Raw genomic sequence first — 221,688 nt, 5'->3', positions numbered from 1 at the left:
AATTAATAATTAATATAAAAAGCTTGAAAAAAATCTGAATTTTGTTACATAGTGTAATAACTGTTTGTAGATACTGTTCCGAGATGTAGGAATCTATTGGTGATATAAAAGGTTTTGTCTGTAAATAATCAGTTTAGAGTCCAAATGATTTTAATAAAGAGAATTCTTACACAATAATTCAATAAATTTTAATATACAACCTGCGTGTCGTGCTTCTGTTGCGCAGTGATGCAATTGCCCAGAGTCTATTCCCTGTTTTTTCCCTCCTAACTGGAAACTCGAGCAGCAGGAGCTGGGAGTTGTGCCAAGAGCAGGGGCCCTTTTCCCTCCTGCCCCCTCCCTAGTCTGTGAGGTATTTTTGAGATAACCTTGTGCCACCTTCCACTGGTGCCGCCTTCTTGGTGGCACTTCTGCTGCCGGAGCTGGAACACCATCCCTGCTGGCGGGGGGCTGCGAGGGGGGGCTCTGGTCGCGGGGTTCCACCGGGGGTAAGCGGGGAGGGGGTTCCTTAAGGTGCAGTTTGTGCTGGTCCCTGGTGCTCGCTGTTGGCCACCAGCGTCAGGCAGGAAGCGGGGTTCCGAAATTGGCAAAATAATTCTTACAATAATTGCACGGCTCTTCCCAGACATAAAGCTGGCTCCTGGCCCGTCTGTCCTGTCTTTCCTTTTTGTTTTACTGGCTGAGTTCTGGGTACCGTTGGCTTCTCCCAGCTCCCCGCCCCGGGTGCCGCTGCCCTGGCTCCCGCGGGTCCCGGTGCCCCGGGCGCTGCCGGCGCTGGCTCAGCCCCCGGTGGCGCAGCCGCTGCTCCCCTCCCCCGGTTATTTTTAGTGCGGGGGCGGCAGGTGAGAGGAGGGGGGCACCGGCGAGGGGAGGAGCGCTGCGGGAGCCCCCGGCCTTGCTCCGGGAGCTGCTGCGGGGTTAACCCTTTGCGGCGGGGCTGCGGCTCGGGCTCCGCAGTCGGTGCGGAAACCTGAGCTGCGCCGCAGCGGGGCCCCAGTGCGGGGGGGGGGGTGGGGGTGGGGTGGTGTTTAATAATAATAATAATGTGATTTGTACTGTGTGGCCGTTTGCTCATCAGTGCCGCGTGGGTGCTGGGGTCCCATCGCGGCGGGGAAGGCGCTGCGGCCCCGGCTGCTCCCCGCGGAAGGGCGGCGGGGGCAGGTGGGCGCTGGTCCCCAGCACCGCGCCGCGGTGCTGCTCGGCTGCCTGCAGGCACTGCTGGGGGAGGCTGGCGTGCCTCGGGTTGGGTGGCACGGCACATGGGTGGGCTTGGGGAGCCTGGCCCCTCTCCCAGGCTGGTCCTGCCGACAGGCTGCTGGGAGCGGTGGGAAGTGCCAGGCAGCCCCGTTCTGGGGACGGAGGAGCCAGAGGGGAAGGATTTCTCCGTTTCCATCTCAGTGGACCTGTGAATTTCCCTCTATAAATAGTTGCTGTGGAGACTAGAGCCATAGCAGGCTGACAGACCTGCTGCCAGGGAAGGCAGGGAGAGGCCAGCAGTAAAATGAACCCACCGCAGCTGTTCTAGGTCTCCTGCTCCCCCGAAGCCGAGGTTGTTCCCAGAAGCGGTGCTGTGATCCGATACCCTGCCCCGCTCCTCACCACGTCCATCCAGCAATGCAGAAGAGTTTGGTCTGCTCAAGGACACCCCTCCTGGGCAGCGCAGACTGAAAGGAGAGCAGGACCAGCTGGGATCTGGCTTTAGGGAGCTCCGGAATGAGCCAGATGCCGGAGCGGAGTGCCCTGCCTGTGAGCTGCTGCACGGTAAGTCTGCGCAGGGCCCCCGGGGCTTGGAGACCCTGATGGGCTGCTTTACACTGTATGGTGCAGTTTACAGGGATGCCGCACTCAGCGAGGGCTTGGCAGGTCTGTGTTTGTGCAGAAGATGAAGGTGTGTTGCTCTGGTGAGCTCTGTGACTCCAGAGGACCAGGCGCTGGTGGCGTGACTGGTGGCAGGCAGCTCCTTGTGCCATGCCGTGCAGGGCAGGTGGAGTTGTCCAGGCTGGAAGTGAAGTTCTGCTCCCTGCCTGTGGCTCCCGCAGACCAGGCAGGACCAGTATGTTTTTGGGCTGAAGTTCTCTGACCTGGCCCATGCCTGCAGCAAGCCAGTAGGTCTGTACAATGTAGCTTTGAATGACAAAAGCAAATTAACAGTTGCTTTTAATGTAAAGACATGAAGCGATGAAGGACTTTAAAGCACTGATTGTCCTTTATCACAAAACTTAGAAAAGTATGTTTCGCTCACCTGTAGCAAGTTGCATAGCAACGCTCCTCATCCTTTGCCAGTGCGTCCATCTAGCTAGGGTGGATGGAGGTAACCTTGCATGCCACTGGGTGGACTTGCCTCGCCTCGGCAGCAGAAGGGACATCAGGGCCTGGTGAGCTGCCCAAAAGCTCCGTCAGCCCTTGTGCTGGGGTGCATTTTACACTGAGTCTGTCTTTGGGAGTTACTTTCCCACCAAAAGTCTCCTATTACCGTAACAATCCAACTAGGGAAGGTGCCATTGAACTGCCATCTGCACACACTCTTGAGCTTTCCTTTGGCAGGCAAATGCTGGGCGACATAATAAAATCTTCCAGGCTGCTGCCGGACTCGCGGATCAGCCCCTGCTGTCCTGACAGTGTGAGTGAAGAGGGCGCGGTAGATTCTGGTGGTGCAGGAACTGGTGAGGTTACTGGTACGCTCAGTCTGCGCACAAATAAGGAAAATGTTGATATCACCTGTGTTTCACAGCTGAGATGTTAGTAAAAGAGTGGCTGTACAGACATGCAGCTTCCTGGAGGTTTATGCCTAAAAGAGACTGGTTCTGAAGGGTTAGAGGTGTAAAAATGCCATGGCTAGAGATGTAAAAACATATGGAAGCGGAGGGTGAACAGAGCAGTGTTGGCTCTGGCAGTTTGGGTTGTCCCTGCCAGGGTTAGTCTCAAGCCCAGTCTGACCCTTAGCTGGAACCGTGCTGGGAGCTTGCCGAGTGCCCCAAGGCAGGCTGCATCCCTGGCTGCTGCGCGGGGAGAGGAGCATCAGCAGGTGGAAACTTCAGGCTTTTTGAGGAAGTTGTGCCTCTGCCTCAGCACCTGGAAGACACTGGTGTCCCAGAACAACTCTCTGTCACGTGGCTCCCACCGCTCCCACCACCTCCATCCCACAGGAACTATTTCTGAAAATCCTCCAGTACAGACGAGCTCTTAGCTTTAGTGACCTGATTTGAAGGATTTGAAGGTCAGTATTTCTACCCGTGCTAATGGTCTGCTGGGATTATTATCACCTGTCTCAAGCTCTGGCAATGTGTGTTAGCCTGAAGCTTCAGCCGTACAGCAAGTGGCATTGCCAAGTTACGGCAGGCTGGACTGGGAATACCCCAGCTATGGCAGTTTACACCTATATTTCCATTAGCAACACAGGTTCTGGGCTGCAATTTCAGGTGACTGGTGCTGAAGCCAATTCTACACGGGTGCTGCGAGGTGGGGGGACAGCAGTTGCATCAGTCTATCTGCAGTGTCTCAGTGTTTGTGCCTTGGGCTGTCATAGTAACAAACCCCAGGAACAGCCTCCCCCTCCGTCACAGCCTCTTGCTAGGGTATCACAGGACAGTCAGGGACAAACCTGTGCCCCGGCCCTGGAGCTGGGCTGCAGGCAGATCTGCAGTGTTGCAGTGTCTAAATGCAGGTCCTGCTTCATGCCCATCTGGAGCGTGATGCTCCTTCTGCCAGCAAAAGCCCAGAGATGTGCCCTCCTCGGCTGGGACGGGGATGGGGAGTGGGTGCTTTCCTTGTAGGAGAGGATCCCACAGTCCCTGCTAAGCCCCTGCAAATCCACACTGGGCACAGGGAAACCTGAGACACCCACCTGGCCCTGGCTGCACACCGCCAGGATCCCTGCCTGGCCCCAGCCTGCCAGCTTTCCTCTTCTGCACTCTTAAAATAATCCCTGCCCCTGTGAAGTGCCAGAAACGTTTGTAACAGCCCGCTCCAGGGGCTGATGAAGAGGATGGGAAGGAAGGGGGTGAAGGGACAGCGGGGGTAGGAAAGGGCATCAGTGTGCACAGCATGCAGCAGAAGTAAGGCTGCCCTGCAGCTCTCCAACTCTCTTTAAAGGAATAAAGTGCTGAAGATCACACTGCCCGTGCCCGACCCGGTTCTCTGCTGCTTTGTCCCCCCGTGCCAGGACCTGCTGCTCTGTTGGGCCATGGAGGAGCAGGTGCAGGAGGAGATGCCAGCAGCCCACTGCACAGGTCAGTCCTCGGGCATGTGGCTCCAGAGCCAAGATCGTGCCACACTCTTCCCAAGCCAGAGGAGGCCACCAGGACCTGTCTGGCCGTTCCTCCAGGAGGATGGCTGTCCTCAGCTGCTCCTTCAGCCTAGGAGCATTTAGAGATGACAGTAATGTCTGTTGGTGATGGTCCCCGCAGGAGGCCACCACCCCATGCGTGAAGGAGACGTGTTCAACATGCAATACCAGGCTCTGCGCAAGCTGGGCTGCGGCGCCTTTGCCACCGTCTGGCTGTGCCAGGACGTGAGGTGAGGGGCTAAGTGCTTTTCAGGGAGGTGGGAAGGGCTGGCTGGTCTCCTGGGCACAACCAGCTGCTCTCGCAGAAGCAGCAGAGCACAGCTGCATGCCTTAAGCGTATCGGAGTCCCTCAAGCACAGGGCAAACCTGGCAGCAAGATAGTGGGGTGCAATGAGCAGAGCTGGTCCTCAGAAACCAAAGAACATAAATAAGGTGGCATCAGCCCTCGCTCTGCTTTTGTTCTCATTCAGACCCTGCAGTATGTGTGCTCTGCCTTTTTCTCTCCAGTCTCTTGCTGGTCCCTGGGGCAGCTGTGCTGCCAGATGCCGGCAGCATCACCAGGAGGGACGCCCACGGGCAAGGCTGCTTGCAGGAGGGCAGCACCTCCCTGGGAAGCCCAGGGCTGGGTGGCAAGGAGAAGGGGAGATGCTGCTGGTCAGGGCCACTCTGGCCTGCATTGGTTGGCAGTTGTGATTCATTTCCCAGGAGGAAGAAGCAAGTAGCTGTGAAGGTCCTGAAAAGCAGGGAAGGCTTTGCTGAGGCTGCCAAAGACGAGGTCGCTCTCCTCCGCTGTGTATGTATATTCTGGGGCACTTTTGCTCTGTGGGGATGGCCACTGAGTTCACATCTGAGTACCAGCCTCATCATCCCTTCTCCCTCCAGGTCTCAGTCTGAGGAGCTAGGTGGGGAACAGAAAAAAAACCCAAAAGTTAGGGAATTCATAGAAACTGCCCTGGCTCAGCACTGGCTTCTGAAATGGGCACCTTCTTCCTTCTGTCATACTGAGACATGCTGGCTGTGTCCTACTTGCCCTGTCAGCAATTTCTTTCAGCTGAGACTGAAATCCAGTAAATAGGGGGAACTTGCAGAAAGATGAGGCAGATAATCAACAGAAAAAGTGTTAATGTTCTTAAGCAGGAGATGGGAGTGTGTCTGCTGCATTTGTGTCATTCACAGCTCAGAGGACACTGGTCTATCACAATGCTGATACTGAAGGAAAAGGAAATATCTGGGGGGAAAAAAAAGCAGGATGTAGTGAAAATATAATAAACGTCTGAAGTCAGAAAGCTTCCTCCAGCCTTTGCTAATGGATGTGGTAATTAGGTGCCTGCATCTGGGTCTCAGCTAGCTGCCTTTGAAGATGGCTTGACCTGCTAGTTCTAGAAAGGTCATGGTTACCATTCTTGAAGTTTGCCTAAATGCAAAGTTACATCAGCTTTAGATGAGCAAAAGCCATTACATTTTGCATTTCAAATTACTCTGAGGCCTTTCTCCAACAGGTCTGAGAAAGACTTAGTTCACACCTGTAAATCTGTAGGCCATATCCAAAGGGACATGAGCCAGACCCAGTCAAGCAAGAGGAAGGACCAAGGGGCACTAATTTAATGCAATCAGAGGGCTGCTTTCCTACACATCAGCACGATCCCGCACACAGACCGAGCCTGACCATTGATTTATTACCAATTCTCTCTGAAAGACGCGCCTTCCCATTCAGCAGAATACAGCTGGTCCGCAGGGCTGTTCCCACCAGCACAGGGTGGTCGGTGCCCGCAGAGCTGGCAGGAGAGACGATCTGGTCTGCTGCGCTTCCGTGGCTGCTCACCTCCATTGTGCCAGCACAAACCTCCTGGCACTGGTGCAGGCAGATCTGGCATCTCCACAATGTGCCAAACCCAAATCCCAACAGTTATGGCTGTGAAGAGAAAAAAAAAAAAACCCTATGAACTGCTGTACCAGGATCACTGCCCTGTGAGAGCAAACTCCTGAAACCTTGCCACGCCAGTGTACCGTGCAGGTGCAGGAGCTGGGGGTACCGCAGCACCTGTGCTTGGGCAGACCGGGGGTTCAGCCAGCAGCAGATACCCAGCTGGGGGTAAGGACAAGCTAAGCGCAGGGTGCTGCTCCCATTGAATGCTCCCCTGGCCTACGGCAGTTTCCAGCTGGAGATTTCTTGGGCCAAGGGCGATGTCTGTGTGGGCAGTAATTAGTGGATTTACCTTCAAGAGACCTGCCCTGCTTTCTTGTGAGCCCATGCGGGCTTCATCACCTGCAGTCCCCTGTGACAAGGACTGCCACCACCTGCCCACTGTGCTGCATGAAGAGCCACCTCCTCTGTTTTGTTTTCGAACTTCCCAAGCACTAGGTTTGATGCCACCTGGTTCTTCTATGAAAGTTCTGCAGTCAGCCCATCCACCACCACTCTGTGTCTTACAGATCTCTGTGGTACTTGCCTGTAGCCAACCCTTCCTCAGCCCAAGGGAGCCTGCTCTGCTGGGTTCCTCCAGGCATGGAAGCGGCTCTACTCCAGTAGGACAGGCAGCCTTGGAGTGACCAAAGACAAAGTCTCTGCCGCTCTGCAGCCCCTTGCCAGAAATTGCTGAAAGGAATGTATGTTTTTTTTAAAAAAAAGGTCCCAGCCTGCTACTCTCAGCTGGGGAGGGACAAGGCCATTCCCACCCTAAGGAGGAGCAGAGGCTGCAGAAGGGCAAAGGAAACGGACAGCCATTGCTGGTGGGAGCAGGGAGCTGTGTGCTTAGGGGAATGCCCTGCCAGCACAACCAGGAGCACTTTCTGGGCCTCCATGGGATAGAATAAGCAGCAAGAAGTGTGCTAGACACTGTTAGCAGGATGGGTTTGAGTTACTCAGACACTGTGAGGGTGATGGTCCCACCTGGTCAAGAGCTAGACAACATGCAGAAACATTCCTTGGTAATAGACTTTGCTTGTGTTGTTTGGAGCCTGGTTTCCCTGATGCTGTTTTCATGGGATTTGTCAGGAGGTGCCAACTCCTGGAAGAAAAAGTCTGTAGAACAAGGTAAAATGGGTGCAAGATGTCCTTGTGCATATCCATGTCTCTAATTGCAGCTCTTGGAATCCTCCCTCAGGTGAGCAGTATGAAGAAGAAGGACCAGGCAGGAGAGAACATCGTCTCTTTATTAGATGACTTCAGAATGATCGGAGAGAATGGATTCCATATCCTTCTGCTGAGAGTGCTGCAGCTCTGGGTCAGCAAAGCCTGGGCTGGCCTCCAAGAGCTGCAGGATGATGCAAAGCTGAGCGCTCTGCTCCCATGGAGAGGACGAGCAGGGCCAGGGCACGTGGAGGTGGCTGGAGGAGAGAGGTTGGATAAGGAGATATTTGGCTGATCTAGTGAAGGGCAAAAGGCTGGTGGTAGCATCTTCTCTCTGTTAGTGAATCCCTGACTCTTTCCCACATGCTTGCTTGGTGTTTGAGGCGCTGGGTCCCTCCCTGCGATGTCTGATGGGCAACTACACAGCCCAGGGACTGCCTCTGCCTTTTGTGAAAAAATCTTTACAGCAGGTGAGAACTTAGCTGGAACTGGGTGAGGGCACCGAGGGACTCTTGGCATAGTCTTCATCTTGGGGTCATCTGCCATGATCCCCCTGACTACATCTGCCAAGGAAGGGGTAATACAGCGTGGGTGCCCAGGGCACGCACCTTTTTAAGGAAAACAGTAACTATTTCTTTTGGGTCTAAGGAGATAAAACGTTAATTAAAATGCAGTGTGGGAAGCCATCACCTCCCTGTCAATACCGGGGCACTCGCTGTATATTACTGCCCAAGCTCGCCCTGTCGGGTTTGGGAAGGAGCTGGGGCCACCGCCACGAAGAGCCAGCAGCCTGCAGACCTGCACCGGGGATTCGGGCTGGCACTTGTGTTCCCATCGTCTCAGTAATCACTGAATTCTCCAGCAGTTGCGCTGCTCACAGGAGTAGCAGGGGGACAAACAGCCTGCCATAGTTGTGCTTCTTGTGGGCAAACCATGTGTATCTCTGCCCTCCTGCTGCCCCAAGAAGTCCTGTCTGGCGGCAATGCCAGACCTCTGGCATTCGCCTTGGCATCCAGCTGCGGGTAGCAGTGGCAGGTCTGGCAGCTATCTGCACGGTACCACCAAAGGCTGCTCAAGGTCTCCCTCAGCACTGAGGGCTTTCCAGGGCTTTCTAAATTGCAGGTTTGGTTGGCTGGTCCTCCACCCATGTTGAGGTTTTCCTGCACAGGGTCAGCTCTTCCCTCATCCCCTGTAAGGATGTAGTGTGCTGATCAACCAAATCGTGAAAACTGAGTTTCTTATGCATTGGCTGGGAATAGCTAAGGAATGAGAAACCTGAGTGAGCCCCCAGAATAGGTAAAATTACATTTTGCCTCTCATACTGAGGTTTATCAGAGGTCTGCACGCTTGCCAAGATGAAGATTTGCTACCTCGATTCCTATGCCCTTCTAGGGACACTAAGAAAGAAAAGCGCTTCTTCCTTCATCCTGTTCTTTGGAATAACCTCTTCCTCCTCTGAAGAATCTCCACTAACAAAACTGCAGTGGCATTAATCTCTGTGCCCCATTTCACACCCAAGCCTTTTGCTTAATCCATTCCTTTATCTGCTGTAATTGTAAAATCTCAGAATCTTTTTTCCCCCTTTGGATCGGCACTGGGGCAGTATTTACTTCTGATTCCTTCCAGTTTAGCTACTTAAATCTTTCCCCACGTTTCACAGTTACCATTTAAGGGTGATATTTCCCTGGGGCTGGTATTCATCCCAGAATAGAATTTGATAATACAGAGAATATTTGCCAGCCCTTTATGACTGACCAGAGTGTTTAAAAAACAGATGTAACTCTCCCAGTAGCCTTTTTGCTGTTACTGATTCCTGATAGTGACTGCTTCTCTCTGGTAGGCGTTGTTTATCTCTCCCCTGTGACAGGGCAGACTCTCCCTGCTCCATTGTAAGCCGTTCTTTCCCTACATGGCTCTCCTGCACTGCCTTTAAGTCCTTTCTACATGCGCTCCCTCCTCCTGTCTGGGTTATGCTACACCTCCTTTCCTTTCCTTGTACGATGGGACGCCCTCCCATGCCATGTCACTCTATAACTGGCCCCCAACTTCCATTCGAATGATAATCAGCAGGAAGGGAGGGTGGTCTAGGACATAAAAGCCATACAAACACAAGTGTTTGTTCAGGAGAAAGTTCAGCTTTGCGATCGCAATGCCTCCTTGTAGCTCTGTCCTCTTTCCATGTCCTCTTGCCTGTCCATGCTGGTACCTGTGGCTTTTCACGCAGTGTGTCACCCTCACCTCCCCCAGCCAGCCACCTCCATGCTGGGCTCCCCAGGCCCCCTCTCGCTCAGCGTGCTGGGCACGTGGGGCTCCAGCGCCTGCTCCTCCTGCAGCGCTGCGTGATGAAACTCTTTGTGCCAGCTCGCACGGGGCCACCCCAACCGGTGTCACCTCCAGCTTAGTACAGGACACTCGTTACACAGAACCTCTTGTGGGTAGTTATCACCCATGCCCTCTTTCTTTGATACCCGAACATGCACAGCTTGCACACCCGCTGCGCCCCACTGCTCTGACAGCGCTGGCAGCTGCCCAGGTGGGGAGCGGTGGGGACCCTCGCGTTGCCGATGTGACTTGCTGCCTGCTTGCCCAGGTGCTGGCAGGGCTGCACTTCCTGCACAAGTGCTGCCGCATTATCCACGCGGACATCAAACCGGAGAACATCTTGCTGTACGGACATGACAAAAGCCTCCAAAGGCTTCTGCCTGATACACTCGACTGCAGCCAGAGAACAGATTTGAGGCTAAAGGGACCAGGTGAGCACTCCCCGGTTTTTTTAACAAGGGACTTAAGTGTTTATTGCCAGGAGGGAAACACAGGCAGCAGGTACAGATATTTTAGGAAAGGTTTCCATCTCCTGCAATGGCCAGTATAAAACAGGATAGCCAGCTTATGTTGCTGAGAGGCCGCTCTGTTTCTGCTCAATACAAACTTCAGGCTGAGAGGCTACAAGCTGCTCAAGGCACCTACAGAAACGTGCTCTTGCAGGTAGGTTTGTGTGGAGAACAACTACAAGATCATGGGCATATGTTAACAGCTCCACCACGACCTCGGAGCTCATTCTTATGGCTTTAGGTACAGATTAGTTCCTTTGTTTTCAGCCACTGAAAGGTTTACATACAAAATTATTTGATCAGAAAGCTGTACGACACTTCTGCTCTTTATTTCCTGTATTTCTGAGGTTTGTGGGAGACTTGCATGTACTGCTAATCTTCAAGGCCTTTTGAAAAATAATTTATTTGCAGAGAACGGTGTGAATATCAAATAAGACATAGGGCTGGAGAGTTTCTTCAGAGATCAGCTCATCTCTCAGCAATGAGACCCTTTATATTATCCTCGCACAATGTTCTCCCATGAGCATTTCTCCCACGATGGTGCTGTTTTGTCTCTCGAACTCTGGGGCAATCAGGGAATGCTAAATTAATGACTGAGTCTTTTGCTTGGAGCAGAAAAGCACAATATTAGGCACAGACTGACAGCTCACTGTAAAGCGGTAGACCAAAAATTACCCTTCTATGGGGTCATATGAAAATGTAACCTTTATGGTGCTTGCCAAGCAGGCTGTGTCCAAGGTCTGTGACAGCCAGGACTGCTGAAGGCTAAGGAGGCATTACAGATGTTTTGTGTCTGGCTAGTGCTGGTAGAATGTGCTATCCTCCAGGCCCACAGTAATTTAACCTTGGTGCTAGAGGAACCTTGCAGTAGGACAGGAGTACATGGTCACACCACTCCAAGCTACTGTCCTCCCAAACATCCTCTTAGATTTTGACTGGGTACCAGCTCTTCCTTTGTGTTTCCTAAAAAAAAAAGAGGTGGCATTTTATTGGTGATAAAAAGCATTTTAGGACCTTTTAGGCTGAAAAGCTTTAAAGGCAGGCATACGTGCCTTTCCTGTGGTAACTGATGTATTACCTGTTGGTTTGGAAAGACCTGGTTTCTCTCTGTCCTTTCCATCTAGGAGGTGATCTTGGCGATCGATTGGAAGAATCTGATTTAATGAGCATAGAAGTGAAGATTGCAGATCTGGGCAGCGCGTGCTGGACAGTGAGTCTGCCCCGAGTCTCAGTTCCATGACGATGCAGGATGCTGTGTGTTTCTTTCCATCCTGCCCTGCGTGTCTGTCCTTTTACAGCTGAATAGCTATTTCAGTGTGCTGAAGAGGTGCCAGTTTTGGGGGGTGTTATATTCAGCAGTCCCGACTCCGAGCTGGGCACCGTACTCCTGGAGACGCTGCCAACTTTGGACGTTTCTTCAGCTTGCAGATGGTCCCTACAATTAGAAATTCAAAACAGTGTTCAGTGTGAAATGTTGGGAGATAAATTCACCCTTGTGTCAGTGAGGCTGAGAACGTGCCGGCTGTGCCCTGTGCAGTTTAATGCATGTATTTGGCTCTGCCCCGCAGCGTCCTCCTCGCCGTGCAGGAAGCTTGTGAGCACAAGTGTTGTGGTCACTTGTTTATGGACACTAACTGAAGGGAGTTTGTTTCCATTTCAGTACAAGCCTTTTTCCAAGAAGATACAGACTCAGCCATACCGTGCCCTGGAAGTGCTTCTCGGATTAGACTACGGCACTCCTGCGGACATCTGGAGCACAGGCTGCCTGGTAGGACTGGGGACGACGCTGCGCGTGCACAGGGGGTGACGGACAATAACAGGCCAGGGGCAGCACCCACCTATATACAAAACTTCCTTGCTGAAAAGGAAAAAAGGGGCAGTCTGCACTCATTCACTTTGGAGTGAAAGTATGCTGCTGATAAAATTGACTCTTAATTAGTTTAAGCTGTAAGGCAGTTCACACTCCATATATGCTAACTCATAGGCTTGACTGAGTCAGACACATACTGCTTTTCATCCCGATGGAGCTAAAGGTGCCGTTTCATCATCGTACAGATCAAACCAGTGTGAATATTTCCATATTTTAGGATCAGTTTTGTGTAGCAGCAAGGGAAATTGGTACTATCAGTTAATGGGGAAGAAAAGCTCAAGTTAGTGAGTTAGAAAAAAAGTCAGACCGTGAATTAACAATGCTACTTCTCCCTGTCAAGGCATTTGAAATGGCAACTGGGGAGTGTCTCTTTGATCCTCAACCTGGGAAATATTTTTCCAGAGATGATGGTAGGACTCCCATCAATTTTATTCATTTCACTGACAGAAGCATCACAATCTTTGTATCTAGATGTTTTTTCCCTCCCTCTGTCTAGATCACGTTGCTCGTATTATTGAACTCCTGGGAAGAATTCCTCCTCAAATTGCTTTCTCCTGGAACAAGTCAACAAAATTTTTCAGCAGGCCAGGTAAGAACTGGAGTGAGGAAGTTTACTCTAAAAATCACTGTGGATCTCTGACACACTCCTTAATGCACACTGAACAACCCCCCACCCCCCCCCAAATTACATTACACAATACAGGCTACAAGCAGGAACAGAACACAAGTGGAGATTTCATGAACAGCAGTAACACTCCCTGCCCTGCCTACCTTTGTAATCCAGGAGCATTCCAGGGATGAATGCAAGATCCTGAAAAATGGTCATAGCAAACACCCAATAGGCAAAACATTTCCATTCATTCTCCTTTGGATTTGGAGAGAATGGAAATACGGACAGGAAACAGCTACATGCCAGGAAGGCCGAAAAGTGCGTAACTGGTGGGATTTCACCCGTTCACTGGCAGAGAACAATGATGATCTGGAATGGGACACTCACATCCTTCCAACGTGGCTGTTATATTTAGCCTTCTGACCCAACTGTAACGTCTCTTCTGTTTTATTCTCCCCAGTTCCTTTCCCTTTGACTCATTAGGCTTGAAACCCTTGTCTTTGACTTCAAGGCATCACACGACTCCAAACTTCTGCAATTTAGTCTATCATCCTCTTTCTCTGCTTTCACGCGCACCAGCCACGCAGCCTCAGCCTCCCCCCAAGTCACTCCGTGCCGAGTGCTAGCCTTACGCTGCAGTTTAACAAGCACCTCCCAGCACATTCCCATCCTCTTCTTGCACTTATTCCCACTACAGAGCTCAAAAGAAATGAGTCAAAACTAGTTCTTGTTCTACATTCATTCTCTGTGCGAACCAAACTGGCCTGACCACATATGCCTAACCTGAATCGCTGCATGCCACCACATACTGCTAGGGATGAGGATAGCTCCTCGGTCAGCTGTGGCACACTCCTGGGCCCCGCAGAGCTGGTAGACACAAAATACATGAGACACTAGTGTGCTACTAGGGATGATAGCTTCTCGGTCAGCGGTGGCATGCTTCTGGGCCCCGCCGAGCTGGCGGGCAGATACATGTACCACCAGTGTCTGGCGAGCTCTGGCACTGAAGTGGCCGACGCAGTGCGGGCCGCACGTGGGCAGGCAGAGGGAGCAGCAGCCGCACGGCTGCCCTGGGAATGCCTCGTTCGCTCTTGGCGTGTTGTCGCCCAAGAGCAGCGCTCAGGGATGGGGAGGCTCCAAGTGCTAGCTTGGGTAGACGATTCTGAGAGACACCCGCTGGCCCAGCCCGCACGGGGCAGCGCGGGCGAAGCAGACCGAGAGGAGGGTGAAGCGAAGGGAGGGCTCCCTCAGGACGCTTTGGATGACTCTACAAGGCGAGCAGCCGCAGCCTCTCAGGCTCGTGAGTGTAACTAAGGCGCTGTGCTTACGCTGTCTTTGCTTAGGCGCTCTCCTGCGGCTCTCCAGGCTCTCCCCCCGCAGCCTGCACAGCACCCTGGCGGACAGGCACCGCTGGAGGCAACACGAGGTCACCCCCTTCGCCAGCTTCCTCCTGCCCGCGCTGCAGTACGCGCCGCAGCGCCGCGCCACAGCCGCCCAGTGCCTGCAGCACGCCTGGCTCAGCGCGCCCTGACCGGCCCCGCGGCCCCTCGCCCCCCGGGACACCCCCCCCCCCCCGGCCAGAGTGGCGGCGGCCCGGCCCGGCTGCCGCGGCGGGGGGCCGCGGGCGCTGCGCACAAGATGGCGGCGGGGCCGGGCCACCCCTCAGGCGCTGGCGGCTCGTCAGCCTCCGGCTGCGCGGCCTCTCCCCAGCGACCCCGGCAGCGGGCGGTGTCTCCGGCTTTGTCCCGCAGCTGCTCCCGCACCGGGGCTCCATTCGCCTTCCTTAAACGTCCTTTCAGCTCGCGTAGTCCGCCCGCAGCGTTAATTGGAACCAGCAATTAACGTCCTACGGTCTCGACGTCTGCAGGGCTGCTTAAGCCGGAGAAAGGGCCCTTCCGCGCCTGGCCGTCCTTGCGCTCGCTTCCCGGCAGCTGGGGCCCGGCCAGCCCGCCTCCCCCGGGGCGGCCGCGCTCCCCCTGCTCCCAATGAGGACGCGGCACCTGGGCACCGGGCACAGTCCCGCGGCCGGGCAGCCGCACCCGGGGCCACTCCCGACCGGCCCGCCGCCCCACGCAGCCGGCCCCGCGCTCAGCGCCCCACGCCCTCTGTTTGCGGCTCCGGGGACAGAGAACCAGCCAGCTGCGGGCTCCGGCGCTCTGCCGGCACCTCGCCCCACCGGCCCCGGCCTGCACGGGAGGCGGCGGTCCCGGCACGGCCTGCCGGCACGGCCTGCCCTCCCGCCCGCCTCAGGAGGGCCCGCCAGAGCCCAGCAGCTCGGCGGCGCGGCACCCGCGCTCCGCCAGGCCTCACGGGGAGGCACCGGTGGTGGGTGGGCCCCGGATCCCCCCCGGCGAGACCCCGACCCAGGGCCACCCCCCAACCCCCCCGCAGCGCGGACGTGCCGAGCGGCAGGCCCGCTCCCGCGCCGCTGCGCCTGCGCCCTGCGCCCCCTCCGCTCCCTGCCCGCGCATGCGCGGCGCGGCGACGGCTGCCGCCCAGGAATCTGGGGCGCCCGCACCGCCCCTTCTTTCTGCCACGTGTCCCGACGCGGGAGTTACCCCGCGGAGAGCGGCGCCTCGGCGGGGGCGGTGACGGGCCCCGCCGGCCCCGCCCCTCGGCACGTAGCGCGGCTCAGCCGGCAGGCTCTGTCGCAGCCCGCCTGGCTGCACCGCGTCGACGCTTGCGGCCGCCTCCTCCTCCCCCCCCTGCGGCCCCCCTGCGCCGGCCGACTGGCAGCTCACCGCGCCAATGGGGCGCCAGGACCGTGGGGCGAGCGGCGGGGCGGACGCGCGGCTCCCACTGAGGCAGGAGCGCGGGCGGGACCGGACGGCAAGTCGGCCAATGGCAAGCGTGGGCGGGCGGGGAGCTGGCGGCGGCGGGCGTCCCGGCGGGGCGGGGCTTAGCGCCGTGGCAGCCAACGGGAGCGGGAGTGGGCGTGTCCGGGGCGCCCCTGGCGCCGGCGCCGGGGATCCCCGTGCGCCCAGTGCCGTTTCCGCCCGGCTCGGGGAGAAGCCGCCGCTACTGCTGCCAGGGGGAGGGGCTGGCGCCGCGGCCGCCGCCGAGGGCTTGCTCCCGCCGGCTGCCCAGGAGACGCCGTGGCGCTGAGCCGGGCCTAGTGCCGCGCGGGGGCCCGGGGAACGGGCCGGCCAGGTAGGCGCGGACGGGTACCGGCCGTGCCCGGCGACGGGGCTGGCGGGAGGGAATGCCCAGGCGGGAGGGCGGGCGGCCGCGGGGGGCTCCCGGCGCGGGCCCCGGCCCGGCGCTCCGCCCTGCGCCAGCCTCGGGGGGTCCGGGCGTCAGGGCCCCGCCGTGGCGGTGGGGCAGCGGCCCCGGAGGCCCGGCCCGGCCCCGACCCGGCGGGGGAGGCCCGGCCCGGCGGCGCGGGCCATCATGGCGGTCCCGGTGGTGCGCGCCCGCCCGCGGCGGCCGGGCTGGGGCCGGTGGTGGCAGGTCGGTGCGGGGCCGCGGCTGGGGCCGGGGCCGGGCCCCGCCGCGGGGCTTTGTCGGTGGAGGCGAGCGGCGGGGAAGCCCCGCCGTAAGCTGGCCTCCTCCGCTCCCCCTTTTCCTCCCTATTATCCCGGGGGGGGCTTAGGGGTTGCTGTCCGTCTCGGGGCGGCCTCCTCCGGGCGGTCGCTGCCTTGCCCCGGCCGCCGCTACCCGCCCCGAGCCGCCGGCCCCTCTGGGCCTCGGGGGAGGCGGTGTTTGACCTGCATTTTCTGCTTTCTCATGGTGCCCGTGCGGCGTCTTCCCCCGTAACCCCCTGCTCCCGGCCCGCCCGGCGCCGCGGGCTGCAGCGCGGATCCTCCTGCATTTCCTCGTCCGTCACGCGTGGCCGCCGCGGGGTGGGTTCCCGGTCCCGCTCCGGCCCCCGCCGCCTTCCCTCCGCCGGCGCGGGCAAGGTCACTGTCGCCCGGCGGCTCGTCCTTGGGTGCCGGTGACCGGAGTTCACCGCCGTGTCGGGCGGGGAAGCGGCGGCGGGCAGCGCCGGGCCGGCCGCGGGGGAGGGCAGGAGGCGAGGTGCGAGGCCGCGCGTGGCCCCGTGGCAGCGGCGAAATGGGTGCAGCAGCGGCGCGGGGGCGGTCACAGCCGCTTCCCGGCCGTGTCCCCGCACTCCTCTGCTGGGCGCCGGGATCCCCGGGTGGGCCGTGCGGTTTTGGGGGGAGTGGGTCTGCAGAGGGCACGGTGCTGCATGGCCGCTCCGTGAGGGAATGGCAGCGCCGAGGGTACGGCTGGGGCAGGGGGCGAACGCCTCCCCTCGTGAGAAGGGTGCAGCCGGGTCTGGAAGAACTTGATGTTGGTGTCTGTGGTGTACTGGGACACCGTGGGTTTTAGGTGGTTGCCCCACTGTGACTGGGTGTTACTACCAGAACCTAAAGCCAGAAAAAGAATTTCCGATTTCTTCATTAGAAATGGGAGATTCCCCTTTTCACTTGGATAGGAAATACTAGTTTTGCTTTTTTTTTTTTTTTCTCTTGTGGTTGACCCAGGAAGTCATCTTGTCACCAGCCCTGTGGCTCTCCTTTGCTCTAGAGGTGCAGGGAGGAGGGTGTTGCTTTGCTCTGGATCCTGTGGGTAAGCGTGTAAGGCAGTGACAGCAGCTGCTGTTGGCTCTGGAGCTGTGGTTGCTATGAGAAAAGCTTCAGTAGACTTGGCTGCTATCTCCAGGGAAGGACAGCAGAGCAGCCTCCATTAGTGTGGTGGTGGAGAGATGGCTGGCTCACGTTCAGCAAAGAGCTTTTACTTTTCAGGCCGTTTCCACAGGCCCAGAGCAGAAGCAGGGGGATGTTTTGGTTGGGTGGGATAAAAACCTACAAGGTGGGTTTTGTCGCTGTTCTGGAGTTACTGGAATCGCATTAAAGAAAGCGCGGGCTGGAAACCCCGAGTTACCCTTCCCAGATATTTTGGCCCATGTGAAAAGTAGGACAGCGAGAATTGATATGATCTTCCTGCTAAGTGAAAGCTGCAGTCGTGTCTCTTTTGAACTCCAGTCTCCTTTCCAGCCAGTAACAGCCAGATGCTTTTCTTATTGTTTGTATGGCTCCTTCCTCCCCTTCCATCGCCTGGGCCCCACTTGCCTTATTGACTGGAATTTCTGCTGTGTGCGGTGGGTGTGTGCAGCAGACACCAGCCTGCTAGTGCTGAGGAGGGATTTTCCATTCACAGACCAGGGAACAGTCAAAATAAAGGCCCGGCTCAACTTTGGGTCTGGAAACAGAAAGCAGGGGAGAGGAGTTTTCCCTCTGCTGCAGAGTAGAATTTATCCTCTGTGCTTCTTAGGTAGTTGTATGTCAGAATGTATAGAAAATGCTGCTCTGCTGTGGAACAGGGAGGTGAAACTCCTGTGAATAATAGGGACAATTCCTCTCTTTCGGTTGACTCAAATGCTTGATGAAGGAACAGTTTGCAGGAGGAGGCCATTTTCGACGTGACTATGTATTGTGGAATCTGCCAGCTTCTATCCACACTTTGTCTGCTTGACTGCAATAGCTTCCTTTTTTTTTTTTTTTTTTTTTTATTTTAAGGAAGAATGAGTGCCTTTCTTATCTACTTAACTAACCATTTGGCACTGGCTGCTGTCTGTATGATATTGTGTTCTGGAGTTGGAGCTATCAGCATATTCCAGTGCATTTGTTAAAGATGAAACTGTTAGTTGAGGTATGCAGCATGGGAATACGTTAGCATTGGAAAACAACTGCCATCTTTGTAAACTAACACCTATAATGGGGAGAGCCCCTTGCCCTGGCCTGAGTTACCAAACTCAGATTTACTATGAGCTTGAAGCAAAAATTCCAGGACCAGAATAACGTGAGAGAGATTAAAATGTGCCCTTAAATCCGCTTGACTGGCAGCAATCATGTGGTAGATGCCAAACTCCAAGTAGCTTTTCTGTTTGAGGATCTGTAGCACCCAAATTGTTTCACAAGGTGGGGTGAGCAACTTCTAACCCACCTAAAACGCATCCATCACTGGGGCTGAACGTGATGTCTGCTGCCTAGCGTGGAGTGACATGACAACAGTAATGAACTGAGGATTTTCTGAGTATGAAAACTAGCTCCTTGGTTTAATAAAATACAGCAAGTGATCTTCATGGCCCTTTAGTCTTTGTTTACAGTCTCTCTGTGTGTTGTTTACAGTCTCTCTGTGTGTTATAATGGGGAATTAGTCCACTGCCTCGCATCCTGTTGGATAACTGGCACTGCTTTGACAAGGCCCTGGCTTTTCATTTTACTGTCTTAGCCCAAGTGACCTGAAAGTAATATTCCTTAGCTAATGTTGGCTGAGATTGCCCCACCCCAAGGTGGGCAGTGAAATCTGACGTACATTTAAATCTTTTTTTTTTTTTTTTTTTTATGAAGAGGACTCAGTTACAGCCAGATCTTATTTTGAAAAGTAAAGTTGATAGAACCCACAGGAAAGAGATGGCATTGAACTGGCACCCCAGAACGTGCAAAAGTTTATGCTCTTTTTCTGGGGGTGAAAAACCAACCAACAATTGTTGATTTAAATTTTCCTAATGTTCCCTGAAGTAGTAAAAAAAAAAAAAAAAAAAAAAAAGACAATTTGAATTCAGACTTCCAGGTCCGAAGCAAACAAGGGAGAACTAAATGTGTGATGTCCCAGACATGTACTTTATGGGTCTGACCAGTCTATTCTTTCTCCCATTTTGGGTGATCAGACTCTTACAGACTTGTTTTGAATGATGTGATGAGATAAAAATGTTTCTATCTATTCTGGCAATAGTAAAACAAACATAATGAGTGTTCAGAGGTTTGAAAATTCAAAAATCATTGTTCTCATGGCAATATTACTGTATTACAGAAGCACATTTGTGTTCTTACTCTGGTGTTGCTTGTGTGTGTAATTCTGAAATGTTGCCAGTGAAATCTTGTCTTATGTGTAGTATATAAGAAAGGTTGCAATAGGCAAAAGGGGTTTTTTATGTATACAGGATGTGGTAGCAGTACTTTAGTTCAAAGTGTTAAATGTATGCTTAAATGTACAGCATGTGAGATATTAAATCTCAGTCGCCCCATGAAACTTAAGCTTCTGTGTGATTTTAAAATAAAGACTTTTTTTTTTTGCATTTTACTTGTCTATTTAGTTTTTTTTCTCTTCCAAACCAAAAGAAAAATGACTATGGATGTTAAAGCTGTTAGTGTTTCTACAGCCAGTCTTCTGCTTCCATGACCGACTTGTAGCAAGAGTTAGCGCACAGTGAGTTTACACTTACATTGTTAGAGACGGTTTTGTATAAATCTGGCTTAGCCTAAACCTCTTGCTTATTTTGATCATGGAAGAAGCTCCAGACTAATGCAGCAGGAGTACAACATCTTGAAACTGTGGGAGCTGAGATGGGGATTTTTTCTACTTTTTCTCTTTTCTTAATTCCTTATTGAAGTTGCTGGGGGCTTCTTGGGATTTTTTTTCCACAGGGTTTGCTATTTTGGTGGCAATTTTCCAGTATTCCTGTAGCAAATCAGCCGAGCGGTGGCCCCTGTCCCTGCTGAGCAGGGAGAATGTGCAGTGCTCCTGGCCTCCCCGCTGAGCTCATGCAGGGGTGGGACTTGCTAAGCTGCTGAAATCGCAGCTAATGCCCACTGAGCATGCTGAGAAACAGTTTTTCAACTGCTCCTAGTTTAAATTTTTTTTTCTTCTATAATTAGTAAAGATGCTCTTTGTCTCAGAGGATGATCTACGCGACAAATCAGGAGATTCTTGTTCATCGTCCCCCACCCCACCCCCCGCCCGAGCTAGTGGTGAAGCATTATTTTCCTGTAACAGAAATAGCTGAAGGGATTTTTCCCTCACTTCAACTGATGAGTCTGAACTTGAAAAGCTGTAGCCCAAAAGAAGAAATCTGCAGCAAATAATAGCCTTAATGCTAGTTTTTGTTGCCACAAGCCCTACAGGAGCGTCAATATTGTTGTTTAAATTGTAAATCTGCAACTTTCTGCTCCTTAAATCTAATTTAAATGCTTTAACAGTAGAACAAGCAAATTTATGTTTTTAAATAATAAATTTGAGAAAGAAAAGTTTTCTTGATGAGTTTTATTTTCCTCCCACCAAGTGCACACAAATCTCAATTATTTTAATGAGCAATATGGGAAATATTCAGAAAAGTGTACTGATGTGCTCAGACTTCAAGGTGGAAAAATGTGGGAAGACTTGTCAGCAGTTTGAGTGGCAAGCTTTTAGTAAGCAGAAGTAATTTCTTTTGTGGTCAGGAATCTAATAGTCCCACATTCACCAAACATGGAGAAAAAAGGGGGAACGAAGAGAGAGAAACATAGAAGAGTGGCGTTGAGAAATAGTCAGGAATTTGGCTTTTAGAGTGAAGTTTAGAAGTGATCTGTTGTTTATGCTAAAGTTTAATCCTTATAAACTTGATAACGTTGACAGGTCTTGCATTCCTCCCTGAGGGTCATGGAAGGGCTAAGTTTAGCAAAGGGGAGGTATCCCAAGCAGTTAGATCTATGCAGTTCTCAAGGCAGCAAACTTCTTTGCTTATTCATCCCGTTCTAAACGAGCTTAGTTATTTTTTTCACTACAGGCAGCCTTTCGAGATAGAATGTGAGTTAGTTTTAAAACTCAAATGCTTAAGCTCTAAAATATTTCAAAGTAATTTCAGAGTAGAAAGGTCGCAGTGCTTTTGATGTGGTCATATTTAGAGCACGATTACAATTGCAATCATACACATTGACAAGAAGATACTGTCTAGATTTGGTAGCTGCTCGTTTAGTGACTCAGACTTATTCCTTTTGTCCTTATGGAGTTCATACCAGGGTTTTCTTCTGCAGCCTTGTTGATCTATGGGGGCAAAACTTTTTGAGTGATCGTGCCAACAACCCAGAAAACAGTTTGAATTTCTGATACTGAGAAGAATCCTCTTGACTTCAAAGTGAGCAGTTTGAAATGCAAGTTGTTGATAGGGAAGGAGTGTGAGACCTTGACGTCAAATTTTTAACAGAACATGCCTGCTGATGATGATTCAGTACAAGAAAAAAAAAAAGTTAGGATGTAGCTTGGGGTTTTAGTTTGTTAGTGTCAGATAACGCAGTCTCTTGGTTTTGCATAGACTTTGAATCGTGAAAATAAGTGGCCAGAGGATTTTTGAGGGTTGTGTTGCATGGAAATATTTGGGTAAGGAAGCCCATGTAAGACAGCGTTGCTCAGACTGCGGGAGGGAAAGACGCAGTTTGCTTGTGGGAGCAGAATATGGGAGCTGCAGAGGTGATGCCTGGTGGGAGGATGGGACTGGGAAGACTAAGACTTCTCATCACAGCTCCAGGTTGTGCAGAGAATAGGAGCAGAGGAGTGTTTTTCAGTGTGGCCCTTTCTCCCTTCTCTGCCTCTGCCCAAATTACATCTTTCTGGCAACATTCTCAGTCACACTCTGGGACTGGTACCACTTCAGGATGCCAGTGTGGGAGCTGCTCCCATGGAGCAATTCTTAAATGTTTTTATGGGAGAGAGTGAGGTGAGAATGTATCCTCACTTGCAGGCAGGAAGGAATATATTGGGAGAAGTTTGAGAACCAGTGATTTAGGAAACTAAAGTGCCCTGGGGGTTCAGCATGGAGCCCTTAAAATAGTTAGCATGTCTCAACCTGAGTTGCAGTATCAATTTATAGGTACTTGGAAGAATATATGAGCCTTTTGCATTCATGTGGCCTTCAACTAAAGACACTAAAACAAATTATTTCCTGTGTTTTGGTGGCATTAGGTTGAAATAACTTATAATCATGCTGCAAGAATGCTTTCAGTAATGTGGCTGTAGATTAACTTTTGCCACAGCAAAGATCTGGAAGCTTCCTGTATAAATACAGCTAAAGTGAACCTTTGAAGAAAACATGACTGCTTGATCAAGTTAAGTAGGCTCTCTTGACTGTAGAGGAGACTGGCTTTCTGATTCAAAGTTCTCTTACAGTTTCATGAATTTCAAGGATGTTGGGGTTCAGAATGGCCTGGAGGTTAATAGGGAACAAGGATACTTGTAAGGTGAAAGTCAGGTTCTGAGCTTGCCACAAACTGGCTTTGTTGTGCAGTTGTTCTAATATCCACCCCAGGGTTTGCTCATATATGGAAGTTTGTGTGTTAAACTGGAATGGGTGTCTGTGATGCACTGCATATTCTTTGCACAACTTTTGTGCAGGTTTTTGGTGCACGCTAGTGATATGGTTCCATCGCAGTTCAAGGTGACCTAACGTGCTGCTTCCACAGTCCTGTTTTCCTTTCCACCATCACTTTTGCCTCTGTTCTGGCCCGCGTCTGCCCCCATACTGAACTATTCAGGAAGGCTACCATGACAGCAAGTGCGTTTCATTTTTGGAAGTAAGAGTTTTCTGCTGGCTTCTGCCTGAGCTGCTCGACTGTGGGGTCAGGTTAGCACCAGTGCAGAAAGGGATGGGGAGGCTGCACTGAAGCTGTGCCAGCTGAAGTCAGCTTGAAACTATTGCAGAACTGCACCCTGCTAGTGAGGTTACTCCGGGTGAAGTTACACGAGACAGCTGAGTACATCCAACAGCTCTGCTGCTGAATGGAGAAAGTTTTGCTCCCCCTTGCTCTCCCACCCAACGGGGAGTTCTTACTGTCTTTTCTGTTTGCCAGCTCTGGTTCCTGCTGGATCCCTTTTCTGAACTCCTTCAGCTTGCTAACCCAGCAGAAAGCTATGTTGTGGTTCTTTTATGTTTTGGTTTTTGCTGGATTTTTTTTTTTTTTTTTTTGCCAAGATAGTGAACCGAATTGGCTCACCAAGAGATTTGACAAGCATCCAGAGCCCTCACAAAATGAATAGGGGAGAACATATGGGTGGAAGTGCAGAGGATGTGGTGGGGACCGGAGAAGGGGAGCAGGGTCTCTGCCTTTTGGTGGCAGCATGCAGTGTGGCCAGTTCACGCTGTCCCCTGTAACTTCACATTCCTTTTAAAGGAGAGCAAGCTACCATCCATTGCATGGTGAGCAGTCTGTGAAATACTGTGGGTCTGTGCCCTTGGGTGCTGTGCATGGAGTGCTTTCTTTAGACAAACCTTTAGTTCCTCGCTTGAAAATTGGTGGTGTAGTCTTTCCTTCACCTGCTCCTTTGCTTGGGGAGCTGGGCAGATGTTTTAATGTAGGTTTGATCTGTGATGGTGCAATAGTGTTACAACCTAAGCATGGGGGGTAACTGTTTCAAAATAGCAAATTCTTGTAGGTGTTCTTTTGCAGAAAGCTGGAGTGCTGTCCCCTTTTGGAAGACAGCAAAATGTTGATTAGTATACAAGTACTACAAATCGGTGTAAGCAGATGCACCACACAGTGTTCCTTATCTTTTTCTTCATTTAGTTTTGTTTTGTTTTAACCTGGCAATTAGAAAGTCTTTATTTTGCATTTACTTGCCAGTCATTATGACTTGTAAGATACTGAGGCATGCAGAAAGTTAGGAATCACTGAAGACACATTCTCAATCAAATGTATTAAAAACATATAGTAGTAAAAACTGTGGCATGAATTCCATGTAACTTTGCTGAAAATATAGAGACATGAATGCTATTGGAACAACACAAAAATTTAGTTCAGCCAAGTCCAGTTGCAGCAGAAACTTGAATCCTATTTCTTTAATATGGAAAACTTGGTTATAGCAGCATATATTTGAAATAGAACAATTATTTGTGTACTGCAAGTCCTGGTGTGTGCTGCTCGCTCTGCCCCACTGCAAGCTGAGGCTTTTAGTTTCATACCTATTTGGTCTAGTAGAACTTGAGGCAGTGTTTTGGCTATTTGTGTTTGAATAAAGTTATTTAAATGTTAGCATGTCATGACACCTCCAAATGCATATTGCTGTGCAAAAAATTTGTTGGGCGTGAGCAGTATGTCTCATAAGCAAGAAATCTCATCTGGTGTAAGGGTGATCTTTAATGCAAACCTTTGCGAATAGCCCCAAATAGATCACTTTGCCATAAGGGAACTAAGATTGTATTTGCTGTCCTGTGCTTCACACCTGATAGAAGTTGTTCAGACTTTGTACTGTGGTAGCTGAATGCCTAGGTGGGCAGTAAGATGACCTATGTAGGTAGGGTTCCCATGTACTTCATTGGAATGGTTGTGCCCGTGCCCCCAGATAAGTACCCAGGGTTGGGACACATCCTTTATCTGACAGGGGCTGGGCAGAAGGTGGGAAGTTTTACTAAGTAATAGAGATTGTATTTTGGGGTATGCTGTCCCAAACCTGTCTCTTTTAAGTAAGTGTCAGTAGGAAGATCTCTGCTGAGGTGTCAAAACTATGACTTGTGAGATATGTAAAGCAGATACTTTAATGCCACCCTGTGGTGGTCCTACTTGGAGAGGCTGTTCTTGGGTGCTGTGCCTGAGGTGGGAGGCGCTTGGATGCTGAAGTCCCAGGCTGATGATGTCCTTTACACACCTACGGAAATCCCTGTTAGTGCTGCTTGTTACCTTTCCAGCTTAGCTACTGAAGCACTTGGAGCACCAGCATAGGTCAGATGGAGAAATTCAAGAAGCTGGGTGCAGAAGTGCTTGCACCTGGTGGCACAAGTCCACCTTTGGTGGATTCTCTTTGGCCACTGTGGGTTCAGAGTATCCTTTAGGAAAAGTTCAGATACAGAATTTGTAAGATGAAAAATTCACAAGCTGGGAAAAGACTTTCCCCACAAGCTGCCAGAGAACGTAAGAGTGAAATTAATGTGTCACAGTTCCTGTTCCCTGCTCCTGTATTCCTCAGTCTTACATACGCAGATAGAAGTTAGAAATTAATAAAGAATAAAGTGCTAGCATATTCTAAAAGTGAGACTATACGTTGAAACCTGTAGTCATTAGTTAAGCCTTTCTTGAGTGCAGCTTGGGACTGTCGGCTTGAAACTGGTCAGCAGAAATTTGTTGAATCACATGTGGAGAAGATGACGTTGAAGGAGCAGGGAGAATGAAAGGGCATGTCCAAATGTTGGTGTAACTTCTCTGGTTTTTGCAGAACTGTATGAAAAGGTTACCAGGATCCTTTCAGTGAAATGCTGTTGTTTTTTAAAAAAACATATCACACAGCAGAGATGGATGGGGGTGATTTAGGAGCAACCTATTCTTGTGAGCAGTTTGTGGCTTTCTGTTGCTCTTCCGATGTCAGAGTTTAAGGCATCACTGCTTTTCTGTGCGACAGTGAAGTAGGCTGTTCTTATGAGAGTCACTGTTTTGGGGTAACATTTGCAAGGAATTCTGAAATTTTCAGTTTTATGTGAAGAGAAAGTTGTGAGGGAGGAAATAAATGGCCTTGAGGTATTTGAAAAATGATAACAAAATTTTTACCTAAATTTATAAAAAGGTGGTTGTTGCTGGAGTGGTATGTGGGTTTAAAAATGTAAAAATTCATCTCAACAATGGGACTTGCTATGGAGTTCTGTTACTATTGACAACTTGTGATTTAGCTTAGGTTAAAATCTCTCCAGTTAAACTGATCGTCCCCATTTTTGGGAGGCTGCTGCTTGTCACCCTGGATGCATGCGTGGGTCCTTAGCCTGTACTGACTGTGAATGGAACAAGTCTACAGTGATTTACATTTTTTTTCAGGTGTTTTTTTCCACCCAAAAGTTCAAGATGTAATTTTGCCAGAGCAGTTTGTCTCCACTCCTGTTCTGGTTAGATCTGGGTTTAGCTTTAGCTTTCATGTGTAGAAACACTGTGTGACATCTCAGACGTAGTCTGATTTTACTGATAGGAAAATTAAGGCACAAAAAAAGCGATTAGCTTGCTTAGGACACCTTATAGACAGTGTGGAAGTAAAACATGGATTTGGTTTTCGTTTGGTTTTACTTTTTTACACCTGGGCTAGTGATGCAAATTGCTTCTCTTATACTTCTTTAGGTAGCTGTCTCACCCATGCCAGTCCTCCCCTCTGCCCACATGTCCATGTTCTGTAGTGCTGTGTTGCTTCTGTAATATGCCTTTGTGTTCTTTCAGTAAAGCAGTCGGTGGTTTTAATACTGATATTGATAGATGTGGGGGGGGAGTCCATTATGTAGTGGATACAGGTGGAAAAATCTCTTGTATGAGTTGTTGATGGGGAAGTGTGGTAGTGTGAGCCAGGGTGTTTTTCCTGGTTGTTTTCACTAGCTTTGTAATGCTACAAGATAGTTAGGGTTAAGAACAATGTTGCTACTGATTTGTAGCCATCAGGACTGATAAACTGTGTGAAGGGGCCTTCAGAGTATTTTGGCTATCTGCTTGGATGTTTAGTACACAAAGTCTTATCTGCATTATTCAGGAAGATAATTCCTGTCTGTGCTGCTTTCCTTCTGTGTTGAGATCGTTCTCTTATCCAACTGTTACCCAGCTGAGGTCTCCATAGTTCTCAGTTTTTCCATAATGACAAAATCAAATTAGCCCTACGATGACTGGTGAAATTCCTCTAGGTTAATGCATGTTGCCCTGAATATTTTCAGGCTATTTTTTTCTTTGGATAATTCAGCATCTTGTGTTTGAAGGGAAAGGAGGAAAGGTGCAGATTAGGAAATGCTGCTGTTTAAGGTACAGGGAGGAGCATGTAGCTTGTTTCTAGAACATAATCTGTCCAGCTGTGACTTAGTCATCTTCAGTCTTATATAAAGTGCGTCCAATCTAAATAGTTGAGCGTCTCCCTCCTGAATGCGGCAAACCAGCGTCTTCTATGCTTATGTGAAGCTGTAACAGGCGCAAGCCATCTTCTTAGGAGTGCCTTCATACTTGTGAACCTGCAGCATCCATCATGCTGTCAAGCCTCATTTACTCATGTGATGGGATTTTTTTTTTTATTATTATTGTTCTGTTTCACAATTTTTCCAAGTTTAAAGAGGCTTCTTGCTGTTGGCAGGGAATATAGCACTGATCGTCCCAGACAGGAGAGCAGAAAATGTAACATGAGAACAAGAGTGACTCTCCCAAGTCAGACTGAAGGTTTTGTTCATCTCTGACAGGGCCAAAAATTGATGCTTAGGGAAGAACGTAAGGTGAGAGGATCACAGTATCTTGGCTAACATCTCTAATTTCAGTGTAGTAGTTCATGCTGTTATGTTAAATCCAGCCCTGCTCTTAGTCACTTTGATTTTACATAGCTATTCTTTAAGGGAAGGGGGATAACTTGAGTATTATGACATGCTTTTGTATTGATAAATACATGTCCACATTAGTCCTTTGTTTATATAATTATGTGGGTTTTAGAGGGGTGGGGGAGATTCTTGTTAGGGGCTGAAGCAAGAACTGGTAAGTTTTGTAGGAACTGGCCTGTGTGAGTTGAGAGATACTCTCTGCTAGTTAAGGGATAGTGGACATTCTTATTTAGGTAGTCAAGGAAACAGATGCTGTGAGTGTGGTGTTAACAAAATGTATTGATAAAGATAGATGCTGATAAATCTCACCACTGTGGACAAGGAAGATAATGTTTAAAATTATATCAATATATTTGCCACTAATACATGTTTCATGAAACTGGGGAAGCTAGCATCTTAAGTCACCTATATATGCAGTGAAAGAGGAGTCTCCCTCGGAGGGGTAGTTAGAGCTTGTGTTTCACTTGGGTAGTTTGAAGCATTCGTCAAAGGCTTCTGAGGAAGTGTTTGATGTAGTTTTAGCTTTTAAAAAAAAGTTTTACCCTTTTTCATAAGAACTACAAATGTACTGTGTTCGCTCTGAAGACTTAGTGATTTGGTTTGGTGCTGCCTGGGGACCTCTAGGTTGCGTGATTTTAAATTCCCCCAAAGAATTGTGGTAAATCTATATGCTGTTTTTTAGGCTGTACTTGACAAACATGGTCTATCTCATTTGTAAGCTCAATGCCAAGTGTAGAAATGACTAGGTGAGATTTTCCAGTCTTTGTTAGGTGGAAAGTCAGATCATCAGAAGGTTATTTTTGGCCTTAAAGTGCATAGTTACGCAAACACTTAGTGGCCCTGGAGAAGAAATGAGCAATGCCCTGAGCAACTTGATCCAAGTTGGCCCTACTTTGGGGAGAGGAGAGGGTTTCAGTCAGCTAACCTGCAGCGGTCCCTTCCAACCTGGATTATTTTGCGGTTCTGTGGAAGTTGGACTGGGTGTAGGAGATGTGTGGGATGCCTGTTTTGGATGGAGAGGGCAAGAATTAGGAGGAGGAAGGCAGGGTACTCTGACACTAGAAATGGTTGTGCTGCAGAAATTGCATTAACAGTGGAGATCTAAAATATCTGGGATTGTAACTTGGAAAGGACACACCTAGCTTTATAGAAGATTGTGAGATGATATCAGCTTTTAATTTACTGGGGTTTAGAATTTTTTTATCTGGATGGCATAAAATATTTGATAAAGCTTCTGTCAGAGAGACGCTAGTGGCATAATGAAGTATGTTCAGGGAGTTCTGAATTGTTTTGTCCCGTGTCAACGAAATATATGAATCCATCCAGTTGCAAGGTGATGCATTTGTTAGCAAAACTGCAAACTCACCTATAAATTATGAAACAGCATTTTGAAAAGCAGTAGTTCAAAGGGCTTTAAGGTCTTTACAGCTAGTTGCCTCTACATGGTACTTGGGCCAGTATTTTATTTAAAAGGGTTAATATGATTCTTGGGCATATTGAGGAGGAAAGAAAGTAGGGGAAAGGAATGTGAAGCAAAAATAAGTAATCTTATAAACACAGCAACATTGAGACTGATGCTGGAATTGAATTTTGGTTTCCATGCTTCAAGAAGAATGCCAGTGTATTTGGAGAGAATTCAAAGGACAGCTGCAGAAATGATCTAGGGACTGGAAAATAAGCCTCATGATGTGAGGCTTAAAGGAGCTCAACTTACTCAGCTTATTGAAAAGACAATTGAGAAAGGACTTGATCTTTCTCTAAAAGGACTTGTGAGATTTCCTGACAAAGGCATAACAATATCAACTGAGGTTAGACAAATTCAATCTTGAAGTATCGTTTCTTAGCAATGATAGTAATTAAACATTGGACCAGTTTATAGGGAAAGGGAAGGAGCGAACATTCATCTTAGTCCTTTAAAATAGGCCCAACTAATTTATTTCTGGAGAAAATATGTTGTGATTTTTTAAAATATTTTTTTTTATGATGATAATACTTCTTTCCTGACAGTGGGGTTTAAGAATCTTTAAAGGTTTTATGCCCTGATCAGTTGGCACAAGTTCAGATATATGCACTTGCAGTCAAAGCCAAGATCATGAAATTAAGATGAATTTAGAGGAGAAATAGTTAAGCTGGTGCTCGAATACTGCCTTGCGTAAGACACATAAGATGTGAAGGGAACTCTGAAATTTAATGCTTTGTGGCTTGCATCGTTGGAACTCTGTTCTTTCCCATACTGCGTTGCTTCAGATGTTTAAGATATGGTTAAGACTTTCTGAAAGCCTCTACAGAGAAGCCCTGATGTAACTGTGTACACTCACTGTATTCAGATGAGCACTTCTGAATTCCAGTTGACCGCAGCAGCAGAAGTCTGTAAATCTTTTTCATCCTTTTTTAGAAACTATTGAATAAATTGCACAATGGCAATGTGATTACAGTTCCTCTGAGAGGTGAAGTAAGCACAAGCTCTCCTGGTAGGTTTCATTCTTAAATTAATGTAGGATATTCTCTACTGCTCAAGTTAACTGGACTTAGTGGGAAAGTTTGTATTTAAAACTGTATCAAATAATTGTCAGAAGCAGTATTCTAATGGCACTTGTTTGCTGGTGTTCATGCCATCCAAATGAGAGTATTTCAGTGATTCTGCTCCTCCTTCACTTTGTAAATTCACCTAGGGAATTGTGTGACTCAGTTTGGTAATGGCTCCAGATCATGCTTCTACTTTTTATTTGCGTTTGTCCATTCCACCACTCCCTCGATGGCTGCCAAGTTTCTGTATTTCCATAGATTACCTTGTTCCAGATGCCTTTGCAGACATGCAGAGCTCTTAAATTCCCTTCTGGTAGCTCTCAAAATCTGTTGCTTTGTGCAGGTAGAGCTCTCGGTCAGTCCTGCCTGTGTGCACGCTCGTCCTTGTCTGCGCAGAGGAGGACGTGGAGCTACCTGGGCTGCTCTCACCTCTTCTCCTGTGTGGCTGCATTCCTGCCTCTCCTCTCCTCCTCCAGGTCTGGCCAGGGAGGAGCCCCATTGCTCTCATCTCTGCAGCTGTGCAGCAAGGAAATGCTTTTGTGTCCTAAGGAAGAAGAGGCAGCTCAAAACTCTGTAGCTTTTTGAACATTGAGCCTATTGATTTGTCACATAAATCAAACTGTTTCTGAGGTGGGAAAGAGCTTGTCTAGCAACTGCAAGTTTCCTTGCTTAGGGCTAAAGGGATAGCAAACTGCAGAAACGTGTTGGGGCACTACTCAGTGTAAAGTGAAGGCCTCCAGCTTCAAGATCCAGTGCAGCAACCCCTGCTACTCACCTTGTCCAGGCAGCCCTATCTGTCTTAACCTGCAGAAGCAACTCACAGAAAGTGCTACACGCAAGAGAGGTTGTGAAGTCTTAGCAGTAAAGAAATCTGTCCCCTTCCCTGCCTTCCCTCTGCATTCCCCTCTCCCCAGCATCGAGAGGCTGGTGGAGGTGACCTGCTGGAGGAGGGTTGTCCCATCTCTTCAGCATGAGCAGCTCTGGTGTTTCAAACTCTTAGCTTCATCATGTGGTTGTACATACCTGCTTAGTAGCATTTGTGATAATAATGAAAATGCCCTCAATGTATTACTCTGCTCATAATTCTATATTCAAAAAAGCCAGCAGTTGCGGGAGCAGACAGCATTACATACATGTGTTACAAAACCACTCACTCAGCATCACTTCTGTGTGAGCTTTACAAGAAGCACTCGTGATGTCAGTACTCCTGTGTTACCACCCACAAGCAGTTAAGGTGGTTGGTTACACAGAGAAGCTCTTCTCAGAGGAAGAAATTACTAACTTATCTGCAAGTCACCACTAACAAATCTGGTTTAAGTGACTTTTGTCTTTATTCATTCACTGGTTGCTGGTTGCTGATTTCTCGTCATCTGCATTTACTTTGAAAATGGGTTCAACTGGATTATCTGCTTTTCGTCTTCTTAACAAAAAACCTGAGCTAGTCAAAAAAGTGACCGTGGCTCTCAGGGCTGTCTGTACCACCGAGCTTTGCATTTCTTGCCAGCAGTTATGAAGCAGGTATTTGGGAGCTTCCTGAATAAGTATTACATCTTCATCTCTGCACTTTTAAGAGCAAGTCTTTGATTATCTTTTTAGCAAAAACTTTGCAGAATAACTTACCAAAATTTATATTCCTTAAAGCTTGATGGTCCAATATATTGTTGGCTGATGACTTACTCTGTAAACCTGACTATTGTAACATTGCAATTGGGTGAACATCCACTGTGCACAGAGGACCCAACATGCAGAGCCAGGGTGTGCCATGCTGCCTTGTCGGTAGTACCTGCATTTTGGGATCAGCATGTATCTTGCCAGTGCCAAAATACAATGCAAGATGCAAGTAAGCGAGAAGAGTGAACCGTGATAAAGAACATCTCTTGAACATAATTCAGCATCATCAACCAGGTGGAGGCCACAGAAGGGGAAATAAGGGTTTTTTGGCTGATACGCTGCCTTTGGGCCTTTGTGATTACTCTCCACCACTGTCCTACTGACTTGTCTGCACTGACAGGTTTTGTGCTGGGAAAAGTAGATATGCAGAAAATGTGTGAATTTTCTAGGGGTCCCAGAACCATCTTTAACTGACCGAGAATGCCACTGGGCTCTGGTGCCTGGGCAAGTGCCACAGTCAGCGATGTTTCCTACACAGATGTCCCTGAGACGGGGAAGTGGTGGGGCAGTGCAGCTGGTTGAACTTTGAAACCTGCCACAGCACTGGAAGCTTGCTGAAATCCTGTAAAATTCACTGGACATTAATGCTTAAGTGGTTACATAGCTGTGTTTGAATGGATCCGACTGGCCACGTGTGGCCCAAGTTGCAGGTGTAGCCCGGTTTCCCACTCGAGGTGCATTGGACAAACTGGTGTTTGTTGGGACGCGGCACAAGAGCATTATGTAAGCCTGGAGCAACTTCCTTACAACGCACAGAAAAATGTATTTGCATGATCTCGACCCCAGGTGCGTGGCTGCAGAACCCACCGGTCACAAACCGCAGAGGCTGGGCTGGAGCCAGGAGGGCACTCGGTGGTGGTTTGGGCACGAGGGGATGGTCAAAGCGAGCCCTGTAATGGAAAGCAAGGCTGAACCTTCGCTTGGGAGCCGTGGCTCCATAATTGCCACACTGTATGATGTTGCCATGGCTGCCTGGGCTGTCCCTGCGTGGTTTCCTGGTGTGTGAGAGCGGGGCCAAGGCTGCCGGCGAGCGGAGAGCTGCCGTACGTGTTTGGGGAGCTCAGGCGTGCGCTGGCAAGCCGCGGTGACGGGAGGATCCTGTCTGGGAGCTCTGAGGCTCGGAGCTCGCTCTCTCCCCCGGCTCTTCCCTGCAACAGATCACAGGATGAACTGTGATTTTTTTGCAGGACTTGAAAACCCCCTTTTACTTCTTTCTGTCTATCGTAAGGTCCTTCGTTCTGCCGAAGCTGTGGTCGCGCTAGGACCAAGGTGTCAATGTTAAATGGAGGATCCGGGGGGGCTGGGGGGGGGCGGGCACAAAGGGAGGCCTGGTGGGGCTCGACGGGCCTGGATGGGCTCCGGCATGTTTTGATCTGAGAGCCTTTGGCCGCGTTGCCATCTGCATAGCCTGTGAATAGTTTTCTCTGGCACAGACCTTGTTCCTCAGTGTTGCATCATCTCTGGGAGAAAGGCCAGGTCCGGAGCCTCAGCACAAAGGCTTTCTGAGGCCGATGAAGCTTGTTCTGTGTGTGGAACATCTCTTTCCTTCCTGTCGTCCTTCCATGGGATTCCTGAAGCGGCCTCCGTCTGAGAGCCCCTTCGTCAACAGCTGCTTTATCTCCGCTGCTTCCTGCACACCTGGCTGATGCAACGTCTGCCTTGGAAGCCACTGCTGGAGTCTCCTCTGGAGCTGGGTTGTTTGCCCTGGCTGGGAGTGGCCAGGCAGGCAGCCTTCATCACATGGGGGCCTTAAATAGATGTATAAAGGACGTACAGTGAGACCTGCGAGGCAAAGAGTGTTTAGTGGGATTATGGAGAAATCTTTTTTCCGATACTAGGGCTGGAGGTTGCAGTCCTACTCCTGGCAACTGGTTAGTGGTTAGCCTTCCACTGGTTGCAACTTCAGGACGTTGCTCTGTGCCAGTAAATTCTGCTGATTCCCCTTCTATATTCAGCGACTTCCCGTGACTCTGGACTATCCGGATTCTCATGGGAACTGTAATTCGCTGGGTTTGGATTTGATCCTAGTTATTGCCCTTTATTGCTCTCTTTCCCTCTGACATTGCATGTGGTATAGGCTTTTCTCTGAAATATCTTGAAAACACAATTTCAAGGTCTGAAGGTGGTTTTTTGGGGTAGGGGTGTGCCTGACAACCTTTTTAATGTAGGGTTTGTCTACTTAGGAAAGTTTAATACACAGGTACAACCATTCATGTGAATGCTATTAGATTCACAAGCAACAAAATTTAGAACAAGGAAACACTCTGCTCTGCTAGAATTAAACCAATGTTGTTTACATTATTTAAATTAATCTTGAGTCTTATTTTAACCATAGCCATTTTCTGGTATAGGCAGGCCTTTTAAATTGAGTCTGAAAACATAGCAGATATATATGGACAAGGTGTGGCAGACTGAGCAGTGGTGTTTCCAGTATTGCTGTTCCTGGCTGTCTGTGCTGTCCCATTGCAGAAATTTGTTGCCCCTTTAACTGTATTTAAAAGGGAATATGTATTTTACCAGCTGCTGATTTTAGTCCTGTCATCTTGGCATCAACTGCACTTGACGAGACATGGCAATATTTCCTTCCTGCCAGCTGTTTTGGCAAAGGCTTAGAGGCGGCAGTCGCAGTAGTAACATCAGCTGCCACAGCTGGATTCACTGGAGGTTAGTTGTCAAGCTCTTAATCTCAGAATATCAGTTCTGCACCTTTTTTGGTGATTTTTGTGATTTTTATGACATACAGACATGTGACTGTTGTTCACTCCATGGGAAATGAGAGCAACAAACTTGCAGTATAGAACTGGCACAGCCATTAGGATGTGTTACCCTGGCTGCAGAATAGTTTTCCCCTGTGACTGTCCCAAAACAAAAGTTTGTAGAACTGAAAGAAAAGAGGGATGTTCCTCCTCTTTCCTGTTTCATTTACTTCAGTAATCATTCTTTCATCATTTCTGTGAGGCTTATATGTAATTATTTTTTCTCTTGTATGGGAAATGCCATGGAAATCCATTGTTAAACATACATTCCATTTTTAATTAGAAATCCATGGTTAATGGTTGGACTTGATGATCTCAAAGGTCTTTTCCAACCTAAGTGATTCTGTGATTCTATTCTGTGATTGCTCTATGTCTTTCAGAAAAGAACAGAAAAACATATTTGCAAAAATAGAAGTGTTTTCAGGGAGCTGCCTTCCTTTCATTTTTGAAAATTTCATTTTAAGTGCTTCAGTGTTTGAAGAATCTGTCTTCTTCACCGATGAGTTGTTATGCTGTGAGATAGTGGCGGTGTAAAACGATGGTTTTAGCATAGAAAAGGACCAACAATTACTCTTTCTGAGCCTGTGGGATTTTTCTGAATTTCTCCACTATTACCACTATTCTTTAAGTTTTATTTTGCTGATTAACACGTTTAAGGTGTTGGTGTTTCATATAGCTTGCTAGACTTTCGAAGTATTACCTTGTGAAGTTTTCTTGAGCATTTCTCTGTTCGTGGCCCTTAAAGTTACGAGGACTTTGATATGAAGTTCTTGGTTAGGATAGTCCTTCTCCCTTGACGCTGAAGTTGTTATTCCTTTAAAACATCATCTCTGTCACTGTCCTGCTCAGCAGACTGTGTGCAGACCACGCTAATGCAGTTAGGTCCCTTCTCATCAGCGTGGGGTACAAAGTTTCCTGGTGTCTGCCTGCCACCTCTCCATAAACATACCTCAGGATAATTTGGTCTACCACGGATCACTGCTACTCTGTAATTTGCTTCCCCTTTCTAATTTGGCATGTATTTGTTTATGGAATTATCCTTACGTATGACTCTTCAACCAATTTCAAATCAATATAAATTAAACTTTCTAGTAAGGTTTCACGATACAAATTAGATGTTTTAAGAAAGTCCAAACAAACCCTTGTCTGACATCTTCCATCTCCGGAGTGTCTTGGATTGTAAAGAATGTGGTTGAATTGTCCAGTAGAAAGTATTTCTGGAGGCAAAGTCTTATCTGCCCTTCCTTTATCTCTTATTAAATTTTTCTTCTATTTCTTATCACAATTCTTAGTGAATTTCTTGTGAATTCTTAGTGAAATTCTCAGTGACTAAAAAAAAAAAATACAGAATTTTTTTTTTTTGTCTGCAAAACAAAGAGGTTTTGCATCATTTCTTGACTGCTGAAGCAGCAGCAAAGTTTTGAGGTTATTCTTTTTGCTTTTCCAAGTAATCTTTGCAGTTTTGGGTCAGTTGCTGAGAATACTTGACTATGTATTTCGTAATTTCTCTGCTTGATGGTTTAATTTCCTTCAGTCGTTCACTGTCATAGTTTGTAGTCCCTTAGGGTGTAGTTTGAAGAGGAGTTTAACTAAAATTGATGTTTTCTTCATCAGATAAAATTATGGAATCCCATGGCTGGACATGATGAAAATAATCTTAAAATAGCTTAAACCACTAAATTTTCCAGCTGTTTACCAAAATTTATCAAAATTAGTTTAACTTGCATTTTAAATGTGGCTTACATAGCCTTCGCTGAATGGTTTTATCATGCTGACTTTAGCTTAGGTGTATTTTAGGACATGTGTTGAGGTAGTTTCTAGTGCTTTCATGAAGTACTTTAAGAATAATGGGAATAGTTAATATAATTTCATATCTTGCATGGAACAACTTGAGTGATGCATAGGCCCATGGATACCAAACAGTGTTTGAGGTCACCCGTGTCCTAAAAGCCACAGTCATGCCTTTCCCCGATCCTTGACTCAAGGTCTTGAGCAGCATGGTGAGCAGGATCGGGTCTCACTAGGTTGTTGCTTTTTGATGCGTAACGATTTTAAAATGCTGTTATTCTTCTTCTAAGAGCTTGTTGGTGTTTATCACGGTTCTCCACATCCCAGAGAGCAAGATGAACTCTCAACCAAAGGTTTACATGCAAGCATTTATTTTTGCATATAGTTGCTTATGTATAAAACAGGAGAGAGTCTTAAGAAAGCTGTAAGACAGATGCATTTTTAACCATTGCACTTGATTTGTCAATAGTTTGGTTATCATGGTATGCATATATAGCTAGTAATGAATATTTGTGTTGCCTGTTACTTTGATCCTTTCTGTTGTGGACTAGGACTGAGTACTCCCAGACCCTGTGGGATGGATGGATTGCTGTCTTGCTTTGTCAGTCGGCTAGCAGATGATGTATGGTACTAATGATAGTAGTAAATACTCATGTCAATGTTTCATTTTTCAAAACTGGCACAGTTGTTTCCTTGCTGCTTAGTGAACCCAGCTTGTTTTCAGAGCAAAGCTAAGCATTTGAACTGGTAGATTGAGGCACAATTCAAGTACTTTTAGGAATCTGTATGTTTTAGAATAAGTTGGAGCTAAATGACGAGGATCTGTCCACTCTGCTCCTGCCTCTCTGTAGGTGTCCTTATAAATCAACACATCTGAAATTCTGAGAATTTGATGCTTTTTTTTTTTTTTTTTGAGCTAGCTGTTTTAAATGCAAAACCCCTTGATCTGAATCTGTTTGCACTAAAGGTGCTTGTCCTTCTGTGAGAATCTGCCCTTGCTATGAGGTTGATGGGTGTGCAGCTAAGAATGGGCAGTGCTTGACTGGACTCATGTGGACTGCATTCATATTTGGGTGGCACTGGCTGATGAGAGGGGACTTCTTCAGTATGGTAATTGAAGCGCTTCATGTTTATATTAGATCTCCCATAGATTTTTGCTACTCTGAAATTTCCCAGGGAAAAGATGAATGAATAGGATCTGTAAGCCTGCTAATGCTTTTTATACTGCTCCACTTGCAGAGTGGTTTGCTATGGATGCAGATGACAGCATAAGTATGAACTGGTCAGAATTTGCTGGCTCTGTCCCAGATGAGATTGATGGAGAGGATGCCAAGGAAGGCTGCATGGCAGAGCTACTATTTCCAGTTTGCCACCAGCTCTCGCCTGTGGCAGTCTGAGATGCAGGAGAAAAACATGCTTTGAATTTGATGTGACTGGTAATGGCTTGGGAGCTTAAAGATATGCAACTCTTATATGTGGAGCTCATCCTACATAGGTGACCTGTAGGCCTGTTGCTGCGCATGGAGAAGTTATCGTTTGGCCGTTATCATTTGGACACGAGTAATCCTGGATTATCAAAAGTCTCGGGTCTTCATCTAGTTTTGGGACTTCAGTAACTGGAGTTGTTCGGAGGTGTGGGGAGTGATAAAGGGAAGCGCTTGTTTGTCCTTTGCTATCTGCGAACAAGAGATGCGTGAGAAGTTATCATCAGTGCAGGCAGAGGGGATTTCCCTGTCCTCCCTGGCCTGGCACGCATTTAGAAGTTACGTATAATCAGAAAAGCTTTTCTCAGTTTGTCCATAATGTGTCTTGTAGTGTGTTACCTTCTTATCATTCCTGGCAATGCATGAGATACTGGATGCACAATGTTAAAATATTTTGAGTCCTCTGTGGACACAGACTCAGAGGTATGCACTGTGCTGCAGAGAAACAGGCTGAATCTCTCTGTCCTCCCCCTGCTTGGTGACTGCTTTACCCTTGAGTCTGTGGCAGGGTGCAGGGGGAGTGCTTTGTCCCCCCTGAGATTGTATAGCATCACCTGAGCAGCACCAAATGGTGATGGAGTCTGGGCATCTGAATTAAGGTAACACATGCAGTCTGTGAGGCTGTGCCCAGGGTTTTTTGACGGAGGGTAAATTTTTCATGGCACTCACAAATATTTTGTAGTTTATCACCAAGTGTTGTGCACCACGGGTGCCCAGAGGTGTCTGTGAGACTGGACACTTGTGAAAACGGTAACAACCACATCTTGAAGGAGGAAGCTCTAGTGAGCTGTTTGACTGATCATGCTTGACTGTCCCTGTTAATACTGACTTTAACACCACAAGTAATGAAAAGAGTTTCCAGCAGCGAATTTTCTGCATCTGCTTTATTTGTAACATGGATGGCAGTGGTTGTGGAAGTGAGCCAATGCAGTGCTGTGGCTGTTGCATCCTAAACAGAGTTTTGAAAATTAAATTCAGCGTTATAGCAGGTGCTGCAGAACCTTCACTTGGCCAGCTTAGATTTATTACAGTCCTTTCTGTTGATACAGGATGTTACGTGAAATAATTCAATAGCCTATATTTACCATTTAGCTAAGGCAACCATTTAAGGTTTTGGTCTGAAGTTGAGTGAGCCCCTTGGTGTGTGACCTGTGCCGAGCGAGAACTGGGGATCCCAACACTGCGGTGGCTGTGCGGGTGGATGCTCGTCTGGGCTGTTTTGATGATGCTGGGGAAGACCAGGTGTCTTTATACTGGTATGACTGGTTAAGGAGGCAGGCTCGTAGATGCAGAAAGTGGTGGTGGGGGAAATATCTTTAAATCCTGCATTTTCAAAACCAGCTAAGTATTATTTACCTGTTAGGCCTTCAAAATTCCTGTTTCCATTTGACTTCAAGAATTGTATCATAAGGGAGATAGGTTTGTGCTGTGGTCTGAAACTCATCAAATCTGCATTAAGACTTTGAATTTTAGGAAAACTTTGGAGAGAACTTGGTGTGACTTTTTTTCTCCTCTACAACTGTATATTTTTGGGGGGAGAGGTTAGGAGGAGCTTGGAGATTGTATATACAGGAAGTTTGCCAGTTCGATGGGTGAACATTTTGATGTCAACCCCAGTATTTTCTGTACAGGCTAATGTTTTGGGTGTTAGCAAGCCAAGTTTCATGAAGACCAGCCTGTAATCTAGCCTGAAGGTGATGTGGTCTTGGACAGCACTTGAGATCAGTCTCAGCAATTTGTTTTGAATGTTACATTGTCAGGGTTGAAAGTGTGCATAAAACAGCAGCAACAAACAGCAAAATCTGAGCATGGGTGGTGGTTAGGCAAGTACTGCTAGGTCAACACAAAAGTGACTGAACTGGAATTCGCCTTGTCTAACCTTTCTGTTTGGTGTTTCATGTTTCTCCGGTAATCTCTCCCAAAAGTGGGAGTTAGCGGACCATTTGTACAACAGTGTTTGTACAGCACTGATGGAAAGAGAGTTTCCTATGAGAAGTGGCTGAAAACTTGTCCCAGTTACCCCAGGACTGACCAGATATCTTGTGACACTCAAGTCCAGGAGCCACACCTGAAATCCTCTGGTTCTGCTGAGTCACGAGCAGGCGAGAGGCTGGAATTTGTCCTGATGAAATCTTGGGCTGCTGCCAGCTGGGTATGGTCATGGCAAAAGCAAGAGATCAATAAGGGCAGGGGTGGGGGTGGGGGAGTTTTCTGTGTCCCTTAAAACGGAAGGGTGCTTCAGACACTGAGAAACTTGTCCTATTTCTTTTAACGTTGTGCCAGAGTTTTATGTGACTCTGGGTTGAAGCAGGGATTGATGTCTGTAGCTTTTAGCTGTATCTTAGCAGCAGTTTGTCTCATTTGGGGTCAGTATAGAAATCAGTTCTGTCACAAGCATGAGAAGGGGTAAATGAGACACTTCCTAAAGGTCCTTTTCTTTTTCTTTTTCCAGAAAATACACTCAAGGACACCTGAGCTGTCTTGGGTTTGAGCTGCTTGTGAGCTTAGTCCTGCATGTTTTCTTTTTCATCTCCCACCTACCCGTGAGACTGTTGCTTTGGGGCATAACAGGGAATTGCCGCAGACCACTTAGAAATCTTCACGTGCTATTTCTGTAATTCACTGTATGCCTGTCATACTATCAGAAGGATTTCTCTTAGGGATGTATACTGAAGAAGGAAAATATTTCCTTGTATTAAGAGAAGTGGCCTTCCTTTTAAGACAAGAAAAGGCAATATAGTGTGTGGTATTTAAACTTTCTGACTCTTTCAGCCTTCCTTCATTTGCCCTTGTAGTGAGTGTGTGTTTTTGTGTTTCTGGGGTTTTTTTTATGTGTTAAACAATGGCTGGACTATGGCGTCCAAAGGCAGTTCCCTGTGAGAAATTCACTACCCACTGGAAAACTTGGCTCGCAGCCTCTCTGTAGCCCAGGAGGGTTTGCTGGCAGAGCAGCTGAGATGCCAGGGAGCATGTGACGGCTGGCTGCAAGGGCAGGCTGGCTCATCTGCGCTGCTGGAGGAAAGACTGTGGAAAGTTATTCAAGGCTGCCCTTAAAGTTTAATGTGCAGAGAGGGTGGCTAAATTGTCATCGTTTTTCTTGGGGTTTGGAGCTACCTTTGCTATGTGTGGAAGCACAGCCTTTCTCTGTATCATAGGGGTTTTCTTCAGAGCTGCATAGAATAATAGCTGCTTTACAAACGTCTGTGTTATTGAGGCTATTTACATAACGAGGAGCTGATCCCATTTCACCTCCACCTGCCATCCGACCCTTGGAAGTTTGCATTTACCGGTGATTTTGCTCGCTGCCTTAGCAAAACGCTGCGGTCAGCAGCAAAGGTGGAGCCTGGGCACAGGCTTCCCTGCCAGCCCCGCACGGCCGGCGGCTGCGCCCCGTGATGCTGCCGTGACTCACCCCGGTTCCCCACGCCGAGCCCATGGCCCTGCCGTGCTCCTCATCGGAGCAGCCTATACGCCAGCGCCCAGACATCTGACGTGGCTCTGCCGCCGGGAGGTGTCAGCTGGGATTTTGGAAAGTCGGACTGAGTAATGGCTGCAGAATCCAGGATGGGCCTCGCTTGCCGAGGGGAGGCTGTTGGTGGCGTGGGGATAGCCCCTCTGCCAGCGCTCGCCTGTGCGGTGGGCCTGGTGAATGCAGATACAAGCTGATCTCCAGCGAGAGGTCTCAGCTCAGTCCACCTTGGCCCTCCCGTTGTCCTCCCAGATGGGGCTTTGCCCGCAACTTGCTTGGGAAAGGAGTTAGGGAATGCTTATGGAGGGCTGTGGGTGATAGGTGACAGCTGCTGCTTATATGCGGGAGCTAATAAGTTGCTTATCGGATAATTAGTTCTATGTTTAGTTGGGGGAGGGGGGAACTATCATTATTGGCTTTATGGCAGAGCAGCTCACTGCCTGTCGGTCCAGGACTGTAAAAAAACCCCACCAAAGTACTACCGTCTACCTCTTCCCTGGCCCCACTTATGAAAATGAAGTCAAAATGATGCGGCATGTTGCTGATGTAAATCTTATTTCTCCTTTTGTTTTGCTGTGAAAGCCACCTTCAGGGGTGTACAGGGAGACCTCATCCTGTAACAGAGATGCAATGCTTTGTTTCTACCCCGGTAGGTTTCCCCATGTCCGTGACGTGTCGGCCGAGGCTCTGCGGCTCCTCTCCGCCCTCGGAGCGGCCAGTCGCTGCCCTCTGGACTCCGTGATCCCCGACGGGCGTCATGAGCATTGCAATCCCGCTGGGAGTCACCACACCAGATACGTCCTACTCCGACATGGCTGCAGGATCGGAGTGAGTGTTACCCCGTGGAGGAGGGGAGGGTGTCAGAGGGCTGCCCTGGAGTGCGGCTGCAGGATCAGTGCCAGTCCTTTCTCCACTTGGGAGAAAGGGGATGCTGGTCCCCAGCAGTGTGAGAGGTGAACACAGAGACAGACTCTTGAGCGTTTAACAAATGCAATGTTATGGAAATCGGTAAGTTTCACACAGGAGATGGGGAAAAGGAGAATTCCAACAGTATGAGGCACTCAGTCATGGGTTTTGTATCAGCTTGGCTAGTAAATCTGTACTCAAGTGCAGGCAGTTGTGCATTTGCTGTACCCATGCTTGATGTTGGCAAAGGTACAAGCCAGCTCCTTTTCCAAAAGCTGTGTTGTATGAAGGATCAGTGTGCTCAGCCTCCCTCTCAGCAGAGCCTGCTAGCTTGGACTCAGTACCAATCTTACATGAGTGATTTTTGGACTCCTTTGGAGCTTGGCCAGAGAGGTGAGACAGCATCAGCCTTTGTAGACACCTTTGTTTCATTTCTGCCCCTGAGCAGGTTCCAAGAAGCACACCTCAGTGGGCAATCCTTCAGGGTCCCCACCACAGGGCCCTGTACAAGGCTGTCACCGCAGTCCTATCTCTGAGGGCTGTTGCAGGGACTTTACCATTCTTTTAAAAGACACTGCTTCTGCAGGAGTCAGGAACATTTCAAATTCAAAAAATATTGCGTTGTGATCTTTTCTTAAAACCCTTGTTAAAATGATGTCAGCTGGGATGAGTACTATGTTTTTGTCGGGGGTGAGAGTGAGGACTCAAGATATTTCTGTGTGCTTCTGCCTCATGCTTTCTTGCATCCTTCTTTGAAATATGGACTGTAGCATCGCTTTACAAAAATTTACAAAGGGCATTTTGGAGATGGATTTCCCCTATGTATTATTTAAAGGTACTTACTGTGCGAATACCTGCATGTCAGATTGATCAGTGTAGAACAGATATCACTGCAGACTATTAATTTTGAGCTGTAAGAGCAGTGGGCCAGTGTGTGAATCATTGTTTGTCCCTTCCATCTTGCCCTGATTAGACTATGCAGAGTTTGACTACACAGTCACACTCTCTGCAAGACTGCTAATGCTCTTTTTTGTATGTCTTGGCACTGGCCCCATTCTAGGTATTCTTCTTTGTGATGCTTCATTCCATCCTAAAGCTCATATTTTCACATGTTGTTCTTAAACAGGGAGTCAGAATCTAGTCAGTCACTCATCTGCAAGTGGGTATATGATCCTTCACTTTTCAAGTTTTAACATTCCGTATTGCTTGTCACCATGCATCTCCCACACCAGCACTTTAAAGACTCAACATGCAGGAATTTTAAACTGTTTATGACAGGAGAGAGAGTGCTAAATAGTTTACTCATGTACTAGGCACTTTTTACCATGCTCAGCTCTGAAAGCCGAGGAGAGCCAGATATATCTACGCATGTCCCTTGTAACATTTAAATACCAAAAAGACTTAATCTGTAAACCTTCTGCAAAGCATTTTCTTTTACCCTGGTTGTAAGAAATTTGTAGGTCCATCTTGAGGCTAGGTTGGAGTGCTTTGAAAAAAGGCTTTTGAAGATCTCTGAATTGGTTTCTCTGCCTGTTTTCTAAAAACTGGGAATGCCAAGACTTTGTTCTCCAGGCTTTGCATTGATGCATTGTTACTGCTGAAGTGTCCTTCATGAGTCTGTTAAAAGTTAAGGCTAACTCCCACTTCTCCTTTGACACTCTACTAGTTTGATGCGTGAAGTCTGGTCTGGGGTACCTGAGCTTCTTGTCTCTTATAAGGAGTTGATTTCAAAGTTGTGCATCACGAAGGCAGTGGGAAGGTAAAAGGAAAAACTAGCAGGCCTTCTTTTCAGGCTGAGCTTTAGCATCTTCCCCTGACCTCTGACACAGAGGGGAGGTGAAAATGCTGATGGGGTTTGTGTTCATCTGAGGGTGACACGGAGGCTGCAGAGTAGTTTTGCTGTGTTAGTCTGACTGCATATTGGAAGTTGTTGAAGCTCCTTGGCGGGCTGCTGCTGAGGAAGCGTGGGCCCCGACGTGGTTGCCCCTGGACACCGTTGCACCAACAATCTCGAAGTTTTATTGCTAATGCTTGCGGCAGCACTGCTGGTATTCTGGGCTGACTGTAGTTAGGAATGTAGGTGACTTGGACAGAGGACAGAACTCCTGTTTAGGCTGTTTGGGCTCTTTTCCTTCTAATACTGTTTCTGAAAATACAGTTAAACCTGAATGGATTTTACTCTGGGTACAATCTGGAAGCCCTGAAGGACTGTTGCAAAGATCCAGCAAGTCTGGATTATGTGGCAAGCTCTACACAGTACCTTTTATTAAGAAGTATATCCTCTGAGAGGTATTGCCACCTCTGTCTCCTGCTTTTGACAATTTTTCTGGCTGTAGTTACATTGAAAACCAACTGAATTTATCATGACACGCTCCAAAATCCTGAGCTACAGAAGTGCGGTTTGCATAGGTTTATGGTCTTCTTGTACAGTAAATTGTTGCTCCTTTATGTTGCAAAGACAGATCCACCTTACTCCAGAATAAGCCCGAAGCTCAGAAGTATTGGGTTTAGTGGCAGGGTGGGGCAAACTTCAGTGCAGCAGAGATTTCAACAGCTAATAGGAAGTCCAAAGGGCACCAGAGGTTAGTGTTCCTGGGTGGTGCCTAAACACTGTCCCACACATGACCAGTGCCCGTTGTTGGCCGAGTACTGCCTGATTCACGCTGACAATGTAGGACCCACTGAGAATCCTGCGAGGTCTCACCAGAGCAGCAAAGGTCCAAGGTAAAGTTTTCCTTTCCTATATTTTAATTTCCTGCTTGCTCAGCTTCACACTATAATTTTGAAGATTTCACCTGCAGACGTGATTCAGTAATATTCTGCTGTGTTCAGATAATGGGCCCTACTTGCAATCTGTGCAGATGTTAGCTGACTTGTATCTTCTGCTTGTATCAGACAGTGCGTTCCTTGCTGGTACTGTGTCTGTAGCCTCATTATCTAACATTCCCTGCATTGAATTGCAGCTGTCTCTTCTCTTGAGTAGGGTTTCTGCAGCTTTCTGCTAAGGATATACCTTTCATTTTTAGCTGGTTTTTTTTCACCACCGTGTGGTGGAAGAGTGCATTGTACCTCAGCAGCAAATTTCCTGGTGAGCGCATTGCACACCACCTTGCTGTAGGGAAAGCACAGGGCGAATCTGGTTTGTCTGTGGCCACTGTTTGTCCAGGTCATGAATTTTGTTGCCTCTTTGTAACAGGTATCTCCAACTCCTGGTAGTTGCTGCCAGGACAGCTGCAGGTTTCATGCAGACTTTATCACAGGATGTTGGACTCAGCTAACAACTAGTGTCTGAGAGAGGGAAACAAGTGCAGATGCAGGAAAGCTGCTTAGCTGCTATTTGAAATAAGCTGTTGCAGAGATAAAATGGCAGTACTGTTCAGTGGCTTTGAGATTAGGCTGGCTGAGTTCAGATGTGAATGCTGAATCAGACCCAGCTTCCTCAACTATAAGGAAACTGAGCTTACATGCTAATTATCTTTTTAACTTCCCAGATTGAGACCCAGTTTAATGACTTATCCAGGGTGGCCCTTACTCAGTTCCTTCCCTCTGAAAGCAGGTTCATCCTGTACAACTTCTGCACACATGATGCCTGGTGAAGCACCTAACACCTCACTTTCATGAAATTTCTTCATTTTGAGCTCATGTGTTGAATAGAAAGGAGCAGTGAAATACTGGCATTAAAAAAAATGATGTTGTATTGATGGGTTTTACTTCTGGCCCTTTCTGCAGCCCAGAGTCTGTGGAAGCTAGTCCAGCTGTCAGTGAGAAGAATGTGTACTCCAGCCACGGCTATGGGGCCACCCAGAAACACAGCTATCGCGGGCTGCCTTACGCAGTGAGTACTCTCTCTGCAGTGAATCAGCTCTTTACTGTCTACTTTACGCTTTTCTCCTTGTTCCATAGTTCTTTGCCTGTTAAGCCTTAGGAGTTTTGGCTTATTTATTAGGGAACACTGAGTTACAGCCGAGTTCTGCCATACGTACTGCATTTGTGTGTTTATTGTTTGTGACGTCCTGCAGACTCTATTGCAAGCTTTATTAGTGTTCTAGGTGATAGATTTTTAACTGAAGTATCAATATATATGAATATATAATATTTTCCTGGTGGTAATTTTATGCCCTGTTTCGTTTGTTGTGCACTATTTATACTTGTTTCAACTGTGCAGATTTCCATATTGGTAACTTATAATTATGAGAAAGAAGGAACAGTCAGGAAGAGTGGGAGCATGGCTTGAAACTATGAATGAACAGGACATCACAGAATCATTGAGGTTGGAAGGGACCTCTTTAGATCATGTAATCCAACCCCTCTGCTTAAGCTGACTCTGCTTGAGCAGGCTGCCCAGGACCATGTCCAGTTGGGTTTTGAAAATCTCAGCAGATGGAGACTCCACAATGTCTCTGGGCAACTGGGTCCAATGTCTGGCCACTGATGTCATCTCAGATTATTAGCAGTGCAACTGTTTATGTCAAAGTAGCCTAGCTGTTTTCATAGGTTTTTAATTTAATTCATTGGTGCATAAGAAAACCATTCACATCTTTCAGAGTTTACTGCTTTACTTTCTTGGTAGATTGAGGAATTCAGACTACTTTTTACACTGGTTGTTAAATAATAACCTGGGAACTGTGAATTTGAAACTTCATTTTCTAGGCATCATATCTTCATGTTAAAAGTAGTACTGCAAATACTCATTTTCAGGATCATAATTATGGAGCCCCTCCTCCTCCAACGCCGCCAGCCTCTCCTCCTGTCCAGACCATTATACCTCGTGCAGAACTGAATGGCCTGCACTCACCTGATGAGAACTCCGGGGACAGCGAGAGCTCCTCAGAAGGAGAATCAATTCCCACTTGGTGCCACTGCAGTGTCTCCCAAGATGGTTTCCTCCTCAAGTGTGAAAAGTGCAGGTAAGCTTTGGTGCAGTGCAGATCTGGACTGCTCCTTGTGTTGATTTCTCATACCGAACCGTGTCACATTTGGGCTGTGGGACAGACTTCCTTTTGCTAACTGGAGCGTTCTTTCCAGTGCTTTACCCAGTATTGACCCTCCTCCTTTGCGTTGTCAGCCTGACAAGTGTTGGTGGCACCAGGAGTGGAGATGAGGATGTTAAATCGATGTTCTTATCATCCTGGGCCCCACTGAGGGCACGCATCTTGTGACATCCTGTTGAATTTCAAGTGACTTTACTCCTACAAACCAGCTTCAATTGTGCATTCTCCTTTGGCAGAGGAATGAGCAGGGGGAAGGTGATCAGACTCCGCCGCCGGAAGCAGGACAACGTGTCAGGTGAGCTTGAGGTTGTAATTCTGACAACAGTGACTTTTGCTTTCTTTCTGCAAGATCTTTGTCTTTTGGCTGCTGTAGTTGTCTAACTGTGATCAGTGCCCACTAACGTTCTTTGTCTCCCAGCCAGCGAGATTTTTCTCCTTTCCTTCTGCCTCACCTCAGTTAGCTCTTGGGGAAAATCAGATTATCTTGTGAAAAGGGAAATGTTCAGCAGTGCCATTCTGTGAGATACCAGAAGTTTGGGAGACCTGTTCCCAGTTTGGGTGGGAAAACTGAGGTGGTGTAGTTTTCTCAGGGAAGAGCTATGCAGGATCATCAAGTTGTCTGATGAAAATGGACATAAGAGTAAGCTGCTCTCTGGGATGAATAAAAACGTTGCTAACGAAGCACTGTTCTCTGTAGGTGGGGACAGCAGTGCAACTGAGAGCTGGGATGAAGAACTTTCTCCCTCTACGGTGCTGTACACAGCTACGCAGCACACCCCTACAAGCATCACGCTGACTGTCAACCGTGTCCGTAGAAGCAAACCTAAGAAGAGGAAGAGAAGTACAGAAAAAGCTCGCACTGCTCCAAAAGCCAAAAAGATCAAGGTGTGTGGAGTTGAGACAAGGTTGCTGCAGTCCCTACCAAATGTTGTGTGGAGTATTGTTGAGAGCAGATTGACAAGCTGGCAGTAGACAAGAAACTTTTGTCCTTTCAGGAATTGCTCTTTTCTGGTGTAATAATGTGATGCCTTGTATTTGTGACCCGGTAGAGTACAAGCTGTTGGTTTAAAAATTGTTGTCCAGTGCTGTCCATTCATGCTCAGAGCTTGGACTCAATTACGTATTTTCCCTTCTGCTCTACTAGGATTTGGGGAAGTAGCACTTGGAGTCGAAAGGGGCAGTCTGTGAATGGAATGAAAAATGAAGGGAGCGTGGCATTTCTTAGTAAGCTATATTAAGGAATCTGGGCTGCAGAGCTTCTTGGCGCTGTTCTTCAGGGACAGAGATAGTGACTGTGTGGAAAACTATGTAGGTAGTGATGAACATTTGTTGAGGGCTGACTTCACTGTCTTGTTTGTGAGGGTTTGGAGACTGAAATAATTTGGATTGCATATATTAGAGTGCAAGTGTGGGAGCAGCTGGTTCTTTCCCATTATCTGCCAGCTTTACCGTGATTTTCCCCAGGTTAGGTTTCCCTTGAAGTTCTTCTGGTAGGCACTGATTAAATAAATGGGAGCAGGAGCCATGTGAGGACTTCAGTTTTTTTGTTGTGAACCAGTTTGATTTTGTTGCTGGCCCTTTCTTCTGTCAAAGCAAGTGGGGTTAGTCGGGACGGTTTTGGTTTTGATCTTGAGATTTTTACTAAGTATGAGGCAGGCCTTTTTAGTTCAGAAGTCCTGGCTGTCAAGCTTTTTGGTAGTTTCCACTGGATTTGCATTGCAGAGTCTTTTTCTTCAAGTCCGTTGTTTCTTGTGTGGGTCTTCCTGTAATTCTTGCCACCTTTTGTTAAGAGTTGGTCTGTTGGAGCAAGATCTAGTGTGGTTTTGGGATGATAATTCTGAGGAAATATGTAATACTTCAGTGTTGTTTTTTTTTCCTCTCTATCTCTCCTTGTTCGGGGGACAGGCCTTTCGAGAGGGATCACGAAAGTCTCTGAGGATGAAGGTGAGTAGAACTAAGAACGCTCTGTGGTAGTGGTGGGGGTTTTGCCCTGTATTTTGTGCCTCTCTTGGTGTGCCTGAGAGATTTCTGATTGTGGGACCAGCCTCAAAATAGTCTTAAGCCTTATCACGCACCACAAGCAGGCCTATTCAAAAGGGTATCACAAGAGTTGCCCTTTGAACCTTTCTTTTGCTTCAGATAGCTTTCTGTAAAGTACTGTCATCCAGTTCCAAGAGGTATGACTGATTCATGACACTTGGGAGTGGGGTGTTTGATGTAAGGGATGTAGGACTGGTTGTGGCCACTCTTCTGGGCTGTTAGTTATCATTTGATTGCATCAAAGCTGTTTTAAGCTTGGGCATCAAAGTAGTACACAAGTTTAATGTTGGGAGTCCTTAGCAGCGTTGCATTATTTCTCTGCACATCCTCTTACTATGGATGGATGGATTGATATATTTATCTCTGACTTTCTGCAATACTGGTAGGTGTGGCTACCTGATAGACAGTTTGTTTGGCAAAAAACGTGGACTTGCACTTTGAGCTAAACGTGATCCTAGAGACACTGTAGCTGACAGTGCCTTCTAGGAGGTGGCTCGGAGGAAACAGGACAATCCTGTAGTGTGTCTGTATGCACCTATCTCCATAGGATGCAAGTGCCTTGAGAGGGTAAAAATACATGAAAACTTAATGCTTTTAATATGTATGATGGAAATAATGATTGTTCTTTAGTGGTCCTTGTCACTAATACCTCATTGTCACATATGTCTCAGTCCCTTATGAGGCCAGTTAAGCTACTAACCTGGAATATTATTTATTGAATTACTTAAACTATTGTCAAGTACCTGCTTCTTTTTTCCCCTCTCTTACAAGATGGTATAATCTGATTACCTGATTTTGCCCTCTCTTCTTTACACTGCTTAGGACTTGCAGTTTTAAATGTCCAGGTATTAGCTTATGCTCTACATTCAGTTTCTTGAAACCCTGATGACCATTTAGCTAGAAGGTTCAGAACTATTTTTGGATCAGTCACTGCAAAGATTGGGATTCAGTCAGCGTCATATAGCATTATGTTGGACATGAGTGGGCTGACTGTAGGACAAGCCTACATGAGATTTATTTGCCTTTGTTTGTTCTATTCCTTTGTTTTTTCTATGTACATAATTATTTTTCATAAATGACTTTAAAAAACCTTTTCTGGCCATGTAGTGCCAAGTACTCTCAAGACATCTTAGTCCTGCACAGAGTTGTCTGTAGACTCCAAAGTGGCACTGTTGTACAGTGTTCTGGAGAATGAAGGTTCAGAGAAAGGTGTCCTCGTTATGAGGACATTTTCTTTGCTTGGAATAGATTTGCCCTTTTTTGTAGCATATTCGTATACTCAGAGCACTGTGGATAGGTTTTTCCCCATTGTGTGCTAGCCATTCACTTTGTTGTTTGCAGAATTCCCCTTCTGAAGCGCATGCCTTGGATGAAAACACAGCTGAAGGGTGGGAGAATCGAATACGACTCTGGACAGATCAGTACGAAGAAGCCTTTACTAACCAGTACAGCGCTGATGTACAGAACTTGTTGGAGCGTCATCTAAATTCTAACAAAGAATATGTGGGCAAAACTGCTATGCTAGACACAATCAACAAAACAGAGTTGGCCTGCAATAATACTGTTATTGGGTCCCAGATGCAGGTAAGAACCATTGTGACAGAAGTAGGGTAGGTCAGGTCCTCTGTTTTCTAAACATAGGCATGGGTGAGCAATAGCGTAGCTGGTCATAGAATTTCGGACCAATAGGTATAGATTTGATATAAAAGGGAACAGAAGAGATGCCAGTGCCAAGATAGATTCAGAAACACTTGCATTCAACCAAATAGATGTTGCTAAGCTGGGGTTATTTTGTACAGTTCTGTGGTATACTTCCAAGGTATTTTACTGTAAGTACTTTTAATCGCTGAATGGCTTGAGGCAGAACCAGATCTGTCACTTGCTAGAGATTAGGAGATTTCCTGCTTTCCAGCTGAGTTTTCCTGTCCTATGGGGTATTTTTTCTTTCTTTTTTTTTTCCCCAGCTCATGTTGTGTGGAAAGCTATTTTAAAGAAACTTTCAAAATTATTTCAATATTTTGGATGACTATTTGGACTCTGGTGACTTTCAAATACTGCACAACTGCAATTGATTTTAGGCAGCTGTCTCTCCCTAAATTTTCTGTTCCAAGATGTGCAATGATTAGTGCTTTACCAGCTTTATGGAATGCGTGTAGACAAGGAGAAACAGGAAGAGGATGTGTTTGTGTGGTTTATGTCCTCCCCAATACTGTTCTCAGCTGATATTTCATCTAGTCCATGCTTTATTGAACAGAGAGCAGCATTCCCACTCAGTTTGGTCAGACAAGGACATCTTCCTTGTCCAGGAGAATGGAGATAGGTGCAACTGAAAAGGATGGGCTCCAAAACATATGTGGGGCATCTCTTCTGTAGAGGGGGAGCAGAGTCAGAAACCTGACTATCAGGTATATGTTTGTGCTTGAATCATTCTTGTTTATATCAGCTGACTCACTGCTCTCTGAAGTCCACATGCTTCCTCCCACCTTAGCCCCTGCTTTCATGTAGGTGAAGGACATCAGGCAGAGCACAGATATTGTCAGTAAGGGAGAGTGCAGAAAGAGGACTTTGAACGCAACTTCCTTCCACTCTTGCCTCTAGTTCAGTACTAATAAGATTTATTAATAATAAGGTTAGGGAGAAACGCTTCTACTTGGCTATGTGAGTAGCCTTCCCAAAGAGAGCAACTGAGGAAGTACAGGAAAGAAAAAGTTCTGCTTCTCTAGAAATCTTACTATTTTCTGAGGCTAAATGTAAACTCATATATCTCCTTCACATGAGTTTTAAAGAAAAGTCCTGAAATAAGTAATAAAATATATGCTGTTTCTTTTTATCACCTTCATAAATTACAGCAGGACAAATGATTATAAAAGATATCATACCTAAATGTGCTTGTTCTTGTCATGCTCTCTTGCCCTCTGCCTTCCCTGTACAGACATAGGTTTTCCCACAGGGAGAAGTGGCCAGCATCCCTAATCAGAAGACTCCAAATGCAATATACCCCAAAGAAACAGAAAGATAGAAAGTTGCAAAACTTCATAGTGAGCTGCAGTTACTCTAAACAAGCTGTAGGTAGGTACCTATCATTGCACATGCTGGGAAAGTATAAAGGGTCTAGTGGCTGTGTAGTTCCTCCTGGATACTGGGGACAGACCAGGTGGCTGTCCCAGTCTGCTGCTTGTCAGCTCTTATGTCCATGTTTTCTCTGCTCAGCAGATGGCTGTGGAGTGTTGCAAGGATGATAGCCTGCACAGGTGTGGAGTGCATGGTCTCTCATCCTGTGCTTTATATTTTTGTTCCCTCATTTGTCTCATCTTTGTTAGTCAAACCGAGAAGGCTTCTTGGTTTGCTTCAGGTGTCTTTTAACTAGATGTCATTACTGGACATAAAAATAGCTTTTCTGGGAGATAAGGAAATAGGTACCTTGAGCTAGAAAAAAAAACATTAAGAAGGTCAATACGCAGGTAGCAGCTGTGTGTAGAAGATGGGTATTGTAACTGCTCTATTTGGCCATGAAGACTCTGGAGGGAGGAGAAAGGCATAGAAATAAAATGTTTTGTATGCCCTGCATTCTCTCACAGTTGAGAGAGTTGTTTGGCTTCAGTAAACAATGATGCAAGTGTATACTTTACAAAAGAAGAAGAGAGGGAGGGAGAGAGAGAGAAGAAAGTGTGACCTAAAAGCTTCCCCAGGCTGGGAAGAGTAGGGAAAGATGGGTTAAGAGTTGGACATGCAGGATCATTGGAATGTTTTGGATAAACCAATTCTCAACCATCCTAATAATGCAAAGGGAAACTTGTGAAAATACAAAGCTGTTAAATGTCATTAATTGAATCATCTTAGTGCTGGCTACCACCAGATGCTTGACAAACTGAACGCTGTAAATCACTTTTCTGCCTGCTGTTGACAACCAAATCCAGGGTCAGTATTTGCCCTTTGTTGCCTCTGATAATTGCTGACTTGAGCTCAAACCCCTGATTGATTTCACATTCTGAAGTGAAGAGCAAAAAAGGCCTTTATAAAATAAAGCCACTGAGTATTATGCAGATGTTGCTCTGCAAATATATCAGAACAGTTTTGTCTGATTAGCAGTCGGCAATCCCTAGCCTATGACATGAGCAAAATCATTTGTTCTTTTCACACATGAAAGCATGGCAGCTAATCCTCTTCATATTTCTAAATTCAGAGAACGAAAACAAGCTGAGCTAGGGTCTTACCAGAAAAGCTATAAGATCATTCCTGTTTTACCAAACTCAGATAATTGTTAAGTTTTACAGATGCGGGGCTTCTCTTTCCTTCATGGGCTCTCTTCTCCTCCCACCACCCCACCTTATTCTTGTGTGCTCCCCAAGCTGTTTTCCACCATCAGGTGAACAATAATACAAGTCATCGTGGGCCAAATGTGAGAGTGAAGGCTACCAGACGTAAATTTGCATCTGTGAAAGAGAGAGAATTTGATAGAGTAGAATAATTTAGGTTGGGAAGAACCACTGAAGGTCATCTGGTCCAACTCCTGCATAGGGCCAGCTTAGATGAGAAACTGATGATAACAGGAAAAAAGTGGTAGTATAGAAACAAAACTATTCAACTGGAGACACACTTGTGTCTTAGTCCTAATTTATCTAACTTCAGATACTTATCTCCTTATCTCCTGTCACACAGTAACAAATCTAGTCCCATCTACTCATTCTCTGTTACCACTGTTGGATAGTACAAAGTATATCAAATGTTTTTAAAATAATTTGACCGCTGCTCTCAGCAATGTAGACAGTCTTATCACATAGTTCACTCGTGTCTTGGGTTTGTTGATCAGAAATTGGGGCCAGCAGTGTGGCTTTTTAGTTTGGAAATAATATTTCTTTTATGTCAGTTCAGTGGACTTGGGGAATCCTTTGTGAGCTCCTGTCAGGACCTGGGATACGAAGAGATGAACAACACCCTGCAAGGCTTTTCAGAGCCTCCAATACATACAGGTTTTTCCAATTGCTGGCAGATACAGTGGTATGAAAAAGAGATACACCCTGTAGACATGATAAATGTAGCACTGGATATATCATGAAAGAGGAGATCTGGAATAGCAAGACCATTATTCCCATCTGCCTAGGTTTCAAATTAGTATTTCTATAAAGCTGTCTTTTACCCTGGACCAGAGTGAGTGAGGTCAAGAAGTCAGATCTTACTTTACTGGGTGATCCAAGATCTGCAGTATAATGTCATATTAAAACAATAGAAGTCTTCTTCCCAAAGAGATTTTATTCAGAGCACATAGGGGATTGCCACAAAAAAAATATATATCTGTGGTTCAGTACTTCCATATGGTCAGTACGAAGGGTTTCATTTGGTTCATGGCACTGAGTTTAAGGCAATAACTTTATTTTCACAAGGTTAGAATGTCATTGTCCAGACTGAGCGCCTTCTCAAGCTAATGTGTTTTTTATCCATTTGAGCAGACTGCTCAGTAGCTGTTTCTAACAATAGAATTTTATCAGGAAAAGTTGGGAGCTTGCTTTTAATAATCTTGTGGTTTACTTCTGATTTAGATAGATGACTGTCATTATTACTGAAGTAAGAACACTTATGTCTCAATTCACTCTGGAAGAGTATCAAAACTGGGTCCTTATGAGCAATGAATAGCATCCTTAGGAAAGAGCAGTTACAGCTCTTGTGGTGAGGCAGCCAGCCATCTTTATATAATTTTTTACTTGCAGAGAGGTTCACTCTGTTAAGCAGGAAAAGTGCTTTGTTTTTATAGAAGTCTTTCCTATGCCCTAGTGCTCATAATATCCCTTCCATTATTCCATAAAATGTATTGTATTTGGATGTCTGTGCTTAAAGAATGTTGTGTTTTCATGCTGTAAAGACACATTGTTGTGAAAATCCATTGTAATAGAACTGTAGACTTTTAACGTGAAGAAGATTAAGCAATCTGTCACTACTTAGTTAAGTGTATTTGTTCATGTTAAAAAAAAATTATCCACAGCAGTAATTGAGCAGGTAGATGAAGAGAAGCTTCTGGATAGAGATAGAAACTGCCAGCTTAAGTCTTTGGCCTGTTAACTAGAGTTTACCACCCTCTGCAGAAGGAAAAGCTTGAGTTTTTTCCTCTGAATGTGTGACAACCCACAATTTAGGGAAGATTTGAGTTATTCTGGCTGTGAAAGTGGCCACAATTGCAGAGCAGTTCCCTGTTAGCAGCAACTGACAGGTCTGGTTATGCCTCCTAGCTGCAGGACTGAAATACTTGGTCTGATAGATTTGAGAGACTTCCTGTTGAAAGAAGGGAATAAATACTCTTTGCTTGTGATTAATGTTATCAACGTCATTGGTCATTACTAAACTATTTCAGAATAAGCAATATATTCACCTGGCAGAGTTTCTGCGTGTTGCTACTAGGTTAATTTTTCTCATCAGGTAGATAAAATATTCTTTATGAGTTTGAGGCTTTTAGTTTAAATTCTCATATTTTGCTCTGGTTTTTGTTACAGCTGCAGCTGGGAAGGGTGACTCGGGTTCAGAAGCACCGGAAGATCCTGAGGGCAGCAAGAGACTTGGCACTAGATACCCTTATAATTGAGTATCGAGGGAAGGTTATGTTACGACAGCAATTCGAGGTCAATGGGCATTTCTTCAAAAAGTAAGAGTACTATGAAGTGATTAGTATGAGAGCATCATGGCACAGAGAGGCTAGTGTCTCTATGGGATAATGCATACTTAACAGGGTCTTTGTCAGCTGTGCCATCCATAGAAATGTAAAATCAAATATACAACCTCAGCTTGATGCTCTGCTTATGGACCAAACCCCTCTGAAGTAGATCTGTTAAAATGTGATGATGGAAGTGCATAAGCATCCAGAGCAATAGGGCTGATGGAAGTGCCACTTCCAATGAAGTGAGGGTTACCTGTTATAAGTGCCATGGGAACTGGGTACTTTAGGATTGAGACGTTCTGTTACTTCTCCAGGCCATATCCCTTTGTGCTGTTCTACTCCAAGTTCAATGGCGTTGAAATGTGTGTTGATGCCCGCACCTTTGGTAATGATGCCAGGTTCATCAGGCGTTCCTGCACTCCAAATGCAGAGGTAAATTCTCTCTTCACCATCACTGTAATTGCAAATACATGTTGTACGCAAGCTCAGTGCATTCTCTTTTTATGAATATTCAAACTTAAAATGCAGTAAATGGGGTAAATTCTCTGCATCTCTTCCTTGCTTGATGCTTTATACTTGGAAGATGAGAAAGTTTGGGAACAGGAGGCTTTTTCTTTGGAAGGAAAAGGTTTCTTTCATGGCTTTCCTTTGGCTGCAGAATGATGGGATAAGCAGGTGATAGTGTAAGTAAGAGGAAAAGCATGGGATGAGACAAGAGCAGTGAAGCAGGCTTTTCCCTATGGACAATTAGGGATAATTATTCATGGAATAGATAAGAGCTGCTTTGCAGAAGGAGGCTTCCCTCTTGGAAGTAAGAAGAGCAACTTGTGGAGATGTTAGTTTCTTTCTACTTTGTTTAACAAGGTTCGTCATGTGATTGCTGATGGGATGATCCACCTGTGCATCTATGCTGTTGCCACCATTGCCAAGGACACAGAGGTTACCATCGCCTTTGACTATGAGTACAACATCTGGTGAGTCCTTCACCTCGCCCAGGAGCTCTCCACTGCCCTCCTGGACTGGACATCTTCCTCCAGCCCTTTCCTCGCATTCTACATTTTGCTCCGTTTTCTACTGAATTGCATTTTCCGGCTATTCTGTCCAGTTCTGCTGGCATATTCTACAATAGAGGCCATAAGGTAGCCTGCTGTCCTTGCTTTGGCACGTGGTGAGATGTTTAGTAGGAGATGCATTGAATGTCTCTGTACAAGGTTTGAGAAATGAAGAGTGACACAAATTATGTTTGTGTTTTGGAGCAGCAACTATAAAGTGGACTGTGCGTGTCACAAGGGGAACCGGAATTGCCCTGTGCAGAAACGTAGCCCAAATGCTGCAGAACACCTACCTCCACCTGTTTTAGGCACACTGATTGGGGCAGAAACACGCCGGCGAAAAGCTCGTCGAAAGGAATTAGAAATGGAACAGCAGGGCATTGCATCAGATGAGAACAGCAGTCAACAAACGGAGGAAGTTCCTGAGGTACCTGCAGCAGTCAGTGACAATGAGGTAAAACCCTCGACACTTTTATGTATATTTTTATCATTCAGTGGTGTGCAATCTGATCCAGTGCAGCACTGGGATCTTCAGAACAGAAACTGCAGGAGGCCTTTTTTAAACCTGTACCACCTTAGATTACTATAGGAATCTTGATAACTTTAAAACAGTACCAGATTTTGTTGACATGCTAAGTCTGGGCTTCTCTTTCAGGTGGCAGAGAAGGAGGAGACACGAGGGGAGAAAGAAGAACCTGTAGATGAGCAGGGAGTCTTGGTCCACAGCCGACGGGCAAGTACTTTTCTCAGTCTGGCTATTATCTCCCTTAGGACTTGCTTCATGCGGTGACCAACAGGTCCAAAATAACCAACGAGTTGGTTATCTCACTTCTTCCAATGCTAATTCCAACTGTCAGTGGTCTTCAATACTTTGATTTTTTAAAAAAACAAGCCAAACCAACACATAACCCAGAAAGCACCCAGGCTGACTCCACATCACAGGATTTATGTTAGGGTGCTGCAGATTAGAAGGTATATGACAGATTTATTTCCTGTTTGAAAGGTTTAACTGTTATTTTCAGAGCTATTCTATAGTCTAAAACATACCATTAACGAGATGGCACCAGATTCAAAAAAGGTAATTGTGCCCCCTTAATGTTCCTGCTGCCCTTCCTTATTGCCGGTACAAGAATTTATGGAGCCATATAGAAACAGAACAGTTTGGGTTGGAAGGGACCTTTAAAGGTCATCTAGTCCAACCCCCCTTGCAGTGAGCAGGGATTATCTTCAACTAGATCATATGATGAACCAGAAACTGATTTTTGTTAAAACTTGACAGGTTTTGCGGGTTAGGTTTGTTAACATGTATCTGTTCCCTGTATGGCCTCATAAACATGTTGCCGTGTCAGAAAAAGATAGGATCAATTGGCAAATGTTAATGAGGGGTAGACCACCAGCAGCACTGTTGCCACAAGTCAACAAAAATTGCTTTGTTATTTGTTACGAAATTCCTTAGTGCTCCCAAATTGTTGTTGTCTTAATCAGTCTTCATGATTGAATTATTTCTTAGTGCTCTTGGACCTTTGATAACACAGTTGCTTCTCAGCCTCCTTCTGTACTGAGGAGAGCTGGTTTGTGGGGTTTTTTTTTCTTGTGCTTCTTATGGCACCTGAGATTGCTCCCTGGATCGGAATGTTTTATGCATGTGAATGGAGCTGTTCTGGCTTTACTTAATTCATTAATTAAAAAAAAAAACAACTCAAAAAAATTAAAAAAAAAAACCGAAAACAGCTAACACACCACACACACCCAAACAAACAAAACCTAAGGAATTAAAAAAGAAAAAGCGCTCCCATCCTTTTACCAACAAATGTATTGGAGCTAGGAGTTCCCTCTTTTTCATTTTTTCACTAAATACTGTAATCACCTGTCTTCCTCTAATACACTTCCATGTGTAAATTTCCTGAGAATGCTTTAAATATTAAAATAGTGCAGCAAGTCGCAGTGCCAAGGGCCATCCAGTGAAGAGATCATTGGATTATCCCATGGATTTTTTAGAACAGGCAAGATAAAGCAGTCAGTTTCTATTGAAATTTGAAGAAGAGTAGTCATCCCTCACGCTGGCCTTAAGCTTGGAGGGAAGATCCTGTTTTAATGCAGGGAAGCTGATCTCTGCCTGGGACAGTATAGTTCAAGATGACTAACTGAAGTGTTAGTTTCCCATGAGCCTGTAAGCCTTGTTCCTGTAGGTTGTACCAGTTAATCTCCTTTAATGAGATTCAGTTTTCTATACTTGGCACCAGGTAAATACCTGTATCTGTAGTTGTCCCAGTCTCTGATTTCTTTGGTGTGCACTGAATATTTTTGAATGGAAAACTGTAAAGGCAAGGCTGCTGTGATTGCGTACTGCTGTGTGCTTTAAGGTACTTTCTCCTCCCTGACAAGTCTCAGAAGGCACTTGACCCTACTTCTTAAAATTCATTTGATTCAGCTTGGTTTTTGCCAGTCACTGCAACATTATTGTAGTGGCCCTTTTACATGCGTAATTACCAGTTATTTCTTGACCCAGCTAGGTGATAAGATTTCTTGTCCTATCTGTTTACCTAATAAATACCTTTGTTTTGCTTCTCTGTTCTCTCACATTCTGTTTTTCTTATCCACGATGTAAGCTGCTTAGACAGGAGCTTTTATTTTTGAGCTGGGTGATCTCCTGACATCAGGGAAGGAATGAATCTGGATCATTTTAGTCAGTTTGTGTGGTGTTACACTTGCTGCAAATTACTGATTCACTTCTGTTGCCTCTGGGTTCTATTTGCTTCTAATGTTTGGTCATTAGCGAGAAGCTCTGTTTGTTTCCAAGTCGTCTCTTCACTCTATTTATTCTTTCTTATTGTTTTTAGTTCTTCAAAATTATGCATTTCCTTGTGGCTACTTTATAAATATAACTCAGTAGTATCTAAGTGGTCCTATTTAAGAACAAAGTCTAGTTCTTCTGGTTACTCTATGAACACATGATTATGTTGTTATTCTGGGAAATGTGCCATGCTGAAAAATGCAAATATCTGAGAAGAACTGCTTCTCTCTGTCCCCTTTCTGGCAGTTGTTCTCCTTCCTGTGCTGCATCCCATATCTGTTCTTGCCTCCTCCTCTTTATGTGCATAATTTGCAGTGCTGACTTAAGTTTACTGTTGTGTTCTAGTCCCGGGAAGACAGGAAGGTAGAAGCCATCATGCACATGTTTGAAAACCTGGAAAAGAGAAAGAGGAGACGAGAGCAACCATCAGATCGTAACAGCACTGATGCTGAAATCAACATCAATTCTGAAGCTCCTGAGCTGGACGAAATAAAAACAGAGACTCCTGAAACTGAAGATGGAAGTTCAGCACTGAGTGCTGCTGTTTCAAATGTTTCTAACAGTAACAGCAGTACTGGGGTGAACACACGACGGTCTTCACAAGTAGTGGTAAGACGAAGATAGGACTTTTTAATAGCTTATACCAAGCTCAGATGGAGGTTTCAGTCTGGGTGTGGGAAGACTGCTATTGGGTCTCTCCAAGTCTTCTGTTTTCTGGGCTGAACAAGCCCAGCTCCTTCACTGAGTGGGCCCCTTCTGTAGTGGTGTGAGCTTAAGTTGGATTCATAACTGCAGTGACTGAGGAATTCTTTTGCTTTTTTCTTTGGATTTTTGACCAGGTCTGCTATGGATGCATGTGTTCCTATTACATGGCAGGGCCCAGATACTTGCCTGGAATGATACATGTCAGCTCAGATCAGGAGTAAGAGCAATTACCTTGAGACAAGTGACAAGTTTCATGCTTCCGCTTTCTTCCTTAAGACCATTGTTCTGGTTGACCCCTTTAAGAATATCGCAGACAAAATGATAATGTGCCAGTAGAAGGGTCCCCAAAGCCATTTTATGAGCCAATACAAACAGTTCAACCAGATTTTATGAGTCAAGTAGTGTCATTAAATAAATCTCAATCCTTGATGCTGTATGCAGAGGAAAGGAATGCTGTTTAAAGGTGCTTGGACTAATGACAGTTTGTGTTGTAGGATGCTGTCCCCGAAAAAACAGTTACTAAGCCAGCTCCAGCAAAACCCTCCAGGCCCCGACCAAAAAGTCGCTTCTCTCGATACCGGACCAGTTCAGCACAAAGACTGAGAAGACAGAAACAAGCTAGTTCCCAGCAGGCTGAACTCGCACAGGCTGTCCCAGAGGAAGGAAGCACTGCCAGCTTGGTAACCACAACGGATGTCAGCAGTGTAGAAGGTCCAGGAGAAGGCAGACAGTTGACGGGATCTGACCCAACTGCTGTCCTGGCTGCGGGATCTCAGTCTAATCGAGCTGCAATAAAATACCCCAAAACTAAAAAGGTATACTTGATTGAGCGTTCAAACTGGAGAGGGGAAAAAAAGGGTTTGTGTGTCCTTTGGGGAAAACTTGGCTCAGGGGAAACAGTTCTTCAAAATAGTTGGAATTACGTGACTTTATATTGACTGTGTTATTTGTTCTATAGTGGCTAAGAGCCCTCATCATGGTTCAGAGTCTGGCTGCTCAGCCCTGTACACAAAAAGATCAGAAAAAGAAATTGGGTGATCTCTTCAGCAAGTCTACATAGACCTTAGATGCTGACAGAGTGGTACAGGTACAGTGGGAAGGGTCTCGCGTTTGAGTACGGCAGAGAGTCTAAAAAGAGTCAAGTTAAACAGCTCTGTGTGTGCAGGGAGAAAACTGCTTCCAGCTTGAGGGGCTCTGGGAGAGAAGGGTTAGAGGGGCTTGGCGACATAAGGAATTGGGTAACGGAGGCTGAGCCCTGGGTGAAGGAATCAAAAAGCAGGTGTTTCAGTACTGCCGTGGAGGGCAATGAGAGGCTTGGGAGGTGGCTGGCACAAAGGCCCTGAGGACAACAAGCTGTGTTCCTGCAGGGGAACAAGGTACTAATAGAAGGATGGGGAGAGCTGATGTGTTTGGATTGATACGCAGTAAGCTAGAAAAAGATTCTGGCAGCAGCCTGCAAAAGTAGTTGGTACAACTCTGATGGGATAGCTGGCATTTAAAAACTAGATGCTTATAGTTTGGAAAAAGAGTATTAGCTTTTGGGCCCAAAAGAAAGGACATTAATTAGAAAAGGTTGGATGCATATGATCTCAAGAAGTTTTCTGTGTATTGCCAATGACTTAGGAGCAAGGAGAAAAAGCCTGTTAACCAAGAAAGTTACCCTAAATCAAGCAGCAGAAAGGTATAGTGAGACTTCTTTGAATAAACAACAAAACCACCTTGAAATAAGCAGGGTGTTGCATCTTGTGAAGGATATTAAACCAAAAGTTCTCTTCTGTATACCAGCAAGAGAATGAAGAGAAAAAAGTGGAGCCATTATGTAGTAAAGATTAGTTGGAATTTAAAAACAAATTTAGGATGGTAAAAACATGTTTGATGTGGGAATCAATGGCAGTACCTTTTTGGGCATAAATTAATACATTTAGGCTTGCAGCTAGAAACTAGTTTTGAACACGGTGATCAAGTTTTGGAAGAACGTTCTAATGAGATTAACGGAGCGTAAAATCAAGCTATTTTTGTAAAACTGGATTGCCTGTCGTTCTGCCTGCAACAGATGAGAGTTGGGTTTGATGCAGGAAGTCCTGGCTGTTTACCTTCCCGTTGAGGAGGAAGGAGATTTTAGCGTGTGGGCTGACCTGAGCATTGCTTCCCCATACGCCTTTGTGCCATGTTACCTTTCTTCACCTATGCTAGTTGCGTTGACATGTGTGTTTTCTCCTTCAGTATCTTGTTACCGAATGGCTGAACGACAAGGCAGAAAAGCAGGAGTGCCCTATTGAATGCCCTCTGCGCATTACTACAGACCCAACAGTTTTGGCAACTACTCTAAATATGTTGCCAGGTCTCATCCACTCCCCACTAATTTGTACCACACCTAAACACTACATCCGTTTTGGTTCACCTTTCAACCCTGAGAGACGTCGAAGGCCCTTTCTGTTGGATGGAATTTACAGCTCCTGTAAAAAGGTATTTTTGCTCATGTCTTACCTTAGAAGTGTAGAATGATTTAGGTTGGAAAAGACCTTTGAGATCATCAGGTCCAACTGTTAACCCAGGACTGCCAAACCGTCACTCAACCATGATGCTAAGCACTGCATCTATGCATTTTTTAAACGCCTCCAGGGATGGTGATTCCACCACCTCCCTGGGCAGCCTCTTCCAGTGCTTGACCACCTTTCAGTGGAGGAGCTTTTCCTAACATCCAGTCTAAACCTTCAGGAACTATACAGTCATCAAGCTTTTACTGGCACCCTTGTAAAGTTGCTGTGTTGTTTTTGAGCCTATTTGCATGTATTCCTGCTGAGCTGGCCTTACCTGGTGTGTCCATGCAGTTTGCAGACAATGACTGCTGACCCTCTGCTATTGGGGTTCAGTCTTCATCCTTGCCTTTTCCCATGGTCGAATTACTGTTCTGTGACTCTCCTCTTAGAAACATGTGCTTCCAAGTCTGCAGTGGCTGTTTATTGTCCAGCAAATACAATTCAAGGAGTTTTAATTGTTGCTCTTAGAATGTTTTATGTTACTACTTTCACAGAGGACGTATTAGCATTGTGGGGATAGGACAGTGTTGCAAAAGACCTCAAGTCAAGATCCATTGTCTTTGGAAAGCCTTTGTTTAGCAAAGCTTTGAGTTTGCCTGTTCACAAGAGCAAGCCCACAGCTCTTTGTCTGGTTTGGGATCATAGACTTGTCTATCCACATAGATACTTGTGGCCATGCAGGAAGCCTGAACTGAGCCCAGCTGAGGACTTCATTCCTCCAGAGATCGTACATGGCTAGTAAATGCTGGCATTTACCCATCTCCAGGGAAACAGTAGTCCGTGTTAGTTTGTTCAGTCAGATTTCTGTCAGAACCCATCTTGCCTGTCACCTGTCAGCTTTGCTCAGAGGCTTTTCCAGTTTCTTTGTGATTACCCGAGAACAATTTTACGGAAATCTGTTCTGATCTTCCAGTCTTGGCAGCTTTCCAAGTCAAGTACCATGTCCTGTTTCTTTGCTTTCTTTTGAGGGAGTTTTTCCAGAGAGAAGCTTTGGACTTTACTGCTTCCACCTTCAGCCAATTTGTTGTCGTGCACTAACAGGCACCCACAAAAAGAAGCCAAGGTCTCTTTTGGGTATTTCCTTTGTAGATAAAGCTCTTGAGAGTTCGTATTTACTCATATGAACAAGCCTATGTTTGTTTCCATGTCCCTGGGCAAAGTGCTCATGCATCTTTAAGCTGAAAACTGCAAGGTTGAAACTGGTTTTTTGAACCTTAACAGCGTCTTTGAGCCTCTTTAAGAGTTATTCCAAGTTCTCTGCTTGGTGCATTTGCTGTACAACTAGCCAGCAAGCTCACAGTTGAGTGAAAACTGTTGTCATGGAACAAGTCTTCCAATCTCTTGCTACATTTGGTTGTTTTCTAGTCATATGGTAATTCTCACTACTGGAGAGGGAATTGACTAGTCTCACTATGGATAACTTCTGTATAGTCTACATCTGAATCTGAGTGTTCAAAACTGGATGTTGTGTTGCACCTGGGGCATTTTCAAAGCAGAAAGTTGCTCTGTCTTGTAGTCTATGCCCATTTTGTGCGTCCCGGTATGATTGAGTTTTCTTTGATAGGTTGATTTAGACTTGCATTCAGTTCATGATTTACTGTGTGTGTTAGAACAACCCATTAGTTTTCTAGTCTGTAATTTTAGAAGTGATTGTTTCTGGCTTTATATGGTACTTTGTTCTAGTGTGTGCTGAGCTGTGTCCTGTTATTCCCAATCCACTTCCCAATTTAGCCAGAAAATCTTGAATACTGTCTTCTAGCATGTTCTTGTTTGCCCCAGGTTGGCTTCATCTGAAAACTTAAGTAAACTTAAGTAAACTGTTCCATTATCTAAATAATTAATAAAATACTGAAAGCTTCTGTGTCCAGAACAGATGTTGCAGGAAGTAATTTTTTATGTTTCTATTTTTTGAAAATAAATAATAGATAACTAGTAAGGAGTTTCACCCACTTTGTAGGAATTCCCCAGCTTTTTCATGGCAAATGATTGGTAACATTCGGTGGTTTTATCACTGACAGTTTGGAGAGGTAGAAAAAGCCTGCTTCTCATGTTCAGGAATATTTAGAAGGAAGACATCCTTCTCAGTCACCTGAGGTCTAGAAATGGTCCAGAACTTGATGACATTGTTCTCTCAAGACCTGATCTTTCTGTCCTGTCTGTTTCTGACTACTCAGTCAGGAAGGTTGATTTATAAAGGCTGTTGAAATAAATCATGTATTTTCTTGGAATGTCATCAGGCCTCTTCCTTAAACTACTGAGGACTGTGCCAAAAAACCTCAGCTGATGATCTCAGTTTGCATCCGAAGCATGCCAATGTCTGAACCTCGCAAGGAAACCGAACTGTTTAACCTGCTCACGTTAATCACACACGGTACAGTGACTTGGCTGTTGGATCAGATGCTGCATTTGAGGTAGCAGTGCTCCAGACTGTCTGGCACTTCTCACTTTTCCTGGTGGCTGCCGCAGAATCCATTGATTTTATATTTGAACGGAGAAGAAGCGTCTGCTATATGGTAGTGAAGGCCATCAAAACAGATCCTATCACCTGCTCTTCATCCTCACATTGAAGTTTTTCACTTTGAGGATTTGTTGCCACTGAGTTTCTGATGTACTTTCATTGATACCCTTGAGGATTCATAAGACATATACGTGTATCTCTAATAGGATACATATTGCTGGCATGCAGATGAACTGTAGATTACTGAAAGGTAAATTTAGGATTTTACCTAAAGGGAGAAGAAAAGGCTGGTAGAGTCCCTTGGGTAAAATGCACAAGTGCAGATTACTGTTTGGGTTTTTTTCAGCAGTTTGCTGTCATTTTACTGAATCACCTGTGTGTTTTCCCTTTCATTGTGGCAGTTATTTTTTTATAGTAAAGTAAAGGTTTCCTGCCTGCCATCCTGAGTCAGTTTGTATCAGGATGCAGGGCTGGCACACCCACTGCAGCAGCTGATTTGCTGAGACTGGCACGGGATGTGAAAGATTCTTTATTTTCTCCATGTTCAGGAGACCACCATGACATTTATCTCCTTTATTAGTAGGTGAATAAAAGATTTGCCTTTATTATTCTGTTCTTATTTTAGCCCCCTTGCAAACTGCTGCTTGCATTTTATCAGATTTTTTGCTCTTTGACTCTGGCAGGGAGCACAGTCCTGGAAGAATTATGTGATTAGACTCAGCCATTTCTCTGCTGGAATTGTTAGAGCAGAATCTATGTTAAGCTCTAATATGCCTTAGTGGAGCAGGGGCACAGTGTGTTTGTGCTTCTGGGCAGGAAACAGCTTTTTTTGCCAAAATCGGGGTTTTAAGATGATTCATCATATTTATCTCCCTTTTCTTTTAATTGAGAATGCTTTTAGTAGTTTTTAGCTGCCAGGGTTTTGCATTTTATCTATTTATAATTTGCTCTTTACTTATCTTTGTGTCACTGCTGAAGACTGCTGATCCCCAGAATACATCTCATCAAGAGCACATAGTCAGCCCCATCACAGTAGGTGGTAGACTCAGTGCTAACAGCTGTGTTCTAACAGGTTCCTGTCTGAGCGCATGCGAAGGAGGTAATATCAGTGTTCTGAGCAGTCTGCCCTGCTGCACAGAAGTGTAGGAGTTTGAGTGCATCCTGCAAGATTACATAGAAAGTACAGGAGGGGTTGCACGTTTATGTAGTCTTGTTCTGTTTCAGCGCTGGATCAAACAAGCCCTGGAAGAGGGAATGACTCAGACCTCACCAGCTCCGCCAGAGAACAGAGCCCAATGTCTATACCAAAGTAACGAGAACAGCAGTTCTTCCAGCATCTGCAAAGATGACACAGGTAAGTGCTCAGCACCATCAGGGCAGTGTGGGTGCTTGAGTGAAGCTGGGGAAGCTGCTGAATAAGAAAGGCAGCTGTACAGGATGACATACTAATGCGTACTGCTGCTTGATGGCACAGCTTTGTGGCAGGTGTGAATGTTACTTTTCCATTCATTCAAATTTCTGCAGACCCATTCTAGCCTGAGCATGTGTAAAGTTTCTCAGTATTTTCCTGTGAAAAGATAATCACTTTATTTTGTATCATCACCCTCAGGCAATCCTTTGTCCAATGGCAGGGAAGGGAAAGAGTACAGTATCATCTCTTTTCAGCAGGATGCTGTTAGAAGGACAGCTAAATGTCTACTGACTATAGGAAGATGTAGCAAAGCCTCACAGACATGTATGTAATAAGCGAATTAAGTAAGTCTCAAAGATAGACAAACCAAAATCTGTGAGTAAAGTAGCAGAATGGTTTAATATTGCGTCTGAATCTTTCTACAAGGGTGAAGATCTGCCCAGTTAGGGATCAGTTTTCCACGGATGACAGACAGGAAGCTAGACAACACACAGATAATGCAGAATTGATTATTGAAAAGTAAGATGAATGGGAAATGAACAGAATGCCAGAACCGATAAAGGCACATCCCTGAGCAAGACCTGAAGAAGCAAACAACTGAACTGCAGAATTTACTGAATACTCTGTTTTGTTTTGTTTTTGTTTAAACTGAGCATCAAAAAAAGATACTATTTTGAATAGGGGTAGGCCTGAGAGAAAGGCATTAATCCTTTGTGGGAGCGAAATGTACTTGGGCTGTATTGATGTAGCCTATAGGGAACTATTAGGTTCAGATAATAACTGAGCTGCCTGTGTTTTCTTTACAGCAATGAATGTGACGTGTTCTCTGACCCCTCTCCTCCACTCTCCTCTTCTCTCCTCTTTCTATCCTTCCTGTCTTCCTTGTCCCTATCTCCCTCTACTGCTTGCTTCTACTTGAAATATTTCCTTTCCTTGTTCACTGTATATTCCTGACTGTGCATTGTTCTGTTGCCAGTATCTAGACACGTCTCAAGATTGGTATAGAGGTACTTCAGAGGTACCTAATTTTTAGGAATCTTTCATAGTCACACTGGAGTCCCATGGGCTCTGTTTGGGCTGGGAGTAGGGGGAAGGAGATGGCATGTCATTTGCACATGGTTAGTGGTTAAGGTTAATGGTTCAGCCCTGTCCTCAGCTCAGTTTGTTTTTCAGACTTGCTGAGTCCCCTGAAGAAGTGGAAGTCTCGCTACTTGATGGAGCAGAACGTTAAGAAGTTGCTGAGGCCATTGTCTCCTGTCACCCCTCCACCTCCCATCCCTTCAGTTCCTGGCTCAGTGAGCCCACAGCTGGCTACGCCTGGCTCATCGCTGCCAGGAGAGGAGGAGAGTCGCAGTGGTTACGGCATGATGTTCTCACCAATTCCTTCTCTGGCTGCTAGTCGCTGCAATACTCCACTACAGTTTGAGGTAAATCTGACTGGGGACTGGGAGTGCTAAAAAGAGAGTTTCTGAGATTCCTTAGTTTTCTGAGTGTTGCTACTTTGCAGAGGGCAGTGACTCCTGCTGTATTTCTCTGATGACAATGTACCGCTGAGAAACCTTCCTTTCTGATTCTGTTTTAGGCCTGCTCGGTAGCATGGAAAGGAAAGTGCTTGGGAAGGAGGCCTTAACTGTGCCATCACATGCACATGCTGCCTTCCACTGATAGGTGCTCAAAGGATACGACATTTCTTAAAGCTGTCCATTCTCATTTATTCTCTTGACTTCAGCTGGAAAGGTGGCCCAAGTGGATGGAAGGAGACATTTTTGTTTTCTAGTACAATGTCTGTGAAAGTTCACTATAGCGTTCGGGGAATCTTATTTGACCTTTTGGGCAAACCCAGACTTTCCATCTCTCCCATGTTCTCAGACTAAATGCCATAAATGGCTTTCTCTGTGTTTCATGGTGCAAACTGACAGCATCAGAAGTGTAAAGAATAAGCTGCTTTTCTTAACATTTGTGTCCTCTGTTTTGGGTACTAAGATACAGAATGAAACACAGTAACCCAGTCCTGCCTCTGTGCTTCCAGGAAACTCTAGAAACCACTTAACCAATGGAGTTGCCATCCAGCCTGGGGCCAGTTCCTGGGGTAGTCTTTATTTAGAATAGTCATTCCTAACCTCTGTGCTTGTTTTTTAATTGATTTTTATTTTGCTTCCTGACTTTTGAAGTAGGTGAATAACAAAATGCTTTTTCTTCCTCTAGAACGTATCGTCCCCTGAGAGTTCCCCTGCACATAGACCTGAGTCCATGTCACCTGAGGTAGTTATCACACCACCCTGATTGCATTTGGGGCTGGGAACGTGTGTGCTTGTGTGTGTATTTGAGGCCATGGTGGGAGGGAAGGGACGAGAAGTGTGGAGACTAGTGGGAATAAGAATGGAGTTTAGTCACAATAAGGCTGAGGAGAGTTTTCAGGTTATCACAAGAGAGCAAACAAATCGAAGACTGGAATTTATTACTCGCTTGTTGACACTAGTGGGAAAAAAGCATTGTGAAGACTTGTTATGTCTCAGCTACTGAGGTGAAGGCAAGAGGTCTGGGGACCCTGGAAATACCATCATCAACTTCAGCCCCAGCCCAGCAGATAAGTGGTGTGTAATATTTACTCAGTACAAGCAAAATGACTGCTGGGGAAGAAAAGGGAAGGCATTCATTACTGGTTTTGGCTTATGAGGACACAGTGTTGCACCTGACCTGCTTTCTTCAGCCTTAATTTATCACCTGCTCACTCACAGATTTACAATGTTGAGGAGATGCCAGAAGGTAGTATTTTTGTGTACCTGCTGGCCTGTTGTAAAGTAAGAGGTGAAGTAGCTTGCTCAGAGACTGTTTCGTAGTAGAAAATACATGCTCATCTCCAGTGTGATAGATTCCTCTGCTGTATAACGTCTCCAAGTAAACATTCTCAGCAGCAGCAGCAGTCTCAGTAGCAGAGCTGGTGCCTGGTGCTGCTGTGTTTTTCCCTAAGCACCGTAGTCCTGCAAAGAGGATGAAATCTTGTCAGATATGCTCATTGTCTGAGGTCCTGACATATTAACATGGTGAAGGAGATGATTATGCTGTTGCCCCGAAGGGTTTTTTTGGCACTTCAAGTAGATAAATGGATATACTGTTGTGTCAGTGTCTAGTGCTCCAGAAACTGTGTCAGCACAAAGATGATGCCATTATGGTTTTGTTAGAGAATGTAAAGTGTAGAAATGCAGTATAAATGAAATGAATGTACTATTGTTAGAGATTTCCAAAGTTCACAATAAGTGAAAACAAATAGCTTGGAGGTTCTGGGCATTTTATTGTTAGGAAGTTAGTAGTGGCTGACTTGGGACAGGCAAGAAGTGGGCTAATAAAGCAGCAAATGGACAGCAGATCTTTTCTGTTCTCCCCCCATAATGAACCTAGCTAGTGCTATGCGTTAACAATGACTTTGGGACATACGAGGCAATTGGAAGTGCTGGTTTTTTCTTCACTGACTGCCCGGGGATAGTGCTGAGCCTCATCCTTTTGCTACAGTAAGATTGTTAAAGGGGAAAGGGCATCTCATACTGGACAGCTAAACTGATTTATTATTTAGTCATTGCCCTGTGGCATGAGCAAAGCAGTGCAGGGAAGGACCAAAGGGATAAGAAAGAAACTGGCAAAGCAGTAAGCTAGCATTGTACAGAGTACTTTCTAACTAAAGTTTCTCTCCCCACCCTTGCCTGATCTTTTTCCTGACTTCCCACCCCCATCTCCTGTATCCTTCTTGGATTTTCCAGCTCTGCCTCCGATCTGACCTGGATTTAAAGGGTGGGTACCTAGATTCCAGTGCAAACACCTGCCCAGAACGGCCATCGCTGCTCAGCTTTGGATCCTCTGATCTGGCTCCACAACCCTCCATAAACTCTACTTCAGAGATGAACTTCCCAGGAAAAAGTGGGGAAGCACAGATGCTGCTAAGAAGCTCTGATCAGGCTTTTCGGACAGAGTTTAATTTAATGTATGCCTTCTCCCCATTGAACGCTATGCCACGTGTAGATGGGTTGTTGCGGGGATCTCCTCCTTTGGGAGAGAGGAAGCCAATGAATTCGGAAGCAGGATGCTGCAGCTCTCCTGCCGAAGGATATTTCAGCAGACACGAGTCAGGGCTGCTTAAAGAGACAGTGCATGGATCCATGTCTCCCTGCAGTGAGAGGGCTTGTGAAGGTGTCAGATCTGCTCCCCAGAACCCGCCACAAAGGAAGAAGGCAAGTATTCTTGTAAAAGAACTGTTAGATTGCAGGAACCTAAGTGGGGAAGAGTAAGTAAGCACCATGGGAAAGACGTACAGGGAGAACAAAGAGAGCAGAATACAACTAGAACATAGTCTGGGTAAGTAATCCAGGCAACCAGTGCCTGGATGAAAACAGTCTAAAAGTTCTTAAAAAAGAGTGAGCTACCCTTTAGGCAGGATTTTGATGTGAGAGGTGGAAGAAGACAACCACAATGAAAATACCTCTTCAAGGAGCACAGAGAGCATGATGCTAGCAGCTTTCATAAGCGGTTGTTAAACTGAGGTAAGACCCAGAGCAGTAACACAGTGCAGCTGTACTAGTTGGTGGAGGTGTTATTTATCAGGATGAAAAAGGTTGTTACTAGGAAAAACAGGGTCTAATGTTTCAAAACAAAACACAAGCTGTTTGTTAGAACATATTAGAACATTTCCATTAATATGGAAACATAGTTACAGTGCTAGAAAAGTAGATGAAAGTTGTTACTTCAATTGTAGCTCTTAACTGAAACTGGGAATGTTGTTTAAAGAAAGCAAATGTGTATTGGTTTCTAATAGCACGCCAGTGACCCCTCATGGGACTAAAACTGAGTGGAAATGAGCAGTCAGGTGTTGCTATAATAAAACTGGGTGCTCATGGGTCAAATAAACATACGCTTGTGTAAATGTATTGCTGCCTTTTCCTGTGCTTGGGTTTTGTGTTTGTTTGGTTTTGGTTTGGTTTTTTATTGCAAGTGTGGTAACTCAGATCACTTGTATAAATGTCCAGCTGGATGGAATATCTTATTTCCATTCCATTTCTGGAGTGTTTTGATTTTTTTTCCTTTAGTTTTCTTTTAAAGTTACACTTCTCTTAAAACCTTTGTATGCTGAGTTACTTTTGGAAATACCCTGTTCAATATTTTAGCATCGTAAAGCCTTCTGTACAAGCATTGAGTCATAGCTGATAAATTCTTCAGCAGAGCTGCCTTCTGTGAGTTCTTTATGGCTCTCTGCCTCCTAATAACTCTATGAGGAAGGCACACTGAAAGGTAAGTGCTCAGCTGAAAGTATTTGTGTATTTTTGTTTCTGCTGTCCCTATGTTATGAGACTGCATTATCTATGACCTTTTGGTCTGTGTCTTTGAGAAATCTGAGGCTGCTTTGCACAAAATAAACACTGCCTTTGCTAAAAGTAGTTTGTTTAAGTGGTAGTGCTGGAAGTTTGCAGTACCACCATAGCAAAAACCTGCTCTAAGCAGGTTAAAATTCTGTGCAAGGCTTTACCAAGTGTTTAGCATTACTGCGGCTGAACTAATACAGATGAACAGGAGACTCTGAAGATACCAGTTCTGTGAAGAAGGCTCTTATTATCTGTTTTGGAGATGTACAGATACTGATAAACATTGCCTGTAATGTCACAAACCAGAGTGAGTGAGTGAAGTGTTGACAGGAGGAGAGTATAGAGGCTTGATGCTTGAATATGCAAGTGTATACTGAAGAAAAGTGAAAATCCATGTTATTAGAGAACCAAACTAGCTATATATTTCCGCTGAAGTATTGGTCGTAAAGAGTAAAACATGGGTGAGCGTAGCAGTCAGTGAGTGGTCCAGATTTGTACCACTTAACTCTTCATCCAGAGTGTCTGCAGATTCAGGAAGATTTTATAATCCCAATATACCTTTTAAAAGTTTCATCTGCAAACCCAGAGAAATAGATTTTTAAACCGGTGTGTGGTCGTGTTCCTCCTCCTGTCCTTGTCCATTGCATTCCCTGACTCATGGCTGTATTTTTCTTTCTCAGGTATCTCTACTAGAATATCGCAAGCGGAAACAAGAAGCCAAGGAGGGAGGCGATTCGGTGCGATGTGCAGGGACTCCTACCCGACAGGGCAGCAGTAGTTCTGTGACTGATACAGATGGCAACAGCCTGCCGGGCTCCGTAGTACGAACCCCATCCTCCCCACAAAGTGGCTTCTCCCCTTCTCATCCCTCCCTGCCTCACGTAGAGGACATCAGCCCACCAGACTCACGGGGGGCTAGTTCCTCAACATCACTCAGCAAATCCCAGGAGAACATCAGCAGTAGGTGGTGAGTGTTATCCTTCCAAGCAAGCCAGAGATTGCTCCACAGAGAAGGACCAAACTCTCTAGGGCACCTTTCCATAACAGTATGTGCGGTTGGATGGATTCAGTCAGGTCTCTTGACATTGTTCTCTTTTGTAATTGCTAAACAGCTGTGAAGGATGCCAGCAGCCTTCTCAGCCTGCCCTTTAGTTCTTGGTTTAGGTATCAAAAATCTATCTTGAAATATATGAAGTTAAAGAGTTGTCTTTCTTCTACTAGTTTACTTTTCAGGTTTCAAGTTTGAAGGTCTTGCTCTTGCAATGAGAATTTAATCCAGGTCTTTTCTTGCTGAACCTCCACTCTTTTTGAACATGAGCAATATTGTCAGCTCCTGTTCCGAAGGAAAGCTAACAGCACCCTCTGCAACTTTGCATTTGAGAAGCAGGGACAGTGAAATAAGTCCAACTTTCCTAATGCCTTGCACATAGAGCTTGAAGAGCGGTTACTAAACTGCAGTTGGTGGCTTGGCAAAGGCATGGAAAAACCACCTTTATCGTGTTACCATGAGAAGGTTTGATAAGGGAAAGGCTGGTCTTCAAACACTTTTGAACTTGATAGCAATGTCTGGTCCAAAAAATTAAGTACTGAAGCACTGAAATGTAGAGTATTGTGTTATAGTGTCAATGCAGTGATGGTTAGGATGTTCTGCTGATTAGAGCTATGTAGTACAATGGCTCTGCTGCTTTGTATTCGAGTTCTGTTCATGCACGCCACAGGCAAAAAGGCGTCCCGAGCAGCTATGTCACTGCTCACGTAATGGCAGGGGAATGTACAAGGGAAGAGGTGCTAAGCAATGCTGAAGGCAGTGAGAAGTATGAATTCTGTGTTGAAAGTGCTTGAGAAACATAGTTTTGGGTGAACTTGCAGGAGTAGTAAGGTCTGTTTCCTTCCCTTTTCCATCACTCCTCAAGCAGAGATTAATAGAAATAATTTGTCTTGTACCTCTCTGACAGTATTGTGTCTGCCGGATGACCTTCTGCCACGTGTTGGGACTGGCCACGGCTGAGGCAGGCAGCTGATGATTAGTTTATAATCATTGTTTTATAATCAAATATTACTCTGTGCAAGTGTTGATATCCTATGCCCATCTCCTCCTGCGCCACTTCCTTCTGCCTGTAAAAGGGTGAAAGAAAAACCTAGCTGAATGAAAAAAACCAAAACACCCTGGTTTGGGGTGAGGTGTCTGTGGCAACCTTGCTGTAGTACCATGTTTTATATTCTCTGAGCTTCATCTGCTGGTCCTCAGCAGGTGCTCTGGCTTCTGTTTCTCACATGGTTTCATGAGTAAGTATTGTGTGGAAATAAAGACTGTATTGTTACGGGGCGCTGGATATAAAGTTGAAACCATGCTGATACACTTTGAAATAGGATTAAGCAGATTTGCTGCCTTTTAAATTCTTGTTCTGTGTTTTAATGGGCAAGGCTAACAAACGTGCAGTCACCTTCTACTTTTAAAAAATATATCAGAAACTGCCTGTTACTGAGTTAAAGTTGTGACCCAATTTCATCTTTAACTCAGAGTGCTTAAATTTCAGATAAATTTCCAGACATTCACAATAATACAATATTAGGGACAGAAGAAAATGGTGGGAGCTAAAATTATGTGCCTTAATTTTTAGAGTTGTCCAGATTTTTGCTGAATTCTACAATAATTGCCAATAGCTTTCATTTAAAAAAAATTAAGTTTCTGTCTCTTTCAGTTGCCAAGATACAGCCATCACAATGTAAACAGATGTGCTGCTGCCCAGTAAACCCAGCCTTGCAGAAAACTGTCTCCAGCAAAACAATAGCAGCAACGAAGGTGTGAATTCACCCCCTCACCCCATTCACCTCCATGAGGTGTGAACTCTGGCCCCTTCTCTGTTTGCTTCAGTGAGGGGTGAACTTCAATGTCTGGGCTATTTATTTAAAAAAAAAAAAAAAAGAATAAAAAAAAAAGAAAGCAAAGCTAATGTAAAGCGCAGTTTTCAGTATATCTTTAAAAAGAAAAAGCACTAAACAAAAATATGTTAATATGGTGTTAAGCTGCATGCTTACATGGTATGCAGTGCATTTAATATTATACTAAATATATAAATTCAGGTATTTTTAAGGCGCACATTCTTCAATGTCTAGGGTAAAGGCATTGTGAATCCCTGGTCAAGATGCTTCTATCTTATAGGTTAAAACACATACTTTTAAAGAGATTTGGTTGGCCCTGTGCATGGCAGATTGAATACTGACCCAGGGGTCTGGGGTTTGTTTGTGGCTCTGTTTTTCTTGTATAGATTGTCTTTAGGAAAGCCACTTCACCTCTTTTTCACCCTCAGACCAGACACTTGTAATATATAATGGGACGAGATCTAGCACCAATCTTGAGCGGAGAGTTTTCACATTGCAAAATAAATGGGACAAAGTAACATTAATGGGCAAAATGGCCAAGCTAACTCTGCTCTAGGAACATTGCATTAACTGACTGTACTGTCTTGAACACTGTATTATCATAAAGGTATTGGGTTTGCTTCTTTTTACTTTGAATAAAGGTAATCTGTGCAAAATAACTGCATCTAATCTTAAAACAATACCAGGATTTTCAAAATGCTGTTGAGTCTTGAAACAATTTTTCTGGGGGAAGGTGTCCTGTAATCAGGTGATCTACTGAACTGGATGTTTATACCATGTTTTTGGTAAGAGTAAAGACTTTGTTTTTCTGAGGGCAGTGCTATCGTGGTAGCCAGAAACTGGCAGTCTAAAATCCCGCAGGAGGTTATTTACGTTGCAAAATCAGTTCAGAAGTTTATTCCTCATCTGTCTATAGAGAGCTGGTGATCTCTGATCCCTCCCTTCTGTGGTAGGGGTTTGCATTTGCACTAACATCATACCAGTGAATTTAAGCAGAGACTGTAAAGACAAGCCTGTGTTGTGATTATACCAAGGACCCCACAGCCCCCTTGTGCGTTGGTCACGTTGCTGTTGGCTGTGTAATAGCAATCCTCAGCCGTTACTGGGTTTTTGTTGCAGGATGGTCCCAACATCAGTGGAGAGGCTTCGAGAGGGCCGAGGCATACTTGAGAAGGTGCTGCGAAGTGGTGCAAAGGTATCGCAGAGAAATGAATCCTCACCTACCTGTGACAGTGCTGTCGAGAGAGACACAGGTAGGAAAATGGAATGTTTGAGTACTTGGTTGGTGGGAAATGATGGGCTCGGGTAACTTCACAAACTTGTCTGCAAATTTAGTCATACCTTCGTCTTTAACATTATCAATGCCTTATAAGAGCCTTTTGCAAACTATACTTCATTGTTATTCAGATACTGCTAAAGCCTATATCCCTCTTCTGTTAGACCTGGAAGACCTCCAGGTTTCTCCAGGGTTTGGATTCAAGACTGCCTGCATCTTGGCTCTGGCAGAGACAGTTTCTTTGTCCTTGGACGGCTGGGTTACGCAGAATTGCCTCAGTTGCCCCTATGTACTGTGGATGAAAGTGCTATCATTTAATAATTCTAGTGGGCTGAACATTCAGGTAAATGTATTAGCACAGTAAAATGCAGGGGTAGGCTTTAGGCAGTGCTAAGAACTAATTTGACTTTCAAGCCTTACTTCTATTTTGAAGTTACTTGATTCCCTGAATTGTTATATTTGTCAGTTTTGTGAAATGCACCTCCTTACTGAGATGAATTCAGTTCTGTGTTGATGTTCCTTTCTTCTCTGAATAAGGTGTTGTCCTCACCAAGTAGCATGCAGGATCAGTATTTGTAACTTGAGCTGAAAATATGCCCCTCTTTTATCCATCTGTGATGTAAAGGTGAGATGTGACTTTCTGAGAGACGGACAGGTGATTGCCTAATTTCTCAGCTGTGAAACAGTTATTTTCCTTCTATTTACTTTGCAGTCTCTGTTGAACATGATTGTTTCTCTCTGACAGATTGCGCCCTCAGAACCCTGATCACATTTGGGACTTACGGCAGTGGATCATCATATTTAAATAACTTTGTGTGTTGCCATGAGCCCCGACTGCCTCATAGCTGAGGACTGTTGTTAGAGACCCCTGACTGATACAGCTACAGCTTGCTGATGATTTGTAGTAGGCATCTGAATCTCTGGAATAGAGAGCCTTGTCTTGTGGTATTTTAGACGTGGAAAGACTAGAGCCTCTAACCCAGGCTAGCACAGAACGCTCTTTGGGTAACTGAGCAGCAACAGCAACTTTTGCCTTTGGAGTACTTAATTTCTGAGCATTTTAGGGCAGGTTTGTATTTATTTAATTCCAAATCAAGACTTTTTTCCCCATTTCCCCAGGTGTATTTGAGACCGCTTTCTGAAACCTGGCCTCCCATCTGGGGTTTTCCTATTTTTGTGCACCTAAGCAGATCTCCTTTCAAATGCTTTTTATTCATCTGGTCTTGAGAGGCAATCCTCTACCCTATCAAAAATGTCATGGTTTCCTGGGACCCCACTGGGAGTCTTTTCCCTAACTTTCTTAAACCAGTGGAAGTGGGTTTCATGGTGGCTATTTTTTAGAAGGGTAGGCGAAATCCAGGCTCTTGCAACAGGCCTTTTGCCCACTGTAATCTGTACAGCTCTGGCTCTTCAGTCTGATCCAAGAGTTAAGCTGCAGTTAAACTTTGATCTGCATCAATCCGTTCTTCTTTCTTGTTACTTAAAACCCATCCCACTCCAAGTTATGAAAAGTTAATGCTGTAGCTGACAAAAGTCTTTTTGTCTCTTTCATCCTAGCGCGGCAAGAGAATTTTTTTCTGTTTTTGCATACTCTGGCAACTTCTTCAGTAGCTTGTTTAGATTCAGTGAGCCACCTTCCCTCCCCCAGTTGCTGGTCTGCTTCTTGGTGAAAGAAATGGGTGGCTGAGTCCCTGCCATTCCTCGTAGCACCTGTAGGAGTTGTGAAGATACACGTTTACTTGATGCTGTAACGGATAATATGAAGGGAACAAAAAACCCCAAACTTGGATAGTTTGCTGATGGGGCATGTAGGAATGAAATGGAATTTGTGTGCACGCCACACTTCTGAGAATTGCAGCTGCTCTCAGTTAAAGCTGTCACTTCATATATGCTTTAGGTTGACACAGGCCAGTACTGCCGAGAAAAACAGTTCTTCATGTCCTTCCTTGTGCAAGTATTAAGGAACGGTGGAGGGAAATGCTGGCTTTATCTTTCAAGTTTACCTAAAGCAAATTCAGGAAGGTTAGAGGTTATTTACCCTTTGTAATACAGAGTCTTCCGGTAGTCGTTAACTTGTCAAGGTTTTTTTCTGTGAACAGGCACTGCCAGTAAATCATGCAGCACTGATGGTGTGCCTGGCCTTTTAAGAAACAATTCCTTCTAGAAATCTTTAGATTTCTTCTGATTCTCATACTCAACTTCTGTTAATCATAATGATCTCCTGGACTGAACAGTTAGTCTCTTCTGTGCCTGACTGCTTAACAAAGCATGCCCCAAACTTCCAAGTTCTGCCTTTCTGCAGTGCAGTACTTCGAGTGTCACCTACAGCAAACAGCTACTCAATGCATCTGATGTTATTTCAGAAAATAGGTGGCGGCACAGGACACATGCTGGAAGCTTCACATCCTGGTCTCTGGGCAGGTCCTGTGCCCTGAGGAAGAAGGCTTCTGAGCCTCAGCAGCAGACAAGGCAACTCTATCCACATTCCTATTTAGCTAAGCCAACAACTGTGATGTAGCACAGAGAGAGTAACTGCAGGAAAGCCATGGGCACTGCTGACACTGGTGCCTGTGCCAGTGCAGCTGGTGCCAAGCCAGACCTGTCTGGCAGAAGTGAAGAGCAGACTAAGGCAGCGTGTCCTGTTTCATGATTGAGACACATCTGTCATATAAATTTGATACTAATACCAACACTGTTTTACCAAGGCATTTCAAACGTGGCTGCTGAGAATCCCTGGGATGCTGCAGATAAACAGCCCTGTCTCATTAGACTGCAACATAGTTCTGATGTGAAATCTTCTAATCCCACCAGTTTCGCTGCCTTCTAAAGAGAGCATGATCACCAGCTGAACCCCGTGGTTACCATACTAGCAACTGAAAAACACACGTGGCAAGGCGGCTGGGTCGTTTGCAGTAAGCTCTCCGTGCCTACCCCAATTTAGGTTGAGTTGTTTGGTAGGACAAGAAGCTCACTCACCCTCTAGGATACAGGTGCTAGAAAGACTTGCTCTGTCAAGAAGCAGCTTATTTCTCTTGATCTCTCACGTAATTAAGGTGGATCAGTGTGTACTGTGCTGCTGGTACCCTTCAAACCTCAAAGCATTTCCATCATCTTGGGCTGTTTCAAAAACAAGCATTTCTGAGGTCTCAGAGTTACTCCATTTGGAGTAGCTCAATTGACTTCTAAAGCGTAATCCCCAAAACAGCAGCAGGGGTGCTGTCAGCCTTGGCAGCGTGGGACCTCACTCAGTCTGCGGCGGTGTCTGGATCTGCCTTTGAGGAAAACCTGCAGCAGGATTCTGCTGACAGCAATCTAAGAAGGGACAGTTTTATCTCCCCAGCTGTAACTGTAGCCAATGTGGATTCCTGTGACCAAGGCTGAGTGGGGAATTGCTGAGTTCTTAGAAACTGTCTTCAGCCTCTCGCATCCTTCTGAAGAGCCGAGGGAGCCCAGGCTGTGGCTGTGCAGTGTCACCAGGTGTGGCCATGCAGATTTTTTAGTCCAAGGCAGCTGAGCTTTGCGCTAAACCAGAGCAACTGGTGTAAGGGAAGCAGCAGCTGCTAATGTGTATGGCTGGTTTACACACGTTAAGGTTTCCTGGTTGCCTTTGCTGGGGTTCTTCAGTTTCTGAAATGCTGATGGCTGGAGAAGCTGCTCTGGTCTCAGCTGTAGCTGGATGCAGAACAAGACAGCTGGGGGGGGTGCGCAGGTGTGGTTTGAGAGGGAACTGTTGTGGCCTCAGTCCGGAGGGTGAGGTTTAACGCATCTTGTCTGTACATTGCAGACACAGCAGAAGGAGACACTCCAGAAGTCCACAAAGGACCAGCAGTTTACAGTCCTTCTCGATACAGCTACCAGGTGAATTCTTTCATACATTTTCTGCCCATTCTGAAATAAATCTTTCAACAGGATTAGGGAGGAAACTGGGTTTGGCTGCCAGTTATTCCTAATCCTGCTGCACTAAGCACCTTTGGCATGAGAAGGAAGTAGGAAATGGTGAAGTCAGTCTGACATGCCTTTTCCTTTTTTTTTTTTTTTTCTGTTTTCCTTTTTCCCTCCCCCCCCCCCCCCCCCATGACTTGTTCAGCTCCTGCAGTCTGACAGTCCCCAGGCAGAATCACAGACCCTTCTCCAGCAGAGTTCCTCCCCCTACAGAGGACACCTTACCCCATCTCCTGGATACAGCTATCGAGCAGCAGCACAGAGGACAGGACACAGCCTCTCTCATGGTTCCTCGGAAACCTCCCTCTCCTCCACCTCGTACTCCAGCCCTGCCCACTCGGTCTCCACAGACTCCTCTGCCCTGTTTGCAGGGAATTCGGGGTATTACAGCAGCCAGCAGCACTCTGGCAGCATCAGCGGCAGCCTCCTGAAGAAGAGCTGCCCTGCTGCTGCCAGCCCAGCACAGCAGACAGCTGTGGACTCTCTTTCCACAGAGTCGGGCTCCCAGCCCTGCACAGGCGCATCGGGCACCTCCTCCGCTCCCCAAAGTGCTAGGTCACTACAGTCAGACTTGCGGACTATCAGCCTACCGAATTCTGGGCAGTCTGTTCTCTACCAGGGCTCCCGGGGGGCAGTGATTTCCAATGCACAACACTATTCGCACCGCGGGGGAAGCAGTGTCCATCAGTACAGACTTCAGCAGCTTCAAAGTTCTGGAGTAAAGACTCAAACAGGACTTTCCTAGGGTTGCCTGGACTCCAGGAGGACAAAACTGCCCATAGCTCCTTCCAGTCACCTCTGGAAGTGGCTCCTGGGCCAGTGTTGGGAGCTTGCACCTGATGCTGGAGAGCCAGGGGTCAGAGGCTGAGGTCTGAAATGCACGGGTGAGATTTGTGAGCAGTATTGGCCTCTGGCCTTGTAGGAGAACACAAATTTCTCTGAGGCAGAGACTGTAGCAAAGCTGTTCCCTGATGCGTGGGTACATTGCAAAAAAAAAAAAAAAAAAAAAGAAAAAAAAAAAGAAAAAAGGAAAAAAAAAAAAAGGGAAAAAAAAGCAAATGGTTCAAGTGCAATGACTGTGGTGCAGCCTCTGTCTCTTGTCCGTGCCCATGGCCATAGTCACTCATGCAGTACGGACATCTTTTTGAATAGGAAAGCAGTTTAAAGGAAACATGGGGGGAAGTTGAACTCCAATCCCAAAGCTCTCTTATAGGTCAGGTTCTCAGTGCGTTCTGGGGAGGGCTTTAATCCGTTACGATCATTCCAGTCACAAGCAGACGAGCGCACACGGCTGCCTTTGGGCCTGGGTCGTGACTGCCGCGGTCGGAGCTTTTTCCAGGACAGCAGTCTCCGCAAATGTGAACTAGCACGGGGGGGTGGGGGGGTGGGGGGGGGGCGGGGGGGCGGGGGGGGTGGGGAGGGGAGCGGTTGGAGTGTATGTGCCTGTCGCTGCAAAGGATCTGGGATGCACTGTCACGTGCTGCTCTGACGGGCGCAATCACCGCATCCGTCGCAGGTCTGTGAACAGGAGCATTGCTGGGGCGGTGCTGCCGCGTGCCACCGCGCCGGGGGTCTCTGGCTGCCAGGGCGCAGACACGCTGGGGGTGACCAGGGGCCTGATAAGTAAAGTGATGCTGCGGCAGGTGGGGGACTGCCTGGCGGAGGAGCTGGGGGCTGCGGAGAGGCGGTGGTTGGGTGTTCGGTGGGGACCCGGGTCTGTGCCGAGCCGGAGGCTGTCCATGCGGCGCTGTGTGGGATGCCTTTCCGAGCCGCCGCCATCGCCCACCGAGCGTGGCAGCAGAGCCAGCCCAGACACAGTGCGCTGTCTGTTCAATTCCATACGATTGCCAGCTTCTTTCTCACTTGTTTACTGTAATATCGGGCGTGTTTTTATTTATCTAATTTTATATTCAGTTATAACCATAGTAGGTTAGCTAATATACGACAGGTGTCATCCCTGGTGCTGCAGTGGAACTTCTCCTTTCTCTTGGATAACAATGCTGTGAGTCTGTCTCCCCTGTCTTTTCAGATGCACAGTCTTCTTCCTTTTTTTAGGACTGTTACAGATTTCTCTAATTCACAATTGAAATCAGGTGTTTGTTCAACCTAGGGGAGACTTTTAAAATATTGAAACAAAGAGTAACTTTCTCACACTGTCTGGCTGTGAGCGTGTTGGGATGGAACTTGTCACCCCGCAGTTGGGTGTCTGTATACTGTATAAAATAGGTGTAAACTTCACTCGGCTTAGCCCTGGGGGTGCAGCCTCCCCTTTCGTGCTCTGAACAGCACAGGGCAGGCGGGCTCTGCCCTGCCGGGTGGCGGGAGGGGGCTGGGGGGGCCCTGCCCAGAGGCTCTGGCACCTTCGGGCACAGCAGGGGGGCAGGAGGGAGGGACCCTGGAAAGCTCTTGGAAAGGTGGGGGCTGTAGCTTCTTACTCTAGTGGAGTTTTTACACCATGCTGTAACATTTGAACTTTCACAAGAGATGTAATAATTTTGATAATAAAAATACTTAACTTGAAAACCAGTATTTTTGACAGTTTCTTTCCATTTCCTTACCACCTTGAGTGCTGCTGCCCGGGTGGTGGGGTGAGGCAAGGTGCATGTCAGTGTCCTCGCTGTCCCTGCAGGGTACATGAAACCTCTCGGGAGCAGCCCTGCAGAGCTCCCTTCTGCCAGTGTTTCGGGTGAAACCGGGGGCTGCTCTGGGGGCCACCATTCCCGAGGACAGGGAAATTCCCCAAGCTTCCTGGCTGGAGCATTGAGACGGTGGCCATGCTGCTGCTCTTCTCACTCAGGTTCATTTGGGGAGGAGGTGGGGTGGGGGGGTGTCCCCTGTGCTACCGCACCCGCTTCAAAACCTGGTTTCTGGTGTGCTGGTGCCCGGGGCTTTGCATTTTCATACTGCTTGCCTTTTCCTTAGGAAGGCCGAGATGGGCTGAGCCAGGAGTGGGACCTGCCTGGTGTGCCTGCAAGTGCCATCCTCACAGCTGGCACACCTGAGGTGTCCATCGCCTCCAAGGTTGGACTGCCCTCACCATGAAAATGTTCCCTCGACACCTCGTGGGACAGTGTCTGTTGTGGCACGTCCCCCAGAAGAGTCTGGCTCAGCCGCCTCCTTCCCCGAAAGCTGCAGGCAGCAACACGCTCTCCCTTCTCCCCAGAGGCCGACCAAGCCCATCCCTTGGCCTTCCTCCACGCCGTGTGCCTGCATGGGGCTCACCCAGGCTGCGATTGCATCCCGTAGTGGGGGTGCCAGAGCTGGCCGAAGCTCTCCAGATGTCCAAGAGGTCCCCAGGCTGCCCTCACGCTCGCACAGCCCAGAAAGCTGTCCCCACTCCCCTGCTGGAGCACACCACTGCACTACGGGCCACGCGAGTTGTTTTTCCATCAAGGCGCAGGATCTGCTGAATTTCAGGCGGCTCCTGCCAGCCCGTGAGCCGACAGCCCGCCCGCGGTGCTCCACAGCTCCATGGGGACCCGAGGACGGGCAGGAGTGGGGGGGCTTGAAACGCTCCTGGGGATAGACAGGACCCAGCCCCCACCTCCTGCCTTGCCGGGGGGGGGGACAGGCCCTTTCCCTGCCCTGCCTCCGGCCGGAGCCCCCCTTGCGCACCCGCCTGTGCAGACGGAGGCTCAGCCCCACCGGGCACAGGGTGGGCTCCCTACCCCCGCTGCCCACCCTGCCACCCCCCACCCCCTGTGGCTGCGCCATGGCCAGTGCCCCTGCGGGGTCCTCGGACCCCCTGCAAACCTTCCCGGCTTTTCCAGCAGCACCGGGGCGGGGGGGGGGCATCCCAACCCTCCCCACACCACAGGGCGCCAAGCTCGTCTGGTTTGAATTATATTTTTCAATAAGGTTTTGTGAAACACTGTATCAAACTTTGTACTAAAATACAGATATATTACAGCTACTGTATTCCTTTCTCCACTGATTTTCTTCGCTTGTTTTTCAATTCAGCCGGCAGCAGCGCTCCCAAGCTGGCAAGACCCGGGCGCTGCCGGGGCCGAGGGGCAGCTGCCGGAGGGAGGCCGAGGCTGGCAGAGGCCGTGGGCAGGAGCGCCAGCACCTGCGCCATCCCGGGTGACTTTGGCTCCACAGCTCCATCCCTCACCACCGCCATACAGGGCCTCAGGGCACGACTTACCTGCTCCCGCCAGCCCCGGGCACCACGATGGTTCCTGCGGAGCCCGTCATTGCCATCGCCCAGCAGCCTCCATGCGCTGTGGCCATGGCCGTGGCCGAGCCCCGCTGGCAGCAGCTCCCCTGCCCGGGGCTGCCCATCCCAGGGCCGTGGTCCTGGTCCTGCTCCGCTCCCTGCGCCCAGCTCCAGCCCGCTCCCAGGCTTTGCCCGGCGCCCGGCCTCGCCAGGGCCCTGCAAACAGCCCCCGGCTACTCGCACTGAGACGCGGCCAGTGCTGAGGACTTTATTGCATTGCAAGGGCTGTGGTGGCCCCAGCCCCCCGCAGCCGGGACCTGGGGAAGCCCACACATGCCGGTCTGGCCAGCAGAGCTGCGGCCGGGCTGTGGCTGCCTGTGCCAGGGTGAGTGCCGGGGGTGTCGGTGCCGGCTCCCGGGTGCTGCACGTGTGCGATGCAGGCTGCCTCGTGCCCGGAGGCTCTGGCCTCAGTGCTGCCCCGGGCAGCTGCTGCCAGCTCCCTGCGGGCCATCACCGCGGGCCAGCGAGGTGCAGCCAGGGGACGCGACCAGGGTGCCAGGGTGGGAACAGGAGCGCCCAGGTCTCCCCCAGCCACACCGTGTGGCAGGGAGAGCCTTGCCGTCGCCAGTGGAGATGAAGCACCGTATGGGGATGGGGAGGGAAGGCGTTTGGCAACAGCCTGCGGTCAGCTCAGGGAGGGGGCTGGGGGGGGGGGGTCCTGCACCCACCCGAGGGGGGGGTTGTATGTCCAGCTGCTCCCACTTACCAGGGCTTACATTCAGCAGCGGCTCGAGTCGGGTGTCCCAGCGGCCAGCAGCAGCGAGGCCCCTGTGGTCCCTGTGCTGGGGGGGAGCGAGCGGCAGCCCACAGCCCCAGCCACGCACCAGGAAACACCACGCCCTGGGGCTGCGCTCCTGGGGTGGGGGGCGAGGGGGCTTGAGTCACTTTACCCTGTTTAGAGAATATGAATTTACACGTAAAAGTAGGGGTTGGGCCCCGGCCCCGCCACCGGGTCCCCCAGCCATGGAGGCAGGGTCACGGAGCTGTACAAAATGGGAGCAGGGAGGGGGCCAGGGCCTGGAGCAGCCGGCGCGGGGCATCACTGAGCGCGTGTTCGGGTGGGATGCAGCAGGTCAGGAGTCCTGGGGATGTAGAAATCTGTTAAAAACTCTGAGACTGTTTTTTCCTTGAAACAAAACCGCAGTTGGATGCTGTTCTCGAACGAAGCGGGTTTGGGGCATCCTCCCCCGGTGGTGACCCACGGGCGACAGGGGGTGCGGAGCTGGCGGGGTGCGTGGGATGGCGGTGCCAGCATGGACATGGAGGTGGCCATGGATGCGGCGGATGGCCGGCACGTCCCCAGTGCAGGCAGTGGGGCCCGGGGAGCGGCACGGGACGCTGCGTGGCTGCTGGCAGCAGACGAAGGGCAGGATGGGGAGGGAGTGCCCAGGCTGCCGGCCGCGGGAAGAGGGTCCTGCTGCGGGCACTTGGCTTTATATCCTCTGTGGGGAGAGCACAGCAGGTCAGGGTTGGTGCTGGGCAGGACTCACTGCACCGCCGTGCCACCAGCATGTGCCACACACATGCCTGTCCCCATCCCTGCTGCCCCTGCTGCCTCCTTTCCCCATTGCCCCCCTGTCCCCACTGACCCCAGCCCCATTGCCCCGCATAGCCAGGGTCCCCCCATGCCACCCCACAGGGAGCCACCCAGCACAGTCACACCCAGACACGCCGCACGGTCAGGGCTAGGGGATGGGACAGTGACACTCAGGACTTACCGCAGTGCCGACAAAATCTGTGGAAACAGAAGAGAGGGCATCAGGCAGGGTAGGGGGTCGGCAGCCCACTCCCACCCTGCCCAGCCTGCCTCGCTTTGCAGGTGGCACTTGAGCCTGCAGGACCCTCACTGCAGACTGCTGGAGGGGCCGAGCCCCCCAGGCTATTCCCCCTAAGGATCCCGCCGCCCATGGCCACGGTGCAGGGCCCCAGGACCCCCGGCAGTGCAGCGCTCACCTTTGCTCTCTGTCTTGAGCTCCTCGTGCAGCAGGTCGTTCTGCCGGTTGCCAAGGACAAAGGCCAGGAAGGAGAGGATGAGGGCATTGAGGATGCCGATGATGGCCAGGATGTAAGCCCAGCGCACGGAGCAGTCGCCCAGGGAGTACTTCCCTGTCTTCTCCCCGCACATGTCCCTTATGGTCTCTGCATCCCAGCCGTCGGGAAAGATCATGCAGCCCAGCACCAGGCAGAGCGCTGCAAGGGGGAGAGGAGCGGGAAGCATCAGAGCGCACACGGGTGGCAGTGCTGGGTGCTGAGCCCCCCAGTCAGTGCGTGAGTGCATCCCGTGCCTGGCAGGGAGCCTGCCTTGGCCCCACGACAGCCAGGCAGCTCTGTGGGTGACAGCCACTGCTGCCCCGACAGCCCCAGGGGACTGCGTGGCTGCCCCAAACGTGCCCCACACACAAATGGGGACTTCAGGGTCTTGGTTTCTTCAAGCACTAACCACAGGATCAGTGGTTCCTCATGGCCTTTCCTCATCACCGCGGGTTCCCGCATGTGGGCAGAAGCTACTGGCTGCTGCCTGCCAAGAGGGTCGTCGTCCCCAGGAGCCCCCACACCCAAAGGCCTCACAGCCTGCAGGCACCGCTCCCAGCGGGGCTGCTTGCTCAGCACACCTCTGTCCTGCACACCCCATGCCGAGCAGGGAGATGTCAGGGAGCCCCAGGATGATGGGGAAGGGAAATGCTGAGACAAAGCCCGTGAAGGTCAAGGTAAGGAGGCAACATTTTTTCTAACTACAGCAAGTACAGAAGCTCCTCACCCCGTATCAGCTGGGAAAGCTACAAATGTTAAAGATGATAGAGATGGGTTGGGATGCCCTGTGAGTATTTTTGTGCTGGGTTAGGGAAGACTGAGGGGCTTGAGCCTGCACAAGCAACAAGGTACCTCCCTGTCCCGTACTGCTGGAGCACAGCAAACACCCTGTCCGGCACAAGTGCTGCTGCGGCAGCAGCCCTGGGGGACCGGCAGCCGGTCTGGCTGGCGAGCTTTTGGGGTGCTGATGTGCACTTCTAACCGCTCTTGGTAGGGAAGGGAAATCCCAGGAGAGGGGGAAAGCGAGCGCAGGGCTGGCATAGGGCATCGTACCGGGACTCGGCACTGCCCTTGCATCTTGATGTGCTGTGCCAACTGTGCTCCCCAGGAAAGGCCACAGACCCGAGGTGAGCTGCCCCCAGCAGCCCACACACCAGTACATACCACCACCCGCCAGCTGCTGCCTGCTCTCTGTCTCCTCCATCCATGTCACAAACCTGCTTGGTAAAAGCGTCTTTGCAGACAGAGGCGAGCTCTGCAAGCAGATTTAGCATCATACACAGCCCTGGTGCTGCCCTGGTGCCACGCCAGCACCACATGACTGCACAGCGTGGCGCACACATGAGGAGCTGACAAGCCAGCATCTCTGGCACGTCGTCACTGGGGACTCCCAGCCAAGCACAGCCATGTCTGGGGAACTCCCTGCCTGCTGAGACTGGACTAACCCAAAACCATCCCCTCTGGAAGAAACTGTGCAATTAGCATCGACGCTGTGCGCTGCACGGGGCACGGTGAGGAGCCACCTGGCCTGCTGCTAACCTGAGCACCCTCAAGCACAGACCTGAATTAAAGGTAAGGAGGAGCAGCAGACTTGTGCCGGGGACTCTTCCCAGGAAAGCAGAGATGCCAAGAGGATTTTAGAATCCACTGAGCTCCCAGGGCAGTGCAACTGTGAAAAAAGCTAAGGTGTTCTGTGGCCATCCCTGGCGATGGGGTGGGTTTGCCCCCACAGGACTGGTCAGGCTGGCACAACCCAGCCTGGAAATGGGCATGGCTCTAACAGCTCTGCCAAAATTGGTGAGGACAAGAAAAGAGCCGTGAGCATGTGGTTGAGGCCAGAGGAAAGCTCAGAAAGCAGCAAGGCAAGCGCTCCAGCTGCCTGGGTGGGCAGCAGCCCTCAGTGACAGCCCCTCTCAGCCCAGAAGAGAACAACAGGGCAGTGCTCCAGGGTGGCAGAAGAAGGCAAACATAAGCAGAAAAAAAAATTAATAAGGTGCTAATTGTACCTGCACCAGCAAGGGCTTGGGCAGGCTCCCAGCTTTTGCGCACAGCCCTCAGTCAGTCCTTCACAGGAGCAGAACGGCAGCCCCTAGGCCTTCCCTTGGACTCTGCAAGCATTGGTATGTCCTTTGCATTTCTGAGCATTTATTTGGGCTCTGGATCCAGCTGCCCAGGTAGAGCCGGAGCTCACCGAGAGCTCACCACTCTGCAAACACCACAGGTGTGTGTGTGAGGATCTCCCAGCACGTCAGCAGGTCCCAAACATGGCAGGACAGGACAGTGATGCTGCAGGCTGTGGATTAACGTGCTGGAGGGCTACGGCACTCATGGAGGATACAAGAGACAGGGTTTAAGGTGAAAGCAGAAAGCTGCTCAAAAGAGTTATGGGAAAAACACACAGCACATGAGCCACCGGTGCAGCAGGTTGTCACAACACAGCCATGGAGGACAGGCAGCAATGGTCACTGCCAGGACGCCTGGGGCTGGCTCTAGTGTGTATCTGCCTGCCCTGGTCCCTGCTGTCCCTGTGTGCCTGCTCTGCACTGGCACAAGAGCAACGGGAGCCTGTGCCCTGGCCTGTGGAGTAGGTCCAGGAGCTCTGCCCGAGACCTCACAGCCCCTATTTGCCAGACAGAATTAAACTACAAATATACTACCAGGGCAAAGGAGCATGCCCGAGTCACTGCAGGTACCCGAATGCCACTGCCCAAAGGTGACCAGCCTCTTCCCACAAGACCCCGACTGTTCTGCAGCTCCCTGGGAAGTGGCTGGGGCAGGGCTGCGCCACCGAAGGCAGGTCCTCTCCCAGCAAAGAGTTGTGGAGTGCTCCCCTCTTCCCATCTGTCCTACGTGTTCCCAGCAGCAAGCTTCGTCCTCTGCTCTGTCACAAGCAATTCCCTTTTCCGCATGTCCCCAGGCCACCCAATGTCCTGGAAACACCTTCCGGTGCCTGCAGCAAGGAGTAACGTTGAAGCAGAGCAAGATCAAGGAGGGGATCCCCACATGGTCAGCCTCAGCGCTGCCCTTCCCAACAAACCCCTCGTAGCAAGTCTGAGGGGTGCAAGGACGGGGCTCTGCCTGCCAGTCCCTCTGCCCACAGCACCGTTCTGCCAGCACCTGCCTCCAAAAGCTCCAAAGTCCCTTGCAGACCTGTAGAAAAACCTTGGGTTTTGTTTAAAACACCCTGTTTCTACGCCTTGCAAGCACATGAAAAACACCAAGGGATGACTCCTACAAGAACCACTATTTACGAGGAAAAAAATAACCCAACTCCCATCCATTTTGCTTTTAATTCCCATTCTCCTGAGGTGGGACTGCCAGTGGCACCATGGACAGCCAGCCACTTCGTCACACACCCCAGCTACCGTCGCACCCCCAGGTCCTGGGCTCCCACTCCCTCTTCCAAAGTTTTCCCAGTTGGAAAGACAGATCTGACACTAGGCATTTCAGTGACCACCAGGGCAGGATGCATGCAGAGGGAAGACAAAGCAGCTGTGGTTAGCAGGGCTGCTTGTGGGATCTGCTGGGGCTGGGGCTCTGGCCCTGGGGAAACCACCATTTCTCAGCTTGTGTTTGCAGCTGGTTCATGGCTTCCCACTCGGTGCTCCCTTGTCAGGGTTCCCTAGAAATGAAACGGGCATCTCAAGGGTTTTTGGTATCCATGCAAAAGAAATTAATTGAAGGGAGTTCAATGTTATGACTCAGGCTGCAACACTGGAGTGAGATTTTAGCAGAGAGAGATGAGGAGGCTCCTCCCGGCAGCATAATGTCCCCTGGTAGAAAGTGCATTTAGCTAATTTGGACCGTCTGAGTAACCTGCATGTTTGCAGAGTACCACAGTTATCCCAGTGCTGCCCCAGTCCCGTGTAGTTGTGCCTGCAGGATTCAAATCTAATTTTTTTTAATCACTTTTAATGTCTAGTTTAGTCTGCAGGCGTGGGTGAAGACTGGCTTTTACTGCTCTCATGTGCCACGGGTGGAAGGGGCTAGTAGGGACGTGCCCTGCAGCTGAGAGACACGGCCGCCCCCCCAACACGAGCATGCAGAGCGTCACGCTGCCCCAGGACACAAGAGGGATTGAAAATTGGAAAATGTGGGTGTAACTGGGGGAGAACTTCTGGGTCCCAAAGGGCTTGTTAAAGCTGGCTTGGGGACAGCGGGGTGTTTGGCCCCATGGGCAGTGGGTCAGCAAGCTGGCTGTCCCTTGCTCTCATGCACATCACTCCCACCTTCACCACAGGGATGCCTTTCTGCTGGCAGCATTTTGGTGACCTCCCCCAGCCCCTCACATCTACCTTGTGCTGAAGGGGAAGAAGCTCCGGGTGCCATATCCTCCACCGTGCTCATGGCCACTTGCCGCGACGCTGTGTCATCAGTACATCAGAGGTTCCCGCCGGAGATCCCCAACACGGTGCCCCTGGGCACCACGCACCAGCCCCAAACCCCCAGGGGAACAGGGGCTGTGCCATGACTTTGGGATCTGGAGTGGCCATTTCTCACTAGGAAACCTCCTGAGAGCTGAGCAGCCAAAGGAAAGGAGACAAACACAGCCTCCTGTCCCCTCCTAAAAACAGAAAACCCTCAAAAATAAATGAAAGTTAAAGGCAGCTTGCTCGGGATGGCTAGCACTGGCCATTTACACAGACAGGAGCTCCCTTACGGCATTTTGCTCCACAGGCTGTTTCCGAGCCAAAAAATCAGCAGGATTCAGAATAGAGTTATGAGTTTGTATGAATCAGAACTGACAGTTACTTTATCTGGAACAACAGTTAAGGGATGTAAGCTCCAGGACACGAGTGGCTCCGAAACACCCAGCTCAGCCCCTCCCTGCAGGTCCACAGGCACGTTAACAGCTACTACAGGAGGGTTATGCTGCCTTCCAAAGCCCAGGGCTGGCTGCTGTGGAGCACGAGGCACTGGATGGATGCAAAGTCTGCGCTGTGTCGCTGCTCCTGTCCCCACTGTATGACAGGAGTGGCCCGCAGAGGAGAGGGGAAATCTTGAGGAAAGCTTTTTTTGGTGCCAGAAGCTAGTAATTCAGCAAAGGCAAAGGTTTTTTGCAGTGATGTCTTCTTTTTGCTGCAAGGTTGGCAGGTGAAAGCAGAAAGACCTGGAAGATCAGATATGGGCAATATTTCTCCCTTGGGCAGAGAAACAGCTCAAGACTGCTTCATCCTCGTTCCCAGCAGCTGTCCCAGTTACACTCCTAGCTGGTTTAGAGCAGTGGTGTCACTCTCTCATTTTTTCATTAAGAACTTCAACAAATAACTTTTACATCCATGAAAACATATTTTTTTGAAGTCTCAAACTCTCTCTGACAGAAGCTGCTTCTCCAGCAAGTTCCAGTCAGGAAGATGAGCTCATCCTGACATGGCTCAGCAGAGCCACCACATCAGCACCAGTACCAGGGAGTGTTCCAGGGCTATGGTGTTTGCTCGGGCCAGACACTGCTCTCCATGAAGGCTGCAGCCACACCACCGCCACCCACAGCTCAGCCCAGCAGTCAGCAACAGGCTTCCTATAACCACTCCTCTTCATGGACGTGCTGAAATGATGCCACCAGCTGTGCTGCGGGAGGGGTCCCCACTCAGGTGGTGGCAAACGCAGCTCAGGTGCAGAAGATGAAGCTGCTGATCAAGGCTCTGCCTCTGCTCCCAGTTCACACACTGGTGGGTGGGAAGGGCCCATCTGAGAGGTGAGTGTAGCTCCAAAGGGGGACTCCAAAAGCAGAAAAAGCCTGAGATGATATGTATTATTGTTCACCATCCGGCAAGGCACTTGGACACTGTGCAGTTAACTGCAAAGTGCCACCGATAAAGACAAACCCCAGCCCCACGGCCAGTGACAAAGCCCTGGATGGAAAGGCACCTCATGTGTCATGCTTGTGCCTAGCCAAGGGAGCTGGAAGGTCTCACCACACTGAAGCATGAAGAAACACCTTCAAAGGTGGCCAGTCACTTCCTCCATGCAAGAGGCACTGCGTGCTCAGCTGGCTGCCTCTTTTGACCCTCAGTGGACTGTGAGTACAAAACTGAAGCCCCCCTGAAAAGAGCCCCAGACCCACTGGGAGTGACCATCCTCATGGGAGGCATGCGGGTGCAAGTGCCATGCAGAGGGGGCTGGGCTCTCTCGCTCCAGCATTAGTGCTGGACACCAGAACAACTTTGCTCAAAGCTCAGAGTTAACTCACAGGGTGATCATGTCTTATATTACAGCAGAGAATTAGGGAATCAGAGGAAATGCTGAGGCTCCTGGGCAGCCTCCTCAGCACGTGGTGGTGTATTCCTGCGCTCCGGTCTCCAGCAGATGACTGCTCCGTGGTTGCTGGAATGGAGGCATCTACAAAATCAGCCCAGTTGCCTTCATCTCACTCCTGTACTGGCCCCCCATGGCGGGTGGATGAGAGGGATCCCACACACAGCCCCTTTCTCTTCAAGTAAGCATCATCCTGTGGGACTTTCTGAAGGAGCTCCTCTGTTAATTTTGAGGACTGGGGTGGCATCAGGGTGCTGTCAGTCATACAGTTGTTGACGTGCTCGTGTTAAAAGCCATTTCTGGTTTTGTAACAGAAGGATTTAGCAAAATCTCCAGTTTCGCGTACTGGGATTTTGAACAGGGCAGATGGCTACATTTCTATTTGCGATAAAGCAGAGCCTTTCCTCTTAATTAGATCCAGTTTCCTCCTAGGGGGGCAGTGGCTTTTGAGCTGGAGCTTTCTGTGAAGCTCTAATTAAACCCTTCCTTGATTGTCCACTAATTAGAGATTGACGATTTAAACTGAATTCCTGTTCTTTCTCCCCTCCTCCTCCCTCACCTTCCTGCTCCTGATTTTTCTCCTCTGAAGAGCCCATTCATGCCCTTACTCAGCTGCCCTGTATTCTGCACTGGCTGTCCCATAGGGACAAGGTGGACCCACCTCTGCCCTATCTCTCTACTTTTCACCTTGTTTACCTGGTTTTCACCAGTAAGATCATGAAACTTTGGGCCTCGCTGTTGCTTCTGCCATAGTGGTGCAAGGCCTCAAGCTAAAACCTTGCTGAGGCAGGGGGAATGTCTTTCCCTTTCCTGCCCCTTCAGGCCGCCTGCTCTGGCACAACCCTCTGACCTCCCAGGTGGGTGGATCTCCGAAGCTTGCCATCATGCTGTGCTGGAGCCTGCATCAGGCCACATCCTGCCCTACCCATGGGATTTGGCCCACGGTGTCCTCTCCATGGGTCATGGCAGCTCCCTCTCCATGCACAAGGTACCACATCCACCTGCATCTGCCTCTGACTTGCCCAAAGAAGTTCAGCCCTGCCCAGCCCCTCAGATGAGGTTCACTCTTGTCAGGACACCCCACCCCACCACTCTGTGTCCTGGCCCTCCCTGATGGTGACACCAGCCTCTCCTGCAGGACAGAAGCTGTCTGGTTCTCCCCATCTCAGGGCAGCGTGGATGGCCAGTCTCTGTTAATGCTGCATTGGATTTTCCCCGACACAGAGAGGCTGTGTAGCCATGCTGCTTTGGGAGAGCTCTGAGACAAGACTGGGCCAGCCAGGGCCAGAAGAGCCAGCCCATGGCCCCAGCAACCATGCACTTGGGATCCTCACAACTGCAGTGAACTGCAAGGTGCAAAGTGTGAGCAGGCATAAGCCCCAGGGAAGAGCAAGGGGTACCTAGAGGTGACAGCAGTAGGGTGCTGCCATGGCCACCCAAGCCTGAGCCAGGGCAGGACAGGAGGAACCAGGGAGGAAGCCTGGAGCTGCCTTCAAGTGCAGTGCCCTCCACCACGCAGTTCCCTGTGCAGTAGCAGCACCAGCCGGGCGCTCCAAGCCACTTGATTAAGCTGCTGACAATCAGTAGGATTTGGGCTCTGAGCTTGCCTTAAACTGGTAAATCTTCAGGACAGGGAAAATTAAAAATGAACGAATTTCCCAATAAGCCAAGGCAGCTCCAGGTCTGGCTGTGGTCCTGATTTGGGTGAGAAGAGGTCAGGCTAGCTGCTGGGCTAGCTGCAACCCCCCAGCATGAGGGGGCTGTATCCCGCCACATCAATGACTGGGGCCTTTCTCCCAGGGGTGTGGACTGGGGTCCTTTAATTAGGAATATGGGGGGTTCTGGGTCTTTCTGGTGGAAGCTCTGGGTCTATTCACACCTTGTATGCAGTGGGGAGTAAGGTAATGTCTTGCCACATGTGGTAAAACTGGAGAGATAAGGAAGTGAAGGGTCCCACTACTAGGGGAAGCTCAGCATCTCTTTTCAGGGTCTTTCTCCCAAAAGGACAGACCCTCTGTGAGGACAGCTTGGAAGTCCATGTACAAGAGGATGCTTGGGATCCTTATCAATATATGCATCAGGTCCCCTTCTGGGGAAAAGTTTGGGTGTCACTTTGAGGAGTGAGTCTATGAGGGCATTGGGCTACATCTATGGTGGGGTTTCTTTTGTGGAGGGAGCTAAGAAGCATCTATAGCCAGGGGCACTTTTGGCAGGCATGACTGGGCTTGAGCCTGTGGTCACTTCTGAGGAGCCATCAAGGTAAATGTATGGTGCTTCTGTGGGAAGCACTGTACTTGAGGTCTCTTTATGCAGAGAGCTGAGGATGGTCTGTCCTCAGAGTCCTCTCATGATGAGGGAGGGAGGGAAGGAGGGCAGAGGCGGCCTGGGCACATCTCTTTTAGGGGGAGCTGAAGGGTCTGTCTGTGCAGAGGCATTTTTAAAGGGCTGGGAGGTCCATGCATGGGCTCCTGCCAGTAATGGGGTCCCTTCAGGGCCTGGGGGTTCCCCTGAAGTGGGTACCTGCTGGGGGCAGACTTGCTCAGGAATGCCCTCAGGGCTAGGTAGACAGGGAGACTAGCCCCTGATGTGGGGTGCCCCAGGGGGCCTAGATCCCCAGGGGACTGGCCCCAGACCCAGGGTGTCCTAGGGCATCCTTGTGGCTGGTCCTTGACTCTGTGGGACAGTCCTTGTTGTAGGATGTCTGAAAGCTGGTCCCTGACTGGGGTGTACTAGGGTCCTCCAAGGCTGGTCCCTGGCCCAGGGTGTTCCAAAGACAGCGCTCCAGGGCTGGCTGGTGCCTGTTCTTGGGTCCTCTGAGGAGGGTCCCTGATCCAGCTTTCCTGCTGTGTCCCAGGGATCCCCGTGGTACCCTGGGGTCAGATCTTGCCTGGGGAGCCCTGGCTGCCAGTGCCCAGAACAGATGTCCATTCCTGGTACTCTGCCAGTGGCTGTGCCTGGCCTGGGTGTCCCAGGAAGCCCTGTAGCACTCAGGGGACGGTTTCTGGCTGGGACATCCCATGGCCCTGCAGTGCTTGGATGCTGCCCAGTTTCCTTGAGTAACCCTGGTGTTCCCTGCAGCCAGTCTCTGTCTGGGGAACCCCGGGTGCTGGTGCCTACAGCCAGCACCTGTTCCTGGTGCTCTGTCAGTGCAAGTGCCTGGCCTGGGTGTGCCAGGAAGCCCTGGGGTGTCCCGGCTTCAATTCCTGTCTGGGACATCCTATGGATCCACAGTACTTGTACCCAGCCCAGAGTTCTTGGGCAGCCCTGGTACTCCTTGTGGCTGGAGGCCCTGACAGCAGTGCCTGCAGAGCGCTGGACGCCAGTGCCCCAAGCTGGTGCCCATTCCCGGTACTTTGTCAGTGGTAGTGCCTGGCCAGGGTGTGTCAGGAAGCCCTGGGGCTGGATCCTAGAACCACAGCCCTGCAGTGCCTGGACCCAGCCCAGCTTCCTTGAGCAACCTTGACATTCCCTGTGGCCAGGGCCCCCACTACCAGTGCCTGGAGCTCGCCGGGCGCCAACACCCACCGCCCGCGCTTGGCGCCGCCATCCCAGCGAAGCCCGCATCCCCCCCGCCCGTCACCCGCCCTGCGTGCCCGGCGAAGTGCCGTCGGGGGCCGGGGCCCGTCGGAGGCCGGTGGCGGCGGGTACCTGCCAGCAGCTGCATCCAGGCGCAGATCTTGTAGACGGTGGCGGTGTTGCAGAAGAAGAACAGGGCGAAGCAGGTGATGCAGCCCAGCGTCAGCACCATGGACAGCAGCACGAAGAAGGCCGCCGCCTGGAAGGCGCCCGAGGGGATGGTGCTGAAGTCGGTGAAGGAGCCGCGGCACGACAGCTCCCGGCCCGCCAGCCCGCTGCCCACGCAGTAGTGGAACAGCCCGAAGTAACCGGGCTTGGGCGTGTTGACGCTGTCGCCCACCCAGTAGGGCTGGATGAAGACCACCACGTTGATGATGGCGAAGCAGATGGTGAAGATGGCCCAGAGCACGCCGATGGCGCGCGAGTTCCGCACGTAGTTGTCATGGTAGAGCTTGGAGGCTTCCTGCGAGGGCAGCATCCTGCCGGCCGCCGCGCTGCCGGGGGGCGGGGGGGCCGCGACGGCGGGGAGCCCGCCCGGGGTGGGGGGGGGCCGCGGCCTAGGCGCGCCCGCGGGCTGCCGGCCCCTGCGCCACCCGCGCCGCCATCTTGGCTGCCGCCTCTGCGCCCCGCGCGCGCCCCCGCCGCGCGCGCGGGCGCGCGCCCCCCGCCACTGCGGAGCAGAGCCGAGCCCAGCCGAGCCCGCCCCGAGGGGATCGGGCCGCTTCGGCCGCCTTCGGCTCCGCCCGCCGAAGGCTCGGCCGGGTTCGGATCGAGGCTCGGCGGGATTCGGCCGCTCCCCGGCGGCTCGGCTCGGTTCGGACCGCGCTCGGTAGCTTTCGGCTGGGGTCGGGCCGACTCGGCAGGTTTCGCGGTGGGTCGCTCAGGTGGGGCTGAGGCGGTGGCGGGCCCGCTCCGGTACCCCGGCCCACTGGGGCCGCTCCCCGGCCCGCCCCCGCCCGGAGCCGCCGCGCCGCGCAGGGCCCCGGTGAATGCCGGCAGGTACAGTGGGCGTGCTCGGCCGGAGCCGGCCCACAGGGAAGGCGTTCATCCCCCCCGGCCCCTCCTCGACCCCGGCTACCGGAGGGCCTCCCCGGTCGGGCAGCCGGCCTTCCCGACTCAGTGGAGCCGGAGCAAGCAGGCTGCCGCCGGCGGGGCTGCACGGGTACGGAGAGCGGCGGGGCATGGGCCAGCAACGCTCGCCCGTCCCGGCGGTGCAGAGCCGGGGTACGCGGCTGTGCCGGGTCGGGTGTCGCGGGCGGTCAGCCTGAGGCACGCGTACGGGGGCAGTGCCCCGCAAAATCCCGGCCCCCCGGCCCCGGCAGCCTCACGCTGGCCCCAGAACGCCGGCGGAAACCAGAGCGTCTCGAGCCGGTTTTCTTCTCCAGACGGTTCAGATGCTCCGCGTTAGCTGTAGCTGTTGCTGAGCTCAGCTTACACAAAATGCTCCCGAGGCCTCTTTCTCTTCCAAGTCTCGTCAAGGTTCGCAGCTCATTTGCACATCAGACACACGCTGATGGAAACAACTTTGTATTCTCCCGCAAGAGCAAAGGAGCTGCCTGCCGTGTGCCTCTGGCGATGTAACGGGCTGTCTGTTAACGCCGGCACGAACAGCACATGCAGGCTCAGTGCGCGACGGCGCTGGCACCATCCCCGTTCCCATCCCAGGCACACGAGCCCCTACCGCTCCCAAGCACGCACGGCCGCACCGCCGAGCCCGTGCTACCGTTCACCTCGCGGCTGCCACTGCGCCTGGATTTGTGTGGGCACGCACCCCCCGAGAGGGGCTTCTTTAATGAACACCCGTTTCGGGATTCGTTAAGAACAGCGCTACGGTCAGACCCGCTCAGCGGTGCCCGCCAGCGTTTGCCCCGTCTCTCTGCGGGCCTAAGCGAGCTTCGTGCAAAGCCTCGGCGCCCCACGGCTCGCAGCAGCGCCGGTGCTGGGGAGCACCGCGCAGGCCACCCCACGCCTGCGGGGCCCCGGCCGTGCCCAGCCCTTGCGCTGGGCCTCACTCCTCCCACCGCGCCCCTGACCGCGCCAGGCCCCGCTTCGGGCTCGCACCGACAGCCAGGCGGCTACTGCCCCGCGGGAGGACTAGAGCAAACCCAACCGCACCGAGCGAAGCCCGTCGCGTCCCGATGACGCCGGCGGGCGAGCGGAAGGGGCGTGGCACGTGGGCGGCGGTGATTGGCCAGCCGGGCGGAAGCGACGGAGGGCGGAAGCGAGGGGTGGGGCGGGGCCATGGGCCGGCGGCGGTGAGCGGCGCGGGGATGGCGGCGGCCCGCGGCTGCCCCCCGGCGGGCTCCGGGGACCGCGCCCTGGCCGAGCTGCTGCTGGAGTTCTCCCGGACACAGTACCGCGCCAAGGACGGCGGCGGCGCCGCCGCTAAGGTGAGGGGCCCGGGAGCGGGGGGCGCCGGGGAGCGGCGGCGGTGGGGCGGGCCCTGACCGGTGGCTGTGCGCAGGTGGAGCGGATCGAGCGACGGTGCCTCGAGCTCTTCGGTCGCGACTACCGCTACAGCGTGATCCCCAACGTGCACGGCGAGGTCTGCGCCCACTACCCGCGGCACATCGTCCTCCTGGAGCGCGACGCCGGCGCCGGCCGCGACCCGTAAGGCCCCCGGTGCCCCGGTCCCGCACGGCTGATGGCCGGCGGAGGCGCCTTCGCGTTTTGTCCCAGGGAGCTTCCGCACCTGCCAGCGGCCGCTGCCGCTCCAGGCTCCCGCCGGCCGGGGGAAGCCCCGCCAGGCTGCGCTGCGGCTAATTATAGCCGGCGGTGTCAGCCGCTGGGTGCGCCGCTCCCGGGGCACCCCTCGCTGCCTGCCAGGGCTGCGCTTCCCTGCCGAGCTCCCCCAGGCTCTTGGGCTTCCCTGGGGAAAGCTGCTAAGCTGAGCCTGCAGCTGCGGGGTGCGAAGGAAACGGGGTGTTTCAGGGCAGCGCCAGCTCCGCTGCATGCTGTCCTCGGGTAAACCTGAGCACAGCACTGGATCCTAATGATTACTGTGCTACAGCTCGCCCGGAGACTCAAAGAGCTCGTGGCCAGAAGCAGGACTGTGTGATGCTCTCCTTGTCTTCATGAAGTGCCTGTGGTCTTGCTTGGAAGGCCTCTGATTAGAGAAATCTTAGTCTGGAGAAGTAGCCTGCTCCCACCGTGGTACATGCGTTAGTGAGTGTTGAGGTTTAGTGAACTAACGGAAAATGCTTGCTTGCTGGTTAGTGCAAGTCTAAGCTAACATGTTTCTGGACTTTGACCCGCAAGCTGAGAATCGCATTGGTGTCACTTCTGGCTGAGCATTACCTGCTCCCTGCAGCTCTAATGACAGCCTCTTATTTTTTATTTTCTATTCCAACAAAACCTAATGTAATTTTGAAGTCTTAATTGTGTCTGTGACAAGAGTAACACATTCAACGGGATGGCGGTCACCAAGTTCCCCTCGCATGTCCAGCTGCTGCCCGAGGAAGGCAGACTGTCGGCTGCCATGCTGGCACGTGGACCAGGTGCTGTAGGAGGGGGTCTCTGGAAAACAGCCACAACAGATTGTCAGGTGGGAGAATTTCTGCTTGACAGTTAGATCAGATTAGAAAAGATGAAACCTCTTGCTGAAAAAAAGGGAAACAAGTCTGAAGCTGTAAATATGACTAGGAGTGTCTTTGGGGAAGAGAAACCAAACACTTCTGCTTTTCCTGTTCTTGCAAGAGGAAAAGATGCTTAATTTTTCTGACAAGTATTCAAAACAAGTATAGTTACACTTAGTGCCCTCTTTTCTTCTGAGGCTTTTGCAAGTCAGCAGTGACAATTAACATTTTAAACATTGATTCTTTCACAGTCTTGATTTGCTGTCCTAGAGAGTCATGGAAACAGGCTACCGTTCATCATTCCTTGCCTCCTGCTTCCTGGGTGATAATCTCTGTAAAAGCCACTAAGTAATTTTTAGACAAAGTCAATTTTTAGTTTTAGTGTTGCACTCTGGGAACTAATTACAAAATAGAGACTGTTGCACTTCTTGTGTTATAGAACACGATAACTTCTTCCAGTAAATGGAATGCTCCCTCTAGGACTGTGGGTCTTTGGCTGCCTTTCATCTTTGTAATGTTCTTAATCAGCTGATAAGATCTTGTTGAAGCATGCAGGATGTTTCACACCTCTGAGAATACCAAGGGGTTTTGGAAGCATTTCTCACTTAGGAAAAATCTGCACTGCCCTATTGGTTCTGCTGGTAGAGCTGCTTCTGAAGCCGTGTGGGGCTTCAAAACCCAAACAAAAAATGGGTATTTTTAACCCAGATTGGTTTCCTGATCCTGTTCATTCTGTAGCCGGGCAGCTGGCAAGAGAAAGGATGTTGCTTCATCAAAGTTTATTAACAGTACTCTGAAATCCAGGCAGGTGCAGGAAGGGTACAGGAGGAATTTGGTGTGTGTTTTCAGCCTGTATGCCCCTTGGTCAAGTGCTGCTCACAAGGAGCCGCAGAAAGTAGCAGAGTGTGTCTGACAGCCAGGGATGCCTTCCCTGTGCTTGGAAATCTCTGGTGTCCCTCCGGAAGGAGCAGGCAGGTGATGTAGGCAAAGGAAATCGAGGGATGTGCGCAGTTCTTTACTCGCTGTCTTAGAGCTACTGTGACTGTGCTTAATTGAAATGTCCAGATCTCAGACATGGGCCATGTCTTTGGTTTCACCTGATGATCCTGTTGTGTGCATGCACTCCAAAAAATTATGATCACAGGATCACAGCCGCATGTAATCTAACAATGTGAGACTTCGTTCCAGTGCTGTATGGCTACTGAAAGAGAAAGATCTCTGCTTCAGGCCTGTCTAAAATATACAGTTGCCAAAACAGTTGCTTGTTCTTATAGGAAATGTTTCCCTTGAATTAAAAAAGATTGATTCAGGTTTGGTGTCTGATTTTGGAGGGGAGGGTGGGCATGAAACTAATGCCAAGGTAAGGTTGCATAGCAGTATCTTCTGGAAAACAAACTTCTGAAGAACTACACACACGCGCGCACACACACAAGTCCAAAATAAAAAGAATTAAGATACACATAATTCCTTCTACTTCATCCCCTACCTTGTGCCAAGCAGCCTTAATGATGTTCTGATGTTCTTTCACACTTCTGTTGAAGAGTGCTCTGTTCTCTGAACTGTTTTCAGTAGATTTTACTCCTACCTATGCTGCATTTAATCACTTGCCCCTGTAAGAGCATTGCACCAGTTCCTCAGAGCAGCCTTTCCCCTTACTAGACTCAGCACCACTATGTTTACTTATCATGTTTGTCTCTTGCTCAGGTTTAGCTTTACTGACAATGATTCTCAAAATGAGAAGATGCAAGAGCCCTGTTTGTAGCACAGCTACGATGGATAGCGGAGCAGGTCTCCCCAGTGCGCGTGCAGGCTTTCCAAGGAGCAGGTGTGGGAGCGTGGGAGAAGGGTTCATCCTACCGTGTCCCCAGTGGGGCACTGGGCTTCCTACTCGCCCTGTGTCCCAGATCCCTGCCAAGCTGCTCAGACTCATTCCCCAGGGCTGTGGTGCCTCTCCAGAGAAGGGCGATTAGTGTGCTGAGAGGTGAAACCTGTTGTCTCAGCTCCTGAGGACATGCTTCTCTTATAATTTCTGATCTTCCAGGCATTTGATTTTTACTGAATCCCATCTTCTGGACTTCGAAGCACTGCCATGGAGCTCTTCTGATAGCACCCTATGAAAATTCTTGTTTCCCTCTGTATTTGCTTTTGCAAAGGAAACATAAGGACAGCTGGAGCAGAGTGCAAGATGTATCTCTTTAATTACGTGTGTTCATTTAAAAACATCCCCACAAGCAAATCTATATATCAGAATCTCTCATAGTTTTAAAACAGTTTGGTATGGGAAATTATACACCAAGGCATCTCTTCTCAAAATGCTTACAGGCCGTTCCTGCAGCATGTGTTATTCACATGCTCTGCGAGGAGGGAAACAGATTGTGGAGCAGAGCTCTTGGCTGTTTGCAGTGACAGCGAGATCAGGCACATGCTTTTCTTGCCTGCACACAGTCTTACATACTCCTGTACAGAGTATGTTGCATTAGCATTTTCCTGTCTTTTCACTTAGCACCTTCATGTCCACAACGTTTAAAGATCAGCCAGGGTTCTTGGTTCTTGTTCTTTAAGTTCTGATATATGTCAAAGCTCTTTGGAGCTGGACAGCCATAACAGTTGTGTATATAGGGAAACATAAAATATCTTAAGCCTCCGCTATGAATTCTGAGAATTAAATCCTTTTTTAAAAAAGAAAAAGTAGGATTTGAAGGTCTTTTTTGCTGTTTCCCTGCTTCCACTGGCACTGCCTTGTATAATCTTTTCCACAAACAGATCAATTTCCATGTTAATAATAGAATATTTTTTTTAATCCTTCCCAGAATGGCATCTGTGGGTAGATTGCTCCACACTGTCACTGATTCTGAAGCTCAGCAACTTTCTTTTGACTTCCAGCATAACAGTATTAATTTGTTCTTAGTCCAGCATTGTGCTTTTGAGTTCTTCTCCCTCTGCATTGTAAGTTCTCTCATTTGCCGTCATGTGTATATTCTGTCCTCACTTTATCTGCTCTGCCAGTCAATCCATGGTGGTTTCTTTCGCAGCATAGACTGTCCCCTGGCCATCCTAATCATCTTTCTGTGCCTTTTCAGGCATGGGTGGGTCACTAGAATCAAATGCCTTATCTCAGCTGGGATCCTGGGTTCTGCACAGTAATGCTGGTAGTTCTCCATCCCACTGGAGAGTTTTCCATGATTGTATTTGTCCCTTTTTTCAAACTTCCCATGTTGATAATGGGCAAGTATCCAGAGATCAACCAGTTCATTTAGGCTTTTCTATTGAGCTCTACTGGAAAGGGCTGACTGGAAATTCTTGTTAATCATCTCTAAGTGCATGGCCGTGCAGTTTTGTATGTCCAGTCTTCATCTGGTTTCTATTATGTCAGTCTGGATGCTTCTTCGATTCCTTGTGGAAGCTAGTCCACCCTGCACTGACTGTTCCTCCTGAAGGTCTGTAATTCAGAAGTCCGTTTGGATTCCTATCAAATGTAGACTGGTACTTGGACAGCAATTTTAACTTGTTTCCACAATGTCTCCAACTTGGAACACACTTCTATTTTTAAAAAAACCCAAATATAATTTAGTTATGCAGATGCAGCTGACATTAACTACCCTGCTTAACCCACTAGCTGATTTACAGTTATCTAATTACCCAGCAACACAAATGCTCAAGTGACCAGAAGTAAAGTTCATTGAGTGTTCAAGCTTTGATTATCTATTTTATTTATTTTTCCTTGTAAAATTATCGCTCTGATAGTGAATTCACTCTGATGGTAGTGCTGAGCTTCTTTTTGATGGAAAGGTGGTGGGGAGGAAAGTAGAACATGTATTTTTGTAGACACTGGCTTGCTCTGGTAGTCCTTCATTAGTAATCCACCTTAGTCTGTAGGAAACCATTCTGATGGTACTGCTCCTGAAGATACTTGCTGTCATGTACTGTGCAGCTGGCCTTTCAAAATAAAGAAAAAGAGACAGAAAAGCATCCATACATATTGTACAGCTGTGGAAGCAATTCTAAAAGAAGTATTCTCTTGCTTGCCAACTTCAGAGCTGGCTTCTAGGCAAAAGGGATGGGGATTATGGCCCAGGGTATCTGTAGCAGCTTTGCTGAAAGACATGTGAGAGGATGCTGTGTGTACTGAACCAAATCTCTGTCCACTAGGTTTGAGAGCACTGTGCAGGTTGGCAAACTGCAGGACCTTATCAACCGAAGTAAGATGGCGAGGTGTAGAGGACGATTTGTTTGCCCAGTCATTCTGTACAAGGGAAAGGTAAAGCTTCATGGGTTACCTGTCTTAACTTAGAAAATAACCTTTCTCCCTGCCATTCGAACTGTGCAGCCATGTCTTCAGTCAGTTGTCACCTTTCTGAATGCTGTAAAAATCTGTTCTTAGGTACGAGCAGGCAGCCTGTAGTAGGAGGTAGCATTTGCTATCTAGGCTGCATAAATCATTTGTGGAGACTTCAGGTTATTTTAACCACCATGTTGTGAGCATTGCAGCAAAGAGCTAACATTTTCTGTGTATGTATGTCCCTTCTGAAGGACCAAAGATATTTGGTCTTTGAGAGGGGAGAGACAACAGTTGTCACTTCCTGCCCCTTACTTTTCCCAGCGGTGAGCTCCTTTTGAGTAACTTTTCTCCTTAAAGATAGTTTCCCTTGTCTGTTCCCTGGGGATGCAAGATTGCATAAATGGCCTTAGGAATGTGTGGACTTGTCTGCAAGGGGATCTGTAAGAAAGTGAAATTAGTTTCATTTTTATGTGGATTATTTAAACCGTATTGAAGTCCCATAGGAATAGTCTCACTTGGCATTTAAGTAGCTTAATTTGGTTTTCTTAGTTCAATTTAGAAGCACTGTATGAATAGCAAAACCATACCTGTGACAATTTTAATCTAGCTTGACTGAAGCCATCGTGGGATGAACCTGCTGACCTTTTTCTGCAGGAGTGAACTGCCCAGAGTCATACTGGGACCATTCATAATCTTATCCACAGGAATGTGGAAACAAGGCTCAAGTAGGGTATTAACAGAGCATGGAAGCTGCTAACTTGGCAGGAATTGACTGTGTTAGTGAATTGGAGAACTGGAAGTGAAAATGTGATTTAAAAACTAGCTACAGATAAAGGTAATTGGGAGTTTGATGTTTTTGGAGAACTTGATCTGGACCAGGGTTGCAGGGGAGGATGCTGAGGGGCGGTAGCTGTAGGTACCAACCATTTCTAGGTAACATGAGGGAAAATAGGCATGAGACCTGGTAAGGGAAAGACCTGGAGCATGTGTGGTTAATAATAAAATCTTCCTCCAGCATATTTGCAGATCAGCAACGCTGGCCGGCTGGGGAGAGCTCTATGGGCGCACCGGCTACAACTATATCTTCTCAGGTGAGTGAGGAGCCGTTTGTTTCTGCCTGGTAAGGCCTGTCGGTGCTGGGACAGTGACCTGCACGTGAGAGCAAGCCTCTCCTGAGAGCCAATGCAAAGCTCTGGCGTGGACCTGCTTGTGTCAGGCCCCCCGTAATAGAGCAAAGACTGAAATCTCGTGTCTGTTTCCAAGCACCATAGTACAGGACGGAGTGCTCATAAGAAGCAGTGACAAAAGAACTTGAGGCTGAACAGGGAGTTATGGGAAGCATGTAGGCAAGTAAAGCAGCCCAGAGGATTTCGGGGACTGATTCCCAGACATCAGGAGTGGGAATAATGGAAGAAAGAGGGCGAGAACTTGCTGTTGTTTGACTAATCCTTGGGAATTAAATCCTGCTAATGGTGAGATATACTGGACTCTAGGGAAAGCTCTTCAGGGGGGTGTTGAGTGTCTGTAGTGTGGGATCTGAAGCCTGGCTTAAGTAAGCACTGTGTAGCAGTGTTGGGGTGTCCTTCTGGCTGTCAGCAATGGGTTTGACCTGCCTAGGTCCTTTGCAATGACAAGGAAAGAGCAGGCTACATTAGAAAACAGGCTTTTTAGGAAGAGGAAATGTGGGGAACTACTGAGAGCACTCACATGTGGAGAGAGGGTACCAAACCATGACCTTTCTAGGCACGTGCATGTCTTGTCAGTTTGGGGGTTGAGTTGGTTTACACAAGCTTCGGCTCTTAATGCCTTTCTTGCAGGAGGTTCTGATGATGCTTGGGCAGATGCAGAAGACATTTCAGAGGAAGATTCTGCACTTAGGTTTGTATGCATCACTGGGATGGGGAGAAGGGAATTTGTACCAAAGCTGTCTGGCTCAGCCAATCAGTTCTGCTCTTTCCTAGGCTGGGCTTTGGGTACAGGCTTGAGACCGTCACCAAGCTTGGAGTCTTGCTTTCCTTGCTTTTGAAAGAGTCTGGAATGCTAATAGCTGGCTGAACCCAGTGTAACTGAAGCCTGCTAATCTCTTGCCAGAGGGAAGGGCTGGAGACAAAAATAATATATTGCCATTTAAAAAGGTATTTGAATTACACAGATGCGTTTACTTCATCAAAAAGTACATCTGCAGGCTGAAGAAATTGTTCTGTATATTACGTGCTTGTTGCAGAACAATGAGATGTGGGGAGGGACCCTAAGCACCAAGTTTGCAGTATCAGTTTGTTGCAGAGTCTGACTGATCTGTGGAGACAAGGCTTGTGCTGTGCAGCTAGAAGCGGTTTGGGGAAGAGCTGTGGCAGTATGGTGCAAAGAATCAGACTCAGCGTGGTGAGTCTTCCATGCTCATCTTGCGTTGCCTTGTTCTGTCTTGCAGGAATGCAGACTCCCAGCTGTTTGACAAGGTCAGAGGGCATGACATCAAGCTGCTTCGATACTTGTCAGTCCGATATATCTGTGACCTGATGGTGGAAAACAAGAAGGTGAAGTTTGGCTTGAAGTGAGTCTAGGTTCATTTGTTTTTCTGCAGGCTTTGGATCGCAGCTAGTGTAGCCCTTACATGTGAATTGCTATTGAGTATGCACTCAGCATTCTGGGAGCAGTCCCTGAAGGAGATCAGTTAGCTAGTGCTGTAAAAAGAACCACAAGGTTTTAGGCCAGAGAAAGCTGCATCAACGGGCAAGATAGCTGCTTTCATCTGTCTTCTGCAGTCTGAGTAGGTTTTCTCCATAAAGCTTGTGGTGCTGCGACACTCACCCCTTCAGAAAGGGGAAAATAAAGGACCTCTCTGCTTGGGTATAGGAACAAAGGGAGGTGTTTCTTCTGGTATTTCTCTCAGGGAAAAGCTTTAGTGGTTTTGGGCTGTACCCAGTTTATTGGGATGTGTTGAGTAAGTTCTGCCCCACTCACTACTGCGTCAAGTCACGGCGCAGGGAGATGTGAGAGGTAGCTTTTGGGTTGCTAGTATCTCCATGAATAATACTCTACAAATGTCTGATGTTTTCCTCTTGTCCTGTGCAGTGTGACGTCTTCTGAGAAGGTGGACAAAGCTCAACGTTACGCTGATTTCACGCTTCTCTCCATCCCATATCCAGGTACAGGACTGATGTCCAGAGGGACTCCCAAGGGACAGGTGACAATCCGTTTCTGGGGACTGGGAGCTACCTGTGTGTGTGTGTGTGTAGTGAAATGACTGTGGCTTGCTGAATATTTCCTGTGCTCCCTCTGGAGAGAAGCTCTTTTAATCAGAGAACAGTGCAACAAATCTGGATGCTCTGGTAATGTGAGTCAGCATTAGGCACTCTTTGAACTAGCAAAATCATTTCTCAGCAGCTCTAATTAGTTCAAGCATGGAGAAAAAGCCCCAGAGGTGGAGCTGGGGTCAAGATGGCCTTTGACACCCCCACAACTCCAAACTACTACTTGGTGCAAGATACATATCTTGCTCTGTGTTATGTAAACCCCTAATTCCTAAGAGTATTTTCTAGTCCTGGTGTTTCAGAGCACCACTGTAAGATATCCTCAGTGCTAGGCAGAGCTGTTAACCTGAGCCTGCAATGTACGACTGAGATGCAGACCACTCAAGCCTGTCTCGCTGGCTATATTGGTCCCTGTGCCTAGCAACCACTGCTGGGTCACTTGCTGCACTCTTAAAGATGAGCTGAATATTGCTGCCTGCCTGCTGATGTCAGGCTTGGTGATAGGATTGGATGTGAGACTGCTGTGCTTGAAGTCTGTCTGCAAGAAAGGACTTCTTTCTCCCTTGTGCACCAGGAAATGGAGAGGAGGAAAAAAAACCAAAAACAAAACCCAACAAAACTGTTGTGGATGATCCAAACCCAAACTTCTCCTTGATTGCTAGTTGTTGCCCTTAAATGTATTTTCTTTTTAAAAAAAATGACGTGTATTTCCTTTCATATAGAAATGAATGACAACTCAGAGAAGCTGCATGAAGATTTCTATTAAGTTTGCCATGCAGATTGCCAAGGTGTACAGAAATAAGAGTACTGCTGGTTTCTGTAGCATGTGGCACAGATATATGTTGCTGCCATATGCCTCGCCATACCTAGAACATGAGAGAGACAGTGTGCACAGGTCTTTTGTAGGATATGTAAAGAACGAGGAAGATATAAGCTGTAGCGTTGTTACTGTATGGGGATCTGCATACTATATGCAATATTCAGTGATGGTCCTTCCTCTTTTGCCATCTGGGACAGCTGCTTTCTTTTAGCAGCTCTTCAGTGCTACAGTAGAGGTAAACCTTGTAAAACTGGAAATTCTGCCTGCAGATGTTGCCTGATTTCAGCAGTGCTGGTCCATAGGGAAATGTTGTCATTCTGTTAAATCTAAGACATACACATCTAAGGATGAGCAACCCATCTAGTGATTGGCCAAGTGCCATGATACATTCTTACTGATGTTTCCAGGTTTGCATTACAAGATACTCTGTTTATAATTTGTCTCTAAAGTTACTCTGAGATCCTGTTGCCTTAGGTGAGTGACGCAGTGTCCAGACATAGAATCTTAGCATTGTTTATGTTGGAAAAGACCTTTAAGATCATACAGGCCAACTGTTAACCTCACGCTGCCAAGCCCGCCACTAAACCTTGACCCTAAGTGCCACATCTACATGTCTTTTAAATACCTCCAAGGATGGTGACTCCACCACCTCCCTGGGCAGCCTGTTTCAGTGCTTGACAGCCCTTTCAGTGAAGAAACTTGTCCTGACATCCAACCTAAACCTCCCCTGGCGCAACTTGAGGCTGTTTCCTCTTGCCCTATTGCTTGTTACCTGGGAGAAGAGACCGACCCCAGCCCAGCCCAGCCTCCTTTCAGGCAGCTGTAGAGAGGGATACGTCCCCCCTGAGCCTCCTCTTCTCCAGGCTGAACCCCCAAGCTCCCTCAGCTGCTCCTCATCAGACCTGTGCCCCAGCCCCTTCCCCAGCCCCTGCCCGGCTCTGGACACGCTCCAGCCCCTCAGTGTCTGTCTGGGAGTGAGGGGCCCAAACCTGAACCCAGGATCCGAGGTGCGGCCACACCAGTGCTGAGCACAGGGGGACGGTCACTGCCCTGGCCCTGCTGGCCACACTGTTTCAGGTACAAGCCAGGATGCTGTTGGCCTCCTTGGCCACCTGGGCACACTACTGGCTCAAGGTCAGCTGCTGTCGACCAGCACCCCCAGGACCTTTCCCACCAGGCACCTTCCCAGCCTCTTCCCCAAGCCTGCAGCGCTGCGTGGGGTTGGTGTGACCCAAGGGCAGGACCCGGCACTCAGCCTTGCTGAGCCTCACACAATTGGCCGCAGCCCATCAGCCCAGCTTGTCCAGATCACTCAGCAGAGCCTTCCTATCCTCAAGCAGAGCAACACTCCCACCCAAATTGGTATCATCTGCAAACTTACTGAGGGTGCATTCAACCCCCTCATCCAGATCGTTGATAAAGATACTGAACAGAGCTGAGCCCAGGGGAACACCCCTGTGCCTGGCCACCAGCTGGATTTAATTCCATTCACAACTACTCTTGGGGCTCAGCTATTCAGCCAGCGTTTTACCCAGTGAAATGACTGTCTAGGGTGAAAGACTTGGGTTAAAGTGGGGTATCTGTAGAAACTTTTGTGTTCTGCAGTGCAGAAAAAACCTCTTTTCCATTTGACTGGTAGTTGGCATTTGTAGATGCCTCTACTTACTGCCATAATCCCCCCCATTCTTTGCTTTAAGCTGTTCTTTAATTGGAGTTAAATCTCAACTGACAGATTGCTTCCTGACTCTGTTTTGAGGGCTAGTGCTGTCCTTCCACAAAGATTATTTTTTTATTATTATTTTGCCGTTGGTGTTACTTGTGACTTGCAGGGTAGGAATCATTGCCTGTGCTCGGTGCCTGGCACAGGCATGTCGTGGTAACGTGGGCGCTGTGGCACCGCTGGGACACACACGGTACATCGGGAGAGGTGTTTTGTGTAGCCTGCAGGCAGCTGCAGTGCTAATGGTGCTGCTCAGCTGTGACTAAGTGACTGCAGTTTGCAGCAGAGACTTCAAATAGTTGTTTTGAGAAGAACAGAGCCAAAGGATGAACTTGAGGAGGGGAGGGCTTGGGGGAAACCTTGGAAGTGGTTATGTACCTGTTTCCTTCAGACAGGGCAATTCACATGTTTGAAAGAGGAGACTTAAATGTGAGAGAAATCACAGCCATGTCTGACAGAGCCCTTTCTTGTTACCTGCAGCAGATGCCCTGTGAAAGTTGGCTTTCCCCAGGGCTCCGCCAACACCTCCTTTTGCTGGTTGCTTCTCACGCAGCATGACAGGCTGATGCCTTAGATCTGTGCAAAAGCCAGTGGCCCTGGAAAGTGTAGCTCCTTGGTGAAACCTCTTGTTTGGGAAAGAATGAAATCAGTGCCTCAAACTCCACGTTTGCTGCGTGTTTGGAGTTTGCCCTTTGCTGTGTGAGTGTGTTCACTGCCAAGTGCTCTGGGTTGTTGCTGCTGGGAGGCTGTGCTGCACCCTGTACTGATGATTACTGCTCTTCTCTTCCTGCAGGCAGTAGTTTTGATTGGTCTGGTGTTCTGGAGCCTGGGGCTGCCAGCACTTCCAGTCCCACAAGGCACTTCAGTTGTTAGATATCAGTTAGCTGAACAGTTGCTCATGGTCTTTTTTTCTTGCAGGCTGTGAATTTTTTAAGGACTACAAAGACCGGGATTATACAGCTGAAGGTCTTATATTTAACTGGAAACAGGTATATGGGTATTGCAACATGGAGAGCTGTGGGCTGTACCGGGCTTAAGTCTTGCCTCAGAGTTCCTGAGTGATGGTATATGTGCCATGCTTATTTCTGATCACAAGGAGGAAACCAACAGGACAAACAAAACAGATAGTGAATGTACTAAATTATTCATTGTAAAATTCCTATGTAAAATAAGTGAATTGTTATCCTGAAGTCCAGGATGCTTGACCTCTCATGGGCGGTATGGGTTGCTCCTGTTTTTGAATTTGGTGTCTTATTGACAGCCTCTGTTCTCAGGTCTGTCTTCATATTCTGTGTCCTGCTGAGGAAGATTATTGAGTGGAGCAGCCCTACAGGAATTCAGAAACTAATGTGATTTGTCCCTGACTTTCACCGTTGGGAGCACAGAAAAGCTCCGCTTATCCACTAGTCCTTCTAAGAGGCTATGAGTTAATTCTTAGCACTTTTTTGCATCCAAAGATGCTTTGCTGAGATGTTTTCTTCTAGGTGCACCATTTGGCATTTGTTGTTTTGTTTTTTCTGGAACTCGCTGCCTTCAAGTCATGGCTTTTCTCTGACCAGTTGTGTTTGGGTTTTTTGCAGGATTACGTAGATGCTCCATTAAGTATCCCAGTCTCTCTGACCCAATCTCTGAATATTGATTGGAGTGAGTACCAGGTGAGCAAAGCAGGTGTCTCTGTGGGAGATCAGAGACTCACTCAGGAAGCATCAGTAAAGATTTGAAGTCTGACTTGCTCCTGTTGCCATAATCTGGCTCACTTCATACCGTCCCAGCGGGAGCAAGACTGCTTACTTGACTGTTCAGAATGGCAGTGGAAATCCTCTACCCAAAAGCTCTGTGGCTTGGTGTGTCCCGAGGCAGCTGACTGTAATGTCAAATCTTTTTCAGTAGCTTGCATAAAGCTTGCAATCCATTGGGGAGATACGTCACTAACAGGGGTAAGGAGCATGCCAGGAAAGGGAAAGCAGGATTACTCGTTGGCAATCTTCGCTCGGCACATGCTTGCAGTGGGCAGGCTTCCTTGGCTGCGGAGAGTCCTGAGAGAGGTCAGCTTACCTTATGTGAGCAGTAGGCCAGTGACTAGGCACCTTCTTCGTGGGCATGCAGGGTGCCTGTCCTGTAGGAGAAGAGTAGAAAATCATAACTGACCGTGGCGTGTCTCCATTCCTTATTATTGTGACAGCATCGCAAATGATAATTGGATTCTTATGTTTTCCCAAGCTTCAGGGTTTACCTTTGTCTGTTCATACCAGGGAGCATCCCCTTACACTGCTGATTAGTGTGCTCCATTTCACACATTGGTGGACGTACCAATCCCCCCAGGTTTTGTGGCGATTGACTGCTGGAGCGTGTTGTGCTTCTGTGCTCTGTGGCTGGAAGCACTACAGAACTAGCAGAGCTCCCTGTGCTGGGCCGGTGTGGGTCAGTCAGTGACATAAATAATGTTTAAGTGCCAGCGTAAGCAGAATTGCAGAAAAGTAGCTTGCAGTGTTGAAACAGAACTAATGGGACCACAGCATGTTTATGGCTAGAACCTTGTTCACTAGAATACTGAGCAGCCAGTATTTTAAAAAGGATATTAAAAATGGAGGAGGGTGTAATAAATAGATGCAGAAATGATCTGAGGACTGGAGAAGGTGCTTCACTTAAAGCTGAAGTTCTCAATCTGTTTAGCTAATCACAAAGGTGATGGAGGGTTGACTTGATTAGCGTGTAAGTGCGTTTTCAGGGAGAAGATACTAATTCTAAAGCACTCTTCAATCTGGGGAAGAAAAGCTGCACAGGAAACAATATCTGCAGTCTGAAATCAGACCTTCAAATAAGGAAAAGCATTCTTGTGTATTACTTTTGAGGATGATCTATTGGAACATGCTGCCAAAGGAGCAGTGAGCTGTCACCCCTGGCTGAGATGTTTCACTGGGCAGAGATATTGCCAAGCACAAGCTTCAGGCTGTATTTGGGGCAACTGAACAAAACTTCCTGGTTTCTGCTATAGAAAGATCAGACTGGATGATGAGATAATTCCTCTGGCATAAGCACAAGATTGGGTTGAATTGGGCAGATAAAAGACTTTGGAAGTATGGGGTTTTCTGCCCCAGGCTGAGCGTGTTCCTCATTTCCCTACTCTTTTGTTGCTGTGCAGGCTTCATGGCAGAGCAATATGTTCTTTGACTGACAGTAGTCTTAAGCGTGGTTACACACACAATGCGCACACATGCAAGCACACAGCAAGTGTTCTATTGCTGGGGGTCAGATGTTACTTATACCGCTAACACTGTCACAATGAAACATGTTTCCCTCTCCTTGCCTTTTCCTTGCTAATGCGATCCTATTTTCCTGAAGCTAGTTCTGCCTCTGATCAGACCACTGAAATTCCCTGCGTCTTCTCATGACACAGTGGTTAAGAGTGGCATGCTTGAGCTTGTCCTGATGTTTTTCACCTGCATCTCTTGTAGTGCTGGAGGTCTCTGAGTTCAGAGCCCTTCTGTGGTGCTGCTGCTACTTGGGCGTTACTGCACAAGCCCAGTGCCTGTCTGGAGCAGCTGGGAGTGGGTCAGCCCTCTGCAGGCAGCCTGCTGGGGCCGTTTGCAAGGGCCGTAGAGTTTTGAGCAAAATGCTTGGGTTGTGGGAACGAGCTGCTGACTTTGGCCTACTCGCCCCATCGTGCTACTTGCGTCACATACACAACTGTAACATGGCTGCTGAGCCCTTTGGTGAGGTGCATGTGTGCAGGGGGCTGCAGAGCAGGGTCAGCACTCCGCAGGTGTTTGCTGGCTCATGTTAGTCTCTGAGCATGGGCTGCTTGGAGCTTTGGGGCTGCTGGCAAGCAGGTTCTGTGCCAGCCAAGCAGACAGCAGAGATGTCCTTTTTTCTTTTTTCTTTTTCTTTTTTTCTTTTTTTTTTTTTCCCCACCTGGTCTCTTGTCCCAGCGTGCCTTTTGCAGAGGATGGGGGGATTGATTAGAACACCAAGGGGAAGGTCTGTCTCTCCGAGGAATGGCTGTGGGATTATTTCTGCTTTGGTGGGGTTCTGGATAGAGAAGCCAAGAGCGTGGCAGGTTCTGAACTGCCAAACACCCTTTTGTTGTGGGCAGACCCTTACCATCAACATTTCCCTTTCTGCAGAGCTGGGACCTCGTACAACAGACACAGAACTACCTAAAGCTGCTGATCTCCATCATCAATAGTGATGGTAAGGTAAACTCCTTGCTCCCAGCAGTCTAACCGGAGCAGTCGCTGTCTCTGGAAGAACAGCTGATGATATTAGTGCCACTGTGGATCAGTTCCCAATACAGAAGAGATACTTTATAGAGAGCTTCACTTCTCTCCCTTCAAAACAGGGTGATGATCCTAGCATCTCAAGGCTCCAGCTCCCTTAGAAAGGGTCTTGCTGGTTCCTTGAGAACTCTCTCCTCCCAAGGATGGAGGGATATCTGAAAACTTTACCTAATGTTTTACTACTTCAGAGCTGAAGAAAAGAAACATTTTTTCCTCTGCTTGTTGACTCCAGCTCTTATTTTGCTGGACACCCGTGTTTTGTCCCGCCAGCCCAGGGTCTCATTAGGTGCCTACTTAAGAGCCCTTTCCATCTTCTGTCATCACAGCCACCCCAACTCTTTGAAGGGTAGATATTGCCCTGTGTTGGCATCCCACTCCCTTTGGGCACTGTGACTTTGTACCTAGCACCGTTGGACAGATGGAGCTGTGGCTGGCTCCGCCAGCATGGCCATCGATAGACTCCTGCAGCAGCTGTGTTGGGACACACTGCAAATTTTGTGGAGAGCCCAGGATTTGTGCCCTGTGTGTGGCTCCGCTCAATGTATATCGGTAGGAAGGCTGGTGAGACTGAAAAAGTGGTGAGTTGGAGCAGGTTTCTCTCTGATGTGGGGATACATTGTGATGGTGAGTTGCAGCTGCGTAGGTGTATGTTCTGCGTAGCAAAGTGATGTTCATACCTAGTGACTTCATGTCCTGAGCAGCTGTCAGAACCAGTACAGCACATCAGCTGGGGCTGCTGACAACCCAGGACACTCTGAGCAATTTGTTGGCTGCCATATGAAAGACAAAATGTTCTGGCTTGGTGGCTGAGCTCTGCGCTTGAGCCTGGGCTGTGGGGATGGAGGGTAGCTTGTCTCTACAGATTTGCCATAAAGAAAAGTTGTTGCTCTTGTTGAAACATCCGGGTTTTTTCTTCTTCCTACCTCTGGAAAAGATGACAGCGGGCTCCTGGTGCACTGTATATCCGGCTGGGATCGAACTCCGCTTTTCATCTCCTTATTGCGCCTCTCCTTATGGGCTGTGAGTACCTAGCTGACCTGCTCTGCTCCTGGGGGTGATTGCTTGGAGGGTGACTGTGTCACCAGGAGGTGGTGGTAGAACAGTTAATGTTCCTTTTGAGGGTCTTGGCTTCAGAGAGGTGTGGTTTGGCTTTGATGTGGAGCCCAACACGCTGTCCTGCCATCAGACACAATATCACAGGCAGGTAGAGCAAGCTGGGCATCTTGGATCAGCATGACAGTGTTCAGTAGATTGTGAATTCCCATGTGCCCAGGGCTGCTGCCTGAAGGTTGTTCTCATTTGCTTTGCAGGATGGGCTGATCCACACGTCGCTGGAGCCATCCGAGATTCTTTACCTGACAGTGGCCTATGACTGGTTTCTCTTTGGGTAGGTACATTAAGTTTTACTCACACAGATATCCCTGCATAGCAGGCTAGAAGCCTTCAGGCCTCATCTTTGGTGTTTGCTTACAACCAAAGGTGGGTGTTGGGGCAATTCCCAATGAGCTGTGACAAGAGAGGCTGATGCTTTTGGTTGTTTTTTTTTTTACCTGGAGGCTCAGGCATCTGGCGGTTCTTGACAGCTTGTGCTTTTCTGCTGATTCTGGCTTCCTGCGTCTGACTGAGCTTTCCCTTGCTCTCTTTTCCAGGCACATGTTAGTCGATCGACTCAGTAAAGGAGAAGAGGTGAGTGTCTGGTGGGGGCAGTGGATGAGCACTGCTTTTTGTTCTCAAGGTACTTGTTTATGGTAGCAGCATTCACTGCCTGCTTCTGGTAATATCAGTGGTCTGGCTGGGCTCTAAAAAGATTGTTCAGGTGCTGGAAAGATGAGGCAGGAGCCTTTCCCATCACTTCCTGATGCATAAGGTATATAGGAATGCTTTTCTCTCAGTCTGCAGTTTGGTTGGTGGGTGTTAGTCCTGCCAGTTCCCCTGCGGTGCCATTAGTGTTCAGGCCCCTGGTGAAAGGGTGCTAGGACTTGCTGTTCAGCTCAGCAATGAGAAGGGATGCTTAAGGCATGTGACTCCTGGGAGCTTGTAAATAAAGTTGTGTTGTCTGGCGTGCTTGTCCTGAGTGCCAGCCCTCCTGCCTGGATGCTGCAGCTGCATGTGGTTTGCATGTCATCGTAGGCTCATGGAGCAGCTTGTGCTGGCTCCAGTGTGTGTATTTGGCGGGGTGTATCTGTGGGTATACAGATGGGTCTGGGAGGCAGTTAAAATTAGTGCAACTAATTCTCTTCGAAACTTTTACTGTTTAACAGCAAAAAAATGATTGCTCTGACTGTAGATGCAGTTCACTGTAATACTATTTTTTGATACAAATAGAGAGGTGGGGAGTATGTCTAAGCCTTTTGTTAATCCCCTGCTCCTCAGACTCTCACTTCACTAGGGGATCCCCTGCCTCTGAGCAGCAGAGCCAGGACCCTGGCCTATTTTCCATCTTCCAGGGGTCCAGGACCCCTGTGTTGGTATTGTTATTCCCATTCATTCCTTTCCCAGAGCTCTGCTGGCTCTAGCCCGGCAGCTCTGCTCTGCCGCCTGCTTGGCCCAGGGCAGAGCTGGCAGCTGCAACAGGAGAGGGGTGCATGGCTGCCTCTAGCACTCCCTGCTCGCTGTGGCAGGAGGAGAAGGGCTCAGCTCTGCGCGGGTAGATGGGGTGGCAGAGGCACCGCAGAGCGAATACCACAGAGCAGACGTGCGTGGCAGGGCACGAGCTTGGGACCACAGATGCTCCAGGAACCGCATGCTTCCAGGTGTGATACAGCTGTGGTGCGGAGGTGGAGCATGCAGCTCTAACCCTGCCAGTCCTGCTGGGCTTGCTGCTTACCTGGGTGTGTAAGCAGAGGCTGGGGGCCATCTCTTTTCCATTCTGCACTGATGGCATAAGTACCTGCCATGTGCTTGCGGCATGTGTGCGAGGCATTGATAGGGGATTTGTCATACACCTTCCTTTCTGGGCCTCCCCGTGGCAGGAAGAACAGAGGGTCGGTTTGTGTAAGAGAAGGCCCAGGATGGGATGGTGGCAGCCTGTGGCTGGTAGCTGCAGATTTCTTGCTATCTCCTCGTCAGCACCTCCCCGTGAAGATAAGAGGCTGCATGGAGCCTCAGGTTCATTCCTGAACCACTCTTCTCTCTCCCTTTGCTCAGATTTTCTTTTTCTGCTTCAATTTTCTGAAGCACATCACCTCTGAGGAGTTCTCTGCTGTGAAGTCGCAGAGGTAAGGAGCCTGTGCCTGCTGCTGCATGGGCTGCAGAGCCAGGGAGCTTGTTAGTGCTGTTTCTTTGGGGAGATGGAAACCCTGGTGTCCTGGCCCAGTTTTCTTTAATTTATTCTGCACTCTGAAGGCTGCAAAATGGGGACGAGGCTTGTGAGGTGCCACGTCGTGCTCTGAAAAAACTGTCCATGCTGAAATGTGCTCTCTGCTTAATGACTGTCCGTGGCTGCTTTAGCACGGATGAACCCAGAGATATGTGCTCTGGCTGAAGCAGGCTGTGCAGCAAGCTCCTTCAGGCACTGCTGGGGGGAGCGGGGTGGCTGTTCTTCAACAGACCGCTAAACGTTAACCCCTTCCTCTTTCAGGAGGGGCAGAAAGAAATAAAGCCCACCCTGGAGACTGAATAAGCACATCTGCCTGCAGCCTGTTGCCACCCTCTCAAAGCACAGGGGATATGGGCTGGGACTGTTAGGAGAGTCAGATACTGCGCACCGGTCCCATCCCCTCCCTCTGCCCCTGCACAGCTAACTCCTCACTGCTCTGATACTGCTGGGTACTACAGAGATCTGGCTATGGTCACCCTCCACGCAGCGCTGAAGTGTGGTTGAGGTAACTTTGTCTTTCCTTCCCCAGAAGGAAGAGTTTGCCACCTGGCTTCACCCTGGAAGAGATCTGCATGCTCAGTGAGTGCTGCTGCCAGGCATCGGTGTCCCTGGGTGCTGGTAATGGTCGATTGCCCTGGGGGGCTTGGGTTCCCAGCCTCAAGGTGACTACAAATGGCTGTGCTTCCCTTGGGGCCTCACAAGAACCAGCCCCAGGGCACGGGGGAAGCGTATTGCTTAAAGGGAGAGAAGGTGAGCAAGACCAAGCTGGTCTCCAGGTAGCTGTGTTTTCTTTTCTCTAGAACAGAGAGATCGAGGTAGCACCACAAGTCTGAGCAGTGACTTCTCCCTGGGGATGGAAAGCTCCCCTGGAGCAGCTGGGAGCTTCACCTATGAAGCAGTGGAGCTGATGCCAGCAGGAGCACAGGCTCAAGCAGCATGGTGAGGAGATAACCACTCAGTGGGGCTGCAGAGCAAAAGGTGCAGGTTCTGAGCACGGTAGAAAATATACGTCTGAAGTCCCTCACCCTCCAGGTCTGCTCTCTGTGACATGGGTTTGTTAGAGGGGAGGGAGGAATTTGGCTGTCAGAGGCTTTGCTGCAACTTGTGCTACAAGAGCTGCACCAGAAGTTGGAGACCACCCCATGTTCAAGACTGTCAGGCTTCTGCAGGGATGCTCCTGAAGCTTGTCCCCTGATGAGGGTAAAGCAGCTTTATTTCATTTTCACCACTTTCACTGTTAAACTTCATCCAGAAAGGATTTCATTACTTTTAAAAGATGGTTCCGAACTACCCGGAAAATAACATTTGGCAGCAGCCTCCCCAGGGAAAGATAGAGACAGTTTAGCTGCCCTAAAATGAAATCTCATCAGTTTCTGGAAGAGATTATACAGGGGAATATCTGCAGTTAATGGTAAGTGGGCTGGGTGGCCAAGAATCCCCTCTAAAGTTTAGCCCTTCTAACAGCACCAGGCGTGTGAGCTGAAAGCAGGTTGCTGCCTGCAGCACTGCTTAGAGATGCTTCTGGGAGGGGGAATATGCAAGTCTTGGTGCTCCCAGTTGATAGAGGGTGACATAGGAGCCACCTGGGGATGCAGGTAGCTGTCTGGAAGCAGGGACTGGGGCAGGTATCTGGTGACTCTGCTGCTCTGGGACGGGCGTTGTGCTTGCTTGTGGAGTTTCTGGTGCTGTTCGGGGATTTCAGAACCTTGCTGTAGGGTTGCCCCTCTCAGTTTAATTTTTCTCTCCTCTCCCTCAGCACATGTGAAGATGCTATTTTATATTGCAATTATTTTAAATTAAAACTGGGTTGTGCTGGAGGCAGTTGAAAGTCCTTTGGGACTGAGCCTGCAGCCATGCTAGTGGCAGCAGCCTTTCCGAAGCACATTGCGATTCAATTTATAAAACGCTGAGAAGAGGGGAAGAGAGAATCTTCCTGCAGAATCACAAAATGGAGACGGGGAGTCCTAAACTGCATTTGCCAAGTGAGCAGCACAGAGTCCTCTTTAACACACAGAGCCTTCCTATCCACAGCAGAGTGACTGCAGCAAGTAGAGAATAACTTTCCACTTGCCTGGCTGCAGGGTAGTAAACTGGAAGCATTTGTGTTGCTCTGAGTGCTTAGGATATACAGACTAGATCCTGCAGCACAAAACCTACACATGATTTTCACAAGATGTGAAGTGACCGGAGCATGCTGTAAAAGATCTGCTGCACTTGTGTATATCACAGCTTGGTTTTGTGATGTGTTTTCTAACTCTGGTTTGCTTTCATTCATGTTGGAGACGTGGGGCTGTATTGGGGCTAGCTGCTGCTACCACAGGGATGCTTTGGGCCCGTGCTGTGGGTGTGAGCTTGGGGAAGGGAAGGCTGTGAGCCTTGCCATGAGTGCTTAGCAAGAGGACTGGTCATGGATGTCTTGCTGGAGGTTGTTGAGACTGTTGTGGAGAACAGGTAGGGCTTGATACAAGCTGGGTGAGCTGGGCTGTGCATAGTGTGACAGGGGAGAGGAGGGGATGTGCTTCATTGTGTTGTCCTGAAAACAGGTAGCCTCAAGGTCTCCTTGCAAGGAGAGGCATTTGGTTTTCAGTTGTACAAGCCTTTTTCTGCAGGCTGTGCTGGGAGATGTTGGCAGCTATAATAACATGAGATGAATAATGCTTGAGAGAGGCTGTGGTGTGATGTTTGAGGGTGGACACACTTCAAGAAATGGAGAGGATATCATGCTTTCCACTGTACAATGAGCCTGTCTTTAGCTGCAGTAGCTGACAGTGCTCAAGATCTCAAAGCTCAAAGAGATGCCCTTCCAGATTTCAGGAAGAACAGCATCTTTTCTCCTTGAGTTTGTTTGCTTTAGACTTCTCCTTTTTACTTGTGTACATAGGGACATCTTTGCCCAATTCACGGTGGTTTTGGAAGGGGAGAAATTCTTGGGACTCTTCCAGGAGAAAAAAAAAAATTACATCAAAAACACTGATGTAAGAAAGAAAATCTTCTGAACATGGAGCAGCAGTGATATGAATTAGTCCCAGATACGTGTGCCTGTTTGGCATGTAGCTGGCTCGTACTGCAAGTTAAGGCCTGATGCAGCAATGGACAGTGAATCATGCCCAAGTCTGAATATGCTGGCTAGAAAAGCAGCTAGAGCAGTTCTGGGCTGTCAGCACAGACAGGGAGAGGACTGAAGTGCACCTACATCTGGAGTGACTGTCAGCTCTGAGCACGTGGTCAGAAGTGTGGTCAGTGATGCCTGAAGAGAATCACTAAAAGCGAAAATAACACCGGAGGTGTGGGGGAAATAACGCTGGTGCTGTCTCCCTGTTACCCTCATCAATGTGCACGAACGCCCACCTGGGTTGAGCTCCTCGGCTGATACGCTCTGTAGTTAGAGCAGATTGAAATGATCTTTCCCTGCTGGGAGGCCCCTTGCTTGAGGCATTTTTACAGCTAGACTAAACAAAGCAATCGCTGTATTCGTGTGGGCCGATGCATTCTCCTGTCTCTGATTTCCAGGTAACGTGGATGTGATCTATAAAAGAATGGGCTAAGATGGGTTGAGCTCAGTGTACCCCTGTCACTGAGCGGTTACCGTGACTCATGGTTCCTTGGGAGGGAGGAGGGCAGGTTCAGTGGGAACAAGAGCTTGTAGCTGCTGGGGTAAAATCCAGCCTGTTGTGGAAAGGCTTCCTAGTTGGAGTATGTGGGAAAGCCAGCTTTCTCACCCGAGTCCTCCATCCCACAGGAGGAAGAGCTGTGCATCATCACCGCAAGCTGTGCTCTGGAGCAGGGCACAGCAGTCTGAAGACAGGCTGCCTTCTGCCGGGATGGTCGAAGTCAAGTCCTCCAGCTCCTCTTCATCAACCCATTCTGATAACTTCCTGAGGATTGGAAGCAGCCCACTGGAAGTGCCCAGATCCAGGTGAGATGGGATGGAGTACAGCATTTCTCAGCAAAATGAGTGTCTCGTTAAGGGAGTGCAGGGCTGCACTTGTGTGGCTCTAAGAACCCCGAAGCATACGCGTATCTACAAACAAGCTTCAGGAAGCCTGTTCCTCTCTTAGCCTGAGCTTGTGTGAAATGCTGGCCATTAAACACAGAAACTCCCGCCTCAGCCCATTTAGAGGAGTGAGGAACTGTGCTGATAACAGCTAGGCGTCTGTTCTGCCTGCCCTCAGTGCATGCTTCAGCTCCTGAGCTCTGGCATCTCTGCATCCTGCATGCTTGGAGCTCACAGCGCTTCCTCTGTTAAAGGCGTCCACAGGGGTTTGAAATGGCTGTGTTGTGCGAGGGAGGAAGCCTTTCAAACCGAGCAGAACTCACTCTGCATCTTTCCTCTCCCCCTTTCCGCCTTGCTGACCTTCCTGACACTGCAGGTTGGAAAAAAATCTGGGTGCTGGTGGCAAGCAGAGGTAGAATCTGCCGGGAGCAAGCTGCGAGCACTGTGCCGGCACAAAGGATTTCACCTGGAAAGCTGTGTGTTCCCACTGGGGAATGGGGACCCTGGACCTGATCCTAATCTCATGCCGTAACAAAGGATATTCTGGCACCCTTCTGGAGTCTGATGCTGTGGTAGGGCAAAGTCGAGTGGTGAGCTAGGCTAGGGAAGAAAGAACAGAGCCTGTGGAGCAGACACCGTGTGTTTAGGCCGACAGCGGATAAAGAGGCTCTCGATAAGAGGTTGCTGTTAACAGCATCAAATGCTTGTGTAGTCTCTGCAGGTTTTCCAGTGAGTCTTTTCTATTGATTCCCTTCAGAAACAGCCACCAGCCAAATTTTAGTACTCTCTCATCACGTGGAAAATAAAATTACAAACAAGTAAAGCACTGAAAATATATCAGACTTTCTTACCAAGTGCCTTGATTCCAGAGAAAAATCACCATCTGGCAGTTTTCATAAATAATGCTACTGTTCTCCCCAGGGAAAAGAGATCAATGGAATGGTTTTGAGTTGTTGCTGGGACCTACCTCCACGTTCTCTGTAAAATGAAACAAATCTCCCAAGAAGAAAATACTGGGAAGAGAACAGCTTGCCTTGGGGGCTGCTTTTGTTCATGACGGTAGTGCCGCAGTTCCTGTGTGTGGTCTCATGCCATTCCCAAGACCTGACAGGCTGCTTAGTGCTGGGCTGGTGGTGAGCGAGCTTGCAGCAGTGCTGTGGAAGAAGCGGTTTATAATGCTTCAGCCAGACTCTGCTCTGCGAGAGTGAAGAGGAGAAACAGAGTAAGCATTGAAGGGGCTGAGCACCCAGTCCCTGGGGTTTATGTGCCAGGGGCTTGGAGCTGCTAAAGCCAGCAGTTTTTGTCTGGCTGTGTCTGGATTAGGTGTCTGTAAGCTTTTGGATGATTAGTGCCCGTTGGTGTCAGGTGTTCAGAAGCAGCATCTCCAGGGCTTGAGGCAGCAGGCAAGCAGGGTGGGGGAACTTGTTACTTCCAGGCCAGAGTCCCTAGGGGTGGCTTGTCCCTAGGGGTGGCTTTTCCCTATGCCCCATAAATATTCCTGAGAAGGAGCTGCAGTAAGAGGTAAACGTTCTGTGAAATCCACTGTAAACATTTTTCTGACCTTTATGATAGCTCCTACTGTGGAACAAAGCCATCATAACCCTCCAATGCAGCAAGGTTGCACCAGTTCACTCCCAATCCCTGCTGACTTTTGTGGACAAGGCAGCGTGAAGGGCTCAGCTAGAAAAAAATACATGATGGGATAATAAGGGATAAAAGGGGAGCAAACACCATACACAGCCTGGAACCAAGCGGACAGGAGAAGGGAATCAGTTGTGAAGCCAAAGTGGTGAAATTGGCTGCATGCAAAGATGGTTAGCCTGCTACAGTTATGCTGGGTGGAGACTGTACACCTGCATGCTCTCCATCCCTGGTATCAGCTGGGTTTGCCCTCTCCTCTCAGTGTGCAGGCTGGAGGAAATAAGCCTAGAGACCCTGCAGGGGTGGGTGGAATTGTCAAGGCAATGGCTGAACTAAGCTTCTCTTTCAAACCAAGTTGTCTGACACATTCATGCTCCTTCGCCTCCTAGTCCATGGCCAGATCAGTCAGTCTGTGCCCTGCCTGCCTTCCCCGGGGTAGTGCTGCTAACAGCTCTGCTAGCTGAGGGCTTGAGCAGCGTGTTGCCTTGTCAGACGCTGACATGACTTGCACTTTTGGGGGCCTGAACATGGTATGTTTTCTCCCAAGAGAGGGGTTATGTCACCACTTGGCTTTGGTCTCCCTGCTTGGACTATGTTAATCTGCATTTGTCTGGTGAGCTCCATGCAGGTAATGGATATCACAGTACCTTCAGCCACCGTTTTCCATCCTGAAAAGGATGGATCCCATCGGGTGGATAAAGAGGAGTGTATCTGTGATGGAAGGAAAAGGTAAATTCTTTCCCTTCACCCCAGAAAAGTGGTGGGACTAGGATGGAAAGACTGGAGCACAGAGACTGATCAGGATGCCAAAAATAACTTTATCTCTACAGTGCTGCTGGCAGGGTTAACAGCCAAGGCTCCTAAGATGAAGAAACTATTGTACTTGACTTCCTAATCCTCTGGTGGTGTGGCCATAGCAACAAAACACTTAACCACTGCAGCAGCAGTTGAGGAAAAATGGTTGCTTGTAAAATGCCAGCAGGCACCCTTAAGGTAGTTCATGTAAACAGCCCAGTCTGGGTGCTGGCAGGCAAGGGAACGTGAAGGCAAGCCAGCGAAGAGAGATGAGCAGAGCCTGGGAGGAGAACTGTGATGTCCCAAAGGAAGGAGTCACAAATGCGGAGTCAGCTGGTGGGAGCCAAGCCCCTCTCCTGACCAGGCCATGTCAGCATTCCGGTGCTGACAGTGCCTCACCAGCTGGTCTTCTGAGTCCTGCTCTGATCCAGAGGTCCTGGGTATCCGTAAATCCCAGGATGGTTCTTGTTAGGCAAAGCAGAACAAAGGCAAATTCTTAGCTTACCCCAATGCGATGGTAAGATCACATCTGCTGAGGGCAAACATGCATGAAGATACTGCATAGCCTATTTACAGAGTAGGACAAGGTGCTGATTGTTCTACAAGCAGAGTCCGAGTGTGGCAGATAGCGTGCATTGAATCGAGCTCCCTGCGTGCAAGTGGGTAGCGGCTTGCAAACCATGTTCTGTGTTTGCATTTGACACAGTCTAAGCATCCCATGGCACTGCAGGAAACCCCTGTATCTGTGTCAGGGATTTAGTGTGTGTGTACGTAGCGCTAATGTGGATTAGCAGTTGGATAATCTTTGGTTGAATGTGCTTTTGCTAAGTCAATTAAACAAAACCCAAAGTACTGTGATCTGGAGAGTTGAGATCTTCAGGAGTTAAATTGTGGACGATCTGCTTTGATCAACAGCCACACAGACCTCTTACTTAAAGGGCTGCAGACTGTTCAGCTGTGGGTCTGGGGGGAGTGCAGTGAGCACAGAGAGGGACAGAGAAGCTGCTGTCCCTTGGCTTTGGGTGTTGTGTTGATCATGCTGAAACTGCAAGCACACTGTGTCTTGCTCTTACAGCCACCTGGCTTGGAAGCTGTAACTGCGGTTTGACAGCTTGGGATAGTGACCACAGCAGGACAGGAATTGTTTACAGGAATGTTTTCTGGAATTATTGCACAACTGTGCCACAAAATGGGCTTGCCGGCTGGCACATGACTGCTGCAATCAGAAATAGTTGTGCTCGCAGAGGACTGGCTGCTCAGGCTGTTACGGCACTAACACAGCCTGTAGAGAGCTGTCTGGGATTCAGCCAGGGCTCTCAGCACAGCTTTCTGCCAACTCCTCCTTGCCAACATTTCCCACGCAAAGGTGGGAAGGGCTGCCCTTTACTCCAGGTTGCCACAGTCTGCCTGTGCACACAGTACCTACTTAACGCTTCGATTTGAGGCACAGAGCATATGCTGGCAAATGAGCTGCTTCCCAAATAGTCCTAGGTGTGTAGAAATATGGCAGGTGAGCGGGGGCAGCACAGGGCAGGATGAGAGCCTAGCTGTTGGCACTTGGCACTCATCTCAGTTACATATTAAGAAAGGGAAGGATCCCTGACTGTTGCTCTGCCTCCGGTATTGGCTCTCCTCTGGTAGGCGCGTGTCCGTGTGCTCTGAAATACTCTATCTTGTGCAGCATGTTGCATGGGAAGCGCTGACCTAATTAAAAGGAACCGTTCCAGGCTAGGAGTTGCCAGTTTATGGCCTGCTAGAGGTCCTTCCTTGTGTGAAGGAACAGCTTGCAGCTCATCTCTGTTTTGCTAATCTAATTTTGTTAATCTTGCACTTTTGAGGGAGTTTCTTCCCACTCATGGACCTGAAGAGGTGGGTGTGTGAAGCTCACTTTCATTCTCTTTCTGTCTGCTATTAGATGTCTGTGGCAGAGACAGCGACTTGAAGGCTTGCTGTATCTCATCTCCCCTAACCATGTCAGCTTTGCTGTAGTCATCCAGCTGCTTCCCAAGACCTTCCACACTGCCCTCACAGCTAGCCAGCCTCTGGCATGGCCGTAATGTGTTCCAAATGTGTTGTTCTTAAAGGCTTGGGGACTGGTCCTGGTGTCCCAGCAGCCTGTCTTGCTCTGGGGGCCTCACTGAAGCCCTTTTTCAGCCTCTGCAGCAAGACTTTACAAGGAGCCTTCAGGGACAGAAATAACAGGAAGACTTTCGCCTCTAGCATTGATGAGATTGTGCTGGGATACGTTTCCCCTAGAGATCTGGTTTTGGTCTCAAGCCAAGTTCAGCTTTTAAGAAGCTCTGCTGTCCTTGCAGTGCAAATGCAAGGTTTCCCATGCCGTGCCTTCCCCACCTGTCTTGCCCAGCCGTGGCCTCTGCTGTCTCTTGAGGTTTTTCAAGATGTTTGTTGGTTGTGACACTGCCTCAGGAGCCTCCCTTGAGGAGGTATTGGGGATAGAGGGGAAAGTCTGCCATGATCTCTTAGCTCTGCTGGCTAGGCTCAGATATATAAACCAGGAGAGAGATGACCTGGACTCACTGCAGAGTCAATCAGCTTATTCAATTAATCAACAAGTGTTTATTCTGCTGCCTGGAGGTGAGACACAGAATTGGCTGCCTTGAACTCCTAGACTCCTGTGCTGTTAGGGTAGATGTAACTTGAGTAAGTGCACAGCTGCTTGGCAGGGCCAGGGACCCCAGGAAGGCTTAGAGGGCTAGGAAGCCGCCAGGAGTGGCTCCTTGTGGAAAGTACACGATGCTTTTATCAGCCTATTCAAGAAAGGATTCAAGAGGTGACTTGAGAGACCTCCAAGAGGTGGTATAAGATCTAAGTCTGATCTTAGCTGACAACCATGGAAGGTGACAAGCAACTGGAAGCTGAGGCCGCACACCCAAAGCAGGAAAATTTTCTGCTCATCTTCAGCACAGACTTACAGACCAGTGTGATTGATGATACCAGGCACGGGGACCTTTTTACTGTCCCTGGGGCCCTGGATCATGTCTTACTCCTTTGCTTGGCATGGCATGGGCACAGTCTTCTAGGCAGGCTCCTGACACTACTCTCCCTTTGCAAGAACTGCAGAGCTCTGCTCAGTTCTCTTCACCTGCTGGAGATCCTGCCGTGGCCCAATCTCTCCTCTGCCATCCAGTCTTGCCCTCTTCAAAACCTTTGTTTCTGCCTGGCCCCAAACCTATCCTCTGTTCAGCAGCTCATTACTTTTTTGACATAGTCATGCCCCTGTCTACTTCCAGCCCAAGTCCATTGCCTGCAGACCTCCTTACTGCTTTAGCTGAAATAAATTCTTGCCACTGTGTGTGAGACTGCTATTTTTCCAGCCTGGCTGTGCTGTACTGTCAGGAGGTGACATCCTCCTCTTCCCTCTGCACTGAAGCAGTGTTCCTCTATGCTTCTCCCTGGCTTTCTGCACTCTTCCTACTGTGCTTCCAGCATGGCACCGTGCTCTAGGCCCAAATGCTCTCCTTCACGCTGACTTCCTCAGCTTTATCTTCCCAAGGCAGGGAGAGTAGTAGATGTCACTGAACAGCTGCTCCCTTTCCCTTACGAACTCCTTACATCCCAGGGGAGGTTATCCCTGTCTGATCTTCAAAAGGTCTTCCCAAGAGTATACACTGCAGTCTTGCTTTCAATGAAATACTCTTGTCCTTGCTGCAGCATTGCGTGCTCTAGGAAAAACACCTTTTTGCAAGAAGGGATTCTCCCATTATTCTGAACCTCACTCCTCAGTTCGTTGAGCAGCCAAAGAACAAGAGCTGTGCAAGGCAGGTGAAGCTCTGCTCTTCCTATTTTCTGCTGTGGTGCCCTTCCAGAGCCTGAACTTCCAGACAGCAGTGTTACCCCCAAGCTACAGGAGCATCATCACTGTGATGGGAAGCTGACAGGCAAGGAGCTGTGTGACTTCCCCTTCTCTGCTTCGGCAGCCAGCTCAGGACCACATTTCAAACATCTCAAACTTGGCCATATCGATCAGACTAGTTAAATAGCAGGCTTGGAATTAGATCGAGATTGCAAATAGGTTTCCTGCTGTGCCTCTTGCCCTACCCTTGCCTTCCAGTCTTGCTGAGGTCCTTCTTGCTGTGGGAGATCCTGTCTTTCTAGCTGTTCTCCTGGTCTCTTGGGGAGCAGCTGCAGTGCGCCACTGCTATTCTTAGCTGTGAAGACAGCGTGCAAGTACCTGGCCCAGCAGAGCTGGAGCTGGTGCACTGCTATCTGCCCAGCAGTTCTCAGATAAATTATCTAGAAGATCTTGATGGTGTGTAATTGAGTAGCTCTGCCACAGGCTGTGCTTCCAGCTATGTGTGCTCTGCTGTGCAAGCAGGGCACAGTAATTGCTTGCTCCCCAGAAGCCAAGAGCTCTGGGTTAGTCTCAAGTGATTGTGCCCTCTTCTCTGAGATTTTGGAGGGACTCCTCAGATTCACTTACCAGATTTCATGCTTCCTCCTTTCCTGGCAGGAGGTTGCATACATCAAACAATTACCCTCCCTTGACTATTTTTCCTATCCTCGATATTTTGCCACCTGGTTTCTGGCACAGTCCATTCTTCTAGCACAGGAATGAAAAGATCTTCAGATGCTGGGTGGTGGTGGGGATGCCCTGGGGACATCTTGAGCAGTGACTGGCTCTGTTCAGGTCTGGTGTTAATGCCTCTGAGTGATCTGCTTTCTAGCGGCTGCCGGACCAAGGATCTCTAAGTCTTTCTCAGCACTAACCAAGTCACAACCTTGATTCTCCATCAGGCCTTGCCACTGCCCTGGGATGTGCTGACAGCTACAACAAGCAACAGGGGAGTGCCCCCTGTACAGCACAGCAGCCACATCTGTGAGGGATTCAGGGCAGGACCTGCTGTTGCATCTTGCTGATGGGTTTCACAGTTCTGCATGGCCATCTGCTTCTTGCTGGCTCTGTCCTGTCCAGCTCCCGGTGTGCTCCTGCTGCTTTGTCAGCCCCAGCCAGCTTGGCTCTCACCTCGCTTTCAAAGGAAAGGCTTGGCCAGAGGCCCAGCCAGAGCTGCATGTTGCGCCCTGGTCCCTGAGTGTCAAAGCTGCTGGCACAGGCGCTGCTGGCAGGCAGCCCGACAGGTCCCTGGCACCAGCATTAGTGAAAGGCATGTGGCTGAATGACCTGACTGATTGCGCCGTCTCCCTCTCTCTCTGCCCCAGATCGGCGGACCATTCTCTGCCCGGATCTTCCGTTTCCACAGACTTTGGCAGCTGGCAGATGGTGACAGGGTGTGGCAGTATTCGGGAGCAGGCAATCCTGAGCGCAGACGCCTCTCTCCCTTGCAGCTTCCCGGATGAGTTCCCTTGCACTTGCCTGTAAGTGTCTCAAATGCAGGATCTCTCCTTGGGTCTCTCAGCTGGCTGCGAGTGCTGGAACTTTATCACCCTGACACTTCCGAAGAGGCCTGGGAGCCCATGACAGACTGTCCCGTCTTCCCTGCCTTGATGCTTTCCATCCACAAATTCAGTCACTGAGCACTCTTTGCTTGTGCTGAACTCGGAAAGAAACCCACCTTTTCTCTGCCTCATTACGGGAGGACGCTTTGCCTTCTGCAGGAAGAAGAGGCTTTCCTCCCCTGAAGATGCTGAATTTGGGCATAATTGAGTGCACTTGAGGATGCATGCTTGTAAGGACAGGACTGGTTACCCAGATTTTTTTGCTTTTGGATCTTGCTCATCTCCATCTCCCCGCTGGGGACAGATCCTTGCTGCAACAGGAGAGGGGCTTTCCTTCTGTAACCCAAATTTTGTCTGACCACACTCAGCATCATTTGCAGGTGCTGTGTCTGGCCAGTGCAGAGCAGCAGAGACCCTGCATCCTGCCACATCTTGTCATATAAAATGGCTGGGAGGCAAATGTTCCTCCCCAGATAGAAAGCCACCTCTGAGGAAGCTTGAAAGACAGGAGATGCACTTTAATTGCTGTTAGAGGAGAACCTTGGCTTGTGCCTTCAGGCTGCAAGCTCTCAATCAAGAAACTGAAATGGCAGATCAGAGGCTGCCGCTAGCTAGCTGTGCTGGAGTTGTGCTGCCAAACACTTGCAGTCTCTTACCGAGATCTGAGTACGTGCTTTGGAGGCAGAGGGCAAGTGACATGAAAACCAACATCTCCTGTGAGACAGGCTAGCTGCCCTGGCTCACCTTCTCATGTGGCTGTGTGCTGGGCCACTGAGCAGAGCAGCTGCCCCAAGTTACAAAGCAGCAAGACCCATGAATTGGCAGATGAAAAAATCATGAGAGGTGTTGGACGTGGCTTGGCCAGGATTTGCTTCCTCCTTTCATGAGGATGGCTGATCTGCTCCTGCAGTTGTTTGGAGATGGGTGAGGGAGCAGAAGGGACTGAAGAATGGGCATCTGAATTGGTGACTGCTTTACTGTGCCCTGAACCTGGCTGCGCTTGGTGACTGCTGATCCCCAGCAAGTTGTTGCTGCCCTTGGAGTTGGATCCAATGTCAGAATAGGGAATTCAGTAGAGAAGTGTGAATTGAAGTTGAGCTCTGAATCTGCCTGTGCTGAGACCATAGGCTCGTGTGGTTTGGAGGCCAGCTGCTTGGGACAGCCTGCTTCAAAGGGAGGGGAACAGCATCAGTGCTGCTCCCTTGGGTGTGCAGCAGATGCTGCAAGTGCTTTGCCCTGTTCAGCTCTTCACTAGAGCTGTGGGATGCTCAGATGCTGGGACCAGGCGCTGTGTGGAAGAAGGGGTGAAGACATCCCAAGGATGTTGTGTTGACCTTAACCCAGGGCCTCCACTCTGTCTCTGCTCTTAGCTCTGTTTGCTCAGGAGCCCATTGTGGTTTTATCCCAGTTTTTTGCAGGCCAGCACAGTATGAGTTTTTTGAAAATCAAATTCCATTTAAGTTCCCACTTTACATCTCAGCTGGCAGCAGTTCGATGAAGGTATGCTTTTCACAGCCTACTTCTTGTGCTTGTGTGGGGCTTGTCAGGGCTTACTTTGAGCTGGGGCTTTGACAGCCTCCTCTCATCCTGCACCCCAAGCTGCAGACAAGCGGGCAGGCTGTAGGAAGCGTCGCAGGGCAAAGCACCGTGGATTTGGCAAACGTGACCTGCCTCCCTGTTTGAACTGCTCAGAGTGAAATGGTGCAGCCGGTCTGCAGGGCTGGGTGTCAGGCAGTGGCTAGCTGCTTGGCCCTGCACCTTGGAGTGTCTCACTCCATGAAAGTAACCTAAAAATCTAAATACAAAATCTGCTCTGTAAAGCGGTGCAAGAGCCAGAAGACACGAGACCTAACTGCTGCACGCCCTCGCTTACCTTTGTGTGTGACATTTAAGATCACTCTATTCGGGTGCAAGTAAGTCCCGCTTTCACGTAGCTTATTTTTAATGCTAGCAGGTTTGCGCGTTCCACGTCCTAATTAGGTTGCCAAAAAAGCATCTTTTTAATGTGTTTAGATATGTTGCCTTTTTCCTTTGCCCTCTGTCTTCTCTTTATTATCAGACACTGTAAACAGCGGCCTGGTTGGCTGCCTCAGCATCGCTTGCTGTTTATAGGCCTCCCACCATATCCTCTTGCTGCTGTTTCCGGACCAAAGCTGTTGGCTGTGGGTGGTTAACACTTCCATTCAAATGAGCTGTGCCAATTTATAGCCAGCCCAGGCGCTGGAGAGATTAAAGAGAATTTTTTATGGGGAAGGTTCGCGCTGTGCCCTTGGAGTGACCTTTGAGGAATGTCTTATTCTCTCTGGGAACCACCGGCACGTCGCAGAGGCACCGCAACAAAGACCGTTTCAGGCTGGAGCCCTTGGAACAGCTCCCTCTGAACCCTTGTCTTGCTTTCCCCTGCTCCCTGAACTGAAATACCACCTCCCCTCTGCTCTCTTCCCCCAGCCCTTAACCGTGTGGGTGGATCAGCTGGAGAGGAGAGCAGGTCCCAGGGGAAGCTGTGCCCTACTCTGCACACAGCCCTCCTGCTTGCAGAGAGCAGCTGTGCCATAGAGCAGAAGTAAAATGCCGCTTGGCTCTCTTCTTTCCACAGCTGGAGCGCTCCTTGGGGCTTCTGTCACCTTGGCTGCCCCCTCTCCTCTCCCCTTCCCCAAAGCTAGCTGTGCCGGCACAAGCGCCCGAGGCTGGGACTGGTGGAAACGAGGGACGGTGGCAAATAGGTTGGAAGCAACTGTCCAGGCATGGCACGTGCGGACAGGCTCCATCTGGGAACGCCATGCGAGGAGGGGAGGGAGCTGGTGCAGGGGCTGACGTCAGCCAGCACCCGCTTGGCGAAAGCAGTGCTTTCGTGTGAACCGCGGCCTCGTCAGCACCGTGGTGTGGGAGACCTGGGGGGGAGCGGGAGGCTGGGGCTGCGAGGGGCTCCATGGGAGGGTTGGCTTGGGTTGGCTTGGGCAAGGCGGCAACCAGCTACTGTAGCCAGAGCCTTTTGGGGCTGATGCTGCTTTGACCGGCAGAGCCAGCTGAGCACCACGGCCCTGCTGGTGCTGTGGACAGTGCCCCAGCGCTGCTGCCAGCCTCCTGCCCTGCATCAGGAGTGAGAGCTGGGCTGGGGAGAGGGATGGCGGCAGTCACTGATCTCCCCCTTCTCTCCCCTAGGCTGGTGTCAGCGAGCGACCGCGAGTCCCGGCTGGAAGAAGTGCGTTCTGCCTTTCTGGCCAGCTACAGCCGGACCATCGGCCTGAAGGCCGTGCCCCCCAGCCCCTCGGGGGCCATCGGCGGCCTCCTCGAGCAGTTCGTGCGGGGCGTGGGACTGAGAGGCAGCAGCACGATCTGAGCGCGGCGTTCCCCACCGCTGGCTGGAGACCCCCAGGGCTGGCGGGTCCCCCTGGCCAAGCCCTGGGACCCCCTTCCCGGTGCCGGCACCCGCAGCACCCAGCACCTGCTGCCGCCCACCCCTGCCTGGGGCTGGGGGAGCGCCGGGGGGCTCCGACCAGTAAAGACCCCCGAGCTGTGATCTCTCCTGCCTCCTGTCTGGGCTGCGGGCGGGGGGGCGGCGGGGCTGGGGCGGGGGGCGGCGCGGAGGAGCCGGGCGGCGGGAGCCGCGCTGCCGTGGGCGCCGCTCGCTATAAATAGCTCGGCCCACGCTCCGGGAGCGGCGGCACCGAAATAGCACCGAGCCGGGACCGGGAGGGAGCCCCCGGCGGGGCGGGAGTGGGGGGGGGGGGGAGGGGAACTGAGCCTCCGCCGCACCGGGTTGGGGAGCGGAGCGGAGCCCGCAGCCCCAGACGGGAGGTCCCGGTGGGGCTGAGCTGAGCCGAGCCCGGACACTGTCCCGGGGCTGAGCCGTCGGGAGTCGGGCCAGTCCCCGGTGCCGACCCCCCGCCTCCGGGGCCCGGGGCGGCGCTGCCGACGGGGACGGGGCCGCTGTGCCCGTGCCGTGCCGTGCCGTGCCGTGCCGTGCCCGCCCCCGGGCGCGCCCGCCTCGGCGGCGCGGGAGGAGGCGGCGCGGAGCAGCGGCGGCGCCCGGGCGGGGATGGCGTCTCCGGGAGCGCTGGAGCCGGCGGCCGGCAGCGTGCCGGGCACCAAAGTGGAGCTCACCGTGTCCTGCCGGTGAGCCGGGAGCGGGGCGGGAGAGCGGGCGGGGGCTGGTACCCGGACGCGGGTGGGTGCGAGAGGCACGGGGATGCGCTGCGGGATGCCCGTGTCCTGCAGCATCCCGCTGCCCGCCGGTCAGCCCCCGGCCCCGGGGTGGGGCGGGCGGCGGGGCTCCCTCGGTCCCCAGGTACCACCCGGTGCCACAGCGTGTGCCCAACACCCCTGTGCCCGGCTGCCACCCGTGGGGAGGCGTCGCGTCCCGTCCCTTCCGCGGGGTCCCGGGGGATGCTGGCACCGGGCACAGCTCCGCGGCTTGGCTGCGATGCCCTCACCCGGGGCTGGGGTGCGGGACGGCCCCGCTCGGGGTGATGCTGGCGGGGCGATGCTGGCGGGGCAGGGGGTGCCGCTGGTGGGGCCGCAGGGTGCCAGTGCTGGCCGCAGGCAGGCTGCCCGGCTCCGCCCGGCTCCGCGAGCCCCGTGCGGGGCAGCGGGGCCAGGAGTGGGCAGCGTTGGGCCGCGGCGGGACGGGGGCTGCGGGAGAGATGCTGCCCGGTGCCTCCGGTCCCTGACAGGGTCCGCGGGGCAGGCGGCGGCGGCTGAGCCAGTCTGTCAGCGGCTAAATATAGCCCAGCAGAGGCACCGCTGCCCGCGGCCGGGGGTTCTGGCCACAGGGACCGGCACCGGGAGCCTCCCAGGCAGCAGCAGCATCCCTGTGCCGGGGGTCAGGGAAAGCCTGGGGCTGGCCCCACAAAGCCCCCTGCCCAGATGGGCAGCTCTGGCCCATCCCCGAGCTCTGCAAACTCCAGTCTGGGCCAGGGACTGCTGTGCTCCCTCTTTGCAGCTGAGCCCCTGCCATCCCCGGGCAGCAGGCAGAGGGGCTGTGGGGCCTGGCAGCTCCAGGCAGGGGCCAGGGTTCCCTCCTGGAGATGGCCCAGAGCAGGGGCAGGCTTCGGCTTCGCAGCCCCCCAAGGGCTCAGCCCTGCCCAGGGCTGCTGGGGGAGCCCTGGGAGGTCTCTCTCCTGCATGCTGGTGCCAGGGGTGCTGGCTTAGCCCCATAGCCCCCAGCCACGCCCCAGCCCACCCTGTGCAGCCACCCCAGGGGTGAGGGAAGGATCCCAGCAGTGCCGGTTGCAGTCCCCGGCACTTTCCGGTGTCACACTGTGCAAAAGGCAGTGATCAACCGTTCTGCTGGCAGCTGTCAGGGGTGCAGAGCTGGTCCCCACCAGCTGCCCACCCCCTGCTCTAAGTGCCTCCTTTCACTTCTGCGCCCCACCGTCAGCCACGCTTCTGCTGCTGGGGTGCGGCGGGCACTCAGCAGTGCCGGCGGCATAGGGGAAGGTTTCATCCTCTAAATGGGTTCCCTGTCATGTTCAATTATCATCAGCGCTGGAGACACTGCTCCCCGCTCACCCTGCTGTCCCACTGAACCTTGCGGTGGGAGCCAGCACGTCTCCCCAGGGTGCTGGGGCTCCTGGTCCTGGGTGCCGGCATGGCCTTCTGGCATGGTGCTGTTCCATGATTGGGGTAGGGAGGACATGGGGACCTGCTGCAGGGCTGGGTGCGTGGCACCCAGGTTGCTCACACCTGGCTCTGTCCCTCCAGGAACCTGCTGGACATGGACACCTTCTCCAAGTCTGACCCAGGTGGGTGGCAGGGCTGGGCAGGGGGCACGGCATGGCGTGGCATGGGCATGGCATGGCACGGCAGCCCGGCTCTGCTCCTCTCTCCGCAGTGGTGGTCCTCTTTGTGCAGGGCTCAGGAAGCAGCGAGTGGAAGGAGGTGAGCACAGCCCCTCTCACCAGGTCCTTGGGGAGGCTCCCAGCCCCACACTGGGGGTGCTGCCTCTCACAGCACCCCAGCTCCTGGCTAATCCCCAGCTGGGTTAAACAGGCCCATATGGCCACCCGCATCCATGCTAATGATCCCTCCACATCCACGCTAATGATCCAGCCCTGCCAGCAGCACTAATCCCCTGCCAGGATTAGTGCTGGGGCAGCTGTGATGGGGAGGGGTCCTGGGGGGGGTCCTGCCCTCACCCCTCTCCCCGCAGTTTGGGCGCACCGAGGTGATTGACAACACCCTGAACCCTGACTTCGTCCGCAAGTTTGTCCTCGACTACTACTTCGAGGAGAAGCAAAACCTCCGCTTCGATGTGTGAGTAGGGTGCCCGGGGAAGGGCTCAGCTCTGCTTGATGTGGAACAAAGCACCCAGCTGGTAATAAATAATGATAATAAGGATAATAAATAATGATAATAAAGAAGGATATGGCGGCAAAAAGCCCAGACGGGTGGGAAAGCAGGGCTGCATGCCGGGGCACCCTGCTGGCACTGGCTCAGGGCTCTGCTCTCCCACCACCAGCTACAACATGGACTCCAAGAGCTGCTCCGTTTTAAAGCAGGTGAGCACAGCCTGTGCCGGGGGGGACGCGCGGTGACACCCTGGTGTGATGCCGCAGTGGGGCACCCCAAGTCTGTGCCCCACGTGGGTGGTGCCGAGGGGGGACAGGTGCCCCTCAGAGGGCTCTAACCTGCTCTCCATCTCTCTGTGCCCCATGGGGACTGGCAGAAGGTAGGTGCCTGCCACGCATCAGCCCCTGCTCTGCCCTGGGAACCCAGCCCTCCTGGGGGTGCCTGGTGGGGCAGGGTGCAAGATGGGGCCAGAACACACCGTGGGGGTGGCTTTGGGGGTGCAAGATGGGTGTAGGGTGGTCTGAGGGGTGCAGGAGGGGTTCAGGGCACGTGGGGTGGCTCTGGAGGGATGGGTCCAGAGCACATGGTGCAGTTCTGTGGGGGCACAGGGATGGTCCGGGGCTGTGGGCTGTCCCTGGGGGCACAGGATGAGTCCAGGGGATGTGGAGTGGGCACTTGGGATGGTCCCTGGGGGTGAAGGATGGGTTCTGGGCTGGGTGGTGGCTCTTGGGGCACAGGGTGGGTCCAGGACACTTGGTGTGGCCCCGAGGCAAGGTGGTGGCAGGTTCTGTGGGGGTGGGGGTGGTTGTGGGGGTGGTGGTGGCAGGTTCTGTTGGTGCTGGGGGGGAGGGTAGGGGCGTTGGTGGCTGGGGCAGGAGCCCCAGGGCCTCACAGCACTGTGCTCGGGGCGCAGGACTTCCTGGGGCAGGCATTCGTAGCACTGGGGGAGGTGATCGGGTCCCAGCGAGGCCGTCTGGAGAGACCCCTCACGTGAGTCACACCCCGTGGCAGGGCAAGCAGGGGTCCCACACCATGTCCCCAGCCACCTGCCCCATGGGACACCTCCCTGCACGTCCTCTGCTGGGGGCACTGGCCATGCTGCCGAGCACCAGCCGTGGACCACAAGCCCAGCCCTGACCCCACCTCCTGCCCCTGTCCCATTCTCCTTATCTCCAAGCTGACTGGGTGCCTCTGGTCCCAGGGGGGTCCCAGGGAAGCGGTGTGGGACCATCCTGCTGCTGGCTGAGGAGCTGAGTAACTGCCGGGTGAGTGCCCATGTCCCAGCAGTGGCAAGGCAGGGGCTGTGCAGCCTCCCTGCTGTGGGCAGCTGCTGGGGTGGGGGGCGAGGAGGTGGCCAGCAGTGATGGTCCCTGTCCCCAGGACATCGTCACGATGCAGCTGTGTGCCAACAAGCTGGACAAGAAGGACTTCTTTGGAAAATCCGACCCCTTCCTCGTCTTCTACCGCAGCAATGAGGATGGCACGTGAGCGTGGGGCCCTGGTGGGGCAGGCAGGGTGCCAGCATCACCACACAGCGCACCCCAACCCTGCCCTGTCCCCGCAGTTTCACCATCTGCCATAAGACGGAGGTGGTGAAGAACACGCTCAACCCGGTGTGGCAGCCCTTCACCATCCCCGTGCGTGCCCTCTGCAATGGTGACTACGACCGGTACGGGGACGGGGCAGCCGTGGCCCGGAGCAGGGCATGAGCATCTCTTCACGGGTTTGGCCCCATAGCAGCAAGCAGTGCAAAATTGGGTCCCTGTTGGGTTTTTTTTTTCCTCTTTTGCAACCCAAATTACATAAAGGCATTCCCCTCCTTTCCAAGGCCCCCGCCATGACCCAAATTTCTCGCTTCTCTCCTGGCAGAGCTGCAGGCTGGGCAGGCAGGGTGGCTCTGCCAGCAGCATGCAGGCAGGGTGCTCGCTGTGGGGCTGGCTGTCCCCAAACCGGGGGGGCTGGGGGGGCTGTGCCAGCCAGGCTGGCCACTCACCCACTGCCCACCTTTGCTTTCAGGACGGTGAAGATAGATGTGTACGACTGGGACCGGGATGGGAGGTGAGGCCATGTCCACGGGGTGGCAGGGGACATTGGGGTGCTGCTGTCACTTCCCAGGGTGCCCCTCACCGGGGTGCCTGGTCGTGCTGCCCCTGTGCTCCTCCCGCAGCCACGACTTCATTGGGGAGTTTGCCACGAGCTACAGGGAGCTCTCCCGAGCACAGAGCCAGTTCACGGTGTACGAGGTAGGGTGGGGGCTGGGGCAGGGGCTGGGGGGAACCTACGCTAGGGCCAACTCACCCCTGTGCTCGCAGGTGCTGAACCCCAGGAAGAAATGCAAGAAGAAGAAATATGTGAACTCCGGCACCGTGAGTGGGGCTGGGGCACTCCTGCGGCTCCCGCCTGTGGGGGGGGGGGGGCAGGTCTGACCCCCCCTGCTGTGTCTGCCAGGGGTGGGGGGCTGGATTTGGGCCTGACCCCCCCCCCCGCCATGCCCACAGGTGACACTGCTCTCCTTCTCCGTCGAGTCCGAGTTCACCTTTGTCGACTACATCCGGGGCGGGTGAGTGGGGGGCTGGGTGCCCCCCAGCTCCCTGAGACCCCCCAGGGGCGAGGGTCTCGGGCTGAGGACAGCGGTGACAGCGCAGGTGGAGCCTGGGGGTGATGAGTGGGCAGTGGGGATGGGGATGGGGTGCAGGGTGGCAGCCCCAGGCTGAGGGGCACTGGCTGGGGAAGGGGGGGCTCAGGTGATGGGTCCTGAGTGGCGAGGACACGCCACGCCATGGGGCTGGAAGATAGCATCCCCGTGCTGTGGGGCCGGCAGCCTGCCTCGCTCTCCCCCCCAAGGACGCAGCTGAATTTCACCGTCGCCATTGACTTCACGGCCTCCAACGGTGAGTGCAGCTGGTGGGGGGGTGTCCCATTGCCACGGCTGTGGGGCTGGCCATGGGGCAGGTGCCGACAGGCACTGTGCCGCAGGGATGCCATCACAGCCCACCTCGCTGCACTATGCGAGTCCCTACCAGCTGAGCGCCTACGCCCTGGCACTGAAGGCGGTGGGGGAGATCATCCAGGACTACGACAGCGACAAGCTCTTCCCTGCCTACGGCTTCGGTGCCAAACTCCCACCTGACGGCAAGATCTCCCACCAGTTCCCCCTGGTGCGCCCTGGGGTGGGGGGGAACACCCCACCATGGGGCAGGGCTGAGGGTGAACCCAGATCTCCCAGCTGTGGGGCAGGGCTGCCCGTGGGGTGCCCACAGCAGCTGGGTGGGGAGGGGAAGAACCCTGGCCGCATTCTGCCCTGGCATCCTGCAGCCGGGGGGGACACTGGGAGCCATGGTCCCCCTCCAGCACCCATCCCCATCCCCCAGAACAACAACGTGGACAACCCCAACTGTGCTGGCATTGAGGGTGTGCTGGAGTCCTACCTCCAGAGCCTGCGCACCGTACAGCTCTATGGTCCCACCAACTTTGCCCCCGTCATCAACCAGGTAGCTGGGTGAGTACGAGGGGACTCTGTCCCCTTTGCTGTCCCTAAATGCCACCGGTCTCGCAGTGGGGCCAGCTGTCCCACGCCAGTGGGGCTGCTGGAGGGACCCCATCCTTGTCCCTATAGGGCAGCCGCCCAAGTGACAGATGGCTCGCAGTACCACGTCCTCCTCATCATCACCGATGGTGTCATCTCTGACATGCTGCAGACCAAGGAAGCCATTGTCACCGTGAGTGCACCCTCATCACTGTGAGTTCACCCCACACTGGGTGCTGCCACAGCTGCCACCCTGCCTCTGCTCCACAGGCTTCTGCCTTGCCCATGTCCATCATCATTGTGGGAGTGGGTCCAGCCGAGTTTGAGGGTGAGTTGGTGTTTGGAGACACCAGGGAAGGGAGATGGAAACTCTGTCCCTTCCTCCGGGATGCTTTCAGTGTCCTGGAGGAAAGGATGGTGTTTCTGTCCCTGGTGGCCACCCCACCAAGGCTCAGTGACACCGGCTGTCCCCTCCCAGCCATGGAGGAGCTGGATGGTGATGAGGTACGGGTGTCTTCCCGGGGACGGTTTGCTGAGAGGGACATCGTACAGGTAACACTGGCACTGAGCCCAGTCCCACCACAGGCGAGAGATGCTCAGTCCCTCGCTGACCCCTGCAGCCGCAGGGTTGTTCCCAACCGGGCTGCAAACCTCCTTCCCTTGAAGTTTGTGCCGTTTCGGGATTACGTGGATGACTCGGGAAACCAGGTGCTAAGCATGGCCCGCCTGGCCAAGGACGTGCTGGCTGAGATCCCCGAGCAGCTCCTCTCCTACATGAAGACCCGCGACATCAAGCCGCGCCGGGCGGCCCCCCAGTAGCTCCCCCCGGGGCCGTGGGGTCGGCCAGGAGTGTCACCTCTCTTCTGCTGACGGCCTGGGCTTGGCCATGGATGTGGCCCCCCCCGCGGGGACAATTAGCCGCTGCGGCCGGTGCCCAGCGCTGGGACCCCCCTCTTCTGGCAGGGCCAGGTGTCCCCGGCCGCCCCCGCCCCTGCCCCTGCCCGGCCGCTCCGTCCCGCGGCACGGGCAGAGCCGGCGCCCGGGCCCAGGCTGCCGGCGGGCACGGTGCGACCGCCGGGGGGACCTGACCCCCGGGGCTGCGTGCATGCCCGGGGCCCCAGCCGGCCAGCCACCCGGCTCGGCGGGAGGGCGGGCGGCCTGTACCGCGTTACCGACTGTAAATAAACTGCTCCAACCGGGCCTGCTGCCGTGCTGCGGCGGGGGGCGGGGGTCGGGCGGCGGGCGGGGCTCCCGCGCCGCGGCGGCGCCTGTGATTCGGGCCGGCAGATTCGCCTCAGCCGGCGGCGGCGCGGCGCGGCCCAGCCTGCCCGCCCGGGGCCCGCCCGCTCTCGCCGCCTCCCGCCCCCCGCGGCCGGCCGCTCCCCGCCGCCGCCGCCCCGCTCGGCCGCGCCGTGCCGAAAGTGCGGTTGCTAAGGGCGGCGCGGCGCTTTACCCAGCGGCCGCCCCGCGCCAGGCGCCGCCGCAGCCTCCATTGTTGCGGCCCGGCCCGGGCCCGCCGCAGCCGCCGCCGCCGCCCATGGAGCCGCCGCCCGCGCCCGCCCGCTGAGCGCGGCCCCCGGGCCGGTGAGCGCGGCCGGAAGGAGGGAAGGGCGGGGAGGGCGGGCGGGCCTGCGCCGGGGCCCGGGGAGGGGGCGGCGGGGCGGGGGGCCCGGCCTGGCCTGGCCTCACCTCAGCCCCCCTCGGTCCCTCGGCCCCCGTCGGCCCCGCTCGGGCGGGCGACGCCATGGGCGTAGACTTCGACGTGAAGACCTTCTGCCACAACCTGCGGGCCACCAAGCCCCCCTACGAGTGTCCGGTGGGCACCTGCCGCAAGATCTACAAGAGCTACAGCGGGATCGAGTACCACCTCTACCACTATGACCACGACAACCCCCCCCCGCCCCAGCACACTCCCCTGCGCAAGCACAAGAAGAAGGGGCGCCAGGCCCGCGCCGCTGACAAGCAGTCGCCCAGCCCCTCTGAGACCTCCCAGTCGCCGGGCCGCGAGGTGATGACCTACGCCCAGGCCCAGCGCATGGTGGAGGTGGACCTGCACGGCCGCGTCCATCGCATCAGCATCTTCGATAACCTCGACGTGGTGTCCGAGGACGAGGAAGTTCCCGAGGAGGTGCCTGAGAATGGGAGCAATAAGGAGAACACGGAGACCCAGAGCGTCCCACCCAAATCCGGCAAGCACAAGAACAAGGAGAAGCGCAAGGACTCCAACCACCATCACCACAACGCTTCGGCTGGCACCACCCCCAAGCTCCCCGAGGTGGTGTACCGAGAGCTGGAGCAGGACACCCCCGATGCCCCACCTCGCCCCACCTCATACTACAGGTATTGTCCGTGTCTGAGGCATGAGGAGGCTCCCAGGCAGCTCTAGCTCGTGTCCTGGGTCTGGAGATGGAATTGGCCCCATTCCGTGCAGGTGGCTTGTCTGTAGCGTGTAGAAATGGCCTCCCTCTGCTTCTCATGGGCCCTGTGGAGCTGGCCATCCGGTGGCTTCAGGCTCTTGGAGCGTTGTCTGGTGTCACACCCCAGTTTTGAGGGGTCTGTGTGCCTGCAGAGCTCTCAGTTGCTGCTTAGGTCACTGCTGGCAGTTTGATTGCTGCCTTTTTTCCTTGCTGGGATGGCACGTATAATCATAACAAAAGACAAACGTGTCCTCCTGCTTTCCATACCGCTCTTCAGAGGTATGCTGGGGTAGCTCTAGAGCTCCCCAGCACCAAGGTGTACCTGTAAGGTGTGTCTGTTTGCAGGCTTAATTCTCCTCGTTGTCCTGCAGTTCTCCGTGAGTGGTTTGGCAACTGCAGTGGCCCAAAATAATACCCCATGCAGGGAATTAATACCGAACCAAAGTCATGTTTATGTGGCCACCCTGGCTGTCCTAGTCACTATGTGCTCTGAGAAACTGGCACCGTGTTCCAGGGATGGGAAAATGATGTTATTTTTTGTCAGGGTGTTAGAAAAGAAACCTCCCCCTGAGGCATCTGCGGTGCTGCTCACTGCAGTGGTGGGGGGTGGTTGCTGTCAGTCTCTGGAGTAGCAGCCTCGGGGTTCCAACTTTCTTCTCTAAATAGCATCCCCTCACCCGCAACTCAGAGTGAAGGAGAAAAGGGCTGTGCCCTCCTCACCAGAATTAACAAAACATGGTGCCTCCGTGCCTGGTGGCTGTTGTGTCTTGGGCATGACGCTGCTGTCTCCAGAGTATCTGGCACCTGCTTGATGGCTTGTGCAGGCTCCCATCTTGCACCGATGAGTCTCCGAGGCCCATACCTTGCCTGTTAGACAAGTGTTATTTCGTCTTTGTCATGGCCAACACACTGTTGTGCCACAATGCTGCTCAGGGTGCAGCAGCATCTCCTGCTTCTGCACATTCCTGCCTTGTCCCTCTTTTGTGGGTTTTTTTTGACGTAGGAGCATTTAAATGTTCCTTCAGCCACAGCCCGTAGGAGTAAGGGTTCAGCAGTTCCAAACCCCACCAGGGCCATACCCTCACCCTCCTACGCTGTCCTTCCAGGTACATCGAGAAGTCGGCAGAGGAGCTAGATGAGGAGGTGGAGTACGACATGGATGAGGAAGATTACATCTGGCTGGACATCATGAATGAGCGGCGGAAGACCGAAGGCGTGAGTCCCATTCCCCAGGAGATATTTGAGTATCTGATGGACCGGCTAGAGAAGGAGTCCTACTTTGAGAGCCACAACAAAGGGGATCCAAATGCCTTGGTGGATGAGGATGCCGTCTGTTGCATTTGCAACGATGGGGAATGTCAGAACAGTAATGTCATCCTCTTCTGCGACATGTGCAACCTGGCTGTGCACCAGGAGTGCTACGGGGTGCCCTACATCCCGGAGGGACAGTGGCTATGCAGACGGTGCCTGCAGTCACCGTCACGAGCTGTGGACTGCGCCCTCTGCCCAAACAAGGGGGGGGGCCTTCAAGCAGACGGATGATGGGCGCTGGGCACATGTGGTCTGTGCCCTCTGGATCCCAGAGGTGTGCTTTGCAAACACCGTCTTCCTGGAGCCCATCGACAGCATCGAGCACATCCCGCCCGCGCGCTGGAAGCTGACCTGTTACATTTGCAAGCAGCGCGGCTCTGGGGCTTGCATCCAGTGCCACAAAGCCAACTGCTACACTGCCTTCCATGTCACCTGCGCCCAGCAGGCCGGGCTCTACATGAAGATGGAGCCTGTCCGGGAGACGGGAGCCAATGGTACCTCTTTCAGTGTGCGCAAAACTGCCTACTGTGACATCCACACGCCGCCGGGCTCTGTGCGCAGGCTTCCTGCCCTCTCTCACAGTGAGGGGGAAGAGGAGGACGAGGAGGAGGAGGAGGAAGGGAAGGGCTGGAGCTCTGAGAAAGTCAAAAAAGCGAAGGCCAAGTCTAGGATCAAGATGAAGAAGGCACGGAAGATCCTGGCGGAGAAACGAGCCGCAGCGCCTGTGGTTTCTGTGCCCTGCATCCCTCCGCACAGGTATGACCTATCCTCCTCCCTTGACTGTGGAGAAATTTCTCTTTTCTCTGGGCCTCCTGTCCTGCTTTCCACGTGGGCGTTATTTTGTTCCTCTCCTTAGCTTTTCTCACAGTACTTTTTGCTTTGTTCTCACAGAGGGCTGTTGGTGGTTTCCTCTGGGGGTCCTGCAGAGAGGCAGGGTGATGCGTTGCTCCCTGAAGTTGTGTGGGCCCTTGGCTGAGCAGGAAGTAGCTGCTGTTAGTTTAATGGCAGACAACGCACTTGGCCGGACATGTCAGGAAGCAGCTGGGGGTTCCCAGTGCTCCTTTCCTGTTGTGGTGACCTCAGACGCTGGAGTAAACCAGGGAGGGAGGAGGGGGCCACTCTCCTTTCCGCTGAGGTTTGTTTTCTCCCAGGGCTGTGCTGGGGGAAAGAGGGAAGTGTGGGAGTGACTCAGGCCTGGGAAATGAACTAACTGCGGGGGCTGTTTTGGCTCTGGAGCGGAGAGGTCTCGTGTTGGGATCCCTGTGCCCTGCTGAGCATAGCTCATCCATCCCAGCAACCGCTTACCCCTTGCTGGGCTTCCTCAGTGTTTTGTGCGAGTCGCAGGCAGCAGCTCTGTCTCGGTGCTGCCTGTTGGAGCAGGGCCAGGCGGCAGCGGGCGCAGAAAGCCTTTGCACAGCTGCCTGTGAGGGGTGGCTGGAGAGGACCAGGACTCCTGCTTGCTGAAGGGTGTGACCGTGGTGAGGTTACAGCATGAGGGCAGCACCGGAAGGTACTTAAAGCCTGGCCAGGGGTCGTGTTTCTGTTGCAACCCAACCCTGAGGGCTCACAGGAAGGCAGGAACACCCGGTAGTTACAGGGGTGTAACTGCCTGTGTCTTGCTCTGGTCTGATCATTGGCCTGGCATGCAAATTCTGAAACAAGGGCATCTAAGAGCCTTGCCAGAATTTGTCAGTGTAGTTTATAACTCTGGGTCTCCTTGGCAGTGTGCAAAAGCATGTAGGAGCATCTTAGGATGGGTTTGGATCTTGCCGTCACCCTGCAGCAGGCATTGCACAGCTGAAGCACAGGAACATGAAAATGTTTGCCTTCATGGTTGTGAACCACCACCCCTGAGCTGCTGAGCTCTCTTCCCACAGCAGGAGCTGTGCTGGGGGTATAGCCCCGTGACACCCTGGTGCCATACCTGCTGGCCCGTGGAGCATGACTATGGCAGGGCAGGCACATGGGACCACTGCTTCCCTGCAGACCCTTGGGACTATTTCCCATGCAGTCAGAGGGGAGCATGCAGAAGCCATGGGCTTTGCTCTCTGGGCAGCGTTCTGGTGACTTGTGGGGGCAGGTCTCTGCTACAAGGCTGCTGGCTTTTTGCCACGGTCTGTTTGTGTCCTAACCTTATGTTTTTGTTCACTCGGAGCTTGCACTATAGCCAGAGCCTCTTTTCTTATGTGTGGACATGTTGGCAGGCAGTTTGTAGGCTCTTGCTGCTATCATTGCGCTCGCAGCAAAGCCCACACTGAGCTAGAAGCTGTTAACCTCTCCCCAGGCCTTCCTGTTGGGATTAATTATTCTTCAAGGGCTGTTGCCAGAATGCCAGCTGTCTTCCTGTTGGGAGCTGTGCTTGGCTGGCGATGGCACATGAGGCTGCTCTCCCCAGCCTCTTCAGCTGAGGCTGATGCAGGTCGGGTCATCCCCTATGAAGAGCTGTCCCCGTGGGATGTGGAGGTGCTGGGGGTCGTCCCTTCAGCTGCCTGCTAGCAGGATGTCTCTGTCTGGCTTTGCTGAATGAGGCTGTCCCAGCCCCTCCAGACTTTCTGCTGTTGTAGAGAGTAAGAAAATCGCTTTTGTGGTGTTTTGAGTTGTTTAGTGTATTCCCTCATTAACTCAGATAGGAGCTCTGTTGTGCTCGTGCCTCCTGTTTCCTCCTCATGCTTTGCCAGGTTTGGTCAAGTTACGGGCTCCCTGGGGCTCGAGTTTGTCTGGTAACGTTTGGCGATTTTGGGATGACAGTGCCATAACGCTCGTGGTCTCAAGGGACTGCAGGAGCTGTTGTTAAAGGTCTTGGTCCCCAATGCAGCTGTATTGTACCCCGACCTGGCATAGCCTGCCTCGGGCTTTAGCCCAAAAGTTGGCAGGAGGTAGAAAGGAAAAGTCTGTTTTGGAGAGGCAAGGCTGGCTGGTTCCTGGTGTCTTCCATTGCGACTGACAGGGGGGCGGCTGCCCTGCGTGACTTGGTGTTACAGAAATTCCTGCCATGGGAAAGGGCGTTCTCTGCCTGAGGAGCTTCTCAGCTGCTCTTGGGTGGTCTCACTGCTACATCCCCCCAGCCAGGGCTTCTCCTGCAGCGGCCAGGCTTGCCTTGTTTATGAGTTGTGTGGTTCCTCTCCCTTCTTCAGGCTCAGTAAGATTACAAACCGTTTAACCATCCAGAGGAAGAGCCAGTTCATGCAGAGGCTGCACAGCTACTGGACTCTGAAGAGGCAGTCCCGCAACGGTGTCCCTTTGCTCCGCCGCCTTCAGACACACTTGCAGTCACAAAGAAACTGTGACCAGGTAAGGGCTGCTCATTGCGATGCTGCAGGGAAACCTGGCTGTGTGCACATGCTTCCTGCGCCTTCAGAGCTGTGGGTTCAAAGCCTTTGGTGCATGCGGTGCCTGCAGGTGCAGAAGGGGGGCCAGGGGCATGAGGTCCTGGATGAGGGAAAGGGTGGCCTCAACTGCTTTTGCTGTTTCACCTTCCCCTCCGCTCTCGGTGTTCAGAGATCTGCCAGGCAGCAACACTGTTGGCAGCCTGCCACAGGAAGGGAATCCTGCCTCATGCTGCTGCCGAGAAGTTAGTTCCGTCCTTGTGCCTGTGTTTAGCCAGTGGCAATGGCAAATGGGTCAGAAATGGCTCTAGTCTGAGGCTGCTGTGTCAGTGAGTGCTGAGAGAGATGGCCGGAGATCTCCAGAAACAGTCTGGAGGGAACCATGACCTCACTTCCAGTTTCTGAAACAGCTCCAAGAGCACTCCCTGTGGGTGCTGCTTCCACCCCACTGTCTGCCTCAGCCCTTAGTCAGTGCTTCACAGATGTTAGGTTTCTGGTGCCAGAGAGGAAGATTTTTCTTCTGGCTCCCCATCTGAGCTTTAAATCTTTCTTTCTGAGCCCTTTGAAGACTGTGACTGGGCAGGGGTTCCTCCTGCCTTTGCCCCCTCTCATTTTTATTTGCTGGAGAAGATATGAGACTGCTTCTGCTCATCTTTAGCTATGGCAGAATAAAAGTTGGCATTTTTTGTTGCTCCAGAAGTGAAAGCAACCAGAGCCATGCTCCCTTTTTGCCCTATTGCCCTTTGCCAGAGCTCTGAGCAGCAGCAGCACAGACCTTGGTATTGTTTTTCTGTTTTCTTGGGCAGCTGCAGGCAGTTGGTTGTGTTAGGAAGAGTATTCCCAGAGGCTCGGAATGTCTGCCTCCTGGCGTCCTAAGAGCTTGGTGACCCAGGAGCAAGTATTCAGCTCTGGCCAGAGGTTTTTTGAGTCACCTACCTAGGTTACAACAAGGGAACCAGGACCTTCGCTGAACGAGCGGGTCAGGCATGCTGGTTCCCTTTGCCAGGGAAGAGCTCCAGCACGTGGTTAGGAAGGTGGAGATGGGAACACTTCTCCTATCAGCTCACAGTCTCTGATGTTCCCGCAGAGAGATACTGAGGATAAGAACTGGGCCCTGAAGGAGCAGCTGAAGTCATGGCAGCGCCTCCGCCATGACCTAGAGCGTGCACGCTTGCTGGTGGAGCTGATACGCAAGCGAGAGAAGCTCAAGAGAGAGACGGTAACGATTGTTTGCCCCTCCTTGGGGAGCTGCTGGGGTGGGCACAAGCATGGGCTCTTTAGAATGCTGTAGGGTGTGTGCTGGGGTCCCCTCAGCCGTGCTGTGCCCTGCCCCTGTGACTGAGCAAAGGTGGCTGCTCTGCAAGGCTGAGGTGAGACGCACAGGTGCTGGAGCTGGTGTTACACCTCCACTCCCCAGAGAAGGGGTGAGGTGCAGTCCCTACCCCTTGCTGAAGGAGAGGTGTCACTGACCTGCAGGACTACGGCGTTGCTCCCTGGGGACTGTCCCCACCGCCTGGCTGCTGGGCAGGGGGCTCAGCCCTGCTCTGTTCCTCTGTTTCAGATCAAAGTGCAGCAGGTGGCACTGGAAATGCAGCTGACCCCCTTCCTTATCCTCCTCCGCAAGACGCTTGAGCAGCTGCAGGAGAAAGACACAGGCAACATCTTCAGCGAGCCGGTCCCTCTGTCTGAGGTAACAGAAATCTACGAAGTAAGAACCCCCTCCCCCAGATTTCTACTTCACTCAAACTTGTCCCTTGCTCATGCCAAGGGCTGCCCAGGGCGCTCTCTGCTCTGGAAGCTCCCCCGGGCAGCCTGGTGCTGGCTCATGCATCCCGGCACCACTCACCCAAGGGGAGTGTGCAGCGATGCCCCTCCTGGGTGGGACAAATGCAGAACAGTCAAGCTGATGCCAGCCGGGAGCACAGCACCTGGCTCTTCCTCTGCGCGTGTTGCTGGTGACTCCCCAGTGTCTGTGAGTGGTTGGGGATTCCCGTTGGGAAAGGCAGAATGCCGGCCCTTGGCAGGTGGTACACACTTACCTGTCCTCTCATGAAGGCCTCTGCTGGGTGACAGGCTGGGCACAGCACAGAAATGGGTTTGACCCCCATAGTGTCACTGCTGGGGGTGAGGGAAATGATCCCTGACACCATCATCGAGTCCCCGCCCGGGGAGGGGGGGAAAGGCTGTGCTGGCTCTGCACAGCTCTGGCAGCAGGTTGGCCTGGAGGTGTCTGTGCAGAGCTGGGGAGGAAGGCAGTGCTGTCCCACCTGCAGCCACTGCTGCCGCCTGGACAGGTCTGTGTTACCTGTCTGCACTCACCCTCACCCCTGAGGGCTGTGCTTGTGGCTTCCTCCCCCAGGGAATGCTGTGTAGCGGACTGAATCCCAGCTGCCTGCAGACAGGAGGAGAGGACGGGATGCTAGCATGTGCGCTGGAGCTGTAAAAATGCTTCAGAGTGCGTATCTGCTCTAACAGGTTGAGCACAGCACATGGGCTCCCTAGTCCGGAGGCGTTACTGTTCCTCAAGCTGCAAAAGCAGACGGCATTCCCCGATGTGCATTTGGGCAGAACACAGAGAGCAATACCTGATTCCTCTAACGACTCTTTTCTTGGAGCAGGTAATGCTAATTGATGGCTCCTGGGCTCTTAGCTCTGGCTCTTTCCTCACGCAGGTCCCAGACTACCTGGATCACATCAAGAAGCCGATGGATTTTCAGACAATGAAACAAAACCTGGAAGCCTATCGCTATCTGAATTTCGACGACTTTGAGGAGGATTTCAACCTGATTATCAACAACTGTTTGAAATACAATGCCAAAGACACAATCTTCTACCGGGCAGCCATCCGTCTGCGGGAGCAGGGAGGCGCCGTTCTCCGGCAGGCTCGCCGGCAGGCGGAGAAGATGGGCATTGACTTTGAGACAGGCATGCACTTCCCCCACTGTGTAACGGTGGAAGAGGCTCAGGTCCAAGACATCGAGGACGGTGGGTACTCATCGCTTGTCCCAGGGTACGAGGGTGCTCGGAAGTAGAGCTTGGGCAGAGTCGCTGCCTCCCACAAGAGGTTCAGTCAGATGCCTGGGCTGTGTGTCCCCATTCCCCAGAGGGGTGTGGGCTTTACTAGCCAGGTACCCATTGGCCCCGTTAGGCTGGTTCTAGGCAGTGGCTTGTCTGCGTGCCCTGTCAGTCCCTTGGTCCCCATCGTCCTCCTTGGCCACGTCCTCCCTGGCCAGCATCAGGGGTACTGCCACTCGCCCCATCTCCAGCACTGGCTGTGAGCTGCTGAGGCTCCTGCTGTGCTGCCCAGCTAGGACTGACTCTCCCTGCTCAGAACTGTGTGCTCCCTGCCTCTCTCCCCAGTTGTGGGCTTTGCTGGCTGGCACAAGCTCCTGGTACCCCTCAGCCAGATCTCACTGGTTCCGTGGTTGTTGTTCTGCTTGTCTCTGGGCAGTGGGGAGCACCACCAGGAACAGCTTGTCAGAGGAGGATCCTTTCAGGGTGCCCTTCATGCTGTCCCTAAGCATGGGACAGGCATAGACAGGGGAACTGCTTCAGGATCCCTTCGACTCTTGCTTTTCCTCTTACAACCCCCTTTCTTTTTCCAACTGTGTCCTTGCCCCAGCCAGTGGGAACCTTGGTATTCTCCAAGCTGCACGTTAGCCTGCTTTGCCCGGCAGTCCCAACTGGCTTGCTTCCCACAGGGCTCCTCCAGGTCTTTTAGGGTAACTTCCCATCTTCACAGGTGTTTGGTACCATGTCAGCTCCTTCCCTCCTGTGGGGAACCTGGATTGCCCTAAAACGTTTCAGGTAGAGGACCTCCAAAGAGTTCCTGATTTCTTCCATCCATCTGCTCTTCTTTGTTCCCTCAGAAGATGTGCGGCTGCTGCTCTCGGAGAATCAGAAGCACCTGCCTTTGGAGGAGCAGCTAAAGATCCTGCTGGAGCGACTGGATGAGGTCAGTGCTGGCAAGCAGAGCATAGGACGGTCCCGCCGGGCCAAGATGATCAAGAAGGAGATCACAGTCCTACGGCGGAAGCTCGCTCACCCGCGGGACCTGGGCCGAGATGGGCTGGAGCGGCACAGCTCCTCTGCCAGGGGAGTCCTGCAGTCACACAACCCCTGCGAGAAGGACCTGCAGACAGACAGTGCTGCAGAAGAGAGCAGCAGCCAGGAGACTGGCAAAGGTACTGGTCCCTCCAGAATACGGCCAGTTTTGAGGAGTGGTGGAGAACCGCCTCTGGACAGGCACGGCTGGGGGAGAGGCTGCCCTGCCAGGTGCCTCCAGTCAGGAGGGCTGTGTGGGCAGCTCCCTGCACATCTTGCTCTTTGCTCTTCCTTGGGAGCAGAGCAGATGGCCTCTCGGGAGGGCAGCCCCTTATCTCCCATTCCCCTGTGGGGGTTCCTTGTTTCCTGTAGTGCCTTCCGTAGGAGTGGGTGCAAGAGTACAACGTCTGCACCTCCCTCCCAGCATGCCCATCAGAGGACGGTATCTCACTGGGTAGTTTGTAGGGAGCCATGCCAGCCAAACAGGGGATTGGCAGCTGAAGGAGGCTACCACCTTCACCTGGAACAGCGGCAGCCTGGTGTTTGTTTGCCTCTGGGGAGGGCTGGCAGGTTGCTGGTGGTTGCAGCTGCAGTCAGCATTCACCCAGTGAGCTCGCCTCCTGTGCCACCGAGGAACTGGATGTTCCAGAGACTGAGAGTCCCAGCTGTGTGATGCGGGGCATGAGATGGATTGTTTCCTCCTGCCAGGCCCTGCCAGCTCTGCCATGCTGCCCATTTTCTCTAGGGGCATTACTGAGCAGGCTGCCTTCAGTGTCCCTTCCTGCTTGACTGCTTGAGGGCACGGGAGGGAGTTGCAGCAGCACTGGCGGGCCAGCCGCCAGCTCCCTGGCCTCCTGGACGGAGATGCTGAGCTGGGCTCTGTGAGGAGCGCACAGCAAAAGCTCCAGGCAGAGCTGCCAGGCATCGCTGGGGGTTTGCCACCTCTGCATCCCACCCCTGCTCCCCTAAGCGCTGGTAAAAACAGGCTCTTCCACAAGCAGGGAGCATTTTAGGGCCTTTATCTTTCAAGGGTGCAGTGGAGCTTCTCAGCTGCTGTGTGTCACGGGAAAGGTTTATTTCTGCTTGCCTCCTGTTCTTGGCTTCTGTTTCTGTGTGGTTGATGCCCAGGAGAAAGGAGGGTATCCCTGGCTGCTGGGGTGTTCTTTCATGGCCCCATCTGGCTTTTACTCTCAGCAGGTGGGATAGTTTGACCCTGAGGGTGCAGGCATGGCAAAGCTCAGGATGGAGGCTCTTCTGACATAATGTTACTGAGAAATGAAGCTGTTCCTTGATGCCACTGCTGTGCGGTCCCTGCCAGGTCCCACCAGCTGCAGCTGACGCCTTCTCCTCACTCTTCCAGGTCTGGGTCCCAATTCTTCTTCCACCCCAGCACATGAAGTTGGCAGGAGGACATCAGTGCTCTTCTCCAAGAAGAACCCTAAAACTGCAGGCCCTCCAAAACGTCCAGGACGCCCCCCGAAGAATCGAGACAGCCAGATCGCTCCTGGGCATGGGAACAGCCCCGTTGGGCCCCCGCAGCTCCCGATAATGGGGTCCTCACAGCGACAGAGGAAGCGAGGCCGAAGCCCACGCCCCAGCTCCAGCTCTGACAGTGACAGTGATAAATCCACTGAAGATGCTCCCATGGGTGGGTGCAGCGGTTTCCCCTGCGCAGCCAGGCAGCTGCAACCCTGCTGGGAGCACGTGGCAGGGTGCTGCACAGTTGTAACACTCTTCTGGTGGGGTGTTTTGCAGACCTGCCAGCCAACGGTTTTAGCAGCGGGAACCAGCCAGTGAAGAAGAGCTTCCTGGTGTACCGCAACGACTGCAATCTTCCCCGGAGCAGCTCCGACTCGGAGTCCAGCAGCAGCAGCAGCAGCAGTGCTGCTTCAGACCGTACCAGGTACCATTGCCAGCCCGGCTCTGATGACATTGGTGCTGCCCGGGGTGGCGGTGAGTGGCTCTCAGCCCTGAGTGGCCAGAGGAGGAGCCTGTTTGGTGGTACCCGTCTCATTCACCCTCCTGCAGCCTGGCTGCTGTTGGCTAAACCCAGGAAGCTACGGGTTTTTTGCCTTTTTTAATGTAAAACCTAAAGGTGGGTGTGTGGCAGAGGGCTAGTAGGGAAGAGAAACCAGGGAATTCCCTCTTGGCACAGTGGCTGCTCCGGCACCAGCCCTTCCAGCAGCCAGATTCCTGCCCATGCCCCTAACTGGGATCAGTGCACATCTTCTAGGTCCTCGCAGGTGAAACTGGCTGAGGGTCTGGCTGGTGCCCCAGCAGAAGCACCAATCCCCCCCCTTTCTTCCTGGCACCCTTGCAAGTCCTTCCCGGTGCTGAGGCTGGGGTCTGGAGCCCACAAACCCTGGTGTCCCGCTGGGCTGGCCCTCTCAAAAGCGGTTTCTGGAATCTTAACATGGCTCCCAGTGACTGCTCTGCTTCCTCTCTCCACAGCACAACGCCCTCCAAGCAGGGCAGAGGGAAACCCTCCTTCTCCCGAGTGAACTTCCCAGAGGACAGCAGCGAGGACACATCCGGGACAGAGAATGAGTCCTACTCCGTGGGCACAGGGCGAGGCGTGGGGCATGGCAGTAAGTACTGTTGCTGTGGAGCCTGGCTGGCATCGTCACCTGGGGGGATGCAGCTGACTCCCCTCTCCCCTCTCCTCTGGCACAGTGGTGCGCAAGGGCATGGGGCGTGGCACGGGGTGGCTGTCTGAGGATGAGGATTCCTCCCTGGATGCCCTGGACCTGGTGTGGGCCAAGTGCCGGGGGTATCCCTCCTACCCAGCACTGGTGAGTACCGCCAGCTGCGCGCTTCCACCCCGCAATCCACACCCCCCTCCCACAGAGTGGTGGTCGGGGGTCCCCGTTCCCCTCTTAGCCCTCCCCTTGCTCCTCCGGCAGATCATCGACCCCAAGATGCCGCGGGAAGGCATGTTCCACCATGGTGTCCCCATCCCCGTGCCCCCCTTGGAGGTGCTGAAGCTGGGGGAGCAGATGACTCAGGAAGCACGCGAGCACCTCTACCTTGTCCTCTTCTTCGACAACAAGCGCACTTGGTAAGGCCGGGGCACCGGGGGCTTTGGGGGGGGCGCCCGGAGACGATTGTAACCCTCAAACGAGGTGGCCCCCCGCTCCCCGCAGGCAGTGGTTGCCCCGGACAAAGCTGGTGCCGCTGGGGGTGAACCAGGACCTGGACAAGGAGAAGATGCTGGAGGGCCGCAAGTCCAACATCCGCAAGTCGGTGCAGATCGCCTACCACCGCGCCATGCAGCACCGCAACAAGGTGCAGGGCGAGCAGAGCAGCGACTCCAGCGAGAGCGACTGAGCCGGCCCCCGCCGGCCCTCCCCCGCCGTATCTCAGGGCAAACGGGGCTCGGGGACCCCCCCGTGCAGCTGGCCTGCACCCACCGGGCGAGGGGGGGACCGGGAGGGGGGGGGGGGGGCCGGCCCCTCGTGCCCCCCCTCGCTCTCCCATCCCCGGTGCCCGCCCCTCCACCCCCCGCCCGCGGCTCCCCGGGATGTTCCGGCCGCCGCCGCGGCCCGGGCAGTCCCCTCCGCCCCCCCCTCCCCCCCCCCCGTGCTGCCACCGGCCGGCCCCGCGCTCGGACGTTGTTTGTATTTATTTTGAAGGAAGAAAAATCTATTGATTCTTAGAAAATAAACCTCCGTTGCGGAGCCGCGGCCGCTGCGGGCGGGGGGCGGGCGTGGGGCGGGCGCCGCCGGGCCGCGTTTCCGGGCCGCGGCCGGAAGTGGGGACAGAGCGTCGCCGCCGGGGCGGGGGCGGGCGCTCTGCCTGCGTGGAGGGGCACTCTATGGTGGGGAGCGGCGGGGGCGGGCGGGGTAGGGGGCTGGGGGGGCCGGCCTGGCTCGGGGGTAGCTGGGGGGGCTCTGTGGGGCGGGGGCTGCAGGGCGAGGCCTGGGGGGCTGACCTGGGTATGGAGGGGCTCCGTGGGGCGGGGCTGTGCGGCTGTGTAGGGGCTGGCGGGGTAGGGGGCTGACCTGGGTATGGGCTGGCTGAGGGGGCTCTGGGGGACCGAGGCGGGGGCTGTGGGGCTGGCGGGGTGGGGGGCTGTCTGTGGGGGGCTCTGGGGTAGAGGTCTAATAGGGGCCTGACCGGAGGCGGCCGGCCCCTGCGCCACCCGGCCACCATGCAGCTGCGGGACTCGCCGGCCGCCTGCCCGGCGCTGTGGCGCTGCCTGCCCTGCCCGTCGGCCGAGCTGCGCCTGGACCTGGTGCTGGCGTCGGGGCAAACGTTCCGGTGAGCAGCGCGGGGGGCGGCCCCAGCCCGCCCCGGCGGGACCTGGCCCGGCCCCGACGGCCCGTGTGCCGCAGGTGGTGGCAGAGCAGCCCGGGGGCCTGGACCGGCGTGCTGGAGGGGCGCGTCTGGACGCTGCGGCAGGAGCAGGACCGGCTCTGGTACACGCTGTACGGCGAGGAGGGGGATGAGGAGGGGGGTCCCGCCGGGGCAGCCAAGCCGGGCGATGCCGAGACGGACCAGATCCTGCGTGACTACTTCCAGCTGGACGTGGGGCTTCCAGCCCTGTACCGTGCCTGGGGGGCTGCCGACCCCCTGTTCCGCAAGGTGGCTGCTGACTTCCCAGGTGAGGTGGCCCCACGGGGGTGGCTATGGCACCCGCCCCGCGTCCCCTCACCATGTCCCGCCGGCAGGGGTGCGGGTGCTGCGGCAGGACCCCGTGGAGTGCCTCCTCTCCTTCATCTGCACCTCCAACAACCACGTCTCCCGCATCACCGGCATGATCGAGCGCCTCTGCCGCACCTTCGGCCGACGCCTCTGCCGCCTCGACGCCCGGCCCTTTCACGCCTTCCCCTCCCTCTCAGCGCTCACAGGTCCGCCATCGCCCCACCACTGCCACCATGCTGTGGCCTCACCTGTGCCCACTTGTGTCCCGCCGCTGCCCCTCCACAGGCGCTGACGCTGAGGCCCGGCTGCGGGCACTGGGCTTTGGGTACCGGGCCAAGTTTGTCAGCGGGACAGCGCGGGCCGTGGCTGAAGGGCTCGGGGCTGAGGGGCTGCGCCAGCTGCGTACCGTGCCCTACGCTGAGGCCAGGAGGGTGCTGTGCACCCTGCCCGGCGTGGGCACTAAGGTGGGTGCCAGGGCGGAGGAGGACAGGGAGTGGGGCTGGTGGTGGGGGCTGATGGTGCTGCCTGGCTGCAGGTTGCTGACTGCGTCTGCCTGATGGCGCTGGACAAGGCAGAGGCCGTGCCGGTGGACACCCACGTCTGGCGCATTGCCCGGCAGCGCTACGGCATGGCGCTGGGTGGCAGGAGCCTGAGCCCCCGGGCCCACCAAGAGATCGGTGAGGATGGGGCTGGGCCCCCCTACAGGACCCATGGGGATGGTACCCCTGGAGCTGGCACTTGCCCTCTCTCTGCAGGTGACTTCTTCCGAGGGCTGTGGGGCCCCCGCGCCGGCTGGGCACAGGCAGTGAGTACCCTGCTCCTGGGCACCCGGGGCTCAGCCCTCGCCCCCAACCCCAGCCCTGTCATGCCTCCCCATGCCAGGTCCTCTTCTGTGCTGACCTCCGCAAGGGCCAGGAGCCGGCTGGCAGCCAGGATCGGGCCCCGGGGGGCCGAGGCCAGGACAGATGTGGGGACACGACCCGCTAGGGACACCCCAGGAGGGAAAGAGCCGGGGGATCCCTGTGCCTGCTCCCAGCTGGGGATGGACAGGGGTGTAGGCAGCTGCCTGTCCCCTGCCCACTGTGTGCCTGGCAGGGGCTGCTGCCCTGGCCAGTGGGGCTGGGGGTGGTCGGGGCTGTGTCCAGCCCACCCAGGGCAGAGCCAAGCCAAGCGGTGTTGGCCTCTTGCCTTTATTACAAGCAATAAAATAGAAACATCCATTTGGAAAATTCTCCTTGAGCATGCTGGGGGGGGTGTGGGGCAGTGCCAGGACAGGCATGGGGGGGAGGGAGAGGGTGTGGGAGGCGGCCCAGAACGCAGCCCTGAGCTCGGGGGGGGGATGGGGGGGGGGGGGGTGCTTCCTGAGGGCTGCCCCCATGCAGGGCTCTGCTGCGAGCCTGTGGCAGGGGGCAGCCCCACACACCCATGCGAGCAGGGCAGGGTGCCCCCCACACCACCCCCCCACCTCCAGCACTGCAGGGCCCCTCACCTCACACTGTGCCCATGGGAGGGTGGCCCCCCCCCTGCCCCCCCACCCCCCAGGATGTGGCCGTGTGGGGCCACGCTCAGTCCGGTGGGAGGCGCTGAGCTCTGCTCAGGGGCAGGCACCTACAGTCCGACCCTGTGGGAAGGAGCGGGGTGAGGGCCTGGGGTCAGCCCTAGGGCTGGGGGGTCGGGGGGTGGGGGGCCAGAGCTCACCATTGCTGGTGCTCCCCATAAGCCGCTCGCCGGGGCTGGTGGGAGTCATCTGCCCGGGGCCCTCCTGGCTGGTTCCCAGCTGCAGCTTCCTCATGTGTCTCACCACCGCCGTGGCGTTGAAAGCTTGCTGCCAACCCCATGGTATCCATCACCTGGCACGAGGTGCCTGGGGGGGGGGGGGGGGGGGGGGTCCTGCACCCCCTCAACACCCCCTGCGCCACCCTAGCACCCCACGCTCACCTTCCACTTGCTTTTTGCAAAGTTCTTCTTGATCTGCTCGCTCACCGACTGGTGGATGTTCTTGTCCAGGGCCGTGTCCCCGGCAATCCTGGGGTGGGAGGGCGGTCAGCGGGGGGGTCCCCTGCCCCACGGCTGCCATGGGGTGAGCCAGGGAGGGGGGCAGACAGCAGCAGGTGCCCCCCATACCAGGGATGCTGCAGGGCTTGCTCGCAGGTGAAGCGCTTGCCGGGGTCCTTCTCCATCAAGTGCTGGATGAAGTCCTTGGCTGGGATGGGGCACGGAACAGCTGTGAGCTCCTGTGCCAGCTGCCATGACACCATGCCGGCATCCCAGCCCCCACCACCCTGGTGGTCCCAGCTCACCGGAGTCCGAGATATCATCCCAGTAGGGCGAGTCAAACTCGTACTCAGCCTGCAGGATCTGCTCGAAGAGCTTCGCATCGTTCTCATCGTAGAAAGGGGGGTACCCGCAGAGCCTGGGGGGGTGGTAGGGAGGGGGATGCTGGCCCCAGGTGGCCAGGGGAGAGGAGGGGAGGGGGAGAGGGGGTTGGTACATACAGGATGTAGGCGATGACCCCGATGGACCAGCAATCCACTGCCTTGCTGTAGGGCTTCTGTGCCAGCACCTCAGGGGCTGGGGGGGATGGCAGGGGTGAGGGGGGACCCCAACCCTGGGGGAAGGACCCCAACACCCAGGGTGGTGGCAGCCCGTGGCAGGAGCTCACCCACGTAGCCGGGGGTGCCACAGGCTGTGGACATGACGCTGCCGCAGCCCTCAATCTTTGACAGCCCAAAATCACTGATCATGATCTTGGAGTCCTCGTCCACGCTGTAATAGAGCAGGTTCTCGGGCTGCGCGGAGGGGGTGGTCAGGGAGGGGTGACACCGAGGTCCCCTTCCCCACCAGCACGACAGGGGGCTGTGCATGTGCATGTCCCCCACCCACTTACCTTCAGGTCACGGTGGACGATGCCCATGTCGTGCAGGTACTTGACAGCATCAAGGATCTGCCGGATCAGGGTGCTGGCATCCCGCTCGGTGTAGAAGCCCTTCTCCACGATGCGGTCGAAGAGCTCCCCCCCCGAGACCCTGCGGGGACGGGTAGTGCCAGTCAGCACAACCCCCCCGCACCACTCTGGACCCCCCCCCAACGTCACTCACAGCTGCATGATGAGGTAGAGGTGGGTGCTGCTCTCATAGATGTCATCCAAGGCCACGATGTTGGGGTGCTTGATCCTGGGGGGGGAAGCATGGGGGGCGTGAGGGGGTCTCCCAGCTGCCCCCACCCTGGCCCCCCATTGGACAGGGAGCCGCCAGGCTCGGCCCGCAGGGCGTCACGCGCCACTGGCTATTTTGGGCACTGCCAGTAACACCCGTCACCGGGTGCTGGCAGCGGGGAGCTGTGCCGGGTGCTGGGCAGGGGGTGCAGAGCAGGACCCCCCCAACCCTGGTGCTGGGACAGCCCCTACTTGTGGAGGACGGCAATCTCGTTCTCGATGCTGGTCTCCTTCCCCTCCAGCGCCTTCTTGGCGATGCACTTGATGGCCACCAGCTTCTGCGTCGCCTTCTCCTCTGCCAGGACCACCTCGGAGAAGGCCCCCCTGGGGGGGCGAGGGGTGAGCAGGGCAGGGGTGCCGCCGGCCAGAGCCACCATCGCTGTGCCATGATTGCCATGGTGACAGGCAGAAAGTTCAGCTATTTATAGGCGAAAAACGAGTGGGAGCCGCCCGCCAGGACAGCCGGACACGGCCCTGCAGGGATGGAGTGCCCGACCCCCCCGGCACGGCCACACTGTCCCCTTACCAGGCAGGGCGAGGCCGTGGCAGCGGGGGCTGAGCCATGCCAGGGATGAGCCCCCAGGTGGGTTTCGGCAGCCCCATGCCCTGTGGCACCCAGGGCGAGCAGGGCCACTCCGGCTGGGGGCACGGGGGCCACCCGAAGGCCAGGGTGCCCGGCGGGAGCCATCGGCCGCGCCCCGACGGGGCAGGTGGCGGGCAGCGTGCCTGCGCCCTGCCAGGCCCTAAGCCTTGCTGTAATTAACCGCTAATCCAGCCTAAGAGCCTTAGGGTGCTCCGGGCACCGCCAGGACCCCTGTGCCAGCCAGGGGACCCCTGCCCGGCCCCCTCGGTGCGGCAGCCGGCACCGGAGGGCTGGGGGGGGCAGCGCCGGGGGCAGGCGGTCGGCGGGGCAGGTGGCACCGCAGACCCCCGCCTGCACCCCACGGCAGGTCCCTGGGGTGCCAGCCCAGTGGCGGCCCCCGCCTCGGGCCAGTGCCGGAGCTGGCACGGTTGCACACGGTGGTTTTGGCGAATCCAGCGCCACGAGTGGGTGCCAGCGGCGCGTTCCCGCCTGCAACTCACGTGCCCAGGACCTCTCGGAAGTCGTAGATGCGCCGAATGTCCTCGGTCCTCTTCTTCCAGCTGGGCCCATCCTGCCCCAGCGGCATGGTGCCCCGCGGGGGCCACCCACTCCCACCTGTGACACGAGCGGCGACAGGGTGTCAGTGTGCTGGGGGGGGACGGGGGCACTGTGGCCGCGGGGTGAGGGGCCACGGGGACAAGGGGACGTGGTCGATGGCGATGGTCGTGCGGTGATAGGGACAAGCTCCCCGCCTTTGCTCCAGCCCCACAGCCACCCACCCCCCGCCCCACGCAGTCTTGGCGTGGGGTGCCCCACGGCGGACACACGCTGGGTCCCTCCCGTTGCCCGGGCGCGGGCCGGGCGCGCCGGGGGAGGGGCAGAGGCGCACGCGTGGGCGTGTGTGGGGGTCGCCACCCACGACCCCCGCACGCGCGCCAGCCGCCACAGCCGCGCCGGGTGGGACACGCGTAGGAGCGGGGGCTGCGCACCCCGCCGCCGCCGGTCGGGCTCGCGCGTGGGCACCGGCCCCGCGCGTGGGCGCGCCGCCCCCGCCCCGCCCGGCCCTTACCGACGGCGCTGCGGCGGCCCCGGCCCCGGCCCCGCGCGGAGCAGCGGCGACTCCTCCCGGCGCGGCGCCGCCGGCCAGCCCTGACGTCACGGGGAGGGGCGTGGCCAGCCCCGCCCGCCGCCAATGGAACGGCGCGGCGGGGCGCGGGGGGACACGCGTGACCGCGGGGCGCGCAGGAGGGCCGAGGGCCGCGTACCTGTGGCCGAGGCGCGAGTGGGTCCTTTGGGGACACATGTGGGGCAGGCGCCCCGCGGGCTGCAGGACAGACAGCCACCCCCCGCCCCAGCAGGACCCCAGCTCACACACACCCCGCCCCACGGCAGAGCTGTCCCCGCGCCCCGCCGTCCCCGAGGCCACCACACCAGCGCCTGCACCGGGCTGCTTTTATTGCCCACACATGTGGCAGCGGAAACCACTGGTACACAGAGAGCCCGGCCGCCCCCCCACTGGCCCCTTCCCCTCCCCACCCACCCCCGCCTACGCCGTGGGGGCGGGGAGTGGGGAGGGACAGGGGACGGTGGGAGCCGCCTCACAGCAGCCACCACATCCACCCCCTGCCTGGCTGATGTCACCTTCCCAGGAGAACAGGGAGAGTGCTGGGGGTGCACGGGAGCAGAAGCTGCGGGCCAGGAGGGGCCATTCCCCGCAGGGAACCCCCGCACCTGCACAGGGTCCCCAGCTTGTGTCAGTGACAGTCCCATGCAGGGAGGGGACAGCAGCCGGGACCCATCACCCAGCTGGGCAGACAGAGCAGGACCAGGGTGTGCGGGGGCTGCGCCCCCTCAATCCCATGCTGGGAGGCTGCAGGCATGCAGGCACTCTGGGGGTGACTGGGCCATGGCCACCACCCCCGTAGCTGAGGTCCATGGCAGACAGGGGTCCTCAGCCCCCACTACCCATCCAGCAGCTTGAGGATGCTCTCCCGCTCCTTCAGGGTCTTCCAGGCCTGGTCCTTCTCCTTCTTGGTGGGTGTGCGCTTCTTCTGCCGGGCAGCCATGATCTTGCGGAAGGCATCCATCACCTCGTTGTCGGCCATGCGGACACGCTGCCGCAGCTCCTGCCGATGCAGCTCCTCCTTGGCCAACCTGGGGAGCGGGCACATGGGAGTGTAAGTCCCTGCACGGCAGCCCACCACCTGCACCCGTCCCAGCCTGCTCTCACCGCAGCAACTCATGCTTCTTGGCGCGGTTGTGTGCGCTCAGGGCCTTCAGCTCTGCCTGCCTCTTGCGCAACTCGGCCAGCACCTCATCCTCCGAGTCCTCGGCCGGCCGGTCCTCCGACTCCAGCAGGCCCTGGGCCACCAGTTCCTCCTTGATCCGCCCCTCCAGCGACTTGGTGTGGGGAACACTGCCAGTACAAAGAGCGGCTGCTGCCCACCACATGCCCTTTGCTCCCCACAACGCATCAGGGCTGGGAAAGCACCAGCACGTTTGGTGTACCCGCAGGCAGCGCCAAGCCCTGGGCCCACCTCAGCTGCTCACCTGAAGGGCTTGTTCTGGCTGCGGGGAGATGTGCTGGCACCGTCGGCTCCTGAGTCCTTGCCGGCAATCTCAGGGATGGGGGAGTCCTCAACAGGGGAGATGATGTTCTCCTAGCGGGCAGAGCATCAGGGAAGGGTCACAGTGCCAGGCCACAGCAGTGCTGCCCCACAGGGCCACACCACAGCACAGCCCCACGGAGCCAGGCTGCCACACAGCTCCACCGAGTTCCTCACCTCCACGAGGGCCTGCAGGAGACGTTGCGTCAGGGGCCCAAAGGGACACCCATCCTCCGGCTGCTCATGCTGGGCCTCCGACTTCTTCAGGAGGGCATCAACATCTGGGAGGAAGTGGGAGGGGGGAAAAAAAAAACCAACCCTAAACACACAGAGATGAGCAGCAGGGCAGGGCAGCCTCTACCCCAGGGCATGGGGCCAGCGGCCAGGGCTCGGCTCTGCCAGGCATGGGTTCTCACAGCCCCTCCAGGCAAAAGTGGGTGGGGGACAAGGGCACCTTTGGTGTCCAGCTCGGTCAGTGGCCCCAGAACGCCTTTCTTTTTGTCAGCAGCAGCTGCCGCCCGAGCCCCATCCTTCTGTTCCTCCAGCAGGTCCTCCTGGGCCCAGCGCTGGGAGTAATGCTTCCCCAGCGGTGGGATCTGCAAGAGCAGGGCTCGGCACAGCTCCCAGAGCTCCCCACCTCGCCTCCCAACTTGCCAGCACTATGGCATCATCCCCAGGTGGGAACACTCGCTGTGAGGTGCTGGAAGGGCAGGGAGGAAACGAGGAGGGAGGGTTGGGGATGGGCTCAGGAGTTTTTCACCTTGTAATGCTCAGCCTCATCCTCCGGCGGCTTGAGCAGCTCCTCCAGGACTCTGACCTCCTCATTGGTGAGATCGGCACAGTATGGCTCCACTGATGCCCAAAACCTGTGAGGACGCATGAACTGTGAGGGAGAGCTGCAGGGAGCCCATGGGAGCTGACACACACATCCCTTCCCCCAGGGCACCTCTTTCCTTGGGCTGGCAGCAGTCTTCAAGCTAGGTGCTGTGAGGAAGGAGATGGAGGATCCCAACGCCCCCCAAACCCCCACACACCTGTTTGGAGCATCGTTTTTGGGAATGCGGGGCACATCAATGGGATCATCCTGGAACTCGTATTCCTGGATCTTGGGCTGAAGGTTCTTGGACTTGGGCCGGCCAGGGCCAGGCCCAGTCCCATGGCCACCTTTGCCCTCCAGCTTCTGCTTCTTGGGCTTCCCATGTTTGACAGAGGTGCCCACATCATGATCCTTGCTCAGCTTCAGGAATCGCCGGTCACCCTTCTTATCCTGCCAATCCGTCAGGATCTGGAAAAGAGTGATGCCCCATCAGGTCCCACACCCAGCGCTGGGCAGATGGACTCGAGGCAGCCCCTTGGTGGGAAGGAGCAGGATGGGGAGCCACCCTACGGCCACAGTCCCGGCACCTGGGTCTCGGCTTCCAGGACGCGGAGGCGGCGGCTGGCAGAGGAGAGCAGCGTCTCCAGCTCCAGCTGCAGCGTGTCCAGCTCCTCGATGCCGATGCCGTCGTCCTCCGAGCGGGCCAGCACAGCCGTGTACCGGGGGCACACCTTCACGTGGTCCACCGACTTGAAGTCGTGGAACTGCAGCGGGCAGTCCTTCAGCTCGCTCATGGCGGCGGGGACCGGGCACCGGGGGGGGGGGGGGGGGGAACTACGGGACACCGAGGCGGGCACGGGGGGCTACGGGGGAAGCTGAGAGGAAAAGGAGCGGAGCGGGGGGTTACGGGGAGCCGGACGGGAGATCATGGGGTGCTGAGGGGAACAAGGCGCAGGGCGCTGCCCCGGAGCGCCGCGGAGGCCGCGGGACGCCGGGAGCAGCGTGGGCCGCGGGCGGGCGGCACCGCGGGGCCAGGCCGGGCCTAGGCCGCGCGCCCCTTCCGGCCCCTACTGGCGGCGGGAGCCCCGCCCCTCGCTCTCTCATTGGCGCAGCCGCGCCCTGCACCTGCGGTTCATTGGCCCGGCCCGCTCTCCATCTCCCTTCCCTAATATGGAAGCGATGACAGGACCATACCAATCACGGCGGGGCGCGGGGGGAACCATGCGGGATCCTGCCGCCGCCACGGCCACCGCCACCGCGCCCGCTTTTCAGCGCCGTCGCGTCCCTGCTCCGTGCCGCAGAGAAGCCTCGCCGCCACCGCCCAGGCTCTCGGCGAGGGGCAGAAGCCTCCCGTCGCGCCCCTCCCGCCGCAGTGGGAGGTCCCGCGCATCCCGGAACAGGTGACCAGCCACTTCCTCCTGTCGGGACCGGACCGCCGCCGCCACCATGGTAGGGCGGGGGGGGCCGGGCCGGGCCGGGCCGGGGGGCGGCGGAGAGGGATGAGGGGGCCGGGGATGGCGGGGGGCTGCAGATCGGGGGCGGGCCGCGGGCTGACGCCGCCCTGTCCCCGCAGACCGCCACGCTGCGCCCGTACCTGAACGCGGTGCGCGCCACGCTGCAGGCCGCGCTGTGCCTGGAGAACTTCTCCTCGCAGGTGGTGGAGCGGCACAACAAGCCCGAGGTGGAAGTCAGGTACGGGGGGGGGGAGGTGGGGCGCCGGTGGAGCCCTGCTCCGGCAGGGCTGCCTACCCTGGGGGCTGTTGGCCGGTCCCTGCCCGTTTGCTGGGCAGCCCGGACGCAGCGGGGCAGGCCTCTGCACCCACCGGCCGCTGCCCCTTAGTCACGGGGCTAATGCCCGCAGGGAGCCGAGGGATTTCGGATCTAGCTTGTGACGGAGCGGGGATCTGCCTCGAAGGATGGACGCCTCAAGGAGGCAGAAAGCATGTTGTAGCAGCATGAAGCAAAACCTCCGCATCTCTGTGATCCCTGCGGCTCCCCACTTGTGTGCTCCCCATCCCTGTTCCTGACAAGTAAATCCTTCTGAGTCAGTCCTGCCCTTCCTCTGCTTGCAGGAGCAGCAAAGAGTTGCTGTTGCAGCCAGTGATCATCAGCAGGAACGAGAAAGAGAAGGTCCTCATCGAGGGCTCTATTAACTCTGTGCGTGTCAGCATTGCAGTGAAACAGGTGAGGTGGAGGGCACGGGCAGCGGGTGGGCAGCTCATGCCTGGCACAGGTGAAGCCTCACTTCCCTTTCTTCTCCCCAGGCTGACGAGATCGAGAAGATCTTGTGCCACAAATTCATGCGCTTCATGATGATGAGGGCTGAGAACTTCTTCATCCTGCGCAGGAAGCCCGTGGAGGTGAGGTGGCAGGGAGGGAGCAGGGCAGATCCTGGCTCTGCTCCTGGCATCGAGGTTGGGGGGTCCCCACTGCTGGACTGGGATGTAGGATTGCGTGGTCAGTGGCCTTGGTGCTCATCCCCAGGGTGCTTCTCTCTTCCCCAGGGCTACGACATCAGCTTCTTGATCACAAACTTCCACACAGAGCAGATGTACAAGCATAAGCTGGTGGACTTTGTCATCCACTTCATGGAGGAGATCGACAAGGAGATCAGCGAGATGAAGCTCTCTGTCAATGCCAGGGCCCGCATCGTGGCAGAGGAGTTTCTTAAGAATGTGAGGCTCTGAAACAGAAGAAGGCGGGTTCCTCATTTTGGGACTGGGGTGTGGGGCTCAAACCCAACATGGCCCTTGTCCCCAGAGCCCTCTCCATCCCATCTTTGGGGATGGTGGTGACATTCTGCCCAAGGAACCTCTTGGGCATGCTGGGGAGGATGCCCAGGGGTGCTCATACCCTTTTGTTCGTGAAGTGCCAGCTTTTGAGACCCCCAGACAGCACTTGGGGGTGGACAGCAGCCATGGGGAGCACTGCCCTTCCGGTGGCTGCTGCGACAGGCTGTGCAGTGCCCAGGCGAGGCAGCAGGAGAAGCTGAGTGGGGCTCTCCGTGAGCAGTGGCCTCTCTCCCTGTCACCAGGGAGGGTGGTGAGGGCTGGAGAAGTGCCCGTGGGCAGGGACTGATGGCCACGCATCTTCTTCTCTTGTCTTTCAGTTTTAGGCCGTGGTGCAGGACCCCGTGGCTCCCCGACGCTTGTGCCCGCCAGGCACTGTGCCTGCGCCTGCTCCCGCTCCCCCCGCTGAGGACAGCCGGGCCGGGCCCCGCCTGTCCCCCGCCGGGCCGGGCGGCCGAACTGGGAGCAGCCCCCGCTTGCGGCAGAGCGGCTCCGGTCGCTGCCCTTGTCTCGTCTCGTTTTTTAAACGGTCTCGTTTGCTGTAACCGTCGCCTCCGCCTTCTTCATCCCGCTGTAACGGCGGGACCCGCGGCACCAGGGGGGCGGGGCCGGGCGCCATGGCAACGGCAAACAGCGCGGGGGCGGGGGGGGCAGCCCCGACGGTGCGGGCAGGGCTGGGGCGGGGCGTGACGGGTGTCTGTGGGTACGGAAGGGTTTGAAAGGGGGCTTGGGGGGGGTCTCCAGGTGTGGGCACAAAAGGGTTTGTCGGGGGGGTTCTGGGGTTCGAGTGGGGAGCTGGGGTGGGGGTGGGGCGCAGGCACGGCGGGGCTGCACCCGTGGCACTGGGGGTCTGGTGTTTGTTCCCCCCTTCGGAGCAGTGGAGCCAGTGCAGTGGTTGCCATAGCAGTGCTGGTATTGGGGGGGCTGCATTCTGCACTGGACCCTCACCTCAGCTCCCAGCAGGGTGAGGAACAGGGAACTCACTTGGTGCCCGGGGGAGGCAGAGTCACCCTGGGTTCCCCCTCACCCTCAGGCTGCCGTGGGACCATGCCACAGAGAGAGCAGCCCCGGGCACGCCGCGCCCATGGCTGGGGTCAGCGCTCAGCTAGGGGGGCTGTTGCTGGAGCAGAAGACATCCCGGCTGTCCCCTGGCCTGCCAGGCTGGGCACAAGGGCACAGCAGGGCATCCCAGGGCCTGTGCAGTGCAGCCGGGACACCAGCATGAAGCTTGGCAGGCCAGCGAAGGCCATGTCGGGGACCACCAGCTCGGTTAGGCAGAGGCAGGCAGGTAGGCACGTGCTCCCCCTCCCTGCCCACCCTGTGGGGCTGGGAACCTGGGGTCAGCGGGCTCAGCCAGGGCTGGCGTCACGGACTGGCCTCACAGGGCAGGCAACAGCCACCACCACTGGCCACCGTAGCTGCCACCACCCCTTGCTCAACCCTGATCAGTTCAAGAGGGCCAGGCTGCGCGTGGAGAGGGCCATCAAGGTGAGGGGCCTGATTTCACACCCCCCAAGATGCCATGCACTTACATTTATTGCATTTGTGGCTCAGGTGTAAGAGCTGAGCTGGAGGGACCAGGGGTGGGCAGGCTGAGCTCTCTGGTCTCTCCCCAGGAGAAGAAGATCTTCACAGTGCAGGGCCCGTACCCCGTCATGCGCAGCCTGCTGCGGGCCCGGGGCTGGGTAGAGAGGAAGCTCCCCAGCACGGGCAGGGTGGGCAGCTGCCCAGAGCAGCAGCATGGCAGCCAGGAGAGGCGGCTGCAGGAGGAGGATGAAGGCAGTGATGGTGCTGAGCAGGGGGAGGCAGTGCTGGACCTGCAGCTGGGGTCACCATGCCATGAGGCACAGCCTTTGCTGGGGACCCCAGGGCCCCTGAGCTTCTCATGGCCACCCAATGAGGAGGAGGAAGAGGAGGAGGAAGAGCAGTGGGATGAGGACCCTGATGGCATCCATGACCTCATGGTTAGCTGAGCTCTGCTGCAGCCCCCAGCACCCTTCCTCTGGGACCCCCTGGCGCAGGGGCTGAGGGTGGGATGGAGGCTCTGTGCCTCACCCCAGCTCCCTCCCTCCCACAGTCCTGCCTGGTGCGGGACCAGGTGCCGAACTTCATCTGGACCAGCCGCTGCAGCACTGACTGCCGGCTGCTGCGGCAGGACCAGGTGGTGAACCACTATGCTGGGGTAGGCGCCTTCACCACCAAGGTGAGAGCTTGGAGCCCCTGGGGAGGGGGATGCAATAGGGCTGGTGGGGTCCAGCGGGGGCTGCTACCTTTCTCCAAACAGGAGGGGCTGTGTCAAAACCTGCGAAACCTGCCCTGGTTCGACCAAGCTGACCCTGACACCTTCTTCCCCCGGTGCTACCGGCTGGGGGCTGCAGATGAGCGGCAAGCCTTCATCGGTGAGCTTGGGGCTGGCACAGCCCCCCAGGGCTGTTGCCCTCCTGTCCCCCCACCCCATGCTCCTGGTCCCCCTGTGTCCTGTGCGGGACTGGGGTGGGATGATGCCCCCCTACCTTGCAGAGGATTTCCGCTTGACAGCAGCTCGCAGCCTGCTCAGAGTGGCCCTGGAGAGGGCTGGGGATGTGCCGGAGGGGACAGAGCAGCCCCTGAAAGCTGGCGAGGGGCCAGGTGAGTGTGTGGAGCTGCACCTGAGGGGAACAATGGGGAGTTCAGGGTCAAGGACATGTCTGGGGGCTGAGCTTCTGCTTGGGGCTGTGGCTTGGGACTCCCCCTGCACCCTGAGGCCAGCCAACCTTACTGGTGCTCTGCCTCACCCCCCACCCGTCCCCATGCACCCACAACCACCCATCTCCATGGTAAGGCTCTGTGCTTTGGCCCTGAGGGTGGCACAGCAGGTCGCCAGGAGCCATGTCCCTCACCCCGTACCATCCACAGCAGGGTCGGGGTCCCTCCTGCCCCCCCAGCTGGTGGAGGAGGCCCTGCAGGTCTGCAGGCAGCACCTGGCCAGCCTGGGGCACCAGGACATCGACTGGGACCCCTCAGCTCCCCGCATGACGGACGCCGACTGGGACCGCTTCCTGCGGGACTACTACCACGTGGTGCAGTGAGTGCTGAGCAGGATGGGGGGGACAGTGTGGTGGCACCAGCGCTGAGCCCCCCATGCCCCCCCGCAGCTTGGGGGCCAGGCTGGTGCTGAGTGAGGCGCAGCGGGAGCAGTGCCGGGCCCTGCTGTGCTGCCTGGCAGAGCAACTGCCCCAGTTTGGCATGGAGGGTGACCGCAACGTCTGGATCCTCAAGCCTGGTGCCAAATCCTGCGGCAGAGGTAAGGCCAGGAGGAGCTGGGGGTGGGGCACAGGCTCCCTTCTAAGTGCAGGGCCCCCACCGTCACCATGTCCCCAGGCATCATCTGCACAGCACGGCTGGAGGAGGTGCTGGAGCTGGCGGGGGGCTGTAGAGCACCCTCAGCACGGGTGGGTAGCTGGGTGGTGCAGAAGTACGTGGAGCGGCTGCTGCTCATCTTCGGCACCAAATTCGACATCCGGCAATGGTTCCTGGTGACCAACTGGAACCCACTGACTGTCTGGTTCTACCGAGAGAGCTACCTGCGCTTCTGTTCCCAGCCCTTCTCCCTGCGCCGCCTGGACCCGTGAGTGCCCCCTGCCCTGGCACCCACACCCCAGTGCCCTGGTACCCCACTGACACAGCCCCGCTCTCCCCACCCCAGCGCCCGGCACCTCTGCAATGTCTCCATCCAGAAGCAGTTCAAGTCAGTGCGGAGCCAGCACCCCCAGCTGCCCCCTGACCGGATCTGGTCCAGCCGGCAGTTCCAGGCGTACTTGGCACAGGTTGGGCAGGCAGATGTCTGGCACCAGGTGATGGTGCCCGGCATGAAGGCGGCAGTGGTGGGCACCCTGCGCAGCACCCGAGACCTCGTACGGTCCCGCAAGGGCAGCTTCGAGCTCTATGGGGCTGACTTTGCCTTTGGGGAAGATTACCAGCCTTGGCTGCTGGAGATCAACGTCAGTCCCACCATGGCCCCCTCCTCAGTCGTGACCAGCCGACTCTGCGCCAATGTCCAGCGGGACACGCTGCGCGTGGTGCTTGACCGCAAGGACAACCCCACCTGCCCCACTGGGGCCTTTGAGCTGATCTACAAGGAGGTAGGCTGGGGAGGGCTGGGGGGCAGGCCTCTTGCAGGCACAGAGCCCCCACTCCCACCCATGTCCCCCCACAGGCGGTCATGCCCAGGCCTCTGGCCGTGGGGCTGAAGCTGACGGTGGAAGGTCACTCTCTGAGGAAGCCCCAATCCCAAGGCAAGCCCCCCACTGCTGCACCTGCTGCCCACCAGCCCATCGTGCCCCCCAGCCCCTGGGGCAGAGCCAGCCAGGTTCCCCACCCAGCAGCAGCGTGGGAGAAGCTGGTTCCCCTGGGGCGATGGAACCGCCGCTGCCCCACTGGCTCTGCCCGCCCAGCACCCCTGCAGTCCCCACGCTGCTGTGCCGGGAGCTGCTGCAGCTCAGCTGCCTGCTCGGGCCACCCCAGGCAGCTCTGCTGCAGCTCAAGTGTCCATCCCCTGGCCAGGGTCCCCATCCCACCACCCCGGGGAGCCCCCAGCCAGCTCCTGGGGACCCACAGGCCAGCTCCCCTCCTCCCCTCCCGCCGGGGTATGACACCCACCCAAGCTGGCACCTGGCATCTGGACCCCGTGCCACCCAAGCCCTGCTGCAGGGAGGGGGCGTGCAGCAGCTCCCAGGGGGGACACAGAAGAGCTGTGACACTGAAGGCCATCCAGGAGCGCACCACACAGCACCCTGTGCCTCACAGCTGGAGCAGTGCAGCAGCACCAGCTCGCCCCCACCTCAGCCAGACCCCATCGCTGGGTCGGGGCACACAGCCCACCCTCCGTGGGGGCTGCAATAAACGTCTGTGACATTGAATCTGGGTCTGCCCCTCCCTGCGTGGCAGGGCACAGCTGGGGCTGCACCGCGCCAGGGCTGTGGGCAGGAACCGGGGCTGCTGGTGGCAGAGAGCAGGCAGGAACCGGTGCCTCCGCTCCCGCCTGCCTGCGGTTGTGCCTGCCAGACAGAGCCAAGCCCCAGCAGTGGTGATACGGCTGTGCCCCAGCGCTGGGAACCAGGTCAGGCACAGGGGGTGGTGGCAGCACTGCTGTCGCTGGCTCTGCTTGGAGGGGCTGGTGCCCCCAGCGATGCCGTGGGGACAGGGGCAATGTGTCCCTTGTGTGCCAAGGAAAGAAATGGGCGCTGAGCCACAGTGGTGGCAGGTGGGGCTTTAATGGGGTAGCACAGAGAAGCAGGGTGGGGATGGGGTTCCCCTGCAGGTGCTAGGGCTCCTGATGCCCAGGCAGCCCCAGGCGGCGCAGGGTGCGCAGGAATGGGGGTGGCGGAGGGGCACAGAGCGGGCCCTGGGGCAGTGCCAGCTGCTGCAGGTGCAGGTGGAGTGGAAGGCTGCGGAGCTGCTGCAGGGACAGCCCCAGCCGGTGCAGCAGCTCCTCGTCCAGCACCTGCAGCAGGGCAGGAGGCAGCTCAGCAGGGACCCCGGGGGTCGTGCTGAGCCGCCCCCAGCACCCACCCTGGCCACGTACCTGTGTGTGGGGCGGAGTGGCTGTGGGGGGCAGGAGGAAGGGCACCCCCAGCACCCTGCCCACACGGGACGAGTGCTCATGGTCGCCCAGCGCTGGACACAGCAGCAGCGTCAGGTGCACCTGGAGCTGCTCCGGGAAGGCTGGGGAGGCATGGAGGGGGCAGTGTGGTGGGATCATGCTGGTGGTGGGGTTGCAGGTGGTGGGTGTTGGGTGGTCACTCACCTGTCTTGGGCTGGAGCTGGAGGAGGGCACAGCCCCCCGCGGTGCCCAGCACCCGGTAGCGGGTCAGGGTGCTCTTCACCTCCTTCCTGGCCAGGCTGCGGCGCCCTGGGGCCGGCACTGGCACCACCTGCGGCAGCACAGGCCTCAGCACCCCGCGGGGCACCCCCCCAGGCTACCCCCCAGCACCCCCTTACCACGGCGGTGTCACCCTGCTGCTGCCAGCACAGCCCGGTGCGGATCTCGCCCTCCACCTCTGCTGGGACTCCCACGGTGACAGCACTGCGGGGAGGAGGGGAGGGGGGGTGAGGAGGGGATGGGTCCCACTGCCCTGGCACAGCGGGGTCCCGGGGACTCACCGGTACGTGGCAGGGTACTGGCCCCTCCGGCGGGCGTCAGTAAAGAACTGCTGGAGCTGCTCAGTGGTGCGGTGGCAGCTGGACAGGAGGACAAGGCCAGAACACTCCCTGCAGGATATGGGAGCTTTGAGGCCTGGGGGAGGGGCAGGCACCCCCTGACCCCCGCAGCACCCCTCAGCCCTACCTGGCGGGAGCCTTCACCACGTGGAGCTCAGCGTGGAGGCCCAGGCGCCGTCGCAGCGCCGGCAGCAGTGCCGCCAGGCTCAGCTCCCCAGGGCACCCTGCAGAGGGGGGTCAGTGCCTGCTGGGCCCCCCCCGCCTGGCCCCTCATATCCCACACTCACCCAGGACGGGCAGGCCAGGGGGCTTGCTCAGCGCCAGCAGGGCTCCTGGTGAGGGGACATCTGGTCAGGGTGCAGCCCCCCCTGCTGCTGCCCCCTCCAGCGTGTCCTGTCCCCCCCCACACCCCCGGTACCTTCCCGGTGCACCACGGCGTCCTCCAGCAGCCCCAGCGTCCCCTCGGCACCCAGCGGCCGCCCCCACCTGCGGCGAGTGCAGTGGGCTGTGGGGGCACGGGTGGCGTGGGACCCTCCCCCAGCCACCTACCCGCGTGGGACATTCCCCCTCCCCCAAGGCTACCTACCCTGTTCCCCACCCTGTGCGTCCCCACTGCCCTACACGTGTCCCCAGATCTGGCCCCCACCCCACCACCCTGCCCCCCCCCGTGCACCCCTGCAGCTGTCACCGCACCCTCATGCTCCCCCAGACCCCCCAGCTCACGCACGCGCGCCCCACGCCTGTTCCCCTCCCCCACGCATCCCATAACCTCCCTGGCCCCACAAGTGCACAACCCCGCAAGCCGCCCGCACCCACGCGTGTGCGTGCCCACGCGCACCCCGGGACGTGCGCCCCGTATGCACACGCGTGCGCGCCCCCGCGGCCCCACGAACGCGCGCCCCCGCGTGCCGCCACCCCAACCCCCCCCGCCTCCTCGCGCCCCACGCGCGCGCTCCCACGCCCCGCTGACCCCGCGGCGCGCGCCCCCTGTCCCGCGCGCGCCAGCACGCGCCCAGCCGTGCCCCCGCCCGCCATGGCGGCGCTGCGCCTGCGCGCAGGCGGCACCAAGGGGGGAGCCGGCCGCCGCGGCCATAGAGCCGGGCCTCCGGGAGCGCAGAGCGGCCACCCAGGCTTTCAGAGCCGGCGGTCGCGACCATAGATAGGCGGAAGTGTAGGCAGAGCGTCCCGCTAGCAGGTGGGGTGCGGCGCCCGCGGCGGACCGGGCCGGCGGGGAGGGGGCCCCGGGGGTGTCACCTGCGTGGGTGCCCGGGAGCCTGCCCCGGGGGGTCGGGCGGGCGCAGGGCAGTCACGGGAAGGGAGTTCCGCGGCTGTCACGGTGGTCTGTCACTGCGGGAGGGGAGGCCCGGGGAGGCTCCCCGGGGGGCTTCAGCTTGCGGCTGCAGGCGGGCCTCCCGCAGGGAACGTCGGGGGAGGCCTGCTCTCGCCTCACGTTGTGCCTCCCCAGGATAGTGCCATGGCCTCCCGCGGGGGTCCCCGCGCTGCCGGCACCGATGGCAGCGACTTCCAGCACCGTGAGCGCGTGGCCTCTCACTACCAGATGAGGTAGGTGTCCCGCCACTGCGGGGCCCCCGCGGCCTCCCCCAGGGCTCCAAGGATGGCCCGCGTTCCCCCCCAACAGGCCCTGACAGCCCTGTGCTCTTTCCGCAGCGTGGCCCTCAAGACAGAGATCAAGAAACTGATCTACACGCATGTGGGCATCTGGCTGCTGCTGCTGGCCCAGATGTGTGTAGGGCACCTCAAGCTGCTGCCCCACGACCAGGTGGCCATGCCCTACCAGTGGGAGTACCCCTACCTGCTCAGCATCCTGCCCTCCCTCCTGGGCCTCCTGTCCTTCCCCCGAAACAACATCAGCTACCTGGTACTCTCCATGATCAGCACCGGCCTCTTCTCTGTGGCTCCTCTCATCTACGGGGCCATGGAGATGTTCCCCATGGCGCAGCAGCTCTACCGCCATGGCAAAGCTTACCGCTTCATCTTCGGCTTCTCAGCCGTCTCTGTCATGTACCTGGTGGTGGTGGTGGCTGCCCAGGTGCATGGCTGGCAGCTCTACTACAGCAAGAAGCTGCTGGACTCCTGGTTTACCAGCACGCAGGAGAAGAAGAAGAAATGAGCGGGGATGGGTGGGCTCCATGAGGGCTGGAGCTCTGCAGCCGGGCCCTGTGGGGCAGCGCTGGCGCAGCTCTGGTGAGGGTCTCCGGGGACCAACGTGTGTGTCTGAGCCACGCCATGGCACCGGGCTCGCATGCCGGGGGGGGGGAGACCCCGGGGCTGAGGTGGCTCCCGGGCCGTGGAAGGTCCCTGGGGTGCGGTGCCCCTTCCTCCGTGTCTTGCTCTGTGTAAATAAAGCATGCCCCGCGCTCCCACGCGTGTCCGCGCCGCAGGAAGCGCCGCCCGGCAGTGGGGCGGGGGAGCGGCGGGGGGGGGGGGGGGTGGCGCGGCGGGGCCGCACGTGCCGGCGGAGGAATGCGGCGGGGCCGGCCCGGGGCGGGGCGGGGAGCGGCGGCGGCTCGGCCATGGGGCGCCCGGTGCTGCTCGCCGCCGCCGCGCTGCTGCTGCCGTGGGTCGGGGCCGCCGTCACCCGCTTCCGGGTCTCCGCCAACTTCGTGAGCGCCGGGGAGGTGGGGGGGACCGGGCGGGGGGCGGGCGGCGCCAGGCTCACCCCCGTCTCTTTGCTTGCAGGAGTGCCGGGCCACCGGTGAGTAGCGGCGGGGCCGGGCGGCGAGCGCGGGGCTCCCGGGCTCTGCAGGGTACGGCGGGATGGCAGGGCTCTCGCCGCTGCTGGGTCCTGGAGGGCGGGAGGGGTCACCCGATCACCGGGGCTCTTCTCCTTTCCGAGGGCTCCCGGTCCCCGAGGGCTCCCGGTCCGCGGGGCTCTTGCCCCTTCCCGAGGGCTCCCGGTCCGCGGGGCTCTTCCCCCCTTCCCGAGGGCTCCCGGTCCGCGGGGCTCTTCCCCCCCTTCCCGAGGGCTGCCGGTCCCCGGGGTTCCCCCCCTTCCGATGTCCGCCGGAGCTCCGGCAGGCGGAACCCCCGGCGCACGGCCGCCCCTCTGCTCTCCCCCGGCAGCCGACAGCACGCTGAGCCGCCCCCGCTGCCGCCGCCCGGCCCGGCCCGGGCCCCCGCTGGAGCCACCCGCCCTGGCGCTGAGCGGGGCCCGCCTGTGCCTGCCCGCGCAGCCGTGCCGGCCCTGCCTGCGGGTGCGCCTGGCACTCCCCGCCGCAGGTACGGGCCGGGGCGGGGGGACCGGGCACCCCCGGGCGTGGGGGAACGCCTCGCCCTCCCACCCGTGTCAGCATCCCACGCTGGTTTCTCGCAGAGCTCAGCGGTGTCCGTGGGCTGCAGCTCAACTTCCTGGAGCTGGGCTCCAACCGGGCGGGCTGGCTGCAGGTGTGGCGGCGGCACCGGGCACCGCGCAGCTCACCGGTGAGTCTGGGGTGGACCGCGGGCTGGGCACCGGGGTTGTGGGTGTCCCACTGACCCCCTGCTCCCCACAGTGGCAGGTGCAGTTCGACTGCTTCCCGGCGGAGAGTGGGCAGCAGGTCCTGGTGTCCCTGCGCACCATCCCTGACCGAGGTTTGGCCCTCAGCCGTCGCTGTCTGGTCACTGCTGAGCTGCCCGGTGAGGCTGGGAGGGACCCCGGGGATGTCCGGGGGGGACACCGGCGCTGGCTGACCCCTGCCTGCTCTGCAGGGCCCGTCTTCAACCATGCCTGGGTCCCCGAGGCACGGGCCATCGAGGTGTGGGTGCCCGAAGGCCCTGCCCTGATGGTGCGGCTGTGCCACCAGCTGGCCCTGGAGTGCGAGGAGCTGCCCCGGCCCTTCCACCAGCAGGTAATGGCTCCGGTTTCCCCCCAACTCCCATCCCGGGCTGGGGGCCATGCTCCCTGCCAGCTGATGCTGCCTCTGTGCCTGCAGGTGCTGGTGCTGGGGGGCAGCCGCGTCTCGCTGCCGTATGAGTTCCTGGTGCCCTGCCTGTGTATCGAGGTGCGTCGTCCTCCCCTGTGACTGCTGGGCCCCTGTCTTTTCCCCTGCAGTGAGGGCAGGCAGGATGGGTGGGCGCACACCCCACCGTGACTGCCCCACTCTGCTCCCCTAGGCCTCTTACCCACACCACGACAGCCCACGCAGCAAGCGCTGCCCCTTCCGTGACCAGCCAGCCGCCTGTGAGTGCCCGCGGGCAAGGGAGCCAGGTCCCAGGGGTCCCCCAGCTGGGCCCCCAGCCCTGCTGACTGGTGTCCTGCAGATGGCCCCGAGCTGTGGTCCTCAGTGCGCTTCCACGACTACAGTGCCAGCAGCAAGGACCAGATGGCGATGGTGCTGAGCACCAGCTGCCCCCTACACCCGCGGGCCACCCTGTGCTGGAGAGATGTGGCGGCTGAGACTGCGCCCTGCCATGACATCCCCAACTCCACAGCCAGTGAGGAGGAGCAGGTGAAGGGTCCCAGTCCTGAGGTGCCACTGGGTGCAGGGCCATGTCCCTGCCTGTGGCATCTGCTGGACCCCAGGTCCCCCAAGGGTGGCGGGTGGGTGCTGGGGTGCCCGTGGGCTGTGTGGGTCAGGGACAGTGACATGCTCTCTGCTCATTCCAGGCATATACACTGGACAAGGTGGATGTACACCCCCAGCTCTGCTTCCGGGTAAGCCTCCAGGGGTGGGTGGGCACTGTCTGGGAAGGGGATGGGGGGCAGCTATGGGCGATGGTGGCTCACCCACCCCCTCTGCTGATCCCCGCTCCCCCCAGTTCTCCTACAGGAACAGCAGCCATGTAGAGTGTCCCCACCAGCCAGGTGAGCCCTGTGAGCTGGGGCACCCCTGGGCTGACCACAGCTCTGCCCTGAGGACCCTTGCACCCCTTGTCCCCTTGGGCATCCTTCAAACCTGCCCCTCCCCCTCTCTGGTGACTGCAGAGACCGCCTGGAACGTTTCAGTGAGCATTTGGGGGCTGCAGTTGCGCCTGCACCTCACCTCCAGCATCCCCACAGCCTTCAGCGCAGCCCTCTGCCAGCGCCGGAGTGGGCAGTGTGAGGCTGAGGCCCCACTCTACACCGTCACACAGGTGAGCAGCACAGGGCTGGGGGCAACATGGGGGGCACCCACGCGTGGTGACTCTGTCCTTGTGCTTTGCAGTCGGAGGGCTCTGCCCCGGGGGAGCTGGCACTGCTGCTGCCAGTGCAGGTCCTGGGCAGCTGCGTGCTGGTAAGGTGACCTCTGTGCTGGCACCAGCACTTGCACGGCTGGGGGGGACACCCCAACATGGCCCCCCCTCACTTAACCCCTTCCCCAGGTGTGGCGCTCAGATGTGCGCTTTGCTCGGAAGCAGCTGCTCTGTCCTGATGGTGAGTGGAGGTCTGGGGGGGGCATGGCGGGTGGAGGTGGCGGACAGAGACCCACCCCTCACTGCCCCTCTCCCAGTCTCCCGCAGGCACTTTGGGCTGCTGGGCCTGGCACTGGTGCTGGGGCTGGTGGTGACTGTGCTGCTTCTCAACTGCCGCGGCACCTGGAGGCCGGCTGATGGTGAGGGGCACCCCAGGGGGCTGTGGGACCAGTGGGAAGTGGGCATGGTGGCCTCGGGGCTGGGGTGCCAGCTCCCCGGCTCGTGCAGCGGATGCTTGGATGCCCTTGGGGGATGCCAGGATGTCCCTAGGGAGTGCCAGGGGGGCTCGGGGCAGGGCTGTCACTGCTGTCCCCTCCATCCCGCAGGTGGCCTGGGCGGGCGCCCCGTGCTGCTGCTGTACTCCCCGGACTCGGAGGAGCACCTGGGCCTGGTGTGCGCACTGGCCGAGCGCCTGCGTGCGGGGCTGGGCTGCGACGTGCACCTGGACCTGTGGGAAGCAGGTGGCTTGGGGCAGGCAGGCACCCTGCCATGGCTCTACGCCCAGCGGGGCCGCGTGGGCCGCCAGCACGGCACTGTCCTCCTTCTCTGGAGCCGGGGCAGTGCCCGGCTTTTCCGCCGGTGGCGGGTCGGGGCAGCCGGTGGGACCGCTGGCGATGCCCACGACATCTTCGGGGCGGCCATGGCCTGCCTGCACGGGGAGCTGGGGGTGGCGGGACATGGTGGCGGGTGGGTGCTGGCCTACTTCAGCCATCTCTGCAGCCCCCGCGATGTCCCCAGGCCACTCCGACCCCTGCCCACCTACCGCCTGCCCCGGCAGCTGCCTGGGCTGCTGGGTGCCCTGCGGGGCAGCCCCCCGGTTCCCCGCCGCTGGGGCAGAGCAGGGGGGCTCCTGCACCGGCTGCTGGAGGAGGGGGCTGGGGAGGGCACCCCCCCAGCTCGACCCCCCGGGGTGGCAGCTGGCACCTGAGTGCCCATGCTGGGGCTGAGCTGGGTGTTGCTGCGGGGCCAGTGGGGCTGGGCATGGCCCCCCGGTGAGGGCGGGGGTCCTGTAGCGGAGGTGTAGGGCTTGGCCAGGTGCCAGCCGCGGTGGCAGGAGGGGTGCCCGGGGGTGCCGCACGGTGGGGCCCCAGCAGGGCTGGCCCCAGCCGTGGGATGTGCTGCCGGGGCCGGGAGCGGACGTGCTGTCCCCGGGCCGGGGGCAGCTTTATTTCCACACAGGAACCTCTTCCAGTGGAGAGCCGGGACCCCGGGAAGCCCCTTGGGATGCCGCAGCCGGGCGAGGGGCCGGCTGGAAGGAGCTGAGCGGTGGTGGAGGGGAGGTCCCTGCCCTGCCCGGAGCGAGGGGGGCTGGGGCGGCCGGGCACAGCATGGCCCTGCCCCTTGCTGCCTCTGGCCGCAGGACCCGGGCCGGGCTGGGAGCAATAAAGGTTCCGTTTCACCCTGCCCCGCCGTCTGTGTGCTGTGCGGGGCTCGGCTGGTGCCCTGCTGCGGGTGGCGGCCGCCCGGCGGCCCCGTGCGGGACGGCGGGTCCGAGGACGGGGCGTCCGAGGACGGGGCGGGCAGGGCTCACCCTTGTCCCGGCATCGAGCCCCACCCCCGGCTCCCCGCGGCCGGGCCGGGCCGGGCCGGTCACCGTGTCCGCACCGCGGGGCAGCCCCGAGCCCTCTCGGCAGCGCCGAGGCAGGGGCCGCCCGCGGGCCGGTGCGGGAGCGGGGAGGCCCCACCCCGGGGCGGTCGGTGCCGCGCTAGGACCCGGGTGTCCGGGATCGGAGCAGGAAGCGGGAGCTGGCGGCGGCGGCGGGGCCCGCGGAGCCGGGAGCGGGAGCGTCGGGAGTGGCCGGCGTGGGGCCGGGGCACCCCACGGCCCCGGCCCCGCCATGGGTGCCCTAGGGCGGCTGCTGCTGCTGCTGCTGCTGGTGGCCGGGGTGGCGGGTGAGCGCGGGGCCCCCCACGACGCCCTGGCTTGCTCCCAGGTGGGTTTGGTGTTGCGGGCACGTGGGCCACCGGGTCCCCTGACACCGCCACCGGCCTCACCCCCGCCTCGTCCCAGGGCCTCGCCTGCCGCCTTCTGGGTAAGTGCCCCCGCCACTGCCACGGACCCCGGCCCGCCCGGGGCATGGGGCCCCCATCCACCATCCATCTCCCCCCCCCCCCACCAGACACCGACGTGCTGTGCGGGACGGAGCCACCAGGGCCCGGGCATGGGCTGTCCCTGTCTGGGCTGCGGCTGGAGCCAGCGCTGCGCTGTGCCGGGCCCACGGCCTGCTCACCCTGCCTGGAGGCACGCCTGCGCCTGGCCCTGCCACCTGGCTCCAGCGGCCAGCCCCGCCGCCCCTCGCCGTCTGGCATCCCCCGGGCACAGGATGGTGGCGAGGGTGGACAGTGGTCACCGGTGGATGGGGCCGCCTCATCCCAGCCCAACATCACTGCGCTGCTGCTGCTCTCCGGACACACGTACACTTCCTCCCGCTGTGTGGCCGTGGAGGTCCAGGCACCCCTGGCACCCTCACTGCCTGGCCGACCCCTGGTACATAGATGTGGGGTGTCAGGGAAGGGTGTCCCTGGCACCAGCAGTCTCCATGGACTGCAGTACTTGGGGATGTGGGTGCTGGCACCAGCACATCTCCATGGCGCGGTGGTCCTGTTCCCCGTGCCCCAGGGAGATGGGTGCTGGCAGTGCTGGTGCCTTGCCACAGCGCAGTGGTGGTTTTCCTGCCCAGGGCTGGGTGACCTTCCGGTGCTTCGAGGCGCCGCTGGGCTCCGAGCTCCACGTCACAGCGTACACCAATTCGCACGGCCGCCAGAGGCTGAGCCAGTGGCAGCGGGTGCCAGGTGAGCCCCCGGCATGCAGCGCCGCAGCAGCCACATCCCCCTGCGTTCACTGACCCCCTGTCCCCACAGACTGCTCGTGGCCTAAGGCACAGGCTGCCGTCCCCCAGTGCCAAGGTAGGTGCTGGTGTTCCCCAGCTGTGGCCGTGCCAGGGTCCCCCCACCTTGGCGCATGTCTGCGGGGCAGAGCTGGGCAGTGGATGCCAGGGGAGAGGGTGGCCCCCAGGGGCCATGGCCTGTGCTGCCATGCTGGGTACCCTGAGCCACCTCCGGCGCAGTGCCTAGGCTGCGCATCTCCCCGGGGCCGAAGGAAGTGGTCGTGGAGGTGCAGGGGGCCGCTGTGGGGCACAGCTACACCCTCCGGCTCTACCACAACCAGAGCCACAGCACCAGTGGGCCAGGGCGTGCAGTGACCGCAGTGAGTATGAACCACTTTCCCGACCTCCCACCCTGGCCAGGCTCTGGCCACTGCCCCCCCCCCCCCCCCCCCCGCCCCCCTCCCCGAGAAGCCGTGTCTGTGTTACAGGCAGGGGGCTGGGAGAGGGTCCCCTGGAAGCGGGTACCTCTGAGCTGGGTGACCCTGCCAAAGGGCAATTTGCCACGGGGTGACCCACATCTGGTTGCCGGTGACAGAGCAGCCCCATGAACTACAGCCTGCCAGCCGAGGAGGTGCTGCCCTGCCTCTGCCTGCAGGTGGGTGCCCAGCCAGACACCATGGGGGTGGCAGGACTGCTGCCAAAGCAGAGGGGCTCTGGGCACTGTGTGTCCCCCTCTGGCATTGCCAAGGGGCTAGCTGGGTCACAGTCACAGCATGGACACCCCAAATCCTTCTTCTTCTCTCTCTTCCTCCCCACCAGGTCTGGCCAGAAACACAGGACTCACTGCGGGCCACCCTGTGCCCCTTCTCCCACGGTACCCATGCTGTGGGGCTGGGGTGGGCTGGGGCATGGGGTCGCTGGGACACAAGGGGACCCAAGGGGACACCACATAGGGTGACACCCCCTCTCCTGGTGCCACTGCAGACACTGAGGCCTGGGAGCGGCTGTGGGCACGCAGCCAGCTGGTCCTGCATGCTGTGGGGCAGGTGCTGACCTGCTCCCTCTCGGCGCCCTGCGACCTCCCGGCCGAGCTGGTGCCCTGTTGGCAACTGGTGCCCGCCGGGCCCTGCCAAGCCTTGCCTGGCTTGCAGCAGCCCAACGTGGGGCAGGTGAGTGGGGGCTCCGTGGGGTGCCAGAAGCATGGGGGGATGTGAGTGGCACTGATGGAGCATCACTTCTGCCCACAGGGACCCCAGGACTTTGGAGGGCTGCGGCCGCACCCCAACCTCTGTGTGCAGGTAGGACACCCCTCTGCCCCGTGGCTGCCCCATGGGCAGACCCAGGCACTGTTAATCCACTCTTTGGGGCAGGTGTGGAGCAGTGGACAGGTCCAGCTGATCCAGTGCCTGAGGGACCGTGAGTACTGCTGGGGTGGGAGGGCAGGGGTAGCCTGAGGGTCTGGCTGGGGGGGGTGAGCCCTCCCTGGCCTCCCCTTGCCACCCTACAGCCCCCTGATACATCCGTAGGAGCGCTGCCTGGCCGCCCTGATGACCTCCTGCTGCTGGAGCCTGGTGGGAACACCTCGCTGTGTGTCCTGGAGCAGGGCGCCTGCACGCCCCTCGCGAGCTTCACCAGCACGGTAAGGAACAGGGAGCCTTGTGTCCTGGTGGCAGCAGCACTGGCGGCACAGCTGGCTCACCCCCTGCCGATGTTGCAGGGAGCGGGACACCCTGGTCTGCTGGAGCGGGAGCTGCAGCGGGACGTGGCGGCTGGGCAGTGCAGGCAGGTCAGTGCGGGCAGCCAGCGGGCAGCGGGCAAGGACCAGGCAGTGTGTGACATGCCCCCATGCCCACAGATCTGGCACAGCAAGAACAGCACCGGGGTCGTGCTCTGGGCCTGTCCCCTGCACAAGTGTGAGTGTCCCCAGCTGTGCCTGGAGAGAGGGGGGCTGGTGTGGGGCTGAGGGAGAGCACCCACCCCCTGGAGCCACTGGGCAGGCGCCGGGGGGGGCCTTGGTGGACACTGACCCCAACCTGGCAGACCTGCGTGCCCGCTGGGCCCTGGCGTGGATGGGGGTGCTGCTGGGAGCCGCCTGCCTCCTGCTCCTGCTCCTGCTGAAGAAAGAAGATGTGAAAGGTGAGCAGACCCCACCTGGGGGCTGTGCCCAGTGGGACACCCCCCCCAGGAGCCCACCTCACTGCCTCTCCTCCCTGCAGGCTGGCTGAAGTCCCTGAGGGCTGGCTACGGCTCTGAGGGTGAGTGTGAGGCAAGCCTGGGGTCTGGGGGCGCAGGGATGTCCATGCCTTCCCCGCAAGGGTCAGTCCCACATCAGGGCTGGTCCCTGCTTGCTTCCTACATGGTGGCTGCCCCACAGGGTGGGTAGGGATGTAGGGGGACAGAGCAGAGGGTGGGAATCTTACTGGGGAGGATCCCAACCCACCTCACCCCTGGCTGTCCCTTCGGGTGGGTAAGGGGGTGGAGGGGCGAGCAGGGGGTGAGTCCGGCATCAGTGTTTGTCTGGGCCTGCTTCCCACCGTGGCTGTTCCTTAGCTGGGGCACAAGGGGTGCTGCAGTGGTTGGGAGACAGAGCCAGTGGGTGGCCCCCACTTCGTGGGCGGCCGCCCCAGCCTGCCTCCCACCATGGCTGCTCCATAGGGTGGGTACAGGGTGCCCAGGGGCGTTTGGGCACTGACAATGCCCCCCAGGCCCGCTGCAAGGCCGGCGGGCGCTGCTGGTGCACGCGGTGGAGCCGGCAGCAGAGCGGGCAGCGTGTGCTTTGATGGCAGCCCTGCGCCCACTGGGGCTGGCAGTGGTGGCAGCACCGGGAGGTGGCAGCGGGGGTAGCGACGTGGGGGCCACTGCCCTGGTTGCATGCCCAGCACCACCGGGCCCTGTGTGACGGTGACACCATCATACTCCTCCTCACCCCGGCGGCTGTGGCTGCCACACACGAGTGGGATGCCAGGGCCGGGGCCAGTGGCCCCAGCCCCGGTCCCAGCCATGGTGCCGGCCCCGATGAAGCCCCCACTGTCGCGCCTTGCGAGGTGTTCGCAGCAGCTCTGTCCTGCGCCATGCCAGCACTGGTGGTGGGCAGTGGGCACTATGTGGTGGCCCGGCTGGAGGCCTCGGTGCCGGTGGTGCCGCCAGCGCTGCAGACAGCCCCTGCCTTTGCACTGCCCAGCGAGACGGGGGCTTTCCTGCGGGCGCTGGCGGGACCACGGCAACGGCGGGGCTGGTGGCCAGAGCCATACGTGGTGGCAGTGGCCGAGGGGCTGCAGCGGGCAGTGGGGGAATAAAGTGATGGTGCCTTTGCTGAGCATGAGTCCAGTCCCTGGTGGGCAGGGATGGGGGTGGACTGGGGAGCAGTGATGGGGAGGTAAGTGGGGGGCGTGCAGGCAGGAAGGTGGGTCTGGGCTGGTTGCGGGGTGAGGAGGAACTGGGCCAGTTTGGGGGGCTGTGAGATGGAGCTGGACCAGTTCAGGGGGGATTAGAGGGAACTGGGTTGGTTTGGGGGCGAACTGGGCCAGTTTGGGGGGCGGTGTGAGAGGGAACTGGACCATTTTGGGTGGGATGAGGGGGAACTGGGCCAGTTCAGGGAGAGTGTGAGAGGGCACTAGATCAGTTTGGGGGGATCTGGAGAAGAACTGGACCAGTTCAGGGGATCTGGGGGGAAACCGGACCAGTCTGGGGGGGATGAGCAGGAACTGGGCCAGTTTGAGGGGAACTGGGCCAGTGTAGCCGGAGGGGGAAAGTGACCTGGAGTGTTTGGCTGGGAGGGTGATGGGGAGCAGCTGAGCCGCGTCGGGCCTCGCCCAGACCAGGCGGTAGCGGGGCTGGTGCGCCCCGTGGAGCCGCTCCCGCTGCGTGCGGGGGCACCCAGCACAGCCCACCCGCACTCCCCCCTACGACTGCCCTTGGCCTCGGCCCCTTTAAGACGCGGGGAGGCGGGGCGCGGCGGGCGGCGCGGGTTGGCTGGGAGCGGGGGCAGCCAGCGGCGGGCCCGCGGCCATTGGCGGGGGCGGCGGGCGCTGAGTCAGCGGGCACCGCCCACGTGGTGCCGGAGGGGCGGGGCGGGGCGGGGCGGGGCGGGCGGAGGGAGGATGGGGCCGCGGCGGCGCCCGGCGGCCGCGCTGCTGCCGGCCCGGCGGGGCTGGGCCCTGCTGGGGGCTGCCCTCCTCGGGGGGGCCCTGCTGGCGGTCGCCTGCGCCCACCCGGACCCCGACCCGGAGTGGGACGGGGCCGAGCCGTGCCGAGCCTGCCGCGGCCTCGCCGACAGCTTCAGCAGGGTGCGGGGCGAGGGGGCCGGGGGCGGGGGCTGCGCATCACGGGGGGACATGTGGGGGGTGGCGGGCCCGTGGGGTGTATGGATGACAGCCCCTGCTGTGGGGGGAGGCGGGGACCAGTGGGGTGGGGAGGGGCCCAGGGGTGACAGGTGGGGGGGGTCCGACCTACAGTGCCGAGGTGGCCCAGCGCAGGGTGACAGTTTGGGGGTGATGGGTGAGCAGGGACAAAGGGGGTGCTGGGTGGGGTGTCGTGGCTGGGTGGGGGCACAGGCCAGGGGAGCAAGGAGGCGACAGGGGCCCGGGAAAGGGGGTGGCCTGTGCAGGCCGATGGCGAGGGGAGGGCACTCAGAGCATCCCTAGGGAGGGGAGGGGTCCCCGGGGCGGGGAGAAGCTGGGCTCTGGGGTGGCAGGTCCCTGGGGGGACTCGCCCCTGGCTGGAGGAGGGTGGCACAGTCTGAGGGGTCCCTATGGGGAGGGGGTGTTATCGGGGGGGGGGGTCCCACGCCTGCACTGCCCCCCCCCCCCGCCATGTGCCCAGGGCCTGGAGCGGACGGAGCACGAGGGTTTTGGTGGGGGCAACACCGCCTGGGAGGAGGAGAAGCTGGCCAAGTACCAGCACAGGTGGGTGCTCCCAAGCTGGTTCAGGAGGTGGGGTGCCTGTGGGGGCCCAGCTGCCCCCGGGTGACATGTCCCCATGCTGACCCCTCTATCCCTGCAGCGAGACCCGTCTGCTGGAGGTGCTGGAGGGCGTCTGCGCCCCCTCAGACTTCGCCTGCCACCAGCTGCTGGAGCGGAGCGAGGAGCACGTGGAGCGGTGGTGGTTCCATGAGTGAGTCTGGGGACGGAGACGTGATGGGACAGGGGGTTGGCAGGGGGCTGAGCACTGTGTCCCCCCTGCTCCCCAGGCGGCAGCAGCACCCCGACTTCTTCCAATGGCTGTGCATGGACCAGCTGGCACTCTGCTGCCCACCCGGCACCTACGGCCCTGACTGCAGGCGTGAGTAGCTGTGGCATGAGCCAGGTGCTGGCGGCACTGCCCGGGCTGGATGGGCCCCCCCAGCATGCTGCCCCCTGCCCCAGCTGCCAGCCGGCTGATCTCTCCCCATGCAGCCTGTGCCGGTGGGCCCCGGCAGCCCTGCAGCGGCAATGGACGATGTGATGGTGACGGCACACGCCGTGGCACTGGTCTTTGCGTCTGCAGCCCAGGCTATGGTGGCCCCTTCTGTGCCGAGTGTGGTGATGGCTACTACGAGGCCTCACGGAACAAGAGCCACCTCATATGTGCCGGTAGGTGGGAGTCCAGCCTGGCGGGGGGGGGGGGGCTGTGCTGCCGGGGGTCCGGCCCGGTGCTGCCCTGGTGCAGGCAGCTCCCCCCTGCCTGTGCCCACACCTGCTCTGCCTTGCCCCCAGAGTGCTACCGGGCCTGTGGGCGCTGCACGGGGCCGGAGGACTCCAGCTGCCTTCGCTGCAAGAGGGGCTGGGTGCTGCACGAGCACCACTGCATCGGTGAGCGCCACAGTGGGCGAGCTCAGGGCTGCGGGGAACTGTGTCCCAGGAGCTGGGGCTCAACAGGGCCGCCCCCCCGCTTCCCCCCCAGACATCGACGAGTGTGGCACAGAGATGGCGCACTGCCGAGCTAACCAGTTCTGCGTCAACACGGAGGGCTCCTACGAGTGCCGAGGTCAGGGGGAGGTGTGGGGGGGGTGCTGCATGGGTGGCTCCCCCCGCCTTGGGGCCATCCCCCATGGCCTGGGCTGCTGCCGGCTGGGGTGGGAGGGGGCTCCGGCAGCGACCCCGGCTCCTCTCCCCACGACAGACTGCTCCACGGCTTGCATTGGCTGCATGGGCGCTGGGCCGGCTCGCTGCAAGAAATGCAATAAGGGCTATTGGCGAGATGGAGCCAAGTGCCTGGGTGAGTGCATCCCGCGAGCTGGGGGGGCGGCTCTGCCCCCTCCTCCTGCCTGAGCCCTGCCTCCCCCCTAGATGTGGATGAGTGTGCCAGCGCCGAGGAGCCGGTGTGTACAGGAGTGCAGGAGGTGTGCGAGAACACAGAGGGCAGCTACCGCTGCGTCTGTGCCCGTGGCCATGTCCGCCGGGATGGGCAGTGCGTGGAGGACAAGCCCCCCGGTATGGCCTGACACAGCGGGGGGTGGCAAGGGGCTCTGCCCACTCAGCTGTGCCCCCCCACGAGCATTGTCCTTGCAGATGCCCCAGAGAAGGGCTTCTTTGATGACGTGACAGAGGATGAGGTGGTGGTGCTGCAGCAGATGTTCTTTGGCGTGATGATCTGCGCCCTCGCCACACTGGCTGCCAAGGGTGACATGGTCTTCACCGCCATCTTCATTGGCGCTGTGGCTGCCATGGCCGGCTACTGGCTCTCTGACCGCAGCGACCGTGTCCTCGATGGCTTCATGAAGGGCAGATAGCTCTGGGGCTGCCGGCTGCGGGCTGGGGGGGCAGGTTCAGCCTGTGGTGCGGGGGGCCCCCCCAGCAGGTGCTGGCTGCCAAGACCAGTTCCTGCACGCAGTGCTGTGCCCTGCATGTGTCCCCCAGCCCCTCATTAGCGTAGGGTTCCACCCCCCGCTGCAGAATGAGCTGGGGCTCCCTGATCCCCGGGGGCTCCCACACAGCCACCTCCAGCCTGAGCGGTGGTGCCAGGCAGTGTGGCACTGGGGGGGAGGGGCACAGCATGCTGCCCCCAGCCCCTCGTGCTCTGGAGGAGAGGCCTGGCACTATGGCAGGTGGGAGGGCACGGGGGCAGGTTGGGGTGCTCTGGCACCACCAGGTGCTGGGGCGGGGATGCTGGCAGAGCTTGGCCGTGCTGCCTGTCAGGTGAGTGTCCCCAGGCTGCTGGTCCTGTGGGACCTTGTGTCTCCCCCCCATGAGACTGTTCCCAATGGGGCAGCGGGGGACAGGTCTCCCCCCACCCGAAGCCGAGAGGCTGGGAGAGCTGCCCCTGTCCCCCCGACCTCTCCTCCCCATGTTCCCTGGGCAGAGCCCATCTCTCCCCTCCCAGGCTGGCGGGGCCAGGGCTCCCACAGGGCAGGGGGTCAGGGCCCCCCCACTGCTCGTGGGGTGCCATGCCGGCGGGGGGGCCCTGCCGGATGCATGAGCGTGGCCGTTTCATTTGTTCCGTGGTTTGTCCGTCGGGGTGTGCTCATCTGTACGTGTGTCCATATCTCAGGAAATAAAGCTCTGCACACCCAGCTCGGCTACTTGCAGGGGGTGCTGGGGGTGCTGCCGCCCGCCGCTGCCACTGCACACCAACGGGGCCATTTCCTCCCCACATAAACTTTTTATTTCTCTGGTTTGGCACAAATGGAGCTGGCCCCTCCTGCCCGGCCCCCCAGGGGTGCAGAATTGGACCCCCACACTGGGCTCGTCCCCCTGCACCCCCCAGTCTCTGCCCATCCTCACGTTGCCCCAGCTCAGAGCTCGATGGTGTCGCTGGAGAGGCTGCGGGCGTCCACCGGTGCCTTGCCAAGGGCCGGGAAGCTGCGGGGGCCCTCACGCTCCCAGCTGGGGGGTCCGGCGGGCACCAGGAGGGGGGCCCGGCTGGGTGCCTCGTCCAGGGGCAGGCTGTCAGGTGAGGAGAGCCCGTGGTGCCAGGGGTTCCAGCTGATCTTCAGCGAGCTGCTCTCCAGCGAGCTGGCCGAGGCGGTGACGGTGATGGTGACGGTGCCGGGGGGCTGCCGGGGGCCAGGCAGCTCTGTCAGTGAGCTGCACCGCACCATGTGCCCCAAGCCGGGGCTCTCAGCGGGGGCCAGGGAACTGTGGAGCGAGGTGCCGGAGCCACGGCGGGGCCGGCCAAAGAGGCTGTCGTGCAGGAGGTGCCGGCGGCAGAGCGCCTGGTCGATGCTGCGGCGCAGGTCGATGGGGGACGGCGGGCGGAAGGCCAGCTCCCCCAGTGAGGGGGACGAGCCCTGCTCAAAGGTGGTGCAGGAGCGGGCGGCCAGCACGTTGGGGCACTTGGGGCTGAGCCCTGGCATCCCGGCAGAAGCTGCCCAGGCCTCATTGCTGTCCTTGAGCGCCCGCAGGGGCAGCTGCTCCGCCGGGTTGCGAATGAGGTTCTTGGAGATGTCGTTGGCCGGTGCCCGCTCCAGGCTGGTGCCGCCAGTGCTGCCGGTGCTGCCAGCGGCCCAGTCGTAGCAGTTGTTGGGGTACTCGGGCGCCTCAGCTTTGCGGCCGGCACAGAAGTACCGCAGCACCTTGGCCCAGCAGGAATGGCTGGTGGGGCTCCGGTGGCAGCACTGGCAGCACAACGGCTCGGCGGCGGCCATCAGCAGTGCCAGCGCCGTGCCCAGCTCGCCGACCCGCAGCCAGAGCTGTGCCACCCAGCCGGGCCGGGAGAAGCGCCCGGGGGGCCCCAGGACCTCTCGCAGCCACAGGGTGCTGTAGAGCTGCAGCCCGCAGACTGGCAGCCCTGCCACCGCCGCCGCCAGCAGTGCCAGGGCCCCCTGCCGTGGCCCCGGCCTCCCGCTGCCCCCCAGCCCCTCCTGGGGTACCCGCAGCACCTGCCAGCATCCCCAGAGCCCCGCCAGCAGCAGCAGGGCCCCAGCCCCACAGCCCAGCACCTGCAGCCCCAACCCGGTGGTGGGGCCCAGCCAGGGTGGGAGCAGGTCGGCGGTCCCCAGCACCGCGCTCTGCAGCGCAGCTGCAGCCCCCAGTGCCGGCAGCCCCCGGAGCTGGGCTGGCAGCAGCTGGAGCTGGGTCAGGCGCTGGAGCTGCTGGAGCAGGAGGGCGAAGGTGCCGAGCAGCAGGGCAAAGGGGACCGTGCTGAGCAGCAGCAGGGCTCGAGGGGGCAGACGGCCCCGTGCCCCGTAGGGGTCCAGCAGCAGGAAGGTGGCCCGCAGCAGGCAGACAGCCAGCAGCAGCCCATGAGCCCCTAAAATGTGGGGCAGGTGGGGGGGACGCAGGGCAGCTGCCCCCACCAGCCCAGCCAGGCAGCCCAGTGCCAGCAGCAGGAAGATGGCGGCCACCCCGTAGACATGCGCCTCCCAGGCAAAGCCCAGCTGGCGCCGCAGCTCAGCCCAGCGCAGCCCCGTCCCGTTGGCCCCCGGTACCGGGGGAGTGTGGCTGGGCTGCGGCTGTGGTGTGGATGGATGCTGGGGTGCTGGCTGTGGCGTCGCCCCTGCCCGTCGCCATGTGGCTGAGGGGGCCACGGTGCCATGGGCAGGGGGCTGTGTCCCCAGGGTGTCTGTGGGCAGGAAGGAGCGAGATGGTCAGTGGGGAGTGGGGGGGCTTGGTAGCACCCAGCTCCTGCCTGCACCTCCCCCCCTCCCGACTGGGGTGCAGCAGCTGCAGCAGCCCAGCACCGCAGAGGGGATGCCCCTTGCTGGCCAGAGCTGTGCCCACCGGCACCTCCCAGGGGTCTCTGTCAGGACCCACAGTGCAGGGGGTGGCACGGCCCCAGTCACGTCCCTGACCCCCAGGGAAGCCCTCTCCCGCCTGGCACTTAGCACTAATCCCTGCGGGCAGGAGTAGATTAGGGCTGTCGCCGGGCACAATCCTGATTGAAGGTGTCACTGCGTCCCAGCTGGGTGGCCCAAGATAGCTGCCATCCCCCATGCCAGCCCTGATGCCCCAGGGATGGGCTCCCACATCACCTGCAGAACGGATGGGCTTGGACTGCATCACCTGTGTGCCTGGTCCCAGGTGTCCCTGTGGCGGGATGCGCCATTGGCCATGGGGTGGCCTTGGTGGCATTTGGGGTGCTCACAGGGCCCACGGCACCCCGGACCCGCTGCGGGGAGCCGACGTCCTCTTCGGGCAGCAGCCCTGTGAGAGAGGGCAGAGCCAGGCGCTGGCACCCTCAGGGGCTTGGTCCCTGCCAAGGGGTCCCCCATGCCCTGCCAGCGCCTACCTGTGCCGGGGGTGCCAGGGGGGGCTGCGCTGGAGGCAGGTGGCAGCACAGGGCTGAGGGCAGCCCCTGGGGCGGGCTGGGGTCCCCACTGCCCCGTTGGCTTGGGATCCGTGCGAGGGGCTGCATTCCCGGGGCTGGCAGTGGCGCGGCTGAGCGGGGCCCTGCGGGTGCTGCGCTGGTGGGCTGGGAGCACCCGGGTCCAGGGCTCAGCCAGCCCCCAGGATGGTGCTTCAGGGGGCAGCCATGGGGCAGAGCTGGGCAGAGCTGGGGACGGGCTGAGGGCCCCCCACAGTCCCCCTCGTCTGCCCACCGGCTGCATGGAGCTGGGGCTGGCATGGGGACCCTGGGCTGGCCCCATGCCCGTGGGGTGTGGGACAGGGACCGTGCCCAGCGGGACCGGCTGGCTGCTGGCTGGGGTGAGCTCTGTACCCTGTGGGAGGCCTGGGGCCGCTGTGGGTCCCTCCATCACTGGCTGTCCCCCTGTGTGGGTGTCTGCTGTCGCCATCCCTGGTGCCGGCCTGGAGGTCAGGGCGATGGTGGACATGGTGGGTCGAGGACTGGAGGTGCTGGCTGGCCCGGTGACACTCTGTCTGTCTGGGGTCAGGCCCTGCCCTGCCTGCAGTGGCCCTGGGGAGCCCGGCCCCGTGTCCATGGGCACCTCAGGGCCCGGCGTACCCAGTGCAGAGCTGGGGGGCGGCCAGGTCCCCCCCCGGGGCCTGTCCTGGCCTCCAGCCTCATGTCCTCGCCATGCAACGAGCGGCTCCTCTGCCACGGCCACGGCTGTGCCGCTATCCTGCCAGGCCCCAGTGCCAGCACCTGCCGTGGTGGTTTCTGTCTCCAGGGGGGTCCCGGCAGCATCCCCTGCCTGCAGCGGTGGGGACCAGCGCACAGGGCTGCTGCCCCCCCAGCGCTCGGTCCTGGGGGCCCCGGCGCCGCTCGGCTCCCCCGACGCCTCCCAGGTGGGGGGTGGGCCCGGCCATCGCTGTCCCTGGGCAGGGCGATGCAGGGGGTCCCTGCCCCACTGCAGTGTCCCACCTGGGGACAGTCCCACCGGCAGCATCCCCCGGGCCCTGGTGGGGACCCCGGTGGCCAGGAGCAGCCCCCAGGTGATGAGCCATGCTGCAGCCATGGTGAGCACCCCGCGGCCCTGGGGGGACAGTGGGCTTGGTGAGCCGGGACAGCCACAGCTGCCCACGGGGGGCACATGCCACCGGCCACGGGGCTGCTGTGCCCACGGCAACCCGCTGCCCGGGGAGAGAGCCAGCGGCTGGACTGGCCCTGGGCCCTGTTCCCAGCTGTCCCCATCACTGGTGTCCCCGGTGCCAGTGGCCCCATTCCTGGCCTTCCCCTTCCCAGTGTCCCCGGTGCTGGCAGTCCCCACCGCGGTGTCCCTGACCCGGTGCTCCCAGTGCCGCTGGTCCGCGGTGCTTAGTGCTCCCTCCCCCCAGCATCCCCGCTGTCCCCTCCCCGGTGCTCCATCCCTGGTGCCCCCCCCCGGTGTCGGTGCCGCCGGCGGCACCGCTCCGGTGCGCACCGTTCACCTTGGCGCGTCCCCGGCTGCATCCCGGCGGGGATGCCGGGCCCGGCGCGCCCCACCGCCGCCGCACAGGCGGCTCAGCCCCGCCGGCACCGGGGCCAGGGCCGCGGCACGGAGCCGGGCCGCGGCCAGTGCGGGACCAGAGCGCGGTCGGTGCGGCCGCCGCAGTCCGCGGATCTCGCCTGCAGCGCGCCGGGCCGCCCCCACTGCTCGGTGCTCGGTGCCCGGGCCGCGGTGTGGCCAGCCCCCTCCCGCCGCCCGCTGCAGCCCGGGAGGCCCCGGTGCCGGTGCCGGCCGCAGCCCCCCCGCTGACCTGCCGGTGCCGGGTGCCGGTGCCGTGCGGGTGCGGGCGGGCCGGGCTCTGCGGCGGAGCGGGCGGCGGCGGCAGCCGGTCACGCGCCGCCCCGAGCCGCGGGCACCCGCGCGGGAACCCGCCCGGCACCGGGGGGGGGGGGGGGGGGGGGGGGCGCGGGGCGCCCGGGCACGGCTGGGGCCGCCGTGCGGGGCCGGGGCACGGGGACGGGGCGCAGGTGCGGGGCGCGGGGGGCACGGCCCCAGGGGGCTCCGCCGGGGAGAACTCCCGGCGCCGGGTCCCCCGGTGGGGCGGGTCCTGCGGGTCGGTCCCCGCGGGGCAGGACACAGCGGGGCAGCGGCGGGTTGGCTGCCGGAGGGGCGGGCGGACCGGACCGGCGGCGCAGGCAGAGCCCGCCCCGGGAAGCTGCGGCACCCCGGTGCGGTGCTGCTGCTGGTGCCTGTCCCACGGCGGGCGGGGGGCGGCTGCCGGCCCCCCAGCAAGGTCCTCGGGGAGGCCTGTGGGTAGCCCTGGCACCCGGCTGCCCCGCACCTCCCACCCTGCGTGGGGCACGAAGCACCCTGGCAGCCGCGGGGCTATGGGGCCCTGCCAAGGTGCAGGTAATTAGCTAATCAGCTAATTGTCTCGCTGGAGAACTGCCCACCTGCCAGGGCTTGGGCTGGCCTTGGCACAGCCACAGCGCCACAAAGTCACACCGGCTCAGGGCTCTGTCCCGCACAGTGATGCCCGCCGGCTCCCTGCCTGCATCCCAGCTCCCTGCCTGCTCCCTGGCTCCCTGTGTGCTCCCCCGCTCCCTGCCTGCATCCTGGGCTCCCTGCCTGCACCCCGGGCTCCCTGCCTGCACCCCAGCTCTCTGCCTGCACCCCAGCTCCCTCAGGCAGTACCTGAGCTGCCACAGCCTTGGCACACCCCTGTCGCTGCCATTGCTCTCCACTCACCCAGGCCAGCAGGCACATGTGGCACCTCAAGTCCCCACGGCAGGACAGTGCTGGCAGCAGCACACAGTGGCCCGCTCCTGCTTCCTGCAGCCTCTCCATCCCCGGGGCATCGTGCCCGGCCGGGCTCACCACCGGTGCACGGGGCATTGCTGGGCTCCGGGTTGGGTGCCGGGCTGGTTGGGCCGGGCTGGGTGCAGGCACTGGGACCAGGGTGGCTGCAGCAGCCAGCTGAGCCCAGGGGCTGGGGAATTTGGGCAATGCCGGCATGCCGGCCCACACAAAGCAGGCTGGGCAGGCAGCTAATCCGGGGATTAGCACCGGGGAGGCCGCGCCAGGGGAGAGCCAGGCAGCGGCAGAGCCTGGGGCAGCCGGTGAGCCTGCACCGCGCTGGGCACCGCCAGTGCCGAGCACCGATGAAGCCGGCCAGCCTCATGCTGTGGATGGGGTGGCCGCAGTGCTGAGTGTGCAGCAGGGCCGTGGGGGGGGAGCCAGCTGTGCCCCATGTTCTGCAGATGTTGGGTGCCTTTAGTACAAGGCACGGGTGCAGCAGCCACCTCCATGTCCCCGGTGCTGCCAGCAGTTTTGTCCTCTGCCAGGTGACTTGCTGGGCGACGAGTGCCCCACTCTATGCTGCTGCAGCTGCTGCCTGTGCTGATGATGTGTCCTGTGCTCTCATACTCCTGTGCCCACAGCCACCTGGGTTTCACTGGCTTTTGGCCACTGTTCTCCCCCTTCTTCCAGGCTGTTCCCCAAGGAAGCAGGACAAAATTCCAGTTTAGGAGAAAACTGTCCCAAGTAAGTGCCCGCCAACATCCCAGCTTCGCCTTTTCATGACCACCGTGCATGTTTTACGGTGCTGCCCCATGCCCTCTGCAGCGCTCCTTGGCTGTGCTGCCAGAGGGACCACCCCCGGCACCTTCCCTGGGGACCTTCAGTGAAGGGTGGGACGAGACCCCACAAACACAGGTGCTGGCAGCCCCATGGCAGCAAAGGCCAGGAGAAACCGCACACGCCAGGCCCCGCGTGCCTGGCAGCATGGCTGGCTCTAGCAGTGAACCGGCGATGACGGATGGTGAGCGGGGTGGCCGTGGGCACTGGGGGTATGGGCTGGGAGACAGGACGCCTGCTTCTGGGGTGCAAGCATGGTGCTGTGGGAAGGCTGGTCCCAGCTGGGGATGCCAGCCTCAGCCCTGGGGCAGAGCCAGCAGCACACACGCTTCCATCTTTATCTGGCAAGGCTTGGGGACAGTCGCTGGCATCCTGGCCAGAGTGGGGCAGCCACTCCCACTGGCAGTGAAAACCCCGAAGGAGACCCCAGGTGGGAACAGGCGTGGGGCTGGGCCATGGGGGCCGAGGTGGCTCCCTGGGGCTTCTCCCCGCTTGCCAGGGGAGGTAGCCAGTGCCGGGGGAAGCGCCACTGGCTGGTGTTGCTGCTACACCTCCTTTCTCCAGGGATTTTGTTCATGACCTCGCTGTGTGCTGTCATGAGTGTGCAGCGGGGGGTCCCCGGGGCAGCCCTGCACTGTACCCCAGGGCACGGCGCGGGGTGCCGGGGAGCCGGGGCCTGTTCTGGCTTAGCGCAGGGGCTTGCGGCAGACACCTCCAGAGGTCCCTCCAAGCTCAGCCATGGGCTGCTGAGCTCGCTGCGTCCAGGCTGGGGGCCGCGCAGGGGCCTGCACTGGTCCCCGCAGACCCTGAAAAGGTGGCAAGCCCTGCGGAGAAGGTTTTGCCCAGCAAAGGCGGTACTGGGGATGCTGGGAAGGTGGGTACAGGAGGGTGATGAGAAATGAACGGCCACCGCAGCCTGCAGCCGTCACCCAGCCCCTCTGCTGACCTCGGGGGGTGGTCCTCAAGGCACTGGGGGCTCCCCATACCTGCTCCCGCTGCCTTCTCCTTGCTAATTGATGTCAGTGAACCAATGTTAAACTGGAAGGGCAGCACTTTCCTTCTTTACACATGAGAGAGGAGCTGTAAAAATAAATCCTCCTAGTTCCGTGATCCAGGGGAGTTAAACAGCCCCAAAGCAGCCACCTGCTCACCTGCTGAACAGGATCTTGCCTCTCCTGAAAAAAAAATATGAAGACACTGGACTTCGGTGAAGACACAATGAGTTTATTAAAGCCAGGAAAAGGGGATCCCAGTCTTCCCCCTCAGGACAACAAACTGGACTGGTTGGGTTTGTGGCAAGAGACCTGTTTTGTCAACACTGAAATGCTGCTTTTGCCACTAACATCTCAGATCCAAAATCAAACATGATACAAATAATCTGAAACAGTGGAAGCTGCTGATAGACACAGCTGGGTACCCTGGAAAGAGTTGCTCTGTGGGAATGGGGGTTGCCCAACAATCTCCTGGCTGTATACGCCAGGTTAGGTGAGCAGGCTGGTCCTTTCTGACTTGAAAACTTTGGAGTGACTCCACACTAGAGAGATGCAGGTTTCTAAAGGACAAGAACTATCCATCAGTGACTTCATCTGCTAAATTTGACCATCACGTCTTTTGGCTTCTGTTTCAGAACCACTGCCCTTGAAAACTGTACATTGGAGAATTCCTTGATTAGCCAAGTGTTACAAGAGACAAACAAAACAGATGATATGAAGTAATTGCCTGAAATTTCTGAAACTAAGAAATTTAATCCTAAAAGGAGAAATGCAATAGTGGATGAACCTGAAGTGCTGGGATTTGGTTTTCCTCAGCTAAACTTGTCCCTGTCCACAGCTCACAAAAAACCTCCTGGGACAAATCTGAACCTTATCGAAATCAACCAGAACAACAGTACTACTGCCTAGGGAGCTAAATAGCTGAACTTTTAGACATGTAAACCAACACAGAGACAATGAGTGAGAAACAGAGTAAAGCCTCTGGCCACAGAGGTATTATTACACCTATCTACTTGAAAAGTTTCAAGTAGGTCTCAGTGCTAAATCTGATTGAGCTGCTTGTCCATGCTCTGCCAGCCCTCTCCTCCCCAGCGAACATCTCAGCAGGCTCTGCAGGTACTTCTCTGCTGCGTAAATACGACAGCAATTGGAGCCCATGGCATGTCTGCTGGGAGCAGGGAGGTAAAGTAATACTGATTCCACCAGCTTGCCAAGCTAGGGGAGAGCTTCCCCTCAGATCCCACATAGTCCCTTACAATATATCAAGGTGGGCAATAACACTTCGAAGCATCCAGGCATGAGCCTCGTCTGTTGGCTAAGCAGGTAACCTAGAGGAATAATATGCCTAGAGGAATAAACTGTGACTGAGATGGCCAAGCCTGTGCTGAGGACTCTGAACATGAAACAAACCCCTTCAATCGGAATAATCGCTGTCAAAAACTAAAGAGCAGCAGGCTGTGTTCTGCTGAGCCAGCGTGTTGACAGGACATGGTTTCTTGGTGCTTGCCGGTCTTCGGAGACTGAAGCAGCTCATCTGTTTTTCACCTGCTGTGTTACATAGGGAAAACAGATTCTCCTGCGGAGAGGAATCCAAGAGATTCCTTTTTACACTGGAAACATTAACTCTTCTTTTAATTTCCAAACTTCTCTTTCTTTTGTCTGCAAGTTGTTGCAGGCTTTTATTGGAGCATGGCCCTGGTGGGAAATTCTTTGTAAGCCTTGGCTGAGTGCTGCTGAGGACCTGCTGATTGGGAGCTGCAAAAACCGGGTTAGAGCTTCCTAAATTGACAGCAACTGTGCATCTGGGAAAGCAATTTTTTCTGGAGCTTTCCAACTCAATAACCTTGTTTGCCTTCCTTTGCTTCAGCCCACTATCAGCACATTGAGAGAGCTCACCTTTTCTCATAGCAGGGCACGTTTTTTTCCTCCCCGTTGCTTTATTCCCAGGGATCCTTCCTGACCTCTGTTTCACTTTGTTCCCTACAGCCACATTCTCCACCTCACGGTCTGTGGCCCAGTTACTGCCTCTTTGCCCAGGCATATCTTTTTGTACAGAAAGGTGGCAAACTTGAGGCTGCCTCTGTTGTAATGGTGTCGTGGGTTTAAATCCTCGAGTGCATGTCCTGACGGCCTTCCTCAGTGGAGTTGGTAAGGGCACCTCCTGTGGTGCAGGAGAGTGTTTCTTCTGACTACACCCCAAAAAGTGACTGTTAGTGCAGCACATGCAAGGATGGTTAGCACAGCTCTGTGTTTCCAGGCTGTGCTTCTCCTCCTGCAAAGAGGTGGTTTCTCTGCCACATGCTGCTGTAGCAATGGGGCTGACTTCCTCTCCTGAACCTGTGTTTAGGTCAGCCTTAGACGTGGCATCCCCAGTGACCTGGTTCCTCGTGGGGGAGTCTCCGTGCTGCTCCCCCACTGTCATGCAGGGGGGCTGAGGCTGACCCAAGGAGCTGCAAACCCCCCTGCCATGGCAGCATGACCAGCGCAGGTTCTCACCCAGAACACAGCCCTGGCATGAGCCAGGGGAGGTCTGAGAAGAGTTATCTGCCATGTGAGGTGGGAGTCTGGCACTAGAAATGAACGTGTGCAGCTCAGCTAAGGTGCTGGGGAGCTTCAGGAGGCCTAGTTCTTCACACAGCTTCAGGTACTGATCCCTCAGCTGAGTGGGCAGTGACTCCAGACCCTCCTTCAGCAGCTGGACACTGGATTTCACATCCAAAATCTCCATATCTTTCTGGGGAAGCAGCAAGCAGAGCAAAAGCAGTAAGCAACACATTAAGAAGTACAATAATAGTATTCAAACAAGAAACTTTGAGTCGGGTATTGACCCAAAGATCAGCAGTTTTTATCTCCCTGTGTAATACATATTCCTAAACTGTCCAACAAAAGTGAGAGGTTTGGGATTAGGGCATACTCCTAACCCACAGCGTGCCCCCTCTCTCAGGAGCTCTGCCTTCTCACATGCTGGCATGTCACATCCTTGTCAAAAGCAATTCCGTCAGCAGGGCCTTTGGAGAAACCAGACCTGTCCAGGAGGTCTCGGACAGTTCATTCTTTTGTCTCTGATACCCACTTGTTCTTTTTTAACCTCTTTTTTAGCTCTCCCTAGGAAACCATCCAGCTGAAGGGTCAAGGCACTGCATTTTTGCAAGATCCTCTCCCCTCGAAGGCACGCACTGCACCACAAAGGCATGTGGGAGCATGAGGAAGCAGTTCTCCATCGTGGCCTGCCACAACAGGGCATGGTTGGGCTCCCCTCTCAATGACTAGGGTTTCATCAGATCTTACCAGCAACTCATCAGAGTTAGCCAGCGCTTGGGTAAGCATCAGTCAGTATCTGGCCTAGAATTAGCATTTTAATATGTTTTCTCCCTTCATTATAACGGGAGCAGTCTACTTTAGATTCCACCATTCGAAGGCAATTTAATATTCAGTTAATATTTTGAAGAAGCAGGAGAAATTCAGAACAAGGATCCAGAATAAAAGATTAATTTCTGCACTTACGGCTGCAAGTCTCCTCTCCATCTCCAGCATTGCCTGCTCCATTTGGCTTTTATCTGTCAGAGCTTTCAGCACCAAGCCACAGTGACTCTGAAGAGCATCTTGCACTAAACAGGGAAATCAATAAAAAACACATTTTGTCTTTCATTTATAAATGTGAATAAAGTACTATCAAAACTATTGCTACTTCCTCCACGGCTTGGCATGAAATACTTCACCGTGCTACCATAGTGATTTGCCTGCTGAAATCTCCCCAATCCCCAAGTGATGAACAATAGGGTAGATGTTTAATGCCAAGCACTTGAAATTCATAAGATGCTGCGTACAGGCCAAACCTCGTTTACTGTGCTCTGTTTGCTTGGCAGCTGGACATGAAAGGTTACGTGAAACTGCAAAACTTGATTGGCTCAACGCAAGGAAGGCTGAGGCTTAGCTGTCTGCCAACTGCACAATAGGCATGGCCGGGGAGGGGAATCCCAGTATAGCTGACCCTGCCAGTATAACCAACCCTCTTCTGTAACCAGCTGATGGTAAATGGGAGCTTGAACATGTGATGGGAATAACAGTATTGCTGATAAGAGGATGGAGATGCAAGAGGTTAATGGCTAAGAAGTGCAACCAGAGAATAGGTGTCAGAAAAGCACAGGAGGCTGGTAACTGAAGGAAAGCTGCCTGAAAGGATAGTGGGAAATTATGAAGGAGTATGCAAAGAATGGGAATTTCCACTTGCTGGGCACAGGAAAAGATGGGGTCAGAAACCCACTGAGCCAGGCAGCTGTGCCAGTGCTTGGCCAGCTGCAGCTGGAATGCTGGAAGGCAGTGGGGGCCCCAGCAGTGTCCTGCAGGGGCACAGACCCCCTGGCGGGGTTTAAATTGGAGCAAGATGCTTTTGACTTTAGTCAGACTTGTTGAAAAACTGATAAGAAAATAGGGATTTATTTTATATAGTTGGACAACAGCACAACGCTCCTCTGTACAGCTGCAATTATTCCTATGGGAACCACTGCTGTGCCTAATACACTACAGCACAGGAACACAGTTTGCTGTGTATGTGGAGATGAAAAATCCTTAGCAGTCTTATGTTTCTTCCTCTAAATTCATAAATTTCTTCCTCTAAATTCATAAATTTCTTCCTCTAAATTCATAAATTAGGATGAAGAGAAAGAGCTGTTTGCTAAACAACTCTGGTCTTTCTTGTGAACAGCGCAGGAAGGTGTGTACAGATGGTGGGGCTGGGGAGGGCCGCTGGCCGCGCAGGACAACGCAGGATGTGAAGCACTCGCGCTAAAACAAAGCATTGCCAAGCCAATGGACCAAAATAACTGGAACTCTGGAGTTCTGGACTGACATTGTACACCCAAGAAAAATCAGAATAAACCCTACATTTCAACAAGTGACTACAAGAGCTCTGTGTAGAGAAATGAAGGCAGTGTGTTGATCAGCATTGACAACATGCAGCTGTGGCCGTGCCTCAGCGGCTGTGGGTTGATTGACGTGGATGATGTGCAGCTGTAGCTCGTTCCTGCTAAGTGGTTAAATAGCCCTGAGGGTTGTGAGAGAGGGGGTCAGATGGAGGGGGAGCAGAGTGGTCAGACCTCTGGAGGAAGGTGATACAGCACAGACAGTAGAACCTGGCCAATGGTAAAACCTTGTTGTAGCCTGCTAGTTTATTTGTGCTGCAGCAACTGGTGCCCTGTGTGAGGCCAACTGAGTTGGACTTCTGACTACAACAGCTCTGCAATTAATTAATCGATTATTTTTTGTGACAGATCCAAAGTGTTTGATTAACTTCAGTATTGGTGGAGCTGAGAGCACAGCTAAAGCTATTCCTGCATGCCAAGTGCTTAGCTCTTCAGCGCAGTCCCTCTCACCTCAGAGAGGTGTGCTCACAGGATGCAGAGCACTTGGGATCTCTTCTCCTGCCTAGCTGTTTTCATCAAGCTTGCAGGGACTTAATTATCTTGATGAGCTGTGCACTTCTGTCAAACTCTAGATGAAATTGGCCAAAAAGTTAAAAACTATTAGGGAGAGGCAGACAGAAAGAGTTTCTGTTTAAAAAAAAAAAAAAAAAGAGAAAAAAGGATCTTTTAAAGAGCTACATTTGGGAAGGAAGAAAGGAAAGAGATCTGAGTGTTTATGGGCTTACTACTTTGCTTTCATATAGTGCAAGGTTTTAGAATAGACCTTAAGGGAAAGGGTATTCAAAGACGTGGAGGGAAATAGAATAAAATGGAACAAGATTTTATAAAAGGCAGATTGTGCCTGACTATTGTAATACACTAGTATAAGGCAACTTCTTAGACAATGGCAGTGCAGTGGCCTTTTATAGATTCAAACAAAGCTTTTCAGTGGAAGTTGCCATGTAATATGAAGAAAAGCTGAGAAAAAATAAGTGGATAAGCATCAATTAAAGGGAAAACACCAGCTCTTGAGAGGGGTGGCGTGAGGAGACAAGGTGGCCCTGAAAGATGCTCTTCAAGGTCTGTTCATGAGACAAACTTGCTTAAAATCTGCTGTGGTCACCTGGGTGCAAAAGCCAGTGGGTATTGAAGTAATTAGCAGGTGACACAAAGATGCATATGCCAGCACCAGGGGGTACAGGTGACACAGGGCAGTGCAGTGTGTGACAGTGCACAGACTCTGGCTGATGGGAACTGCTGTGCACCCCAGGGTGGCTGGAAGCCCGTGCGCAGTTCTCGCTATCTATATGTGCAAGGAAATAAAGAGACTGAACTGGGACACGTGCAGAGAAAAGCTACAAGATAATTAAGTGCTTAAATGATAATCTCCTCTTATGAAAGGAGATTGAAAGTGTTTGTCTTATGCAGCCACGCAAACCAGAGGTGTCTGGTGGCATGGGGCTGGAGGTGCTGCTCCAGTGCGGCAAGGCTTGCCACTCGAGGGATGGGGTGCTCACCCAGAGCTGGCTCCCAGCAGCAGGGAACCCTGCGCCAGGCTGGATCTTTAACTTTATTTACCTTCCTCGAAAGGAGCGATGCTTGGGAGCAGTGCACACTGCTGCCATTTGGGAGAAGAAACCCTGCAGTTGCCTTCTCCATGCATCTTTCTCACATGCAGTGAGATAAACCACCACCCAGACCTAGGCCTGGGGGGAATTTCTCCATTTTTTCAGGATGCCCATCATTACATGGTTTTGCCTTGTTCTCCACAGGAGCGTGGCTGATTTCTGAGGATTATCTGCACGTATTTCAAGTAATAAGCTCTCTGCCGTTGCAGGCAATTTGGTTGTCCCTGCTCTCTCACTGCTGTTTTTAAGCTTTTAGTCTTTTGCTCTGACAGCTTTAGACTTTTTTACAAATCACCGGGGGAAAGCTGTGGCTTGCAGAATGTGTTTGTGATGGAGCAAATGTTTGAGTGGGCCTTTTAGACTGCTGGTTAGACGCCAGGGCTACCTGCAATCTTAGAGCAGGTTTTTGGGGACCCTGCCAGGCCCTCCTGGCCTGCAAGCCTATATAAAGGGGAGGAAAGCAGTAGTGACTAAAGGAGGAAATTCTTTTCACATCACTTCATCGCCTTCCATCTCTGCATAGTGAATATATAGGAAGGCCAGCATCAGCAAGCTTACCTTGGCTTGCTGCTCTTCTCCATACACTTAATTTTAGTTCAGAATTATTTTTAAAACTTTCTAATTTCCCTAGTCAGTCTGTTCTTCTACAACATGGTATCCTCAGTCTAAAAATAGCACTGCATCCACTGGGCTTGTGATCTGCACATACGTTTGACTCAGCACAGCATGCTGCAGGCAAGCAACTGACAGCCAGTCTTCTGGATGCATTTAATTTGTACGTGTAGGAGTATTCTGCAGAAAAAATCCCTCAGTACACAGGAGGGGCACTCTCCTTCCCTCGGGTTTCCATACCAGAAAGGTGTTCAGACTTGTCAAACAGTATTAAACAAAATAAAAATGAGCATTAACCTAGACTTAAAAAAACAGGCATCGAGATGGTCAAACTAGATCAGATCAAGGACCCTGTTAGGCAGGCTCTTGTCTTTGAAAATTATCGAGAATGGCTGCTTCAGAGAAAGTTCTTTTCGAATAAACCCTGCAGCAGATGATAGTTATTGAATGACTTGATCATAGAGGAAAAGTCTTTACTCAGTTAATGGGTGGCTTATGCACAGACTTGTGCCTCTGTTAAGGTATTTTACCCTAAACAAAGCAGTCATTTACAACTTGGAACATCGTTGTGTCTTGGTTTGCTGTACCATTGTCTTCAAATGCTGCTGGTTTACATTAATAACATATGGAATGTGAAATCTGGCATGAGGTAAAAGGCTGTAGGACCTTGGGGTAGGTCTGCCACCCTGTGTTGCAGAGGGTTCCCCACGAATCAGCCTGCACTCAGGTGCAGGTGCACTCCCAACAGCTGAAAACTACAGTCTGAGCAGCCGAGGGAGAGAGTGTCAGCCTCCTAGCCTAGGAATATTAAACAGCAACTGCTTCTGATGCCTATCTATCATCGTCTATGCAACTCATCCTGAGACTGGCACAGACAGTGCAGAGGCTTTAAATAACACTTTGGAAGGAGGTTGGTTCTCCTGCGCCCAGGTTCGTAGGGGAAATAGGAAGTGGTATAAACCTGGTGAGACAAGAGCAGGGGAGACAGCTATGGAGCTCAGCAGAGTGCTCCATTTTCTCCCTGAGCAGCAGCGGAGCTGTGCCAGCAGATGAGACATTTGGGCTGTCATGGCTGCATCCTGCTCGGACATAGCCTGAGTAGTCAGCTGGCAGGTTTGTGCCTGCTTAGCGTGGGTCCTCTTCTGCATCGGGCACCCGTGGGATGAGCTGCCACTGATCTCAGCCTGCCCTATGGCAGAGGGCGCCCCAAGCCCTGAAGTGTAACAATGAGGGGTTTCAGTATTCACCAAGACAACCACACATCCCCTCGTCATCCATGCCAAGGTGTTCTGGAGACTCGTTATATCTCTCATCTCAACAACTTTCATAGCCAGTCACTGCACAGCTAGTTAGCAGCTGCACAGGAAATGTGTTTCCTTTATCACTTTTAAACTTTTTGACTTCTCAGTCTATACAGAACATAAGGGAGTCTGGATTGGGTGTCCCCGTCTGGACTTTACTGTTCACAATAAACAAGCTCAAATCCCACCATTATAAAGATAGTGAAATCCCCTAGAAACCTTGCCAGCAACTACCAGGCCTGGGGAGACTTGAAGCAAGTCATGTTTGACGACTTCCCACCAGGCACTGGATTTTGTCAGAGAATTGCATCAGCTCATACCTCTGTAAGGGACATACTGCCTGTTATTTTGTCACCCTTGCTGGCAGGAACATCAGAGGATTGCCTGTGGTATGCTGGCTGGGAATATGCTTCTCATTTGCAATGAAGTCAAGGTGGTGCAAAAGATACGGCTGTTATGAGCTGTCACAGCTGGAACTACCAAATACCAGAAAAGCAAAGCAGTTCAGAGAGGGCTGAGCTGTGAAAATCAAGATTTGTATTGAAAAAAAAAAAAGTTTCAACAGAAGTGTGGGTATATGTAGAGGAATGAAGGCAGTGGGTTTGTCAACATTGACAACATGCAGCTGTGGCCGTGCCTCAGCGGCTGTGGGTTGATTGACCTGGATGATGTGCAGCTGTAGCTCGTTCCTGCTAAGTGGTTAAATAGCCCTGAGGATTGTGAGAGAGGGGGTCAGATAGAGGGGGAGCAGTGTGGTCAGACCTCTGGAGGAAGGTATATAACACAGACAGTAGAACCTGACCAATGGTAAAACCTTGTTGCAGTCTACTAGTTTGATTGTGCTGCAACAGGTATATGAATGAAAATGAGAAAAATATAAAAAGAAATTAGCTGCAGGAGCTGAAACCAGAAAGAGAGAGCAAATGATGAATGGGCAAGTCAACCAGAAAAACTATACAAGGTGGAAGAATTGAGGATGTAGGGTCTGCTTGCTTCTTTACATCCCTGTGCACAGCACACAGAGATGTGAACAAGGAATAGAGCAGTTGTGACTCTGCGGAAGCTGCTCAGTCAAATGCTCACCTCCAGTACCAGACAGCTCTATCCACTGTGTGAAAGCACATACAGACAAACCCTCAAAAGATGACCTTTTTTTGTTTTTTACCTTACTGCATAGAGCATGCCAAACCAACAGCATTTGGAAATGGTTTGGAAATATATTTTGAAAAATATTTTCTGTTTTGTTCTCTCCCAGTGTCTATGTAGACTGTGCCAAACATGCTTGCTACCCACTTCTACAAATGAAGCCTATGATACTCCTTATAAGCTTTTAATGAAAACTGATTTGATTTCAAGTTCCACCTTTGCTTTTTCAGAGCTGTTTCAATGTCCTGGTGTAGTACTTCTCTCCTTGAAAAGAGCCTCTTCATCTTCTGCATTCCTCTCCTATATGTGAAATCCTCCACTGCCAATGATTTACCGTGTCTCTACCATGTCACCCACATCGCAAGGTACTGTATCATCAGCTATTGGCATTCAGTGCTTTATCAGCTCTGAATTTAGCTCTTTGTCACCTAAGTTCAGGAATTTCATACCAGTTTTTCAAGGGAATTGCCTCAGCTGGGATGTTTTTAAGGCATTAATGCAGGTATTTATTTAGTGGGAACTTAATTATCTGTCACTGTGATACCAGTCAAATGGCAGTATTTATCAGCAATTAACCAGTGACAGATGAACCTCCCAGAAATATAAAAAGAACAACATTGTGGAGCATGTGATGATTTTCATTATATAGTCAACGTTCTGCAGCATCATACATTACAGAAAGTGCCAATTTTTCTTTTCAATTGCTTTGAAAATCTAGAAGCAGGCACCTCTGGGAGGATTCTCATTTCATTCAAGGCACATTTATTTAAAGTGGGCATGGAGAAGAAACAGTACAGCTGAGCAAATGGTATGGAATAAAGAGGGGTAGTCATGAACAATAGATTTGATTTTCAGTGCCATGACAACAATTTCTGTGCAAGAGGTATATGAAATCAGGCAAAGTCCTGCTAGAGAGTGGACAAGTTGAGGCACTGAAGTAATTAGGGGATGGGGAAATGCATAATAGGGAGCTTGTTGTATTGGCCAAAGCAGATAGATTCTTGCTTACATTAAGGTCCCACCAAGAGCACTTGCCGAGCACAGCAAGGGAGTGTTCTTAGTATAACAAGATTGGTATTTCAAACATACAGGCTATTGCAGCCTCGAGCAGAATGCGCCAGACTCCGCTCTTTTTGCCTGAGAGGGCTGTGTTGACTTAAAGGGTATCTGTCAAAGCTGTGCTTCGTGGAAGCCACATTTTACCCCACAGTGAAGATTACAGTGCTTTTGTGAAGGTCTGCTGCCTTGATCCCACAAATACAACTCATTTCACATTTCTTGCATGTATTGAAACTGGCCTCTTGTTCTTGCACAGAGCAGGGCAAGCACTGAGCAGAGTCCTGACAGGGTGTTGATAAAAAATCATGTCAGCATTAAAAATTAATGCACTCTCAAAGGCTCAGATCTTAGCCAAATTAGAAACAATTTCTCTGAAGCACTTTCCCTCAGTAAAGACTAGCCACTTCAGAGACAGAGCTGTTCAAAAATATGTTACATTATTGGCTTTTTTGGGAGGTCACCTTTTTATAATGGCAATAGTGTGCTTCACTATGTGCTTCTTACTTAAGAAATGAGCAGTACTAGTTTTGCTCATATCTAAAACATAATCACTTCAAGCACAGAGGAGTGATGGAAGACTTCAAACTAACACATGAAAATCTGAGAAAGCCCTAAAACCCGAAACTGGATACTCAGGATATAAATATCTAAGTTATTTTTACTGTGTATTCCATTAGTGCTCCAGATAGTCTAAAAATGATCATACTCCAGGCAGAAGACAAAACCACAGAGGTGCATTTGTCTATGCGTGCTTGGCATCTAACCACAGAACACCTACGTTCTTGGACAAAGTACAAGAGAGCAGAGGAAAGGAGAATGTAACAGAGTAAGAATAGAAAAATAGACAAGTCCATACCATGGATTAGTCTTATTTGCTCTTCTCCCTTAGGAAGAGCAGCTGTGAGTGGCCTGGCTTGTCTAGTTCACCCCAGCTTGGAGACAAAATGCTGACATTCAGCAGTTGGACTATGCCCTCTGCTGTTAACAGGAATACAGAAAGGACTTACCTGTCTGGGAAATGGTTTCTAGGTGAACCAAAATGGATTTGTTTCCTGAATCAAACATTTCTCCAAACTTGTCCAAGCACGCTTGCAGCTGCAAAAACAAAGGTAAATGAGAAAATTAATACATTTCTCTTTCTTTGTTTGCAAAAATACAGCCCCACGTTCCACAGAACAGCAACTGCAACTTATGGAATGGATCAGCCTGAAAATGGTTATTTATCTGCCACTTGAAACAATTTGTTCAGCTGTTGATTCCAACCCCAAAGGAGATCTGGAATGGCTCAAAAGGCTACGAAATGTTGCAGACATCTTAACAGATTTCAAAATAGAGATACTGAGCTGTAAAACAGCATTAATAACAACATTAATTGAATTAATTATAGGAGTGTTGGGGAAGAGACCTTCACCTTCAGAGACTAAGACCACATTGACTTATTCGTGAGAGCAGACCACTTTCTGCAGGCAGAAGGAAAAAAGAACTGGTATTTGCAGACAGCCATTATAGCCTGTTCTTGTTCCCAAAACCCAGAGACATTCCACTGCTGACTGTGAGGCAAGGCCCTAAAAACCTTGACCTTAAGGGCAGTCTACAAAGACAATGGTATATGCAATCTATTTTTATGGACAACTGTTGGTTTAAAGTATTTGAGTGCCCAAGACAAACAGTGTAATAATTCAAATATCAGCACAGAAATAAGAGAAGGCGAGTGTTCTGTAGCATTTCTAATTCTTCATTACTCTGCACTCTGAATTTGAATCAACTTACCCCTTGAAGCCTGTCTTTGATACTGGAAATAAAGGTGCTTAAAACCTCACTAAAATGAAAAAAAAACCAAGCATGAAATAGACATGAAAGTTACTGAAGTAGACAGACATTGAAAAGATTACAGTAAACATGAGACATGAAACACTGCAAGGCATAGCATAGTGCATAATGTAAGCACAGAAGTGTGCTTACTTCAGGACACATAACCCTTTGAAGTCACCTTGCTTCAGGAAAGCATGGACTCTGCTATGTAGAGTAAGAAAGAAAATATATACACATGCACATATATATCATATACATGATTTTTTCTTTTTTCCTGTTTTTTTAACTCTCCCATTTTTGGCCTAGCATTCGTGCCTCTCCGGGAAGTTTTAGCTGGTGTTTACACAACTGTCCATTAGCTGCTGGGGTGTTACCACCACAGTATCTGCTCCGGAAGGACCCAGCCTTGGCAGTGGTGACGTGCCAGTTGCTGGGATACATGATATTGTATTTGGACTAAAATATCTGTGGGAAAAACATGGGAAAAGCTTCAGCATCAACAAAGCCCAAGCCAGGAAGAACAAATACCGCTAATCCATTTCTCCTGAGATTACGCCTGTGGTTTCTGTTATCCATCTTTTTAAGCTGAGCAAGTTTATCAGGGACCAGGCTATGTTCATGATTAACCTATCAAACTGAAATAAAAGGATGGTTGCTAAGCAAAGTGATAACCTATTTCCTCTCTGAAGTTTTGGGTGAATTTAAATCAATCATTAAGTGATCCAGATTGCAACAACCGAAAAGGTAGGGGCCAGGAAGAGTCTAGTTATGAGAATTAGGCACGGCTTCTGAAATCTTTCTAGTTTTATGGAAAGGAAGATATTAATTTTATTAGTCAGACTTGCGGGGGATACAAATTGATAAATTATACGTTTATCTCTGTAAAGATGATATAGTTATTTCTATAAACAGTCTTTAACTGGTTGTGAGTCTGGAGTGTAGGAAGGAACATAATTAATTTAAAAATAAATAAAGGCTAATTAAGAGTTCTGCCTAAACATTTAAAACTATTTGTTCGTTTCTCATAATTCACTTACAAAAATCCTCCTCTTCTCTAATAGGCACTAGAGAATCAAATTTTGCCTTATCAGAAGCATAATGCCCATTGCGAAAGAGAGATACATAGCCTGATTTGATCAAAGGCTTTTAATAAAAATGTGTTTCACTTTGGATGTTACATTACAAAATGTACAGCACTAGGAATTATTTATAGGTGCACTGGGAAGTTTGCCATCTTTCATTTTTGAGCTTCAGGCAGTCAGCTTGTTCCCTAAACTCCTTTAGGACCTACACGTACGTTTAATTCTTAACATCTGACAAAGAGCAGATGCAAATTACGTTAACAAATTACACTTGTCTGTTACCAAAAACACAAGAAATAAAAATCTTGTATACAAGTAAAATTCTAGAGACACATGCAGATTTATAAAGGTGTAATCATTGCATCTTCCACTGCACACAAGTATGCTTGGCAATCTCCTCCTCTGGCTTAAATGTGGAGGCTGTCCTTAGAGTCCCTTTGATCAGTCCCAACACAGTCTACAAAACTTTCAGAAATATGGGCTTTCACAGGGAATCAACAGGGAATCAGATCAAAACCCTGCTGCTTGGATAAAGAAGGACAAAGGTAAATTCAGGTTAGAGTTTTGTTGTTCCTTGTGGCTTATGGCCGAGTGTCTTACATAAATCACATTGCAAATAAACCCTATTCTCTTATCCTGTGACTCTTTCCAATCACAGGTTATTTAAAACCTGAAAAGATACTTTTCTTGGAGAAATATGCTGCTACATCATCCATGACTTTCAAGAGGGGAAGAAGGAGCTGTGGGAAGTGATAACCACCAGCACAGAAAGAATTTCCAATGGATGTCTACATACCGATCGTATTTGTCCTTTATTTTGTTCTTATTCACTTCAAATTTTTCCAAGACACTTCTCACTCTTCCACCACCAAAATTAAGCAAACCTTTTTCTTTCGTATCGTCATCAAATAACTGTGGTTTTGTCTGGTATTTGGTAAAAATACTGGGCTCACTCTGTTACACAAAAGAAAGAAAAATGTTGAAGTATAAGAATAATCAGAACATTAATTAGAAAAAAATATGTGTGTACCAAGTGTTTTGCAGACAGATCAGGGTGATTGGATGTGACGGATTAGATTGGACAAGGAGATTAAGAATTTCATGAGATTATGGCTCATTTAGTGTGCCTAGTTAGATTGACTCCCTGTGGAACTGAAACCTAACCCAAATTCCTCCAGATGGAGGCTTTTCTCTCATCTTGAGGATTTTCAGTTGGTTGTGATCGTAAGGTGTGCGAATTTTTTTCCTGTATGCTCAACACAGAGACTATAAATTAATTCCAGTGTTCTTGGAACTGTGGAAAAGTTAAAGATGTCAGTGGGAGCTCCCTGTACAGGAATCTAAAGAAAATCCTATTGAATTTCCTGGTGGATGACATCATTTTGCTGCCAACTAGCAACATCACCAGACTGCAGATGAGTTTTCCACATGCTTCAATATGCATTTCAGAACAAAAAAATTAATATTAATATGAAAGCTGTAAAGATCTTCTTCATTCTACAAACTTTCCAGACACTGGTCAAAATGGAAATGCCTTTTCCTTAAAACATAAGAAAATGCAATTTCTACTAAATTTTCGTCTTTCAGCATGAAGATTGAATTTCCTTTTTTGTGTCTGATGAAAAGCTGCTGCAGCTAATGGACAAGATCCTCGGCAAAATGCAGAGGACAGCAGATGGGACCTGCAACTGAAGGACAGCCTAGGGTCACCAAGCTAGCACCACTGCTCTTTCCTAGTCTTTGTTCTCAGGTGTCTTTATTTGGATCTGTTGCTCTCCATTAGTAGTGCAGGAACTATTTCAGCGAGGCTGGTAACATCAGAAACCCTGTACTGTAGAAGAAAGATTATGTGCATAGAAGTTCTTAATCCAAAATCATTCAAGCACCTGCCATAACAGCAATACAGCAAGGTAATTTTCAGTCAATGAAAGAACATACTGGATACCTCTGTCATTCTTGCAGCAAGCTAATGAAGAGAAAGCCAGTATTTTTCAAAGAGGAATAGGTGTAATATTCTACTTTAGCTAGGTGGTCTAAAGACATTAGCTTGAGAACAAATTTCATATTATTTTAGTAATTGAAGAAATGTGATTAAAGAATCTCAATAATGAATTATAGTAATCTGTTATAAATACTAGGTTTTCAGCCAACCAGGCTGCTACTCTGTCTAGTCACAGTAAATATGTATAGGTATCAAGAAAATAGCTTGATTTCCACAGTTACAAAAACTTGCAAATGTTACCACCTGATTTCAGCATTTTCCATTAACTTTGAGTGGTGGCTGTGTGCCTGCACAGGGCTGAACAGGAGTGAGACTCACATCCTGGGAGTTGTGCTGTCCCGGTTGTGTACCCAGCTCCAGCGGCGCCGCTGCCAGCTGCGCATTCTCCGGGCAGAACTGGGAGCCAAAGAGCAGCTGAGAATCACTCAAACTCGAGTAGTCGCTGTAAGCACTGCTTCGGATGGAAAACTTATTAGGCCTGAAATAGGGCAGAGTGGGTTGTGAATGAGTCTTGAGCAATTAAAAAGCCAAACATAATTCCCTACACAATTTGCTGGAAGTTTTCAAGCATGGCCCACCCCAACATGTTCATTTCCACTCTCCACTCAGAGGGTACCATTCCTTTAACTGCATAATGTTTAACAGTCTGTGGTTTTGCTACACAAAGCCAACTGGCTTATCTTAAACTGCCGCATACATACACAGTGTGGTAGCTGTGCATTCACCTTGCAGGGGTGAAGGTGTTTCTCTGGCACATCCTGCAGACAGAAGACCAAAACCAGGACTGGCCAGCTAACTCAGTTCATCCTGTCTGCCTTGATGGTCAGTCTTAGTTTAAGGGACACCTTGGGGTTTGCTCCTAACAAGTGCTGGGTCTCTCCCTTTATGCTACTCAGGATAATAATTTCTGTTGTAACTCAGATGCTGCTCTGCTTATTTGGAAGGCAGTTCCAACAGAGTAAACATTTCTGACTGATAGTTGACGTTTATTGGGCATTTTTTCTCCAGATGCTTTAAGTCTGACATGCTGGAACAACAAATAAATTGGTGGTATATGGCTGGACAAATTGATCTGAATTGTTAGAAATACTTCAAATATAATAACATGATACTTAAAAGTTCTGTTCTTTCCCCTGAGCATCACCCAAATAAACCTTTTCCAGTTAGCCTTGACTTTGTGCTACGTTACTCTGATGCTATTCCTCTTGAGAGACATGGCTTCTACTGCTTTATGGACTAGGCTCATGGCACAGTGTCAGCTTCCCTCAGACAAGGGTTTCCCTGCACAGCTGCACTGCTTCTCGGTGTGTCGGAGGCTGTCTTCAATTTTTTGCTAGCAAAGATATAGACTTTTTTCATTTTTCACATGATCACTATTCCATTGCTCTACATCCAAAAGGTCTGACAGAGTGCTTAGGCAAGGTCCAAATATAAGAAAAGCTGGGCCAGTTTTATACTCTCAGTTCTTGCTCTTTTTTAAGCTACCAAAATGGAGAGATGTGTTGCTGCCTTTGGAACTGGGAAGTACAGACCAAAATTAATGAAAAAGACTCTTATGCAGGGTTTTCCTTCCGTACCAAATCATGTAAGTAAAGGAGAAGGAACAGGAGACTAATTAATGTGTATAACAAAAGATGATCACCCCAACATTTATTAGCAGTGACGTGTTTGGTTAATCCCCAATTTTGGAAGAAGGCCAAACACCATACACACAACAGGGAAGGAATTTTGTGGCAGTACTTGAACTGCTCAGTCTTCCTCTTCTTTATATAGCGGTGTCAGTGACAATATCGTATTAATACTTTTGGCTTTAAGCTCGTGAACTACACTGAGCCACAGGCAAAAATAGATGAGGTATGGGTTTCTGGATTCTCAAAAAGTCTGATACATCTGTCTGTATTCAAAACTTCTCCCTTGATCTGTCTCTGGATCCCAAATCTAATAAGAAAGAAATCTGAACCCAATTTTTACTAGCACAGCTTCTTGTTTCCATCTCAGCTAAGCTTTGTAAAAAAAAATAAATTTTCTAAATCTACAGCCAACACATCAGGGAGAGATGTGAGCACATGGACTGCCATCACGCCACACAGGCAGGACCCTTTCTTGCAATGTGAGTATCACATCTCCTGCACCAGTTTTTCTAAATCCTCCTGTATTCTAGCTGAAAAAAATCCCTCTTTTTTTAAGGAAGAGTTTTTATAATCCTTAAGTGCTTTACTGTCTTGTCAACCCCCCTTTGAAAGTGTCTAGTACAACTGGTGAATATCACATCCCACAACCTCCTCGTTTTCTCATTATTTAATGCCTGAAGTACATGATTCCTCTAACGAAGAATTTTATGACCAGTATTTTGAGGACTATTTAGCTGGGAGGACTTTATGAATCAAGTGACTTCCCAGGCTCACTCTACACTGACACTACAACCAAAGACGGCTGTCAGCTGCTCTGGAGCCTAATTTTTCTGTCTTAAGTCCACTACCTTGGTGGTTGGTTTAGGAACGATGCACTTCTGCAAATTAGGAGATGAAACAGATGTCTCTTTTGAATACATTCATTCCCCTGAGCAATGGATTTCTTTCTTCCTTGCTTAACACTGACGGCGATTAATTTACTAACAAGACCATCTGGGCAAGACATCAGCCTGGCTACACTTGGCCTAAGCCAGACAACCATGATCAGATCTATGATCAGACCTATGATCAGGCAATCACAGCTCTTCTAACCACCTGACCATTCCCTTCAGGATGCCTGAGCTGCAGGGATGCATGCTCCATCCTAAATATAAACCCTTCCTTATAAACAGCGAGGAAACATCTTAGGTATTTAATCTCAGTTAGAAGTCCCTCCTAGGTGATGCAATAGTTTACCTCAGGAGAACTTGTAGCTTTCTGCTAACACGAACCATTCCTCAAGTTGCTCATGCATTTGTGCCTGTAATGTTCCCATGGTATTGGCACTAGCATACGCGTCCAAAGCAAAACCAGCTTTAGCTATATAAGAAAAGTTCTGGTCAGCTCCAAAAAATGCTAAATCATCCTCTTCTGACCAATAGAATAGTTTCTTTTTCCCTCATAACTTTATGCAAGGCATTGCAATATTGGCAGCTGCAACCCTTTCTGTAATAAGAGCGTGATCTAAAAAATCTGCAGTGCTCTGCATATCTGGGGAGTCAGCTAGTTCTTCACTGTCTCAGTTTCCCTGTGTCAGTGGGAATTCCCCCTCCACAGGAGAAGTTAGAACTTTTGGGAGCCTCTTTCACATTTCTAAGTTCTGACTTCTACTTCCAAACATTTTAGCACAACCATATGCAAATGTTCACCTGTCTTTCAAAGGTTCTGCCTTGCCCCCAGACAGCTGTCAACAATCCAAGAGAAACACAGCATGTGATGAACACCTTCTTCTTGTGTCTCCTAGATGTTTCTAGGGGCATTGATAAGCTAAAAATTCATAACTATAAATTCTCATAGGCCTTATTGGTCTTTGTAAAATCAGTTATTTTTACTTTGTTGTTTGGATCCATCCTTACACACCAACACCAAGGTTTAAGAGTCATTTGGAAAAGCAAACCGAGCCGTCTTTATCCGTGGTGCTGCTCTAAGTGATTTTATTTGGTTCGGCCATCCCCACTGAACCTGCACCAACATCCTTCTTCTCCCCAAGCACTGTGGGTGAAGCTCACTTATGCCTTCCTGACACATTTCTTCGAAGTGTGGTGACGCCTCTTTCCCAAAGAGACTCTTTTCTCCTGGTAGTAATCTTGAGTAGGATCAATGCCATAAGGTTCCTCTTGTCCTGATTCCCCTCCAGAAAATCTCCCAGCCCTTTCTGCTCCTCCTTATTTAGTGAGCAGGGCTGCACCACAACAAATCTGATTGAAATTCTCGGAGCTGCGGTTCACCTGCTCTTCCTCCTGGCTTTGGTCTGGATCTGTAGGAACTGTCCCTATCTCTGCTATGCTGCTCTTGTCATCACTATTTGCTGCCTGCCACTGTGTTCAGCAAATGAGTAAGGATCAGCACTGGCTTTGGGTGCAGAGGAACTTCAGCATCCAGGGGCCTGGAAGAGTTTAAATCAAGGAGTTTAAGCTGCTATTGCAGCTTCCAGCCATTTGCCATCTCTTCACGGGGAATGGCCACAGCATAAAATTATTATTCTGCTTTCTGTCCTCTGGAATGGCATGACCTGCTTGCTGCAGATCATTTGTGCCATATCCTAAAAGGAATTTCTACAGACACTGGCCTTAATGCATTAAACGACCACAAAATTCCTCTTGGTTATTCAGCTCAAATGCTGCCTCCAGTTTCCAGATTTTAGGCTGGAAGTCCTTCTGGTCTTGTTTCAATTCCTCAAGGTCATTTTCACTTTCTGTGGGCTACTCCATTATTCATTTGGCTGTGACTGAATACTGCCCAGACATTCCTCACCTTGGAAACCGTGTTAGCCCTTTGTCCTGGGCCAGCTGCTGGTTGCAAGGGCTCACAGGGCCCTTTCCTTAGGAGGAGATTGGGATTTCCATGGAGCAGACCTGTTTACTTACACAAGCTGTATCCCTGACCATATTAAGATTTAGACATCTGGAGACAGGGTTGTTTTGTCGTCATCCCATGTCACATCCATTCCCCACCCCCACCCCCCGCCCACCCCCTGAGTTTGAAGCCTGTACTTACAGCCCTGGTTTCTCATTCCTCCAAGGCTTGGGATTTTTACAGCTGCTCTCCTGGTCTTTGTCCTGGCTGTCTCCTTCATTTTCTGCTTATTCTGGGACCTTAATGAAACTTCAAAATATGTGGCCCTGCTATGTGGGATGGAATTTCATGAGATAATGGATTGAATGAGGTTATTACATTTGGAAGTTTTTTTCTCAACAGCAGAAATAAGCCATAGAGAGCAGTGGCCCAAGCAGGCCTTAACTTACAGCACCCCTTTTGAATGCCTCTAATATTTTCATCATATATTGGCCTTACATGCTCTCTGGCGGGCTTTTTGCTTTTGATGTCTTTGGAAGTAGGTATTTAGCACCTTTTATGCCTTTAGCAAGTTACTGCTTTTCTCATGGAACAAGAAAATTCTCATAACTTCCATCTCAAATCATAATATATTGGTTTCTATTTTTTTATTGTCTTTTATTTCTTGAAGGATACCTTTTCATTTTCAGTAGTCTTCTTTGCCATGCCAGTTCAGTACTAGTCCTTCTCGTGTCTGATCTGATAGCTGGTGTGCACTTGTTCTGAGCTTCAGCATAAAGTCTAAGTAACCTCTAGGCCTCAGGCAAGCATTTAACCCTTTTAGCTGTCCAGTTTAATTTCTTTCTAATGAGCTTCCTTATTACTACATCAGTGTCTTTTTTGAAATTAAACAGTAGTGGATTTTTTGGCTTCTGTTGCTCCTGCAGTGATGTTGACTACAGTTCACTACTGTCACTCTCGTGGTTGCACTACAAGAGTTAATACCCTGCACACGGATCTTGTGCTTAGCTCAGGGCCAAGGTAAGACTCGTCTCTTCCCGCAGGATTTTCCTGGCAGAGGCAGGTATTTATTGTGCCTGAAAATGTGCTTTCAGCATCACGTCCCAGTGACGCTTATCCAGTCGATAAAAGGCTGATTGAAGAAGCTTCACGGCTTTTGCAGCTGCTGTTCTCACACTCTCTGCGATCTTTCTTCGCCAGCCCCTCTGGCTGGGCAGGCAGCAACGCACCTCTAACATAGCACTTTCCTTAATGAGGCCTGTCATGTCAGTCGACAAATATTTTGTCGTTTTTCAATAGACTTAAACTGAGACTAAGCTTCCTCCACCGTATAGTTGTCATTCTATCTGCATGACCCCCTCCCATCTTCTTAAATAATTGGCACCCTGATATTACAGTGGGCAACTATAATCTTCCCTCTGCTGCATTTCTAGGATCTCTGTTATGTCAATATTTATACACAAAACCAGGGACTTTGGTTCCCCCACCCTACTCAGGCTGCTAGCGGTTACAGAGAAGCACATGTGTGCCTGAGAGGTAGGTAACAAATAACACCCAGAGCAATCTGGGGCTTGTGCAGAACCGCTGCCATGAGGGTACTGCATCACTGGAGCTCTGCATTTCCTAGGGACCTGGTGGTGGCAGCTGCTCTCAGAAGTAACACCCTGACTCAAACTTGCAAAGAACTCACAGTGTGATTCATACCCAGGCTAGATTATATGCTGATTTTATGTTTCGTTTTTAAAGTTCCCTGAAAGACAGTACTCTGGGGATTGTACAGCATACCCTACTGTGGTGAGAAAGGTTTCTAGTAACTGAGGTGAGCCAGGGAAAAGTAATCAACACCTTTTCCCCCTATTACAAATACACACACACACATGCTCCTATGAGTAACTTTTTTGTTTGTTTGTTTAGAAAAAGTTAATCCTCCTCCTGCGAATCTTCTCCTCCTTCTGAACTCCTCAAGACCCAGCTGCATTTTCTGTAAGGTTTTATGCCCTATTTGACCCTTTCAAACTCACTTGCAAAAAAACTGGAATGCTGAGGAGTGGGTGTTAAAATCTTGTCTGTTTCCTTCCTGCTTTAACAAATGAGTTAAAAGGGAAGGCTTTGTAGCTGACAGGATACTTTGGAGGAGGAAGGAATTCCAGTGATCCCTTTCCAAACAGGCACCTGTACCTTTTCCATTCAGTTCCTTTCCTATTGCATGAATATGTATTTTAAATATATATATTATTTTATATATAATATTAAAATATAACAATATATTATTATATATAATATTATGTGTTTTAAATATATTCTCTAAATTTCCCTTGTTCAGTCTCTGACCAAAAAGTAAGTCACAGGTTTTCAAATTACTTAGAACCAACTTGTTGAAAACAAAATTGCAGGGAAAAAAAATCACAAAAAGAGAGAGAAAACTGCAGGTACCAGGGAAGAAAATAGAATTATGCAATGCATATTTATAAAGACAAAATCTTGACAGATATAAACATGTGTTTCCCTGAACTGGCTCCCCTTTGACCCCTGCATCTGTGCAAAATTCAATTAATTCATATATATGTATGACAAGTATTTTTACAATGGGCAAGGAAACTACTATTATGTTTTCATTATCATCCATCATTGTGGTAATACCAGGCCAAAGAGACAGTATGACTAAAGCTGTGAATTTGAACAACAGATAGTTATGTAAGTGGGTTATTTAACTAACAGAGGCTCAGAGGACCAAATTCGTCAACTAGCTTCTCCAGAGTCAAGCAAGGGATACATCTCACCATCTTTTTTAGCCTTGTGATGCAAAAGGCGATGCTCTGCTGTAAAACATGCAGCCTGTCTTACGTCTTTGCTCTCCAGATGTTTATATCCAAGTAACATTTGTTGTTTTGCTATGTATTATAGATGTGGGGAGTTCTAGCTGCTCTTTGGCTTCTGCCAGGAAAAAAATTAAGCCATGCATATAAATGCAGGATATGGAATAATTTTAGAGTTACATAACATGTAACCATATTGCAAATCACAATTCATTTTATCTACCCTCTGCACAAGGGGAGACGGAACATTTAACTTACCTAATTAGAGGCAGATAGGCCACAGGGCTGCCCCAAATAATCCCTGAATAAACCAGAGAACAGTTTTCAGGTGATGCTGGTTTGTAAATTCCCAGCAGCGGTGGATCTCTGCTGGTGCCTGGAAGGCTGGGAGCAATGTAGGCACAAACAGGATCATGCCACAGGCTAAATAACCATACCATAATTAAACATAGGTCAATTCTAGATGTGTTTTGCCCCATCACTATCAAACACCTGAAATGTTTAATGTGTTATACAATATCCCCATCCCATGCCCCAAGCTCACCCGGCAGCTGTCGGTGTGCTCAACATCTCCTTGATATTCCAGACATTAAAATTCATGTTTTTTTCACAGCTGACACCCTCGCTGGCAGCTCCTGGCCCTCACCGTGGCCCCGGAATGCACAGCCTCTGCTCCTGTGTGTCCTCCCCAGCAGCAGCCATGCCACCACACTGCCTGCAGGGAGGGGAGAATGGGGACAGATGGACGAGCCCCACTTTGGGGGAGCATCCCCCTGTGCCCCCTGGCTGTGGGGAGACCCTGGGGGGCACGGCCCTACAGGCCGATACGGCTGCCCCAGGGCTAGGCCTGGTGGCTCTCCACAAGCCTGGGGTGCCACTGCCCACCAGGCCTCCCTGCACTGCCAGGCCTCACAGCAGCCTGGGGGTCCCTGGGGGCAGCCTGGGGGTCCCTGGGGGCCTCCTGGGGCTGCGGAGTCCTTGGATCTCACCCTGGGGCTGTGGATCCCAGGACCAGGCCCAGCTCCGATCCACCCCAGGCCACCCAGGCAGAGCCTGCTGGGGAGCAGCTGGGCCCCCAGGTGGGATCCCCGGGCAGAGGGGCTGCCACGGGGCAGGGGGCTAGGCCAGGCTCGGAGCCTGGGAGCTCACATGGGAGCACGGTTGCCATCTACTTCGTGTCCAGAAGCTGTGTGGTCCCTCCTGTGTAAATACCTCTTGCAGAAATGCAGAACAATTTAATTTTACCCATTGACAAATGGGTATGACAAAAATAACCGGTCATCTAAACACTCCCTGGAGAAAGATTCTCAAATATGGTTTTACTGGAATTTTTTCCTTGTGCTTCCACATCCTCTGTCTTTAGGAATGGAAAATGGGCACGCTTACTAGCCTGTTTTTTTTCTCTTTTAATTCAAAACAATTTCAATACTAGCTAAAATGTTTGGTTGCTGGATCTGAAGATACTCTGTAAGCACTAAATCACTGTAGAAATAAGGCTGGTATAAATCCACGGATAGATTAGGGGAACTACTCACATTCCCCTTTATGCTCTTTTGGTTTTAGTATTAAAGGCAGCCTGGAGCTCAGAAGTGTCAAAATAATGGCTTTCTTGATGTATATAACTGGTTTCCTAATCCAATCCCCCAGAAATAAAGCTTTCATTTAAAAAAATAAAATAAAATTCTGGACTTTTACCCATAAAAAACTTACTGGAGTGACTTCGCTGCATTGTCTTTGCTTGTCACTACAGCACTAGGGCTGGAATAAATAGCTCAGATTTATCACGGTGGCTTATTAACTCTCAGCTGCATGGTGAGCCTCTAACAGGTTGATTTTCTAGGACCGGAGTAGGGAATCGCAGCCTGAAACATGTTCCTGCTTCAGGGATGGGGTAATGGCTGGGGTCTCTGAGGCAGCCATGGGCTGGAAGGCAAACCTTCCTCCAGAGAGCTGTGCTGACGGGAACATTAATGTTTATTGCGCTTGTTGAGTAAATAAAAACCTTGTTCTGCTCCTGAGCTGCCTACAGCCCCATTGCACAGCCTGGTGCATGGCGCTGCTGCCAAGAGCCTTGCTGTGTGTCTGGGTCCTATACAGCCCTGCATCATAAATGGTGATTTTCCATCAGTTTATTGCTTGTAATTGGAAAGTTGGCCCAGAACTCCCCTCAGAAGAGACTGTAGAGCCCTGTGCCCATTTACAGCACTTCTGCTGCCCTCAGGAAAGGATTTCCTGGTGCTTTGCACACCAGCAAGAAGGCTTGGGATGTTATTTTAGGTTACTACACAGAGCTATTCCTATTTCCGGTGTGGCTGAAGCTTCCTGGTTTGAGCGTCTACAAAGTTTGTGAAATATGATAAATGAGATTTTTTTAAATTTCCATATCTCCTGACAACGGAAAGAAATTTCCATAAGGAAATACATTTTTTTAATTATAGGTCTGACAGCTACCTCCAGTTCCAATCTCCCCCATCCATAACACGCTCCGGGGAGATTAGCCACGTTGCCAGGCACTGGCTCATAGCTCTCCTTCTATCTGAAGTAACAGACTGTGCTTCTAGCATTAGGGAGTGTGGCCAGATACTGGAAGCCTTTCATTTAGTAAAAATTAGCAGAAGCTGCCAGGAGATAGACAGCAATATATTTGATATGTCCCTCAATTTTTTTTTCTTCATAGTGCATTTCATTAGAAACTCAGGGGAGCTCTTCACTTAATAGCTTGTCACTCTCCAAGGGTGGTCAGAACCATTATCCCTTTGCCTGCAGATCTCTCCATCCACCCCGAGATGTCTTTTGCCATCATCCTGGCTGCTCTCTTCCCCTCACTGGGATGGGATCTTGGTCCTGTGCCCAAAAGCAGGGATGGAAAAGAATGAGAAATCCACGGTCTCAGGAGAGGTCATGGATTTCTGTTTGCCTCGGGTGGAAGAGCCAAGCCAAATGGTGCTGCGGCAGGTCAATGTGTCAGGCAATCACATGCACGAGTCAAGATGCTACTGGGAAAGGGGCAAACCCCTTGTGGGGCAGGGACCGTCAGCCCCACTGCTGGAAACACCACAGCAGCGAGGGGCTTCCGACCCGCAGCTTCCCGCTCCAGCATCTCCCAGCTCTTGCAGCCAGCATCACCTTAAATTTGGAAAAAGCAGCACCAGGCGCCCCGTCAGCAGCAGCAAAAACTGAAGCTGGTATGCAGGAATGTCAATTTGCCAGTGACTCACCATCTGATTTATCCCATCCATGCGATGCTCCTGCGGGAAAAGCTTATTAATCAGGTCTGTGTTTCCAAAGCAGCTCTGTGATTTAGGGTCCCCCATGACTAATGTTTTGGTGAGAGTGAAGTTATTATGTGCCTCAGTGGCTTCTGGAATGGGCTGACAGGCTGGGGAGAGGTACTGAGGTGGCACTGAGGGGCCTGTCACTGCCCAGAAGCCCGGAAAGGAAAAGCCCACTGGGGCTGAGCACAGGTGCAGGGAGCGCTGTGAAAATAGGGTGCTGCTGCAATATTCATAGAAGAAGGCTGGAGCCACATTGTGCTCAGAGGAGGGGGTCCCTCTGTCCGCCCCCCCATGCAGTGTGAGCCACTGACCCTCTCCAGCTGCCAGCGCATCCCCCCCAGCAGCCGAGGTACAGCTCAATCACTAATTTGGGGCTCCCTGTTGCCAGCTCTGGCACAGCGGTGGTTTCTATGGCAACTCCAGAGGCAGATGCAGGGATGGCTTCAGCCGAGGTAGCACTAGCCCAGGTATCCCAGGATGTTCCTCCCAAAATGCAGGCAAATGGCCATGTGGCATGTTGGGACAGATCCCACAGTCACTGTGCCGGGTGGGCAGCAGAGGTGATGAGGTAACGGCACTGAAAACATCTTGCAAATCCTCTTTTCTGAATAATTCCCAGCTTTCCCCACACCACGATGCCCATGGCAGACGGCGCAGCCTGGGCCCAGTGGTGTGCTGGATGCTGCCATACTCTACGGGGATTTGTCCTCCCATCTCTCTGGCCCTGCTACCCACCCAAGGATCATGCCAGCTGTCTCCTCCAAAAGGTCAGGCATCCGCGCTTGATATTTACCTGGACCTGTGAGATCCTTCTAACATTGTATCAGTGAAAAATCAAATCCCTCGCCTGCATCTGCTACTGTCGATCTCTGCTTTGGGGTGCATGACTCTGCATGGAGCCAAGATAAATGAGGCTCAGGTGAGCAAACAGCACCAGGAAATTGGGGGGTCACCCCCCCACTGGTCACACTGTGCATCCCTAAATGTCACCTGCAGACACCACAGGTACAGAGCTTACCTTCTCTTCCCAGCACCAGTAAGCAGGAGATGCAGTGCTCCTGCCTGGGGGAGCTGGACACAGCCGGATTGGGCACTCCTAGGCACCAGCCACACTCCATCCTTTGAGGCAGGGCTGTGGTGCTGGATGGGGCCCAGGAAGCCTCAGCATCGTTAGGCATCTCATCTTATTTCTCAACGTCCTGGCAG

At 53.3% G+C, this 221,688-nt stretch overlaps 18 protein-coding genes across 32 annotated transcripts; 12 read left to right on the top strand and 6 right to left on the bottom strand.

The window, feature by feature from the left end:
- The first annotated feature begins 4,047 nt into the window (after positions 1 to 4,047).
- LOC106112780 (SRSF protein kinase 3-like) lies at positions 4,048 to 14,197 on the top strand. Its single transcript, XM_013303005.3, has 11 exons — positions 4,048 to 4,229; positions 4,407 to 4,515; positions 4,991 to 5,078; positions 7,390 to 7,477; positions 7,719 to 7,825; positions 9,946 to 10,108; positions 11,311 to 11,396; positions 11,847 to 11,954; positions 12,397 to 12,466; positions 12,553 to 12,645; positions 14,010 to 14,197. The coding sequence occupies exons 1-11, from the start codon at positions 4,184 to 4,186 to the stop codon at positions 14,195 to 14,197; spliced, it is 1,146 nt and encodes a 381-aa protein (XP_013158459.1). The 5' UTR covers positions 4,048 to 4,183.
- Positions 14,198 to 15,649: 1,452 nt separating this feature from the next.
- Positions 15,650 to 81,786, top strand: SETD5 (SET domain containing 5). Of its 2 annotated transcripts, XM_055804154.1 has the most exons (24): positions 15,651 to 15,816; positions 42,081 to 42,255; positions 46,063 to 46,168; positions 47,032 to 47,240; positions 47,561 to 47,619; positions 48,022 to 48,209; positions 49,230 to 49,268; positions 50,706 to 50,948; positions 55,847 to 55,995; positions 56,322 to 56,439; positions 56,872 to 56,981; positions 57,267 to 57,513; positions 57,715 to 57,792; positions 60,199 to 60,462; positions 61,053 to 61,373; positions 62,782 to 63,024; positions 66,781 to 66,910; positions 68,141 to 68,394; positions 69,173 to 69,229; positions 70,723 to 71,190; positions 72,996 to 73,282; positions 76,318 to 76,451; positions 80,259 to 80,332; positions 80,562 to 81,786. In XM_055804154.1, exons 2-24 carry the CDS (start codon positions 42,185 to 42,187, stop codon positions 81,159 to 81,161), a joined length of 4,449 nt encoding a protein of 1,482 aa, XP_055660129.1. In that variant the 5' UTR covers positions 15,651 to 15,816; positions 42,081 to 42,184; the 3' UTR covers positions 81,162 to 81,786. The 2 variants fall into 2 exon arrangements, 1 of the variants encoding a protein (XP_055660129.1); XR_008747228.1 differs by lacking the exons at positions 80,259 to 80,332; positions 80,562 to 81,786 and adding an exon at positions 75,018 to 75,118 and having other exon boundaries at positions 15,650 to 15,816.
- A 2,457-nt stretch (positions 81,787 to 84,243) lies between these two features.
- LHFPL4 (LHFPL tetraspan subfamily member 4) lies at positions 84,244 to 97,357 on the bottom strand. Its single transcript, XM_005230065.4, has 4 exons — positions 96,570 to 97,357; positions 86,589 to 86,825; positions 86,354 to 86,370; positions 84,244 to 86,077 (listed from the first exon to the last, which is right to left on the bottom strand). The coding sequence occupies exons 1-4, from the start codon at positions 96,973 to 96,975 to the stop codon at positions 86,069 to 86,071; spliced, it is 669 nt and encodes a 222-aa protein (XP_005230122.2). The 5' UTR covers positions 96,976 to 97,357; the 3' UTR covers positions 84,244 to 86,068.
- A 1,367-nt stretch (positions 97,358 to 98,724) lies between these two features.
- MTMR14 (myotubularin related protein 14) lies at positions 98,725 to 133,103 on the top strand. 3 transcript variants are annotated; one of them, XM_055804232.1, is made up of 19 exons: positions 98,725 to 98,887; positions 98,962 to 99,107; positions 104,222 to 104,330; positions 105,367 to 105,442; positions 106,169 to 106,229; positions 106,780 to 106,902; positions 107,424 to 107,497; positions 111,061 to 111,131; positions 111,723 to 111,797; positions 114,267 to 114,333; positions 115,354 to 115,439; positions 115,730 to 115,806; positions 116,069 to 116,105; positions 117,567 to 117,637; positions 118,268 to 118,317; positions 118,539 to 118,677; positions 121,478 to 121,654; positions 129,347 to 129,502; positions 132,746 to 133,103. In XM_055804232.1, exons 1-19 carry the CDS (start codon positions 98,768 to 98,770, stop codon positions 132,921 to 132,923), a joined length of 1,893 nt encoding a protein of 630 aa, XP_055660207.1. In that variant the 5' UTR covers positions 98,725 to 98,767; the 3' UTR covers positions 132,924 to 133,103. The 3 variants fall into 3 exon arrangements, with proteins under 3 accessions (XP_055660207.1, XP_055660208.1, XP_055660209.1); XM_055804233.1 differs by lacking the exon at positions 129,347 to 129,502; XM_055804234.1 differs by lacking the exon at positions 98,962 to 99,107 and having other exon boundaries at positions 98,750 to 98,887.
- Positions 133,104 to 133,365: 262 nt separating this feature from the next.
- CPNE9 (copine family member 9) lies at positions 133,366 to 140,532 on the top strand. Of its 4 annotated transcripts, XM_055805544.1 has the most exons (20): positions 133,375 to 133,699; positions 135,287 to 135,327; positions 135,417 to 135,463; positions 135,735 to 135,838; positions 136,044 to 136,083; positions 136,788 to 136,864; positions 137,076 to 137,139; positions 137,255 to 137,358; positions 137,439 to 137,543; positions 137,891 to 137,932; positions 138,042 to 138,117; positions 138,187 to 138,240; positions 138,373 to 138,434; positions 138,719 to 138,765; positions 138,851 to 139,032; positions 139,246 to 139,373; positions 139,491 to 139,593; positions 139,671 to 139,728; positions 139,879 to 139,952; positions 140,067 to 140,532. In XM_055805544.1, exons 1-20 carry the CDS (start codon positions 133,623 to 133,625, stop codon positions 140,217 to 140,219), a joined length of 1,638 nt encoding a protein of 545 aa, XP_055661519.1. In that variant the 5' UTR covers positions 133,375 to 133,622; the 3' UTR covers positions 140,220 to 140,532. The 4 variants fall into 4 exon arrangements, with proteins under 4 accessions (XP_055661521.1, XP_055661518.1, XP_055661519.1 ...); XM_055805543.1 differs by having other exon boundaries at positions 133,371 to 133,699; positions 139,671 to 139,952; XM_055805546.1 differs by lacking the exons at positions 139,491 to 139,593; positions 139,671 to 139,728; positions 139,879 to 139,952; positions 140,067 to 140,532 and having other exon boundaries at positions 133,366 to 133,699; positions 138,898 to 139,032; positions 139,246 to 139,372.
- A 193-nt stretch (positions 140,533 to 140,725) lies between these two features.
- On the top strand, positions 140,726 to 154,085 carry BRPF1 (bromodomain and PHD finger containing 1). Its single transcript, XM_013302974.3, is given in 14 exon segments — positions 140,726 to 141,740; positions 142,924 to 143,332; positions 143,334 to 143,884; positions 146,263 to 146,419; positions 147,542 to 147,673; positions 148,016 to 148,162; positions 149,127 to 149,439; positions 150,324 to 150,638; positions 151,859 to 152,146; positions 152,254 to 152,401; positions 152,950 to 153,086; positions 153,172 to 153,290; positions 153,402 to 153,556; positions 153,642 to 154,085. Coding segments are annotated over 14 exon segments (3,651 nt in total). The 5' UTR covers positions 140,726 to 141,144; the 3' UTR covers positions 153,826 to 154,085.
- Positions 154,086 to 154,569: 484 nt separating this feature from the next.
- On the top strand, positions 154,570 to 156,362 carry OGG1 (8-oxoguanine DNA glycosylase). 2 transcript variants are annotated; one of them, XM_055805550.1, is made up of 7 exons: positions 154,571 to 154,758; positions 154,833 to 155,101; positions 155,169 to 155,348; positions 155,428 to 155,606; positions 155,678 to 155,819; positions 155,898 to 155,947; positions 156,025 to 156,362. In XM_055805550.1, the coding sequence occupies exons 1-7, from the start codon at positions 154,649 to 154,651 to the stop codon at positions 156,127 to 156,129; spliced, it is 1,035 nt and encodes a 344-aa protein (XP_055661525.1). In that variant the 5' UTR covers positions 154,571 to 154,648; the 3' UTR covers positions 156,130 to 156,362. The 2 variants fall into 2 exon arrangements, with proteins under 2 accessions (XP_055661526.1, XP_055661525.1); XM_055805551.1 differs by lacking the exon at positions 155,678 to 155,819 and having other exon boundaries at positions 154,570 to 154,758; positions 155,898 to 156,085.
- Positions 156,363 to 156,607: 245 nt separating this feature from the next.
- CAMK1 (calcium/calmodulin dependent protein kinase I) lies at positions 156,608 to 160,257 on the bottom strand. 2 transcript variants are annotated; one of them, XM_055805548.1, is made up of 12 exons: positions 160,009 to 160,257; positions 159,440 to 159,554; positions 158,549 to 158,735; positions 158,241 to 158,315; positions 158,030 to 158,168; positions 157,805 to 157,931; positions 157,638 to 157,713; positions 157,443 to 157,555; positions 157,267 to 157,345; positions 157,081 to 157,168; positions 156,841 to 156,967; positions 156,608 to 156,763 (listed from the first exon to the last, which is right to left on the bottom strand). In XM_055805548.1, exons 1-12 carry the CDS (start codon positions 160,240 to 160,242, stop codon positions 156,708 to 156,710), a joined length of 1,416 nt encoding a protein of 471 aa, XP_055661523.1. In that variant the 5' UTR covers positions 160,243 to 160,257; the 3' UTR covers positions 156,608 to 156,707. The 2 variants fall into 2 exon arrangements, with proteins under 2 accessions (XP_055661523.1, XP_055661524.1); XM_055805549.1 differs by having other exon boundaries at positions 158,549 to 158,680; positions 160,009 to 160,103.
- Positions 160,258 to 160,506: 249 nt separating this feature from the next.
- Positions 160,507 to 163,447, bottom strand: TADA3 (transcriptional adaptor 3). Its single transcript, XM_005229986.4, has 8 exons — positions 162,950 to 163,447; positions 162,580 to 162,830; positions 162,306 to 162,411; positions 162,000 to 162,141; positions 161,723 to 161,826; positions 161,490 to 161,599; positions 161,170 to 161,355; positions 160,507 to 161,093 (listed from the first exon to the last, which is right to left on the bottom strand). Exons 1-8 carry the CDS (start codon positions 163,154 to 163,156, stop codon positions 160,901 to 160,903), a joined length of 1,299 nt encoding a protein of 432 aa, XP_005230043.1. The 5' UTR covers positions 163,157 to 163,447; the 3' UTR covers positions 160,507 to 160,900.
- A 203-nt stretch (positions 163,448 to 163,650) lies between these two features.
- ARPC4 (actin related protein 2/3 complex subunit 4) lies at positions 163,651 to 165,696 on the top strand. The gene is made up of 6 exons (XM_055805245.1): positions 163,651 to 163,811; positions 163,936 to 164,054; positions 164,435 to 164,546; positions 164,627 to 164,722; positions 164,867 to 165,037; positions 165,472 to 165,696. Exons 1-6 carry the CDS (start codon positions 163,809 to 163,811, stop codon positions 165,475 to 165,477), a joined length of 507 nt encoding a protein of 168 aa, XP_055661220.1. The 5' UTR covers positions 163,651 to 163,808; the 3' UTR covers positions 165,478 to 165,696.
- A 273-nt stretch (positions 165,697 to 165,969) lies between these two features.
- Positions 165,970 to 170,049, top strand: TTLL3 (tubulin tyrosine ligase like 3). Of its 2 annotated transcripts, none has more exons than XM_027793760.2 (11): positions 165,970 to 166,439; positions 166,536 to 166,639; positions 166,768 to 167,115; positions 167,229 to 167,354; positions 167,436 to 167,550; positions 167,672 to 167,779; positions 168,050 to 168,215; positions 168,286 to 168,434; positions 168,512 to 168,758; positions 168,837 to 169,272; positions 169,347 to 170,049. In XM_027793760.2, exons 1-11 carry the CDS (start codon positions 166,199 to 166,201, stop codon positions 170,040 to 170,042), a joined length of 2,736 nt encoding a protein of 911 aa, XP_027649561.2. In that variant the 5' UTR covers positions 165,970 to 166,198; the 3' UTR covers positions 170,043 to 170,049. The 2 variants fall into 2 exon arrangements, with proteins under 2 accessions (XP_027649561.2, XP_027649555.2); XM_027793754.2 differs by having other exon boundaries at positions 168,047 to 168,215.
- Positions 170,050 to 170,384: 335 nt separating this feature from the next.
- Positions 170,385 to 172,506, bottom strand: RPUSD3 (RNA pseudouridine synthase D3). Of its 3 annotated transcripts, none has more exons than XM_055805241.1 (9): positions 172,320 to 172,506; positions 171,768 to 171,854; positions 171,637 to 171,681; positions 171,477 to 171,573; positions 171,293 to 171,400; positions 171,131 to 171,215; positions 170,937 to 171,063; positions 170,715 to 170,854; positions 170,385 to 170,633 (listed from the first exon to the last, which is right to left on the bottom strand). In XM_055805241.1, exons 1-9 carry the CDS (start codon positions 172,504 to 172,506, stop codon positions 170,454 to 170,456), a joined length of 1,056 nt encoding a protein of 351 aa, XP_055661216.1. In that variant the 3' UTR covers positions 170,385 to 170,453. The 3 variants fall into 3 exon arrangements, with proteins under 3 accessions (XP_055661216.1, XP_055661217.1, XP_055661219.1); XM_055805242.1 differs by having other exon boundaries at positions 171,134 to 171,215; XM_055805244.1 differs by having other exon boundaries at positions 171,768 to 171,835; positions 172,320 to 172,399.
- JAGN1 (jagunal homolog 1) lies at positions 172,409 to 173,733 on the top strand. 2 transcript variants are annotated; one of them, XM_013303469.2, is made up of 3 exons: positions 172,409 to 172,544; positions 172,815 to 172,912; positions 173,018 to 173,733. In XM_013303469.2, the coding sequence occupies exons 2-3, from the start codon at positions 172,824 to 172,826 to the stop codon at positions 173,478 to 173,480; spliced, it is 552 nt and encodes a 183-aa protein (XP_013158923.1). In that variant the 5' UTR covers positions 172,409 to 172,544; positions 172,815 to 172,823; the 3' UTR covers positions 173,481 to 173,733. The 2 variants fall into 2 exon arrangements, with proteins under 2 accessions (XP_013158923.1, XP_027649592.1); XM_027793791.1 differs by lacking the exon at positions 172,409 to 172,544 and adding an exon at positions 172,589 to 172,607.
- A 100-nt stretch (positions 173,734 to 173,833) lies between these two features.
- Positions 173,834 to 178,144, top strand: IL17RE (interleukin 17 receptor E). Of its 3 annotated transcripts, none has more exons than XM_055805238.1 (16): positions 173,834 to 173,973; positions 174,050 to 174,117; positions 174,434 to 174,589; positions 174,684 to 174,790; positions 174,862 to 174,985; positions 175,058 to 175,197; positions 175,282 to 175,350; positions 175,463 to 175,529; positions 175,610 to 175,797; positions 175,956 to 176,003; positions 176,108 to 176,153; positions 176,274 to 176,422; positions 176,494 to 176,562; positions 176,651 to 176,702; positions 176,779 to 176,880; positions 177,067 to 178,144. In XM_055805238.1, the coding sequence occupies exons 1-16, from the start codon at positions 173,834 to 173,836 to the stop codon at positions 177,666 to 177,668; spliced, it is 2,127 nt and encodes a 708-aa protein (XP_055661213.1). In that variant the 3' UTR covers positions 177,669 to 178,144. The 3 variants fall into 3 exon arrangements, with proteins under 3 accessions (XP_055661213.1, XP_055661215.1, XP_055661214.1); XM_055805239.1 differs by having other exon boundaries at positions 173,855 to 173,973; positions 174,050 to 174,065; XM_055805240.1 differs by lacking the exon at positions 174,434 to 174,589.
- IL17RC (interleukin 17 receptor C) lies at positions 177,722 to 182,884 on the top strand. Its single transcript, XM_055805198.1, is given in 20 exon segments — positions 177,722 to 177,732; positions 178,129 to 178,520; positions 178,523 to 178,674; positions 178,752 to 178,773; positions 178,861 to 179,228; positions 179,422 to 179,533; positions 179,603 to 179,647; positions 179,809 to 179,948; positions 180,164 to 180,223; positions 180,388 to 180,442; positions 180,553 to 180,737; positions 180,816 to 180,866; positions 180,939 to 180,984; positions 181,095 to 181,207; positions 181,286 to 181,354; positions 181,424 to 181,481; positions 181,609 to 181,704; positions 181,785 to 181,823; positions 182,274 to 182,404; positions 182,406 to 182,884. Coding segments are annotated over 20 exon segments (2,604 nt in total). The 3' UTR covers positions 182,865 to 182,884.
- Positions 182,885 to 183,653: 769 nt separating this feature from the next.
- Positions 183,654 to 187,057, top strand: CRELD1 (cysteine rich with EGF like domains 1). Its single transcript, XM_055806531.1, has 10 exons — positions 183,654 to 183,854; positions 184,390 to 184,472; positions 184,570 to 184,680; positions 184,757 to 184,848; positions 184,962 to 185,138; positions 185,262 to 185,357; positions 185,449 to 185,532; positions 185,668 to 185,763; positions 185,835 to 185,978; positions 186,057 to 187,057. The coding sequence occupies exons 1-10, from the start codon at positions 183,669 to 183,671 to the stop codon at positions 186,275 to 186,277; spliced, it is 1,290 nt and encodes a 429-aa protein (XP_055662506.1). The 5' UTR covers positions 183,654 to 183,668; the 3' UTR covers positions 186,278 to 187,057.
- A 129-nt stretch (positions 187,058 to 187,186) lies between these two features.
- Positions 187,187 to 191,660, bottom strand: PRRT3 (proline rich transmembrane protein 3). The gene is made up of 4 exons (XM_055806529.1): positions 191,565 to 191,660; positions 189,715 to 190,861; positions 189,489 to 189,629; positions 187,187 to 189,048 (listed from the first exon to the last, which is right to left on the bottom strand). Exons 2-4 carry the CDS (start codon positions 190,841 to 190,843, stop codon positions 187,280 to 187,282), a joined length of 3,039 nt encoding a protein of 1,012 aa, XP_055662504.1. The 5' UTR covers positions 190,844 to 190,861; positions 191,565 to 191,660; the 3' UTR covers positions 187,187 to 187,279.
- A 2,914-nt stretch (positions 191,661 to 194,574) lies between these two features.
- On the bottom strand, positions 194,575 to 210,517 carry IHO1 (interactor of HORMAD1 1). The gene is made up of 7 exons (XM_055805197.1): positions 210,504 to 210,517; positions 210,244 to 210,403; positions 208,720 to 208,877; positions 206,800 to 206,848; positions 206,037 to 206,124; positions 197,887 to 197,990; positions 194,575 to 197,116 (listed from the first exon to the last, which is right to left on the bottom strand). The coding sequence occupies exons 1-7, from the start codon at positions 210,515 to 210,517 to the stop codon at positions 195,797 to 195,799; spliced, it is 1,893 nt and encodes a 630-aa protein (XP_055661172.1). The 3' UTR covers positions 194,575 to 195,796.
- Between the last annotated feature and the right edge of the window lie 11,171 nt (positions 210,518 to 221,688).

This window comes from Falco peregrinus, chromosome 5 (genome assembly GCF_023634155.1).
Source record: "Falco peregrinus isolate bFalPer1 chromosome 5, bFalPer1.pri, whole genome shotgun sequence".
NCBI classification, from domain to species: domain Eukaryota; kingdom Metazoa; phylum Chordata; class Aves; order Falconiformes; family Falconidae; genus Falco; species Falco peregrinus.
The sequence above is the reverse complement of the archived record's forward strand: the minus strand, read 5'-3'. Positions and strand labels throughout refer to the sequence as shown.

Excerpts from the sequence above, each read along its gene's own strand:
- IHO1 (XM_055805197.1), bottom strand. Across the intron at positions 208,878-210,243 it reads GACAGCACAACTCCCAGGAT|AGTGAGCCCAGTATTTTTAC; the intron begins GTGAGTCTCACT and ends TTTGTGTAACAG. Across the intron at positions 197,117-197,886 it reads TGGAGAGGAGACTTGCAGCC|AAAGATATGGAGATTTTGGA; the intron begins GTAAGTGCAGAA and ends CTGCTTCCCCAG.
- RPUSD3 (XM_055805241.1), bottom strand. The coding sequence starts at position 172,506 with ATGGTCGCGACCGCCGGCTCTGAAAGCCTGGGTGGCCGCTCTGCGCTC. Across the intron at positions 171,216-171,292 it reads CAGTACCCTGCCACGTACCG|TGCTGTCACCGTGGGAGTCC; the intron begins GTGAGTCCCCGG and ends TCCTCCCCGCAG. Across the intron at positions 171,064-171,130 it reads AGCAGGGTGACACCGCCGTG|GTGGTGCCAGTGCCGGCCCC; the intron begins GTAAGGGGGTGC and ends GTGCTGCCGCAG.
- JAGN1 (XM_013303469.2), top strand. The coding sequence starts at position 172,824 with ATGGCCTCCCGCGGGGGTCCCCGCGCTGCCGGCACCGATGGCAGCGAC. Across the intron at positions 172,913-173,017 it reads GCCTCTCACTACCAGATGAG|CGTGGCCCTCAAGACAGAGA; the intron begins GTAGGTGTCCCG and ends CTCTTTCCGCAG.
- ARPC4 (XM_055805245.1), top strand. Across the intron at positions 164,547-164,626 it reads TCAGCATTGCAGTGAAACAG|GCTGACGAGATCGAGAAGAT; the intron begins GTGAGGTGGAGG and ends TCTTCTCCCCAG. Across the intron at positions 164,723-164,866 it reads TGCGCAGGAAGCCCGTGGAG|GGCTACGACATCAGCTTCTT; the intron begins GTGAGGTGGCAG and ends TCTCTTCCCCAG.
- PRRT3 (XM_055806529.1), bottom strand. The coding sequence starts at position 190,843 with ATGGCTGCAGCATGGCTCATCACCTGGGGGCTGCTCCTGGCCACCGGG. Across the intron at positions 189,630-189,714 it reads CCCTGGCACCCCCGGCACAG|GGCTGCTGCCCGAAGAGGAC; the intron begins GTAGGCGCTGGC and ends CCTCTCTCACAG. Across the intron at positions 189,049-189,488 it reads ACCTGGGACCAGGCACACAG|ACACCCTGGGGACACAGCCC; the intron begins GTGATGCAGTCC and ends TCCTGCCCACAG.
- IL17RE (XM_055805238.1), top strand. The coding sequence starts at position 173,834 with ATGCGGCGGGGCCGGCCCGGGGCGGGGCGGGGAGCGGCGGCGGCTCGG. Across the intron at positions 174,118-174,433 it reads GGGCTCCCGGGCTCTGCAGG|CCGACAGCACGCTGAGCCGC; the intron begins GTACGGCGGGAT and ends CTCCCCCGGCAG. Across the intron at positions 176,004-176,107 it reads ACCCCCAGCTCTGCTTCCGG|TTCTCCTACAGGAACAGCAG; the intron begins GTAAGCCTCCAG and ends CGCTCCCCCCAG.
- SETD5 (XM_055804154.1), top strand. The coding sequence starts at position 42,185 with ATGAGCATTGCAATCCCGCTGGGAGTCACCACACCAGATACGTCCTAC. Across the intron at positions 66,911-68,140 it reads CATCTGCAAAGATGACACAG|ACTTGCTGAGTCCCCTGAAG; the intron begins GTAAGTGCTCAG and ends TTTGTTTTTCAG. Across the intron at positions 71,191-72,995 it reads ACCCGCCACAAAGGAAGAAG|GTATCTCTACTAGAATATCG; the intron begins GCAAGTATTCTT and ends TTTCTTTCTCAG.
- TADA3 (XM_005229986.4), bottom strand. The coding sequence starts at position 163,156 with ATGAGCGAGCTGAAGGACTGCCCGCTGCAGTTCCACGACTTCAAGTCG. Across the intron at positions 162,831-162,949 it reads TCCTGGAAGCCGAGACCCAG|ATCCTGACGGATTGGCAGGA; the intron begins GTGCCGGGACTG and ends ACTCTTTTCCAG. Across the intron at positions 162,412-162,579 it reads AAAAACGATGCTCCAAACAG|GTTTTGGGCATCAGTGGAGC; the intron begins GTGTGTGGGGGT and ends GCGTCCTCACAG.
- LOC106112780 (XM_013303005.3), top strand. The coding sequence starts at position 4,184 with ATGGAGGAGCAGGTGCAGGAGGAGATGCCAGCAGCCCACTGCACAG. Across the intron at positions 11,397-11,846 it reads TGGGCAGCGCGTGCTGGACA|TACAAGCCTTTTTCCAAGAA; the intron begins GTGAGTCTGCCC and ends TTTCCATTTCAG. Across the intron at positions 11,955-12,396 it reads TCTGGAGCACAGGCTGCCTG|GCATTTGAAATGGCAACTGG; the intron begins GTAGGACTGGGG and ends CTCCCTGTCAAG.
- CAMK1 (XM_055805548.1), bottom strand. The coding sequence starts at position 160,242 with ATGTGTCCCCAAAGGACCCACTCGCGCCTCGGCCACAGGTACGCGGCC. Across the intron at positions 157,932-158,029 it reads TCGTCCACCGTGACCTGAAG|CCCGAGAACCTGCTCTATTA; the intron begins GTAAGTGGGTGG and ends CCCTCCGCGCAG. Across the intron at positions 157,556-157,637 it reads GGGGTCATCGCCTACATCCT|GCTCTGCGGGTACCCCCCTT; the intron begins GTATGTACCAAC and ends CCACCCCCCCAG.
- TTLL3 (XM_027793754.2), top strand. The coding sequence starts at position 166,199 with ATGCCACAGAGAGAGCAGCCCCGGGCACGCCGCGCCCATGGCTGGGGT. Across the intron at positions 168,759-168,836 it reads TCCCTGCGCCGCCTGGACCC|CGCCCGGCACCTCTGCAATG; the intron begins GTGAGTGCCCCC and ends TCCCCACCCCAG. Across the intron at positions 169,273-169,346 it reads TTGAGCTGATCTACAAGGAG|GCGGTCATGCCCAGGCCTCT; the intron begins GTAGGCTGGGGA and ends GTCCCCCCACAG.
- MTMR14 (XM_055804232.1), top strand. The coding sequence starts at position 98,768 with ATGGCGGCGGCCCGCGGCTGCCCCCCGGCGGGCTCCGGGGACCGCGCC. Across the intron at positions 98,888-98,961 it reads GCGGCGGCGCCGCCGCTAAG|GTGGAGCGGATCGAGCGACG; the intron begins GTGAGGGGCCCG and ends GGCTGTGCGCAG. Across the intron at positions 106,230-106,779 it reads GAGGAAGATTCTGCACTTAG|GAATGCAGACTCCCAGCTGT; the intron begins GTTTGTATGCAT and ends TCTGTCTTGCAG.
- CRELD1 (XM_055806531.1), top strand. The coding sequence starts at position 183,669 with ATGGGGCCGCGGCGGCGCCCGGCGGCCGCGCTGCTGCCGGCCCGGCGG. Across the intron at positions 184,681-184,756 it reads GAGCGGTGGTGGTTCCATGA|GCGGCAGCAGCACCCCGACT; the intron begins GTGAGTCTGGGG and ends CCTGCTCCCCAG. Across the intron at positions 185,533-185,667 it reads GGGCTCCTACGAGTGCCGAG|ACTGCTCCACGGCTTGCATT; the intron begins GTCAGGGGGAGG and ends TCCCCACGACAG.
- OGG1 (XM_055805550.1), top strand. The coding sequence starts at position 154,649 with ATGCAGCTGCGGGACTCGCCGGCCGCCTGCCCGGCGCTGTGGCGCTGC. Across the intron at positions 155,349-155,427 it reads CTCCCTCTCAGCGCTCACAG|GCGCTGACGCTGAGGCCCGG; the intron begins GTCCGCCATCGC and ends GCCCCTCCACAG. Across the intron at positions 155,607-155,677 it reads TGCCCGGCGTGGGCACTAAG|GTTGCTGACTGCGTCTGCCT; the intron begins GTGGGTGCCAGG and ends GCCTGGCTGCAG.
- CPNE9 (XM_055805543.1), top strand. The coding sequence starts at position 133,623 with ATGGCGTCTCCGGGAGCGCTGGAGCCGGCGGCCGGCAGCGTGCCGGGC. Across the intron at positions 137,933-138,041 it reads GACTGGGACCGGGATGGGAG|CCACGACTTCATTGGGGAGT; the intron begins GTGAGGCCATGT and ends CTCCTCCCGCAG. Across the intron at positions 138,241-138,372 it reads AATATGTGAACTCCGGCACC|GTGACACTGCTCTCCTTCTC; the intron begins GTGAGTGGGGCT and ends CCATGCCCACAG.
- LHFPL4 (XM_005230065.4), bottom strand. The coding sequence starts at position 96,975 with ATGCTGCCCTCGCAGGAAGCCTCCAAGCTCTACCATGACAACTACGTG. Across the intron at positions 86,826-96,569 it reads CTGGATGCAGCTGCTGGCAG|CGCTCTGCCTGGTGCTGGGC; the intron begins GTACCCGCCGCC and ends TCCCCCTTGCAG.